The sequence below is a fragment of the Nothobranchius furzeri genome, chromosome 14 (assembly GCF_043380555.1).
Source record: "Nothobranchius furzeri strain GRZ-AD chromosome 14, NfurGRZ-RIMD1, whole genome shotgun sequence".
Taxonomy (NCBI): domain Eukaryota; kingdom Metazoa; phylum Chordata; class Actinopteri; order Cyprinodontiformes; family Nothobranchiidae; genus Nothobranchius; species Nothobranchius furzeri.
Genome location: NC_091754.1, coordinates 23,261,241 through 23,495,952, shown reverse-complemented (window position 1 = coordinate 23,495,952; position 234,712 = coordinate 23,261,241). Strand labels below are relative to the sequence as shown.

The following is a 234,712-nucleotide window of genomic DNA, read 5'->3' as shown; positions in this document are numbered from 1 at the left end:
GGGGGCAGTGTTTATCAGCCTTACTTTTTAGTCTTTGGCTTTTTTTATTTTTTTATGTATGAAGATGATTTTCTGAAGACATTAACACCAAAAGGATTGGTTATTTTTTCTATGAAGCCAAGCTTAATTAAAAAATGTGGAAAATACAATATTGAATCATGTCATTAGAAGAATTTAATTACAGGACATTTTTCAATGTCTAGAACATTAGATATGAAATTGCCTTGAGTTATGAGGAAGTGAGTTGATAAGTGTGGTATTATGAGAGAATGTGTGATCATTCAGAGATGTTGAGGCAGAAATCTTAGGTAATTAACCCGTTTTATCACAGTTTGTAAATTAATTACTTTTTTATTTTTTTTTATCATTTTTGCCCTATACGTTGAATAAAGCTCTGGGATAAAGATGTATGAAAAAAGGAAGCTGGATGACAAGCTGGTGTAGATTTGGAGAAAGGCCACCGGTTTGGGCCGTGTGAGAGATTCGTGTATGATTAGTTTAGCCCCTTGAGTCACTGAGAAGTCTGTGATCTGCTACCACCTGCCCTGTGGGTTCAAGGCACCAGCACTGAATGAACACTATCGAGTTTCTGTGGCCACAACAAATACCACAGCTTTATTGGAGTAGTGAGTTATTTGTGGGGATGGGGGTTCTGTGTCTTCGGATGAGCGTCTAAAGTTGTTACTTTTGTGTTTGTCTGCAGTGTAGCAAAATAAACAGACTCTACAGAGGCAATTATTTGATGTACATCTACAAATAAAGTCAACCCAATTGAAAATGGCCATTATAGACCTTAAGATGACCAACGATGGCTTTAACTAAGTCAGATTTGCAGACATTGAGGTCATGTTCTATGTGGTAGAAGCTAAGGCCATGTACACACATAGCTGGGTTTTTGTTAAACCTCCCATCTGGGTAAAGAAACTTGAGTCCACACCACCTTATTTTCAGTAAAAATAAATAAATACAGTGCATTGTGAAGCACATTCATAGATGAGCCTCTAGGTGGCAGCAGTTCCCCACATCATTTGGCATCTTTCCCGAAAACAGTCCTTGGATGGGGAATAGCTAGGTGGCGGGCAATAACCGACCTTAACATCATCCTTCACCTTTGGTCTTCTATGTAGAGCAATAATTGAGCTTGTAAAAACAGAAAGTGTAAATGCAGGTCGTACATTGTTGTGTTCTGACACTAGGTGGCAGCAGAGTACTGCTGATATATATAGAGAGAGAGAGAGGTGCTGTAGAAAGTTTGGGGAGTTGCTGAGAAGTTCGGCTGGATAATGGCTGGATGTACATGAACTCCTATAATAATGTTCGTCTGGATGAAGTTATACTACTGCCTGCTTTCTAACCCCCTCAAAACAAAACATGCATGTGACATCAGGGCATTTTTATTACAGGCTATGATGTCGCAAAGCCTAAAACCCAGGTTATTTACATCAATTAAAGTAAAGGCTGAATATTGTGTTTTGGGTGCAGTTTATCTTTACTTTTGTGTGGATGACAGGCCAAACAGTAAAAACACATCTTTGTTTTGTTACGGCCTGTTTCTTAAGTCCCTTCCACACTAGAGCTGGCTCCACTCTGCACAGTCAGCCCCAGCCTGGCCAAGTTGATTACACACATCCGTAAGAATGTGGACGTGACTTAGCACATGGTCTCCAAAATTTGAGTGAAAAATTGGCACAAAGATATCGGTGATGACATGAGTGCATCTCACAGCATGTGGGCAGGACAAAAGAAATTGCGAAAGTGCGAAAATGTCTGTGGTGTCTTCCTTAAATTAAACAAAGGCGGCAGCGCAGTGTTGCTTTTGGAGACATCCTGCCCTGCTGTGTCGGTCCTGGTGCAGCTCAAGCCTGGCAACGCTGTTTCTGTGTGTGTGTGTGTGTGTGTGTGTGTGTGTGTGTGTGTGTGTGTGTGTGTGTGTGTGTGTGTGTGTGTGTGTGTGTGTGTGTGTGTGCTAGGGGCTGCCTGCATGACTTAATTTTTTTTTAAAGACGACAGTCAAGTAATGAAAATCGAGTCGACTTTGAATAGTCGTTGATGACGTCATCCACCTGAAGCGGTGGGGGTCGTGGGGGTATGGGGGGGGGGGGTCGGTTGGTTCGCTGGAGTTTTTGACAATTAAGATTGCGCCCACATTTTCAAAGTTAAACGCATCTCTTTTAACAACGGTAGTTTCTGCATCTTTACTGCTCCGCTTCAGCCCCCTCCCCCTGCGCAGCGGCCGCAAACTCACTGATGCGCCTGCAGCCTCTCAGAGTTCCTGCTGCTCTAAACATTAAAATAATTATTTTATTTTCTGTTCCTCACTTCTGATTACCTTCAATGGTGTCTGTTTGTTGCAACCACCAGGTACACAAACTAACTTGTTTTTATTTGACTATTTTTCTGTCCTGTTTCTGTTTATTACTTTCCTGCATCTCATCTCAATCCTAAAGAAAAACTGCTGCCTGGGTTCATATATATTCACCTTACGAGCTACCTTTGAACTGCAGTTCTAAAATATCTACCGACCGCAGAAACAGCGGAGTGCGCACTGCTTGCCGGCTGCATCAGTGAGATGTGTCACTGGAGGACAAAACAGGTGATGCGCCCCGCCCCACAGCAGTGAAATGCATCAGGCACAAATAAAAGACAGAAACATAAGAGGAAATGAGCCGACATGAACGATCGCGTGTTAAATTAGTTTTTGAGGTGGTGACACCTGATTTGATAATGTTACTGTGGCCATGCTCAGGACGCAGATGTCTGGAGCGCGTCAACAATCAGAGCTTTGCATGTGCAATCTGGTTAAGGTTAGGATGGGGGTTAGGGGAAAGTTAAATTGCAAGAGGGTAAAGGTCACAATTTGGTTAAATGTCAATTTTACGGCGGGTGTCAGTACCGACGCTCTGGCACAGCGCGTTGCCTCCCGACGCGCAGGAGCTCGTCACCTGCTGTCTTTTCCGAGGACTGCATCTTGTCGGTCATTATCATGTGACAGCGACTAGTTGATGACAGGCATAAAAAGTCACTACAGAGCAGTGAAGTTGACTAGTCGACTAGTTCATACAACCCCTAGTGTGTGCTCAGTGAAGCAGCTTCAGTCAGAGGCGTTGTTTGGTCCACAGTATCCACAATGACTATGAATCGCACAAGGTCCCGCTGATTGATTATATCCGCCATTTGGAGGCTCTCCCTAATGGTAGGTGTGAATTTGAGCCAGCCAATCAGTCAGCAGTGGGTGTGTTGGACCAGTTCAGCCTGAAACAGACCACCTCGGGAAGAGGACTGAAACCTGGAAAAAATCCAGGCTATGCGGATGTGAACACTCCCTGCAGTCTTGGTAGAGTAGACTAGCCCCATAAGAGTCTTTCAGAACTCATCATGCACGCTTTTTCTCAATAGTCCTTATTTCTCAACTCAAAATGACATTAGTGGAAAAGCCTGGCTTTAAAGGCAGTGAGTGATATGCATTCCTACAAGGATATGCAAGCATTAAATGCCAAAAGCAACACATTTCATTACATGTCAAGATGTGACTTTAATGCACACATTGTTACACAGTTTCATTACACCAGAGTGTGATTTTCCTTCAGATCCAGACAGAATTCCACTTCAGGTTGTTTATTTCCCTTTTGCCTTACTGCAACAGGACGTAGAGGGTTAAAAGAAGAATGGGCCACCCTCCAGGACTGCCTTTTATACCAGGCTTATTAGCATGCTGGGTTGTTTAAATTGCCTCCTGGAGGGCTGACGTGAAATCGAACAATATCCTCTGGCTTCGGGGAGACTGCAGCCCCACGGCTTCTCATTTATTTTATGCAGAGTTAGGACAGAGTCTTGGCACCGCTTCATCATGGAGGCCGAGCCCAGGGAGGCCAGGTCCAGGTAGGTCAGGACAAATCAATTAATATCCACTCAGTAAAAGTTCTCCCGGGCCATTCTTTACTGTGACAGTGCAACCTGGGCGCCAACATAATGATGTAGCTGCTAAATGTGGTTAAGAAATTATAATAAAACTATATCCGCTCGTTTCCCATCTCTATAAAAGAAGTGATTTGTTTTTGGAACCAGCGTTAGAGAATTAATGGCAGCTCATTGTTTGTCCTCATTGTTATGATTATTAGACTTTATTAAAACTCCTGAATAACGATGTTTATGAGGGCACTCGGGCCTAACTAATCCGCTACGCATTTATTTTTTCTGCAAACATTTGGTCATCATGTAAAATTCAAGCACGCCCAAGGCAGAGTGATTATTACACCTGCAGCATTAGCCAGCACAGTGGAAACACTCACTAATATGGTATTTATGTAGCTAAAATGCTACAAATGGGACAGATTAAATAAAAAAAGGAATGCTATTTTTTGACCCAGGAAAATAAAATGATCTCAGTTGTTGGAGATAATCCAGTAAATTTTGTTGGCATTTAAAAAAATGTAAAGTGGAAAATGAGATCAACTGTAAAATAATCAGACTCATAAGGAACTGTTTGAGGAAGTTATCAGTGAGCAGCACGCCGCCGCCGTTGCCAGGTGCATTCTTGGTGACCACAATGAAAACATGTTATTAGACCTCCAGGGCGAGTAAAGGTGTGCAGCCATGTTTGCGTGACTCTGACGGTGCATTCCTTCAGATTGGGACAGTTTAAAGCTAATTAGTGTCTCAGTGTGGCCTGCCAACAGATTGAAGTTGGTCACATTTTCTTCTGACTGCACAATCTTTCTGTCTTGGCAATTATTTCCCTCTGAAACATCCATCAACAAGAAAATATGTTTTTGCTTGATTCAGATGTTTTCTTTATGGTTTGTTTTGAGTGATTGCTTCAGATGGATTTATCTTAGCAACATGTTCTGGGTTACACCTGGCTGCTTTAAAGGAGTCATGTTGTAACGTTTCACTTTTTTAAAGTTAGAATAGCACTATAATGTGTTTACTGACTTTGTTAAAAATCTCAGTCTCACATGAAGCAATTTCAGTAGTTTTATTCTTGACATTTTCAGTGAACCGTTTAACTTTAATGAAATTAGGCTGTTTCCGGCCACAAACACTCATTTCCTGAATGGCTGCACTGAGTTGAGGAGATCTGGTAATCAGGAGTGGCTCAGGGAAGAGCCACTGAGAGGCAAGGGTGGTTTTACGCTAATTTCTCCATTTGTGACATCACAAATGGGGACTTTTTAAAACCGCTCGCAGAACAACATGATTCCATAAATCAAACACTGACAAAATATGGATTGACAGCTTTATTTATGTTTGGCTTGTTTACAGAAGCAGAAGAGACCAACATGGCAGCACAAAAAAGACATAAGGCGTGCTTTGCATATGTTCTCTTTAAAGTTGTGATGTCTGATATTATCCGCATACCATTATTATCAGCTGAAATTAGCATCAAAATTATTGGTTTTTACTCTTTGCATCAAACTCTTCAGCTTCTTCTCCTCTTACTCTAAATGTCCCAAAATGACAGATGTGAGATAAAGTTTCTGAGATTTTTTATTTTATTTATTTATTTATTTATTGAGAACCTCATTAGCTCCCACCATTGTGTGGAGCTATTCTTCCTGAGGTCTCTTCCGATTTCATTACAAATATTTTACAAAACACCCCCATACCCCCCCCCCCCCCCCACACACACACACACACACACACACACACACACGACGGTGGCACAGGAGTTAAGTGCTCGCCCCGTAATTGGAAGGTTGCTGGTTCGAGTCCTGCTCAGTCTGTCGCTGTCATTGTGTCCTTGGGCAAGACACTTAACCCATGTTGCCTGCTGGTGGTGGTCGGAGGGACCGGTGGCGCCAGTGCTCGACAGCCTCGCCTCTGTCAGTGCGCCCCAGGGCAGCTGTGGCTACATTGTAGCTCATCCCCACCAGTGTGTGAATGTGTGTGTGAATGGGTGAATGACTGATTGTGTTGTAAAGCGCCTTGGGGGGTTCTAGGACTCTAGAAGGCGCTATATCAAATACAGGCCACACACACACCCAACAACAACAAACTCCAGGAGCTCATTATAATCGTACCAGCTCAATTGCCATAATGATATACCAGTAAGTTATACCAGTAAGATGTTTTTGTTTGTTTGGCACATCTGGTGATATTTTGCACAGATATGCGTGATATCAGCTGCACATTATTTAGTTTCTTTTCCTATATGAGGGGGCCCTTTGTATATATTGGTATCATTTTATACAAGCATCTGAAACTAAGAGTCATAATGGCATATCAGGTGTCTGTAAAAAGCAGATTTTAAATATCCTTATTTTAAAGTCGTGAGCTCTGTTATCAGGTCAGAATTGTTTTGTTTTTTTTATTTTATTGTAGTTTTTTGTTGTAGGGATAATTGTTTGTGCATGGTTGTTGCACCATCTAAGAAGTTTCGCTGTGTTCCCTTTAACTCCGAACAGATTTTGAGGTTGGAATCCCAACTTACTGGGTCAGAATTCTGAATTTTCAGGGTGTTCTGGTTGAATTCTTTCTTTTACTTGAAACTTGGAGAATTTAACTTCCAGCTGGGATACTGTGCATCAATCCACAACAACCGGACAATAAACACAGAAATATCCCTCAAGGAAGCACTATTTGAAAAGTACAATTTTGCTTCTCATCTGAATGGAAAATTAAGTCTTGACGACCAAACAAATAAAAAAAACAAAAACAAATTTCATCAGTCCGTTTGTGTCTCTTTGCAAGATGGAGCCTCATGATGGGCTCTTCTTTTCAATTACCATCATAAATCTTCAGTTGTGGGATCCATTCCAGATGATGTCACTGAGCTCCTTTATCTCACCGCACTACATTATCAACCTGAAATATGACTTCACCCTCAGAAAACCCACTTCCAATGATAGAATGAGGCAACATGTTATTATTGAAGATGCTCGCTTGTTTTCTTTAGGCGCTTATCTTTATGTTGCTCTGGATTTGAACCAAAGGAAATGATTGCATCCGTTTCAGAGCAGGTTGACGACTCATCCATTATTGTTTTTATCCATTCAGTCACAGCCTGCTTCTCTTTAGTTCACCGTAACCTTGTTTTCTTCTGTTTGTTTTGGCTTTTATTTCCTTCAGCAGACAATGACTTCTGTTTCTGTCGGTTTGTTTTTCCATTCTTTTGTTGTGTTTGCAGTTTTCAGTTCAGATTTCTTCTCATTTTGTTTGCACTTGCAACTTTTTCAGACACAGCTGACTGGGAACACCGTTAGCCATTTCTGAGTTGAATGAAACCTTCCCTTATAATCCATCTTTTACTGACAGCTTTTATCTTGAGGCAACGTTTCCTGTCAACTAGCCAGATCCAACAACTCACTAAAGTTGGCAATTAAAATCTAAAGCTAATTTAGGAAGGAAAACTTGCAAGGTTGTTGTTTTAGAAATGCAAATTGCAGGAGAATTCAGACTACTCTAATCCCTTTGACTATAAAAACCAGTTGATTGCATTCATTTGTCACATATTTTAAACCCTGGTGGGTTTTATTATCAGCAAAAAACCCAAACAAGCTTTCCTTTGTTACCATCAGAAGGTCAAATGTTCTTTATGTTAATGATCTTAACTCTCTCAACTCATTTTTTCCTTCTTAAATGCCAAAATCAAGATGCTGAACAATAGAAAACGAGATGCATATTTTCTATTGTTAGCATTTCAGAATTGCATAATTGAAAAGCTCCTGCAGAGAGCATGGATCCAAACACAAAACTACACATGAGAAAACATTTGCACACTGATTTACACACACCACTCTTTTGTATTCGCCCTCATCTGCTTTCACACTCTTTTGTTTCCAACAACCAGCTCCACATGATGCCGTTTGTCAAAGATAAGTCCAAGCCAAGCTGTTGAACATGCTCGGATCCTCATAGAAAACACATTCTGAAGCCATTCTGTAATCGAAAATGGAATGAAAAAGCCTTAGCGGCTTCCTTTCAGCACCACGGACAGACAGTTTGGAGCAGCAAGCAAAAGGCATAACTTTGTTTTTGTTTGCAGACGTGTGTTTCTGTAAAAGCTATTCTCAGCAGTCAAGCTGCGCTGCGATGAGCTTTTGCAAGGTCTTTATTTAAACAAGCTGCCTGTCAATATGCCACGCTGACGCATCTGTGCTCGTGCACTTGCGCAACCTGACACAACTCTCCCAGGGCGAAATGGAGAACACTCACAGCACATCGCCTTCTTCGTGTCGCCCGATGGGAAGATTAAAGCCTAACTAGATTCACTGTCTTCGACTGTGAGTGGGTCCATGGTGAGACCACCAAAGAGGATCAGCTCTCTCAGCTATGTCATCAGATCACGTTATCGTTGATCTCCCTCTCTGGTCCTCTTTCTTCGCTGTCTTGGGTCTGCTCTGGGCTGTCAGTTACACTTACCATGGCTCCTTGTTGCCTATAATCTCAGAAGTGTGATAAGAAATCATAATGACTTCACCAGAATGAAAGACAGCTTTCTAGTGAACAGCGATGAATCTGTTTTTGGCTCAAATATGGTTTGGATATAACTTATGTTGCCTAGCCCCTAACTTCTGTTAGTGATTGGACCCAACAATGGATTAGATCTGCTAAAGGCGAGTTCTGTAAAGCAATTCAGGTCGGACCAAGCCCCCGCAATGCGGGTGAACAATTGAAGCAAACGCGGAAGTGAAATAAATTGCAGTTCCACCCTCATCCACTGGGGGCTGGTGTCAGAAGCGAGCAAATCCTCATTGACTCCCATGTTAAAAATACAAATTTCACAGCAGAAATAAACATGTTTACAGCCTGGTACCAGAACATGTTTTTGGTTTAAATTATCTAGTTTACACTCATGACAACTCTGAGGGGGGTGAATTTTTTTTGTCACTCTTCTGTTTAAGTGTATTAAAAGCCTAAAATTCTGTATAATTAATGAGCCTCCGACCCACGTGACCACAGAGCTAGCTCCGTGGAAAGGCCTCAGTAAAGCCTCGGTCTGGCCTGGAAACTGCTCCGGGATTTTGAGTCTCTGTGTTTGTGTTTTCTGTTTTGGATATTTTTTGTGCAATTGTTGGACAAAATGACTTGCTGTGGCATTAATTGCACTAATAGAGCTTCCAAGGAGTCTCCACTTCATTTTTTTTTTTTTGGTAAGTAAAATTATACTTATATATTTTAGGTCACTGCCGAGCTGAGCTTAGATTTTAACATGTACTGTTAAACCATGAAATTTAAATGTAATAGGGTAAAACCCAGTGCATTTAACATAATGCTGCACTTTAGAAAATGGGTTGAAATAAAAGTAAGTAAGTAAGTAAAACATGTAACATATAACATGTTGGTGGAGCTGGGCTCCGACTATCGGCTTGTGGAGCTCTCGGGAGACCTCTGTTTTCCACCCGTTTCTCCCCTCCCCGCAGCTCGGCACATCTCTGTCTGATCGCGGCTTCTGTCTGCTGCGCGGGCTGCCGGCTTGTGGAGCTATGGGATGGAAACATTTCCACCCGGTTCTCCCCAGCGGCAGCTCTGCGCATCTCAGATTGCAGCTGCATGCGCTTGTCTGCTGTGTGGCTGCCGGCTTGTGGAGCTCTCAGAGACCTCTGTGTTCCACCCGGTTTTACCCAGCGGTCAGCCCGGCGTATCTCTGACTCAGAAGCTCTGGTGTTGTGCACATTTAACTCCGGTTGTAGCTAGGTTGCTACCTCCATTAGCTTAGCTCCCACCTCCGCGTTAGCTTTGGGTTAGCTTCAGGTTAGCTTGTAGCTAGTTCGACCGGGTGTCGTCAGTTGATCCCAGCCTTACAGCCCCACCCTCATCTCCTCCTCTCTTCCCTTTTGTGGAATTGTCTGGACTTGACGGAACCTGTGACACGGTCAAAATGGCGGTGGTGGCCACCTCCCATTTTTCTTCAAAAACGAGTAATTAGAGACTATGGAAACCCATTGTCCAATATTTATATGTCGATGGGTCTGACACACTCTCTTTGAACTTCTCTGTGTGCAGAAGTAACGTTTTTTGGGGAACTGGATTGATAAGCTAATGGCTAGTCGGAATTGAGGCAAGATCAAAGTGGATTTTTGCCATTTTAAAACTACTTTAGGTTTTAAAATTTCACAATTCCTAATGCAAACTGTTTTATTATCATAATATTGGATTACAATTGTTCAAAGATAAGATTTTCCTTATTTTCAAGTTCAAATAATAGTCCAAATAATGGTCGTGAGTCAGAAAAGGGTAGAATGACTTCTCCAGGTCAGAAATGAGGTCCCTCCCCAAGTGGAGAAGTTTAAGTATCTCGGGGTCTTGTTCATGAATGAGGGAAAGATGGAGCGTGAGATCTGTAGATGGATGGTGCTGCATCTGCAGTGGGCGTTGTACAGATCTGTCATGGTGAAGAGAGAGCTGAGCCGGAAGGCAAAGCTCTCGATTTACCGGTCGATCTATGTTTCAACCATTACCTATGGTCACAAGATTAGTGACTGAAAGAATGAGATTATGGATACAAGTGGCCGAAATTATTTTTCTCTGCAGGATGTCCGGGCTCTCCTTTAAAGATGTGGTGAGAAGCTCAGCCATCTGAGAGGGGCTCTGAGTAGACCTCTCAGAGTAGCTCCTCCATGTCAAGAGGAGCCGGTTGAGGTAGCTTGGGCATCTAGTTAAGAGGCCTTCTGGACGCCTCACTGATGAGGTTTTCTGAGCACGTCCAACTGGGAGGAAACCTAAAGGAAGACCCAGGACATGCTGGATGGACTCTGTCTCTCGGCTGGCCAGGGAACGCCTTAGGATTCCCCCGGAGGAGCTGACCCAAGTAGCTGGGGAGAGGGAAGTCTGGGCTTCCCTGCTTAAGCTTGGTTTATGCTTGACGCATTTACTTTCCGCTTGGTGATGCGGCTCGCAAATGGAACACGCTTCACAACTTGCAGCGTTTATGGTTCATGCGGCTCGTCTCTGGGGTGAGCCAATATTCTCCCAAACTGTAGGGGGCAGCATGGAGCTCTACGGCATGCATCGAACACTACACCATAGTAGAAGTAAAAATTACTGTTTACAACATGGCATTCCAGAACTTTTTAACAGCATCCTCGTCTTTTCCGACAGTGCGAGCTATTTCTCTCCAAGAATTATTAACAACATGTTGATCACGGTGATCTCTGAGAGCTGAATCATACAAATGTCTGTATTTACGAACTTCTGCCATACTAGTTCTTGCCGGTCCACCATGTTTTTCCGCGTCCGACCGTCCGCGTGGTTAGAAAATTTCCTAGATACGCGGTGCGGAAATTTTGGGCCGTGCAGAGGAGCGGTGGAGGAGCGTGGTTGTTTAAATGACGCAATTTCGTCAAGCGGAGCTGTGCGAACCTCGCGGACGCGTCAAGCATAAACCAACTTTTTGGCTGCTTGCCCAGGGACCCGACTCTGGATAAGCGGCCGAAAATGGATGGATGGATGGATTTAATGATAGTGGCAGCAGCTAGCTGTAGCACTTCCATGGCAGTGTGGGACTTCCTTCTTTTAAATATAATGAAACAGAGTGAAATAATTTTTTTTTATAAAATAGGTTTTTGCATGAACTTTTATGTTTTCTTTAAAAGCATAAAGGTATGGAACACTGAAAAAAACATTTTAAACATTATTTTATATTTTCATGCAGGCTGAACATGAAAATAGTCTCCTACACCTATCTCCTGCAAGAATGCAGTTAATCAGTAATCTAAAACTGATCTTTGAGCTTCTATGAAGCATATACAATTTTTTGGAGCTTAAATTGGCCCTGGGAAATGGCCAACTAAAACATGCATAATACGACTCATTATAAAAAGACCTGTTTTCCCTGCCCACTTCACCAGTGTGTGTGTGTGTGTGTGTGTGTGTGTGTGTGTGTGTGTGTGTGTGTGTGTGTGTGTGTGTGTGTGTGTGTGTTGGAGGATTTGAAGAGAGACAAGTGAAAGCAGAAACTGAAATTATTTTCTCAGTAAGTCCCCTCTCATGTCTTGTATGACCTTTTAACAAAAATACTTTAAAAACAATTAATAGTTGCACTACATTTAAATCATTTGATTTTTGCACACCTGCACATGCTCAATTTTTTATACACTGAGTGATTTTTTTATACTGTTTGTTTGTTCAATAAAGTTCTGGAAAGAAAGAAAAAAAAATGTCTCCATTGAATGTGAGTCAAGAATGCGTGTGTGACTAAACAGAGGATGAGTCCAGCAGGCCAGGCTAGCTTTTTGTACCCAGAGTACAACCTACAAGGTATTCATTCCCACTAGAGACCACTGCAAATGCATTGATAAAATGAATGAACCACACTTTTAAGCTGCTGCTAATAGCTCTTAGCCCTGCTCACACTTTTTCAAGTCAGCTTCAAACCACAGTTGATTTTCCAAAGCCAAACTACCTGGAAATGAGAGTAAAATGCAAACCTATGAATAGGATTTTGTGTCTGCTGAGAGCAGAGTCATTTCTCTTGATACATGGATTGCAGAACCCAAATATGTCCACGGGATGTATTTCTTACATCATGCATGTTTAAAGGTTTCAAATTGGCTTTAAAAGGTATATAAATTCTAATATTAAATGATTTACTCAATAAATCAACATTTTTAAATGCAGCTGCTGCAAACCAACCATAGTTCTGCCTTAGTTGTTTCATGCACATACTGCTGTGTGTGATCCATGCATCAAACTGCTTCTTCAAATTCAAACTCCCAAATATTTCTGGAAAACCTTCTTTAATTGTACAGAAGTGTCCCTTTAAGCAACTACTTTTATTCTTTTCATAGCACCGACACAATAACAGCTCCTTTCAGGTATTTTAGTTGCAAATATGGTTTATATTCTGTGATTGATGCCAGAAACATTTGAGCATAATTGCAATTTAATAAACATTGTGCAAAAAGTATTAGTTGTCCGTGATACACATGCAGGCCATTAGCTGTTAGCTTGCTGCAGAGCTAATTCCAAATAATCTATGGATTTAATTTGTTCCGCTTTTCACTTTAGAGTTACAAAACAATGACAAAAATCATGACACTGACAGAACTCTGATGCACAACCATGTTCATCTTGTCCAATCTAACAGTATTTACGTCTTTAGCTGAATGTTTGGCGTAGCTGTCATACTTCAGTGTAAATCTGGGACTGATCAGATGTCCCATGCACAGTTTCAGATTCTCTTCCCAACTGAACGAGAGCCGTACCATGTGACTCAAACACAAATTGAACGCCAAGGGCAACCATCAACAGCAAGCCTGTCAGTCAAAATAAAAAGCACAGAGTCTAAATGAAATTCTGCGCAAAAAAATAGAAGCTAATGGAGGCGGATTACTCTGTAAAAGGAATCCTGGGACAGGATTGAAGATTTTCACAAAAATAGATAGTAACCAAAACAATGTGTTTTAATACTCCGTCTGCCTCTGTTGTGGTTGCTTTAGAGCTCCAAATGTTCTCCACATGTCTGGCAAAATCAGTGACCCCTCTTATTTACATGGTCTGGACTATTTACGCTCTAGTGATGTGAACATTAGAGCTGTAAAACTTTCAGCAAAACACGCCTAGAATGATTGTAGCACCGTCCGATGATTCAGCCTCTGCTGGCAGCAGAGGGGTTTTCAGAGACAGATGTATAGAAACGCAGAAGCGCCTCCTCTTGAAGTGTTTATGTAAAAGCAAGTGTCACTGCCAAATGCACTAATTGTTGATGTGTGTGTGTTTAGCATGATAACGTGTCACCTCTGTTTCACAGATCTGTCTGTGAAAGAGTGATTCATGCAGATTAATCAGAATAACCACGTTGAGCAAAAACCAAAGTATGCACAAGATGGTCACTGCACTGCAAAAAATGATTTCCAAGAAAGTAAAAAAGATCTTGATTTTTAAATATTTTATCTTATTTTTAGTCTATAAAGAAAATAAATCTTCTCTGAAAAATAGCATTACTGATGATAAGGTAAATATTTTTTTAATCATCCAAATTTTTGTGTTTTAATTTTTTTAAATCTTCCTGTTGGCTAAGCAAAAGTTGCTTATCTAGAAACCTTGAAGTGGCAGTGCCGTTTCCTGGCACTAGGGGGCAGTACATACACTTCAGGGTAGTTTTTCACCATATCACTGCAACTGGAGAAGAAAGCATGTGACCTTGGCGTGACTCCTCAGGCTTTGATGGTCCTTTGGTTTATTCCATCAAGAGAATGAAATGCCGATTGTAGTTTTCTGGTGTTGTAGTTTCTGGATCTGCTCAGGGTCCTGCGCCTGCCGATGACATCATCATACTACGGCAATACCGCTTAGTCAAAATATATTGCATCTCTTTTTTGATTCTGTTCTTTCACATATGTTTTGGAAAGAGTTGAGCAGTTTTGTTATTAAATTCATGTTTCTTACCTAAATGTTTTTGAACGTGATAACGAAACTTCTGTAAATCAAACGTCCAGCCAGTCATCTAGTGTGACATCATCGACAGGCGCAGGACCCCAAGCTGGCCATAAAGAAACATGGCGTCTAATATGGCGTCCCAAAGACGCTAGTTATTTAGGCTGGTTCTTAGACTGGTTCTATGGTACAAAGGCGCCAACATTTTTCTACAACTGGACATCATTTTATCAATTTTCAACAAAGTTTTGATGGATATTTCCAGAGATTAACAGTTAATATGCACATTGTCTTTTTAAAATTAGCAAAGTAATCTCAATTTAACTTTATTTAGTTTTAAGATTTCTAGCCAATCAACATTTGCTTACCCCATAGGCGTTTTATACACAACAAAAAAGAAAATCTGGATAACAATTAAGAATATTTTGCTCATTTGAAGTAATGCTATGTGTTTAGATTATTAAGTTTCTTTTAGACTAAAAATAAGATTCCAAAAATTTGGCTTTTTTTGCTTTCTTAGAAATCAGTTTTTGCAGTATGCCTCATTGTGTGTATATGAATGTTTTTACCTGCATCCATGTGCAGATTAAACAGTTATCTGAGTGTCTGTGTGTGTGTGTACATTCCTGCCTCCATGTTAAGTGTGGCATGTGTGTGTGTGTGCGCCCGCGGTGGGCCCCTCAGCCAGATGGATGGTCTCAGCCAGTGTCAGCGAGGTGACAGCTGGTTGGCCAGGTCTTTCCTGGCTGTAGGTCTGGATCCTGTCCTCTGACAGCTCCTGACGGGTCTACCACTCCCCTCACCAATCCACCCATCAAGGAATATCCCAGTTTACCAGAGAAATCACTGATGTCTCGCAGCATGCTGTAATGAAAATGTAAATGATATGAGCCACTCCCTGCTGGTGAGATGACGCCTGAGCTCATAGAAGCTCTGAAGGAAGTGGCCGCCCGGCACATGATTGAATAATTAGGTCATTTCAGTGGCTGTAAAACATGTTTTACAGAGGAAGAGAGTAATAGCTGCAGTAAGACGATGTGTCATGCTTCAGATTGAAGAGCAGTGAGAACTTATGTACCATGTCGAAAACCTCATTAGGTAAGCTACACACACCGTCACAAAACCTCTCCTGAAAGTCATAAATTAGAATTAGCCGCTGCTACTCCTTCCACTTCTCCTAACAGCCAGCTCTTTCCCTCCTGGCTCTTTTGTTCGCTCCATCTTAAGTGGCCTCAGCCTTGCAGTCGACTCGTTAGAGATACTGCCAGAGAGGCTGACACTCTAAGCTGCAGCGACCTGGGGACTCTGCGCGGGGACTTGGTGATGCATGTGAGTCATTATCTTTTGGTTTCCATGCAGCGGGATGCAGGTTTCAGCAGGATGGAGACGGGGCTATGATAAACCCAAGCTTGTGTTAATGAGACAGCTCCACAGGGATGAGAGGAACACACACGGAGCAACTCGGGAGACGACTGCTGGCCTCCCAAAGGTAATTCCCTTAAATGAAAAGCAGACTGCGCTCTAGTCATTGTTGCATCAAGGGGGTGAGGATGAATAGTGATGGGGTTGTGTTTCAACACACCTCCCCGCTCTCTTATTACAGAGCTCTGAGACGAGCAGTGGTACTGTGTTCACACACTCCCTGCTGCTGATGCTCTTTTTTACCCAATTATCCTTGACTAGAATGACTTGTGTTGCACTGGTCGTGTCACGCAGCTTTGGAATGGGTCCTTTATCTTATCAAGGCCCTTTCATTTTTCAAATGAAGTGCTGTTTTTGCTTCCAACCAAGGACGCCAGCAGGACTGAAGCGTGCTGCATCTGGGAGGCATTAGGGTACACATGGAACAGGGCTCATTTGAGGCTCTTGTTAGCTCACCTGGCGCTTTAAGTGGGACCATTAATACTGAGCTACTTAAAATATGAGCCTCACCTCACACACGTCCTCCCGAAGAGGAAAAGACGCAGCATCCCATCGGCACGTCAGTTCTATCAATATCAAAGTGGCTCAAGCTGTGATTTGGGAGCTAATAACCTCCCCAGATGTTCTTTCTTACATTCCGTTTAAACCAATACCTCTGCAGGCCACCGTCCAGCTATAAATCATAAGCTGCATACGACAGGAGGAGAATGACAGGATGTGGCTTGATGCACACGTTTCATGCTTGATTCATGAGCTCACTGTGAATCTCTTCAGAACAATTAGCTGTTAGCGTAACCCCCAAGGCCACACGGCCTCTTAAAGGGCTTCAGTATCCCCTTTATAAGCTCCAAAGGCGCAGCTCAAAGCCGCAGGGACGGCGCGGCTTTATAAGACCGATTTGGTTTTATGTGGTATTCTTGGACGACTGTCCACCACAAGTCACTGTGCAGCGTTAGCAACAGTTCATGGCTTCATCTGGTTCTGCAGGCGAGCGTCAGCTCCAACTGTGTGAGTGGTCAGGTTGAGCAGATGTCTGATAAAATGCTGCGCCTCCATCCATCTCATGCAAATGTGCTGTCTGACAAAAGCTGGTATTAATTTCCGTGAAGCATCGGGCACTGTGTTCCAAGGCCTCGGTAAAAGCTGCGTCTGCATTAACTGTAAACACGTGGACCTAGCTAACGCACAGCCGAATTACCCAATGTGCAGTTTCAGCCCGAGCCGCTTCGTGTTTTTAATTCGAAGACCTGAATCCAGATACAGAACAAATCACGCCGACTCTGGATGGATATATGCGACTCTACGTTTCCTTTCCAACTGCGCTTTAGTTACAGAGGCCTCTGGGAAATCATGTCATTTTAAATCTTTCTCCTTCCTGACAGAATGTCACCTCCATCCCACTTTTTTCCAGCTTTTATAAACGGCCACTGGCAGGTCTGAAGTCTTTTAATGTGCAATCCATCTGTTTCTTGCCTCATGTGAGGGAAATGAGCCGATCCATAATCTGTACCTTCACTGGGAAGGTGATCCGACGTGGTGACGTGAATGATCGATCTGGTGTTGAGGTTTATTTTCTGGAAGTTTTTTCCCTTTTTTCCCCCTCTTCAGGCTATGACATGTGTCTGGATGAAAAATAAGACATAAAGCTGTTTGTTTCCAGTGATCCGTAGCTCACACGTTATTATGCATTTCCTCACAGATCCCCGCCCTTCTCTCATGTAATGATGTGTGAACTTGAAGTTTAACCGTCTGAGAATTTTCTCACCCAGGTTTTAACCTCAGAAACGGTAAAAAGAAGTTCTGTATCACATTTTTTCTGTTGTTTAGGGTCAGAAAACACGACTCGGGCGGTGGTTGTTGTGCTTCTAACTTCAGTAAGAAGGTCAGAATTTCAATAACAACTCATCTCAACGTGTAAGCGATTAGAGAACTCCTCTCGTGAGTTTTTTAAAGCTGGTCCAAGCAAACACTGGATCTCCTTAGTGACAGCAAGAGGTTAGACACAGTTGTCTCAGGAGAGCTGTCTCCTCGCTGCCAATAATAAAGCCCACAGCGGCTGCACGTATTGTCAAAAGATCATCCTGTTATTTATTCTACACAGATTACTCACATATGTTCACCGCTGCCTTGCCCTCAAGGTTGGAGCCCTCGTCTGAGCCAGAGGAGGGATGGAGAGAGTTGGCAGAGTGATAGATAGACTTTCGGCTGCAGCCACCAAACAATGTCTCCTGTTTCCCTCGTCCACGCCGAACAGCGAGGTCCAAACACCCGAAGAAAATCAGTTCCAGAGATATGGCAACGCGAGCCGTTCTGCTGATCCTTGTCCTGTTTGAGATCGTGCCTTTAGATTTGAATTACAGTCACATCAGAAGTAACGCAGAGGAACACCTTCACACAGAAGACAATTACAGAAAACGCCGTTTGTTGGAGTTTGGGTGCAGTGCCTGATGGGAAGTGAAGAGTGTGGTTTCCACATCAAAGGAGAAACCTTTGGTTTCTTGTCCAGTGTACATCAGAGGCATCTGTTGAAGGGTCCAGCTGATAAATGAGGGAACTAATTAGAGGAAGTGGTCCTGTGGTTCTACAAGGCGACTGGACACCGAGGACCGGATGTCGTGTCACCAGCTTGGTGCAGGTCTGGATGCTCCGAGGCGTTGACCCTGCACTGACTGACAGAACGCCCTGCTCAGCACCCTGCATTATAACAGCTACTCGCATTCATCATCAGCCTAGTAAATGTCAGCACAGGAGCCGGTGCAGAGATGGCACGCACACAAAAGGTGAATCTGAACAGAAATAGATCGTAACCTGAATTCCATCGGCTGCTTTGGTTCACACACGGGCACGCGCGCCGCTCGCACGGCTCTGGCTAACGTTGAAAGTCTATTTGTAACGGCCTCTAAAGGTCGTCTGCAGGAACTACTGTAAATCATAGTCCTTACTTTGGTTTGCTTTCCAGTTCAAATGCAGCAATGACACCTTTGAACAATAACACAGACGCAGAACAAGCACTTAGACTCTTATTTCACTTCCGAGCTGCGTTCCAGGAACATTTTTTACTGGATTTCAGGTCATTGGCACGGTTTGTTAGAGGACTATTCATATTTAATAAAACATATTGATAGCTAGAGCCATTTAGAAGGATTCAAATAAAATGCAAGCACATTCGTCTCTTAAAAGCAGGACTGCTCCTTAGGGAATGGTATATCTGAGTGTTTCCCGTCTCTGGCATTTTCTTTTACGTTTAACAAGCTCACGGAGACAAATGAAGCTATGTTTGTCTGGGTTGATGCAAGTCTCTGGATTTTCTCCCGATTCTCAGAGCAAGTCTTCCAGAAGCAAAACAAATCAAAACTAATCCTTATTTGACTTAGAGTGGCTCACATCCTCATAAACCTCATATGATACAAACAGCTGCTAATTCAGTGATTTCCTTACGAGGTACTTTGGTTCTTTCATATTGCTGAGCTCACTTCCATGTAAATTGTAAAGTCCATTCTGAATGGGATATGATGGTTAAAATAAATTCTTTGATGGTTTTGTTTTGTTTTGAAGAACAGATCTATTACAAATGGGCTTCTGATAAACAAACACAAGTCCGGCTGCGGTTAGACAGCTCAGACTGAAACAATGCCTCAACGGTCCTAAAACACAAACCCTACGCACATCACGTGGTCTCACTGCATCCATCACCTTGAAAAAGCTGCTTGGACAACACAAATGTATAACTATATATAAAAATATATACCTTTTGGATCTGATAGGGAAGTGTTTGAACCACCACCAAGCCATAAATCCATCCTGCACTAATCCTGTGGTAACATGTAAACAGTCCACATCTCATATGACCGTCGTGTACGCACAGCAAGTGATTTTTCTTCTCCTTTCCTCTCGATGCTTCGAAAACCTGCTTCCCCGAATCTAAAACCAACTGACTGTGGTTTTATTTCCAGCATTCCATCGTATTGTTTCTGCTTCCTAAAACTCAAGCGATGCCAGAGTGGATGGCACGAGTCGCTTTTGGACTCGGGCCGAGATGCCACAAGGTTATATGTGCAAAGTTAGTGTATCATTGCAGTGGATGAAACACCAAGCTAATTACTTCTGGATGAGGTGCCAGGTAAAGGGTCTTGTTGGAAAAATCAATCAAATGACCACAAAAGCTGCTTGTTCACGCGCTCCGCAGATCTGAAGCCAGAAGAGCGGCACGTTGAAGTCGTAATGTTACAATTAGGACTTATTTGAACTCCGTTTGCAGAGCTGCTTGAATTATGTTGCCCAGCGGTAACACTTTACAGTGAGAGACATGTAATTTACACAGCTGCTGAATATATTTGGGTGTCTGCATATCTCTGTCAGCGAGATTTGCAGAATTCTCCACCCAGTTTAAACTTTTTTTTAGCATCCTGTATTCAGTCTGCCTTCAAACTAAAATGTAAAACATTTGTTTTTCCAGCTTTTCATCAAACTGGTGTTTCACCTACAAAGCAGAGCTGGACGCACAATCATTTGAACTTAAGATGACACTCCATTGTTGAAAGAAGAATTCCAGCCTGATAACTGCGTACTAAATATCTGTAGGAGCAAGAGCCTAATAAGGTCATGAGTGCTTACTCTCAACTATAACCGGGTGTGAATAAATGCTGTGTTCTTTTTACAAGAATTTGAATTTCAAGCAGGAAAAAGACATTTTAAAAGTCTCATTTATTTATTATTTATTTTTCAATAAATTCACTGTGTTCTCAATTATGAATGAATGCCTTGTGAGCCACTCTCTGGAAAAAAACAAGCTCTGGCACTCCGTTTTTAGGTGGTAGGAGTTCTTTGGAGGAATCGGGTGGCAGTAAAATGGCAGGATTACGAGTCATACTCGTTCATGATATGCAAATGCATTGCCTCTGATTGGCTAACAGAAATGGGACTCTTGCGCTGCCTTTTCTTTCTTGTTTAACAAAGGCTACGTTGATGTTTTATCCTTACAAATAACTTTAGCTTGTGCAGGCTCTGACATGTTGTGAAGATGCTAATGCTAATGGTTAGCTTCTACGAGCTAAGAATGGCTCTGCTTTCTCCTGGCACCAACATCAATACAGTCTTCCGCGGTCACAAATCAAGGGGGACGAGCCCACGAATACAAAGTTTCTCTGTGACATAGAAGAGGCTAGCTTTTTCTAACTCAATTGTATCCTGTCTGTTTCCTTTCTGCAGCTAATGCTGACTTGGAAAGTTTAATATTCCTGACAGGCATCAATGTTTCAATCCAACATGGCTGACTCGTGCATGAAAAGTTGTTATCCAGAAAAAAGCATAGTTATTTGCTTGCTTTGCTAAGTGTAGTTAGCCCTGTCACTGAGCACAACCAACTAAATCATATATATATATATATATATATATATATATATATATATAGACATACTAAGTGAAAATAGTTCATTTGTATCTCGATCTACGTTCCAACTGCTGAGATCAACAAAATACAGCATAAAGGGTGCAGGAAGCAGGAAGCAGCAAAAAGAGGGTACTACACAACAGGAAATGAAGGACAACATTCATTCGACATAAAGGCAGAGCTAAACACGGCTGAAGCCCGATGAATTCCAGACAAATTCTATCAGATCCAAGATAAAAAGGAAAAACCTGGACAAAAGACACATGAGAATAAAATCATTCTACTTCGATTCAAAAGGACCAAACCAAAGACAGACTGAAAAGAATACATGAAGGTGGAAAACTCAGCGAGAGCAACTAGAGTCTATCCTTTCTTTACCATTAGAGGGAACACATTCTCACACCCAAGGCATCAAAATATGACGTGTGTGACCAAGCGTCAATACATGACGAATCGGGATGCCGCAGCGCGTCAGGATAAGACGATTAGCGACACGGTGGGTCACGTGGCTCCGCTGGCGTCACTGTTTGACGCGCGCGGTCACACGGACCTTATTAGACTATTTAACCTTCCCCTCACTCCAATCCTAACCTTAAGGTCCATAAACTGTGATCTTAAGGTTAGGATTGGGGTGAGGGGAAGGTTAAGTAGTTCACAAGTAGTTCTAATGTCCGTCTCACCACCGGCGTCGGATACCGACGCTCTGGGACGCTGCGTCACCTGTTTGTCCCTGATCGTCGTATCCTGACGCGCTGGGGCGTCCCGAGTCGTCATATATTGACGCTTGGTCACACGTGTCATATTTTGACACCTTGGGTGTGAGAATGTGTTGTTATAGGCTGAACAGTGTGCAGTAAAGTCTGACACCTTTAACAGGAGTTACATTTAATGCATGAATAGCAGCTAGTTAATGATTACAACCATCATTGCCAAGAATTTATTAGATGATTCAAATGGTCCTACTTGGAATCAGCTTGACTAACCTTAAAATGAGTCTTAAAGAAAGAGTTGTCTACTAGTAAAAAGACCCTAATAAATAGGATTGATTTTCACTTCTATCTTTTCATTGCTATAAGGTAAGAAAATAATTAGTTTAAAAGTTCCAGAAAGTTGATCAGATGCAGATTTACCTCTGATGAAGACTTTCTGAGGGATTCAGTGGCTGTTTCCATCTCCCACGGCCAATAAAAACAGAAAGTAGGTGCATTAAAGCCAAACAAACAGACAAGGTTCAAATAAACCACAAGGAGAGATGCAATAAGAGCACAGACAACAACAAAAGAGACGTGTTTCGTGTATCGCTTGTTTTCATTTACTGTAAAAAGTGAAACAAGGCTTTTTTTTAAAAAAAACAATTCTAATTCCACCTTTGATCTTTCACACAAACACCTGCTAAGAAGTGTGTGGAGAACTGATTGCAAAGCTGCGCGATTCGGAAACTTTCTGGCCTCGATCGTGACTCCGTTCATTCAAATCAGAAAGAACTTTCCCCCTAATGTCAAAGGAGACCCTAACTCTAAAGAACGTGTGGGGGCCGACTACGATCATGTAGTCTTATGCTGTCGTCCTTCAGTGTCATTTCCAGGCTCGGTTGGGAGTGTTGTCAAGGCACAGAGCCTTTACCCTCAAAAATACGTCCAGAAGGAAGTGATTATTTCTCACGACATGCAGACAGAAGGCATGCCAGTTCATGTATGAGTGTTTTTGCCACAGCGGCCTGTTCCGTCTCATTGTGCTTTTGTTCTTCTTGTTAGAAGGAACGTTTGTCCCATTTACCCCATGGGCCCCGTGCTTCTGTCACCTTGAGCCCGGCGAACGAGCAGAAAGGGAACAGCACTGCAGCTTTGAGCGTTCGTCTCCCTCTGAGAAAATTTGCCGTATCAAGTGTCCCCAAATTAGTAACAGTATTGCAGGTTATAAAATGTGGCATCTCCTTTAATCCACAGCGACATGACCGTGCCCACACTCTCGTGTTGCAACATCGGGAATGCATTTTCGACGGATGCTGAGCTCCTCGGCCATGTTGGTGAATTTTTGAGGGGACCAATTTGTAAAGCTGGATTGTGAAATTTGAAGACGTAATAAATCGGGACATTCAGCAGGGATGTAAAGAGTGGTGTAAGTGTGGTCGTTGGAGAGAGATTAACAAATATGTGCTTGGTCATGACAATTTTTATTTTTGATTCTCTTTTAGCGTATCTTAATATATTTATCTTAATTTCTGATTTGTTTCTGCTGAAAATCATCATCATTTTGCAAAAATGCTAATTATCATCTGTATCGCCGCCTTTCTAAGTGTATTTTATTCATATGTTGTAGAAAATGTTAAAAAGAAGGTGAGAATTCCACTTGTTAGTTAGTTAGTTAGTTAGTTAGTTAGTTAGTTAGTTAGTTAGTTAGTTAGTTAGTTAGTTTATTGGGACAGCAGTACCTCAGGAGGTAGAGCGTGTCAAGTAATCAGAAGGTTGCAGGTTCGATCCCGGCTCCGACCAGAAAATGCTGCTGTTGTGTCCTTGGGCAAGACACTTAACCCTCCTTGCCTGCTGGTGGTGGTCGGAGGGACTGGTAGTGCCAGTGTTTGGCAGGCCTCGCCTCTGTCAGTGCGCCCCAGGGCAGCTGTGCCTCCGTCGTAGCTCATCCCCACCAGCGTGTGAATTTCTGAATGACTGATTCTTTTGTGAAGCGCATTGGGAGGTTGTACAACCCTAAAGCCCCCTTCAGACAGGCCATGAAAAACGGAAATTTTCCGGAATCTGTCCGTAAGACCTTTCTGTCTGAATACAAACATCCGGATAACGTGCTCCGGAATTTATCCGGACAAAGCCCCTAGTAACAGGTCCGGACTTGTTACGGACAGGGTGGCTGCTTCAGACTGGTGAGGTAAAGTTCCGGACAAGAGGGAGGGGGAGGAGGAGGGGACCGGGGGACGCTGTGCGCACCTATATAGCCCGCTGCTGTAGCATGCGGCGAACCACGGCAGCTCGCCTCCTACGGTACCGCCTAGACGCGCGACGGAGCGCTTCACACCGCTTCACACCGCTTCAGTGATTCCTTTAACCATTGAGCTTCATCATCCAGGTCTCCTATGCATCTTCATGTGCGCAGAATTATGCTTAAGCGCCTCGTGATTTTTTATCTTGAGAGGTGCTATAGAAATGATATTTTCTTCTTTTTCTTCTTCTTAACATGAGTCCGATTCTCTCTCCCCCCACCACCCCCCGCCGCCGTCAGACTTCTGGAACTTTTCCCTGCTGTGTGAACGCAGCCGAAAGGACAAGTTCCGGTACAAAAGTGGTGTGTCTGAAAACACAGTTCCAGTTAAAAACCGGATTGAATTGTCCACAAATGTTCCAGAATGTCTGTCTGAAAAGGGCTTAAGAAAGTGCTACAAAACAGGACATTTACCATTATTTGTTGATTGACATAATTAAGGATGAATGCACCAGCCAAGAATATGACTAAAATGACATCTATTATTTATATTTCTCACAACTCTGAGCGTATGTATCAATCAATCAATCAATCAATCAATCAATCAATCAATCAATCAATCAATCAATCAATCAATCAACCAATCAATCAATCAATCAGTCAGTCAGTCAGTCAGTCAGTCAGTCAATCAATCCGATTTTATTTATAAAGTGCTTTTCAAATAAAGTGTTTTACAAAATGACCCCAAATTCCCATAACAGTTTCAAAACATTAACAGACAAATGCAAACACACACACACACACACACACACACACACACACACACACACACACACACACACACTTGTAAGTCGCTTTGGACAAAAGTGTCTGTTAAATACATAAACATAAACACACACACACACGAATCAGTAAAAATATATATTCGGCTGAGTTCAGATGAGCCAAGTAAGGTAAGGCAAGGAAACGCCATCAGAGGAGCCGTCTGCCCCGGCAGCATCAGGTCTTCCACACTAAGTCAGGGCGCTCATAGGAGGGGGAGCATAGACCCCCACCTATAGAGCGCCCAGGAAGCTACAGTCGACCACCGCCCCCGGGGCAGAGGGCCCCTACAGAGGAAACACTGGATTAAAATGAGTAAAAATATGAAAATAAAAGAGCTAATATAAATGACAAAAGTAAGAAAATAAGTAATCAACAAAATCATATAGACAGTAAAATAATAATATTAAATAATAAAACTGTGCTAAAATATAATCATATAAAACATGCAAAGCAAGTAATAAAATATAACCATGTAAAACGAGAAGTAAAACTATGGTAAATAATCGGATAAAAGCTAACCTAAATAGGTGGGTCTTGAAAACGTTCTCTGCGGCCCTGAGGTCGTCCGGCAGCTCGTTCCAAAGGCGAGGACCGTAATACTGGAAGGACGCCTCACCGTGAGTGTGTGTCCTGACTTAAGGGATGACCAGGAGACGCCTGCCAGAGGAGCGCAGAGGCTGTGAGGGTTCGTATGGTAAAAACAGTTCTGAGAGATGAGAAGGTCCAAGACCGTTAAGACACTTAAAAACCATTAGAAGAACCTTAAAATGGATCCTGAAACATACGGGGAGCCAATGCAATGATTCTAAAACCGGTGTAATGTGCTCCCGCCTCCTGGCCTTCATCAGGACACGTGCTGCCGAATTTTGTTGAAGTTGTAAGCCTGAGATGCTCTTTTTAGGAAGACCAGAAAGCAGGGCATTGCAGTAGTCTATCCTACTGGTGATAAAAACATGCATCAGCATCTCCGTATTGGCCCGAGAGAGAATGGGGCGGACTCTGGTAATGTTCTTTAGATGATGAAACCCAATTTCACCCAAAAGATCAGAGTTTGTCCGTTCTTGGAGAAAACTGTTGCTGCATGCCTGAGTTTCTCTCAGACTTTACTTTCCTTTTAAACTAACTTTTCCCTGATTACTTAAATACACCAAAGCTTCTCCTAAAGAGTTTGAGAAGTGAACTGTTTGGTTGAAATTGGAAACTAAGAACATGCATTGCCGTCAAATGGTAAGCTACTTCTGACAAACTTTGATTTTGAGGTTTTTGGGACCATGATTTGTAATAAATCCAATAAATTATAAACCAAATGTGTTTAAATGAGCTTTGACGTGTCTGATTTCTTAAAATAAACAAGATTTAGAAGTCAAACATTACTTTTCCACTAGTGAAGTTCTGTAAAGTTACTGGGAGGGTGGAAGGTGATGGTTAATATGATGACTCGGTCCTCTGAGCCATTGCGTCTCCGTACAAAATCAGCCCTTTCAGGCTTTTTTAAGACGTCAGCAACTCGCAACTGTTTCAGTAGATGTCACTGATCAGCACCAAAAGGCATCAATGGACATTTATAACATCAAAGAAGTTTTAATCTGTCAAAGTACAACATAATCTAAACCACTGAGGTGATGAGGGAAGCATCTGTGTGACGTAAAAAGCAGCGTTCAATGACCAATGAGTATCGCAAAGTGGTGTAAATAATGGCGTTGACGGGGGATGTCAGCCATATTTTTTGGTTTTGCATGTTTAAAAACGATCATTTAAAACTGCATCATATTTTCTTAATTTCTTACCAGCAACTTTACAAGTAGTGGTTGGCTGGCGATGTCTGCCTATAAAATTTCCGATTAAGTTTCAACCAATCAGCAAAGGTTAACCAAAAGTCTCGCCCAGCAACTCTTCTGAATCATTTCCGAGTTCAGGTATTTGGTTGGTCTTTGAAATAACCCCATAAACTGTTCCTTTCAGGGCCACCCAGGTGAGATGGAGACATGCCCATTCCATACCATGAAAGTCCGGTAAAATAACCTGGAAGGTTCTCAATGAAAATGGGCCAAAAGTTTGAAATATGATAAACTAACAGAGTTTTAGTTTTTTTATTATTATTATTCTTTAATTTGTTTATTTGCCGTGACATTTTGGAGAATGAAGCTCTTCCAAGGCTACAGTTATCCAGTTTGGCTGCTTTCAAACTTCCCATTAGCATATCAGTTCTTAAGGAACGTATAGCTATTTCTCCAAACAGAGGTTGTTCAAGAACCTGTGTCTACAGGTAAAATAGTATTTAACTGGTTAACAAAAATACTTCAAAATGCCAAAATGTGAAAAAAGAATCCAAGAAAAAGAAAATATTAATTAAATGGTCCAACCTACTTTTATTTAGTCTTTGTGATGTCTGCATTTATCTCCCCTGAAGTCAGCAGGACTGATTAATGAAATCTTCACTTCTCTTCCCAGACCTGGTCTGAATACCTATCAGTTTAATTATATCGACTCGTTTTGCCCGACCCACGTGAGCAGAAACCCTTCACCCGAGAGTGGGCTTGGCAAATGTTTATTTTCTCAAATACTAAATTTTATGCTCCATATACAGCTGTGTCTCCCACTTCAGAGCTGCTGCTGAAAATCTACTGACATGTTTCACTGAACTTGTCATCCAAATAAAAAAAATGTCACATCTGAACTAGTTTTCAGGCCAAAACTTGACTTTAATTACAACAAGTTCGATGGTTCGGCGCTTCGGCCTGAACATGAGATTGTACCCAACGATCAAATAAGTTAAAATCTATAACCAAACGATGCATAACTGCAACAGAAATGTGAGATGTGTATTTAACAGCGAGCTGTTCGACTTTTGGCCTTGTTTTTCGGTTTCCTCTTGGTACTTTTCAAGCAAACTCTCACATTCGTTTGATTAAATCCTGAATCGAAAACATGCTTGTGGAAAGAAAGGTGATACGCCACGCAGAAAACGCTTCTACAGACAATTTATGAGCCTTTTGTTTGTCCAAAGACGGCTCCTCGCACTCCAACTCAGATTGCATCTGCGTTTGTTGGCCTAAAAGCAGCTGCTGGGTTTCCATCCAGCAGCTCTTTTTCTTTTATTCCAGCATCTTCCAAGGCTGTGGTGGATTTTTTACATCACTGACAATCTAGCGAGACCCGGGTCATACGAACAATTAAAATACTCAGAGAAGCCAAGATTTCACACCTGACAATGTGCTGGGATTTTATGACGCTAATGAGGCATCTTTCTCACTCCGGTCAGGCGGAGTTTTGCTGGAAAAGCTTTTATGGTTTATTGGCAGCTTTCGACACCTCTAATGATTCACATCTTCAAGATGGTTGCTTTTTAAAAGGCCAGGATGAAGTCTGGAATTTTACCACTGCTTGTTTTTACTTCAACTCCTTGGAATGAAAAGATAAGGCATGTGCCAGCAATCCATCTTTACGGACCTTTGATTTTCTGTTTGATGATTTCATTAATTCATCCGTTACTTCTGTTAAGCAGTTTACATTTAGCATTCAAAGTGCTGTTAAAGAGATTTTTTTCTCAGTAATGATTTATATTTCTGTCTAAAGGTTAGAAATTATTACCATCTCACCTGTTTTTTGAGAGCAAATTGGACCTTATGTTTGGAAAAACTGATTTTATGATCAATTACAAGTTGAGAAATCACTATTGTTGGCATAATATGGCACTCCAGGTGAATCATACAGTTACATTTGATAGAAATTTCTTTTAGTCTCTTCAAAAATGACCCGATGGAGATGTAGAGCTTCATAAAATTAGCATGAATCGCTATGAAGTAGTGGATGTTGAAGGGGACATTTTATGCAAAACTCATCATTTGCATCCTTTTGTGCTGCCATGTGGGTGTCTACTGCCTCCATAAACACTTCGGATGTGGAAAAACTCCCATCCAACAGTGTTTTTGTCAGTTTTGGTTTTAGAATCTACATGCTTAAAACAACATGTTTAAAAAAAAACTCCCTGTTTGTGATGTCACAAACGAGAAGTTTTCAGTATAAAAGAACCACCTCTCATGTCCAAAAGAGAGTTGCTGCTGAAGGAGCAGCAGCTCTACTCTGAGCCCGTCCCGGATATGTGAGCTTCTCAGCTTGAGCTGGAGTAGGTGGGCGTGGCAAGTTCTAGCATGCTTTATTAAAGTGGCAGAGTCCTGAAATTACTCATTCTGGAAGGTACTGAAAACGTCAAGTAAAACTGCTGAAATTGCTTTATGTGGGAGGGAATTAGAGCAAAGAACTTCACATTTTGTATCGAAAACACTTGTATTATAACTTAAGAAATAAATGGCATAATATGCCCACTTTAAAGCTCTTTTAGGCAACAAGCAGAAAGTTTGGAAAACTAAGAAGATAGTAAATATTTTTACACACGAACAAAGTTCAAAATTCTCCCCCTAAAATCACTTCAATAATAAGAATTTCCAAAAAAAATTATTCATTTTTTGCACCACATTGATGGAGAATTTTATTTTCCTAATATTAAAACTGTCTTTTAGAATACATGGAGTCATGAAGTTTTATCATGTTAGTGTGAGTTGAACACACTTGTGTTGGCCTTCCAGCCACTTAATGAATAAATTAGTGACATTTACGCATCACAACAGTGTAATGATAGGAAATGTCTATTTATTGCACATTTTTCAGCTTGTCTTTAGAGGCTAAATGATCTGGAGCGAAGAATGCAGATGGGATGGTCGCTGTGAAAGTGTACTTACTGTAATGAGAAGCAGACAAAAAGAAACGTGCACGCTGCGTTGCTATGCACAGGTTTGCTTTGGATTCCTGTCTTATCCCTGCAGGCTACAGACCCATGAATATTTAAATAGGAAAGGACTTCCTCTAAACATCAATCAAAACGCCATTTATTCAATTACAGGCCTCAGATCTGAGATGTTCAATCCAACAGCAGCTTCTGATGAGAAGAAGTCTGCCTCTGGCACTGCCTGTGAATATTCCAACCATGTGGACAGTCAGTCAATTAAAAACAGCCCTCTCAACAACTGGCAGGCCTCCAGGAGAGGGGAAAGTTGCTGGGTATTTATTCAGTGATGCTACACTTGGAAGAAACTTTTAGCTTGTTGAAAAGGGATCAGAATATTGAAAAGAAATCTCAATAAAGAAATATTATCCTTCCTTCCTGTCTTGCGAAACATTTACACTCGGTATGAAAATTTCACTCAACTCAGTGTTTTTTCTTAATTTTTTATATAAAAGCACGCTTTCCCCGTGAATGTGATACCAGAGGCTGACTGGGTCTTTTTTTCATCTAAGAATTGATGGAATCTGATAATCACACAATTTAAAAAAAACTTTTTGAGAAAAATAAGTTACAAGAACAAAAAACAGCATATCTGAACTCCTGTTCAAAGGCCTGCTATCAGATCTCTGCCATGAGAGACAGATGACTCACGCTGGCAGAAGATCAGTTGATCGAAGGTGTGCCATTTATTACGCCTTGACGTCTCTGTCAGCCGCCGATTGCACAATAGTCGCACGATCTTTTTCAACAAGTGGTTCAGCCTGCAGAGGGGCTGTGCTTGACACAAATCTATCTCCCAGTAATAAGAACCAGACACATCAGCTGGAGTGCTATTGTTGGCGGGAAGCACCAGTCTGCACATCTGAGGCCTCGAGGACTGCTAGAGGGGGTTTTACAACGAACGATGCAGTCGTCGGTTAATAAAATGTTTGCTTTTTGTATTATCTTAATGCACTGTGGCTTCCTGCTCTTGAGCTGGTCATACTAATTGGGTTAATCAAGGATCGGAGTGTCATGTCCTGCAGCAAACTGTTGATTCAGTCTTCTTAACATGAAAAATCTGTAGAGGGATTACATGCATGCAGAGAAGGGAGGGCTGACCAGATGAATATTGTATTAAACCCACTGATTAAAGGAAAAGTTGGATGTTTTGGGAGGCCCGCTTCTTTGTTCAGCTTTCCTGAGAGCTGAAGACATTTATGAACTATTTGGATTCCTCAAAACATGCAAACTGTTCTGTCTAGCTCAGTTTATGTAACTATAAAGAAAAACAGTTCAAATCTAATAGATGCTTTTTAGAGGATTTCTGAGTTGTTCAGTACTTCATGATTTCATAAAATCAGAAATTCTTGGAATGTCCTGCAGGGTTTACACCAAAAACATCAAGTTCTCTCTCCAAAAAAGGGGAGAAACTCCAAAGGTAACAGCTAAACATCTGCAGAAATCCTCACATATTTCTGTTTGACTTGTAAAATGTGAAACGCAACAATCAATTTCACGACGCCATGGGTGAGATATGTGCATCCTCAGTGGCTGCATTGATGGAAAAGTTTAATTTCTTTCAAATATTAAAAAGAAAAGTGAATCACCTGATGGATAGTTTAATTAACTTCATAAACAACCTTGATGGATGATCACCGCTCTGGCCCAGGAAAGTAAAGAAATTGGTCCCTAGCAAGTATTCGCCCTGGAACTGGTTTTGTTGGAAAAGCTCCAGATGAGAAAGAAAAAACGAGCCTCTATTTAGGATTAACTTTCATCTCTGGGGATGTTTGATATATTTTATAGATGTCATTCAGTCATATGAGTTTATTGAGGGTTAACTCAGACTAGAAACAGCTGCTGAGTCATGCCGGGTCAGACTAAGGAGCAAACTCGACAAAAATTGTTTCCAACTTTTCTTATAGGAAGGCTTTTTTTCAAAATGATAGACAACATTTGTACATATTTAAATCCAGATTGTCTGAATAAAAAACATAAAATAAATCAATAAATAAACAGATTCAGGAAACAAAATTGATGTTCAGAAAAGTAAATTCTTGTTTTTAGACAATTTTTCTTATTTTTAGTCTAAAAAGAAATAAAATGTCTTATCTGCAAAACAACACTTCTTGAAATAAGGTAAATATTCTTAAGTCTGATCCAAGTTTTCTTGGAAAAATCTGCCAGTGGGATAAGCAAAGGTTTCTTGACTAGAATTCTTACAACTAACAAATAAAAATAACTTTAGATTTTTTCATTTTTGCAGTGTAGAGACAAAAGTGAAGCTCTGTGGCAAAGAATATGAAATTAAATAAATTAAATTGATATTCTATGACATGTTAAGGGTACAGGGGAGCAACATGTGTTACTCAGACCAGCGTGAATAAAATATAGATAACAGCTAACCCCCAAAACTGTAGTCATCGACTTAAATGATTTTTTTTATTCCAAGAAGAATAAAAAACCCTCCCATGTCTAAGGGAGGGATGACTTAAAGGTCCTATATGATGTACAATCCTTGTTTTTGAGTTTTTGACCATGTTATATTGTTATTTCTTCATGAGAATTTTCTGAAGGGGGAGGAGTGAAGCATGTCGACGTGAATCTGTGGTCTCTGGGTCTGCAGCTGTGTACTATTGTGGAATTCACACGGGTAGAGAAGTGGTTTCATCAAATCCCAGCATCTTACTTCCTGGTTGAAGGAATGGCTCATGAAAATAGCTTATGTTTCTTTAAACATTACATCTCAAAGTGCCAACAGTAATATGTTATCATATATTGGACCTATCTTTGCTCTGAAAGGTGTAAAAGAGCATGATACGGGACCTTTGAACTGAAGATATCCATCAAAACATCCCAGAAAAACAGATGAGTTCAATCACATTTATTGGAAACAACAGTCCAAAATTCCTCCTGGTTGTTGTGAAAGTCTCAAGAGTGAAGGCAGGAAACATCTGATGGAGGTTGCTGCTGTTTAAAGATGTTCTTTAGGTTGTGAAACTCAACACTGTGAGAGTGAATTGTAGTTTGTTCCCTTCAAAAGTGGCAGAAACGGAGGTTTTACTCCCCATTTGTGTTCAGAAATGTCTTCAACTGCCTTCAAATGTAGATGAGAAGATCAGCAGCTTTTTTGCTGTCAGATCTGAATGAAATATGAAACCAGAAGAGGTTAGCTACTATAGTTTGTTTAAGAAAAAAAGGCTAATTTGAATTTAAGGTCTTTAATAGCACAATAATATAATTTTTCTCTGTGCAAAAGATCAGAGATGAACTGAATTTGTGTTTTTTTGTTTAAAGTGACTCAAGTCTTTATGTCATTGTTGACTTTTCACACATGGGACAATTGTGTTGATGTTATGCAACTTTCAGCAAGTTGAGAGGATCCTTTTCTGTTGTGCATGTTTTGATTTGGCCACTGATTTCTCTAATCAAGCTGTGCAAAATAAGCACAGTTAAACACAAATATGTTTAATTTTCTTCTTAATTGTATCATTTGTAATGCAGCGAGTTCAGAAATGAAACATTTTTTTTTCGATCCAAGGGCTAAAAAGTCTATTTCATTTACTAATTGTGGGTGTTGTGTTGAGAAATGGCAGAGAAATGAGCTTGGTTTCACACAAGATTAATTGAAATGCAGTGCAGACACCCACTAAAAAAGATGACGGTGAAAGATTTTTCAGAGCCGAGAGGAATCTGCAACGCATTAGGAGCCGTAGCTCAAAGGAGCGGATGAAAGCCGCTGCCCTCGTATGAAAAGAAGTGCTGGGGAGGTGAAGGAATCTCCTCCAGAGAAATCAGAAACACTCTTTTTCCCACTGGCGCACTGACAGTAACTCACAAGGCCATCAATCCATTTTAATCAAATTACTGTGAAGTTTCAAACTGTTTTAAAAAGCAGAATGACATAAGTCTGAGAGATTGCTGAGTTCTGGGCATAACGGCGGCTGTTTTCAATCAGATTTGCAGGATATTTCATTGTCTCTGAAACTTTTGCATAAAAGGATTTTGAAGATGAGAATAGATGATCCCAGAAAGTTCAGGGATATCATTGCACATGGCGTACAAATCAGATGAGCAGTGATATTTTTATGAGACTATAGAAGGAACTGTTGAGACATCGTGTTCACATTTTAACTGCAGGTCAATGATCTTTTAGTTGTTCTGTTTTTCTGGGTGTTTTGCCAAATGTGTCAGGTTCCTGAAAGACACGAAGCAATTAAAACCACTAAATGTGTTGCTTTTGGCATCAGATGTTAGCATTAGGTTTTTTTTTCACATCAAGACAATCCAGATTGTCCCAGAATGCATCAGATAAATCGCTGATAGTGTCGTTTATCCCAAAGGCGGACGTTGTTAGAAAGCACTTAGCACCAAAGCGTGGAAAAAGAGATCATCCCGTTAAACTCTGCTCCTAACATGTAAACCATCTGTTTCTCCTGCACCTCCTGAGTGTCATAAACATGTTACAGGCTGCATGGGCACAGCTCGGCCTGTCCTGACACTGAATCACACCGTTCCCTGTGGTCACCTAAATCTCCGCTCTACTCAACACCTCCAAACAAGCGGAAGTGTTTGTGTTGCAAACGGGCGTTTGGATTTATGATCAGGATGTTGCAGCTCTGCTTTGTTTTTCTGATGCATCCTGCACAGGTTGAATGCTGCTCACCCCTCCTGCATCAAATGTTTGCTAACAGGCATTTCTGGTAATTATTCAGGACGCTGAACTCTGCCAAAAGCATTTCGTTGTGGTCATTTGAGTGCGCAAAGGTAGAGTTTATAGAACGCCAACAGTGCCGTTCCATGCATCATTAATAATTTTCTATGCATCATTAATAATTTTATAAAATCATCATTTTTCAAGCGCGTATTTTCACATTTAAGTCTTTGAGACCAGTCTGTCTTTAGACCATCAGAACAGATTATGTTCTGTCAGCAGTGACGAAATATTTTCATTTTTTATTTTTTTTATTTTTTTTGTGACAAATTCATTTTTGCGAACCAAAACAAACAAATGAGAAACGAGAAAGAAAATTGACAAACAAAAATCTAATAAGAAAACAGAAACGATGGGAGACCAGAAAAAAAGAACCAATCAGCAAATGGAACCGGCTAGGCTGGAGTCAGAGTCTGGAGCCGGCCGCTGTTGGAAAAAGCTAGCAGTAACCAGACGTCATATTGATATTTATGCCGGTAGTTGTGACTAAAGAGAGAAAATGTCCACGGCTGGAAGAAAAAGCATTAAATACGACCATCTGAAAGGTATTTGTTTGGTGAGTACACATCCGGGGTTTCTCCTGGTTTTAAAAGTGTTACAGTGTTAGCAGCAAGCGGGGCAGGAGAGGTCAGAAGTAAAATTAAAATAATTTTTAAAGACTAAAACTAAGTTTTAATGTCTTGCCAAAATTAACACTGACAAGTTTGGTGGTGTTTGCAACTGCAACGGGGCCTAAATGCAGGTGAAAAGAAACAGGAAGCAGACTGGCAGGATAAAGAACTGTTTAATATGAATAATGGCAGGTAGGACGATACAGCAGGAAGACGATGAGGATCTGAAACAAACAGAAGGTTTAAATACAAGAGGGTAATCAGGAATCAGGTGGGTAGGATAACAAGGCCCAGGTGAGTCCAATAAACGCCTAACGATGGAAGACAGGACAACAGTCAGGGGGAGAAGGATCCTGACAAACACTGCCCGACAGTGGTTTTAATGGGTGAAATTTGAGTGATCTTGTTTTTTAAAGTTTGTTCCGACATTAAGAAAACCTGCATGTTAAGTCCAGTTCGAACGACCAGAATATTAAATGATCAAATCATTTAGAAAAAATGAGAGATCACACATGTGGGGATAAAATGTCACAGATATACCAGTTTTGGTCCTAAAGTGTGTGTGGTGTGCAGCAACACAGTAAAAACTACACATGAACCAATTTCACATATGAACATTCCCTGCTCAGATGGGAAACCCCATGAAATCACGTGTGACTTTTGAGTAAGCCAACTTGGCCGAGGAGGAGCTTAAACTGTACTTCTGTCACTTTACATCAACAGTTTGCATGTTTGACCCCAATAATCACACCAAGACGATCCAACACGTTTGAAAGCACTGATTTATGCGCTCTTAACCACACACAGTAGGAATATCTGTGAGGATTATCTATTATAGCAATCGATGTTCTTAAAGGGACAATATGTAAGAATTTACAGTGAAATATTCACAAAACAACCTAATGTCTTAATCATGTTGGTCGGAAGGTTACACCGAAACAGATTTCCTTCTCAGCTGCCTAGGGGGGTTGCCAGGTTTTCTCCTTTCAAAATGGTCAAAGAGGGACATAGTCTTTGTTTACAATCGATGAGTTGGCAAGGGGTTCGAGACGCCGAGCTAACACTGCAGCACCAGTATTTGTAATTTGCCAACAGCAGGCAAAAGGCTACAGAGTTGTTTAAAGAACCAAAGCCAGTAAACGAGTGCGATCCAGAAGTCATTTTGTTTTACTCTAGAGGCTAACGCTTAGCTAACAATGCTAACAGTGATTAAGAAGCAAACAGTCGGCCCTAAAAATATCTTAAGATACTTTTTTAATGCCCAACATTTCAATATTACAGTGAAATGGATGTGTGAAGTGAATATTGAGTTAATTGTGGCATTTTATTTCCTTTAATGAGTTGTTCAGAAATGTAACAAGCTAACAGCAAAACAGCAATCTTCTCTGACTCCAGAGACAAACTACCGTAATATGTGTATTAAGTGGCCGCTACCGTAAAACCTCCTCTTAAACAGTAGGTGTTAGAAAAAAAATCCGAAAACAGGACTGGCAACAGAAGAAAAGGACTTTTCTTGTGAAATGAGGATTGGGTGGAAGCTGAACTTTTGTAATTTAGCAGAAAATCATTTTTCTTGCATACAACTGTTTTCATTTATGTTTCATGTTTGTGTTTACCTGGAACTTCATCTTATCAAGGGCTACTTATTTTCCCCCATTGCAATATGCTTATGAAACAATATTCTGGTATGCAACACGACCCCAGAAAGGACTGGTTTCTGATCACTGGGAGCCACAAATAAAATGTTTACTAGATTTGAAAAATCTGAATGCAAACAAGGTCATTGCAACACGAGGCGCACAAAATGCTCCAAAAACAAGTACTTTGTGAAAACGACGTGTACATCTGAACCAGATTTACATCTGAGTGTATATTTAGAATGATTACATTTTTACAACATGAACCGAAGTGTCCAGAACCAGCAGGTCACCAGCGGCTGACTAACCAGGCGGGTTACGCTATTTGGCATTTTATTTTCCTAATGTGAGCCAGCTGCCTGCGACATCGGCTTCATACGGGCTCTAAACAAAGTTCAAACCCTGAATGTGTCCAGATTCCTCCGTGTGCCACAGGCTGAACTAACATTCTAGTCAGCACTACAATCAATGGTGCCTGTGATCATCAGGGTGGAAATGAGCTCTTAGCCTTGGAGCACACACACACACACACACACACACACACACACACACACACACACACACACACACACGCACACAGATGAGAGGCCTTTATTATGTAAACACTGTGGTTTATGAGCCATGTGCTTGCTATTTTTTCTATTTTAAATATATTTAGATCTCTTTAGAAAATAAAATAAAAAAACCTGTTTATCCTGGCATTGATTTATTTTGGGAGCAGCTTCAGCCTTTGTACCCAGTGATTGCTGATATAAGCTGTTCTTTTACAGTGTAATCAATTTCATGCTCCCTTCACAGCACATTTCTAATTTATGATTTAACAGAAACATTGAAATGCATCCCGCTTTGATTCAGAGCCCTAATGAAACTTTGATGCCATCTTCGGGAGAAACACACACACACACACACACACACACACATTTATCATGCGAGGTATGAAGCACATGTTCTCTTTGCTGCTCCTCCATGTGAAGACAAAGCCCTAAAGACAGATGCCTTTTACTTTTCTTTTTTTTTTCTTGTCTGGAGCCATCAAGAAGGAGACGGAGCATACTTGTGTTGGATCTGAAGAACCAGATGTTTGTTTGTTATTAAAAAAATAAAGCCTGCTGAATAAAGTGTGAATTTTATGTTCCTCTAACACGTTGTTTCACTGCTCTCTTTTCTGTCACTCACGCTTGTTTTGAGCGAAAATTGAGGTGATGAGGCGTAGTTTTTGCTGTGATGATTTTCATTTTTTACTGTGACAAACTGGATTTAAAATGCACTGTTTTAGTCCCACTTTTGCATTAAAGCTCATCCTCAGGGAGGTGCGTTTGCCTCGAGGAGGCTCTGTTCTCCCGTGACGATCGCTTTTTTCAACATCCTCTGTGTGGATTCCGTCTGAACTCAACCCCTGACCTTCTTCCTTGTCCCCGAGCCCGCGTCCTGGCCTCACGCTGCCGTCCGTCCTCCTGGGTGCAGCTGACCTTTCAACTCTGCCTTCCCTCGAAGGCCTCAGCTACCGACCCCCGCACACAAAGAACACAAGTTTCCCTTCACTGCTGGTCGAGTTCGAAGGGATGACTTGTGTTCTTGAAAGCTGTCACCAGCTCACGAGGCCAATTTAAACATGCCAGCTGTTCTGTTTTTTATTTAGTTTTTTTTTTTATCTCCTTTAAACTTAAAAATTAAGCGTTGAGCTGCTGTAAGTCTGGTGTTGGGTGCGTTTGAAAGATTCCAGCAGCAAACTTCCTAACTTCATTAATTAGGAGCGGGTCATTCGGGTCAACATGTGTTTATTCTCAGGAAGGAGCATAAAGAGGATTAGCGGTAATCAGAGGGGATTAAAAACAGCTATTAGTCAGATGGATGGAACGCTCTCGCCTGATCTCCTCACTTCTGGAGAGGGATGTTTGGTTTGGAAAGAGGGTTCTAGATAAGGTGACGCTTTCTCTGTAAACACAAACACGTTGGACTTCTCTGAACCAAACTGCAAAAAAAAAAAAAAACACACTTGTTTCGCTTCAAACCGAGTCATAATCTAAGACAACCTTCTCCTGGAAACTGCTGTTTTAGATGTTTTCCTGCATCAGTGCCTCGGATTAGAATTAATAGGTCATTAAAAAAGGTTCTCCTGAACTTTAGGACAAGCTCATGCTGTTGTTTGTTCATTTAAATCAAGTGTAATAATCAATAATGTATATTTATTTTGAAGGGCGTTTAAAATCGTGGGATTTTGCTACACATGTTAGCATTCAGGGTATAAATTCCAAAGGACTGTCGTGAAATTTTAGCTAAATATCTGTAAAACTGACTGATTTATTTCCATTTTGGGGCTAGGATTAGGGTTAGGATACTGGAGCATTGTAATTGTTACATAGTGTTATTATGTTGTGTTGTGATGGATTTTATTAATTGTTTTTTTAATGTGAAAAACAAACAAATGTGATACCAGCTCATGGCCCCACCATGAGCACCAAATGAAAAGATTGGTAGAGCAAAAACCAGAGGAGACAAGTCTGTGAGCGTTTGGAGGAGTTTGCAGTTTTATTGCACCGTCTTGGTGAAACAGCTTTTTAATCACCCCACTGACACGCTTGTCGCGCTCTGCCCTTCGCCAGCCTTTAGAGAGCAGGAAAGGAATGCTGTGCTTGTCAGCAGTGTTAGCTCTCGTGCTCGTATAACGTGTGGCATGCATGTTCTCAGGTCCATCCGTGTGCTCTGGTCTTCATTAGACTTAGGCTGAACATCTCTGCAGACTGACAGAGAGATCCTTTCATGTGTCCCCTCGCCTGGTCCCACGCACCAGAGCCTAACCAGAAACATGCCACGGCCCGGGGCAAGGTCAGATTTCTCACCATACCACAGCATTAAAGCAACGTTGCTCCTCCGAGTGGGGGATGGGTTGGAGGGGGCAAACACACACTGGTTATTTTTCATCAGCCTCACAGACAATATATTCCACCTCATCACACTGAAGGGAGTAGCAGGGCAGGAGTCCATGTGGTAATCATTTGGAGCGAGTGCCCGGCACCGCTCGATGATCTCACTGACCTGAAACATGCAAGCAAGTGAAATTTGGACCTTTCAAATCATCCAGGTTACTACTGGTGTCATCTCAAAAGATGAAAGTAAAGTTTTATTTTTTATTTTTTTGCCTGATGTTTCAAAGTCAGATCTTCAAAAGCAGAATTCCAGCTAGCTTCTGGGAGTGAAGTTTCAGCTGCTACATCAAGGGTTGTGAATAATAAACATGGTTTGGGTTGATAAATAAGCCCTCGTTGATCGACTCAACTGCTTTGAACAGTTTAAGTGGAATTCAGTAGAAATATTATGAGGAAATAGTATCCTAATTTTTGCTGATAGCTCATTGAAAAACCTTGATTTGGAATAAAGTTTTTTTCTGAGCTGATTGATGAGCTAACGGCTAGTCTGAGCAAGACAATATAAATTGCTTTCATCATAAAAACTACTTAAATTTAAATCCACTCTCCAGTTTTGGCTTGCTTTAAGCACCTCATGGAGTTTGTTGTTAATTCACTGTCGTAAAATCGAAACTGAAACGCTCCTGCTTACTGTGCATTCGTCTTTGTAACACTTTAATCCAACTGCTGAAATGAAGAGAGGAAACTCAGCCTTCATTTGTTTTCACAAGAGCGGTTCATCGCTAAACCAAACAAATCAACTCTGTTCACGATCTAATACAGGCAGGAATCGTGTGCTGGAAGCACATTGCGCTAGCAAGTCCACTAGCTACTTCCTGGTTAATAATATGCTGAGAGGAGGGATCATGTGACCACAGGGAAAGGCAAAGGAGTGTCAGCAAACCCAAACGCGTATTCAGAGCGCTGGGTGATCACAGACAGTACGCTACTCTACAAGCTACAAACGTCTAGCTGACTGGACCCTGGCCGGCAGCGCTGCTTACCACAGTTTCACACTGAAAGCATCAGCGGCGGAGCGGCTGTGTGTGTTTCAAACCAGCTGCGACATGGCAGTTTTCAGGCACATCCCAGAAGCAGCACACTTTACCGCGTTTCCATTTTTACCACACTGGATTTCAGACGTTCACACACAATAATAAACAAGAAGAAAGACAGCTGCACACATAAAAAGATGTCTGTGAGTTACTTTCTATTCTGTTTACATCGGTCACATAAGTTCACAGGAATAGTATGCTGTAAGTGACCTTTATTTTGAAGGTTTCCGGACGTTCTGCACTGCTTTTGTGTTTGACTTCCTGTTGGGCTCGATCTAAACTGCAGAGTTTGACATGTTTTGGAGGTGTATCACGTAGTAAAATAGACTCAAAATGTAATGATAGCGTGCCCTCGCTTCTGGGGTGAATGCAAAACGTCGCACTTCACTGCTGGTGGAAAGGAACTTATCCACTATAATGCCGGCTAATTGCCTTGTAGTACGCTTCGCGGCAATTTTGCAACGCTTTGACGAGCAGTGGAAGGAAGGGGTGAGCGTTTGTCTGGTAAGAAGAGAGCTGTGGGTCTTAGCATGAGTGTATAATCAGTGACGAAACGAGACGCAATCTCCACCGCCTGATAATCATGTTTAGAAATAACTACAAACCCAGGCAAAGCTGTAACCAGCTCAGTGGCCTAGTGGTACAGTGTCCGCCCTGAGACTGGGAGATCAGGGTTCGATTCCTGGTTGAGTCATACCAAAGACTTTGAAAAAATGGGACCCAGTGCCTCCCTGCTTGACACTCAGCATTAAGGGGTTGGATTGGGGGGGTTAAACCACCAAATGGTTCCCGAGCGCGGCTGTGTCTGCAGCTCACCGCTCCCCCAGGGGATGGGTCAAATGCGGAGAGCAAATTTTGCACACACACCAGTGTGTGTCTGACAACTAATGGGACTTTAACTTTAACTTTTAAAGTTGTGCTTACAAGCGCACAGGGGCGTGTCCAGGGAGTGACCTAGGTTAGCACATGCCATCCCTGATATCTGATACACTGAGTTCTATTTAAATTGACTTTACATTGTCAACCAAAGGCATGGGGTTATATAATTTGTCCCTCATCCAAAAAAAAAATAAACAAATAAAAACACCCATCTGGGCCACCCCATTTTAAAAGGTCTTGACACGCCACTGCAAGCGCACTAGGATGATCGTTAGATCTGCATCCTCATTTGCCTCTGAGCTCTGGTGATTCAGAAAACTCCCGATGTTGACTCTTGTTCGACTCCTTTTGTGGTCGGATGATTTTTTTTTTAAATCCCTTTGCAATTCATTCAAATGTTACTTTATACGTATTTTACTTTATAAACACTATCATAAATATAATACCACTCATAAAATTTTTGGGTTTAGAGCAAATTAGCAACAAATTATATATTTGCCAAAATGACCGCACAATGCCAACTTTTCCCAGAGCCCTTTATAATATCTACATTATCCATCAGTTCAGAGGAAATTTCAATACTTGGGGCAAAACTGTTTATTTTTGTGTTTAGCAGAAACAATCTGCTGTGCCCTCGTTAATAAATTAGTTTCTAATATCAACTAAAATATGGGTAAATATTTAACTGACTGAGAATTATTCTGAAAGCCAAATGAACATTGTTTTCAGACATATTTGTTTGGATTTGAAAGCAGTATCCCTCTGCCGAAATCGCACAACAAGGACATAATGTCATGCAAAGTGCACAAGCCCTCACAGACGCTGTATCACCAGAGACGGCGCTTTTGTACTGACAACCAGACTATTATTTAGTTGTTGCTTTTTCTCTCCTCTTCCTTTATACCCTCTGAGACTTGGACATCTTGTAACTTGGCTCAAAGGAAGCTGGAGGTCCTTTTGTTTTGGGGTTTTCACACTTAAGGGCAATGCCATTTTTGTGTGTGTGTGGAGAGAGAAGACTAGGACAGCCTGAAAAGGAGAAGGGCTGGGTTGGCTAATACCACAAAAAGGAGCCTTTTGCTAAACAGTGCCTCTGCTTCATGAAAAGAAAGACGGATTAGCGTGCACAAACCGAGGAACTAATCTCTCACGACATAATAGAACTGTACGTAAACAACATGCCTGAGAAGTGAGCGGTAAATTAATTCTGGGGCTTAGATAATTTGTCAAAACAGAGATGAGCGCACACTTCAACCAGAGATTTGGGAATATGGGAGGTGTCGTTTGCAAACATGCCGTTTTTGTGTTTCTTCACACCTGCTGGGGGAAAAAAAAGCCATTTGAAGTTTTAAGTGTTATTTTTCACTGCACAACATCAGAAGCTTCCGGTAAACTCAAATAATGTTATAATTATCAAGCTCATGTCATTCACAGTAAATTTGTAATCAGTTGTACTTCTTTGATTTATAATGAATATTATTTGAATTGAAGGATTCCAATAACAGTATGAGTTTCATCACACCAGTCATGTTTCTTATAATTGCCAGTAATAATAACAAAAGCTAATTGCCAATTCCTGTGAGGTCAGAATTGGCGTCCTTTACCTTAATTCTCTCCACTGATTCTGGATGGAATTCAGGTCTGGACTCACTGACCAGGTCTTTTTAAAAACGCTGATATCACTGTTAATAAATCATCATTTTACTGCTCAGGTCACATGTTTTAGATCAATGTCTTGTTTTAAAGGTCCAAGTTTGTTTCAGCAATCTGCCTGATGTTATTCTGCAGAACAGGCCCAGTTCCAGGTCTTCTCCGTGGCCTTTTGAGACCCCCCCCCCCCCCCCCCCCACACACACACACACACACACACACACACACACACACAGAGATCTGAGATCTGGTTTGTGTTTTACATTTTTTCAGTTGAGTTTAGACCTTTTAACTTCAGCACCAAAAATAAACCAGTGAATAAAAAGGTTTTTGCTTTTTATTATTATTGCATTTTGAGGGATAGAGGTTATTAAATACTATGAAATAAATAAATCAGTATTAAAGTAATAATAATGTTTAACTTTTTATTAAATCATACATCAAATGGGACATGGGATTGAATTTTGGAATCCTTATGATACATTAAAAACCTGGACACCTCGTGCTAACATTGTAAATTGTGATAGTTTGGTTATTGCTGAGTGACAAAGATGAAAAAATGGCGACTAGGTTACTTTTCTCTTCTTAAAAGCCAGGATCTCACTGGGCTATGACTGTTGGTTTCCACAGCATTCACCGGGGAGTTTCTAGTGTCTTGAAACCTTCTCATGAATTATCGGTGTCCTTGGGTGAACCACAGGGTCTTGCTTTCGTGCCACAAAACTTTGGAACATCACGCGGGAACTCATTCCCCTCAAGATATCTGCTGAGCTGTTGTGGGTGTCTAGAACCAATCTGGAACCCTTCTCAATTTGTTTTCCGTGAGCCAGAAAGTGTAATTATTGTGTTTTGGGTGTGGTTGGGGAACAATGAATCAAAGTTTTCATTGATTATTGACTAAAATGAGAATATGGCATTGAGAAAGTTGCAAATTTGAAAATAATTAAGGTACTTGGGGACCAAATTACATGCACAATATCTGCAAAATAGCATTGTTGTTGCGACTTATTTTCAGTTTTGACATGTCAAACTGTCAGATGTACAAATTCAAATGAAAATGTTGCTTTTTTCATTATTAGTAATATGTGTGCTTCATACTAAATGCCAGCAATCACAACTCAATGAGATTTTGACACTAAGAAATCCTCCAACAAAAGTAGGAACTTCCAAGAGAACAGTGGAGCCCAGCTACACGATTAGATATTCTCTGCATCACTCTAAACACCAATTTGTTTCTAACTCACACAGTGACGCTGTTGCATTTTTTTTCTGTGTAAACATTCTCAATTGTCACTTTATGAGGGTTAAAAAGCACCCGAGTGCTTTTAAAGGCATTATGTTGACGAGTCTCAGCAGTGGTGAATCCACTCAGGCTGATGACCTGTTTATTTGGATTTGTAGAGCATCGTGTCTCTTAGGCTCCTGGATCAATTGCTGAATGTGCTACACACAGTCTGCCATGATGAATTTCACAGCCAAAAAAAGCATCAGTAATTGCCAAACGGCTGAGCGTTTGGAGGAAAAGCAGGAGTGTTTAGTTCTCAATCAGAAAAGCAGCAAAGGGCACAGGTTAAGGATTGATTTATTACTTAGCAGTTTGTACAGTTTCTAGCATGGAAAAATAACATAAGACTCTATTTACAATTCAATTTTTACAAAATGTCTTTACAAGATTTTTTTTTTCCTTTTTTTCCTCCTGGATTAAAAATCTGAGACTACGACACACACACACACACACACACACACACACACACACACACACACACACACACACACACACACACACACACACACACACACACACACACACACCAAAACCAAACTCTGTAATACACACATAAATAAATATAGACATTCACTGACTGTTCCAGGACAAATATCTCTACAGCCAAGAACATGTACAATTCATCTCCACACAAGTTATAATTTTATTAATGAACATGACATATTACTTCCAATATAATTTTTTGTTAATTTGTTAAGGAAATATTGCTAAGATATTGAAAAGAGGTAACACGGACGTCATTTCATGCCAACAGATGCTAACGGTTGTCATGCAAAACCATTACGAGCTTTCAATTTGAAGCAAGTACTTAATTTACAGCTCTAAAATCAAATGTAATACATGCAACATACTACATGAAAATTTCTGGGTTAGACAATAATGACTTTAGTTACATCAGTACGGAGTGTGTGTCTAAGCGCCTCTTTAATGGGTAACACAAAATAAATAGAATGGTTTTCTACTTTTCTTTTTTTCATCAATAAACAAATGTCCTGGCATTTCCTACCATCCAGCCCTCTTCAATCAAAAGTAGCTGGGTTTCTTTCAGCCAAGCATTTGCCAAATCCAATCAAAGGACTTTCAATTGTGCCACAAATGTTGGGAGTACTCGGATCTCATTCAATGGGAAATTTGATAATTTCCTGTTTAAGTCTGGGATGAGCTGGGAGGGGGTTGTGCTGCATCGGACACGGCAACCAGTTCAATAAGTCGTGAGAGAGCGGCGAGGAAGGAGTTCTAGAGTCTAGAGAAGAGGAATAAGGGTGGGGGTAAGGTGGTAGTGGTGGTGGTGGTCACTTCATGGTCTGGTGCGCTGTGATTCTGTTTGGTTCCACACATTCCTTCTCTGGCCGACATGAGCAGAGAGCTGCGGGTTCTCCTCCCCGTTGGGTTGAACTCCACTTGAACACTCAGTGTCTCTCTACTGTTGGCTTCTGGTGATGAGAGTGGTGCTGCCGGAGTCTGGGTCCTGAAAGCACAAATATTCACCGGTCAGAGTCCACTTCACATTGGTAAAAGTTCATTCACTCATGAAATACCTTTGTTGTGACCTTTAGTATAAGTGAAGCTCTGGCTATAAAGCTTGTTGGAAGATTGGGGGAGCAGAGCAGCATTTCAAGCCTTACTCATTAATATTCATGATATGTAAACGTATCACCTCTGATTGGCTTAAACCAAGGTGACTCAGGCCACTACTTCAGCTTGCTCTTATTTCTTGGGTAAAAAATGCAACGTTGATGTGTTTTCTCCACAAATGTCACAAGCCCGACATTTTACGCCATGTTGTAGAGTTGCTAATGCTAATGGTTAGCTTCTACTGCTCTGCTCGTGCTAAAAAAAGTCTCAGAAATACATAAAGACAATAGTAAATGCACTATTTTGGACTTGAATACATGGCTGTAATGGTGGCAGGACACCCCAGAAAAGCGCTACGCCCTCTGTTGTTCTGGCTGGGAATTACTTTGCAACACTCCCCAGGTGATGGAGAAGTCTGAAGAAAAACCATCTCCATCAATGCATGTGCGCGAGTCCACACTCCAGCTGATGGAGATGTATATAATAGGCTTTAGACTCACCGATTGTACTTAAAAAAAAACAAGGTTACTCTGAACTCTGAACTAGACCTTTAAGTAACAATGATTGCATTGATCATTAGCAATAAAATTGGTATTTAAGCTAACTATTTTTGTTTAATGGCTATTTTGAAAGGACTTTATCTTTCCAGATTTAAATAGGAATCCTGACTTCCCTCTGTTTGCAGAAATAGCGTTTTTGTCTGAAAGGACGGATTAGCTAAAGGCTAGTACAAAAAGTACAAACCAACCACGGCTTGTGTATTGTCTCGATATGGCTCCAGTCTTCAAATTTTCACAACAATTAATATTTGAGTATTGCTCACTTGACCTAGAAGTTAGCTCATCGTCCATAAAACTATTTCTCCAAACACAGGCCACTCAGGTAGCCACCTACAACGTGTAAGATAATCGTTATGTTTTACTTTCACACAAACACTTCAACATTTCATAGAAATCCCAATAGCTGGTGATGCTAATCTGTGCAGATTCCTAAAATATTTTTGCTTCACTAAAAATTTCACATCTCTTAATCTGCAATATTATATATTTGTGAACATTTGAGTTTTCTTACTGTCACAAAGATGCAGAAAAACGAGGAGTTGCTCATCCAAACGCCGACGGCTACAAAGAGCTTTTGTTCATGCTCAGTAAAATGCTTATTTTGCAGAATATGAAATGCTTAATTCTGGAATCTCGCCACTGAGCTGAAGTCAGCTAAACAGCTTATAACCATGTGGTTGGACCATACACAGTGTAAAATATACAGTTTATATACAGTCAAAGGTTTGAAAAAGAACAGCTTTCCGACAGTCTGACGGAGAAACAGATGTAGATTTTTTCCCCTCTGAGAAAAAAACAGAAGAAATGTCTAGAAGTAATCTAGACCGCCATGTTACAGAAGTTTAAGCCTAGCTTAATGGTCACGTTGACTTACGGTGTTGTATGATCGGTAATATGTTTGGGGTCTGGAAGGTCTTGACAGTGGCAGGACCTTCTCCTCCAGTCGTTATCACCTGCACCTCCAGTCTGTAGTAGGTGGACGGCCGCAGGTTGGACACCACCAGCAAGTTATGATCCTGCCAAGAGAAGGAGAACACGTTATCAGCTCCAGCCTTCGAACGTGACGGGACTCTTCATTTGAACGAGCTGTAAAACTGAGATTTATAACTGTCTGTGCAGACGCCACAGACGAAAACAAAGGCTTTGTTTTCATAAGGCTGCTGACAGCCTGATAAGGGTGCAGTAGGCGGTTTTATTTATAGACAAGCTCAGGTGCAGATATGGGTACAATGTGCTGTTGATGAAGCAGATTATGTCAAAGAGCGTTTGTTTCAGAGCTCTCGTGGAATGTGAAAGAGGAAGATGTGAAGGCAGATGAAGAGGCAGGAGAGGAAAACTTTCAGCAAGACGCTCCATGTTTGCACGGCATTACCGACACCCCCGAGGGATGCTCCAAACCTGAGTCAAAAACTTCAATTCTAAATAAACTAAAAGCTGTTCATTTCATCTGTCTAACAGAGGCAGATTCAACAGAAAAGCTTTAGTCTTATTCCACTTCAGACGTACTGGAGGCAGGATCTGGGACTGTGATATGATGCTGTTGGGCAGACTGTTTTGCCGACTCTCTGTGTTGATTTCAGCCCAGGTGACCTGGAAGCCTGTGATTCGCTGGTGAGGAGCCACCCTGGATACGTGCCACAGGAAGCTGCCACTTATGTTTCCCTCATTGATGGAGAAAGAAGCCGTCAGGTTTTCTGGCTTAGCCAAAACCTTCGGAAGCACTGAGGCTGTAAACAGAAAGGAGGCATTAATACTATTATTAAGACTCGGTCGGAAATAGAACCCCGTTCCTCCAGTACTGCTTAACCAAGAAAACCTGTTTCCTTCCTCTCTGTATAGATTTTCTGCAACGTCATGATTATTCTGTAAGGTGTCTGATTACTGTGTCTTCACTAATGTGGATCGATTTGAAAATGCCCTTCACGTGTCAGCAGACTGCCGAATCCTCACCTCCCTCCCCCGGGCAGGGGATGTGCTTGTGAGTCTTGCTACGGATGGTGGCGCAGGATGGGGTGAAGAAGGCGGTGCTCTCATCCTTGGAGCGTTTCTTGGACTTCAGCAGGTGAACGGTGACTTTGTACTTGCAGGAGAACAGCAGACCCGGGAGGTTGATGTAGTTCTCCTGAGCAGGGAGACAGTTTTTTTCAGTGCTGATGACTTTGACGTGTCACCCGGGTCGGGTCCCATGGAGCTTCGGAGATAATGAAATACACAGCACTTGGGGGGGGGGGGGGCAGATCACATTCCCACTCAGGTCTCTGAAACATGCTCCACATTACAGCGCTACTTTGAACACCCGCAAAGTACGGATTAGACGGATATTCTGCTACTTGAATTATATCATCACTCCTAAAAGAGGCATAAACATGAGAGGAAATTCAACAAGGAGCAGCAACTACGGTGGGTTCGTGTTCAAATGGAAATGTCCTGTAAATCCATGCTAATAAATTCTGCGCCACAGCTTTACTCTGCGAGCCGATTTCAAGATGTAATCATCTATTGATCTTAACACAAAACACTTTCCTCATTTCTCAGAGGAAAGAAAAAAGAATTCTCGCTGACTAGTGGATTCAGACCTAGCGGTAATAAAGACAGCCTACATTAATAGGCAGTCCCCTCTGGAAAGGGTGTGTATTCTCCCTGATATGAAACAGCTTTGATTAAAAGTGAATGAGGCGCTGCGCTCACATAAAAGCACAAGTCTGGAATCCTCCCCGGTGATCTATGGAAAATCTGCATTTCCTAGCAACTGGAGTGCTGCTTCCCAAAGAATGTGTTAATTGCCAAGCTCTGCCATCCTGTATCAGTCTGAACCCCTCCACCCCCTTCTGAGTCTGCATAGGCAGCTTCCTAAAACAGCAGTAGCAAGGCTGCGGCTATTGGAGGTGACTGAACCCTCATTCCGGGAAATGTTGCCTCAGTTTTAATGTCTTTTATTGGCCGACACACCTCATGCCTGAACGAAATTACTGACTCATAGTATTCAAAACAGCCGACGCGAGTCCAACGTAACAGGGCTTCGGGTTCACTTGGTGGAGCTGTTTTTCTTTTGTCGTGCACCAAACAAAAGGTTAGGCGTGCGCTTTGCATTGGATCCAGCTGCAGATCAAATCGTAGCTCCACGCTTTTGGGACCGGACCATTAGCGTTCCTGCAGGGGGACGAACCTGTGTGACCGATTTCTCCGGTCCTCGGGTCTCGTTGTGGCTGCAGTACTCGGGCATCCACTGGACGTGGTACCGACTCACAGTTGGGTCTGAGAAAAAGGAAAGGAAGAGACAAAGGAATGGTAAATAGCTACAAAAAAAACTACTCGGTATTCAGAGCCTCCGCTTAAATCGTAATCAAATAAAACCACGCTCCATTTCAAGGGCAAGCCCTGCATTCAAAAGCTAATTTAAGTGAACGGGAGCATAACAATCCAAATGTCTCTATTAAGCATGTCCTCATAGGTGAATAATAATTATTGGCATTATAATTATTATACAAGTAATTGCTTACTGAATAAGCTTATGTAACCCTGTTTTAGCGTTTTGTTTTACCCTCTGGCAGAACCCAGCCTTCCTGTCTACGGTTCTGTCAGTTCTGTCTGTCTCGGTCGACTGAGTTTGAGGACCAGGAGGTTGAGCAGATCCAGACTCCACTATGGAGGTAGCTGCATGTGCATTGTGCTTTGTTTTTAAAGTTTAAATCACTTTGAAAGAGGTGAGAATGATGCAACAGACTTTGTGCTTCGAATGTTCAAGAACCTCTCTCCAGACAATGGAGATAGTTAAGCAGCCTCTCATTTAGCCATGAAAATAGTTTTAATCGTGCAAATGATGAAAAAGCATGCAATTGGCTCATGAAATCAACTAAACACTTGTGTATTGATTAATTAATTCCCTTACATCCTTTGAGCCTCCCTATCTATTCCAATAAGGCACCTAGAGCTGATGCAAACACTAAAAAAGCCAGATAAATATATTTATAGGGACTGCAAATGGCCAATGTATGAAAACGAATGAGAAGGGAAACTCCCTCGTGGTCCAAAAGCACCAGGAAGACCAGAAAACAGCTTTTTATCTGCTGCAGGTCAAGTCAGTTTTGCATGATATAAAGTTCAAACTATTGCCTCCTGGTTGTAGAAACACACACACTCTTGGGTGTGTCTGCTTCAGATGTTCAGGTACGTTCAGGTGCTTCTTTTGTCATCGTTTGTGTGGCGTCAGCAGGGTCCTCTCACTCTACTGCTTCTGGGTTTTACCATCTGAATGTGAAAGCCAGCCCTTCTTTGAGGAGCAGAGGTTTCCTCCAAGGATTTCTTTGCATCTCTTTGGTCAGATTAGTGGCTTTCAAGTTCACGAGTTTGGCCTCAGCTTTCTGCAGGGCCTTCCTTAAGCTAACCCCTACATCTTTCCCAAGCAGCTCTTTTTGCCTCTCAAGCTTGGCCTTGCATCTTGCAGGCCTTGATCTCATTGGTGTTTGAAGAAAACGTTTGTTTGCATCATCAGTGCCTCCAGATGGAACCTCTGCAAGAGGTCCCACACACGAATGGAATATGTAACGCAGCGAAAAAAAATGGTTAAATGTTAAAGAGCAAGTCACCCCCTACAAGAGACTTCACTCCCACTTAATGTTTGAAAAATTGCAACAAATACTGTTGCCTGGCAGAGGCGGAGAGGGCGCCTACCGAGAGGGCGGAGCTGCTAACAAATACACAAACACACAGGCTAACAATGGCATTGTGACATCATAACGTACCAGTTTACATCATAGCATACCTCTTAGCCAATAGCGGTGGCAGATTTAAATTCAAATACAGTGCAGAGTTTTTACCTGACGACGGCGCAACACTGCCAGTTTTAGGCAGAATATTTAAAATTTAACTAAAATGCACTGAAGCTCCAAATGATTGACTACACATGTCTGCAGCACGATTAGACACTCGTTCATGTCGTTTATCAGCAAAAAAAGTTGGTTTGGGGGTGACTTGCTCTTTAATCAATAGATTTATTGATAAACTCACTAAACCTGGAGTAGACTTCACAGAACTCAGCACTTAAAGGGGCTAAAGAAAAGAAACACAAATACAAAGTCGAGCTCAGAGCGGAGTGAACATAGTCTGGGCTGTGTAGAGGAGAGTCACCATTTCGGAGAGGCTGTAGAAGAAGAGATCATCTGCTCTGGGATCCAGACACAGTCTGACTCTTGATGACTGAGCATCTGAGATGGGAGTGCTGATGTTGTTGCATTAGGATTTATTACTGTTTAGGGAACAATATAAGTCCAAGACTTGTCGTTAAGTCTAAAGACACATTTATTCCCTCCATGTTCTGCTGAGACTCGTGTAAGTGACTGCTGCAGAAACGTCTCTGTCTTTCTCCAGTCCACCCCCAAAGAACAGTGTCCAGACTCCCTCTGTTCAGGAGGACCTAACAACATCCTGTGAACCTGTCTGAGTGGCCAGAATGAGGCACTACTGCCATCTAAAAACAGTGCAACCCTCATAGTGGTTTATGCAAACATCGTTTTGTAAACCTTAACGTCAACACCGTTTTTGAGACTCAACACAAAACACATTCAGGTTTATGCAGCTCTCCAAGTCATCGTGCTTGGCTCATTGGCACGTTTCTGCTGACTCTAGAGATCAAACGCTTTGTTAGTCTGGTGATCTCCTTTACACGGCAGGATTTTAAAATTGTCAGATGATTTTCAAAGCATGAGAGGCCACACATGTCACAATAAAAATCACTCTACACACACAAACCTGGTCAGAAATCTCACAAAACCTCTTGAGATTAAACATGATCAACACCTAAGTAAAAACATGATGGAGAAGGAGCGTACGGTGTACTGTATTTCGATTACCTTGCATTCTGATTGGCTACATGTAACGCTCCACACTCGTTTGGCCTTAAAAATCAGACGAAGACAATCCAACACGTTTAATAACCTCAATTTATATCGAGAGCAGTCCCTCGTGCTTTCACAGAGTGACACTAAAGTCGCCATTTGCATTTTTTTCCCTGGGCGGGCGTCGGAACGAGCCCCTGCACCATGAGAATAAACATCACAGCTCTAAAGCTGATCTTCATCCATCTATGTCACATGTGATCAGGAAGCAGAAAATCCATGTGTTAGGAGATCGTTTTGGGCCGCTGCTGTAAAAAAAGTGAGGAGCAAACCGGAAAACTTCTGCCGATCACAATTCAACAACGGATTATGAAAGAACGGATCACACTAAAAACACGAATTCTTCCTGACGTAAGGTGAGTCTCCTCTTTGTTTTGGTAGTTTTAGCATTGACATCATCATAGAGCACAACGTTCTGTGGCTCTTCAAAAAACATTAAAAACACTCAAACGCTGGCAGCGAAGGGCTTTTCAGGTCAGGAAACAGCCATCAGTTAATGCGTTACTTATTTTGTTGTAAACTGAACCTTCTCTATTGAGTACTGAAGGCCTGGAACGTGATCCTTACGGATTCAGTGTTCCAAAGCCTACTTTGGTTGCCTACTTTCCAGAGGTGTGGACTCGAGTTACACGATTTAGACATGAGTCAGACTCGAGTCATTATTTTTATGACTTCTGACTTGACTTGATAAAATCTATAAAGACTTACGACTTGACTCAGACTTGAACGCCAGTGACATGTGAATTGAATCGACTTGCATTTGTGGACTTAATGATGACTTGAGCATATTTGATATTTTAGCACAAAAGTGGCCCGACATGGACAAAAATCATAAATCATTATTTGTTCTGGGTTTGATTTACTGCTAAATGCAGCAGCACTTTGTTTATAATCAGTTTCTGTTGCACATTCTGCTTGTTAATCATTCTGTTTGTTAAAATAAATGAAGCTTTAAGAGGCTTTATTTCTAGAATTCACTTATTATCATCGTCATAAAACTGAAGTTGAACAGATGACTTGATTATGACTTGAAAATTCAAAGTTAATTACTTGGACTTGACTTGGACTTCCACATCACTGACTTTGGTCTCGACTTGGACTTGATTGTCTTTGACTTGAACTTGACTCAAGACTTGACTGGAAAGACTTGTGACTTACTTATGACTTGCAAAGCAGTGACTTGGTCACACCTCTGCTATTTACTTGGCCTACTTCTTTTGGTTGGGGACATTGGTTAGCCCGACAAGCCATCCTTCATACGTAAATACATTTGAGCCGATACCCTGGTGAGGTTATTGGTTTATTTATTTTTTGTCCATTTCTCAAAGAATATGATTTTTTTTTTTACTCATGGTCAGGAATGTTGCAAAGCAATTTATTGTGAAAAAAATGTACAAACTCATTTCAAATCACCATAACACAATAAAATACCAGAAATTCCCTGATGAAAAGTTTACACGCCCCAGTTCCTAACACCGTGTATTGCCCCCTTGGGAGTCTTTTGTGGTTGTTGTGGAGAAGTTTCTGTATATCCATGTAAAGCAGACCATTCTTCTGGGCAAAGTTCCTGGTCTGGCCACAAGCCATTGAAATCTACGGTTGTCTTTCAAACTGCCTCTGCACGCGTCTCTTGAAGTCAGCTCTAGGATCAATCGGAGCAATGAACAACGTGCCATACTCAGAGAAATGTAATGCAATGTAAACTGAGTAATACATTCTCTGTATTTATATGAACTTATTAACATTTTCCTGAGTCCTAAACCGTTTCTTTTGTCATTGAACATCAAATTCCATAAAGAAAAGCCTCCCAATTCTCACGAGTAACAGAAAAGTTGACCATGTGTGGGATGGTCATCTCAGCTGCAACCTTTATTTTTGTACAGTAGCTCCTCACAAACTCCCCCACAGTGTTTATCTGCCCATCGCCCTCCTCTTGTCTTACAAGATTTATAATTAATTCAGCTGTGTTCCTTGGATTTTTTTGAAATACGCCTCTGATTAATAATTGAATTGTGCTATGTTCACCCCTCAGCGGGAGCCGGGCTTGTGGTGGGGAGATAAAAGGGGTTCTTTGAAGGCTGAGACACAGATCTGGCACTTGAAGCCCTTGAGCTCATTGGAAGCAGAAGAGAGGAATTACAGGGAACCGGGAAACTGGAAAAAAAAAAAACAAGATAGGCTAAGCCGGGTCTGACGGAGAGGGGAAGTGCTATGTAAAACATGAAAAAGGACATGGAAATCAGGTGGGGAACACAACCTCGGCAGCGTTCGATAAATCATGACTAGAGGCGAGCTTCACAAGTCGCACCGCCGCCAAGCTGCTGTGTATTGTCAGAGCACTAGACAGACAAAGATACATTATCAGCGCTGGTGTACAATATCGTTCTCTTTTGTCTGCTGGACAAAATCCAGAGGCCAGGCTGCTTTGGATCACAGACACAATGAGTGAGAGTTTAATCATGGTTCAGTTAACCTGTCCCCTCTCTCAGTCACACAAACCAGATGTCCAGAGACTCCAGCTCTCTGGGCCATCTGCGTGTCTGTATGTTTACATTAGCTAAAGCAAGGCCATCCCTCAGACTAATGAGAGGCTGTGGCAGATACGCCAAAGAACAGGACCACAATACGAGAGGCCGAAAATGAAGCAGGACCTGGATTAACTCTGCTCTGCAACACAGTGATTCCCCAGCCACGCTTGATCCTTGTCAGCATCACTCAGCTCACGGCGTTCAGGCCAAACTTGCCAACAGCTCTGCGCCAACTCCATCCCCCTCTGTGCTCTCCTCTCTCTGATTCAGCAGTTGGTGTCTCACCAGGCTTCTCAATCCAGGGATTGCATTCTTGACTCCAGGATGTGGAGTTTGGCTTGGGCGATGACATATACTTCTAACGTAACACAGACCAGCGAATGGAACTTGACAGGCTACCCCGAGACCACGGTTTCCATTTTTCACTCTGGTATGAGCAGCACGTTTTTGGGGAATGGCTGCTGCTGCGACATGGCATGGTCTTTAACCCCATGTGGCGCTGCAACCCACCATCACGTCTACTCCCTATGACATCAGCCTTGTTCAACCGAAGGGCCGCTTTGGTGCTAATGCAAAGATCTATCAAGCGCAGCTGAGTTGCGTGTGTTTATTGTTCTCTGCTAAACGGTGGCTCCTCTCTACCGGGCCATGTGCAGGTTTTAACCGCACTGCCAAGAGCTCACATTACCAAGCCCTCACGAAGACCCATTGCTTTATTTACATCATCTGACACCACATTTAGAAGAGGAGTCCGCCATTGTTTAAGCAAGTGGGAATTAGTCATAACATCTTATTATGGTGCATGAGTCATAGTGATTGATGGGCATAACGGGGTGCTAATTCAAATCAGACAAAGCTGAAAAGCAGAGCGCTTACCTCCTCGTTTCTTCCAGTAGACGCGGACCTGCAGCTGACTGTCCTGGTAGAAAGGCGTGCCCACTTCAAGAGGGCCGGAGGGGCGTTTGGCCAAGTTCGAACCGAGAGGGGATATCTTACCCTTCTTTGACTTGAGCACCACTTTTGCTGAGAAGAGAAAGGAGAAACGTTTGCTGTGGCTAAGACACAACGGGGTTACGACACACTCTCCGGCACGGAAACGGACTTGATTCTTTCTGTGAAAGATCAGCAGACAGCTCAAAGGAAGGTCCGTTCTGTATGCATGAATGTGCTGTAGCTCAGCGGGCAAACATACAGCACAGTAAAGGTCGGAGGTTCAATTCCCTCTAGAGTCACACATACAACAAAAAAAACACGCTCTTGTTTCTCCGAGGCTCGCTGCGGACGTGCTGACAGCGTTCCCTGGCTGTCCCAACTCTCTGAAATGCCTGTGATGGTTATTTGCCCTTTCAAAATTTGTCGGAAACTCAACTCTCATGAGAAGCTAAATGCACAAACTGGATGAATGAAAAATGGATGGGATTACACTGTAGTGGTCTGCATTTGCAGGTCTGCAGCTACATCCAGATTTCTGTGGTGCATGATTCTGCATGCAACAAAAATCAGCCTTTTGTGCCTTTTTTAATGATCAACTAAACATGATTCAGTCCTTTTAGGATGTCTTGTGCTGTACAATGTCACACTAATAGGTCCATCTTTGCTTCATGTCATCTTTTAGCCATTGTCTCGGGGTCGTGAGTCAGAGGAGGCAATTATTTTGGCAAAAGGGAGACACTTTTCCAGATAAAATTGCATTATTATAATTTGCTCTCATCTCTGAGAAGAAAAAAAAAGGTCCGATTGTAAAGTCGTCAAATTGTCAGGTTTCTTGAATTTTAAACTATTACAGAAAAGACAGATTATAAAATGCAAAGTTATTTTGTTTTTGGTATTCTTGTTCTTTTAAAACTGAAAATGTTCCTGTTGTAGCTTCTAATCAAAGGCAGAGAATTAATGACAACCTGATGACAGTGGATGAAATTTACTGAGCCCTCGAGATAAAAAAAAAAGCACGATGAAGCTTGGGGATATTTTAGAAACCTGACATAACACAAAATGCAAACTTATTTATACAGGTGACAAAAGCCAGAAAGCTGTAAAGCACCGATCTGAAGGAGGCGTTTACCTGATTCGTTATCCTGGGTGGTTCCGAAGTGGAGGGAGGCCTTGGAGCTCTTCAGGCGCACCTGTCCCCAGTAAGTGACCGCCTGCAGCTCCACCGTGTAGCTGCCGTTCTGCTGAAGTCCCTCCAGATCTACCCAGCTTTGAGCCTGCAGCATGAAAAAAACAAAAAACAAAGAAGAAATAAAAAACTTAAGATTCTGACATTCGTATGTTACCACATTGTCACTTGAGACTCCTTTCAAAGCCCCGCCGCTGTACCGATCGTGTCTCCGACTCAGCCTGTGGGAAAGCCGAGCTTATTAGGAACACATCTGGAGCTGAGGGAGGGATGGTGATGAGACGATGGACTTCAGGGGTTCCTGTGAGAGAGCCGTGTTATCAGAACCTCCCAGGGCTTCTTCACCGTGCTGGACTTCCAGCATTCCACCGTCAGCGTGAACCTGATGAGTTCCTCTTATTGACTGTGTGTGTTTTGACATTCCTCAACCAGCGGGCTGCTTTCAAAGCCCCGAGGTGCCAAAGTGGAAACCAGTAGTACATGTGTCAACAGTGTCTGGTGTCTCCCACCTCTATCTCCTCCGTGCCACATCTGCTACGCATTTTAAAAACTAATTCAGCAGCAGTGTGCATGAATGTCTAGGCGATCTGTCTTTTTACTCAAGTCTCTGTTGAAATGCTCCGCGAAGACAGTGAGACCCGTGTGCTCTTTTGTTGCCGGAGACTTTTTTTTTAATCACGCTTTTACGAATAAAACTGGAGAACTGAATCGATAAACGCAACTTCAAGGCTGTGAATGTGCTTGCGTGGCTGTCCTGGTCTACCGTGGTTATTAAAGGCAGACAGTTGTGGAATGATTGACACTTGTTCACCTGTTGGCTCTCTCCCTGTGAATTTCCTTCAGCCGTGGCATTGTGCAGCCATGTGAAAAGGATTTAATTCCCTGGTCCCGTTGCAGCTCGGCTTCATGCAGTTCCAACAGGTCTCATTTTTAAGTGAGCATCACTCATCCTGGGACACATTTATGACCGTTTTCTGTTACAAGTCCACCAGGCAGATTTCACACACATTCCTACTACTTGACCAAGTAAATAGTTGGTCTTAGACAATGTGAAATTAGAAAATTCTAGTGGATTTATTCATTTTGCCCTTAGAGATGGTTTGTTTCAACCCATGTCAGTCCAGGAAATGTTTTGTTTCAATAAAAAAGCAAACATTTCAGGAATTTCTGCCACAGGATTCATCTGTCTGTATGAAGTCTTCGCTGTAATCGAAACTGAAGCCTCGATCTCTGGCATTCCAAAGAGAGAGCCACGAATCCTCTTCTTTCTCCCTGGAACGAATACTTGAGTGTATTCCAATATGCAAAACCACTCCAGGGAATAACAAAGGGATTTATAATAGAAATAAGTGGTACTCTTGTTTAAACATGATATTAATGCTATGATTAGCGGCTGGTTCTTGGAGGATTTTTGTTCCTTAGTATAAAAGTACTGCTTTTCCTGATTCAAAGTGAGCGTAGTCGTGGAAAACTGCCATTAGAAGCTGCTCAGATCTGTGTTAAAGCATAAATAAAGCATAATAAAGCCACGCATGACCTTGTGCATAAGTGAATTATAAAACCAGTGGTGAATGAGGGATGAACATGACCAGCTGAGATATTAAGAAAACCCTGACGTGATTTATCATTTTAAATTGGGCAATCCATCACAGTTTTTGCAGATCTTAAGTGTTTAAAGAACTCTTTCATCAGTTTTAGGACATAAAACAACAAAGAACACATTGTATCCATATGTGTGATTGATTTCCTAGCAAATACATGAAAAATAAACGCCGACTTTGGAGAAAAAGATGCCGAAATGACCCCAGACAAGTCTTAGAGAAGATCAGAGATAAAGGAAAAGCAACATGACTGCGCTCAGACAAAGGAAGATTACCCCGCTGGTGGTCTTTCTCCTTTTCTTCTTGGATGGTACCATTGACTTGGTGGGCACGGTCCAGCTCCAGAACACTTTGTAGTGATGTATGGGAATGTCGGGCTCCTCTGGAAGAGTCCAGTTGATCCGAACGGTCGCCAGGCCGTCGTCCCCTGACGTCACATTGGTGACGCGCAGATTCGTTGGGCTGGGTGGAGCAGATGGATCTGGAGAACATGGCAGGAAAATAAAACGCCATTAAAGGAAATGTGTTTAAGTAAATCTGTGAACACTTACGGGCAAGACAAAGAGGGTCTTTGGTGACAAATCATGTGTCAAGGCAGGATTCTCGTAAGTATAATTTCAGGAAGAAAGCGCCACTAACTAGAGCACCTATCAGACCTGCAGCAGAGAAGAGGAGGTGACTCTGTGTAAAGCAATTAGCCCTCCACTGACAATCTGCCCTGCGATGTTATGACAGGTGTCATGTCACGTCCGTGACAGCGTTCAGCACCACTGAGAGCGCAGGTCGGGGGTTAACAAACACATGCTGCTCGCTTTGGCTCCACACTTGGCATTCCTGTACTCTAATAAGCGTGCTGTCCAGAGCTCAGCTGCCTCTGAACCGGTCCATATGGTTTACTGATGTTAACACGGTGCAGAAGCACCAGCGGAGATAAAACAGGAATGATCTCCTAATGAGAAATTGATTCCTGCCGCGCAACACTTGGCTCTCATCTTACCGGCCCTCTCTCGCCTGAAAACAATTTCATTCCGTCCAAAAACACAACCGGACCCATCGGGTCTTTAAAAACCCACTCAGTGTCAGCTGTGCAAGACAAATAAGCAGTCACTTCTTACAAATTACCCTAACAAAGCATGCTTGTGCAAAATTGCATTCAGATGATACGGCCGTACTACATAAATAACAATTGCATGACAGAATGGATGGCGGTTCATCAAATCCCTGACAACTCTCATCAATCTGTCACAGTTCTGGCACTGATTGGCCTGATTGGAGATCAGTTTCCATTCCTGCAGCACAGACCTTCTCCCACCTGGTGTCTGCCTGCGTCCGATGGCCATCCATAACGCTCCGGGGCAGCAGATGTATGATGAACACAGACCAGGTCAACGCACCACTTATACAATAATACTTTATGGACGTGGTGCTGGATCCAGAACACAGTGAGTCATAGTGAACTCTTTTATTTAAACGGACATATATCATATGATGCACATACAAATGACTGAACTCAAGGCTGCTTACGGGATAACTTCAGGGCACATCACCTGGCTGCTACTTGGTGAGGAAATGCAAGACTTGGTTTTTTAAATGTATGTCAAACAGCGGTGTGAATTTCAGCGTTGTAGCAATAAAATGCAGCCAATCAATGTTTACAATCAGTCAGATTTGGTTAATGTAAGTTGGACAAATGTCAGTCCTTTTCAGCATCCTCCTGCTCAACAGAGCTGGATGTTTTCAATCAACTTTTCTTAATGAACGAGTTTGTTTTTTGAAGAAATGCAGGGAGATTATAACATCATTTTTATAAGAAAAACGATGAAAACACATATGAAACAGGCAGGAACAGATGAGCTGTCAGATCAGATCTTAACACTTTAAAGCTTCCACCTGTTTCCTGCTTCTAACCATAACAAATGAGGGGCAGTGAGTGTCAAACAGGAATTACCACACACACACACACACCTCTGGAGGAGCGGAAGTGTTTGCTGGGAGCTGTGAAGCCGCGGGTCCCATGGACGTTGACGGCTGCAACTCTGAACTGGTACCATCTGCTGGCTCTGATGTCAGTCAGCTGGATGCGCTCTTCTGCGGTCTGAGGGACAGATTGGGGGGCAACCACAGGGGTCAGGGTCTACATAAGGTCACAGCCCCAATGAGAGTCTGCACCCACATCAGTCATCTGTGTGCTCATCTTTGCCAAACTTTCTCTGTGTTGGTGAGGAGTTGCTGTGCAGTTTCACCGCCGTAGCTGTGGCTCCAGCGTGATACATGTCTGACCAGAGCGTCTGACTCTGATTGGATATAAGTGCACAAACTTCCTATGTGATCTCGTGTGGTTTGCTGCTTCTTACCTGCGCCACCGTCTGCCACTCCGTAGCATCGTCCTCACTCGGATGTATACCGTAGTTCCAGCGGCGCTGCACCACGTATAGGACGGGTTCCACGGAGATGTTGAACTTGGAAGACCAGCGGATCTCCAGCTGACCTGAGGGTTGATCCAAGAACACCAGATCCTTCCTGGGTTTCAGGGGGACTCCTAAAAGTGCAGGAACGGTTAGCTGAGATTCAACCTGAAATTTACCCCTCTCCCTCTTGTTCGGGTGAATGAAAACTGGAAAGAAATGACATCTGAGTTGGACAGATACCGATCTGAAACTGAGACATGACCTCACCGCAATAGATTTAATACATGCTGTGGGTTAACAGCATCATCCTTCTGCTGTGGCAGGTTGTGATATTTCCTGGCTGCTGTTCTAGTGTTTTAGTAGCTGTGCTTCTTGGTGATGATACACATAGTTTGCGTTTAGGTATGTGAGATGGAGCACATTTTTCTCTCTCCGTCTCTTATAGGCACAATACACACCACACACCACTTTAAACACACACACACACACACATCAATGGGAAGTAATTTGCATCAGTGAAAATCACATTCAGACTTTCAGACAAAGTCGTGGGCATGTGCGATAAATGCAAGACCAGAGATTTATTAAACGCAGGACCACGCCAAACACTCGGCCAAGTCAGGCTAACTCTCGCTCAACCAGATTTATAGCAGAGGAGATATAGTGCGTTTTCAGCTGAGCACTGGGTGGAGTGATAATGAGATGGAGATTAGAAAAACAAGGCTGAAAGTACAGAAGAGGGCTGAACACATGACACCGATCTTAATAAATCACCAAGAGCTCCACACCATTACGTTGGGCCGCTGTTGCAGCTGCTTCACATTTGATGAGCAGCATCGCCGTACACTCAAGGCTACCCCGCCGCGTGTTGGTAAACAACATAATCAAGGGTGTTTCATGCCTCTGCCTAAATAATTCCATTCGGTCGTCATGCATGGCATGTATGCTGTGTGCAAGCAAGGTTTTGAGTCAGTGTTTTAGCCCACTGATAACAACTCTGCACACTAACAGCTGGGGGTTATTCTGCTGCGGTTTTCACAGCTCGCACTGAAGTTTGCGAGTCTGCGTGCACATGTGTACACAAACGTGTCACATTTCCTGCACAATAATCAACACCGAGGTAACCACAGCATTCTTCTTCCCTTCCATCTGCCTTCGCTCATCCTCCCACAGAGGCCTCTCTTCCACTCCACGTGGGAGGACGATGAATCCAGTTTCACTCAGGTCGCTCTTTCCAAACATAACTTCTGAGTCAGGTTCAGTCCAAACATCACACGCGGCTTTATCAAGGGCCACACGCACCCTCAAACACCATGATGTAACTGCTGCTGAAGCGCGATCAAGGGGACGTCGTTTCAATCCGTGTCAGTGTCCCGCCAACAATTACGCTCCGGGAATTTAATTCTCAATCCTCACGCACACTCTGTCATAATTACCGCTCTCATTACAGGAGATCAGGAAAACACTGCAGCGTTTTCTCATGAAGTCAGATATGGATGTGATTGACTGACGGACTCAAAGAGGCAGCGTGGACATGACTCACGAAGGTTTTATCTGAATCTGATGCCCATATTTTGCTGTAATTATTATGATGCTGCTTTGGAACATTTTGGGTTGCATCACATGTGAAGCTGCTTCTTCAAAGGAGTGGAGAAACACCAAAACTAAAAAAGATTCATAGAAATGTAATACTTAAAGCTGCAATTGCAAATGTGGAAAACAAAGTAGCTTAAAACATTTTTCATTCTTCTTAACGTTTTATCAATAAAAATATTATAAAATTTCAATTCAATTCAGTTTATTTATAAGGAACCCACCAAACTGCATCAAGTCACTGACTAGTGCCAGTGTCTTTGCAGCAATCCTCATACTAAGCAAGCATGTTTAAAAAAATATATAAAGTGGATCTTGCATTTGTCTAAAAACCTCCCCCAATAACACGCTTCAGACCAAAAGCAAACTGACCATTCGGCTGTCAGTCTTGATAAACCGCCGCACTTCCCCGGGTCTTCCATTCAATACACACTCTTGTATTTAACAACAGAACCCCACTGGTGTGAGAGGTTCTTCGCTCAATAACATCAGAGAAGGAGAAACAGCTGGCTGCTACCACTCCATCTTTAGGACAAACTACCAGAGTCCAAAAATAAAAACGTCATTTAAAGTCACGGACAACAAGAGGTTCGGACCTAGAAAACGGCGACTGGTGTTTACCACTCTGTCGTTTCGTCCGGCATCGCGGGTTTCCGGTTCCGGTAGTAGCGACTCAGGGAAGCTACACGAGGGGAGGCGTAAGTGTTCCATGGCCGTGTTTGTGTTCAAAAGCTAGCTTGTTCTTTAGATTTCCTAATAATGTTTTTCTCAACACATTTGCAGTGGTCTTTAGCATAAACGAATGCCTTGTGAACCGATGCCTGTGGGATAAAAGGTCTAGCGGTCCTGTTTCAGGAAGTAGAAGTGAGCCAGAGTAGAGGTGAGCAAAAGGCTTTGGAGTCTTATTTCCTGATATTTGGACATCTTGCGTCAGATCGGATCAACACAACTCAATCGCCGATTCCATTTGCTTTGCAACGCTGATGTCTTATCTCCACAAACAACACAAGCCTGAAGGAGTTCTGCTATGTGGTGGAGCTGCTAATACTAACGGTTAGTGTCTACTAGCTGAGACATGCTCGGTTGTTTCCAGAATGCTAAACCAGCAACAGCCTTTCCTGTCACAAGACAAGATGGGTGAGTCCATGAATGCTAATTTACAGTGTGAGGTAGATCTGAGTGGCTTTTCTAATGCGAGAGTTTCCACAATTATTTTCTGTCGAAGGCTAAAGCCTGATTCATGCTTCTCCGTCAGCTCCAACAGGGAGAGACACGCACGCACGGACGGAGATGTTTTGCCCTCATACTTCTCCGTCTCCTGGGGAGTGTTGCAAAGCAATTCTCTGCTGGGACACCAGAGGGTGTAGCCGGTCCAAGATAGTGTGTATATATTGTGTTTTTTGTATATAAGAGACTTTTTAACAGACAAATTTGTCTCTCATCCTCCTCCACCCCTTCATGCGCTCGCCACCTCTAAACCCACGTTTCCTGTCATTTCTGTCCACAAATAAAATGCTTGCTGCGCACCTTTTCACTCCTCCAGTCACGGGGAATGAAGTGTTCATATTTTTAGAGTTTTTTCACGAGTATTCTTCAAGCTTCTCCGTGTCTGCCGCTAGTTATCCTCGGCTCTCTTTGGGTGTTTCTCAATGCCAAGGAACCTTGCCTTGATGTCTTGGTCCTGCCCCGGTTGCCTAGGAGATACGTCATCGGGAACCGCCAAGACGTGTTCCAATGTTCATGTTCTACCGAGGCATGTGTTCTCCGTTTGTTAGCTGTTTAGCTAGCTGAGCGAGGATACAGGGGAGGTGTCTTGTAGCCTAGCCTTGGTCAAAAATTACCTAGAGTACACTGCAATAGTTTCAAAAGGATGGCAGATCAGAAGCCGGCAGTTACATCAGGGACAAATTTCAAGTTTAAAGTAAGTCAACAAATTTAAAATGTCTTTTTTAGACCCAAAGAAGTTATCTATTGTTGGTTAGTTGCTTAGTAGTTGCAGCTTCGGTGGCTAGCGGGTAGTAACTCACTTATATTTTTAATTTAACAAATATATACACAATTTAAAAAGTAAAAGGCTCGTTATACATTTATACTGAAACTAATACATATAAAATGTAACGTTATCTCCCGTGTCACGTGACGTTACGTGACCGCCGTGGAAGCCACGGCGGTCACGTGATGCAAGTCTGTTCCATTTAACCGTTTTCTTTGACCAAGGAAGGAGAGTGCCCTCATAAGCAAGGCGCCTGGCCTCGCAAGACATTGCCTCGCAAGGCCAGGCGCCTTGTCATTGAGAAACACCATCTATTTTTTTGAGGGCGCAATGCCGGCGGTGTAGACGACAGCGGTGCCCTGACCAATCACAAGCTTACGTTCTCCGTCTCGACGGACGGATGTTTAGAAAAGAGAGCTCGACTCCGTCCGTCCTTGTGGGGCTCTCCAGCAGGCCTGCAAGGACGGATAATGGCGTTGCGTGTCTCCGCACTGACGCAGACGCAGAAGCATGAATCAGGCTTAATGCAGGAAAAAAGGACTGAAGGTTCATCCTGCATGCGAAACTCAGACTGACTGATTAGATTTCAAAAATATGCTAAAGCGATTTCTCAGCGATGTTGCCCTTTATAAGTCTAATAAAGCCACTATTTTATATAAGGTGCATGTCATAAAATAAAACTTTGAACATTAGAAGACGTTGCTTTGTTACACATCAAAAGCTCAGAGGGGGTCTGGTGTCTCTGAGTTCTTGAATGTTTTTCAGTCAGGGGCAAAGACATGAGCTGGGGACCCGAACCTGAACACACACACATCTGAGAGTGATCTCGGTGGGGGGAAACGCTCCATTTCTCCCCGCTTGTGTTTGCTAATAGCTTCCAGCATCACGGCTCATCACGACGTCGCACACGAAGAAACGATTACGCTCTTCAAACCATGAGCAACTAATTAGACCTTTAACACTTGGGACGAAGGACAGGAATTCCTTTCTGACTTTCCTCAAAATGCTGAGTGTAATTCACTGTAAGTGTGGCGCTGACGGCGGCCTGTCGCGGGCTCCGTGTTTGGACTAAAACCTGCGGGGACACTGCTGGAGTTGAAGGTCTCTCAGCGTGGTGAGTGGTTTTCATTGAGGGGGTCGACTGTGTTGAAACTGTCACCGTTACTAAAGGCTTTCATCTTCTCCCAGATTAACACCTTGTACACCTTTTGAGCCTGACATCCACCATCCAGCCCCTCAAGATTTCTCCTAATCAAATAAAAATGTAAACCGTTCCATGTTCCAGCTGCACGCTACTAAATAGAGTTCACACTGTAACATGCTTAGGGTGATTCAAAGCATACGCCCCTGCAGTCTTTTATTGAAGCAGTTCAAAGCTGGACTTAAACTCATCTTCTGCTGCTCCGTCTCTAAACTCTGTTATGGCCTGAGGTGGCCAGCAATTGTGAGCTGCTGACAGCGTGTGTAATGCAGACCAAGCTACCATCTCCAGGTTCAGGGGCCCTCGGCTCTCTCACATAACGACTCAGCACCGCTTGGAAAATCAGGTCGCCTTCAGCAGCACTAATACACTATTTTACTGGGGCAAAGATTCTCTGTCTGTAAAAAATAAATAAATAAATAAAACTCCTGAGCTCACCCTGTGATTTCAATACAGGAGATATATTCCAATTTAGAGCAGGAGCAGCATGATGGATGCGTGGGCGAAGCACAATGCAAAGAGATGAAGTGGAGATTTATGATTCTAAGCATGCTGTCAAGAAGGAGGTGAGATAATCTGTTTACATCACTGAGATTTCCAAACAGTGTTTAGCAGAGAAAGATCCAAACTGCAGCAATTAATCACATTAAAAACCCAACAGACCATGACCAGACCTGATACTATACCGTTTGCTGAAGTAGGAAAAGGAGGGGAGGGAAGGAGGGACCCTTACTTAGCTGATGAACCGTGTTACTGTAATCTGTTCCCACTTGGAAATAATGCAAAGCAATAATTAAAAGGGGAGATGAGTTAAGTGGGAGACAATTAGGCTGAGAAACATAGCTTGCTTGCTTAAGCATCCTTTTCAATTTATATCTTATCTCAGGCCTAATATACAGAAAATAAAGAACAGTTGACAAAGCTTTCATCTAATTTGGAATTGTTTCCTTGGAAATTATCTGCAAGTACAAATGTGTGCAGCCAATGTTTTTAATAACAGGTGTAATTCTTCATTATCCATCCATCCATCCAGACTTTCCTCTCCCCAGCCACTCAGGCCAGCTCCTCAGGGGGAAACCCAAGGCATCGCCTAGTCAAATGAGAAACAATGCCTCCGGTGTGTCCTGGGTCTTCCCCTGGGTCTCCTCTCGATTGGACGATGCCCAGAAAACCTCACTAAAGAGGCGTCCAGGAGGTATCCTAACCAGATACCCGAGCCATCTCAACTGGCTCTTCTTGATGTGGAGGAGCAGCAGGTATACTACAAGCCCCTCCCGAATGACCAAGCTTCTCATCTCATCTTTGAGGGAGAGGCCAGCCACCCTGCAGAGAAAACTCATTTCGGCCGCTTGTGGCCACAATCTCAATTTTTCGGTCACTACCCAAAGCACGTGACCACAGATGAGGGTACGAACGTGGATCAACCAGAAAATCGAGAGCTACGCCTTCTAGCTAAACTCTCTTTTCACCTCGACAGATCAGTACAACACCTGCATCACTGCAGACCACAGACACGTAGACGCAGCATCAATCCACCTATCGATCCTGGCTCCATCTTTCCCTCGCTCATGAACAAGACCCCAAGACACTTAAACTCCTCCACTTGAGGCAGGACCTCATCCCTGACCTGCAGAAGGCATTCTACCCTTTTCTGATTTAAGACAGTGGTCTCAAATTTAGAGGAGCTGATTCTCATCCCAGCTGCTTTACACTTTGCTGTGCTCCAGAGACAGCTTCATTCTAGCTATAATAACCTACCTGCTGAAAGCCTCGATAAGCAGCTGGATAAGACTGACCACTTTGCATTAAAAAGTCTACAAACAGTAAAATAAGTGCAGATATTCCATTAACAAAAGATTTAGCAGTCTGTTGTAATCTGAGCCGCTGTGTTTTAGTAGCTGGTTGCATCAGCGTATATGAGAACATGGGTCTTTGAAATCCTTAACCCTTCCTGTTTTTATCAGTTGATTTACAGTCGGAGTTAGACTAACGTTCTCAAGATGTGAAAGCTGCTTCCAGGCTCCAGTTTCATTCTGACTTTGGGCTTGGTGCCATTTGTGTTTGTTGCTGGTGCAACCATCCATCTCTGAAAGACCCATAACTATAGCAACCTCATGAAAGATGCTAATTGCTATTAGCAAAAACATCATTGACTATAACTCAGATACTGAGCTAAAACTTGATGTGGTCTTGAACACATACTGCTAACTCATCGCGCACGATCTTGTGATGTCATTTGAAACTGTGCAGATTGGGGTTGTCATGGGGTGAAAATTTAACCTCACAGTTATTGCGACCAAAATTACCACGGTTTTTGGTATTATCGCGGTATTTTTTTAAACGTGTTAGATTTTCAGACAACTAAATAAACCCTGTATATCAGGAAATATTGTCCTCAGTTTTTGTCTAAATTTTGCCTAAAATTTGTTATTTTGTAATTATGTTGTTTATTTGTTTACATTTTTCCCTTTAGTCTTTAAAATACCAATATTTGTCCATAATTTCTTATCTTTTGTCTGTTTGATGTCATCATTTTAAAAATATTAGATCCGATGATACTCGGTACTCAAGTAGCCTTCTAATCAGATACTTTTTTACCCTTACTTGAGTAATAAACCCTATATCAGGAAAATATTGTCCTCGGTTTGTGTCCTTCCAGTGCGCTTTGCAGATTTGGGAAATGTCATCAGGCAGTAATCATTGTTAAATTTATAATTATTCTTGGAGAGAGACCAACTCTTATCTGCCCCTGGGAGCCCCGTAATGCATCATTTCAATATGGGGGTGTCCGTTACGCAGTTTATATGCAGGTAGCGGCACTGCGGCTGCTTTATATAGCGATTTGTTGCATTCTCCCTCAACCCAAATCCTCGGATCACGCATTTTAGCTAAAATGCTAACGTTAGCTTGCCTTGCGTTGACTGCAGAGTTGTGGGTGATGGTCACGCAGATGTGTCATGAGATTTGAAGCGTTGCTGCCTTTCACAGACACTTTTTCTGCACGTGCTGCAAACAGGATAGCCGTCTTCTATCAACTGTCCCTCGGCATTCTTCAGATATCCAAAAAATGCCCGTACTACCGACTTTGTCTTCTTTGAGGGATGATAAATGTCCTGTGCGCTGCCGTCTCCTCCTTTGGCCATTATTTCAGCTTTAGCTTCAAGAAAGTTTTGGTTGCAAACAACAAAGTGCGCATGTGCTGCCGGCAACTTCAGCAGATGATACGGTGGCTGGTAAGGGTCACCGCGCCTACACCGCAGCCACGATAATCCACCGAGATACTATAGTTTTTTTAAAAACAAGACGGTTATTATTATTGTCAACTTTTATTACAGGGGTTTACCGCTACATCGGTTACCGTGATAAGATGATTTTAGTTTAAACCTTTGGCCTCTACGGCAGTGTGCAATTAGCATCCCTTTAACTAATGCCCAGCCTTTAATGAAGTATGTAATTTTCTTGTTTTAATTCTTATTGATTGCAGCAGCCTTGTTGTTCCAAAGGTTCTGCCTGAGCATTAGCATTCAAGAAAGAAAACACAAGGAGGTGGGGGTGTTTTACTATAAAAGCAGTTCCCAGTAATTGCAATGTATAAGTCATGAACAACAATGCTGGCAGATATTATTAATCATAAATGCATTTAAAAAGCTAAACTCAGGCACTTTTTCTTGGTCAGTGGATCAGTCTTTAATATTGCACTCATGAGACGAGGAGAAGCCGCCACAGGCAACAAACAGGCTGTGAAACCCCAGCTCCTCACAAAGCCAACAGCCTTCCTAATGTGCCCCTCTGTGGTTGGAAAAGTACTTGTGCTATGTGCATGATGAAATCAGTTTAAGTAAAATGATTTTGTGTGGTTGCACTGCAAACCGATCCAACACTTGTTTCTTTGTTGTATTTTCTAACAAAAGCAGCTGCTCATTGTTTGCCATCACATTCATTTAACCACCGGTACCCAGTACCAACACAACCACGACTTAATTCTATAAGATTTTAAGTTGTACAGCATTTTCTCGCTGTAGACTAGTTTCACACGATGTCATGCATGTTTACCTTTGTAGAGATTCTTGGGGACCTGGCAGGTGTGGCCGCAGCCGTTGCTGCAGCACTTTTTGACTCCTGAACACTCTCCATCCTCCTCACAGCTTTCCACGCAAGCTGCGGCGAAGCCACTGGCCTTCTCGGGGGCCGGGCAGTCGCCTTGCTTCACTCCTTCCACCGACTTCAAGAACTCGCAGCTTGTAAGACACTCGTAGTGCTTCTTGGGGAAAAGGGGCTACAGATGGAGAAAGGAGCAAGAGGAGAGGAAAATAAATGTCAGATTACTTTTTAAAGACGTCTTACAAACAAGCAGCTGTTTGAGTTTACAGTGGCTGTCCTGTTTAGATTTCAGCTTATGACTCACTGGAAGTGTGAGTAAATTAAATGGCTTCAATTCAGTTGCACAGAGGGGCCGATACTGCACAGAAAGAGTTACTTCACACCCTCCTTAAACTTTCCCCTCAGCAAATTTTCCCACAAGGTCTGAAAAGCTCAAACCCGAGGTAAGCAGAGTATTTTTGGTAGAGACATACCTCACATAAATCTTGGCACTGATTTTCCTTCAGGTCCCAGGATTCCTTGCAGGGCTCCAGACACTGAAAAGGGAGAAGGGTGTAAGTTCTTCAAAGAAGTAGCCACATCAGAGACCAGCTGCAGCGGGGATGATGGTACCCTGGCTGCCTACTGACACCTCACTCAGGCGCTTCCTCTACCACATCCACGAAGACCAGTCACACCTCTTTTTCGTGCAGATGCCTGGCATTTCTTTGAAGGAGTCTGACAGTCAATTACAAAAGCCAGCAAGTGGCAAAGAGGCTGTCTGTTATGAGCAGACAGAAACAAGCAGCACTGGAAATCTACTCATGCCTGGTTTTGTTTCTTGTGAGTTCCACTACAAGCCCCCCCATAATGTTCATACCTCATTTTCATCCTGTCACTTCTCCTATTCATGTCTAGACTTGATATGTTTTGGCACTTAAAGGAATAGTTCAGACTTTCTTTCCCCACAAGTAGGGCTGTCAGGGGTAGTTACCAGCAGCCAATCCTCCATCTGCACAAAGTAGCAGCCAGAGTGATCTCAGTTTGGAGAATCGGGGAGAAATGCTAATGGCAGAGTGATGCTAACCACAAATCAGAACGGAGAGAACTTAACATCTAAGATGTCTTGATCAAGGTCTTTATCCCAATAAAAATCAGTGCCCACCTAACCGAATTCTCAAGCTGAAATGAGCTTTTTTAAATCTACAGCACAAATATATAAATACGTACACCAAAGCTACTAAAAGCAATCAATGTGAATTTCTATAAAGGATTACACTGGAGGGAGATAATTTACGTATTCACGTGATTTATCTCGTTATTTCTGCACACAAATGTATTCATATCACCAAAACGCTGTTTTAAAACAGTCGTGGCTTGTGAAAGCTCTTTGTTGAGCTCTGATTTGTATTTTTTAAAAGAGCAACATGAAAGAAATGTACTGTGAAATTTTCACTAAACATCTATTGTCTCAATCATGTTGGAGGGAAGGTTACACTGAAACAGGTTTCATTCTCAGCTAGCTGGGGGGGGGGGCAGCTTTTCTACTTTCAAAAAAATTAAAGAGGGACTAGGGCTGGGCAATAAATCAAAAATCTATCATTGCCTAAATTTCTAGCTCTAATCGGGATAATTTTTCCCATGTCAATAAATTAGATAATAAAAAAAATGAAAAGGTGTGTGTAGGTTGGCAACATCCATGTCCCTTTTAGAAGCTGTACCACCTCGAGTCACGTAAAAATATGACTCAACATAATACATGTGACAGCCCCATCTAGCGGACAACTTCTGCGCATACTTGTAGTTATTGTTCATTTATCGTTATCGAGGTGAAATCCTCAATATATTGTGATATGGATTTTAGGTCATATCGCCCAGCATTAAGAGGGACGTAGATACTGTTTACAATCAGTGAGTTTGTGAGGTTGCAGAGTCTGCGCCAAGCTAATGCTGTGCCAGCATTAGCATGCATAAAAACCCAAAGCCAGTAAACAGGAGCGACCCAGAAGGTATTTCATGTAGAAGCCACGGCATATTTTGTTTCACTCTAATATAGGATGAAGCAGGCTAGAGGGTAATTTTGAGCTAACAATGTTAATGGTAATTTAAAAGTAAAAAGTTGACTCTAAAAATATCTCAAGCTACTTTTTTTAATAACCAACAACTTGATATTACAGTGAAATGTGTGTGTGAAGTGAATAGTGAGTCAATTGCGGCGTTTACTCCCTTTAAGGAGTCGTTCAAAATTATAATAGCAAGCTAACAACAAGATGGCTAACAACCACACTGTCCCTAATGCCGGAGACAAGGGATGTACGTAGTTAACCGGTTAACTGCCGTTAACATTATAACCGGATAAAATAGTTTGCCCGGTTAACTGCATCAAGTCCCTCTGCTGCGCTGGGTGCAATATATTTTGTGCTCTAGAGGGTACGAGAGTGCCGCTATCAAATATGTTTACTGGGCGACTGCAGAAGAAGAAATGAGCTCATCACATGACCAAACAAATGTGCTCAAGCACGACGAGGTTAGCAATGAGCACGGCGTTGGAGCAGTTTATTTAGTTATTTAATTCTTGGAACACAATAAGCCTCACATCAAAGCGCTGAACCTGGCAGAACATGGCGCAGCAAACTGAACTGAAGCCAGCAAAAGGTCAGTGTGCCATGATGCTCCTGCTTGCATCTGTCTCCTAATTTGTTCGGTAAAATAAAGAAATGTCAGTGTAATTATTTAGTTCAATGTAAGAAAACTAATTGGCCTCCAGAATGCGCTTATAGGCATTCAGTCGCAAGCAGCGCTGTGTATTTGATGCCAGACAGTCCGCTGCGCAAAAAGTTCTGAGTCTGATGGACATGCCAGCTGTCATCACTGTCATCTTTACTTTCTGTCCCTAAATGTAACGAGTGTGGGACATTTGTTGTGCGTCACAATTATATTAAGAACAGTAGACGGAAATGCGTTATTTATAGAGCGAGGGCAAATGTTTGTGTGTGTGGGGGGTGGGGTGGGGTGGGGGGGTGGGGGGGGGGGGGGTACAGTTAACTGGCTATTAACCGTTAAGAGTGTCAGTAGCCAGTTAAAGGCATTTTTGTAAACCTGCATCCCTACCGAAGACATATTACTAGTCATGGAGAAACCAAAGCTTTCCAAGCCAATTTACCAATATGAAGCAAATGGTTTGAAATGGTTCAGTGTTGTCAACCATGAACCCAATAAAATGAGTGACATCTGCTGGCCAGACTTTAACATAGCATCAGCATGAAACACAAAAGACAATAAATGTATGTCCATATCTGTCAGTTTCTGTCTTTTACCATCTTAATGTAGTTCTGTTACAGAGGGACTGTCCCAGAAAAATTACTATACAGCAGCAAACATCGACTCAAGAGTTTTGAACAGGGATGGGTCAGAGAAGATGAAGAAGACTTCTACGATCCCATGCTTCATTCTCATCATGGGGATGACTATTGCAGATGTTTTTTTCTCTCCCCTCATAGATCAGTTGTAGCAATTTCCTTCCTTCCCCAACTGAGAGGTGACATTCCACGTACGTAGTAAATTCTCCCTACTGTAAAACACCCAGTGCTAACACCCAATATGATAAAGTATTTATTTACTTATCAACTTACTGTATATGACCTGTCATCTAGAATTTTCTGCCGCTGATCCATAACCGGAAACAGCTACGAAACTCACGGAGCAGGAGTGGAAAAGTGAATTTTTGCTTAGAATAACAGACTGCAGAAACCAAATTTGACCAAACGATGTCATTCTTACTTCATTCTTACATATAGCACCTTTAAACAGTTAAAAGGGGGTGTTGCACACAATCAGGATCTATAGACACCAGCTGACAATGTTTATAAAGGGTGTTTCAAAAAGTGTTTCATGAATTAAACTGAAACACTGATCATGTAGGAAGCTCTAAACAACAGTCTTACTTGCTGTAACTGGATGAATGGTAATAACAAAACAGACAAAGTGCAGGAAAACAACATAAAATGAGCTGATGCTATTCTACTGCTGATTTTACTCATTCATGTTGATGCAAAATAAGTTTTTATTGGTCGCTAGTCTGTCAAAGCCCTTTATTTCAGTCCAGCAAAACATTGGCTGATGTATAACTAGACAGTATAGGTAAACAGTTAAGATTGGAGGCTGAGTATCCAACATCCATACTTATGTTTTTCTTCTGGCTTGGGTAAATGCTATACAAAGTGACTTGTACAGCAGCTGTAGACATTGGTCAAGCCATTAGCTTGACTCCACCATGAACAAAGCAGGGCCGATGCAAGCGCAAAGTTCCACCATCAAACTCAACCTCAGATTAATTCAATACCATAATAAAGTTATGGTATAATAATACTAGAGGTATTTGTTTTGCATGAGACACAGGTAGTGATGCAGAATGACATTGGGTAGGTGTTTAACTGAAGCAGAGAAGTAATGTAGATGGTAAGTTTGGTTACAGATGGTGCCAAAAGTGTAAGGAAATGTATATTACACATAATATTGCAGTAAGAATAATATTGGGTATTGTCATCTTTCAAATTTTTATACACGTTAATCCTAATTTAGATGTTTATACACCAGAGGTGTGACCAAGTCACTGCTTTGCAGGTCAGAAGTAAGTCACAAGTCTTTCCAGTCAAGTCTCAAGTCAAGTCCAAGTCAAAGACAACCAAGTCCAAGTCAAATCCAAAGTCAATGATGTGGAAGTCCAAGTCCTTAACTTTGAACTTTCAAGTCATAATCAAGTCATCTGTTCAACTTTGATTTAATGACAATGATAATAAACACATTCCAGATATAAAGGTTCATTTATTTGTTCAAACAAGCAGAAAGTGCGCCTGAAACGGATTGTAAACACAGTGCTGCTGCATTTAGCAGTAAATCAAACCCAGAACAAAGAATGATTTATGATTTTTGTCCATGTCGGGCCACTTTTGTGCTAAAATATCAAATATGCTCAAGTCATCATCAAGTCAACAGATGCAAGTCAGTTCAAGTCGCAAGTCATTGGCGTTCAAGTCCGAGTCAAGTTGTAGGTCTTTACAGACTTTATCAAGTCAAGTCGGAAGTCATCAACATAATGACTCAAGTCTGACTCGAGTCCAAGTCATGTGACTTGAGTCCTCACCTCTGTTATACACTAATTTGGTTAAAAGGCTGACTAGTTAAAACCACTCCATCTGAAATAAAGGAATTAAAACAACATTGCACATTTATTCACCAGGGATCTGATCTTGAGCACCAAATGAACATTACATTTGGTTTGCTGCCCATGGGACGTCGTTTATTTTATTTTATTTTAATACACAAAACTGATTTCTTTTTTGAGATGTTCAAAGCAGGAACAAGATACAGTAAAACTTCATTGAGAGCTTTGCTCAATTATGTTTAAACATTATGATGACACTTCAAACGGAGAGTTTACCCACTCACTCGAACTATTTAGCACAGCAACTGACCCTGATTAAAATGTGATCAAACTGAGTGTCATTTAACGCTAACGGCGGTGCACATCCGATTGACGCAGGCAAATCCTGCTGCCGTCAGGGTTCAGATTCAAAGAAGCTCCTAATTCCTCTTGCAGCTGGCTGCTGGGAGCTCTGTGGAACTACCGCCAGGCTGCTGCGAGCTGCCCAAACCGCACCACCCAACAACCTGCCAAATCAACTCTACTTAATTTAGACTCTTTCATCGACTGCAGCGTGAAGGTGGATTGAATAATGAACTTTCAAGACCTTCTCCTTCATTCCTCATCTAGGACGATCCAGCGCGTTTGTCTTCTAGAGAGGTAAAAAAAAGGACACGAGTTTCTAGAACAGGACTCGTAATAATGCAGAGTTATGACACAAGATTGGTTAAGCAAGGCCTTTTACTGTACAGCAATGACTGCATTAAACACTAAATGCTGATGTAAGAAATTTCACATTTCAGTCAGGGGGCCAGAGCTGTATTATTACTCTTTATTTCACTCATTAGGGTGCTCCGTCATTATAATACCATTGCCAGTGAAAAGTTTATTTGCTTTTTATGGAGTGTGGTGGACGGGAACATGATGAAACATAAACCTTGCTTCTGAAGGACACACAGCAATCAGAAGCACAGTTGAGCCTGCCAGCACTCAATTATGCTCTCAGCCCAGCGCCGTTTGCGACAGCCGATAAACTCTGCACGGACCGCGTGTCGAGTCTTTCAACTGCTGGCTCAAGAGATGGAACGGAGGGGATGGAGGGAAGGGATTTTCCTAATTACTCCACAGTAATACAGATATCACTGTAGTGATGCACAATACACAGTGTCAAGTGAAAAACCTGGACACCTTGGTGAAAGAAGAGAGCTCCAGAAGGAGCCAGCGCGGTTTCAACAGAGCCGATCAGGTGAAAACACTTCAACACTTTGGGGATTTAAGATGACATTTGAGCTCAGCTGCGGCGTCCAAGGCGGGCTTCGGTGCGTGCAGTTTGAAAATCATCTGCTCTGAATAATACGGTAACTTTATAACATTATTCTGTTCTCAGCTGTGTCCTCTGGGAGGGGAGTGTGCAGCGCAGCGCCATCCCAGCCTCCTACAGGCTGCAACGATGAGGTGTTGAGGCAGCAACTGCATGCTGAACAGAGGCCTAAAGGACATTCTGCTCAGACACACATGTTAAAGCCCCCAAATCCCCCTCTACAAATCACAGAACACACACACATAAGCCCAGGGATCAAGCTCATTTTGCTCATTGAAAGATCTTATGAGCATTGACTGAATGCATTTCTCTGGCAGGTCCAAAACAATCCCAGCTACACGAGCAAAAACAGAATCAGCGTTATCTCAGGACGCTCGAGCTCCAGTGCCAAGATGCATGAATTAGCACGGCACATTGCGTACTAATGATATTGCAACACGGATAAGAATGCTGGCTGTGTTTAATCGTCTCACCCCTCGTAGTCCAAGTTTTTTCTTTCTTTTCAAATCCTGAAACAACCGATTTGTCTTCAAAGTTTAAGCGCTTATGTCTTAACTGGTACTCTGAATAAAAGATAAGCATCTGTGTCCCTGCAGGTGTGCTAGAAACTGGCAATCTGTCAGCGTTTCCCCCAGCCACACCCACAACCTGACATTTAAGCAGAGAAGAGGAGGGCCGACGACAGATGTCTTGCCAAAACAAATAGGACGGCTGGATATAATTACAAAGGTGCTATCATCAATCAAAGGCTTGATTCCTACTTACACAGTTTGGTGCTCAATCGAAACCATGTTACAGATGCAACCCGGGAAAAAGTGCTTGAAAAGGAGCCAGAACTTCTTCTTGTGCAACTTTTCTGTGCCACCTCCACTTTTAAAGTCGTGTTGAGATATAATCTAAAAGGAGTTTCCTCACTAAAAGCGAATTAAGGTCTAAATTTGACATCACAGAATCATCAAATATTTGCACATCTTGCCGAGCCGATGGCTGGTGTTTGGCTTCTGGCGAGTAACTTGGGAAAACACGTCGTGGAAGCAGAGTGGAGAACATAACTGAGCTGGACACCGCGTATGCGCCTGGTGGGGGTGCCAGCACTGGGTCTCCCTCAAGCAAATTTCCCCGGCTGGCGACACAGCTACCATCTGTTTAAGTCGCACAAGGAATGCATGTAATTATGCCATGTGATGTTAACATATTTCAGGACAAATTTGATCCCCCTTACACAAAAAAATGACATAAATGCCTGCATATAAGAGCCCTTGGTTGTTTCCTTTCATTTGAGCAGTTAGTGAATGCTTTTGAGCGTCTGGTTGCCCCTTTGTCCTCTTATCGTCCTGCCCGATGGTGACACATTCTGCATGGTTAAGTAGGAACATCCATAGCCGTCTTTCACTCCTCATTTCACGCTGTAATAAAATGCAGCAGTTGTTACTCTGGGGGGGTCTGAAAGGCATTCTGTGGGGTCGATGAGGGAGTCGGGCTGAATGGCAGCCAACGCCACGGCACATCTTCACTTTTCTTATGTGGGAGACGAGCTTGGAGGAATGGTTGGGTGGTGGGGGTGTGTGAAGGTGGGTGGAGAGACGTACGGGGTGAGGTGAGGTGGGGATTTTCTGTGCACAGAACTGCCTTTCTCCATCTCCACCCGTCATAAAAATACTCGGTGCCCCAAGTGAGAGACTGAAATAACAGCAAGTATGGGGGAAAGGAGTCCTCATTTAAAAAGTCACACGGGTTTTAGTTTATGAAGCGTGAGACGCTACCAGTCAAGAACACCCCCGAGGCTTAAACATACACACTCTATACAGAGCCAAATATGAGTCATTATTCAAAATGATGCAGATGACATGTTTCTATATCTGTCTACTTGTTACACGAGGTTTGTGACACGGCTATTCTGCTACTTTCCTAAATTAAACGTAGCAGACACAAGTTCTTGGGGGAACATGCGCTTTTCCCTGCTCAAATATAAAACCTGGCACATTTCCTCGACATTTTCCCCAAGGCTTAAGAGTTGAACGTATTGATCGGCTGCACCGATGGTCAGCGTCGAGCTCCACTGGGGCCAGAGATTATTTACAAGGTGCCTTTGCTGGTGCTTCCTGCCCCTCTGAGAGACTCAGATATGGAGGAATCGCTGTTGTTGATCACACAAACTGTAAATCCGACCGCCGGTCTCATGAAGTTATGGCTCCTTTTTGCTACCCTTGTGCTTTTCACACATCCAGCGACCAGACTCAATTACTGCAGCAGCTCCCTGCTCGTATCTATCGACCCGTCCGCTCTTCTCTCTCTCTCGTAGTGAAACAGGCACTGATTCGATGTATTCACTTCTCACTCTATTTCATTTTTATTCAGGTGTTGTGTCACATCATCCCCGGTTTCATCTCAGCTCTTGTATCTTCTCCTCGGCTCTTTCATTCACCTTTAATTGCTAGTCTGCTCGAGTCCAGACAACCTTTAAAACTTGCCTGTTGTCTTTGTGCTGGCCTTCCCTCTGCAAGGATCCACTGCATATTAATGTCTGATGTTGACCTTTGTCATCAGGAGGTGTGGACAAAAGGTTTGCAAGGAGAACACATCCTGATTGATGCTCTCCTTTTAGTAATGCTGTAACATATGTTGGCCTTCCTGGTTCTGAAGGACTTTAGGTGTTTTCAGTCATGATGCATGCTGGTATTGGCTTGTTCATGACTGTATGCATGACTTTCAGTAAAATAAACTAGAATCACTTTTAAAATGTTTGCTTCTTACTTTAGACAAACAGAGGTTGCACTTATGAACATGCTGTCTGGCGGTGGAGCTACCCTGAATAAAGTGTACTTTAAACTTTCTACTGCAACTTTAAATCCACCCATGCACCTCCTGCCTCAGAGTGGAAAAATCAGGCCAAGCGTCATTGAATTTTAAAGGACTTTTCTCTCCATATTTTCCCACAGAGTGTGTTGCTCCCAGACTGCAGGTTTATTTGTGATTCCAGGTGTTTTAAAAGCAGAACGGAAGAAAGATCCGTCAGTGTTCACGCTCCCGTCTGGTTGAAACAGCTCAGGGTTTAAATGTAAAAACAGAGACCTTTTGCAGTTTTGAGACAAATTTGAAAAAATGAAGGGTACCCAAGCGCACTCCAAACTATCCTTTTAGTCGTAGGCTGTAGGCTTAGGCTCAGTTGTTCATGCTTTCTAGGTTAGGGTGTCACAGATTCTTGGGAGAACATTTTACGGTAAATGTTATCTCTGGGATCACAGAAAACACTAAAATTCCTGGTTAATTCCCTTCCTTGTGAGCTGAGACTTCACCGCTGTGATGGGATTGTGTTCATACTAATGAACGCTAGCGTGCCCTTCCATTTGATTCACTGATCATCTCTCCCCATAACAGGAATGTATGGCCTATTTTTAGGATTTGTCCCTTTCATGTCATCTCATCTTGAAATCAGCTGAGGCAGATGGCCAAACACCCCCTGAGTCTTCTATTATAAGAGGTTCTCCTCTACTGGACCAAGAAAGCGCAGGATGGTGAAGATTTGATGTAAACTGTTTCTTAAGCTAGACAGGGCTTTAACAACCTGCTATAAATACTAAAACACTGGATGTTGGGTCCTGTACACACGTAGCTGGGTATTCCACAAAACAAAGATAATTTTCCATAATTTGGCCTGTCGTTCACACGAAAATGAAGATGTACGCCATCAAAAATTAGTTCAAAAACTTTCACCAAGGTGAAGATTCTCTGTTGCTTTTGCCTGTGGACATAAATAACTGGGGTTTTAGTTTTTACTACATCACTGCCCACAGTAAAAATGCTCTGGCACCACACGTGCGACCCACGTTAACACTCACCTGCTCTTACAAGCTAAAGAACGGCTCCATGTAGACGACCACAGGCAAAGGACAACGTAAAGGACTGTTTAACTGCCCACACCCTAGTTATTCCACTTCCAATATGTCGTCAATTTGGGGAGCTACTGCTGCCTTCAGACTTGGACTACCTATGAATGTACTTCACAATGCACTGGATGTTTTTATTATTAATATCTAGTTTTACGAAAACCTGGTTACATGGCCTTAAACTCACAGCCACATTACTGAATGAGAATAAACTAATGACTGTATGTATAAGATGGACAAACCCTCCGCACCAACATCTTTTGGTTTCTGAAAAGCTAAATTAAATCCCAGTAGGCCGTTCCCGTTACCGCCACCTTGGCCATGTCATGTGTCTTGCCACCCGAGGAAAAAAAAAAACCAGAGCTGAGAGCAGGGCTGAGAATGATGATTGAAACCCATAAAACTCTTAGTCGATGTATCTATGAGCTAACTGAAGCTAACAGAGTTTGGTGAGCGCTTTTAGCTGGAAAACCGTGGTTTAGCAACTCTGCTACCCTCTGCCTTCTAGGCTGTAACACTTTTAACATGAGGTCGAGGCTGAAGCCTTCCCTGGAGCAAGCAGGAGACACGTTGCCAACACTGGTGGCTCATCCGATACCTGTCAATCAAAATGGACACGCCCCTAAGTATTCATATTTGCAAGCTATAATCACATCTTAAAGATCAGTTGCAAATGTTGTCCTGATGATAAGTTTGATCTATTAAACCTAAAATGTTAATTTAGCCAGTGTTATGGCCACCAGCCTGGCCTCTTCAGATGGAGGAGCCAGGATCACCCAGCCCCGGTGATCAGCCAGACACTGCCCCCCCCCCCCCCCCCCCCCCCCCCTCCTCTCTTCTTGGCTGCTAAGGAGCACAGTGTGAGATTAATCCTTCTGATGACCAACACCTGGGATAAAAAGGCTGTGCCTTCAGCAGTCTGGGAGGCAGCAGTGCAGGGGTTCTGCTGCCCTCCAGGCCTCATTTTGGTTTCAACCCCTTTGTTTGTAATGAGTTTTAACTTGTAAAGTTTTAACTCTGGGTTGAGGAGATTAAAAGAGTAAAACTCTGAGTGATCCATAGGGATCTTTGGTTGATGTCAACTTGATTAACTTTGGTTTTTAGACTTTTATCAACTTTGTTGTGTTTTTAAAACATCTTCAGTTTTGGTAAAACTTTTAATAAAGGGGTGTTTTATATAGTTGATAAGTTGTCTTTTAACTGTTAACCTTATAGTGAATTTTTCGTTTTGCATTATTTTAAAGGGACTTTACAGAGTTTTGAATTCTTATGCTCGCAATTGTCCCCTCAGGCCAAAAGCGTAACGGCAGCTTCAATAGGAGGCTCGTGCACGAGGTGCGCATGCTGTACGTGCACACTCCTTAACAAAAATAACAGCTGAGACAGTCCCTTGTGTGTGTGTGTGTGTGGCCCGGAGGACAGAGGACAGGAGAATGCGCAGCTAATTAATTAAATCATTTGGTTCTGTACCTTTCTCTTCAGCACAGCCGACAAAGGTTTAAGATGGGTCAGTCCTCCTGCATGCTCAGATCATTCCCTTCCCTTGCTTGAAAAATTGTTCCAAAATGAAAGTTGAACCCACATCTTTTTTATCTGTGAATTCAATGCCATTCGGCGAGTCTCAAATAAAAATTTGGGCATCTTACTGTAAAAAAAATATACCATTAATGTAAAAAGTAATCTCTTAATAAACTATCTTCACATCCAGAATCGAACCTGGGTCTCCCGCACGAGAGTCCGCCATCTTTCTAGGTGAGCTATAGCACCAGTCACGTACCTGTAATATTTATATCCTTGATGATAGCTGAAACAACGTTCAAAGAACGGTTCGGACGGTTATGCCTGAGCGTGAACGCGCATGAAGCAGCCTGCTCGACCCGAGCAGCTCTTTTTCTGTGATTTTACAGAAAAATAAGCAATCACAGTAAAAATGCCAGGGCTCATTCTACAGGACCAGGGCATTGCAGGACAATGTATTAAGAATAAATTTATTATTCATATACATGTTTTGGCTGTCAAACTTCCATAATGCCCCTTTAATAACGCTCGCCATCTGTTTGCACTTGTTTTTAGAATTAAACCCATTTTAAATCCACTGTTGCAATTCTTATGTTACCCCCTCCTTCACATTTTAACACCTCCTGTCGGGGGCGTAACATAAATGGGGGCTTGTCTGGGATTTGTAACTACATCAGACCATGAAGGGATGTACAATCCCTTGGTGGTGGTATTTTAATGGTGTTTTATCCATTTTAAAGGTTTTAAGCAGCAGATGGCTTCGTGGATGACTAGTGGGTGCTTCTGGAGGCCCCGCCCCCGCCGGAGGATCCACTGCTGGATGGGCTCTCAGAGCCTACGAGCCTGATCCAGCCCAGCAAGAGGAGAGGAGATGTTGGATCCAGAGATGACCCCCGCAGGCAGGCCTAGAGGCTCTCCCTTTTTAGGGAGAGTCTGATTGTTTTTACCTAGTGTTGCGGTGAGGAGAGTAGTGTTGGTATCTTTTTGGACAACATCTCGGGAGCACCCCAGGGAGGCTGGGGGATGTGCTAGTCAGAGGCCTTCTTCCAGGCTCTGCTGGTTTTGTGCTTCATATGCTCCCCTCCAATATTCTGCATGAAGACTAGGGATTCTGTTTTATTAGCCAGTTTTATTGTTTTTATATCGGGGCTCTGTTAGCTTTTAATAAGGGATCCTTGCTTTTAAAGTAAAAGTTTAAAAAGTTGGTATTGTGTGTTTTTTCTAACCTTTATCCTTTTTCTTTTTTGTGTGTGTGTGTGGGGGTGTTATGGCCACCAGCCTGGCCTCTTCAGATGGAGGAGCCAGGATCACCTAGCCCCAGTGATCAGCCAGACACCGCCCCCCCTCCTCCTCTCTTCCTGGCTGCTAAGGAGCACAGCTGAGATGAATCCTTCTGATGACCAACACCTGGGATAAAAAGGCTGTGCCTTCAGCAGTCTGGGAGGCAGCAGTGCAGGGGTTCTGCTGTCCTAGGCCTCATTTTGGTTTCAACCCCTTTGTTTGTAATGAGTTTTAACTTGTAAAGTTTTAACTCTGGGTTGAGGAGATTAAAAGAGTAAAACTCTGAGTGATCCATAGGGATCTTTGGTTGATGTCAACTTGATTAACTTTGGTTTTTAGACTTTTATCAACTTTGTTGTGTTTTTAAAACATCTTCAGTTTTGGTAAAACTTTTAATAAAGGGGTGTTTTATATAGTTGATAAGTTGTCTTTTAACTGTTAACCTTATAGTGAATTTTTCGTTTTGCATTATTTTAAAGGGACTTTACAGAGTTTTGAATTCTTATGCTCGCAATTGTCCCCTCAGGCCAAAAGCGTAACGGCAGCTTCAATAGGAGGCTCGTGCACGAGGTGCGCATGCTGTACGTGCACACTCCTTAACAAAAATAACAGCTGAGACAGTCCCTTGTGTGTGTGTGTGTGTGGCCCGGAGGACAGAGGACAGGAGAATGCGCAGCTAATTAATTAAATCATTTGGTTCTGTACCTTTCTCTTCAGCACAGCCGACAAAGGTTTAAGATGGGTCAGTCCTCCTGCATGCTCAGATCATTCCCTTCCCTTGCTTGAAAAATTGTTCCAAAATGAAAGTTGAACCCACATCTTTTTTATCTGTGAATTCAATGCCATTCGGCGAGTCTCAAATAAAAATTTGGGCATCTTACTGTAAAAAAAATATACCATTAATGTAAAAAGTAATCTCTTAATAAACTATCTTCACATCCAGAATCGAACCTGGGTCTCCCGCACGAGAGTCCGCCATCTTTCTAGGTGAGCTATAGCACCAGTCACGTACCTGTAACATTTATATCCTTGATGACAGCTGAAACAACGTTCAAAGAACGGTTCGGACGGTTATGCCTGAGCGTGAACGCGCATGAAGCAGCCTGCTCGACCCGAGCAGCTCTTTTTCTGTGATTTTACAGAAAAATAAGCAATCACAGTAAAAATGCCAGGGCTCATTCTACAGGACCAGGGCATTGCAGGACAATGTATTAAGAATAAATTTATTATTCATATACATGTTTTGGCTGTCAAACTTCCATAATGCCCCTTTAATAACGCTCGCCATCTGTTTGCACTTGTTTTTAGAATTAAACCCATTTTAAATCCACTGTTGCAATTCTTATGTTACCCCCTCCTTCACATTTTAACACCTCCTGTCGGGGGCGTAACATAAATGGGGGCTTGTCTGGGATTTGTAACTACATCAGACTGTGAAGGAATGTACAATCCCTTGGTGGTGGTATTTTAATGGTGTTTTATCCATTTTAAAGGTTTTAAGCAGCAGATGGCTTTGTGGATGACTAGTGGGTGCTTCTGGAGGCCCCGCCCCCGCCGGAGGATCCACTGCTGGATGGGCTCTCAGAGCCTACGAGCCTGATCCAGCCCAGCAAGAGGAGAGGAGATGTTGGATCCAGAGATGACCCCCGCAGGCAGGCCTAGAGGCTCTCCCTTTTTAGGGAGAGTCTGGTGGTTTTTACCTAGTGTTGCGGTGAGGAGAGTAGTGTTGGTATCTTTTTGGACAACATCTCGGGAGCACCCCAGGGAGGCTGGGGGATGTGCTAGTCAGAGGCCTTCTTCCAGGCTCTGCTGGTTTTGTGCTTCATATGCCCCCCTCCAATATTCTGCATGAAGACTAGGGATTCTGTTTTATTAGCCTGTTTTATTGTTTTTATATCGGGGCTCTGTTCGCTTTTAATAAGGGATCCTTGCTTTTAAAGTAAAAGATTTAAAAGTTGGTATTGTGTGTTTTTACTAACCTTTATCCTTTTTCTTTTTTTGTGTGTGTGGGGGTGTTATGGCCACCAGCCTGGCCTCTTCAGGTGGAGGAGCCAGGATCACCTAGCCCCGGTGATCAGCCAGACTCTGCCCCTCCTCCTCCTCTCTTCCTGGATGCTAAGGAGCACAGCTGAGATGAATCCTTCTGATGACCAACACCTGGGATAAAAAGGCTGTGCCTTCAGCAGTCTGGGAGGCAGCAGTGCAGGGGTTCTGCTGCCCTCCAGGCCTCATTTTGTTTTCAACCCCTTTGTTTGCGATGAGTTTTAACTTCTAGAGTTTTAACTCTGAGTTGAGGAGATTAAAAGGGTAAAACTCAGAGCGATCCATAGGGATCTTTGGGTGATGTCAACTTGGTTAACTCTGTTTTGGTTTTTAGACTTTTATCAACTTTGTTGTTTTTGAAACACCTTCAGTTTTGGTAAAACTTTTAATAAAGTTTTAACCAGGTGTTTTATATAGTTGATAAGTTGTCTTCTAACTGTTAACCTTTATAGTGAATTTTTCGTTTTACATTATTTTACTAATGCTCGCCATCTGTTTGCACTTGTTTTTAGAACCTTTTATAACAATTAAACAGATTTCAAATCCACTGTCACAATTCTTATGTTACCCCCTCCTTCACATTTTAACAACTCCTGTTGGGGGTGTAACAGCCAGGTTGTAAACATGTTTATTTTTGCTGTGAAATTTTAACACGAACTTCAATGGCAGCTTGTTCCTTCATGGATCCAGCCCCTGGTGGGTGAGGGGGGAACTGCCACTTTGCCACTCCCCGTTAGCTTCTTTTTTAGCAGGTGGCGTTTTCCCTTTGAAATAAACTGGTATACACTAAAATAAAGAGCATTAATTAGATTGTAATCATTCGATCACATTCGCTTTACCCTTGGGTAGCTATTTGTAAATAACTGAAAAAAGTAATTTAAAAGCCTTTTATGAACTTGCCTAACACAGAGAAACACATCTGTAAGATCCAACCTGCTCCCCCAAACAAGCAAACACAGCAAAGCACTTGCTGAGAGTGATTTTAAGCATGTGGCAGCACAGCAGCAGAAACTTCATGAGAAAAAAAATCAAAGTCTGAGGGTAAATAACGCTCAGTGTGCTGCTCCACATCCAACTGTTACACTGATTCCAGGTTCATGCAGAGAACTGTTTATAGTTAAAGAGTCTGGTTTAATCCATCAGAGCCATCTGGACATTTTTATTAGTGATAACCATTAGAGGGAAAATGAAATATCGGTGTATCGATTCTGTTTTTGCTCTTACAAACCTGGGTCTAGATCGTTTTAAAACCATTAAACTGTTACTTTAGCTTCTTTTACACAAATGCATTTAGCAGCAGCATTCATCTGGACAGTCTAGCAAAGTTCAGGACAAATTTGAGACATTTTAATGATTTCTTTCCTGAATATTTCCTAAATTGGATCATTTAAGTACATATTTTCTGCCCAAGCATCAAGTATTTCATTTTACTCCATCCACAAAGTACAAATTTCACATTAACAATTAAAGAAAGCAGTAACCTTTGCTTCTTCTCTGTCAAAAAAAACATTATTCATGTCATTTTCGTCCATTCTAAAGCCTAATTCATACTTCTCCATCTGCAAAGGTGCGGAAGCATGCAGCGCTATTATCCGTTAATGCAAGGGCTCTCCAACAGGCATGCAAGGACAGAGTAGAGCCCAATTTTAATACTATTAGTCGAACACAATGGAGAGTACACGGCTCGGCCCTATTACGGTGTACCCATTTTAGACTAGGTGAGGGAAAAACAAACCTGTGTGTGTGTGTGTGTGTGTGTGTGTGTGTGTGTGTGTGTGTGTGTGTGTGTGTGTGTGTGTGTGTGTGTGTGTGTGTGTGTGTGTGTGTGTACTTGTTTAACTATCCGACTTAGAACCAAAACTTGCATAATCACTACTCTTCTGAAGACTGATGGGCTTCTTTAGGACCCAAACCTGGTCCTAATATGTTGGACCCCCTGTTTTAGGCTTAGGGGTGGGGTTTAGAGGTAAGATGTGAATTAAGGTTTTTTTACAGTTATCTTTAGGAATACATTACTTATGGTTAGGGTTAGGTAGAGTAGATGTAACACAGTGACATCCCCCTGAATCAGTCCATTAACGAAACAGTTGAATTAGGAATTCACTGGCAGTGCACGGGCCGCCACATGTCACTCAAGAACTCCCTTCCATTTGTTGGGTTGTATCAATAAAGAATAAAAGAGCAGAGTAGAGAAAAATCAAAGAACGGAGTAAAGAAAAACGAGAAAAAGAACAGAATAGAGGAAAAGAAAAAAGGAAAAAACAGGGAGGAAAAAAATGGTAGAGACCAGGTAACAGAGGTGGTGCCGTGGTATTACGTTCAACCACAACTGAGCCGGACTAGGCTTAACCTGGTTCCCCCAATTCCCCCTCTTGAGTGTAGGAGAGGGAATGGGACAAAGTCCTAATATAGATAGAAAAATGAACATGTTTGTGAGTCCAACCTACTAATGACATAACATGATAATCATGCTGATTTTTGACCAGATCCTCCCCTTTTGACAATGTGATGGACATGTCCGATTATCATAATGGCTCCAAAGATAATCTTATCAGATATTTGAACCTTTTGTGGTGCATGAAGAGTGCGCTGGTCTAGTCTGAATAACACTGAGACTGCTCTGTTCAGAAACCAGTGAGATCAAATGTGTTGGATTGTCTTGGTCAAACTTTCGAAGACAAACAAGTGTGCCACCTGTTGAATGTGACGTCTAACCAGTCAGAAAGCAAGCGTTTGAATGTGTGCTGCTCACTACTTCTCTTCCATGTTTGTTTGCTCTGAAGTCATGAGACTCTGACCTCTCTGACCAGGAAATGTTTGTGTGTGAAATCGGTTTGTGTTGTTTTTGCCGTGTGGCGGGACACCACACACTGCAAGACTTACATTAGTATATGATTTTTTTTTTCACTTTGCGTGGGGTCTCTCATGTCTGACAATTTAAAAACTGTGACAGGTGAACCGAAGAATAGGTTTCACAATAAATTAAAATACATGAAATTAGATTGAAATGCTGGCAATTGACCTTTGCACAACTAAAATATGTCACATTTTGATCTGCATTTCAACCACTGACTAGCTTTAATACAACTTTCTATGAGCAGAGCAAGCTGTAAAAAAATAAATAACCTCTCCGTCGTCCCCAGAACAGTTTGGTTAATGAGGACAAACACTTCCTGCTATTTCTGTCTTCTTCTCCCTCATTTTGATTTGTAGCACAGACGTTTCTTACAGATTAACAGACTGGAGCACATTTTGTTGAGCTCTTGAGTTGTGACTTGATTTGAGTGTAAACTCAGATGCTGGTGAGACGTTCTGATTTGTCTCTGACGTGTCGTTAAATTCCAAATGACTGCAACACAGAAACTGAATCGGGGAAAAAAAAAACATCTTCAGCATATCGTGACCTCAGAGTGTGTAGTCTGTGAGAGATTGTGTATTTAAGTACTGCGCTGCAGTAAATGAGCATAGGTGTGTGCTGCGAAGACAGTGGGTTGGATCAGGTGGATCAAAAGGATTAACAGCGTGTTCACTTCAGAAGTTTGTAATCAAACACTCGATGAGCTCAGATGAGTTTTTCCATCAGCAGGTGTGAGATTATCTAAACGCCATATTTAACAAAGGAGGGGGGGGGGGGAGATGAATAGGAAGATATTTAATAACAGTGTCAAAGCTGATAGAATCAGTCGCCACATTTTTAATATTCATAACAAAGTCTGGTGTTTCAAGGGAAAAAATGGATCAGAGCTGCAAATTATATAAGCCTCTGCGTATCAACAGGAATAAAGCCGAGCTCAGAGAATTGGATGCACAAGGATAAAAAACAAGAACATTTATAGAATGCTTTGAAAAGTTGGTATCTCTGTTCTTTTATTTCTTCAAACCACAGGTGCATCAAAAACGTATCTAAATGTATGCAATAAAACCACATCATACATGGCTATGTTATTCTCCTCTGTCACAGCTAATTTACAGAAGATCAGTGGTCTGCAAGTCATTTCCAACAATGTTTTAGAGCTTCATTCCTGCTAATAATTAGTATTTGAGAGGTAAATGATACAAGCCTGCACATTTCTATTATTACAACTAATAAACTGCATTTGAATGTAATATCAGATATGTTTAGAATAGCTACCCTGATTAATTTAGAATAACATGGTCACAGGCTAGTTGGAATTTCCCTCAAACAAATAATGGCATACCCCCAAAAACCTTCAGGTGTGTTACGGCTCCAGAGCAAACGTGCTGCGAGTCTTTCCACTGTCATATTCACGTCAGTTAATAAAATAAAAAAATCGCTAAATCTCTACGTTCAGTCTCAGACGGGGCAACATTTTAATGTTTCAAGACCCTTTTTGGGCTTGTCTGAGAAAACTTGAGCCCTGAGACAGAGAAGAAACCAGCAGGTGGTATCGCTGACATTCTTTGAGCATCGCTTTAATTATTAATTTAAATGCAGTTGAGGGCGCAGACAACAAAGAGCTGAAAAGGAGTAGCTTGGCAGAAAGTGAGAAGAAAAAAGAAAGGAGGAGCAGGAGGGGCATTGCATGAATTATACATTTACCCCACAATCAGAAGTGCCTGCTTTATTTATGAGCAAAAAAAGAAAAGCCCACACAGCTCTGCCCGAGTTGTGCTTTGTCTCGTGTGGAACGCAATAGCAGTTCATTTAATACTTAATGACTCTGAAGTTTCAACCAGATGAGCTCATTCCCTTACAGGTTCTCCTGCCATCGTGGGTGTTTTGCTGTGACAAGTGTGGAGATTACAGTGGCCGTAACTAGAGCCTCACTTATCACCCACTTCTGGGCTCAGTTTACATTTCATGAGTATTAGACTCAACAGGATGTATCCATCACGTGGGGTCAGATCGGTGACAAAGAGGCCAGTGGGCCTTTCGTTGTGACGTGGCATGGGAAAGCCAAACCCATTTCTACTGTTTTGTTAAAAGTACACATAATATTTATTGTATTTAACCCACCTTGCTAACCCTAACCCTAAAATGGCTATAATTTAGGCAAATTTGCTGATATTGAGCTGGAATTTGGTGAAGCCATAGATTAGAGGCATATTTGATTCAAGGGCTTTTAGTTTTTATTTGTTTTAATGATGAATGCATAAACACAGAGCAGAAAATAGTCCCACTTCTTAGAGCTGTTGCAATTCATAACTGTCAATCCTGTTGATGTACAGCGACAATAATGAGCTCAATTTTTCCTTGCAGGGAATGAAAAATGTTTTTCTGTCAATGTGAGTCACTGGAGATTGAGGAGATGGTAAACAAGATAAAGGTCTGTCCCTACTGTGACCACTCAAGCTGTCTAAATCCCCCCCCCCCTCCCCCCCATCCGCTTCAATCTCAAATCAAATCAGACCAGACTTGGAGATTCTGTCCCAATCTAGGCCAACAACATTCATCTGAAGGGAGGAGAGCCGCCCTAATTCCAAGATCCAGTCCCATTCCAGCATCATCCACTTGTGATTTTTAAGAGTTCCAAAAACACGGATCCTGCTTTTCTTCTCCGGCTTTCGGTTTGAATTGTTGTTGAATGGTGTCACTTTTGGATTGACAAATGCTGAGTCTTAAAACAGACAAGAGATGACTGGATTCTTTTATTTTTTTATTGCTTGTGTTTCAGCTCGCAGAACAAAGAAGGCATACCTGAGCACGCTGCGAAGGATGACTTCTGGGTTTGCGTAGGTGGAGAAAGCAAACAGAAGCACCCAAAGAATGGGAGAAAAAAGCAGCTTTCTTTATCTCTCACACGTGTTCAATCTGGAAATCTAAAGTCTTAAAATCACTTGGCTGAAGCTCTCGTCTCCAAGCCTGAGGTTAACGTAGCTGTTGATCAGTCAGACTTTGACATATATTCTGGTTTGCCGTCGCCCTGAAACTGTCACGCACAATCCCTGCGATTTATCCGCGGGGTGCGGCAGCTCCGAGTGGAGCTGGACGAGCGATAAGCTGCCTCCCAACTTCCAAGTACATCAGCTGTAAGATTCTTACATTCTAATCTTCCTTTCACCAAAGTGACTCTCGGCTCCATCGCTGAACCGTGATGACAAAAAATGATGACCACATGAAAAAGTTGCAAAGTTTTTTTGTTTTTGTCTCCAGTGAACATGCAAGGTTAGAAGAAATCCCAAAAACCATCAAGAGTAGTTTGTGTTTTCAGCCAATACAGCCACGGACTGAGGATAAACATTTGGTTGACAGCAGATTGTGTCAGTCTGACTGGTCATTATTTCTCAAAGAGGATTTCACAGCTGCTTTGATTACATTAATCCTTCGGGAAAATGAAATGTGGCCTGACAGGGAGAACATGGGAAATCTGGCGATCTGTGAAAGTTGGATCGTCTCAAAAATAAACGACCACTATTTCAAAGCCACCTACAGGATCAGGAAAATAACTGGGGGAGGTGAGGGGGGTGCTGGTATGAGACAACAAGAGCATTTCTGATACTGAACAGGCAAATAGCAGCTTCAGGTGGGAGATTTCACCCCTGACAAAGTCTAAAACGTCGTTTCACGAATCTCTTCTCCTCTCCTGCGGCTATGTCTTTGGGGTTTTTTCTTGCTGTGGGGGGTTTTCGTTCTCTGCTGCCACCCACCATGTGAATAATGAGCTGCACAGATAGCAGCCAATGAAGCGACCCCCCTGTTAGCCAATGAAACTTAACAACCATGTCCAGATCAGGCCTTTCCTGCTGGGACTGACCAGCCCAGCTTCACACTCCTCTACCACCCACCCACACACACACACACACACACACACACACACACACACACACACACACTCACACACTCAAACTGCCTCAAAGCAGATAAAAACCAGAGAGCTGATTCTTTACTCGATCGCCACCGGCTCCTTGAACAATCCACGTAAACTGGGCGATTAATGAACTAGCTAGGACTGATTCTAGAACTCCACATAAACTGGCAGGAAGTTCTGACACGGCCGACATGACAGATTGATGGTCAGGCCCAGTTTGCTCTGAGGCGTTGGTGCTGGTAATGTGACTAACACACTGAGGTGCTATGAACGTCTGGCCTTAACATGACCAAAAGGCGCTTTGAAGTCTGTCCAAGCACCTAACAAACCCGGCCATACCCAGCTGTAAAACTACCAGCCAGCACTCAATTCATCACAACTTTTCATTGCACTTTTAAATATATTCAAATATTTTCTTAGAAAGGGTATGAACATCCAAGATTCAATACAAAACCTTCCAGTGAAAGTGTTGAGCTTCTGATTCAGGCAACTCTGAAAACAGACAGAAAACCCGAAAAGGAATTGTTTTTTTTTTTTTTTGGTTACTATTTTGGCGTGAGAAAATGCGGGGGCTGGTACGCGTTGACAGTGGGCTTTGAAAGACACTTTTGAATGTGACGTAGTAGCATTCCAGCGATTGTTATCCAGGAAAACTGCTCCAAAAACCTCCGACACGTGAAAACGAAAGCCATGTATTCAAAAGAGTAAACACTTGTTATTCTTGCGCAGGAATTCGCAGCTTAGGGTGTGACGGATTGGAAAGAACGCTTAGAAGAGTGATCGGAGGGTTTGTGAGACATCGGTGAAAGCCGTGCCCGACTCATTCGGCATCAAACAAAAACTCAGGCAATGTTTTGAAAACCTCTTTCTTCTGCAATGCTAAGACTAAAAGTTGAGGCTTTTTTTTTCCTCATAGCTCTAATTTGGCAAGTTTTCAGGGTAAACACTGATTTTCATCCCACCCCTCCTCAGCTCCTTTCCAGTGGCTAACTCATCCAGGCACAAGGTCCTTTCTTCTAGTTTTCCCCTTAGAGATGTCTGAGTAATGAAGCATGCCGCATTGTTGCAGACCAGCATTTTTGGTGCCTTAAGTCAATCCTGGCATTTGAAGGGATCTGAATCACACCCATGGGGGAAAGTGACCCCTGTAACTATCAGTTATGCTATAAAACTGGAAAGCTCCTTGGCTGCTTTTGCACACTAAACCCATTTTCTTTGTCCTAGCACGACAAAAATAAATATTAAAAGAAATGCCAGGGAGTTTAAGAAGCTTTTAAGGAGTATATTTAAACTTCTCGACAAAATGAGACGCCCCTTGTGTGCGTCCCTGTCGTCTCCCCGCTGAATGCGGATTGTCTGCTGGTCCTGTGGTATGGCATTGTAATGACTCCCCATCTCTCCAAATGCCACCTCGCTCTGTTGCGAAGAGAGCGGGTAAGCAGGTTAATTATCATGACAATGGGGAGGCAGAAGGCAGGGGGCAGGCTCTGGACAACGCATACGAGATGACCAGAATGACTCACTAATCACAAATGGAAATGGAGCGTTTGATTTCTTACAATGCCGACCGACGCACAGGGTCACATCTTTGTCTTTTCCATTAAACAACCGTTCTTCACTTTTATTTTCTCCTTACCAGAATCCCTTCGTAGACAAACCTCCTGCCCTAACGCATCCTAGAGCCACGTCTTTGTCTCTCTGTTTGACTGTGTGCCGTTCATGAAGTCAAGAGGCTAATCAGCGGCTGCAGAGCTATTCACAGAGAACCACTGTACAGCACAGACCCATTTAGTAGAATTGTTAGAGTGGCCACAATAGATCTGTTTTGACACGCCGCACACAAGCCCCGTGTGCACTCCAGCTATTGATGTGGAATTGAAGTGTGGTGATGTTTGCTCCCAAAACATTGACTTCTTTCCACAAATCAAATGTAAGCACCGTGCCCTGGCTCGCCTCCGGAATAGCTGAACCAAAACCTTGGATACGATTAAATGAATTAAATCTGGAGAGCCCTCAAAAATGGACAAGAGCTGTGGCAGGTTCAGTGCAGTGGAGCCGCAACACAAACATATAATTAATTTTAAGGGCTTACATCAAATCCAGCGTTGTGTATTTAAGTCTGTATGTAGAAAATAAAGAAGTGCTAACTGTCATGATTGTTATTGCAGGAAGAGGAAGAAGTGTGTGGAGATTCAGCAATAATAACCAATTGAGTGTGGAAAGAATGAACACTTGAAGACTATTGGGAGATGTTTGTGGAAAAAACAAGAACAACTTTCTTATTGTGATACAGAAAATGAGGGAATGGCTTCCTAACTGTTAAAGAAAGATGAAACATTATATGGTGTAACTTTATTTTGAAAGCCTTAAATCGATAATTCAGACATTTTAAAAAAGGGTTTCTGTGGAAAGTTTATAAGCAATTATAGTTCATGTTTATTTATGTTTATTTATTTGGCAGACGCTTTTATTCTAAGGGAATTACAATTTATAACCTATAGGGCATGTTGTCTTACCTGTTGGAAATAAGTCTTTCAATGACTTCAGTTATAATGTTTAATTGACTGGATTGATAAGCTAATGGTTAGGGGGGCAAAGCTTATAGGGAATTGCTAGTGTACTAAAACATTAATGTCCCAAATTTCATCGTGGTTTGATACCTCCATAACAACCATGGATGGAAACGCCGGGGTCATGTTGTGATTCTACAATGCCAGGATTAAACCCCCGTCGTCCATGCAGTTCTCTCCTCAAAAGATGCAGGGAGCACATGACCCAGTAATGATGTAATGTTTACATAGCTAAGCAATTGCAAATCTGCATTTGTCTTTTATTTTGAAATTTACTGGACCCTTTAAACTGTAACATGTTTCATTAGCTGTTTAGCTCTATGTTAACTGCAGAGCTTGATGCGCTCTGGAAGAGTGGTGCATCGAAAATGGAACCCAACCTCCTCTTTAGTGCAGAGGTGTGACGACATGTTTCTGGGATGCATCTGACACGTGCTGCGTCATGTCCAGTGAATACCAAACCGTAGACTCCAAGGGCTTCTGTTAGCCGCCGAGACCGTGACGTCTACGTAGTGCGTCTTTCACACATTCGTAAATTGGCTCGCCAGCCCAATCAGATACTCTGTTTCTCCAAACTGCAGTTCTTTAAAAATCTGCCTCCAACAAAATTAGTTATTCCAAATGTTTCTACATGCGATGTAAATTGTAAACATTAATGGGGCAAATTCACCAACCCAGTAGAACAGCATGTTGTAAATGGGGATAACTAACCCCTAACCCAACCTACATGCAGGAGAAAAATCTGATGTTTCCAGGCCAGATGCTAATTTTTTTGGAACCACTTGAAATTCAAAAAAGCTATTTGGAAATCGAGCTCAGGCTGCTGATACCAGACACTGATTGTGATTAATATTAGCAGCACACAAGAAGCTACGTTAAGTAAACATAAAAAAGCTGCAGCCACTCTTTATATTGCTGGCTTTTCAATTAATAACAATCAGTTTGTGCTACTTTTTACTGTGCATTCCTCTGTAACTTATGTCTGTAGATAGAGGAGCTAATAAATACACAAAGGGACCACATGCTATTTGTCATCCTTTTAACAAAAACATTCTTCCTATATGTTATTTTGATAAGCCTCTACTGCTTCAAGGGAGGGCCACATGAACGCAGAAACAGATACACGGCTTCGTGAAAAGGATTAGTGTACTCTAGTGGATATATGAGTGTATGTAGCAGCAATGAATCCCGATTTCACTGTTTGCAAAAGGAGATGAGGGCCTTTGACATCTATAGAAATGCCATGCTGAGACTTGGACCTCGCTCTGCAAGTGCATCCTTCATCCTATGTCATCCCTGCGGTGCTTAAAGCCTACAGTCGTTATGGCGCATAACCGAGGACCTTGTCAGCAGCTCCAGGAGAGTCTGATCGACTGTGTCAGCGCTGTCTTTTCAGAAGAGCTGTCAGCACCAGCTTTGTATCAAGCCTCTGTGAGACAGGGCCCAACACACAAACAAGCCCTGCGGGACACGTCGCAATGACTGAGACTCCAAACGACGGCAAAAAAGAAAAACAATTACATTTTGCCTTCACACATACTCCAGCATTAGGCCTCTTCAGATGTATTTTTTAATTATACTCCAATTACAAGAGCAAATGAGCATCAACAAAAGCATAAGTGACTTAAGTGAACACTCGCTGAGCATAAAAGAGTTTTTTTTGTGATAGTCTACATCAACAGTTCATTATGTCTGCAGTGGCGGCATGACGGGACGAGTCCTGTCGTGACTCGTGCACTTTTCTGGTATTATTCTCTGATAATGAGGCTTGTACGTGGCATGCACCTCATTCATGAAAGCAATGAAACCACCATTACCTTGGAGCACTGTTTGTGATTCTGGCACCACACCAAGGATCCATTATTCTGTGAAAGAGAAGGAAAAACATCATTAGTCATCATAGAAAAGTGTTGAAAATACATTTACAACAATAAATCCATCAAGAGCACGAGTAACTTTGACCCTCTCCTCTGCAGTCACGATATGTCCTCGCACGGCTCCGCTTTAGGCATGACCTTCCTGATTGATTAGGGTAATTTGAAAGGCCGACTTGGAGTGTGTTTATAACCCAAGAGAAGTGGTGGTGGGGGGTGTCACCATTGCTTAGGCTGAAGCACACCTCTGGTCAATGTTTCAGTGACCTCTGCTTTTCTGAGGATTTGTTTGATCTCTCAACAAATCTCCTTGAGGTCAAGCGAGGGAAAAACTGATGTAAGCACTCATGTGCAGGCTACGGACAATTTCCTCTAATTGCTGTGCAGGTGCCACCTTTGCCCTCAAACATTTGGTACGGATAGTGTTGTGAATTCATGAACTTGCATGCCTTAATGCTTAGGATTATCAAGTGAAGAAGTAGGGCTAAAACTGGTCATTTCCCATACTCCTTTAGGGGAATTATTCTCTGCTAAAGGAAAGTGTGCTTAGCTAGCGATGGAGCTTATGATTAAAAAAAAAAAGCTGCAAACCTCAAAAAACAACACATGTTAATGTATTCAGAAGCGTGTGTACAGTTATGTGTGATGGATACAATAAACAACCGCTTCAGTGGTTTTAATCACAAATATCGCAAATAAATGATTAGAAAAAAGCCTTCCAAACTTTAGGGATCTGAAAGCAAAGGGTTCTGCTTAAGTTCAATGTCAAGTTCAAAGCCTTTTCCTCACAATGTAATCCAGAAGAAATTTCCCATGAGACACTGGGAGGGAAGTTATCATTACTGGGGTTTAATTTGACATCCAGTGCCAGTAAGTGTTGTGCTTTTTAATGTCAAGGATAGCAGTCAAATGGCTTCAAAGGAATCCATGATTGGATGGTCATGTCTTCAGAGAATCTCCCTCTCAAAAGGCTGCAGATAAAAATGAAGTATATAGAAGTCTGAGCACTAATGAGAGCTGGAATTGTTGTTTTTGTAACCAAATGAAGGTGAAATGAGGGCTGGTTTGGTATCAGCGTTTGTTGCAGGTGGACTGTCCTTTTGGGTGATATAAAACACCTGTTCTCTGTCAGGCTACATTTGATTGAAACATCACATATTCCTCTCTAGAGCATTGCTTTGTTGAATCCACTGAAATCCTTGCAGAGCTTGAAGTTTTTCTGTTTTTTTTCTAAACAATCAAACCAACCAAGAGAAACCTCAGTGGTGATAAAACCTCATACACACTAGCAAGAACCGCTTCTAGACTCTTTTCTACAGATTGTCGCAACTGTAGACTATGTCCAAAATCATCAATCCTCTTTCTGACGCCTTCCTTTGCCCATCCATCAATCGAGATGGGGCCCGATCCACAAAGGAGCTAATTTTGCTATGTGACAGTGTCCCCATTGCAGAGAGGCTCAGCAGGATGTTGCCCCAGCTGTCCAGACCTGACCCCACCGTTTCAGGCACCAACAAGGGAATAATTATAGGTCAGGACTTCATCCCTCTGACTCACCATGACATTCTGTTGCACTCTGAACATTATGCAGCGCTGAGAACTGTCAAGAACTCCAGTGGAATGAATTTTTTCTGGATATCCCTCAGTGTGACCAGGGTTGAGAAAAGGGCAGACAACGTACTTCCAGTGAGCAAAGGTGAACTCTGCTGTGTTGATGAAAGTGGAGTGACTAGAGCAGCATGTAAAGGGGACACTTTCAGAGAGATTCATTATGGCTGCTGTCAGCCGACGAGTCGGAGCAGGTGGCCAGAGGCGTGTTGTATTGTCTAGACAACTATGAGGAATACAGACAAAACCCCTCTTTATCTTTGAGGCTACCAGTCCCTTTGAAAATTGTAAATCTTCTTTTCTTATAGGTGTTTAATTTGGATTAAATACTTCCTCTTTCTCAAATTGTATTTAATCTTGCCCTTCCTCGTGATTTCAAAGACAGAAGAAGTTCCTGGTCTATAGTAGAAGACATTGTAGACATCTGAACAAGTTGACAGCAGACATGACTTCAGAGAGCAGATCCCTGTCTCTGTCTGCCTTCAGATGTATGCAAAATTAAAAGGAGGGACTGGTAAGTCCCATTTACATCTATACCCTATGCCTTAGCTCTGCCCATGCATGTTTGCATAGAGGAAGACCAACATGGCTGCCTGGCTCTACAAACCAATTTTTAACAGGCACGTCCAATTAAATAGTACAAGCTGCCTAGCAAGGAAAATATACACTGCTTGGCCATAAAAAAACGTCATCACCATAAAAAGGTCACACACTAATATTTAGTTGAACTTTAGCTTTGATTGCAGCACACATTCTCTGCAGTATTGTTTCGATGAGCTTCTGCAATGTCACGACACTCATTTCTATCCAGTGTTGCATTAATGTTTCACCAAGATCTAGCATTGATGATGGTACAGTCTGACCGCTGCACAAAGCCTTCTCCAGCACTTCCCCAAGATTCTCAATGGGGTTAAGGTCTGGAAGCTGTGGTGGCCAATCCATGTGTGAAAAATATGTCTCCCTGAACTAATCTTTCACTATTTGAGCCCGACGAATCCTGGCATAATCATCTTGGAATATGCCCATGCCATCAGGGAAGATGGAATAAACTGGTCATCCAGTATTTTCAGGTAGTCCGCTGACCTCACACTTGGAGCACCTGCTGTTGCTGAACCTAGACCTGACCAACTGCAGCAACCCCAGATCATAGCACTGTCCACACAGGCTTGTACAGTAGGCACTAGGCATGATGGGTGCATCACTTCATCTGCCTCTCTTCTTACCCTGATGCACCCATCACACTTGAACAGGGTCCATCTGGACTCATCAGACCACATGACCTTCTTCCATTGCTCCAGAGTCCAATCTTTATGCTCCCTAGAAAACTGAAGCCTTTATTTTGGTTTGCCTCACTGATTAGTGGATTTTCTACGACTCTACAGCTGTTCAGTCCTAATCCCTTGAGTTCCTTTTGCACTGCACATGTGGAAATGCTCTTACTTTCACTATTAAACATAGCCCTGAATTCTGCTGTTGTTTTTCTTCAAACTGATATCATCAGTTGTTAAAGTGATCACCAATCACGAACGATCATTGTGGATTTTTTTCAAAGACAATGGGTCCCCACTATCCTTCTAGTTGTTAATCTATTGGACAGTTCTTAACCCAATTTTAGTCGTTTCTGCAATCTCCTTAGATTTTTTTCTCTGATTGGTGCATGCCAACGATCTGACCCTTTTCGAACAGACTAACATCTTTTCCTCGACCACCAGATGCATCTTTCCACATGGTTGTTTAAAAAATGAGAAGCAACTCATTGCACCAGTTGGGGTAAAAATAGCTTGTTGCCAGCTGAAAGGTAATCACTATACTGCAAAATTACAACCACTGTTCCTGCCACTTATAGGCCAAGGAGATCTGCCAAACATCATGCCCCGGTGTAACCCCCACTTCTTGTTTATCCATTTGAAGTCACAGAATATAGAGGTTGAAATATTCCTTTGCAAAATTGGACACTCCTTCAAGAGGCCAATATACAATCAATAGTTGCCGATTTCTTTTGTACAAAGAGAAGCAGTGACAGTGTGCCCATTTGTGTTATAGAAAACTAGCTATCAGGCCTGCAGCAGAATTCGGTATCTGTTCGTTTCCTGCTACTGATCGATGATCATGTTGCAGATGTCACACTTCCAGACTGGAAACCCAGATATCCCTCTCCCTGGTAACACTCTCCAGCTCCTCCAGAGGGATCTCAATGTGTTCCCAGGACATAGGGGATATAAATACCTCCAAATAGTCCTGTCTCTGCCTCTGAGTCTCTTCCCAGTGGGATATGTTGGGAAGATGTCCAGAGGGAGAATACCAGTGGGAAATTTTAATCAGATGTCTGAACCTCTTCAGCTGACTTGTTTCATTGAGGAGAAGCAGTCGATCTCTGACGATGATGTAGCCTTTCACTTTATCTCTAAGGCTGAGACCGGTCAACTCGCAGACGAGGATTATCTCGCCCACTTGTATATGGCATCTTGTCTTTTTGGTCAAACTTGAAGACCAAGTTCACTATTTTTTTCCACTGCAGTGGTTTTTAGTGTAAACTAATGCCTTGCGAGTTGATTTCTGCAGATTGACTGGCGCTCTTGTTTCAGGAACTAGAAGTTAGCCAGAGCAGAGGTGAGCAGAAGATGGCAGAATTTTGAGTCTTATTTCCTGACATTTGAACATTTTGCCTCTGATTGGCTAACAACAACACAACTCTACCACTAACTCCTCTTGCTCTGGAACATTGATGTTTTATATCCACAAATACCACAAGCTTGAAGGAGTTCTGCCACGATGTAGAGCTGCTAATGCTAATGGTTAGCTTCTACTATCCAATATGTGCTCTGCTCTCTCCTGGACACTAAACCAACAACAGCCTTCCCCATTGTGAGCCAAGATGGGGGAGTCTATGAATGCTAATTTGACAATGTGACATGCAATTGACTGCCTTTTCTAATCCAAGCATTTCCCTGTATCTTTTTTATCAGCAGCTAATAAAGAAAATTAGGGTAGAAGACTATTTCCACGTTTAACCTGCATGTTTCCCAGTGAACTTGGCCTTTAAACTCCTCCGAGTAAAAGCACTCCAACCTAGAGGAGGTATTTATCTGACGGTAGGCTGAAGTTTAACAGTATTATTCATGCTTGTTAATAAAAAACAACAGTATTACTAAAAGAAATGCATGGACACACACAAACTCAGTCATAAGTTTAAATGAGATCATTGGTACTATGTCCCAATTTTGAATGTGAATGTGAGAGTGTGTGAAAGCATCTTTGGGTGTCTTGAAAAGCGCTATATAAGTTCAATGCATTATTATTTTTATCATTAATTTTAGACTAGAGATGCATCTAAATTGTAAATTAATATTTACAAAACTAAACAGTAAAAAACTTTTTTTTGCCAGTAGAAAGAATTCTAATGACAAAAAATATATACACTTTTGCATGTATTTCCTCTCTTTTTTCAAGTTTCATTTCTAAACCACATTAAGAGCTGGTTAACCTCAACCAGCACCCCTCACCCCCCATCACTGTGGATGTGAAAACTATAGGGAAAAGGAAAGGTGTAAAAAGGGATTTAAATTAAATATAGGGATAGAAATAGGGGTAGGAAATGGGTTTCAGTCCGAGTCTTTTATCTTTGTGGGTGTGAGGGCTGTGGTCATTCAATAATGTTACAGTTGATATGAATTATTCGTCAGATGCCCTGAAAGTGAGCTAATATGTTCTCATTTAGTGTTAACATAAATGGGTGCTTCATGGATCTCAAACAACACTGGTTTAAAGTTGTCTCCACGTTGGAATGAGGGCCATTCATCAAAGTGAGGTAGCCCTTGGTGCACACACACACACACACACACACACACACACACACACACACACACACACACTGAGGTGAGGCCAAGCTACATAGACCTCTATTCATCTGCTGTCTTCACTGATGAAAAACTCCACACATAAGACGAGTATGAGCTGTGGGTTCGATTCCACCACAGGCCATTTAATATCAAAGCGAGAAAACAACGGGACATGGAAAAACTTCTCTCCGGTGTTTTTTCTTCACTCTCCCTGAGACACAAATCTATCAAGCGAGCGGCTTTGGTTTTACTGTGCAGCATATTAGAAATGAATGACTAAATTTAAAATGCATGTTGTATTTTTATTGCCTTGAATGTAATAACACAACCTCATGGACACGCCTTGTTTTTTGGCTTCACGGATCCCCGCATAAATAATCCACCACAGGGCTGATGCTTTCAGAATACATTATTGCACAGGGCTCCCAGCTCGCTCTTAAAATTTAAAAGTGTCCGAGGCTAATATTTATGGTTGGGTGTTCCCCTCTGTCTATTGTACCGGGGTGACAAGTTCCCCAAAAGTGGAGAAAAATCTCAATAAATTTGTATTTGGAAATCCGATTCCATCAATAAATCTCCAGTTGCTATAAATCTGAGGAGCGAGAGAGACTACCCGTGGGGTTCCTCAACTCTGCAACTTCACGCTTGTTTCCATTTCGTACTAATTCTGGCAATTAAAACACGTTCTCTGATTTTAGTTCTGTGGGCGTTCGTAACATCTGTAACAACATCTCATTTCTCTGAGCAGCATTCCAGTATTCGCAGAGTGATCAAATCCCATCTAAAATTTTAAAAACCCAGCTGCTAAGTGTGTTAGGAGGGCAAATTATCTTTTGTTTCAAGACCAAAATAAGCAGCAGCTCGTATAGGTTACTAGATGCTGAGCAGAGAGGGTATGATATTAAGCACTGGGAAGAGAACTCTGTTTTGACATACAACTGGGGCATTTCATTTCCAATAAAATGGAAAGTGTTGTGTGTCTTGGTTTTCTTGGTGAGCATTAAATCACCCCCAGAGGATGCCCGAGTTGAATTAAGAGGTCTGTCGTCTCGATCACTGGAGTGGAGTTGACTCGTTGTTGCAATGAGACCATGCAAAGGAAGTGAATCCACCTGTAGGTTGGTGCAGACTTGCTCCGCTCGGTGCAAACTCTACATTATCATGGTTAGCCCAACTGGGCGAACAGCGTTTAGCTGGAAGGTGACCTCGCCTTGAGCCGGGTGCATCCTGTGCATGCCTGGGAGGTGTGATGCTGGCATTTATTGGCAGGGCCAGCAGGGTGGGGGGTGGCCATATGTTTCTGCAGCTGACCAGACCCCCCAATTCTCACATGAAAGAGCCCACAGCACACTAGACAGCTCTAGCTTCCTTGCTTATCAGTAGCCACCCCTCTCTAAATGCCTCCCTCTTATTTTCCCCCTAACCCAGGAGCGCCTCAGACTCAGAGGCTCTGCAGTCAATTATGTTGACTATTAGCTGTTCATTAGAGGTGAGGCTCCAACAGTTATTTTACTTCTTAGCTGGTGACTAATTTAATTCCCCGACTTTGCAACCTTGGGCAGCATTACTCTCTTGGAATCTGCTCAAAACAAATCCCTGCTGCTACTTGCCAAGTTTCACTTTAAGAAACAGTGTTTACAGTCTGTTTCTCTTGGATGCACATCACTTCTATGTTTTATTCTCTCTCTCTCTCTCTCTCTCTCTCTCTCTCTCTCTCTCTCTCTCTCTCTCTCTCTCTCTCTCTCTCTCTCTCTCTCTCTCTCTCTCTCTCTCTCTCTCTCTCTCTCTCTCTCTCTCTCTCTCTCTCTCTCTCTCTCTCTCACAGTAGTTAGCATTCAGTTCAGCCTCTTTAATAAAACTGATATAATTACCCCCAGCAGGTCCCAGGAACCTGCATTAAGAACTAAACTCTGAATCAATAAAGTGCTTTTAAAGTAAAATTAATTTGCTACAAACAAGCTGATTCCTTACAACTAATTACTCATTCATCAAGCTTCACTGTGTTTCCAAACAATTAGGAATTCATTGATGCACCTTATGAAAAGAAAAAAAAACGAAAAGACAAGCCTTGCAAATGCTAATTGGGTGAGTGTAAAAGCAGATAGCTAGAGAAAAGAAGCAATGAGGAGAGGGATCAGTGTCCAGCTCTTTTCCCTCTGGGGTCCTGGGAGAGAAACAAAACACGCACCCAGTGGAGTGAAAAACAACTTCTGACAGCTGAACCAAATCAACCAAAGCATACAGCTAATTTATAGTAGCTCCAACCCAGGAGCTGCATCACAACATGCTATATAAAAAAACCACAGAACAAGAGAAAAGTCACACTTGCGCTCGAAGAATGTGATCTCTCATTTTCCAGTAATTAGCCAGTAATGAATGGAAACTGGCTCCGCTTGGAGTTATTTAATCATCTCCAAGTCACAGCAGCGTGTTAATGAGATGCATTAGAGAGCGTCCCGTTTTACGGGAACAACACACTGCCTGTCTGAGGCAGGAACTTCACCAGGAGCATCACTCTGGTGCGGACCCATACAGACGCAGGTTTTATGACAGAGCTCACGCAGGATCCGGGATTTGCACCGGCGACCACCACCCCCGCTCCTACCTGCGAGTGCTTGAAAAATGCAGAGATGCGAGTGATGTGCAGGCTGAGGCATCTCGAGGCGCATCTCGCTCGATAAATGCTGCCGGTGAAGAAGCTGGAGTCGTCCTGCTTCCTCGCAGAGACACTTCCCGGACTCGTCACGGCTGTAATCCACAAACACAGCGTCACGCACGCGTTCAGGCTCCCGGAAAACATGCTCCCCGCTGCCCGTGAGGCTCTTTAATCCCTATGCGAACCGGACAAACACTGAGCTCCAGCTCCGCCGGAGAAACTAAAGAAACTTCAATTATACGCCGGGGAGGAGTCGCGGGCTCCGCTCGCGCTGGGATTGGAGGAGCGCGCGGTGAGTGACGCGCGCGAGGAGCTAAAAACAGGTAGAATGCTGCAGAATCCTGCACACAATCCAGAGCTCAGGCTGAGTGTGGAGAGGAAGAGGGTGTGAGACAACATAAATTATTATTATAACCTGTCTAATATCAGAAGTTTATTATCATATTTAATATATTTACAGCCCTCAGCTGTAAGCATGACACAGAAACTATGACAACTTTAAACCTTGCAATATATTTAATAACTCACTAATTGGGTTACTTTTTAACGTGAAAAATGAATACGTGTCTCACTTTGAAACAATTATGCATGAATGAGCTTCCAGCAAACACAAAATAAACCCAGTTTGTTGAGTTTTTACTTGCAGACTGTCATTAACTCGATCTTTTCAAAAGTTTCATAAAAACGAACGTTATTTCAAAAATTTTCAATAAGAGTAACACACCCTTGTTTCAGTACGTCTTACTAATCAGCGTGTGTGCAAACATACTTTTTATTTTGTTGCAGTATTTATTTTAATATGTTTAAGTTGATTTAAGAAAATTAAGGAAATTGGACGAATAAAGATGTAAACAAGCTGATAAACAATTAGAGAGAAAACTGATCATTCTGTGTTCTTAAAGGAATTTTAATCATAAACTTGCATAAAATTTGACATAAACAGTTCAACAAGCCTTTATCTTATGTAGCCTCTGCAGAGGCACCAAAGAAGAGGCGCCAAAGATACAAGGTCCTGCATGCAGACTCTTGTTTTTGAGAGAAAATGCATGGATAAATTAAAGCCCAAAACTTTCAGAATTTCTAATGGAAATCTTTTTTTTTCTGCTAGATTCATCTCCAGTCACCCTGTTCAGAATCTCTGGTCGTCCCAATCAACCAGTCAACGTCTTCAACGAATGTTAAGAATTCAATTGGATCAAATGTAAGCCAAACAAGTCACAAGTCATCAAATGTGTAAAAAAAATCGGATGAGAAGCGAAACGTCTTCAAGAAACCAAAGATGTCCAGTTGTCTTCATTTGAACACTTTGGATTAAAACAATAAACAAATGTCACCTATTTATGAAACTATTTATGAAGTCATTCTGACAGTTAAACCTTATGACAAGAAAATATATCCCGTACCAAGAAACAGATACCTGTCTTAGAAAACATTCACACAAAGGTTGGACTCGTTTTCAGGGGTGGCGTTAGGCCCAGCTACTTGGGCTGAAGCCCCGGATGTTTAATGAAAAGCCCCGGATCTAAATCGCGGAAGTAACATGCAGTACCAAAGTCCAACAGAGAGGGAGCAGCTGGCAGTAGTTTGTATACAGCCTGCCTCAGCCTCCACCACTGAAGAAGAAGCCCTTCAGCAGCCGGCTTCTTCTACTCTCTGCCTGAAACGCATGAGTGAAGATGGACATAAGGACGTTTCTTAGACCAAAAGTACAACGACAGAACCCCAGCTTTGATGAGACTGGTGCTGGTTTGTGAGTCTTATTTGAAAATATTTGTTGTGCTGCTGGTTTGCCTAAAGTTAGCTTACTATCAGGTAACGTTGTTGGAGAAAGAAAGGGAATATTTACTATCATCTCACACTAAACACTAACAGGAACAATACTCTGCCCTGAATATGCTTAATATGTAGCTTCAGATTATAAATTATGTGGTACAAGACAAATATGATGTTGACTGGTGCGTGTCACGTGTGTGTGCGCGCGCGTGTGTGTGTGTGTGCGTGTGTTAAGCCCCGGATGTTCTTCAGTCCTTAATTCGCCCCTGCTCGTTATTACAGTTTTTGTGAAAAAGTGGCAGGTTTTTTGTATTAGCCCCCCCCCCCCACACACACACACACACACACACACACATCAACACTTGCCAACATCCCAGGGAAGCCCCCTTCTCCCTTAAGCTCTCTCCTGCTTGTTTCACAGTAGCTTGGAAAAACAATTCAGCATGGAAAACTATTAAAACCATTCTGAGCAAATTCCTCAGGATGGACTCCCAACTTCTGGCATCATTTCCGCGCCTGAGGTGTGGAGAAAATATGACATATAGGAAAAGCCTGAAATCCTCTATTTATTGGAGTTAAGGAGCAAGTATTTAATTAGAAAGTTCCCTCCAGGGTTTACAAGACACCCCTGTTCTTGTCAGCTCCTGGAGAACTTTCCTGAACCCCATTACTGTAGCAGCGTAATGAAGTTTTATAGGTGTTGCCCTTAAATTGTATGCAGAGTGGGAGTGCACACACACACACACCATCATTAGATTTGGCTGAAGTCACAGCATCGCCTCGAGCCGGTTGTACATATTGTAAATGATCTGACCCATGTCTCCGCGCTCAAACAGGAAACATGCAAGTATTAACACATCCTAAACCCAACACGTTGTTTCCAGCAACCACGAGGTTCGAGGAAAACAAACTGAAAACTCCCAGCAGGCCTGCAAATCTTCCTGTCACTGATAAAAACTCTACTTTCTGCCATTGTGGAGAGCCAGCAACTCCGTGTTGATAAGAAAGATGTGCGTTCGTTTCCCTGGTGGTCTTGGACGTGCAATGGAACTTTGGGTGAGAAATCCCTTGCTACTCTTAAAACGTTTAAACACGGATGTCTGTGTACCTTAAAAAAGCGGCATAATGGCTTAATTTGTTGGCTTATTACAGCCATGTGTGGTGGTGGTGGTGGGGTTTTATGGTGTGCAGTGAAGGAAACACACTGTCTGTGTGCGGTCCTGATGTCTCCTGCAGCCTGTAGGACACGTATTTCTGATGCTGCGCTTTCATTGGCTGGGAAAAGCCTCCTCTGGTTGTGAAGTCTGATTATAAAGACAGCATTTCATCTTTAGCTCTGATTGCTCCACACACCTGTGTTTATGGTGCCCATTAACTTGTTCTAACTTCTATAAATAAACCTGAACTCTGAAATTCAAGATTGTCTTGGTTTCTTCCTGCTAAATGCACACATTTTCAATTATTCTGCATAAAAGGTCACATTTAGATCGATGTATTGCTCAATTTACTATATTAACTTGTTGTTTTGGTTTAAAAAGTAATTTTATTCTCCAGTTTCTTGTCTTTTCCTCTAAAAACTGCTAAATGTTCACTATCTTACAGTAGAATAGGGGCTGATGCTTGTTTTTGTGGACAAATTGATGTGTCTTTTAGCGGATTATCACAAGACAGATGATAATTAAACATTTAGAAAACAGCTGTTACATCATGTTCAATAAAATCAACCAGATTAGAGACAGCTGCTACAGCAAAAAGACCTTAGAAATCATAAAATGTCCAAAATTTAGGCAGTTTTCCAGATTATTAAGCTAAAACTGTATGTGATTGCACCTGAGATGCACCCCATCACACATTCTGTGTGCTAACAGATTATGCAAGAACCTTGATTTAAATTTTGCCATTAGTCCTACTTTTAATCTGAATTTTGTCATGAACCACGGGATGGATTTGAGTGAAATTTTACACTCACTAAACAACTGGTTAACTTTTAGAGTCAATCTCATTCAAGCTCATTAACTCAGAAAAGGCTTTAATTTTCAGATATTGTGCTATAATTCCATGAGGCAGAAGCTGGTGGATCTTGTAATCATGCATGATGTCACACATTTTTCAGCTTAAGTTGATCTTACTGTAAAAAGGAACGCTAGGTGTTTTTCCGCAAAGCTATTTCTATGACCTTCTGTGCACCGAAGCCTCATAGCTGTGTTCATACCACCCAGAGTTAACTGGATATGCGGGTGTGACGAGGCTCTGGCTGCATCAGAGCTGAAAGGAAGGGTTTCCGTCACATGATCCCAACAAAAGCCTTTCAAAAGATATGGTCGTGTCGGTTTTCAGCCTGCATGCCCCTGACAAAGAAGATGCATGACCATCAAACACTTTTGTATCTTTGATGCTTGAAGATGCGGGTGGACTCACACTCTGAAGGGAGGGGGCAGACCACCGGTATGTGCTTCAAGCTCTAGAAGACCAAAGAAGAAGAAGATTAGCTCAGATTATGGTAGTATTATGAAGACGAAGCAGAAGTTGGTGTTTTTCAGTTTGATCTATGTATCACCAGCTTAAATTATCTCATCTATAGAACTTTTTCTGTGTGATGATTTTTTTAAATGCATTAGTCTATATTTGGTGCAAAGTGGGAGTGTGTCCTGAACAAAAACAGTGTCAGATGTATTCACAGCTAAGAGTAGGAGTGTGATTTTCTACATATTATCACTTATTTGTTCCTCTTAGGATGTAAATGTATACAAAATCTGACACTGAAAATCTCCTTTAACAATAACTGCAGGATTCCTGCCGTTTATATCAGCTGCTTTCAGATAGAGGAAGAAATCACTGACTGATTACCGCTGCAAAGCAGCTAATTAAACACATCTCTTCTGGTTACAAGAAAAGATATTGGTGAAATATTATGTATTTATATGTTTTAGTAAAAAAAATGTAGGCATGTGCTGATTATTTAAGCATGGCACATGAATTCAATGCATTTTTCATCTAAAGAGACACCTACACATCTTCATTTTCTAATTTCCTTCTTGTGACACGAGCAGATGATGATGCACGCATTCTGATTAACTAAATGAAGTGTAAAGTGTCTGTTCTTCATTTCTCACTTCAGTCACCCTATTGTCGATTCATAACCTTCACTGGTGCATTCAACATTCACTGTGAAAATATTAGTTTTGTACGACATTGGGGGGGGGGGGGGGGACTTCTTGGCGTGGAGAACTTCTAAATACAAGCCAACATGAAATATTTTCCTTCTTTCACCACATTCTGAAAACAATGCAGCGTTGTGCAATGAAAGGAGAGTGAAGGTCCAGATTCCAGCTGTTATTCACATAAAAATCCCAACCAATCAGAGCCAAAGGTGCATGTTTTTAGACTGTGATGGTTGACCAGCAGCTGGATGTCCCTCTGTGGCTGTTAGCTGGTTGGATAAGAGTAATTTTAATGAAAAAACTAGCATTTATTATATCAGAGAACAGTGGTTCATGAAGTGCATCTCTGATGTGATTTGGAGGTGTATCGTATTTTCACCACTAGATGGCAGTGTGTCCCAGGATAAATATCAGGTCCAGGAATGAGCTTGGACTTTTCTCTCCTGTCACATTTTCCAGGAGATGATCCAGCTTCCAAATCCAGCAAGGAGAATTTATCTGAGCAGATTGTGTTTTCTTGTCAGAGGTGATCAGTCATATAACTCACCAAAAAAATAAAGCCTTTTGAAATCTCTCACTTGCATAAACACGCAAAGCTTTACACACACATGCACAAAGGCATTATCAAAGGTTTATGGCCTAATTTGGCAGGAAAATAATCTGTGATGGTCGTACGCTGCAACTCATTTTTTTATCAGTTCATGCAGCTCCTGATAAGTGAAGAACTTATCTGGATGGATGAGGACTGTTTCCTTTTTGACTAGATCTAAAATGTCATCACCCTGCTCCTCGTTCTGGTCTATTTTTTTTACTCTCAACAGAAACAACAACAAAGATGGGCAGAAGTAGTGACAAATCCCAAAGTTTTTCTGGGTGTTTTAACCAAATGGTAGCTCATTACTCATCATTAACATGCAGAGACAAAGCAGGAGGCGGAGTCATGTGCTCTACATATACCCACCCTTCTGGCCAATCACACAGTGTTACAGCAAGAAAAATATGTAATTAATAATAAATATTTGTTTTTATTTATATGAAGAGGTCAGTGCTTTTTGTAGAGCTACAACACCACATACTCAATCAACATTTTAAGTACATAACTTTCATGCCTTTGATATGCGTATGCTGCACCTTCTGCACTGTAACTGCTCACTCTTTAACTTTGTCTTTTTTTATATAATTCTTGTATCTGAAATGAGTTAGTATGTTTAATTTGATCAAAATTTATTTGTGTATTTTAATCTTGCTGCAACATGTTTGTGCTAATCTTGCTAATGGAAAACATTGTATTGCCTCTGTGTATGAAATGTGCTATACAAATAAAGCTGCCTTGCCTTGTGACAACAGTTAATAACATAACATTTTGTACTCACTAGAAACAAGAGTATTTGTTTAATCTGTACAGTACAGGGTGAGGTCTAGAAAATTAGTTCCTGACAGGAAAAATATAATTTTAAAGCTGAATTCAATACAAATCAAATAAATAACACATTCATGAGGATGCTGTAACAGGGCCTGTTTGCTGTTTTAAAACATATTTACAAGAAAACCTGCTATTAGCAATAATATTTGACTTTGCATTTTAATTAAAACAAAAATTGGATTCAAATTCAGTTTAGTTGTTATTCAAATGTAAAATATGTAAATAAGCAGTGTTTTTCCATTAAAACATTCAAATTGTTACTCATAAAGCTATGATTTTATTTACTGTGGTTAGAAGTATCACTGGAAAGACAAAGCAGTTCTATTTTCAGCACTAATGCTTAAAACCATTATCTGAAAAACATTAATAATGTAAACATTCTAGACCCAAACAACGGCCATACGTGCTTAAAATTACAATACAAGAATTGTCCAAATGTTTATTTTAAATTACTTATTTCTGCCAGGAGACAAAAGCTACTTAGATTTTTTATATATATATATATTTTTTTTAAATGTTTTATAACAAGCAAAAAATATTTTCTAGGAGCTTCCGTAAGTGCTGAGATAATCTAGCACTAACTGAAGCAAGCAGTTCAGGTTTGGGAGCATGAAAATAAAGACGTTTATAAATACTTACTTTTAATATAAATTAAATAGATGAAATACAAAATGAGTACAACGACTCATTAAAAATTATAAATACAAAAACATATATTTAAAAAAAGAGTATATTATGATTAGAAGCTGGGGAGCATTAATTCAGCAGTGTTATCTGTGTTTTTATGACCAAAATGTGTTTTCATAAACATGATAATTTACCCCTCATAAATACAGCCACAGCTAACATCCAACTGACGTAAACGGTTTAAAAGTTAAATCTACAAATGTTAAATTAATACAAAATTAGAAAAAGTAGCTTAATCCTGCAAAGGAACTGATGCCAATATTTTAAAGGTATTGTACACTGAAAAACATTTTAATGATTATTTCTAATCATAATCAGTCATGCAGGCTGAACATGTAAGCAGTCTGCTACACCTATCTCCTGTATGAGCTTCTGATAGAAAATAGACAGGGAAATGCTAGGATTTGGAAATCCTCACATATCTATGTCACACTGTGAATTTGCATTCATGTCCACACCCATCTTGGCTCACGCCTACCCAGAAGAAGGCTTTTTAAAACATTTTTGCAGCAAAGAGAGAGAGTGGAGAGTGTCTTGGTGATAGTGTGTTTACATGCACATTAGAAGACCAAAGTTTTGCCCTAAAAAGACTTACGTCAATTTTTTAAATGCATGTAAACGTTTTTGTCTGGCTAAAAGTGAACTGGTTCTTATCGAGCTGAAGCATCCAAATGATGTGGTAGCAATCCGGATAAATTCTGCATGTAAACAGGTTAGCTGAACTGAACCGGTTGGACGCTCACACACCGGAAGTGACGAGACTGCAGAAGTGGTCTGCAGATTTTATCATCGCCATAAAGTAACATGTGTAACACCATAAAACAGGACAGTACGAATCAAATAAGCTGTGCTGCAGCGTTGTTGTGCATTCCTTTAGCCATTGTGCATTTCCTGTTTCAAATCTATCTGCTTCACTCCCACCAGCCTCTGTTTATGGCTTGTTTTGCTATAAGCAAACCGGAAGGCCATTTGGCGCCACCTACTGTAACGGAGTAGAAAAAAGTTCCTTTGAGAGGTCGGTTTTCTAGTGCACATGTAAACTAGAATAAAGAGATTACCGTACGATCAACCTGGATCGACCTAGATGTTGGTCAGTGCACATGTAACCTCAATGAGTGACTTTGCAACATGGCCAAATTTGTTCCGTTAGCCAATCAGAATGTAGGTGTGTGCACATCATTAATAATAATGAGTAATCCTGTTGTTTTCAGCCCACCTCTGCACCAGCAATTTTCTACATCTCAGAACAGGAGCATCATAGCTTTTTTTTTTTAAATTACTCATAAGGCCTTAAATTGCACTACTACTGCAAATGTATTGAATAAATGAGTAAGCCACACTTTTAAATTCAATTCAATTCAATTCAAAAATACTTAATTAATCCCAGAGGAAAATTGATTGCTGTAGTAGCTCAGAATAATAATAATCAAGTCGTCAAAGAGTATATCATAAAGGCTGTTGGCAGGAAGGATCTCCAGTAGCGGTCAGTGTTGCAGTGAAACTGAAGAAGCCTCTGACTGAAGACACTCTTCCGTTGTCGAACTGTCTTGTGAAGAGAATGCTCAGGGTTGTCCATCATTTTCTTGATTCTCTGGAGAATCCTTCTTTGCATTATCTCCTCCAGTGGTTCCACAGTCGTCCCCAGAACAGAACCAGCCTTTTTTATTAGGCTGTTGAGCCTTTTCAGGTCCCCGCTTCTGATGCTGCTACCCCAACAGACGATGGCTGAAGAGATTACACTCTCAACAACAGACTTGTAGAAGATGTGCAGCATCTTGCTACAGACATTGAAGGACCTAAGCGTCCTCTGTGTCCCTTCTTGTAAACGGCTTTGCTGTTCTTTCTCCAGTCCAGTCTGTTGTCCAGGTGAACTCCAAGGTATTTGTATTCCTCAACCACCTCCACTTCTTCTCCCATTAAGGCAAACAGTGTTTGACTCCACCCTGTTTCTTCTGAAGTCTAAAAATCATCTCCTTTGTTTTGTTCGTGTTCAAGGTCAGATGATTGTTTCCACACCATCCCACAAAGCGCTTCACCAGCTCTCTGTACTCAGCTTCCTGTCCATCTCTGATACACCCGACAACTGCAGAGTCATCTGAGTATTTCTGTAGATGACAGGTCTCTGATTTGTACTGGAAGTCTGAGGTGTACAGGGTGAAAAGGGATGGTGGGAGTACAGTCCCCCGTAGTGCTCCAAAGTTACTGATCGCCTGGTTTGATGTGCAGTTCTTCAGCCTCACAAACTGGTCTGTTTGTCAGGTAGTCTTTAATCCAGGTGATAGTTGAGGCCCCCACCTGTGTCTTCTGGAGTTTCTGGCAAAGTGCATCAGGTTTATTTGTGTTAAATGCACTGGAGAAATCAAAGAACCCTCACAGTGCTGCCTGCTTTGTCCAGATGACAGTGGGTTGATTGAAGCAGCTGGATGATGGCATCTTCAACTCCAACTCCATGGCGATAAGCAAACTGCAACGGGTCCTGATATGTTCTAGTTTCCTTATTCAGGTGGACCAACAGGAGTCTCTCCAGGACCTTCATGATGTGGGATGTCAAGACAACCATTCTGTAGTCTTTATTGACTGATGGGTGAGTTTTCTTTGGAACTGGAACAAGGCTAGATGTCTTCCACAGGATTGGAACCTTCTCCTGGGCCAGGCTGAGGTTGAAGAGGTGCTGCAGAATCTCACAGAGCTGCTCTGCACATGCCTTCAGTACTCTGGGGCTGACACCATCTGGACCTGCAGCCTTGTTCCTGTTCAGTCTCTCCAGCTGCCTCTTCACCTGACTATAGGTGGGAGGGGGAGGTAACTGGGGAGCAGCATCTCCTGACTTGGTTGAAGTCAAATTTATAGAACCAGAAGAGTCCATGACTGCGGTAGAGGACAAAAGAGCTGGCGTGTGACAGGAAAATGTTGGATCAGAGGAGGATGGGATGTCTGATTGGCTGGGGACAGGCGAGGAGGATGCTGGGTTTGTTCCTGAACTGAACCTATTGAACAACTTGTTCAGTTCATTGGCTGTGTCCAGGCTGACATCTGTGCAATCCTTCCTCTGCTTGAAGCCTGTGATCTTCTTCATCCCTGACCAGACATCTCTGATATTGTTCCTCTGTAGTTTGTTCTCCAGCTTCTTCTTGTATGTCTCCTTGCTGTCTCTGATGTTGATCTTCAGTTGCTTCTGTATGCTCCTCAATAATTCCCTGTCTCCCTCCTTGAAGGCTTTTCCCCCCCTCATTTAGCAGATTCTTCAGTTCACTGGTGATCTAGGGTTTGTTATTAGCGAAGCATCTCACTGTTCTGGAGGGTATGATGTTGTCCACACAGAAGTTTACATAGTCAGTGACACATCCAGTCATGGCACTGATGTCCTCTTCATATCCTTGGCAGAGAGTCATCCAATCTGTGGTCTCAAAACAACCCTGCAGGGCTTCTTCAGCATCCTGTGACCATTTTCTCACAGTTCTTCTTGTCACAGGTTGCCTCTGAACAAGTGGTTTGTATTCTGAGCAGAGAAAAACAAGATTGTGATCTGATTGTCCTAGAGGATGTCTTGTTTTGGACATGTATGCATTCTTTACATTTGCATAACACAAATCCAATGCCTTGTTTTCTCTGGTGGAGCAGCTGACAAACTGTTGAAATGTTGGAAGTGTAGCAGAGAGCGAGGCATGATTAAAATCACCAGATATAGCCACAAATGCATTGGGGTGCTGGGTTTGTAGCTTAGCGACAATGGAACTGATGGCATCACATGCACTGCAAAAAACGCAAAAGAAACATTTTTAGAGGAAATCTTTTCTTGAATTTTATTAATTTGTTATTAGAAATCTTGATACAATTTAGGAATGTGATAAAGTAAAGATAAGGACATATGAATGTTCAGTCCTGACTGTAGGAAAAAAGCATTGTAAAGTAATTCTGGTTACAATTGTAATGGGTGTGTGTGTGAAGGGGGGCAGGAATGGTGAGGTTTTTTTCAGTTGCCTAGGTCACCAACCCTTGACCTCTCTCCGAGACCTCTGAATCTCTGACATCTGTCTGCTTTTCCCGCCTTCTCTGCCTTTATTCCGCTAATTTAGTCACAAAGAGAACAAACCCAGCTTCCTGAAATTCTACACATATTTTAAATGTATCAGCTGCTTTAGTGAGAATGATCCCACCTCCTGCGTATGTGTGATGAATATATATGTGATTATGAACCATGTAGAGTGGCTCCACTACAGCTAAGGTGCTCCGTGTGTCTCACCAAAGCTCCACTTTGCCAGTGAGAAACCATTTGCAGCTGAAAATAGACATCTTTGTTTGTGCAGTCTGCTTTGCTTTGTCTTAAAAGTAGGTCTTTAGGCTATGACATAACAGCGTACCACAGAGCGCCTTCTGCCTTTCTCGCTGGTGTGGAGATGGGGGATGGGAGGAAGATAGTGGGGGAGGTGTAGTGTACTCACACACACAAAAGCTTATTTTTCAGCCTAATTCCACCAGCTTCATACACAGATACACTCACACTCACACATACACCTATCACAATAACCTTTCCTTCCTTCCGTTTTACACTGTAAATACAAGCAAGAGGGTATTAAATACGCCAAATCTAAAATGTCACTATGCACCAGAGCCCAGTGACAAATATGCTAGTGAATATTCCCCCTGTTGCAGACTGATATTTCCACAAGCTTCCCCAATCTAAATGACACAACAAGAGGCATGTGACTACCAGTGCCCATCCCCCACCTCTACATATCACCAGTGCTCCTCAGAGCTGTCTAGAAAGGTCATGTGACCCTCATCAGCTTCCCCAGGCTGGGGGAGGGGAGGCAGATTGAACCTGTTCTTTGTTAGGAGGTCAGTCCCGGCAGCATGGCAGGAAGCTCTAGTACCATAAACCTCATAACAGAAGCGCAAGGGGAAAAAAAGAACATTAAAACAGGAATATCTGATTATTCCAATAGAAGAAAATATATACAGTAGGAGGTGCTGTGGTTTGTCGTCATTGAAGCAGCCTGTGAAAGTGCACAACGTATCTGGAATTTCTTTTTCTTTGATGTCTTTAATAAGGCTTTGAGGTAATGATGTTCTATCTTTACCAAGCTGTAATTTTAGGCAATTTTCAGGAAAGTATGAGGGGGCGGTCTGAGGATCAGCACTCCCGCCCAGAGGGTGGTTGCTTTCTAGAAAACAAGGTAGTAAAGTGGAGGCGAAATCAGGCAAAGGACATTGGAATGCTGGAAAACAAAGCACTTATCTAAATACCGGTCTCCATTTCTCACATCCAAGTGAACACTCAGTTTAAGGAGACAAATTGCAACAAAGGCTGACATAATTCCTTTAAGTCTTTATAAAAAATGTGATATGTTTTAGCTGAAAGACAAGATTACAGCACCAAGGGTCACTAAAATGGTCTGTCTTTAAAGATATTTAAACCACCAAATAGTTCCCTAGCACAGCCGCTGCTGCAGCTCACCTCTCCTCATGGGGATGGGTCAAATGTGGGTAAAAAAAAAACATCAGCCCTATTATCACCTGTAACCTAACCTATGACTCCAAGCAGTAAACATATTGTTGGCCCAGTCCCAATACTCACACTGCCATGGACGTAATTTTCACTTTAGAAGTGGGGGGGACACGGGGGAGGGGGGTATCTTTACAGGCTTCAACACAAACGGTTGCTTTCCGCTTGGTCCTAGAGCTCAATCAGTGCCAATTTAATATAGTGTAATATTGTTTTTGGATGGTAAAAAGTACAGGGGTCAAAACTTGACTTGGGAAAAAGTGGGGGGGACATGTCCCCCCTGTCCCCCCCCCAAAATTACGTCCATGCACGCTGCACCCTACAGTTCTCAGCGAAATGCACTTGGAGGAAGTCCGCAGTTAGCCTTCTAGTGCGCTGTACACAAGTTTGCAAATAATTGCCAAATTTGGACAGGGAGCATTGCCTCATCGACTGCAACGCATGCCAAGATGCTGGTTGCTGTGATTCTTTTTGAGAAAAAAAAAAACAACTTTATTAACAGTTCTCAAACAAACAACCAAACAATTATTTGAAGTAAATCTACATTCATGGCTGCTTTGTCTAAAATATTCAGAGCATCAACTAATCCTAAAATGAGCTAATTTCATTTGAAAATACACATTTTCAGAAATGACACTTCAGCCCTTTTTCTTGCAGCAATGGATTATGGGTAATAGCCTTCACCCAAGTCTGCATTGTTGGAATCTAGGGTAAAGGGAGGATCAACGGTGCAAATGGGGCGTGACTTCCGCACTTGAGAATCGGGACATCCTACTCAGTCGCACCCCTGGTTGGGATTGCGTATTTGAAGGCCGCAAGTGTGGAAGTGCAAGTATTGGGACTGGGCCCTAGTTTAAAAATTTGCTTTCACACCCCACAACTTTCCTGTTTATGGTGCGGCGGTGGAGTTACAGTGCCACTGGCATAGTCACATGCTATCTTTTTAGAGATATTTTTCAGACACAAAAACAAAAGAAACTGTTAATAACATCCAGTTTCTTGTTACCTTCTGAAAATGAGAATTCCAACTAAATTCCACATAGCATTGGAAGGCGACCTCCAAACATGATCTCATGTGGCAAACCTTTTACCAAATAAGGGTTGTTCAAGAGAACTGATCAGGCAGGACTCAAAAAAAAAAAGCAGCACATGGTTGAGACATCAAAGGATGACAGGCATCTGCACGTTCTCAGTGAACTGTGGTCTGTTTGTTTGATTCAAATGGCTAAGTATTCCTAACTGTGACCGCCTCCTGTGATGACAGTCATTAAGGTCAGAAATGATACGATAGTGTCATCATGCAACTGGCGGGGCCACAAGAAATATAAATATTTAATTACTGAATGATTAAAAAATGTATAAAATATAACAAAAGTAGTTACTTTTACTCTTAATTTATATACATTTTTAATTTAAAGGTATTTCTCTAATGCAGTCAAAGCTATATAGTGTATTTCATTGTATTGCTGCCCGAATATTAACAAGTACATTAATCACAAGTAATCTAGATATCTAAGATTCATGTTTTCTGCATGAACAAATTTAAGTGCAGAATTTGGCTACTTGGCCTGATTTGCAGCTATGTTAAATTAAGTATGTACACATCAAGAATTAAACATGTATTTTTGTGTTTGTCCTGATTTTAGACACGTTTTGCCAATATATCTGATCTTTAGTTATGCATTCCAACATCTTTGTCTCATTATTTATTTCTTGTCTACAACAATGCCCTTTGTTTGTACATATGTTCATTTTGTGTTTCATATAGTAATTACCAAAGCTATTTTCCTAACTTTTTTGTGGCTTATCAGAGTCAAATTTGACTTTCTGTCTCTCTTAGATCATTCAGACTTTCATCATTGTTGTTTTGTGTCTTATTTCATTCTCTAAATTGGCTATGATCAAAGACTAATGGATGCAGCCACCATGAAATTACCCATTGATTTGTGCACTGCTGTTTTGAGGTCTTGAGTTTGGATTTAGCTGTTGCAACAGTATGCTGCTGCAGCGTGGAGAAGCATGGAAAAAGATCTGAAAGAGCTCAATGTGGTTACAACTAAAGAGAATGAAAGCTTTGTAAATTATTTATTTATTGCTCTAGACTGTAAAATTCACTGCAAAACAAAAGGAGGCCATTTGAGGGCCTGTTTTGTTTTTGTGTTAATCAGTTTCTAGCTTGGCAAAACGACGTGTTCCCATTTATCTATTTTTGTGTTGTTTATTGGACTAATTTAGGATCTTTGCGACCATTTCATGGCGTTTTCATTGTGCATCGGCCTCCAAATAGTTTGCATGGTGAGCCCACTCAGTAATCTGCCCATGATTACACACTGTACCAAATCAAAATGCTGTCATTGTTTGCAAAATAAGTATTGCGCAGATTCTACAGTGTGTACGGTAACCAAAGGAATGTGTCACACTGATGTCAACTTGTTATTTACTTTCCAAATCTGAATGACTGAGCAAGGCGAAAGGAGAATTAATCAACCACTGTGTGACCAGGCAGGCGAAAAATAGCGTTGTGGGGGAAGGGAAGTGGCTTAAAGCAGGCCAGCATGCTGGAGTGTACTCAGCAGTGTGCTTAAACTACAAAACAACACACGAAAGCAATACAATAATATGTAGCAACTTGATACCATAAGCAATAGGAAATGTAGTTTACTGGTTAAATATAAACCCTAATTATAGAACTGAGTGATAAAAAATGCTATAGTTGCGTGTTTGCTTTACAAAACGAATGATTAAAGAAACACGTTATTATATCATGGCGTGTGGTGGCCCAGTTTAGCTAATTAAGTCAGTAATTAAAGAAAATTCCGTGTAGAGTATCCAGGTTTAAGGTCAAGCAGCCTTCACCCCACCTCCCCCCCTCTCGTGCGAGTCTCGCGCTGCTGAGTGTCTCTCTCCGCTCCCGGTTCTCAGTGAACGGTGAAACTCCACGGAACAGCCTGCGCCCCACAGCCACAGAAACTCGGGCTGGTTCCAACTTTTTTTTTTATTCCTCCTCTCGTGTCCGCCAGTTGTGACGGTGTCTGGGGCGAACACGCTCTGGTGGCACAGCAAAAATAAGCCGACAGTGAGTCATACTGCGCGGTCGGAACTTGAAATATGACGATAAGCAAGATGGGAGGAAAGTGTTTTCTCGCTTACTGAAGTTGGAGGTTCTCCTTGTGGAAGAGGAAGAGGTGGCGGCGGACACCACGAGTTCACTCTCACAGTAAGAAACGGTAAGCCCGGAGGCTCGAGGCGCGGCGATGCACTGTACCCGGACTGTTCCGTTCTCCCAGTTTGGGCTTTATTCGAAGCAGATAACGACTTTCAGAAATAGATGGATTATGGCGTAACCGGCTCGCGCTGACTCCACACGTGTGTTCCAATTCCTAATTGCGTCTTTTAATTTTCTCCTACATTGTTGCAAAGCCCAACTTTTTCTGCCACTTTTTTTAAATGCTCAAATTATGCAATGAGTCTTTGGAGTGCTTGACGAAATACACTTTTGATATGTTGTCCCTCTTTTCCAAGTAGTAGTTTCATCTATTTTGTCCACATTTGTAATAATGTCATCAACCAGCACATGCAGTTGCATATGTTGTTGTTTTAGGCTTCTATTTGAATGAAAGCATTTAAAATGGTCATGTTGAGTTAGGAAGCGCATGTGTGTGTGGGGGAAGGGAACGACTTGTGTTACTGTATAACTACAATGTTGAGCTGTACCTGTCAAGCTGCTGTAACAGTTTGGCCCAGACACGAGTTTATAACAAACCTGGCGTGATATAAAAGCGTATACATTAATAAAGTAATGGAGGAATGGACTTACACCTTTAAAATCAGGTCCAACATGGCCTTAAATTCTCAGTTTGCTAATTGAGGCATTAGCACAGTGTGTTGTTTGTTTTAACCGCACTATCCCAGTAATCCAAAATATAACTGCTTATTTAGTCATACACAAGGATGTGTTGTTGATTTCAAAAGTGGGGGGAAACAAATGGCTTGACTGGGGGGGGGGGGGGGGGGAGATCCAAACTGCCTTATGGCAGTGGAGGGGGGGTCCTCCCCAATAATGATCAATGTCTAATGTATTTTTTTTCACTTGACTATGTTCAGCCTTTTCTCAATAGTTGTGTGCAATATATGTGCAATATTGTATTGCACCTTTTCATTTTACATTTTTATGCAGTCAAAACCTGACCCAAGTGACCAATCAGCTGTCCATCTTTAGTAAGGAGACCCGTTGGTTTCCCATACATACGATTTAACAAACCACTAGTAATTAAAACTAGGGATGTCCCGATACAACTTTTTTACCTCCGATACAATACCGATATTGCAGCCTTCAGTATTGACCAATGCCGATATCAATCCGATCCGATATCAGCACCAATCATACTTATCTTTTACCTATTTCATGGTGTGGAATATATGAAAGGCTTAATCATGTGATATTACTCAATCGGAGAACAAGAGTATGAAAACTGTTGGTTGCAAAAATGTGAACCTTAACGGACTGCTTATATCGGAGATTTTTGGTGCAGTCCGATATAAACCGATAGTGTTTTTGGGCTGATAACGAATTACTTCCATTGCTAATTAAAATTCTACTTATATGCACCTGAAAGTAGTAGTGGAATTAACTATTTGTAGCACTTCCTGTTTGATGCATGATATTCATATTTATGCCAGAATGATCATGTGATGCAACATTGATGGTGATGTAAAGGTTTAGAAAAGTTTGTATCAACCACTTAAAAAAACTTATTAGAGGTGAATTCAACTCATTCTCAGGTTGGTTAGAATTATCTTGCGCAGGTAAGATATTGACTGTTCATAACATTTGTACATCACCTCAGTTTGAAAGATGTAAACTATCCCTTTAAAATGTTACACCATCCTCTTTGTTCTTACAATCGGGAGTAGCCAGGGGCATTTGTGAGGCATTTTGCCTAACTTATCTTTATTACCTTTGGCTAGTAACCTTTATTGTTTCTGTAAACACTCAAGCAATCAGCATCATGCTGCTTATTTACATATTACAGCAGTTCCTTCTTTTGTACCAGTGTTGTGTGGAGAATTTCATGTTTCCATTGGTTAGTTTTCAAAAGTGGGGTCTAACTAATTGCGTTGGTCATGCTCCATTTTGGACATCTTTTAGTTTTCTTGAATTGTGTTAACTGTACGCTGAGCACTACCATTCCTAAAGGACAACCAAATTGTATCGCCATGATTCATTCCTGTTGGTGACCTTTTTGTTTAGGAAGGCTTGAAATTGCACAGTGTACACCCATCTTATGTTAGTTTCTTTATGCTCAGTGGGTCTGAATTATGTTCCTAGCCTGCTTGAATGAGAGCAGATGAAATTTGTGGTTGAGATGACCCAGATGTCTGTCTGGGTGTCGTGTTTCAATCGCTGTCAGATGGAGCTGGAGCTGATAAATGTCTTCACTACTGCAGTCATTTGACACAGCTCTTGTGCATATAGTACCTTTTTCTACTGAAGACAAAAGGCCAATTTAGTTGGGGGGTTGTTGTTTTCTGTGGTGTACAGTTTAATATAAAAACATTGTCCAGCCTTACACAGTTTTAAAAAAAAGCCATTAAAATCTATTGATTGCAAGGAAGCAGAACTGAGCTGTATGGGAGTTTGTGTTAAAAGCAGAAAGCCAACTTCTGCGGAAAAGTAGGGCAAAGAAGTCCCCAAGAAAGCCTTTGTCAGTCTTGTGGTGCAACAATGCTCTGTTCTGAGCCATCCAAATATTTCTGTAGCAGTATTTATTTATGATAGGCCGTTGGGGGGAGGTGAGCCTTTCTCCACCCCCCTCAAAGAGGTGTGCAGTGTTCATGGGCAACCAGCCAACTGGCACATGAGTGGTTACTCTGAAATTACGCCCATACAAGTAGTGGCTGGTTGAAGGCCACAGTTATGCATTGCTTATATTTTTGATTTGGTTTGGAAGTGTTTTGTCATTGCGTGAAAAATAGTGTGACCTTATTTGTATCAAAACAAATCCACCTCCTCTTCAAGGCGTGGTAAATGTTCTACTATTTCTTTGTTCGTCGTGGCTTCAGCTACATAATCGAGTTCTCATAAGGCTTCATAATCATTTTGCTTTTAGACTTTACTCCTTTTTTAATCTAATGTTCAGTCTTACTGCATATTTGTGTGACTCTTTGCTCTGCCAGTTGGACAGTTTTTTTCCTCCCCAAAGTCAGTCCATGAGCACAAGCACACATTGTTTGCCATATGTAACGTAGAAGACTGGGATCTTTGCTGCAGTTGTGTAAGTGCATCTGCTAAGTGTTTTAGCCCTTTCAGGAAGGAAAAAAAGTTTTATGGAGATACTGATACTGTAATTGGGTGACTGTTGGGGAAGTTGTGCAAGAACCTACAAGTCACAGCAATGTCACAATGTCCTAATCTTTTCACTCTGCATTTTTGCCATTGAATCAAAAGCATTGATTGTTGTTAAATCCAGAACTTGTATGTCACCAGGACATTTGCTGTGAAGTCCTGACTTTATTGCACAGCAGCCGCATGATTTTGGCTTGAATTCTATGGAGGAATGAAGCAGTGAGGAAATAAGGATTGGTCCAGCCAAAAGAGATTAATATGAAATCGTTGGGCTACCCCTCCTATATCTGTTGAGCAATCTGAGATCACTATAGAAGAAGTCACCATCAATTCAAGGGAGCATTTAGATGACAGCCTTAGTGGATTTTGGACAACCACATATATCTTTGAGATGATATTGTAACAAAGGTTATGCATTTTTATTATATATTTTGTTATATATTACATATTTAGGAATCACTTTCACACTTTGGTATACACGCAAGCATATTACAGTGCTAGATATCTTGCGAGTACCGAGATATTCATGTGAGCACAGCGTTTTGTGAATATGCAAATGTTTTTTAAAGTGTTTAGTCTCACATTCTAATAGAAATTGTATTTTAGGAGTCTTGACATGGCACTGTGTAAAAGTAGGTTAGAGTACAAAAATCTTGAAATGCCACCCGACCATTTTTGTAGACTCTACTGATGTGATGTTCACAAAAGAACCAATTCTTTTAAACGGCTCTTCAAAGTGAACGATGAGAGCTGAGTCCTAGTAGAGAACTGTTCATTTTTCTCTCTCAATAACCAGATGAGTGCTTGCCCCCGCTTCCATTGATAATGGGGGGACATTTTGCGCAGCCCCCCTGCCCCCACAGCGATCACGCTGCTTCGTTGAAAAGACTCAGTCATTTGAACGGCTCTATCCAAAGAGCCATAAGACTCATTACTAGTAGACTCCTAAAAAAACGCAACCCTAACCTAAACTATCTTGTCAGATGTATCAACGATTGATTACACACTTGTGTTTGAGATGTTAGTGATACAGATAAAGTAACTCAACTACCTCAAAACCTTTGTAAACTGCAGTAATAGGCCTACTTCAATGATTAGACAGGTTCATGAGCAAGAATGCACCACAAACTGGACTTGCAGTGAAGAAGAGCAATGGGGAATTGGATGATATACTTGGCAAAAACCAGGGAGAATCAGTAATATTTTATAGCATCATAAATATTGTTCAATATGTCCCTCGCTGGATACTGTTCCTGAAAACCACCCACTGTGACCTCGTAGTTGGACTGGCATGACTTAGGAGATGGAGTCAAAAACCATAGACGTCTTTTGATTGTTGATTAACCATCTTAAGATGCATATTCAGCCACCTGCTGTTGAAGTCTTTATACCAGTTTCCAGTTATTGGTGTAAAAACATTTGGAAAGAAAAAAACATACTTTTGTAAACAAGGCCTAAAGCTGGGCGGACACTGCAACTTTTATCCAATATTAGCTGATTTTCCACTCTCTTTGATGTCAGGCTGAGTTTTTTTGTCATGCATCCTGTAGTATACTGGGGTAACAAGAAGCAATTAGCACCACACGACTAGCTCCCAAATGGGTAATTGTTTAGTCGCATGAAAATCAAACATGTCTGAAATTCTGCTCGTTCCTCGAGAGGGCATCACATTGTTGAAGCAGCAGCAAGACCCAAATGTACCAAAACGTTCACACAGAGCATCAACACATCTGCCTGCCATTACCTTGTACATTTACGTAATCTCTTTTTATTTTTTACAAAGGAAATGCATGTTTGCTGTGTTAATATAAAGTAAAAAGGATCCCTAAGCCTTGGTTTACTTCCTACATGTCATTCATTCTTCTATCTCCAACCCCCATAAACCTCTGCATTCCTTTCCTACAACTACGGCAAGCCTCAAGTACAATAGACGTCAGTAATAGCAGTCTCATCTCTTCCAGGTTCCTGGATTCATAAAAATAACTTTTCGTAGCCTGCTTAAGTCACGCATAGAGGTTTTGTCTTGAGCTTTGTTAGCCATTCAGGACCATTGTTTAACTTTAGCTGTAATGAGCAAAAGTATAAAGATGTTTCAGATTTTGAATTGTTGATTTATTTTCCTTACCTGACTTGCATCAGCAATTAATAAGTAACTTTAAATTAGTTGCTTCTCCTAAAACAACTTAAATTATGTTTTTTTTTTTTTTTTTTTTTTACTAATCAGTTGCTACTTTCAAAAGACTCACTAGCCTGGAAAAAATAACTTCATCCACATAGAGGAAGTGAAATTTTCATGTATCTGCTGTTGCATAATTTCAGATTTCCAGGCCGTCGTAGGCGTTGAAACAGATGAACAACTTGTCCAACCAGTGGTGAATAATGGTGTAAATATGAATGAATTAAGAGTGAAAAAGAAAGAATGTCATGGCGTTTATGTTGTCATTCTGCTTGATTTTAAGACAATTAAGCGTTAAATAAATTTGCCGTATTTTTAGATTGTAGTCATTCAGACTAAGTCGCTCCGCAGGGTAGCCGTAGCGTCCACACACTGTGATGGCAAGTCTTCGGTGTGTCGTATTGTTTCCACCCAGTTCAAATGCTGGCTGCAGAAATGGCTGAGAAATGACTCAGAATGTAGATCAGTGTTTCAGTGCTCTTCTCTGGCTTGTTTGTTTGACCCTCATGTCAGATGGAGGGAAAGCGCCAGGAGAGTGTGGGGTATTTAAGGTGGCATGAGCAGCTGTTGATAGAAAAGCAAGATCTACTGGTCACCATGGCAACAGTTGTATCACCCACACTGCTGTGTCTGTGTTTACAGCTTATTTGTGCAGTCCTCATCTCATTAAAAAAAACGCTTGGCTCAGGAACACTTAGTTCTTTCTTACTGTTGAATAAATGCAGAAACTCTAAAAAAGGATGATGCAATTCTTCCGTTTTTATTTGCACCAGAAGTAGGGTTACATAAAAACAAGGCATGGTCTACACTCCTCTGAAGAGGTTACATTAAAAATATTTTATTTACATAGAGGAGCATACACACTATGGGTAAATCAGTTTGTCATTTAGTCATTGTGCTAATAATGTTTAGTTATAAGTTTTCCAGTATAAGCCAAACTGTGTTTTTGGAGTGAAGGTCAAACAAAGCCTCAACATACCATGTTAACTGTCCCAATATGTCACCTTTAATTCAATTATTTAGTTAAATTTTCATACTGTAAGACACAATAGGTAGTCTTTATCCATTCATTATTCTCACGTGAAGGTTCTCTATGAAATCTGATTATTAGATTTAGGGACAATGTTTGTTGCTGATTGAGAAAAAACAAAAAGCCTGTCTCTGTGCAGCCATGTGGCTTCACAAACAGGACAAAAGGCCATCCAGGAAAGGCAGTTTCAATAATGCATGTTTGCAAGACCACAAAGCAGTTAATGAATTTGTCCTCAGTTGGATGGATAGATAATTTAGTCTTGACTTTCTGTTTATTTGAGAAGGATAGAAGAATGCCGTCTAGCTTTTGTCATGTTTTAAAGCATTTTTATAAGATGCACTTTCATGCTGATGCCCATTATTAATTTATGCACTGTAAAGGTAACAAGAAACAAATGTTTCGGTTTGCCTGTCTGAGCTGGATGTGGCTTGTGCAAGACTGGCGTTGCCTCTTGGCAACAAATGGGAGTTGTCACTTTAATTTGATGTCAGCGAGTTCAGTGTGAGAGTGGAGGTTCAGTTCTGGCACTCCCAGCTGAAGACTTCTCGTCATTTTTTGAGCCTGTTATTAATCCCACTCTTTTCTAAGAGAGAAATTAAAACTTGTTGGTATTTACTCTGAGTGTGTAGCACTTACACAAAGTATTGTGCAAACCTTAGATGAACTGCTCATATTTACAAACTGATTTTTAAAAAAGGCTCTGGATTCCTGGTAGGAGAGTTAGTCTGCCATGTTTTAAACTAAAGTTGCAGAAGGAAGAAATGTATGCTTGAAAATTTTGAATGTTGAATGCAACCCCTCACTGTATTTGTAATTTGTATACAAATTGTCGTAGTCGTGAAAATTTTTACCAAATACTTAAATTTCTTCAGCAGCACAATTTTTATTGTCTTGTGCATTACAGCATTATGTGACTCCTCCTCAGTAACATATTCAAAGCTAAATGTCCAAAAACCACCTGGAAGCCATAATCGAGCCGTGTTTCCCCTACATGGGTTCAGACGTGCCCACCTCCTCCCTCCAACGGGGGACGCACATGAGCGAAACGAACCGTGATCTAATTTGCTTGATATAGCTCATATTACAAATGTAACAGTTTGGACTGTTTATTGTGAGGTTTCTTTCTGTTAAAGTCAGTCTTAACTGTAAATATCATCTGGGTTTTAGTTACCACAACAGGGTTAACCCCAGAAAACTAGATAAGCCTGGCGGGCCGGACCATGCGTGTGTGGTGAGGGGGATGGTTTGCAGTGCACACGGATCGCTCCACTACCATTTCTTGTCAGTATCAGCGGACACGAGGCCCACGGTTTGTTTCGCTGCTGTGCGTCCGTGTCAGCCTGGCAGGTGACCAAGGCCATGCAGCCCGCCAGGCGTATAAAGCGCTGGGGGAAACCCTGCACAATATATCCTGTATTGTGATATATATCGTATCATCAGACTCTTACAGATACTAGGGATGCACCGATCAGGTTTTTTGCTGCCGATCACCGATACCGATATCAAAGAATGCTGATCACCGATACCGATCACGTGGATTGGCCATAAATTTTCTACAACATTATAATGAGTGCTACAAACTACATAATCTGGGAATAAAGGAAATGTAACCTAATCTAAAATGGTCTGTATTAAGGTTGTCACGGTGTGAAAATTTAACCTCACGGTTATTGTGACCAAAATTACCACGGTTTTCGGTATTATCGCGGTATTTTTTTTAAACGTGCTACATTTTCACACAATTAAATAAACCCTGTATGACAGGAAATATTGTCCTCAGTTTGTGTCTAAATTTTGCCTAAAATGTGTTATTTTGTAATTATGTTGTTTATTTGTTTACATTTTTCCCGTTTAGTCTTTAAAATACCAATATTTGCCCATAACTTCGTATTTTATGTCTGTTTGATGTCATCATTTAAAAATATTAGATCAGATGATACTCAGTACTCAAGTAGCCTTCTAATCAGATACTTTTTTTACCCTTACTTGAGTAATAAACCCTATATCAGGAAAATATTGTCCTCGGTTTGTGTCCTTACCAGTGAGATTTGCAGATTTGGGAAAATGTCATCAGGCAGTAATCATTGTTAAATTTATAATTATTCTCTGAGAGAGACCAACTCTTATCTGCCCCTGGGAGCCCTGTAATGCATAGCGTCATTTCAACATGGGGGTGTCCGCGACACGGTTTATATCCAGGTAGCGGCGCTGCGGCTGCTTGATATAGCGACTCGTTGCATTCTCCCTCAACCCAAATCCTCGGATCACGCATTTTAGCTAAAACGCTAATGTTAACTTGCCTTGCGTTGACTGTAGAGTTGTGGGTGATGGTCACGCAGATGTGTCATGAGATAAGAAGCGTTGCTGCCTTTCACACACTTTTTCTGCTCGTGCTGCAAACAGGATAGCCGCCCGTCTTCTATAAACTCCCTCGGCATTCTTCAAATATCTAAAATATGCCCGTACTTCCGACTTTGTCTTCTTTGAGGGATAATAAATGTCCTCCTGAGCGCTGCCGTCTCCTCCTTTGACCATTATTTCAGCTTTAGCTTCAAGAAAGTTTTGTTGTAAACAAAGCGTGTATGTGCCGCCGGCAACTTCTGCAGATGATACGGTGGCTGGTAAGGGTCACCGCGCCTACACCGCAGCCACGGTAAACCCACCAAGATAATATAGTTTTTTAAAAACAAGACGGTTATTATTGTCAACTTTTTTTGTTTATACCGGGGTTTAGCGCTACACTGGTTACCGTGACAACCCTACCTGATCGGTTTGCTTTGATCTATTTTGAAAATTCCGATCAAAACCGATAGGGGCGCTATCGGCCGATTACGATCAAATGCCGATCCATCGGTGCATCCCTAACAGATACTCTCCCCTATTATGGCGGAGACTTTACATCTCTTCTTTCAGGGTTTTCCCCCAATTCTTTTTCACTTAGGCGGGCTTAGTGAACATTTTTCTAGGCTGCATGAAGCAGCCATACTGTTTTAGTAAATAGGTCAAAGGTAGTGCTGGTTGATGACAGCTGTGTATACATTTGGACCTAGTCACATCACCAGAAAATACTGAATAATGCACCTGGTCAGTACACACTCACGGTCGAAATGTCTCTACTTCAGTCCAAACATCTGACGTTTAAAAAATTTGCGATCACAAGTTAAATTCAAATGTTTGCTTTGTAAAGAGCCTTGGGGTGACTTGTGCTGGTATTTGGTGCTATAGAAATAGAATTTTGCGATATGTACACAAACAAACACACTAACACAGTTCTCTCTGCTACCACCTTTACACTTTCATAAGCTGGGGAATACCCTTACTCGTTTTGATCTGTGATCTCTGACTGCTGGAAGATGCTGTAGATTAAGGTCCTATTGTCGCCATGAATAACCTTAATTTTCAATCCATTAGATTACCTTAACAGGTAAACGTGCAGGTAAAATGCTCTCACTGTTCAGGTGGAGCCTGTGGTTGCCATAAAAACCTGCAGACGTCTGTTTCTCTTGGCGCTCGGCTTGCCACCACCGGTTAGCATCAAGTGTTGTCACCCAAAAGAGGCGTGGGAGAAGTGTTTCCCTGTAGCGACTGAAGGCTACCATCCCCCACAGTCCTCTGACCTACATTGGCTGTCACTGACTGACTTGCTGAAAAAGACAGGGGACAATACACAAATGGTTGTTGTGATTACCTGTGTTGGAAATCATTATTTATCACCCAACACCCCTTCCACCATCCCCTCCTCTGGTTCCCATCCCCCACATTCTCTTGCTCACTCCCCTCCCTCCCCCCTCCAGACTGCAGCCCAACCAGAGGCTTCAAAGGCGGGTTTTACTCAGCAGAGCAGTTCAAGAGAAAATGGCTGCTGTTTCCAGGTCTTGTTTGCACATCTGTCAGGAGGTGACTGTTCAGGAGAAAATGGGGTCTGTGGTATGCTGTTTTATTTTAACAGCATTGTATTGAAAACTGGATGTGTAGGAGACGACATATTCTTTGGTTCCCTTCGCTTTACTATATTAGCGTCTGAGGATCTGAGTGCAGGAAGAATTTGATCAGATTAAGTAAAAGATCGATGATTTAGATGACAATTCCCACACAACTCGACACTGAACGTGGTAAAACTGCTTTTTTGTGTTTATGGTTTAAAATATGTCAACAGTATGTCTCCTGACATCTATTTAAAGACTCCTACACATTTTCTTTGTTGCTTTAAAACGCCTCAAGGGCAATCATCTATCCAAACGGGTTCATGTTTCTTTCTGAAAACATGGTTTGTTAAAACAAATCAAGCAGCTTCAGCTCAACTATTTTACCAGTTTGTGCATGTTCTAATCCCCTCGTCCTTTATGGAGGTTTTCATTTGTTTCTTGCAAGTACTTTATAATGTGATTTATTCCACCTTGAACCGCTCGAAAATTAGACAAATGCAGTGAAACAATAATGATGGAAAAATAATTAACTCAACATTCTGTATTTCAGGGAAACATTGAAAGATAAACTGCAACACTAAAGCTTTAAAAAGGTTTAGTGATTTTGACTTTTTCTGTCATGAAACCTAACCTCACCTCACCCTCACCTGTGGGGTTGCCTCCCCTCCCCCACTCAAAACCTGTAAATGTAGTTTAAAATAATTACTTCAGTTTGAGTTTTGGACAACTCGCTTGTCTAGTTTTATCCAGGAATCACAACATGCATCACTTTGGCACTTCAAAGTTATGTTTTTGTTTGCAATTTCTGCCTGGTAGCACCGCTGCTTCGCTGCACCGCCGCCTCGCAGCGAGAAGGTTTGAATCCTGGTTGCGGCTTTTCTTCATGGAGCTCTCCTCACATGTGTAGGTTTTTCTAGGTACTCCAGCTTCCTCCCACACTCCAAAAACACACAAGTTAGGCTAAATTGTAAAGTATGGTGGCTCTCATAAGTTCAAATTTTTTTTTCTAATTTCTAAAAGTCATTTACGTTGATTGTTTTCAAGAAATAGTGAGACAAATGGTAAATGGCCAGTATATGTATAGTGCCATCTAGGGTTGGGCGATTTGTACAGTTTTTCCCCACCTCCAATGGTCAGTCAAAAAAAGATGATGGACGATTTATTCGTGCATGTGACGTCATGACGCACGGACTGATTTGCGAACACAGAAGAAGCCCAAAACTTAGATTTTTTTTCTAGACAAGCGCAGCACATATGTTTGCTGGAAGAGAAATTTATATTTTTCTTTTTGTTTAATTTTGTATTTGTAGTTTGGCAGAGTGACGTATAAATGGCCCATATTAAACACGGTTAACTTAAAATGTTAAAAAGAAGCCTCGTCTTTGTTTCCCAGTGGTGCCCACTGGTGAGGTATTTTATGTAAGCAAATTGTTTCGTTCAGAACAAAAACATCTGGGGTTCTTTCTTTTATAAGTAGGGGATGGAAGGAATCACTGCTGTTTGGACGTACTCTGAGGAGGCAGCTCGCTGCCAGAGGTCACGTGATCCATTTATCCCTGTCACTTTCATTTTTAAAATAATGAATAATCATTCGTTAAATTTTCATTCATTTTAATTAATCTTTAGTCCAACCAAGCTGATCTGAATTCCCCACTAACATGAACAATGTAATTAATCGATTTCACTTAAAGTAGGAACATTTCACCTGCTGCGGCTCGAACGCACATTCCTCCTGCGCCGCGTAAACCTGAACTGGTCACCTGTAGCTCGTGTGTAATCAAATGTCTATAGAGAGCTTGCTGAAGAGGTTATGAGCCTTTAGACTTTTGCCTCAGACAGACTCATGGCTGTTTAAATAATGTTCTGGATGGATCTGTGCTCTGCTGACACACTCAAAGCAGGTGCAAAGCAAAGTTTTAAATCGGGGAAACATTTCTCCACATAAAATAACCAGAAGTCTTCCAGACTGAAAGATAGAAGGGTTTCCACTTTCCACTCAATGCCGCACTTTAGTAGCCTAGTGAACTAGACCAAATTCTTGCTTTGCAATACATTTATTTAGTCTGGCTTGCCAGGCTAGCACTTTAGTGCACGATGTTGAGTGCGTCACAGACACTCTCCAAACCCCTCCTCAGAGTGCCGCTTGCACGTGCACTATCAGCAGCCAGAGGTGGAGGAGGTGAGAAAAGGGTCAGATGCGCTGATGGAGATGTTTTCTTGATTTTTACCTCTGCGATGTTCTCTGTGCGTAGCGTGTAAAATATTCATCAGTAACAAACAAATAAATAAATAAACAAGTCGTCTCCTGTAAAAAAACAACTAACGGCTCAGCCCATCGCCGATGGTCGATTCATTTGTCCCATCGCCCAACCTTGGTGTCGTCTTTAGGTTCTACAACTCCCCCAAGGCACTTCACAACACGATTAGTCATTCACCCATTCACACACATTCACACGCTGGTGGGAATGGGGCACACTGACAAACGCGAAGCCTACCCAACACTGGCGCAACTGATGTCTCCGACCTCCAGCAGGCAAGGTGGGTGAAGTGTCTTGCCCAAGGCCACAACAGCCGTATTCTCTGGTCAGAGCCGTGATCGAACCTGCAACCTTCAGCTTACTGGACTGGAGCTACTGCTGTCCCCTCAAATGCTTCCTGAAAAGGCAAAGTAGCCTAGAAATCTAGACCAACCGTAGAAGTGGCGAAAGATTTTGCACTAGAACAGTGACAGACAAAAACTACAAACATGGCGCTCATTTGAAATGGCTTTTGTATCAACTTTGAATGATTTAGACTTGGGCTTTTATTTGAAACATGAGCAGATAGAGATACTGCCTTTATTTTTCAAATATGTCTCTTTTTCAAAAACGGAAATATTTGCTTCTTCTTTGACGGTGTATGGTGGACTGCTACATTAACTGATTACCGTTGTGTTGAATACATCACATTGTTCTTTGTTCTGATTGGTTCTTGCGCTGAGCAATAGGATGCGGAGACAGATGGTGCGAAACCCGTAGACTCCGCCTTGTGGCCAGACTATAAACATATAGGATGGCTTTCCAGGCTAGAGTAGTAGTGCTTTAGGAGGAAGTTGGAATTTTAATATTGTTGCCAGTCAGTTCAGATTTGCATTAAAATGGGTCTGTGGTTGGATAAATAAACCATGTGCTCAGACAAGCTGAGGTTCTTTGTTGTTTTAGGGTTAGATCTCTTTAACAGTTTAGGCCCAGTACTCCTGCAAAACAGGTCTTTTGGTTATTTGGGCTATAATTAAAGTACGAGTAGTTAGGTGAGCAGATGAAGCCAGTGTGTAATATTACTTCTAAAAATAGCAGAAATGTAAATGCTGCTTTACCTACTTAATTGTCAAATATTTCTCTTTGTTAAAAAAATCCAAATGTGTTTGGCTTCTAACAGTCTTGAAGTTCAGACCTGTAGGTGGACCTCTTCCTGTTATTCAAAGGTCAGAGTCTTCAGTTGTACCTCTATGGAAATCGTTCAGTGTTGCCAAAGACAACCAGATTGTCATCCCATAGAATAGAATAGAATAGAATTTATTGATCCCACAGTTGGGTAATTCATTTATTACAGCAGCACCAACACTTAAGGGAATACTTTGAAGAAAATAATAACAATGGTACTTGTATATACACATAGGCAGTAGACTAGAATTGTGACCTTCGACCACTAAATACCAAACATAAAAAAGGATAAAACTTGGGTTACAACAATATGCAGCATACTGCAAGAGACACGGACATACTATGTAAATCTGGTATTGATGAGTATTGAACACATAATGAATATTGCATTGGTGTTATTGTGTACCAGGATAATGCCAGTGCAGCTTAAACTGTGGAGTTTTACATTCTTACTGCAGAGGGGATGAATGACTTATGGTAGCATTCTGTTTTACATGCGTAAATGCATATATGTGTGTGTAATGCAAACACACCAGAGGATGGTGTTGGTATGTGCAGTGATACCGGATTACCTGGTTACTTGTCAGAGGAAGGCAACAGCCAGTATGTTTACATGCACATCTGAGTCCAACTTAAGTTGATCTACGGTAATAAACCGGGAGCTTTTATCTTTTTTACACAAATGTTATAAAAACAAATTATTGAATGGTATGGTAATCAGCAACATGCACCCTTTCATGTCGGATTCGTTCCAGTTAGCTTACAGTGACACAAATAGTCAACAAAAGCTAGCAGGGGTAAAGCAGAAGGAGGAAAAACAGGATACGCAACATGGCCAACAACGCTGCAGCACAGCTTATTTGGTACGTGTTGTACTGCTTGGTGTTACACATGTTACTTTTTGGCAATCAGTGCATTTACTTGCCCATCAGAAAACCAAACTATTGCCCTAAATAGACTGAAATGCGTTAGTCTTGCTGAAGGCGAATTGGTTCTAATCTTGACTAGGCAGTGGAAACGGTCCTCTGACCATCGTTTATGATATTCATATCATGGCCACAAAGTAGCATGTGTAACACCATCAAACAGTACAGTACGTTCCAAATAAGCCGAGCTGCAGGATTGTTGTTGTCCATTTCTTCAGCCATCGTGCATATCCTGTTTCAGTTCCATCTGCTTCACTCCTGCCAGCGTTTGTTTACCACTTGTGCTGCTACAAGCTAACCGGAAGAATGTCCACTAAAAGGGCACATTCCGCCACCTACTGTAGCAAAGTGGAACGAACTTCATTTGAGAGTTTGTTTTTCTAACATACACGTAGACTAGGATGAAGGCTCCCAGTTTATTACCTCAGATCGACCTAGATCGACTTAGATGTGCACGTAAACACACTGAATGATATTATCAGAAGTCTGCATCCACAGTCTCATCACTTCCGAAATGCAAGTGTCCAACCGGTCACAGCTCGCCTGAGCTGTTTACGTGCAGAGTAAGTTGGTTTCCTTGGTACTTCAGCTCCATTAGAACCAGTTTAACTTCAGTCAGTCTAATGCATTTAGAAACATTTTAAACAATCCGACTTCAGTCGACACAAGGCGTATATTTTGGTTTAAAGATGCTGCATGTAAATGCACTGACTGGGGCTAAATAGACTGGATAACATTGCAATATTTAAATATTTTGAGCAATTTATACACATGGAAAATGTTTGATTTGTTGGCTGCTTGTTGGAAAACTACTGGGTCATTGTGATACGTTTACCACCAAATATGCAGATTCTTATCCGTTAATAACATCATTGTTTTACAGCTGGAAATCCTTATTGGCTCTAGAGCAGTGCGCAGCAGACTGGTGCTTGTATGGCTCACATGGACATGCATGCAGCATGGCGTCTGCTAATTTTACACTCAATAAAAACAGATTTCACCTACTTGTTTCTACTGCAAACAAAGCATCCAGCTAAGCACCAGCAACTTCTATAAAAACTGTTTTTCTTTCAGTGTGTCGCCCTGCCCCCACTTCTTTCCACTCTGCAGTTTGCTTTAAAGCACCATGATAATCAAAGTACAGTGTGTGCTCCAGATTTAGAGTCGGATATTTAAACACGATGTGGTAGCAGGCATGTTTCGATTCGTCCTGAGAGGCAAGGGGACCGGCTGACAAGGACACGAGTGTGAGTAGGACAGGATCAGTCTGCTGTAATTATCTGGGATGTAAATAGAAAAACAGACATGCATATAGGCTCAAATTGCAGAAATATGGCTAGCCGCAATCTTTAGTAACCTCACACGATTTCATCAACCCATTGCATCAAAGGGCTAACACAATGGGAGGAAGCATTGTTTTATCACCTTGTAAAATCGTTTCCACCTTTTTTTACCCTCTACAGCAGCACTAACACAAGCAACATTAGCTCATACCTTTAATTATTCCAGATATGTTTCAGACTACCCCCAACTGGCTGCATGCAACAGGCCATAACATGCAGATGTGTTAGCAAAGCGCCAACGCAGCACTGCCACAGGAACACGTTAAAGCTCTTAGGAGCCCATTTGTCCTAATGATCACGCCACCACATGTCTGCTCGGGGTTCCTGCAGTGGAACGGTGGCTGTTGTAGAGTAATTGCCCCAAAAGTGCAATAAACGTCCTAATGAGCCCTATACTCCCAGCAGGCATTGTCATCATTGACCCATTGAGTTCTTTTGTCATTCTTAACTATTGTCTTTTCCTTTGTGCTGTCTGCTGCAGCCAAATTAGACACCAAATTGTGTAAAAATAAGAATTCAGCAGCATTGTCTTACTGATTCAGTCTGTTTTGCGTTTTTGCTGTTTGTTTGATTTTTATTTATTTATTTGACTGAGAGACCAGAAAGTCGATGTATTCGTCAGTTCATTTGTTGCAGCATGACCTATTGACTAAATGTTTTAGCCTCCCTGCTCTGTGTTATGTCAGAAATATTAGGTCACTGAAATGTTCTTTTGTCTCCTGAACATGCACCAAATGGTGATTATAAAAGAGGAGGCTCATTTATCTAACCTGTGTTTCTATTTCTTAGAAGCACACTAAGCCGGCAGCCCACTTTCTGTCTGTGTTTTGTTAGGCTGAAAGCAGTGAAGCAGCATGATATTCCCAGGTTTATGCACGGCTGTGGATTTGTGACATGATTCATATTGCTATAGCAACCCAAGCTACGGGGATTAGATGCTGTATGGGGCGTGCAGGTTGCCTGCAACCAGTTGTCTTGATTTTATTTGCATCTTGCTCTAATGCTTAGCAACTTTACGCCTGCAGTTGTGTAAGGAGCTTTTCAGTAAATGTAGGTCTTAATTATCACTCCCTGCCCAGAAGGCAAGAGGCAGGTAATGTTTATTCTCTTTTCTTTTTTTTCATGCATTTTGTGCATTTGCTCGCAAAATTTCTCCTGGAAAAACTGGATGGGTGTTAATAAAAATCAGAGTGCACAATTATTTTTGGAGTCAACAACAGCTAATCGATAATCGCAGCATAACTCTCTCCAACACACACTATTCCAAATAAATGAATCACCTTAGGTGTGTGAACATTTGTAATGCTACAGTTTCTGTTGAATGGAAAGACTCAGCAGACTTGGACTCCTTTAATTACTTGAGTGGATAAACTATAGAACAGGACTGTTTCTGGTCCCCCGGATGGCCCATTGTTTAGTCAAAAGAGTCCTAAAGCTGGGGGAGTCGTGTAATGGATGGTGGCATCTGATAGGGGGATTGCTGCTGCTGTCCTGAGCTCCTCTGGGCTGCCTGTTAATTACATCTCCAGTTGTTTGGTATGTAGCCGTAGCTGCTCTGGGAGCAGCGGCTGCTCCGCTTTGATGTGGTCAGCCCTTCATTGTCCCATATGTAAGCTAATTACCTCAAAGAAACACTCTGTGGTTAAAGCAGGACGGAGAAGGAGATGGGTCACGTTTTGCTTTTATGAATATTTCTATTATTTTCAAGGTTTTATTTGATGTCCTGCTTTGTACAGTCAAGGTTTACTCTGTTGGGGTCCTGCCCTCATGAGAAAATTACTACGCAGTATTTTCTCCAAAAGACTGTGCTATCTACGCCCTGAAGCGTAGACAAATAAGGCATATTGAGATCAGCGCCAGCAGGGATTCCATGTCCCATGATTCCCTGCAGCCGGCTCGTTAAAATAATTTTACGAACTTTAGACAGATTGATAGAGGTTTGGATTCATTTTTCCCCTATTAAAGGGGTGGTGCCCCGAGGCATATCCACGGATATCCTAATTACGTAATAAATCGGTAAATATTTCCATATTTACGAATTTTATTGATGAATCCAAAAAGTAAGTAAAGCTTATAATTTTTTTGTTGGCTAATAACCACAACAACTCCGACTGAAAGAAAAGCCCAAGGCGAGCAAGTGAATAATTTATTACGAGTAACATGTTCAACTCTGGCTAAATGCCTTTTTGTAATTGGGACAGCACCGGTCCATTTTGCACGGTGTGTCTTGTTGCTACGCTACCGAAGCAAGTCTTGTGTGGGCTAGGACGTATGGAATGACAGCCAAGCAGTTTTCATACTTGACACCACCCATTCATGTTTCTGTGAAATACCCATCCCTTTACCTCCCAGAGGGAAGGCGTGAAATGGTTTTACACGAACATGTCCCAACTCATTCTCGGGTTTCAGTTTGGCTCCTCTGTTCTCCTTCCAGTTGTTTGTACTTCTAACGTCCTCCTCCTAGACGAACTATGGATTCACAGGTTAGTTAGTTCGGATTTGCCATCAAAGCCTGGAATAATGCGTCAGTGGAGCAGAGCGGAAGTGAGCGTGAGCTAACGGGCTGGCCGCCCTGTTTGTGTTGGTGTCTGCACGTGACTGCATGAGCGAGCACAGCTCAGAACAAACCCAGGATCTTTTGATATTTGTTGAATGCCACATGCCTTAACCACTTATCTAAATGTTCATCACCACTTCTAATTTCATTTTCTTTCGCTTTTCCTTTTTAGGAGTGAGCTCAGCCTTCCATCAAACCTCCCTCCCTCCCTCCCCCCCTCTCTGTGGGCTAAGATGAGTATTACCAGTGACGAAGTCAACTTCTTGGTGTACAGATACCTCCAAGAGTCAGGTTTGTCTGACAGAGATCGTAACTGTTGAAAAAGATCTGATTTTTTTTAGTATTTCTGTAAACAAAGCACACCGGTGGATAATCACTGATTCTGAGAAAGAAAACAAACAAAAATTCTCTTTTGTGGAACTCCTTTGTGTTCTTTGTAGTTCTAATCTGCGCTGAAATCTGGATCCTAAACCTTTTGAGTCAGAAATTGAAATCCTAGCTGTGGTTTATTGAGAATGCCTGAAGCCAGGAGACTTGTGTGTGTATGTGCGTGTGTGTGTGTGTGTAAGCATTTAACAGATCGACTCTGGCATTCCTCATCATCTTACAAAAATATTGGTATTCACCTAATTCTTTTGGCTTTAACACAACTCGTCCTTCAATATTTGTGCTGTTTGCTCACATCTTGGCATGCTGTTTGGGCTCCAGGTTTTTCTCACTCAGCATTCACCTTTGGCATCGAGAGCCACATCAGCCAGTCGAACATCAACGGAACACTAGTGCCCCCTGCAGCCCTCATCTCCATCCTGCAGAAGGGGCTTCAGTATGTGGAGGCAGAAATCAGCATTAATGAGGTAACTCCAGCAGATCCTCACACACCGGGGCAACTTCAAATGCTTTTCACATGTCAGATTATGTTGAACTTTACAAAACATTGAGAGAGAATAAGGAAATTAGTCTTGCACAAAAAAAAAATCTCATTTGCTCATTTGACAGGACGGCACGGTTTTTGACGGTCGACCGATCGAGTCGCTGTCGCTCATCGACGCCGTGATGCCAGACGTGGTGCAGACGCGGCAGCAGGCTTTCCGGGACAAACTGGCCCAGCAGCAGGCCTCGTGCGCCATCACCGCCTCAACCTCTGGAAACCAGTCGAATGCACCAAAGAATGGAGAGGCCACCGTTAATGGAGAGGAGAATGGCACCCACAACATGAGTGAGTCGAGTCTTCTAAAGACGAGCTGAAATGTACAAATAGGTCCAGTTTTAGATGAATAGTGAGGTTTATTTTATTTTTCTTTATGTGACTATAAACATTCGGTTTCACTTTGATCATTTAGCCTAATTCAGTGAATCTGGGGCGTGTTTTTATTTAATAGCAAACCAACAGCACACCAGTCAAGTGTTTGCCATCTCTCTTCAGATAACCATAGCGAGCCCATGGACATGGATGTGGATGTTGAGATTCCAGCCAGTAAAGCCACGGTGCTCCGAGGTCACGAGTCAGAAGTTTTTATCTGTGCCTGGAATCCTGTCAGCGATCTGCTGGCCTCCGGGTGAGCCCGCCTGTCCAGTCCCCGATGTCTCCTGCTGTATTTCCTTTGTCTTCTAAACGTTTGCTGTGTTTGATTCAGCTCGGGCGACTCCACCGCCCGCATCTGGAACCTGAATGAGAACAATAACTCCAACTCCACCCAGCTGGTGCTGCGGCACTGTATCCGAGAAGGTGGCCAGGATGTTCCCAGCAACAAAGACGTCACCTCACTGGACTGGAATGTAGGTTTCAGATCAGGTGTCCTCATCTGTCCTCTGCTCTGTGGACAGATAAGAGCTGTGTTTCCTTTCCTTCCACCAGAGCGATGGGACACTCCTGGCAACAGGCTCGTATGATGGATTTGCCAGAATATGGACAAAGGACGGTATGTCCTCCATCACTGACACAAAAATCCAAATATTTTTGAGAGCTATCTTCTAAAACAAATGGATTTGACTTTTATTAAACAGGAAATCTGGCCAGCACCTTGGGGCAGCACAAAGGACCCATATTTGCACTCAAGTGGAACAAGAAGGGGAACTGTATTCTCAGTGCCGGAGTAGATAAGGTGCGATTCCAGGATGGAGTCTGATGCGATCCTAGAGTGGTCTGGTGGTAAATCTGCTCTTTCATTTATGTTTTTAGTCCTTTTTTTAAATGCACCTTTCATTTTCCAGACGACAATCATTTGGGATGCACATACAGGAGAAGCCAAGCAGCAGTTTCCCTTTCACTCAGGTGAGCAAGTTTGTTTTAATTGTTGTGTGTTTCCCGTTTCTGGGATTGCTGTGAGCATGTATCCGACCGTCCCACAGCCCCAGCGCTGGATGTCGACTGGCAGAACAACACCACCTTTGCTTCCTGCAGCACAGACATGTGCATCCACGTATGTCGCCTGGGCAGCGACCGGCCTCTCAAAACCTTCCAGGGCCACACGGTGAGCAGCTGGTCCACGTGACTGATCTGACCTTCGCCCCACGACCCTCTTAACCACTAGTGTTCTCTACAGAATGAAGTTAACGCCATTAAGTGGGATCCGTCAGGTATGCTGCTCGCCTCCTGCTCAGATGACATGACCTTAAAGGTAAGAGCGGTCCTCGGCTTTGAAGGGTGCGGAAAACAAACACAATGGGTGATTTGTACTTTGTTGTTGTCACACACAGATTTGGAGCATGAAGCAGGAGTCCTGTGTCCATGACCTCCAGGCTCACAGTAAAGAGATCTACACAATCAAGTGGAGCCCCACCGGCCCGAGCACAAATAACCCCAGCGCCAACATCATGCTAGCCAGGTACGAGGTTCAGCACTGCTTCCAGAAAGTTCATGATGTTCCTGTAAACAGACTCGTGGATGTTAAAGGGAAAAAAGTAACGGTCAGTGTCCCACATCCTGACCCAGATGTGTAAATGTTCCAGCTCAAAGGCCTCAGGAATTCACCCTGCACACCTGCCTTTAAATCACCCTGAAATAAACCAAACAAACTCTGTTTTGTGTCTTCTAACACGTCTAAACATCTCTTTCAGCTTTAATTTGCAACATTCACAGGATTTTTTTATATTTCTTGCACTGTTTTATTTATGCATTTTTCTATCAGAAGTGTTAATTAAAAGTCATGTTCCCACTTCCTGACTGAAGCATCTGTCGGTGTTTACTGTTGGAGTTTAGAAGACAAGCATCTTAAGCTTTATATTTTTGTGTTTTTTCCGCAAACAGTGCATCTTTTGACTCAACGGTGCGACTGTGGGACGTTGAACGAGGTAAATGCATCCACACTCTGACCAAACACCAGGAGCCGGTCTACAGCGTGGCCTTCAGCCCCGACGGCAAACACCTCGCCAGCGGCTCCTTCGATAAATGCGTCCACATTTGGAACACCACGGTAGGAGTCGGACCGGGTTTTAATCAGAACAAAGATACATTTCGTGGTTTATTTATCTTTTATTCTACTGTTTCAGACGGGATCCTTGGTGCACAGCTACAGGGGAACTGGTGGCATCTTTGAGGTGTGCTGGAACAGCACCGGAGATAAAGTCGGCGCCAGTGCATCGGACGGCTCGGTACGCTACGATTCACTTACATGATTACAAGTTTAAAATGACAGATGAGCTACAACGCTGCCTTCCTTTTCATTTATAGGTTTGTGTTCTCGATCTCCGAAAATAGCCGTCCTGAGGGTAGAACGACGAAACCTGGAAAGTGCAGAAATCTTCTGACGTCAACAAACGCTCTCCCAGCTCGATTAGGGCTGCTAAGGTGTACTGAAACCATCTCCCCTCAGGAGTTAAAGCAGCTCCAGCTCCACCTAAACTCCCTGCACCTTACTGTTTGTTGATGCGTGTTTTACGATAATCCCGAGAGAAGATGGAAACTGGCGGAGAACCCCCCCCCCCAAAAAAAAATAGTGGATTCCACTCCTAAGGCGCATCCATGTTATAAAAGGTTTCCAACGGAGACGTGCTGTGATCCCCGCAGGCTGCAGATCCAGCTGTTATCGGCTTGTGAGGGTGGAAAGATGAGTCAAGTTTTATAAAGAGAGAATAATGAGAGACAGGTGTTTGAGCTGTGAGAGGAAGGCTGCAGATTTATAATTCCTCTGGGGAAATGTTACTTCACGTCCAAACGAACCAGCAGGATGAAAGCAACAGATCCCCGACTCTGAAGCGCTGCCACTTTCATTTGACCAGGTGCTTAACTTCTCCCGCAGCGGAGCTTGTTTCAGAAGTACTCGTTGCTGTTTCTGTCCGTTCTCCACAAAAGGACTTTTGAGAGTCTGATTGAATGTGTCGCTGCGAGATAAATGTTAGCTAGTTTTTAAAATCAGGTCGACGTGAGGAAAACTCAACCAAGAAATAGTCTTAACCCCTTGAAAAAAGACCTGCGAGGAGCGGATTTCCTTTTTATACACAAGATGTGAAAAGTGGTTTACGAAGAGTTTTTCTCCCAGTTTGGATGTAAATTTCAAGAATGTAAAGAGGTGTAAATTAGATTAACACAGACTTATATACTGTGTATATATGTTTATATACAGTACACTTTATGTTTATCTATAGGGGCTCTTTATTGACGGAGCTATCACATCTCTTTATTGTCGGTGTGTGAGAAGAACGCTTTTAACAACGTGCATGTTTATCTGGCTCTTTTGACATCAGCTCGTCATTTTCATGCATCAACCTTTTATTTTCTTTTTGTTTAGTTAAAAATGTCATCAAGCAACACTGCTGCAGTCCGTAAAAGAAACCTGCACCTGGTTGTTTGCCTTCATGGGGGGCATTTTCAGTCTCCTGGTTGCTGATTTAAGGTTTTGTACTTCATGCAACAAATAAATCAGTCTCATCTGAATGAGTCGCCGTAATTCCAGCTGATCAGATTTAAAATACTAAAGAAAAAGACCTTATCTTTACACCTTTTTGTTAGTGATCCCCTTCATCTTTTAGATACCATCTAATAAAGCAACATGAAGTGCACTTTTTGGATTGGTGGATTCAGCAAATGTTCAAATTTAGTTAAAAAATGAAGGTCCAAATGTTGTATTTCTTTGTCCTTGGTTGGATTGTAAAATGTGTTGCTTTTCCTTTTCTTTCATTTGGTTTATTTTTTTGTTTTGTTTTTTTAATTTGCTGAAAGCCGTTATTGTCTGTGTCAGACTGAGAATTGGGCTGTGGGTTGGCGACTAGTACTGGCGTGCTAAAAAGCCCAAAATGGGACAAGTGCTGTGACAGCTTTATCTTTTTCATAACCCTGGTCCAGGGTGCTGTCGGATGTTTGCAAGACAAAACTTTGAAGTCATTCAGTGTCTCAAATAAATAAATTACTCTATTTTGATATCAGAAAACCTGCCTTTGTCTTGAATCCCTTGTTTTTCTTTCTTTTCAGCTAAGCATCATTTCATAATAACACCACAAATTAACAAATAACCACAAATTAAAATGTTGAAAGAGACTTTTTGAACACTTTGAAGTGCATCTCTGTGTAAATGTTAGAAATAGTTACTGTTTTACATTTTATCCATAGCTTCTTGAATGGCCTAAGTTCTGAGACATAGCTTATTAACGTGATTGATGCGCTAATGGCTAGTTTTAAAGTTAAAGGCTGTTCTGGAAGCTGTCTACAAATGGTTATATTTATAGAGAAATGCTTTATAATGACCCAAAATCCTGTTAAAATGACATGAAAAAAATTCAAAATGAACAGTTTGAGATACAAAACCTTATTTTAAAAGTTAGCTTAATTCCTCCCCATCCCCACACATTTTTCTCCTGCTCCCTCACATCATCACACAAACGCACATAAGACCTTGGAGGGTGGACAAATCAGGGGTGCGGGTATGGTCCCCATTTCCGCATTCCTGTGGCAACCTGCTCCCCAATTTTATTTGCACCTTAAACACTTCCACCAACGACATTCCACACCAACACACACTTAGGGCCTTGGGAGTGAGCACATTCAACCACATTTGGCAAGGGGATTTCTCAGCCTCATCCCAAGTGCCGGTGCCCACTTCCAATTTTAAACTGCACTTAGACACTGAGGGCTCTGGGTGCAAGTGGGGTGGTGTGGTGGCATCAGCTGGCATAGGCCAGACGATGCCCGCTCACCACAGCCATGGAATACACCTCATCAACACGCACTATCACTATATTGGAGCAGGCGGAGGATGACTAGGGGTCTTTGCACATGTCTGTTGTTGCTTGGCTTCCCGGGGCTGTAGGCAAGGAGGGAGATCTGGCCGTCTAGTTGGGGTCTGGGGTGGTGGGTTGCTTCGCTCAGCATTGGGCGGGGGAGCCTGCTCATCAGCACCCCAGCAGAAAGGGTCGAACTCTGGGAACCAGTAATGGTTGTACCCTATGTACAGCAGTACTGGGACCAGAGTGAATAGGGTGTGTATGGGGAGCATGAGTGGGTGTTCGGTGTGCATTTTTGTAAGTCTTTGGTTGTATGTGTATGTGTGAGCATGAGGGAGGGAGTGTGTTACTGTGTCTGGGTATGACTGTATATGTCAGGTGGGGCCTTTGACTCCTCTCTTCTCCTGGGACTTCTTTTATGATATAGATCTTCGTCTCCCCTCCCCCTGCCACACCTGGTGTGGAGTGCGGTGCCTTGGTCTGCCTGAGTGTTCGCGGCTCCCGAGTCAGGGGGTTTAAGATTTTTGGCGTCCGCCTGATCAATTCCGGTGGCTGCCTGGTGAGGTCTGGGTCCCCGGCGGGGGTGGTCACCCCTGGGTCCCGGGTTGCTGGGTCCCGGGCTCGGCCTGCTAGGGGGTGGGAGGCTGCAGGCGGGCCTGTGGGCTTGCCGCTGATATTTCCCGGGACTCTGCTGGCTGCTGGTGGTGGCCCCCCGGTGCAATCCTCTGCGCCTCTTCAGGGGGGCAGGGGCTTTTCTGGTTGCAGTCTCCCTGGAGTCCCTGTGCTCTGGGGCAGCTCCTGGATCTCTGAGACTTGGAGCTCCTTCCATCTCCTACACATGTTTGGGGGCAGACCTGAGGCCCCTCACACTCTCTATTGGACACTCCTATAGAGAATCCTTACATATACAAGTGCGTGTACACCCACAGGTGCTCACATGGTGCTCTAATAAGTATGGACTTTGGCACGTTCAACACAGGTCTTAAGGCTGTGGTGGGCACTTAATGCACTGTGATTTATTATCGTGTGATTGTTCAGTAAAACAATGTTGATTTAACATTTCCTCATCAGATTGACGCAGTGATTGTTTGCTCCTGTTGTATTGTGTGTTGTTTTTCTTTTTTTTTTCTTTCTCCTTCTGCAGATCTAGAAGCAGACTCTTGTTCATCATTGATTGTTTGTTTTTGTGGACCCCCCCCCCCCCCCCCCCCCCCCCCGTGTCTTCCTTTCTCATTCACCTCTGTCTCCGTGTCCGGTCGGAATTACAAGCATTCAAAAAACAATAACAATAAAGTTTTAAGTATCAGGCGTGACATTAAAAGCAGACGCTTTGATGCTCTACCTGAGAGTAAATCTGTTAGGCTTGTCACCAGCATTCAGACATCAGTTCTGTTTGCTTCACAGCCAGACAGGACACGAAAAAAAAAGTTTGCTTAATGCATTTTTAGTGTTTTTGCAGCTTCACAGAACCTCTGCATTCCAATGAAAGAATGTGTCAGAAGATTTTTTCCCCCTCAATTAAGCATTTAAAGGTGCATGAAGTAAGAATGACTATGTTTACATGCAGCCAATATCCGGGTTATGATCGGGTTAAGGTCGGTATTCGGGTTTCTGAGTTGATCAGAATAACCCGTTTACAAGCATGAATAGAAAGAGTTACCCCTAACTTGCATAACCCGATTTAAATGCGGACGTTGGTGTAGCGTCAGGACGTATGGACTACGTCAAGACGCAATATGCGGTTACCTTCTTGTATATTTCGCTGTCTCTGTACTCTTGGCCGTCAACAAAAGACATAATGTTCATACTTTTCACCAGAACGATGAAGAGTTTCCTCGTCACTCCAAAAGTGTGGTGCTGTGCCGCGACTCGCCATGTTGCTCCCAACTTGTTGTTTACTTCCGGTGTTCTGGCGCATACAAGACATCTCGCTACTCAAAAGACCAAGATTCCTTGTGAACAGAGCATGCGCAGAACACACGCTTTGATGGGGATATCCCGATATGCGTTTACACGACCGAATATTCGAGTTAGAAAAGGGTTACCCCAGGTGTAGTAACCGGGTTTTTAAAAACCCGGTAATGAGCATATCCAGGTTTTTGGCGGTGTTTACATGGCCGTGCGGAACCGGGTTATTGTGAATATTCGGGTTTTAAAAGGGTTACTGGCTGCATGTAAATGCACTCAGTGATATCCTGTGGTCAAATGTCGGTACTGCAGTCAATTTAAACCAAGGAGTCAGCTCTGTGACCCGTCTTGTTTGTGAGTTTCATGGCTGTAGATCAGCCCTAGAAGATTCTAGAAGATGAGTCATAACAGAAAGTTTATCAGTAGATAAATACATTTCACTGTAATATCAAGCTGCTGGTAACTGAAAAAAGTAGCTTGAGCTATTTTTAGAACCAATTATTTTTTCTAATTCACCGTTTGCATTGTTAGCTTAATGTTGGCCGCTTGCCTTCTTTACCCAAAATAAAGCATAAAACAAAAAGATGCTGTGGCTTCTTAGAGTAAACAACTTCTGGGCCGCTCCTGTTAACTGGCCTTTGTTCTTTCCACGACATTGGTTCTTTTTGCCAGCCAGGGTCAAAATACAGATGCTGGCTCTGCAGCATTAGCTGTCACAGAGTGGCCAACCCCATAGGGTCAGACTGTAAACAAGAACCATGTCCCCCTGGTCTTTTAAAAAGGATTAAAGCTGGCAACCACCCAGCTGGTTAAGAAAAAAATCTTTCAATGTAACCATCCTTCCAGCATGATTGAGACAGTCTGTTTTGTGATCATTTTTACTGTAGAATTCCCACTTATTGCACCTTTAAATGTCCGTCTGCCATGAGGTGATGATAAAAAAGGCCTCTGACACATAGGTGTATCTGATACTGGTTCAGCTTATGCATCTGCAAAGTACTACTAGTGCAGATAATTATAAAAGTTGAAGAAATAATTAAATAGAAAACTAATAAGATAATCTATGAAATCTATAAAAACAAAGATGGTCTAAAAGAACAAAGTAAATGCAGCAAAGTGGAGGGAGTTGGCTGGTTGACAAGTCCAGCTAGCGCCTCACAGAGTTCTCCAAGGACTCCCCGTCAGCGTCTACATCTCCTCGTAGCTCGCTGGAAATGTGGATTTCAACTGTACTAGACTCTGAACCTAGCAAGACAAAATAAGGTTAGATTACTGGGTGTGACTGCAGACAGCATCTTTTTTAAGATTGTCTTAATAAATGCTGGTTTAACATTTTTATGCTTTATGTTGCTGCATTTGACAGAAACATACAGAGCTATATAAATAAACGAAAACAATACGTCCTTTAGAATAATCTTTATTTTTAATGTATATTTGTCATGTCAGAGATCCTGGTGACAGAACATCACTTTTCTTTGGGTACTGATTACATGATGCACAAAATGTTATAGCTTAGTGTAGTTGGTATGCTGGTTACAGTAAATGCACATTTACATTCACAGAATTGCAAGTTGGTGAGGTATTTATTTCTGAAACTGATGCAGTTTAATGTAAAATGTTACAACATTGATGATTTAAATATATATTTAAAGGTGCGGTTGACTTTAAAATGTATTATTTCTCATTGTAATCGGTTACTCTGAGTTTTTCATGTAGGCTCCTACACATATCTCCTGCATTAGCGTCTGACAGAAAACAGATGGTGAAATGCTCGGATTTAAAAATCCTCACATATCTATGTCACACTGTGAATTTGCATTCATGGCCTCGCCTATCCTGGCTCACGCCCACCCACAGGTGTTGAGAAGGAACCATCCGGAGGAGAGACTGTTTGTGTCCTTTTACAGGGCAGCCATTGAATCCGTGTTGGTGTATTCCATCACTGTGTGGTTTGCTGCCTGCTCAGCAGCAGACAGGAAGGCTCTGCAGAGGGTTATTAGATCATCTGGAAAGATCATCGGCTGCCCCCTGCCCACCCTGGAGAGCATCGCCAGCTCCAGAGGTCTAAGTAGAGCACAGCGAATTGGGGCAGACTCTTCTCATCCAGGACACCAGCTATTACAACTGCTTCCATCAGGGAGACACCTCAGGTCCCTGAGGTGCAGAACTAATAGACAGCTTTTACCTGTGGGCATGGAGAATCTTAAATGGCTCTTCTTGATCACAGGAAGGGCTTTTCCATTATTTTTCTCTTTTAAAAGGGGAAGAGTTTGCTGCACCCCCCTGTACTGACTGACTGTGGTTTTATGCACATTTACGGTTGTTGTTTATTTTTTCTTTTGCCTTGTCTTATTGAACATTTTAGGGCAGTTTTATGGAAGCTGTTTTGACATGTGGCTTTTACGTTTGTTGTTTATGGCACCGTGCCAGACGAGGCCTACGTACGTAATCTCGTCATGCTTTGCATAATGACAATAAAGAATTCAATTCAGAAAGGAGAGAGAGCGGAAAGTGTCTTGGCGATAGTTACTTTGCAATGTGGCGTTCTGTTAGCCAATCAGGAGTGAGGTGTGTGCACATCAATAATAAAATTGAGCAATCGCGCTGTCTTCAGCCCACCTCTGCACCAGCAAACGTCTGCATCTCAGGAGCATCATAGCGTTTTAAACGACTAATAAGGCATTCATTTACACTAGAGAACACTGCAAATGTATTGAATATATGAGTAAACCACACCTTTAAATGATGTATCCTCAAATCTCATTTCAAAGTTCAACAAAGTGAGCATCATTCACATTTAAATGCTCCAGCTCTCCATGAAAGGGGAAGTAGACGATTAAACAGCTGACAAGAGTCGTAAATCATAGGATTGTTGCATTAAACTGCATAAGTTTCAGCTATATTTATATATTAATGCCGAATGCGGGGCAGATGGGTATGTCTTTTCCCTGTTAATCTGCTGTCAGCAAATTGTCTAAATATCAGTGAATAAATCTCAGAGTGACCACTCAGGTTTGGCTGGAACTCATAAAATTTTTCATAAAATGCACTTTTATGCAAGTCGTCAGCAACATTTGGTATTAGAAACATATTTCAGCGTCACCAGCCCTGGTAAACTAGTGATCTGCTGGCAACACTGGACGGCCTGTTACCTTCTGAGAGGACACTGATGGCGTCAGAGTGCTGCTGTCCATTTCCAATTTTCTGGGCTTCCTGAATGTGACTCTGGTAAAGCAGAGTTGTTCCCACCACTGAGTTTTGGCCAGCCACGTTAGGCACCGAGGTAGAGCCCGAGTCCCAGGCCAGCTCCCTGGTCCGCTGCAGGCTGAGGTCAACGTCCAAGCCTGTCCAGCCATGGAAAGCCAGCGTGTTGAGGAAAGCCTGCATGGGGTTCAGTATTCCCTGAAAAATGTACAGTGTACTATAGAATTAGTAATGATGGTAAACATTTATTTAAAGTCAATTTGTTCGTAGATCTTTGAAAACCAACCATGATGAACCACGTGGTGAGGGACGCATTCCTGATGTCTCGAAGGCTGCTGTCACTGATGTCTGCCTGCATCTCCAGGTAAAATAGGAGGCTCTCGTTGATTAAATTTGGAGCCCAACTAAAAAAACAACACAAACATTTAATTTAAATGCATTTCACGTATTCGGTTCATAACTGTTATGGACAGGATTTCTAAGTGCTGCTAAGGTGAGCCGTTTTGGTGGCCTAAGGATTGAGTCTCTGCTTTTTGCAGATGATGTGAACCTGTTGGCTTCATCAGAACGTGATCTCCAACTTTTGCTGCAGCGGTTCGCAGCCGAGTGTCAAGCAGCTGGGATGAGAATCAGCTCCTCTATGAGTTGGAAAAGGGTAGATTGTCTTCTCCAGGTCAGGGATGAGGTCCTGCCTCTAGTGGAGGAGTTTAAATGTATCAGGGTCTTGTTCACGAGTAAAGGAAAGAAGGAGCCTGAGATCGACAGGCAGATTGGTGCTGCATCTGCAGTGATGCAGGCGATGTACCGATCTGCCGTGGTGGAGAGAGCTGAGCCAGAATTACCAGCCGATCTGCTTTCCTACCCTCACCTATGGTCACGAGCTTTGAATGAGATCATGGACACAAGCATCCAACAAAAGCTTAGTTAGGGTGGCTGGGCTCTCCCTCAGAGATAGGGTGAGAAGCTCTGTCACCTGGGAGGGGTTCAGAGTAGACCCGCTGCTCCTCCACATCGAAAGAAGTCAGTAGAGGTGGCTCGGGCATCTGGTCAGGATGACTCCTGGACACCTCTCTGGTGAGGTTTTCTGGGCATGTCCAACCAGCGGGAGACCTAAAGGGAGACCCAGGACAACGCTGGGGAGATCATGTTTCTCGGCTGGCCTGGGAACACCTTAGGATTCTTCTGAAGGAATCAGCACAAGTGGCTGGGAAGAGGGAAGCTTGGGCCTCTAGGCTCCTCCCCCACGACTCGGCCCCAGATAAGTGCAAGAGAACGGATGAATAGATGAATGAATGGATGGCAATTAAAATATTCCCTGCTGGAAAATCAAGCATAGACCAGCTTAGCCGGTCACCAGCACATGTTGTGTTTTGGTGATGGGCTGCTGGACCACCATCCCATCCTGAACCAGCAAAATGGCCAAACCAGCACCAAAACAACATGTGCTGGTGACCAGCTAAGCTGGTCTGTGCTGATTGTTTTTTAGCAGGGAATGAACATAGTAATAGAAAGTGAACAACTAACTGATTTGTAAAAAATGGTGTGATATTTCTATGGTTGGTATAATACATAATGCACTTTTCAGTAAATTCCTCTCACACAGCTGCTTACAATTGACAGTTTCAGTACTTCACCACATTGAAAAATTTCATGTCTGTCACTTTAAGGAAGACGAGCCGCTGCTGGCCATGCCCACCCAGCCCCACCCAGGCTGCTATCAGCTGAGAAGCTCAGTTATTGGGACAGGCTTGGCATATAGCTGCTACTCCTCTAGCAGCAGTTCTCTCTTGCATGTGAAACGTGCTTCTATTCTACTTTCCCTGTTTGTGATGTCACAAATGGCAGCATTTTATAATGACTTGTTTAGGCACATAATTCCTAAAACCAAACACTGACAGTAAACAGGTTTTTTTTCACATTTGGAGTGCCCGTAGAGGTCGTAGAGACTCACATGGCTGCACAAAAGAATGCAGAAGGTGTTTTTTGCATAACAGGTACCATTTAAACACTGAAATCATAGAAAATCAGAATTATTTAAACTTATTTCTGGAGACTTTTTGTTATCTTACTTGAAATTTAGTGCAGTAGAAAATCTGAATGAAGACTCAACTTACCAAACAAAGAACACCAGCATTATTTTAAAGAAGCGTATTTTTATCTCAGTCGCCAGACGCCTCTCATTTTCTGTGTAGATTCCTTGTCGTCCTTTGAGTAAAGAAGTCACTGCAAACACACGAGTCATTTGTTTTGTTCCTGTGCAAATAAATAGAAAAGACAGTTTTGTTTTGTTTCTCTGAGTTTAAAGAGACCTGCAGAAGTGGTCCTGCTGAAGAAGATGGGGTTGGCTATGAGGACAAGCAGCATTGGAGCGTATGTGGTGATGTAGTGAGGGACAGCATGCTGGAGGCCTTGCTCGCAACTAAAACAGACATTTATCAGATGTCACATTTTCATTTCACTGAAATTCTTCAATTTAATTGGATCCTTGGTAGAATAAAGCATCTTACTCAGAAATGGATGGGTAGTAGAGCATGGCCACTCCTTCAACACACAGCAGCACAGCCAGACCCCATGTGATCATGTGGTAGAGGACGATGGTGCTGATGGGGAAGAAACAAGTAGGTCATGAGACTTGGGGTCACAGCACATGCTGCAGCTCTGGGTCTTGTGCAGAATTTTTTTTTCTTTACAGAAAACAAATGTTTTGTTCTGACAGAAGAGGGAAAGTATGCACAAGAACTGTACGAGCAACATCTTACAGCTCTATCGGGAAACACTTTCTATAATAAATGTAGAACAGAGTATGGCAGGCCATTATGACATTTAACTGGACCAGACTTTTGTTTTATTTATAATAATAACATTCTTTCTCTTCCAATGAAAATCCACTCAGAATATTCTCAGGGTAAATCTTTTCTAAAGAAATACGTTTTAAAGATTTTTCTTGTCAAAAAACGGACAGATCTGGTGGAGAAAAATAAGACCAGGTGTTCTGTTTATCATGTTCAAGCATAAAATTACTGATTACAGGTAAAAGTGCTGAATCAATTGTTGACAGTGTAGCTCAATAACAATTATGGGGCCCTATAGTGTCCTCCATATCACTATGGAAGCCCATTCTGCCACTCTGATTAAAAAAATGATCTTAGTAGTATGAGATAGCTAAGTCATATTTATGAGACAACATAACATGACAGGGATGGACTTACACACACACACACACACACACACACACACACACACACACACACACACACACACACACACACACACACACACACACACACACACACACACACACACACACACACACACACACACGTGCATTAGTGATCAGAACAAAATAAAAAAATTCATATTGTTTATAGACAAAAAAAATTCTGAAGAATATTTTAAGACACAAATTAAAATGATGAATTCAAACTGATGTTTTAGACACCTGAAACATTATTGGCTGACTTTTAAATTGTATCCTACTCCAGATAGCAAACATCTTTATTGTGACTTTTTGGAAGCGCTAAATTATAAATATCTGCTTTGAGATCAAATCTATTAAGTGACAACTGGGCTTGCCCTACTTAGCTGCATCATGAGACAAAGTGAGAAAAAGGTAGATTTTTTTACACATTCAGTTGGATTAAAAATGTTGCTTTTCATAACAGGTTTGCATTTCCCCCCGTTTTCTGTAGAAAGAGGCGTTTAGGTGATGATGATGAGTTGAAAAGTGACAGAACCTGATCCCTGCTGAGGTTTTCACCACCAGGAAGACGTCAACAGCATAACAAAAGGTCCACCAAAACGAGGCGCTGAAAAACAACTGGATCCACATCTGCATGAATAAAATATAAAGTTAGAACAACAGCACACACTCTAAATATTGGATTTACATTCCAGAGCAGATATTTTACACTGTGCTGAGCATGCAAATGACAATCTCCTTCCATGAAATCTAGATTATTTCTACAGAATCATGCAGGATTACAGAAACAACATCCCTTTTTTATATTCTGTCCTGCACAAAGCTCACATCAGAGCACGTGCAGCTGCAGCTGAGAGCATCACACATACCGCGCTGCCAACGCAGAACACCTCTGGCAACACGTCCGTGTTGTTGGTCACTGAGATGCCGTCGATGATGCTGGGAAGGCCCAGCCACACCGATGACCTGATGATGACTCCTGAAAAAAAAGGGAGGAAGTTTCAAACTGGCACGTTCTGCAGGAAAAGAGGAAGCCAACACAATCTGGCTTTAATTAACATTTACACCCATGAAATTTCTTTTCTCAGCCTTTATCATCAAGTGCTTGAAATAATTACTGTCAGTCAGGGAGTCCTTTTGTTTAATGGCAGCTTTGCATCATGGAAATATTATGAATTTCCAGCGGGTGTTTCTTTTATAGAAGGGGGGGGGGGGGCAACAAATAAATAAGGATCTCTCCCAAATTCCTTTATGCAACGCGGACTTCACGCTGTTCTGCGTTTCATTTTGAGCTGTGTCATCAGCGTGCTTCAAGCTGTGAAAGTCTGCAGCCCTGAATGGATCTCGCTGGGTGTGGAAACACATGACTTCACCTGCTTCCCCTCGGTGATGACTGAACAGTTCACATATCAGCGTGCATGTGGTGCAGCAGTTTGACAGATCGTATAAAGGCCGTTTAAAAAAATACATTGAGAACTGTTTCTGCATCCATTTACACAAAACTGTTATGAGTCACTTTATTACCCACGAGAGGGGAATCATGCTTTTGTTTTGGAGGAAAGCCTCAGAAATCTGGTTTTCCACAATGCTCACACGCAAATATGTTTCCTTTCTGTTTACAAGAAGGTTCTTTTTATGTTCTCCTAAAACTGCATGTAAACTTGTGCACCAAAGGGGTTAAAAAGAAGGAATGTCCTTGTGTAACGGAGCACAGCGTGCAGCACTGTAAAAAACGCCTCTTTTGTACATTCAGCTTCAACAGAAAAAAAGTAGGTCACCACTTTCGCCTTTACCTGCACATCCCAGTATGTCACATATGCTGATGATGAACAATATTCTTGAGGAGGATGCGGGCCTCGGCAGAGGATACTGCCCGAGTCTTCTGTATCCTTTGCGTTTCGGCAGGATTTGCAGAACTGCAAACATGAGGCTTAGAGCGGCACTTCCCAGAGTCAGAGCCCCAAAAAGCACGGGCTGGAAGGTGACCACGAACTCTGTGGCTGCATCTCGGTTCGGGCAGCAGAAAGTCTCCAGCCGAGGGGAGGCCATCCCGGACTGCAGGGTCAGAGGAAAGACGGGCTGTGGTGTTAGAGACAGAAGAAAAGGGAGAAAAGAACAGAAGAGGAAATGACTGAGTCCATGAGCCCCGCGCTCACTGACAAATCACGGGGCTGAATCATCATGTGCTTCTATTTAATCCCTGAAGTTGAAGCTTAACTCTGCCGCACAATACAGAAAACCCACAAAAGGACTGTTGTGTGGAAGAGAGGGATTTGAGTCTTTGAGAGAGCGGCTGAGGACCTGCAGCTTGATGTGTGCTGCTTTAATCAATCAGCAAAAAACATTTATTCTTATTGAGGGAAGAAAAACAGTCAGAATAAACTGAGGGTCAAGTTAAGTTATTTTCTATTCTTCTTCTACTTATTATTATTCTTCTTATAATTATATTTTTATTATTATTATAATATTGGTACATTACCATACTTTAATTGTTAGCCCACAATGATGAACAGACGTAGGTTTACTTCTTTATTTAGTTTCAAAATGGATGTGGACACAAACTAAGGAGCAAGTCACCCCCTACTGGAGTTAAACTCCGCCCACATTTCCTGTTTAAAAATGTGCCAAAAGGAGGCATTGCCTGGTGGACCAATAGGGCAGCCCTGCGGCAGTGATGCACGCACACACACACACACACACACACACACACACACACACACACACACACACACACACACACACACACACACACACACACACACACACACACACACACACACACACACACACACACACACGCTTGGACAAGAAACTCCAGCACGTGTCCTAGTCTGGAGGATTGCTCTCCACCTCCTCCATCAGAGTAAAGAGCCATATTGTTTTGTATAACTTGTGAGTTTCCTGAGATCACCGATGCTAAGCCATAAACACTTGCTATTCCAACTCACTACAGACGCGGGGCTGAGGCTTGGCTGCTTTTTTATGCCACAGTGACATTGCAGCTGACATCATAGTGTACCAGTTAACATAACATACCACCCTCTCAGCGGACTGAGAGATTGGGGTTCAAATCCTGGACGGGTAATACCAAAAAATGGGACCTAATCCCCCCCCCCCCCCCCCCCCCCCCGCCCCCCCGGTTGCAGCTTACCGCTCCCCATGGGGATGTGATTTTTCAGGGAAGTTTCATGTTGAAAACAGAACCATGTGGAAAATATCAGCAGATTCCATGCTTCTGTGTGTGTGTGTGTGTGTGTGTGTGTGTGTGTGTGTGTGTGTGTGTGCCACTTGATGCAGAGTGTTTAGCCTTTGCTCTTCCATCTCAAATTGAGATGATTTTTGAAAACACCACCACAGGGTAGGATGTAAACAACACTTGGAAGTCAAACCCAAATAAGAGCATTTTTTTCAAACTGAAACATAAATCAGATTATTAGCATAACCCTGGCAAATCATGTAATTTGCAGTTAACTTGCATTTTTTCCCCTACTTGTTGAACAGCTTTAAATCATATGAACAAGATTTTCTCCTGTGAGGATTATTAAATGACTGCTTTTAATTGTGTTGCTTACAGAGCCAACTGATGGGCATTTAGTATTTCTTAAATTGCATGTTTCAAACGAGACGAGGCCTTCATTACTCAGCAGTAGAACTAACATGTTCTCTCGTTAGAGGCTGAGTTAATCCATCACTGTTGGTCTCTACGGGTCTGATGGAAATCTACGATGCTTCATAATGAAAGCGCAGAAACTTGAGTTTTTCTACTCTTTCTCTCTGAACTCAATATGCAAGTTTTTCTTTTAATTTCTAGTGTTTTTTTAAATGAATGAAATCAGAAAAAAAGAGCCAACATTGCATGAAAAATCAGAAGAACTAAGGTGCAAATGTACAATAAACGAAAGCTGCACAACTTTCCGGTCCCTGTCCTGTATTTAGGAACTGTTCAGCAGCATCTTCATCACAAGCGAATCAAAAGCCTGAAAATAAGTGAATGAGAATTCTTGTGAGGAAAACAGTTTAAGGCCATCACAAATGAAAGTCCTGTTTGTTCTGCAAGCTGGGATTAAAATCAAATCAGGCTCTTCTTCATTCTTTGATTAATGAAAACAGGATGCCACCAGCTGCCCGAAAGGTCATCTTACTCCTCCTGCATGCAGCAGACGTTCACCAGAGGTCAGCTGCTCGATCTGCTCGCTTGGCTGGAGATCTGAGAAGACTGGTGGACATTTGAAACAAAGCATCAAAAGAATTCAGTATGCAGCACAACAGAGAGGGCATTCATTCAGTTAGCACAATGGTACTCTAATACAAACGCACCTTCTCTGGAAAAAAGGCACAAAGTCAATTGTGTGGTGAGCTCGTGAGGCTGCTGCTGAGGATTAACAACACCCCCAGGAGGACAGTGATACTATTGACTTGCTTTGAACATGTGCTCTTCGTGGCTGCCCTCTGCTGGCTTCTGTAGGCTGGATGATGTGATTGCTGCGCTTAATGAAAAAACGTTATATGGCTGCTGCAGAATACCTATGTCAAAATAAAATCATTTAGCAGTGGCCATTTAGTGGTTGTGTTGTAGCTGGAGTGCATGAGGTTTGATCCTGAATCAATAACCACACATTAGGGTTTACTCATTATATTGCACAAATACTGTTAAAAAAATAGCCAACCCAAAGGTCTGAGGTCAAAATCAGAGCTGTGTCCAGGACTTTTAAAACGGGGTGGCCCATGTGGGGCACTTGTTTATGCATCGGTGGCACCAATGGTTATGCTTATTTATTTATTTACTTACAGAAATCGTTTATTTATTTATTTACTTTCTAGTGAATTTTGGAGTTTCACATTGCACCATCACCATTTTTTTCCATTCATCTTCTAGTTTTGTGGTGGTTAGCAAGTCACTTCTTGTTGCATTATTGCCACCAACTGGAGTTGAGTGGGACTCTAAATACTATTTATGTGAATATGAAAAAAATAATAAATAATATTAATACTACAGAAATGTTCTGTAGGCCTGGGCTAGATAACAATGTTAAAGGTGCATGCTACCATACACTATTTTTGGAGTTTACAACCCAAGCCTTTTGTCGACGATGTAAAGTCAATTTAAACTGGAACTTAGTAGGGTGGCACCTGGGGTGGCCAATCAGATTCTAAGGGTGGCATGTGCTACCCCAGGCCACTCCCTGGACACGCCCCTGGTCAAAATCTTGAATGCAAATTATTTTGAGTGGATTGAAATCTTAAAACAAAAATAAAAATGGTGGATCTGCAGTTTTCTGGAAGATTCTAATTTTTTCCCATTCATTTTTAGAGGAGAATAAAGTAAATTAGCTCTTTAATTTGAATGAAAATGGTGTCAAATTACAAACAAATAACTGAACTGCGCAACAGGTCTCTCTCTGCTTCCTGATTGGTTAGTCACTGTCTGCAACCAGCCTTCTTTCTGCAGGGAGGAAATGACAAAATAAGGCAAAACATGAACTTTTATGAAAGCGAGTCAATCATAAAACACGGTGAAGCATGTCTGCAGGGAGCACCCACACGGACCATGCATGTCCAGCTGGAGCTGCTTTTGTCTCCAACACTTTAATGAGTGGTGAGTAAAAGATGGAGGCTTTTTCTAGGTGTCATGTGGAATTCCTCATCTGAATGCAGGGTCGTAAGAGAGTTGTGTGATGACCGTTTGTGTCCATATGAAGATGAAGAATCTGACTGGTCTCCGATTCACGATGTAGTCTTTAACGGAAGAATCCTCACTCTGCAAAAACTCATCACACAGGTAACGTTCAAACGACGTCTGTGGGGTTCAAACATCACCACAACGTACAGGTTATCTATTCAAGAGGTGTCACACTCTAAACAAGCTGCACACCTAACTTTGTTCTCAAATATATAATCATTTTGTGCTTTTCCCTCCGTTTCTTGCTTCTCCCTACTTTTTCTGTTTTGTTGACAGGGAGTTTGTGTAAATCTGAGCACTCTGGACCGACTCTCCCCCCTACACACAGCATGTATGCAAGGCCACACACACTGTGCCAAGTTCCTGGTGGAAAACGGAGCAAATGTGAGCAAAACATCCATCTTTACAGGTCTAATCCGTCATGAATTAACTGAAAAGAAGATGTTTTCCCAATGCTTATGAAATGTTCCGCTCAAGTCAGCCGTATTAATTATTGTCAGGTTAAACTAGAGAATTTTTCAAGTTAGTGAGAAATTAACAGGAAACACCTACGAACAAGTACGCAAATGTGACTCGTTAACAATTAACATGCAAAAATCTACAGAACAGCCTTTCATTTCCTGCTTTTTAAATGGTTGGTGTTTCACACCAGGTTAACAGTTCTACCGTGGATGGGCGGACAGCCTTAACAGAAGCGTGTTCCAAGGGTCATGTGGCCTGTGTGTTGCTGCTTCTCCAACATGGGGCGAGCCCCCAGGGGAGAGACTGGTCCAGCTCTCCAATCCACTGGGCTGCAGCTAAAGGTCAGGGGTCACATTCCGCTGCATGTGCATGCATAATCTTTGCAGAGATCAGTAAATTGTACACAAAAAAGGCTCAATCTGTCACGTTGTGGGGATGTTTAGGACCCAAATATGCAGATTACCCAGGATGACTCGAGGCAGGAGTTGGTAAAAGAAAAAATCCTTTATTTGGCAGGATGAAAACAAAACAAATCCATAAGGCAGCAAGCAAAAATCCAAAAGTCCTGGAGCACAGGACACCAAAAGCTCACTTAGAGCACAAACAACGCTGACAAAAACACAATGGACCGACAAGAACAATGAGACAAGGAGAGGCTTTATACACTGGGGCTGGAGTGATAGGAGACGAGGAGCAGGTGTGTGGAGAACTGGCACAGGTGAAATCACCAATGAGGAGAGGAGCAGAGCAGGACACCAGACCTGACTGGGAAGGACAAACAAACATACACACACATACATACACATACTGACACACACATAAACTAAGCTGGGGAACAAGAGGCTGGAGCTACAACTAGAGGGGCTGAGGATGACTGGATGACACAGGACCTGGGAGGAATGATTTTAATGGGCTACAACTTAAGATACATAACAGAGATGCAGACAAAGGACACATGACGGCGCTAAGAGAACACAAAAGGGAATCTAGAGAGGGATGGAGAAACATTAGGAGACACATGGGGAAAGACGCAGACGCAGACTGTGACACAAACAGCCAAAACCTAAAAAACAAACATTTTGAAAAAGTTAGGATTTTGCTGATTTTATTTTTTTTCAGTGCTTCACCTCTGGCTGTATCCTCAGGTCATCCTGAGTGTGTTAAAGCTCTTGTGCAGCACAGAGCAGATGTGGATCAGCACATAGACAAATTAGGATCTCCTCTCCACCTTGCTTGCACCAGCCAGCAGCTGAGCACCGTGAGGAAGCTGCTGCAGCTCGGTAAGAAGGCTTCACATTTCATTCTCATCTGTGATTAGAGCGTAACACATTTCTGTCATTAATTGGTAATGCACACACACACCTGTTGTGCCCGAAACGTTTAACTGCATTAAAGGTGCACTGTGTAAGATTATAGTGAGAATTTTAAAGTGAGAAAATCCCAAAAGAGTCTAATTTTTTAGTCATTTTGAAAGGAAAGTTATACATATTTCATATCCATGTTTCATATGCAGTTTTGTCAGTTTTTCTCCTTTCAAAACAAAGGAAGAAGGGACAAAACTATTGATTACCATCAGTGAGTGTGGCGTCGACGCGCCTCCTGCGAGCTAACGCTGTAGCAACCGACAATTGTAATTTGATGACAGCTGGCAAAAAGCTCCAGAGTTATTTAAAGTGGTTGCAGTAACCAAATTTTACCACATGATGCCATTTTTACTTCATTTCTACATAATGCACCTTAAACCAAAACAGATATTATTAATCACAATAAAGAAGTTTTTTATGCATTAACTCCACCAACACCATGCACATGTGCTACTGACAGTGCTTGGTGAAGCACAGAATTTATTTTTTGCATGCAGAGAAAGCTGCAAAAACAGGATAAACTAAAACTAAAACGCACAGGTTTGAATAAAATAAGGAATAATTTCCAGTTGACAGTTAAAAGATAATAAATCTACCTAAAAATGATATGATCAGTGCAATATTTTCTTCTCTTTTGAAGTAGAACTGCAAAACATTTGGAAAATACTAACAACATTCTTCATGAGCCTGCTGGAATCAGCGTTAGCTGTCAGAAACTGTCCTTCTGGTTCAAGGTGACAACATCAACAGTCTCTTCTCCCCCTCAGGTGCTAACGTGAACCGAGATGTTGCTGGGGAGTCACCTCTGCACACTGCAGCTAGACTATCCAGCCCTGAGTTGGTGTCGGTTCTGCTTGATCACGGGGCCGACCGCCTCCTTGTGAACTCGGAGGGAAAAAGGCCGCTGGACCTCACATCTCCTGACAGCGAAACCTGGAGACTGTTGAAAGAAGCGGGTGGTAGTCAGACCAAGTGAGTCCAGTGAGAGGAAAGGGTGGGAGGGAGGAGCTGTCTTATCCTCTAGAGCACTTATCCACCAGGAAAACACACACACACACACACACACACACACACACACACACACACACACACACACACATGCACACGCACACGCACACGCACACACTTTAGGCTATCAGTACCTCTACCAATCAGACCTAAAGGAATATCTCAACCATTCAAACCCAGACTCTTTGCCACACACATCTTGGCCACTAGGGGGAGATCTTGCACAATCTTTTAGGTTTAAAATCTTACAATCCATAAAAGCTAATTTATTATGAATAAACAGATTTGAGTCTTAGTGGAAGAGGTTGCTGTAAATTATTCATAAACAATAACACATTTTAAAAGCAAAAGTAAATTTCAGATAATCAAAACAACTCACAGATTCCTTTTTTATTAATGTCATGTATTTGGATGTGGTTAAATAAAATGGATTTTTGTTGAGATTTTCTTTTTAAATGAGAATTGTTGATTAGGTTTATTGAATACTGACGCATTTCCCTGATGATGAGCAATGAGCTAGAATAAACACGATTATATGATTGATTTTGTGTTGTGTGCCGCTTCCTTTGAATTTCACAAACAATATCTAAAAGGAAAACAAGACATTAAAGATGCAAAAGTAACTTGATTTATTTTTGCATGTCAACAAAATGAGGGCAAATCATCAAATATGAGACGTTAAAGTCCCATTAGTCATCACACACTGGTGAAATTCAACTCCCATTGGACCCATCCCTGTGCGGAGTGGTGAGCTGCAGCAGCGGCTGCGCTTGGGAACTATTTGGTGGTTGAAAAGCCAGTACATGGAACTGGTACAGAGTACACTTCTTCCTGATTTTCTCAACTTTTATTTGATTTTCTTAACTGATTTTTTTTTACTTAAAAATTTTGAGACGTCTGTAACGTTTTCAGCCGCCGAGCTTGTAAATAAAACCCTTCCTCGTGTCTGAAGAGCTATTTTTAAAGTTCCCTGACTTCTCGGCATCTCTGATGTTAGCGTGAGCGAAGACAGAAAACAAACTCAGATGCTTGCTGTAAATAAACGAGGAAGTCGAAGCAGGCAGTGCTTCTGAGCTGTGACTCTGGAAGAAATGATTGACTTTTGTAGGTCATTTATAGATATGATGAACAGGTTGGTGTGTGAAGAAATTGTTCTCCTACTGGGTGACCCCCACCTAGCTCTCATTAGGTTTCCATTGATCCCCTTTGTGTCGTTTTACTAACCAAACTAAATCATCGCCCCCACTCAAATGCTGCAGGAGTGCCCTGGAGCCAGGCACATGCTGGGGTGAGCATCGATTTAGCTGCTGTTTAATGGCAAATCAATAAGTTTGAAGGAGACTTCGACACACCATGCTCAGTGATTAGCAGCATCCACACAAACCAGACAGACAAATTTAGATCATGTGACCTAAATAATAATCCACTGATGACACTGTTTCATTTTCTTTGACGTGGAGCATCCTGATGCTCGTCTAGGTTCATGCAGGTGCAGCGATGCACTCAGACACACTTAAAATCAACCCACACACGTGTGATGCCCAAGCTTTTACTGCTATTCTCCCGAGGAACGCACTCCATTAACCCCTGTCTTGTTTTCCTCCTGTGTTTTCTATTTATTTATTTATTTTTCATGTGCACTGGCACTTTCTACCAAAATAGTGCAAAACGGAACTCTTCTGAGGGTTTAACTGAGATGTCATGTCCCAAAAAAAGACGGACACGACGGCCCGGAATCACCGAACCTATGAAATATTCAAGGAATAAAGATTTTGCAACTTTATAATCAAAGTAGGATTAGTTTACACATGATTGCATGATTCATTCCACCCACCGCACACACACACAGCGGTTGTTGATTTCGCTCGTCTCTTGTGTGCAAACATCTAATAAGCACGCCGCCTCGCGTCCTGATTGCTCTGAGCTGGATCTTGTTACAGATATCAGTTCTTCCCTCTAACATACAAGTAGGTTGTGCCATGTCCTTGCAACTCGCCGGTAATTGCTTTCTTTTTTAAGTTTAGTTTAGTGTTGGGGGTAATTAAAACAAAATGAGATAGAGCAGCCTGAGATCTCCCGTGGCTGCAGGGTCTGGGCAGAGAAGTTTTAGTAAGGTCACATACTGCCATGTTTTCAATTACACCCTCCTGTGTTAATGAGACTTTATTAAGGAATATTTTTGCATAACTAATTAGCTACGAGATCCTCAGCAGGTGTGTTTTTTTTGTTTTTGTTTGACAGTGAAATCAAATAATTACAACATTAAAAAGTGTTTATTTCACAACAGTTTAAATACATTTGTGGATTCACACAATATAAAAATTATACACAAATGACTCGTGACTAGACAAACTGTTGCGATAAATTGTATTAATTTAAATAACTCTATGATCGGCGCTGCTAGAATCGTCTCTTAGTTTAGCTGAGAGGAGATCTCTCCTCAGATGTTTGCTCCGTGTCAGCTCACGTGTCCTTAAAGTCACCCTGCTTGTCTCTGAGGCATCCGCCTGAGGAGAGGGAGGGGTGAAGCCAAGCAGGGAGCTCGGGACGTCCCTCGGGTGGTTGGCCGCGGCCGCGGCCCCAGCTGGAACCGTCGGCATCGGCTGGCTGACAGGTGCAGGCGGAGGACGCTGCTGCAGGTCAGGATGTCCGCGGAGCTGTCCCCAGCAGGTAGAGGCACAGCAGGTTGAGCGCTACGAGGATCAGAACCATCCCAGTGAGAACCTTCTGCAGCCACAAACACGAGTTCAGCTTCTGCTCCAGGCGAGAGTTGCAGGCCATCACTCTCATGAGCTGGAGAGAGGAAAAACGGTCTGGGTTCATCTCCAATGATTCTTTTCCAAATAAAACTTTCCTAAAATCACAAAACTAATCTTTCTAATTACTAAAAAAAAACACTTGGCAGGATTTTCTCCCCCCCTCTAGAACTCACCGCTGTGCTGACCTCCTGCTGTCCACCGTTCGACGCATCGAACAAACTCTCCCTTGGAAGGTTCACCGCTGGTTTGACGACATCTAGAGAATGGCAGCGTAATCTGTAGGAGAAAGAAACCAGTGAGCAGACATTCAGCCTACAGCTTCGGTTCTGCAGATGCTCAGCAGAAGGTCCTAGAGACGTAGATGCTGGGTGATGTGGAAACACGTCGTCGGACTAAGATCATGGCTGTAAAAAGACGTGTTGGGGATTTTTTGAGGGGAACAGAAAGCAGAAACTCTATAATCTCAAATGTAAGATGTGTTTTTTTAGTAGCTGTTTGTATTCTTGGACACCTTTAGGATATTTGAGGACGTGTTTAATGACACACCTGTGTTCCATGATCTTAGTTTTTGGTACTTCTTTCCAGAATTGAGTGAGTTCTTGCGAACCGGCGGTTTCCATTTCTGCAGCCATGATCAGAAAGCGGTCTTGTGGAGAGGCCTGGCAACCTGCGCCAGTCAAAACACACATTACTGCAGCTTTCACTATCAACAAAGCTGATTTAACACCATATGACCTGATTTTTATCAAACAGAAGCTATGTTCAGAGGACTGTGCTAAAAAAAGAAAGAAAAAAAAAACCCACGAACGCAGCAGAAAAACAAAAACACAGCATCTCTGATCCTCCTCCCTCAGCTGACACGCCTGAAGGTCGCTGAACACTTCAGCTCGCTGTCAGCTGTCGGGCGGTTTGTTTTCAGGGGAGACGGTTCTTTTATCACTCCTGAAAAATGCACGTCGGGCAAAGAAAAAAAGGAGGCTGCAAGCACTTCAGGAGCAGAGCGAGGTGTTTGATGATTCCGGCGTTCAGCGTTTTCAGAAGGTTTGAGCGTGCGTGAAGTACCTCCGTGTAAAGACACGACGATGTCGACCGAAGCTCCGGGTTCACAGCTGCTGCTGCTGGGCTTCACCCTGTACTTCTCAGGTGCCGTGGTCCGGACCTGAGCAGGCAGGTAATAATGAAGCCAACACGCATTTCTGTTTAAAAGTTAGGACCGAAATCCTTCATGCTCACCTTAAAGGCCACCTGATTTTTGGTCACATTGTTCAGGATAATTAGAGATTTCCTTTCAGTCTCTCCGGAGCCGAAGATCAGCTCCTCCGCAGGGCTGCAGAGAAACAACAGAGAGAGAAATAGAATTATGTATAAAAGAATAAAACTTCCACCTAGAGGCTCGGTTATTTAAAATCAGACAACAGTTTTTTGTTTTCGGTGACCGTGGAGTCTAATTATCTTGGGGTATGTAAATTTTCCAGCTACACATCATGTCTCCCCTGAGGAAATTATTTGTAGACAAAACAAAATGTGCTGCAACAACAAAAAAGAAGAAGGTTAAAAAAAACCACACATCAAAAACAGGATATCTGTTTCGACTGTTTCATTGTTTCCTACAAATTATTTTCTGTTTCTCTGTGAAGTCGACAAAAAGGTTTGGACTAAATATGAAGCTGCAGGAGAATCGTTTTTTCTGCTTTTCTTCTATTTGTGAGTCACTGTTGAACGTGGGATTTCAGATTTTAAAGAAACTTTAAATGTTCTTTAGTCGATTTTAATCGGGTTGCGCCGATCTATCAGCCCCGATCTCGGGTTTTTTTTTTCAAGATCGGTGATCGACCAAAAACTGCAATGGGTGCGCCCCTAGTTAACGTTAAATAGAAATAGATTTTTGGGACAAGTGTGTCAAAACGGGGTACAAATTTAGAAAAATTAAATTCTAAAGGAACAAATGGGATTGTGTAGTTCAAAAAGTAATATGTTCATTTATATTTGAGAACATTGTGTGTTCATATTGGTTTTCTCAATAAAAAGGAACTGAAACATTGACGTAATCTGCTTTTAGTTAAGACAAAATCGGTATCGGCATGTCAGGTTTTTCTCAAGATCCGTGATCGTCCAAAAACTGCAATCGGTGCACCTCTAGTTTTTAATTATTTTATTATTAAAAAAAATTAAAAAACACTAAAAGTGCAGCAGCAGTAAAACTCTTCTTAATGAAAACTTTAATAAACCTTGAATAAAGTTCAAGAATTTCAAGCATCTGTGAGATGGAGAATTACTCTAGGGGAAAAAACAGCTAAATAAATGTTTTAACGTAGAAAATATTACTTCTAAATGAAGTTTTTAATATATTTCTAAAACAAACTTTAATAGAAAAAGATTAAAACCGCTAAAGCTACTAAATGCATGTACAAAATGATGACCTAAACGTAGGGTTAGCCCTAACCCTCACTAAAACCCTAACCCGAACTAAAATAATTTAAAAAAGATAAAAACAAAATCTAAATCAAACAAATGCTCCCTAGTGGTTGGGTACAGGGGGAGTTTGTTCTCCTTCAAGTACAAAGAAATGTGATGTTTATGGTTTTGATTTTTTAAAAACTGATTTTCCTCCATTTTGCACCAAAACAGAACATTTAAGCTGTCCTCTATGCAGGAGCATAAAAAGATAAACCCAAATTTCCTTCCAAGCAAATGTACTTTAGTGTATTTTATCAGTAGTGAGCATGTGACTGAATGGATTTAGGGCCCTCTGCACTATGACCGCTGAGAACTTTGCCAACAAGAGCCTAGTATGGATTATAATATCTGCTTTGTATGCAGCCTGGTAACGTTTCATGAACGAAAACTGCCATGAATAAAGCATTTTTTCCTTCCCCGTGTCCTTGTGTATTCCCTTTCTCCCATAAATTAGCTGTAAAATCAGGCTTAGAGCGAGTCTTCAGGCTCTAGGAACCTTTGGCAAACTCAAGATCAAAGACCCCCCCGCACCCGTTCTGAAGCCCCCAGTCTTGAATAAAGCCAGAACCGCTCCAAAGCATAACTGCAATTTAAGGCTGGTTTTAATCTGTTTATCACTATAATTCACTGCTCAGAGCGGTCCAAAAACCCTCACTTCAAAGCCGTCACTCGATGGAAACGGAGCGGACTTTATTCATAACAACGAGACATGACATCATACAGTCGAAGTGAGGTGAAGCAGCAGCACACTGCTGCTTAACTGAACTATATTTAAAATTCATTGAAAGTCATATTAAAGCAAGTGTTTTTTTTTCATGGAGCGTGCAAAACGAGACTGGAAGGTAATTTCTACGCCGCCTCATTTCTGATCAATGAAACATCGACTAGACACATCCTTAAATTCTACTCGTGTGTGACGGGATCGATATAAAGGCACAAACAAATCAATAATGACTTAATGCAACAGATCAATTGATGAAAACAACATGGTTTGCTTCTATTCACAATAAAGCTATTCATCATTTTAAAATGTATCCTTTCTAAAGGAGACGACGCTCAGCATCAACATGTTTGCTGAGGGTTAGAGGGCGATCCTTTGGAGACAAAGCTGGTCTCTCAGGTTTAAGGTCCTCTTAACGCAAAGCCGTCCTGACGGCATTAGAGAGAGATGCTGACACATTCGAAGCTGTCTGGTCACAGGTGCAGAACACCTGGGCAGATAAGGGACAGATAGGTGTTATCAGGTCAACCCCTTCATGCTGTTAGATAAAAACAAAAGATTTTGCTACAACAAATGGGTGAATGGGGTGCATTACTCATTCTTCAAATAATTTATTTATTATATTTTATGTATTTAAGGCATTTGAAAAAATCTGCGTGAAATTTTAAAGGTGTCCTGGAAAGTTTTTTTTACAAGGGGAACCTCTATATAGTCTGTAAAACTTTTTTGGGGCTCAAAATGGCCCAGGAGCCTGGGTTAAATGCCAAAAAACAACCTCATAATAAAGCCCTACAATAGCTGGACTGTTTGCCCCACCCTTTCTGCCAGGACAAGAATATTAACCCCAGAGCACATAGAATTGCAAATGAAATGTCAAAAAAGGAAGTAAGTGTCCAGCAGGCCAATGTCGAGAGGTACGGGGTTGCAAACAAACCAGGAATGGAGTGTTTGGGCCAATGTCTGTTGGACCTGTCTGTGTGTGTTTGGTATCTAGAGGGCTGTGGTGTGGGGTTTGTGAACGTACGAGGAAGTGAGTGTCCAGCCAATGTTCGGGACATGGGAGGACTGAAGTGGTGCTCTGACATTGTTCTTTCTTTTTGTCCAAAAAGGACATTAGAAGTAGCTCAAAGTAGCATTAGCAGTAGCTCAGGATAGCATTATCACTTGCTTGGGCTAGCGCTGTACTTTGGTTAACATTACCGCGACCGAAGTTTCTATATTTAAATTATGAAGTCGGTTGGGATATGCAAATGTACGGGTGTGCGATAGGGATGCACCGATACCACTGTTTTCCAAACCGATACGACACAGATACTTGGATCTGAGTACTTGTCGATACTGAGAACAGATATGATACTTCTACCACACACACAAAAAATGCAATGAATTGGAATACATTTTATTTTCTTCTCTTTTTTCAACAGGAAAAGGCAGTGAGTTCGATACAAAATAAAATATATAGCCTAAGCTTTAGCAAACGCGGTATACTCCGGCTGATGATGTAGTCTCAGATGTTTTATTTTACTGCTGGTACTGAATGACGTTGACTCCTTTCCTCCCCGGACACCTTATCAGTTCAAAGTTTGCACTCAGCCTTGCTTCTGTCTTCTTCACAAATTTTAAAGTACATCGACACGGCTAACATGCTGTTTAACCTAGCAACAGCACCCCCTGGCTTTCTTATTCTGAGGCAGCACTCCTAAACCCACACTGCTCAACAGCTCCCCATAGTGGTCAACATAGAAAACTACAACATAATTGACAATTCACAGTGAAGCCACTTTCTGGCAACTGCATTGGTATCGGTTCCTGGTATTGGTTAACTTTTAACACGTACGAGTACATGATATCGGTACCGGCCCGATACCAGAATCGGTGCATCCCTTGGGTGTGACCAAGATTTTGATGGTAGACCATCTTTTCTCAGATTTAACCATTTCTCTGTTGCCAATAAAAAAATGACCAATATTGATATTGGTCTGCTCATTTGACACTTCAAGCTGCTGATATTCAACACAACATGGTACATTTTATCTTCTAATTTTAAACATTTCTTTAACCCTTTTAAAAAAATATTTTCTATATTTTAACTTTTGTTTTTGTGAAGCACCTCGTGATTTTAATCTTGAGAGGTGCTATGTAAAAGATAGTTTTCTTTCTTAAATAGATTTTAAATTCTATGATACCTTTAATAAATTTCAGTTGATTTAAGCTGCAGAGAAAGCTAAAAACTAAACAATTTAAATCTCAAAACTATTCTAAAACCATGGCTGGACTTTCAGAACTAAATGTATAATAAAAAGGTGTTACTTGTCTATTTATTTGCTAGTCAGGAAAATGTCTAATTTATTAACATTTTCGACATAAAAACTATCGCACGTTTTATCTTTAACTTCATTCTCTGGGTTCTGTTTGTCTTTATGAGAAAATAAAATAGCCTCTCCAGTTCTTCTCCATCTCATATGTTAGAAATTATTTTTGATCATTAATTAGGAGCTAAAACATTCAATTTCACAGCTGCAAATGTGCAGCTTCCCCGTAACAACAGGTAGCACTACTCTGATCACAAAGATGCACATAAGCGCTGAAGGGCTGTTTGAGCTGTCAGAAATCAAGCTCTATATCTATATTCTCATGTGAGTTCATAGCACTGATGATGCAAAGTGACACACAGCTAAAATCTCAAATTCCTCAGTTACCTGTCAGTTTGCATGACTTCATCTCATTCCTAAAGGACACAAACGAGGGAAGAACAGCAGCTAAAAAAAGGCATAAATGTCATTTTTATTTGGGTTGGTGATCCAAAAAGATCCTCTTAGTAAGAAAGATTTACTTCAGTCAGAATGATCTTTCTTGTAGTCCTAAGTTCTTATTCCTTTTTACACCGGGGTGCTCTCAAACGTGCAAACAGGATGCCTTTCTTATTCATGCCCATTTCTACACAGTGGGTACGAGTCGTTTCCATGAAGAAGGCGTTTTTAAAGCAGCATTAAAAACTGTTTGTAACACTATAGTTGGTTTCAAAAGACACCATGGTGGCATATCAGGGTAGTACTCCTGCCTTGGTGAGCCCTTTGAATGCGCTGTAGTGGCATTGCTCCATTTGTGCCGCCAAGCTTGATAGTAATTTTACCACAACGCTGAATTATGAATGAAGACCACACCTTCACAAAACGAATGGTGATGTCATGATGATGTGACAAATGTCCAACCAAACCCCAGCCAACAACAGCATTTAAAGTGCAAGTCAATATGGGAAGCCATCTTTGCATTCGTTAACAGAGTCAGCTGAGATGGCAAACTGGAGCGATGCAGAGGTCCATGAGCTTCTAGCTGAAGAACAGATTGCCAGACAGGAACATGGCTTCAATTGGGATAAAAATTGAGTTATGCCCAAGTTAAAAGGATGTCCATGACAGCGCTTCGACAACACGGACACCACCCTCACATGTCACTGTACAATCGTTTGTGAAAAAGACATGATGGTGTTACATTGCCACCACAGGGCATCCACTTATGAATGACAAATAGTTGACACAATTGGTATAAGACCGCCCATACACAATGGATACGGTCAACCATTAAAGCATAAGATTATCTTAAATTTTCAACCCGTCTTTGGTAACTTTGCTGCCATAAATCCAAATGTAACAAATCTATGTAACTGTAAAACAATCTAAAATGTTCTAAAGTGTGGTGTTCTATGGTCACAATCAAGGCAACCTTTAGCTCAGTGCTCAGCGCTAGGCAACAAATTGACAAGACAGCTCAACCAGGACAGGCTGCATTCATAGACGACAGGTCCATCACCTAAACATTTAGGTATTTAGAGCAACTACAGAGATCCGTCCAATCCATTATTTATAAAATTAAAAACACTAAAATTCTATGATCTGGTGGACTACAATATTTTAAAATGTATGTAAATTGCAAACAAACCTGCAGGTTTAATCAAAAGATTTACAAAATTTACAAAAAGACATGGCAAATATGATTTAAAAGGACATGAATTATTTAATATACCTAGACATAGGATACTCATAAAGGAACATTGTGTGTCCATATATGGAGTTAAAATGTGGAATAAAGAATGCAAAAACTATATTGACTTTCAAAAAAGAGATAAAAAATGAAATGATTAACTTATATAGATCTGTTACATAAACCCGTGAGGGGAGGGGGGTTGGGGGGTGAAAGAAAAAAAAGAAAAGAAAAAAAAAGGGAAAAAGGGAACAAGTCTATGTATCCATATGTGTATTTACGTAAGTATATATGTATATAACTTTATGCTTCTTTCTGTGTTACTTGTTTTCTCTCTTTTTTCAATTCATGGGTTGAGGTTGTGTCGGCCAACCAGTCCAGAAACAATATTGTTCATATTTTCTTAAGAATCATATGTTTGTTTCATTTGTAAAATATTTTATTTTAGTTAAAAGGGGCAGATAACATACATTTTTCTTCTTTCTGTCACCTTTTTCATTTCGGCTTTTTAGCAATTTAGTTTTGTATTTTTATTTTAATGTCAATAAATGAAAACAAAGTTGAAAACAATAAAAATAATAATTACCGAAAAGAACAGAACCAGACTCAACAGAACATGTCAGCTAAATTTGTAAACAGAACATAACATTATGTCCTTTACTCTAGGCAGCCCAGCTCTAGCTTTGCTTCCTGTTCAACTGCTCCAAGTTGAGATCATGCAATTTGTGCACATAGAGGGGCATATGGAGAGGAGGGAGGGACGTTCAGAGGGGCAGCTTAATGGATGGATTACAGTCCAATTATTTTAGACCAGGACGTTCACAATGACTGGATGATGTTTTTCCAGGTGTGTAATTGTCAGAGGTGATTAAAATTGGTTCCTTTTCTTTTGATAACACATCAGCTTTATTGGTTGCCATCAGTATACGATTGGCATTTCAATCAATATGGCAAAAAAATGCTCCACCTTAAAGAGAACCTAAATGTTGATCCACTATATATATGTTAAACATCAGAATGAAACCATTCACCCTACAGACTAGGGCTGCTCGATTATGGCAAAAATAATAATCACGATTATTGTGACTGAAATTGAGATCTCGATCATTTAAGACGATTTTTCAATTAATGCTGATTTTATTTGTTTTTATTCAGTCATAAAATTGCTCAGGGCACAATCAGGACAAAAATAAATAAGAAACAAGATGATCACTAAAATAACTCCTGATTCCCAGTATAAAAAAGACCAATATACTTTTAGCTCATAGTCTATGACCCAAGGGCTATAGACCTTGGTTTAACTCATTTAAGTCTAACCAGTACAGACCCAAATACCAATATCTTGCAAATACTGACAGCAAGAATTATACAGCAGCATTTATAACAAATACATGCAAATAAATTGATGTTCACAAAATTTTGCATAATATGTATTTAGTAATGTCAAGGTGCTGTAGAAGAGTGCACTAGCACCGTGTCCTCAGAGGTTAGTTATTATTTATCAGCATGAGGAACTTATTTCTACCTTATTTATAAACTATTTATTTACAGGTCCATCAGTTAATAATTGTCCCAACAACAGCTGCACCGTCAAAGTTGGCAACACTGGGAGGAGCGCTTCATTTGCAACTCAGGGCAGCGCATGTGGGAGGAGCAAATAATCGGCTTGTTTTGTTTTTATAATCGTTCAAAACTCAGATCATAATTGGGATTAAAATTCAATTAATTGAGCAGCCCTACTACAGACAAAGTGTTTGTCTGTGGAAGCAGGTGGACCTACCTAACATCTAGAAGAGGACCTTTGAAGGTGGTCTGTGGCTTCCTGGCTCCTTTGACTCGAACATTTGTGTCTACTTTCTCGCTGACATCCGACTTCAGACTGTCCTCCAGGAAATTCACCTAAAACAGCAAAAAGTGTTTCATTAGCAAATGGAAAATAACTAAATGGGCCTTTCTGGGGAGAAAATCTGTGAAATAGTGATCTTTGAATAGTATTTTGTAATGGGAATGGTCCTGGTGGTCCCACCCACAAGGTTCAATGGTGAAAAACCTTCAGAGTAATTTTTATTACATTGTTATAAAACAAGAAAAGGGACGAGTATAAACATTGTATCAATAAATTAAACATTTTTGGACTTTAGAGTGCAGTAAAGACACTTCATCCCATCTTATCTTCCAAAGAGCATTACAAAAGCCGAATATAAAAGTGGCGGGATGGTCGTGTGACCTTCAAATGGCTGTTTGTACAAAAGGAAATCAATCAGCTATCAGTTAGCAGATACCATGGCAATCTTCTGTAATAGTAGATGAACATAGACGTTATGATAGTTGAATCTTTATTGGGAAACTCCTATAATTACTCCTGACCTTTGTTCCAAATGACCTCCACAACAACAAGCCTGCCCAGTAAAACCAAACCGAAATAACCCACAAACTCGTGACTTTAATAAAGACAAAAAAGTACGATCCCCTCCTTGAATACGAGTGGTTCAAACAGGGTAAAAGTCACAAGATCGCTCAGACGTGGGAGATTTTGCATCAGCAAAACACTCCCGAACTTTAGCCCAAATCTGCTGGGAGACAACCGCGCAAAGCCTGATGGGATTGTGAAAGAAACCGCGTTGACTTGACCTATTAGGAACGAAGCAGGTCAATTTAAGGAAGTGTCACTTCCACCACAGAATGTACTATAGGTTATTAATGATGTGAGATGGGAGTAAAAGAGAGCAGGTCAGAGGAAGTGCTGAACCAACCAGATGTGTGATAGAAACCGTCGTCTCAGAGGGGAAACAGATATTCTCCTTTAATCAGCAATAAAACGTTCCAGCCTAATTAAACGGCTCTGTCATGCAACTACTCCCAAGATCCCCCCAAAAAGACACCATCTTCTGTTAAAATGACTATTTATTCATTTTCAAGAGCAGGGTTAACACAATCATGTTGTCAGTAGAAAATATCCTCAAGTTAGTTCAGAATTTGAGATAGAGTGCAGTTTAATACAGACACTGGAATTAAAAGTACATTAGTAAGAAAAATAACAGATTCTAACACTGATTTAAAACTTAATTTCGGATTAATAAAGAACAAATACTTGGTTTATTACGAGAAACAAATCCTATAACACTAAAATCATTGCCCAGAGAAATAAAAACGACATTGAAAATGACAGAACTCGGCTGATTTACACACTTTGTGTACGATTTCAAATGCAAGGACAAGAAATGATTGATGCTTTGATTGTAATTGATTACAAAAATAATAATTGCAATACAATTTAAGGCACAAATACAAGATTGTCTACAAGATTGAAGGTGTCCAGTCCCAGACTTGGTTAGAGTTTGTGTTAAGAGGACAAGGGCACAGGAGGCGCTCATTAAAAAGTTGCCGAGATGGCAGACGTAGTTTCAGATTAATTGCTTGTGGGTTAATAACTTGGGTCTACTGAAATAGAACAGTAATTATCTTAGCAGTTATTAAAATATGAAGTTAGACGATACAAATAGTGTGAAATTGTTGGGGGACAGTATTTCTCTAAGAGCTAATTAAACTTTGAAATCTCGCTTTCATCAGCGATCAATGTGCAAATAATCAGCAGCCTGCCACTGAGGCACGCTTCTCTTCGAGTGTCAGAAATGTTGTGCTTGAACTGTGGGGACAGAAATGTAAGATCCATGACAGGCCAAGAAAATGTCAAGGAGTTGGTGGCAGCGTCAGCGTCAGGTGACCGTGAGGAAGGTGTGCTCACAATGGTGCGAGTCACCTGAGCACACCTGCCTTTCCAGTCTGCAGAGATCATCCCGACTCTGAGCTCCTGCCTGCTGCTGTGATCCCACACTGCCTTATCACCCGCGGTCCTTGTTTCAGAAAAAAAAAAAAAAAAAAAAAGAGAAAAAAAAAGAGAGAGAGAGAGGAAGTTAGCTTCCATTCAGTCATCAGCCATGTTGCTTCCTGGAACTTGGGGGAGGACTTCAACCCGGGTGGATAAGTCTATACAAGGTGGTGATGGAGAAGTGGAGAGCTTGATTTATTTAGACGAGGCGGACCTGGAGCAGGAACACTGGGTGGAATGCATTCAGACAGGCCCGTCATAGGTTAGTACTTTACCGGAGTTTTAGTCACCGCTCCCAGAAACAACATGAGGGGGAAAACAAAGGGCAGGTGACACCGCTGGTTGACCTGTGAATAAAAATATATACCGGCAAAACTCCCAGAAAAAGAGCGTCTCTGTCATCCAACTAGAAGAAAAACTTCCACACGTGTTAAAAAAGAGAAACAAAGTTTGGGTTTAGAAGGAAGTGATGAAGCAGAAGGTCTGTGACACTAAAACCATGAATGAGGAAGTTCCTGACCAAAATGTCTGCTCTGTTTTTATTAAATACAAGACTTTCAGCTGGTTTAAGGACTCCGTCCTTTAGAGATGGATGGGTGTGTGTGTGTGTGTGTGTGTGTGTGGGGGGGGGGGGGTCACATCAGAGTGATTGTGTAAGTTCATTTTGACAGGTTAGGTTGAAAAACATCTTCTTCCCAGCAGCACTTGCCACCTAGTCAGCTGATGGTAGCAATGCAGTTTGACTTTTTAAAATAAACGTAAACACATCGATTCAAGACCAGAGACCTGAATAAAACTACAAAAACTAAAAAAATAAAAATAGAAGAGATGACTTCCTGTTCTACAGCAGAGGCATAAAACCAGCCCTTATTACTGCCAGGTTAACTGTAAACTATAATCTCTCCTGCATAGCCAGTGTTGCTTAACAATTATGGGCCATTCCCATCTGTACCGGGTCGGCCCGGGCCGGGTAGCCCCAGTCGGCCCCAGCCTGGCCCGGTTGATTCCACACATCCTTGCCTTAAGCCCATGTGGGCTGATTCTACCCACCAATCAGAGGCTTGCTCTAATGGAAGGTGTGAATTTGCTGTCAGCAGTGGGCGTGTTGGCCCTGGTCGGCCTGAAGCAGACCCCCTCGAGAAGAGGGCTGAGAATGAGCCTTGGTTGGCCCGGAAAAATACCAGGCCACCCAGATATGTAAACAACCTACGCTACCCGGCCCGGGCCGACCCGGTACAGATGGGAATGGCCCATTAGGCTGTTGTTTGGTCGCTACAGGAAGCTAGCGGTTGTAGCTTTGGGTGATGGATTAAAGCAGATGTGGTGGACTGCAGATGAATTCCTAACTGTCCAGTCTGCAGAAAAGAAGCTACAATGATTATAATCTGAGGGCTGACTAGTCCTGAACTGAATCTGAGCCATAAGTGGCATAAGCTGCAGGCCGGCTATAGCTGCCACGCAGCACAGTGGCACCAGTCTGAGAAGAAGGTGACGGCAGCTGTAAAATATTCCGTCTTTGGGTTGTTTTAGTGGCGAGGCTGCCTAGGAGGAGAACTTAGTGACAGCATGGAGGGGCTTAAAGTAACAGACCGCCGGAGGAGCAGGTCTTTTGAGGGATCTGTTGGCTTTAAAAAGCTCCACAAGGAACAACAGTTAGGAGCTTAATGATTCCCATATCAGTGGAATCTGACGTTCAGCCTAAACAAAAGCAGGGCAGGAGTTTGGATGTGATCTGATGAGCATAAACAGTAAGTATGTAAAAGGATGACAGACAAATTTACCTTTTTGGACTTTGGCACAAGCTCAGAGGTGCTGCTGGGTTCCAGGGTGATGGTGCTCTCCGTGTCGTCGTCACTGATGATAGGTCCGTTGTCACAGATGGGCGTTTGGAAGTCGTCGTCGGGCAGAGGTGGGTAGGTATACTTGAAGGGGTCCTGGAATGTGACAGCGTCTAGTTTACGACTAAAGCGTGGCTCTTTAAGGGTTAAGGCTCTGATAAACACAGTCTAAAGTTGCACTTAAACAAACAGAAAGATGGATGCCGGGAATAAGAAGAAATAAATATAAAACTTTTATCTCTGTAGAAGATAAATGAGCAGCATCACTTTGGTGTTTTCCACAGCTCTAGAGGTGAACACGGCCCTTTCTCTTTAATAATCTAATAATTATTACAAAATATAGAAAAAAAGAAATAATTCTGACTTTTGATTACTGACATTAAAGTCAGAATTATTTTTCTTTCCTTCTATTCTTTTTCAGTGAAACCAATCCTCTTCCATACTCATAAGAGCAAAAAATAAATGATTTATTATGGGTTCCATCAGTACACAGAAATGTTTACATAAAAACACAAATGCGTGTTTAAACACGTCATAATTTTAATGGAGTTCCCCTAAAACTACAAGCCACTAAATCTTCTCTTAAAAGGTTGCATATGGAACAAGTTAGGGTAGAAGTATTTGTATGTATGTATATATATATACACTTTTACGGGGCACTGAGAGGTTTGAAGAATAAAGATAAAGTTTTTTTTAACTATAATTTAATAAATAGATAATCAAATATTTATTTTGATGGGTACGGCACTAGGTTTATGTTTACATCTACCAGCCAATAGAGGGCACCGTTGCGATTTGCCAAACAGTGGAAAATGGTGGACTCTGCAAGTCAAACAGCTGCTTCTGAACCCAGAAGATGTCATTATCCTTCTCAGCGAAAGAGCAACTATAACAGTTCCAAAACCATTTTAGGTGAATCCTACAACAGATGGACCCAAATAAACAATTTCATGTATCGACAGCGAACCTGGTATCCTGACGGCTGGAAACCTTGTTCAATTGTCGCAACTACACTCTCCACACGCTAGATGTCACTTTGTATTGGTGTTCGTGTTCCATATTCAACCTTTAATGTCAGAAAATTAAATAATCTGAAGCCATTTGGTGATGATTTTTGGGAGGAAGGGCATACCGTTCCACCCATGTGAGGAGGCAGGTACTCTGGATCAATGAACGTCTGGACCTCAGATTTGGAGGCAAACTTGAGTTTGCTGATGGCTTCTGGACCCAACCACGTCTTCACAATCTTCCAAGCAGCTGTGGGAAAAGTTTTCCAAGTCGTTCATGAACATAAATATAATAATACCGATCACAAACAGGGCTTCGGCTCTTACCGTTCATGATCCACGGCATATCCACTATGATCATTTTGGCTAAAAGGACAAAAACAAAGTCAAGGCTTTAAATTTCTTAATCCGACTCAAAATAAATAATAATCTGAAATTTGTTTTTAGTTTAAACAATTTCCACTTACATAGAAACTTTGGATAATACACTTTGAAGCAATTAACGATGTACTTTACAAAGTCCATGTCCTAAAAACACACACACACACACACACACAAACACGCACGCATGCACAAAAGCATTAAAAAAGAGATTTGCAACCAAATTCTTCAGGACTAAAATATGAATGAACAAATATTGCATTATTATGCATTAATAAATAAAGGATCCTTTTATTAACATTCCTGATACTGTTAACTATTAGTGTCCTTAAGGCTAGGATAAAGGGCCAGGGAGGGTCTAATTAGTAATGCATTACTTAATGTTAAAATTAGTATTAGGTAGTTGTGAACACCTTATTTAATTGTTTATTATTGCTTAATAATGCACTCAGTAACATTATTAAAGGGACCCCTATTGCAGTTACCGTTCTCTTTTAACCACCACTACATCTGAAGTGACCCACTTATGAGTAAATGAAAATTCACTCAAACTCATTTGACTGACGCTCTCACCCTCACTAGAACGGCAGAAAAATAACTCACTGTGCTCATATTTTTAAATAAAAACAAATTAAATCCTGAACCTTTTTCTGTATAAGCCTGGCAAATTCCCTATGTTACCTACCTTTAAAATAATTTCTGATGAAAGGATGAATTTCATTTACTTTGGTGTTTTATGCTAATTCAAAAGTTCCCACAAAAGGTCAAAGTGTCAACAGGAAAGACGTTTTCACCCCATAACCCATAAATGCCTCGATGCCTTGTTGCTATGCAGGACACCCTCTCCTATCCTTAATGAGATCATACCGACTTCTCATCGTCCAGCTAGCACCGTGGTCCAATAAAACCCAAACACGACAGCCTCCTGAGCTGAAAACCTACCCAGCTCATTTAATATCAGAGCTTCAAAGATGTTTCCCTTCCTGCTTTTGCTCGGTGTTGGTTTATTTGCATTTAATTGAGCCGTTTCTCCTGTAAAAGAGCGAATACGCTCACAGAGAGCTCGGCGAAGGAGCCGACGCCTGTGACAAAGCGAGTCAACGGATTAGACAGCCCTACTCCAAATGACCATCAGGATTTAAAGGTTACTTTAATCTCCAAAGTGTTAAACCATTAAAGAGCAGCCGAGTGTGTGCAACACCATAACACAGAAAAAGGAGCGTACTATGTTGCTGTAGCCAGACTCCGACATGTCGAACACAACGGTAAGAAGCATCCCGGGTTCCTTCTTGGCGTATCGCTCCAGCCAGAAGGCCACGTACTTCTTCTTGTCCAGGGCGGTTTTTGCATCCTTGACGTGCAGCTTCACCTTAAACCAGACTAAACACACGGACACGTTGGTTTATTTATTTATTTTTTAAGGCAGAAAGTAACAAATGGGTAAGACAGTAATAAGCACATGTACTTACAGAGTTTATTTCCTTCTTTGTCATAGCCGTGGAGGTAGACAGCACCGGTTTCAAACATCCATTTTGGAATTACGCTTTCAGTAAGATCTGAAAACAACACAAAAGATAAAGGAAAGCTGACAAGCAACACATTCATTCTGAAATATCAGTACTTTGAGCTAAAAAATGACTAAATCTAAAGTTAAAAGGACACTTGTTATCAGCTATTCAGTTCAAATAAAGAACCAACAGCATGAGGACCAAGTCGTGCTTGGCCTGAGATCATGACGGCTCAAAATAAATCACATTTTCTAAAAAAACAACTGGCTGACAAATAGAATTTGCCGGATTAAAGGCCAGCAAACAACAAGTCTTTCAAATTTCTGAGGAGAGACTGAGCACATTGTTCTCTGGGGGCAACTTATGTATGGAGATATGGGTGTTAAACACACAAAGGGACTCTGTGTTGTTGTCCGATAAGCACAAGCCAGCCACTGATAGCAAGCCTGCAACATTTCTGCTTTCAGGAAAAGCCGGATTGAGACTTGCAGAATTTTTCTTTTACGTACGTAACTGTTTTCTGATTTGTGTTCAGCATGTTTAGACAACCCTGGGGGGAATTTTCACTTTCATTTGCACACGCCAAAGTCACAACTGAATGTTATTGTGGGTAAAAACTTGCAATGCACACAGTACCTATTACATCACCAGTGATTTAAAAAAAACGTAATAATAACAACTCACCATTTACACCAAATTCCCTTCTCCACTGAAGGCTCTCATCGATCATCTTCAAGGCATCATCAACAACGTTTAGTCTCCATGCCAGGTAGCTCTCCACCAGAGCATTGTCCTTAAGAAGCCTCTCCACGTCCCTGGGGTCATATTTCTCTGTTGTATCTGTAAACAATGACACAAATCACGTGACTTTCAGTTTTTAAATATATAAAAAATAGGGTTCAATTTTTCCAACCAAATGGTTTCACGCTTAAAACGTTTAAGTGTGATAAACAGCCTGATGGTCATATTTCGTTATTATTACATATTAGTTAACTTCTCTGTTTCATCTTACTGAGCTCTAAGCAGCCCTACAACACATTTGATCTATTTTATTGTGTCGGACTACCCAGAAACCAGGAGGCAGCCAGCAAACACCCAACTGTAAATAAAAGTGACCAGAGTCACTGACACCTTATCCACCGTGTCTGTTACCTTTGAGTAACTCATTCTTGAATCTCAGCCTGATCTCTTCGATTGTCTTTTCAAGTTCCTGCCCCAACAGAGAATTAAGAGGTTAAAACCACACTCGGTGATCGGAGCTATTTGTTCCATCGCTCGTCAACTACCTGTTCGCCTTCCTGCGGCTCATGTTCGGCCATATTCAGCTATGCCTCGGGTCTGTGCGGTTCCGCGTTGTCGGTGTGCTAGTTAGCTTACTAGCTGTTCTGAAGAATCAGTGCAAAGTGTGAAACTGGTGTCCGTACGTTGCCATTTTGGCTCAAACTGAAGCTCCGCCTCTCTCTACACAGTTTGTCCGCCGCCCGAAGAGGTGCTCTGTTGAAAACAAGCACCCTCGTTGTAAAAACGGTGGTTTTAGGTCACAAATGTGACAAATAGATTCGCGTTTTACGTTTTCTTTTTTCTTAAATTTACAAATACATACATACTGTCTACAACATTCTAGGCTACTGAGGCATAACGGATTGTCAGGCTAATGCATTTTAAACACTTATTTGAAATAGCATATTAAAATAATTTTAAATAATCGTGACCCCGCAGTTACAGAAATGTCATTTATGATTTTTAAACAACGAAAAGAAATGCCGTTGCACCCGGTTTCGTAGGCAGGCGTGCTCAGGGACACTGTTTTCGGCACAACACCGAAATGCAAAACCATGGCATTGCTACAAAATTATTTAATACGTAAGTGACGCGTTAACAAAAAAAACACCAGCCGTATACTTTGTTTATACCCTCAGATTTGCGAAAGTATATATCTGAATAAATGAGTTTGATGGTCGCTGATTTGTTTTGTTTACCTATTGTTTACCCATAATGCACTTCGATTGTCAGGAAGTGTTCGTGGCGCGCTACTTCGAGTGATCTAATTTTTTCTCGTAGAAAGTTCGTTTGACAGGAATCGCTACGTGATGGAGGGACTTTCTTCTGATATTTTTCGTCAAAATTTCCATCTCATCTCTCATTTTGGAAAGATAATCTCATTTAACTGCAAACAGTATTCAACCGTAAGCGACGGCGAAGTGAGCGAACTGATTTTTCGCAGGTTTTTCTTTGAACCTCGAGGCAACGCGTTCCTGAAGGCAGCAGAAGGGTCAGTCGTCATCAGCAGGAAAACAACAGACAAAGTAGAGATTGCGACATGCAAATGTGTCACAGATGTCCAGAAGAGAGCTAGAACACCTTGTGTTTTGGTGTCAAAGAAGAGAGTGAAAGGCGATAAATTCGTTTATCGTCTTTTCACGCTGAGCAGCTTAAACTGCCTGGAGCCCTGCATTGAATTTAAACTCTCCTACGAAATGCAAGACAGCGTGTGCATCCTTCAGGGTCCCACAGTGTTGTGGTGTCACGAGAACAGGATTTTTTACACATCCATCCATGCAGAAGGGGTTAAACAAATACCCATAGAAATATCTCATTGTATTTTTGGAGAGCTTCCCATCCCCAAAGGACACATTTTTGTTCTTGGGCTGCAAAGTCGTCCAGAACAGTTACCAAATAACCATCCAACAAACCAAGTAGTCGGCTACTTTCCTTGGTATGGGCAGGTGTTTAATGGCGCTGCTATTTTACCTCATCCTTATATTCCCATTGCACAGTGTGTTTTGGTGCTTTCGGCTGAAAAAGACGACCATTTGCTGAAATGTGCTGTGGTTGCAGCAACTTCAAATCAGCAACTTGTGTATTTTGAAAATGGAATTGTGAAAGATGTCTGCAAGCTACCCTTTGAGCATGCTGAAGACATTCAGGTGGTTAACACAGGAAGAAATGGCATCCTGTTTGTGATTTTCTCTAAACAGGGGAATGCTTGTGCAATATGGAAAGAAACATTTCAGGTATGCTTGGTTTGACATAGTTTTTCCTCCTTTTTCCTGATTTAATGTGTTTTATTATTCCTAATATGTTCACTCTTTTCCAGGTCGCTTCTCATTGGTCTGGAGTCAGCTCCGTCTACGTGGATGATTATCTGGGATGTGGAACAGACCAGATGCTGCTTTTTAGAGATCAAGGAGCAGCTTTGGAAAGCTTCCTTCTCACTGACCTTTGTGGTATTTCCTTCTCTGTAAGGCCAAATCTTTATTCCCTGAGCCACAATGAACTTCTTCACAGTTAGATGATGAAATTCACATTTTACGAAGAGTGCAAAGACTAAATTCAAAGTATGCCTTTCAGTGGGGTCAAGAATCTGAAGCATCAAAGACCACCCCGCCACCACAAGAAAACTTTCTCCTGACTCTTCAAGCTTTAGAATCCAGGCTACAGGTGAGTCCATGAAAGCATTAAGGTATGGAAACACTAATATAATGTCACATTTAACGTACTAATTGGATTTCTTAGTCATATGTTGTATAATCAATGATCTGAAAGGAGTATATATATGAAATAAACCTCTTGAAAAGGCCCTTCATTCAGACTCACAACACGCGTTCGTTAAGTGCTGTCAGTCAAGTGTTATTTGTAATTTAGAGTGGATTGATCGTCCTTCAAGAGCTTCAAAGCGAAGTGAGAGTGAAGGACAGAGTTCTGCAGCAGTCAGTCCGAGTCCTCACTGATGCGCTTTCAGAACAAGAGACCGTTCTCTCCCAGCATGAGCAGGTACACGTTTCACATTCATGTTTTACAATCCAAACTGCTTGCAGAAAATTGAACTTACTTGCTTACTTACACGATGAGACTTTACACTGCTTAATACTTTCACTGCCTTATATTCCATGTTTCACAAAACCCGTAACGGTTCTATAAAAACATGTAGAGGAAACACAAGTTAGACAAATAATTAAAAATAATTTTTTATAGGTACTTTCTCTGCGAGCTGCTCTAAGAGAGAATTTTCTGAGCTCTCTAAAGCCCTGTACCGAGTTTAGGTTCTCAAAGTGAATCAAGGACGGTGCGCTCAGGGCTCCACGTTGTGGAGTTACGGGAGCAGTATCGCTGCGGGGGGGGGGGGCAGAGTTGGAAACATGTTGAAATCTCATGCTGTGTTTTTGTAGAATCTTCCTTCCCTGATCGAAGGCGATGTTTCTTTGGCTGCAAAGCTTTTCAGAACACTTCATAACCAACCTACTTTCTGTAGATAATGCTATGGCTGACAGTTTAGCGCCATTGCAGCATCCGTGTGTTTTGTATAAGATTGCTTGGCCTACTGTAGTCATAGGTCTTATATAGTAATAAGTTCAGATTTCCACGTCCGCTTTTAGATTTGTCCGGATTGTTGTCTTACATCTTGTATCGATGGGGTATCAGGACTAATGAGTCCAGGAGGGTTTGTTTTTGGGTGGTACGTTTGTTAGAAAACTCAAAGATCCACAACGGTTGGTTAGCTGGGGACTTTAAAATTACATTTGATTTGTTTTGTTTTCTTTAGATAATCTGACTTGTTCTCAAACATACGTTTAACCCTCTCAGGCTCAAAATACGTTCTGATAAAAGGATGAACAACTAAGTCCTTCAGGGGTACTTCTGGGTTAAAAAATGCTCATGAAATACATATGTGGAGTAACCAGGTAGGTAGGTTTTAACCCTCCGGAGGCAGGCGTTGCAGATTTGCAACAATTAAAACCTGCTGACCTGGTTACTCCTCATACATATTTCATGAGCATTTTTTAACCCCGAAGTACCCCTGAAGGACTTAGTTGTTTGTCCTTTTATCAATTCAATTAAAGTTCATTTATATAGATAAAGTTTATTTATGTAGCGCCAAATCACGACAAGAGTCGTCTCAAGACACTTCACATAGTAAACATTCCAATACAGGTCAGTTCCTTAAGCCAATCAGTAAAAAGTTTCCTATATAAGGAACCCAGAAAATTGCATCAAGTCACTGACTAGTTCAATTCAATTCAAGTTTATTTATATAGCGCCAAATCACGATAAGAGTCGTCTCAAGGCACTTCACATAATAAACATTCCAATTCACAGTTCATTAAGCCAATCAGAAATAATGTGTCCTATATAAGGAACCCAGCAAATTGCATCAAGTCACTTACTAGTGTCAGTGGCTATACAGCAATCCTCATACTAAGCAAGCATGCAGCGACAGTGGAGAGGAAAACTCCCTTTTAACAGGAAGAAACCTCCAGAGAATCCTGGCTCAGTATAAGCAGCCATCCTCCATGACTCACTGGGGATCGAGAAGACAGAGCAGACACACACACACACACACACACACACACACACACACGCACGCACGCACGCACGCACGCACACACACACACACACACACACACGCACACACACAATAATGTGTCTACAGTTCTATTGTGATGTCTTAGTAAATATTCTATTTGGTGAGATAAACTTTATTGTATTTATCCTAGTGGATCTCTAATTTAATGGGTAAACTAGCAGTAACACGTCCAACGTCAAGGAAAGCAAAAAGTTATTATCAGGAGAGGGAGAATGTTTAAGTGGTTAGCGGCAGTGTGCTAGGTGATGGCCCCCTCCATGAGGCCACCACAGCTCAGCAGAACATCATTGTAGCTTCTTCTGGGGAGAAAAACACTTAGAGAGAAAATAAAGTTAACAGCTGAAATTGCAGAAAATAATACAGTTAAAGAGCAGATAGTAGAAGAAGGTAGTAGAGTGTGAAAAGTGGTCAGTGTATCCTCCAGCAGTCTAAGCCTATAGCAGCATAACTACAGAGATAACTCCGGATAATCTATCCTATTTAGATGGAGGCATGTTGGAGGCAGGGCAAGCGAGAGCCGTCTTTACCGACTGTACACTCCACCTCCCTCTACTCCCCCACTTGTCCAGATGTAGGCTAACATCAGATTTTAACCATAGGCTCTATCAAATAAAAATGTTTTAAGCCTATTCTTAAAAGTAGACAAAGTGTCTGCCTCACAGACTAAGGCTGGGAGCTGGTTACACAGGAGAGAAGCCTGATAACTAAAAGATCTGCCTCCCATCCTAATTTTAGATATTCTGGGAACCACCAGTAGACCTGCAGTCTGAGAGCGAAGTGCTCGGTTAGGAACGTATGGAACAATCAGATCACTGGTGTATGATGGAGCTTGATTATTAAGAGCTTTATATGTGAGAAGGAGGATCTTAAAATCTATTCTGAATTTAACAGGTAGCCAATGTAGGGAAGCTAGGACAGGAGAGATATGATCTCTCTTTTTAATTCTCATCAGAACTCTAGCTGCAGCATTTTGGACAAGTGAAGACTTTTAACTACATTCTGTGGACTTCCTGAGAGTAATGAATTACAGTAATCCAGTCTTGATGTAATAAATGCATGAACTAGTTTTTCAGCATCACTCCTGGAAAGGATGCTTCTAATCTTAGCAATATTCCAAAGGTGGAAAAAGGAAATCCTACAAACCTGTTTAACCTGGGAATTGAAAGACATGTCCTGATCAAAGATAACACCAAGGTTCCTTACTTTGTTCTCAGAGATTAATGTAATGTCATTCAGGTCAGGCGACTGGCTAAGCAATTTCCTTTTCTGGATTTCTGGTCCAAAGATGAGAACTTCCGTCTTGTCTTGATTTAAAAGCAAAAAGTTTAGAGTCATCCAATGTTTTTTGTCCTCAAGACAAGCCTGTAATCTACCCAACCGATTAGGTTCATCAGGGTTAATGGATAAATATAGCTGAGTATCGTCAGCATAACAGTGGAAGTTTATCCCATGCTGTCTAATGATTTTACCAATTGGGAGCATATACATAGTAAAAAGAATTGGTCCAAGCACTGAACCCTGTGGTACTCCACAAGTAACCTAGAGTATGAAGAAGATTTGTCATGTACATTTACAAAATGAAATCTATCAGACAGGTAGGATTTAAACCAGCCCAGTGCTGTTCCTTTGATCCCTACAACATGTTCAAGTCTAGTGTCAGTGTCTTCATAGCAATCCTCGTACTAAGCAAGCATTTAGCGACAGTGGAGAGGAAAACTCCCTTTTAACAGGAAGAAACCTCCAGAGGACCCTGGCTCAGTATAAGCAGCCATCCTCCACGACTCACTGGGGATGGAGAAGACAGAGCAGACACACCCACACACACACGCTCACCAAACACACAACATATATACCAAGTAATGTTTCTATGGTTACATTGTGATTTCTTAGTAAATATTCTATTTGGTGAGAGATAAACTTTATTGTATTTATCCTGGTGAATCTATAATTAAATGGGTAAACTAGTAGTAGCACAACTTATCAAAACTTATTTTGAGCCCTGAGAGGGTTAACTGTTGCAAAGCTGCAACGCCTGCCTCCAGAGGGTTAATCAATAGATGCAAATTACGATAAAGAGGTTTTCATCTACTTTTGTTGAAAGTAGAGACACGGCTGTGTTCAATTTCAGGGGCCACATCCTTCCAATGTTGCATTTTAAAGCTGTTACAGCAAATTTACAGAACAAGCTAGGTCATCCAAACACGGTCATTAAACACTTCTGGCAGAACCGGAAACTAGGGCTGGGCAGATCAATCTAAAATATCGATAGTATCGATCTAACGTTGGCATTGAGTATTTACTAGATACCTGCGTGATGGTATCGATTCCGTTTCTTCTAGCCTGGCAAGCCATGACGTACTCACCGCTACAGATGTCGGTCAACGAGGCAGTCCACCAAACTCCGTCAAAGAAGATGCAAAACACATCATTTTCCTAAATAAACGTTAGTACTTCTATCTGATCTTGACTCAAACAAAAGCTAAAGTCATAATAGTCCAAACCTGATGCCAAAGCCGTTTCAAACGAGCGGCTGACCGCCGACTAGTCACGTTTTTTTTTTCCAATAACATCCCGCCTACTTTGGTGTTGCGATTGGCCCATGAAATCTATATAGTGCCGTGATTGGACCACTACAGAACGTCAGCCATCTTTATTTGTAGTTTACCTGGCTGATACCTGTGATTGGACCGTTTTGAGCGGTAGCCATGTTTGTTTGCAGGGACATCCCGCCTACCTCGCTAAAAGAGTGCTGTGATTGGCACAGCGGGCCAGCACGAGACAAGCACAGAACAGCAGAAAGCACTGTTGTGGCTGCATGATGGAAGACCGAAAAAGGAGTGCCGTTTGGAATTATTTTACCCAGCTTTATAGATTTCAAATAGAAAAAAATCTTGAGCTTGTTAATCATTTTAAACCATTTTGTGTTTCCTAATGAAAACTTTATTTGCCTGAAAATGTTCCCTGTATTTTATAATCATCGTACACATGATTTATTAAAGGAAAAATTACAAAATATTTAAGTAATCAATAAAACTTGAGTTTTCAGACAAGATTCTCCATCATCAATATGAGAATCTTGTCTGAAAACTCAAGTTTTGTTGATCCTATTTATCTTAGTAAATCCCACAAAACTAGATGTTCTAGACTAGTAGTAAAAAGTATCGGTATTGGTATCGGTATCGGCAATAGTAGCCCCTGTATTTACTTGGTATTGGATCGATACCAAATTTTGCAGTATCATACAGCACTACCGGAAACCCACACTGCCAGAGGAAACGAGAACGTGCTAAACACCAGGCTCCGTTTTCCAGGTCCAAACGTCTTTTTTTTCCTGTGACTTCAAATGGTGATTTTCTTTGTGGGATTCTTGTAGTTTGTCCTAAATTTATAGTGGTAGCAGCTGGCTGTTTCTCCTCTGATATTATTGAGCCGCGAAATTCTCACACCAGTGTTGTCAGTGTTTCGCTGCCATGCGTATCCCATGAGAGCAGGGAGGTGAAGGGGTGGATTTTGTAGCCTTGGCGTTGCAATTTCAGTCGTGGCGCAGCTCCACGCCTGACCCTGTGTGGGTGAAAACTGGGTGTTCTGTTGTTAAATACGAGTGTGTAATGAATGGAGGACCAAGGGCAGTGCGGCTGTTTAGCGATAATGACAACCGGATGGTTAAATGGTTGTTTTCAGTCAAAAACATGATGTTGGTGGAGGTTTTTAAACAAGGGCGAGATAATTTGCTGTTGCAGCTTTAGGGTCAATGTAGTGCTGGGCGATATGGCCCACAATCAATATCCCGATATATTGAGGGTTTCACCTCGATAACGATAAATGGACTATAACTACAGGCATGCGTGGGAATTTGGCCAACCAGTCTACATGTGTTTTGTGGATTTGGAGAAGGCGTTTGACCGCGTCCCCGGGGGGCCCTGTGGGGCCCTTTGGGGCCCTGTGGGGGGTACTCCGGGAGTATGAGGTACCAGGCCCTCTGATACGGGCTGTTAGGTTCCAGTATGACCGGTGTAAGAGCTTGGTCCGCATTGCCGGCAGTAAGTCGGGCTCGTTCCCAGTGAGAGTTGGACCCCGCCAAGGCTGCCCTTTGTCACTGATTCTGTTCATAACCTTTATGGACAGGATTTCTAGGTGCAGCCAAGGTGTGAAGGGCATCCGTTTTGGTGGCCTGAGGATCAGGTCTCTGCTTTTTGCAGATGATGTGGTCCTGTTGGCTTCATCAGAACGTGATCTTCAGCTTTCGCTGGAGCGGTTCGCAGCCGAATGTGAAGCAGCTGGGATGAGAATCAGCTCCTCTAAATCTGAGACCATGATCTTGATTCGGAAAAGGGTAGAATGCCTTCTCCGGGTCAGGGATGAGGTCCTGCCCCAAGTGGAGGAGTTTAAGTATCTCGGGGTCTTGTTCACAAGTGAGGGAAAACTGGAGCGTGAGATCGATAGACGGATTGGTGCTGCACCTGCAGTGATGGGCGTTGTACCGGTCTGTCGTGGTGAAGAGAGAGCTGAGTCAGAAGGCGAAGCTCTCGATTTACCGGTCGATCTACGTTCCTACCCTCACCTATGGTCATGAGCTTTGGGTAGTGACCGAAAGGAGATCGCGGATACAAGTGGCCGAAATGAGTTTTCTCCGAAGAGTAGCTGGGCTCTCCCTTAGAGATAGGGTAAGAAGCTCGGTCATCCGGGAGGGGCTCGGAGTAGACCCGCTGCTCCTCCACATCGAGATGAGCTAGTTGAGGTGGCTCGGGCATCTGGTCAGGATGCCTCCTGGACGCCTCCCTGGTGAGGTTTTCCGGGCACGTCCAACCGGGAGGAGACCTAGAGGTAGACCCAGGACACGGTGGAGGGACTATGTCTCTCACCTGGCCAGGGAACATCTTGGGATTCTCCCGGAGGAGTTGGCCCAAGTGGCTGGGGAGAGGGAAGTCTGGGCCTCTCGCCTTAGGCTACTGCCCCCGCGACCCGACTCCGGATAAGCGGATGAAAATGGATGGATGGATGGATGGAACTACAGGCATGCACAGAAACAAAAGTTGTTAACTAGATGGGGCTGTCACATGTTTTAGGTTGAGTCACATATTTATGTTTCTCAAGGTGGTACAGCTTCTTAAAAGGACATGAATGTTTCCAACCTCCGCACATCTTTTCATTTTTTATCATCAAATTTATTGATATGGAAACATTTCTCTCTCTGACAGTCAGAAATTTAGATAACGACACATTTTTGATTTATTGCCCAGCCCTAGGTCAATGACATCACTACAAAGCAACAAGACTGGCCAAAATGCGTTTTTATCTTCCTTGAATTTCATCAACAAAGGACCCGTCCTACCTGGTCAACGTCCGTTTGATCAAGTCAAGTGGCTTTTAGCCAATCAATTTGCGCCACTCTAATCACATGACACCAGTGAGGCATCGACTTGCAAGTGACGATTGCTTTGGCCAGGAGGTCACCTCATTTGTTTTGCTGTTGGATTTCCGATGTTTACTTTATGTAGAAATTCTGCTGTTGAGTTGTTATGGATGGAATCTTTGCTTTTGTATTTGAAGTAAAAAGAAGTTAACATTTCACAGGAAAATAACGCTATGTCATAAATTAAACTTCTAAAACTGTCATATCCTAGTCAGACTGTATTTCTTCGATATTTATACCTCCAGAAACTTTTTTTAAAAGCACAATAGTTTCATTTTCCTTCAATCGGGCGTTTTGTAACAACGTCCTTTAGTTCAGGATACCACTCAATATGTCCACCATGACTGCCTAAATGGTAAATTGAAATGTCTGACAGAAATTGCTGTTCTGGCCCATGGCGTTATCCCCTTGTCACTGCTGATTATAGTCTTTGCGCTCTCTGTCTAGGAAGGCCTTGTAGCTCTGTGGGACAGTGATGACGAGTCAAAAGAAGAGACTTCAGATGACAGGATGCAAGACACGCCAGCAGTGTCTTGGAAACCTCAAATTGACAAGCTCTGGCATCGCTTCACCGGGGACCGGATGGTTGTAGGAGTGATACTAACTACCGAGAGTGCCACGTAAAAACACCATTTCATTTTTAATCATGGCAGATTGTGTACTTTTGAACATGTTGGCTTTTTGGACCGAGGTTTTAAAACATCTCATCTGTTAAAAACGGCTCGCTCCAACCGCAGAGCTGTTATTATGCTGCTTGAGCAGATAATATTTGCCAGTTGTTTGCCTGATCTAAGCCCCAAACTTTAAATCAGATGCAAGTTGACAAGGTTGTCACCATGGAAACACGTTTTTAATAAGCTCCTTATGAGGGAACTAGAAGCCCTCCGATTCCTCCCTCCACCTGTTCCTGTTTTTTTTTTTTTTTTTTTTAATTTGAGAACATGCCGAGGAAAACTACTCCTGACGTTCCCGCCTCGAGCGCCTCTGTATTCCTGTTTTGATTGCCGCTCTTTTTCAGCTGATACAACTTCGCCACCTGGAAATGTTAGTGTTCATCAGTGCACACGCCATCCTAAATACACACACACACACACACACACACACACACACACACACACACACACTCCCTCACTCACTCACTCTACGTCTAGCTTTGTGTTTAATTTCCAGTTTGATTATTCAGTGTCGGTGTGATATCTGATTGTTCATGATGTGTTATTTTTGTTCCAGACCGGTGACTGATGTGAGCTTATCCCTCCTGACAGAGGCAGGCCAGAGCTCGGTGCCTGCGGTAATCCAGACCCTGAGCCAAGTGTTCCGGCTCCCCGCGCACCGCCCCTCGACACCATCCCTCTCCTCCTCCACAGCTGCCTTCACGTTCTCGGAGCCCGCAGCCAAAAGAAGCAAGCAGCGCATCGCCAGCGATGATCTCCACACAAGCAGAGTGGCTGTGACTGGGAAGACCGAGCTGGCACCTATGCTGACCTCTGGCTGCGTCAAGTGCCGTGTCATGCTCCATTACGCGCAGAAAGCAGATGCTTTATCCCCTGTCAGCAAACCAACACCAACTGTGCTGCACTGTGGTCAAATTTCTGTAGACATTCATGATGTTGTTCCAAAGCCACTGCTGAAAACACCAGAGATCAAAACAGGTACATAAAGCAGAATTTGAGATTTTAATTCTGGCACGCGGAGGACTAATAATTCATTCATCCTTTTCTTTTCTCCAGATGAGGTTAGCGAAGACTTGTTGAGTTTGTTGACGGTGCTGGATCACTGGGTCCTACACATAGACTCTCCTGATTACAGTTTGGGTGATGTAGGTGGCTGGATCCAGAAGAGAGAGGGTTGTAAGAAGGTAGAAGTGAGTCCTCAGTATCTGATCATAGATTCTTCTGCACCATCTGGTCTGATGCTCCTGCACTGGGATCAAATAACCCCGTTCCGAGGGGAATTGTCCATCCACTGCAGGTAAACCATTTATAGTTACTGGTCCTAAAGTTGACAGTTCATTTTTCTCTGTCATTTATCAGTTTTACTGGACCTTTCCACCAGACGCATAAGCGTTACATAACATCCGCAGCAATTAGCCACTGTTGAAGTGGATGGGTGCATTGCCACTTGCCATGAAGTGTCCCAGTAGCGTAGGAACCCATCTCTTTGTTAAATTTACACTTCGGGTTCGTTTTTTACATGCTGCGCTTCCAGAACGCATCAAGCACAGCAATTCAGATCAGGCCAGACAGGAAGTCTGATACTGGTCAGTGTAAAACAGTGGGAACTTTCAAAATAGGACACGTGCAGATTTAAGGTTGGCTAAACATTAAAAAAAAAAAAAAAAAAAAAAGATCGTTACCTAGGACGTCTCTTAATTTGAGGCAAATCACATAAAAGAAACTACAGACTTTTCAGGATGCATGCTGCTGTCATTCTTGCTTGTTTTTGTGTGAATAGCTGAGTCATGCATGACCTTAGAATTTTATGGATGATTCCATGACCTCGCAGCACCTGCTGCCTGGAACGTTTTCGCTGCCGTTACACATCTGAAGCGGTCCCAGTGGGAAAGGAGCTCGCGGGTAAAATGCGTCTATTACGTGACACGCTGCTCACGCAACCAATAGAAAGGCTGGGTAAGAATAGGTACATTTAGGTTTTGTGACTAAATAAAATGTGTTCAAGAAAGTTTATATGATCTGAAATCTGGAGACGCACAACGCCATGATGCAGAGATGCAAGGGCTCTGCAGCAGGCCTGAAGATGACCCTAATTATTTAACTGTCCGTCGAAAGCGACGGAGACCACAAACGTGTGACTTTCTTAAATTTCGTAAACAGCATTGCCATTCCCCCCTTGAAAAAAATATAAAGAATGCCAAAGACATCTAGCGACAGACATGGAGCTAATTGAAGAATGTCTCACGGAAGAAGCTCTGACTTGAACGTTTATTCACCGCAACTTAAGACGAGCTGCAAAGACGAGCTTCAGACCTTTTATTAGTGGACAGAAGTGACAGGAAACGTGAGTTGAGAGGTGGTGATTGCATGAAGAAGTGGAGGAGAATAATCCACGTTAAAAAAGTCTGAAATACACAATCAATCAATACATTGTCATGGACCAGAGATGGTACTGCAATTGTGGCAGGATACCCCCCAAAACACTACGCCCTCTGTTGTCCTGGCGGGGAACTGCTATGCAAAAGCCCCCAGGCGAGAAGCCTGAAAGGAAAACGTCTCCATCAATGCGTGTGCGCGAGTCCGCATTCGAGCTGACGGAGACGTTTAAACCAGGCTTAAAGGGACTTTACGGAGTTTTGAATTTTTATGCTCGCGATTGCCCCCTCAGGCCAAAAGCGTAATGGCAGCTTCTATAGTAGGCACGTGTACACTCCTTAACGAAAATAACAGCTGAGACAGTCCCTTGTGTGTGTGTGGCCCGGAGGACAGAGGACAGGAGAACGCACAGCTAATTAATCAAATAATTTGGTTCTGTACTTTTCTCTTCAGCACAGCCGACGAAGGTTTATGATGGGTCAGTCCCTGCATGCTCAGATCATTCCCTTCCCTTGCTTGAAAAATTGTTCCAAAATGAAAGTTGAACCCACATCTTTTTTATCTGTGAATTAAATGCCGTTCGGCGAATCTCAAATAAAAATTTGGGCATCTTACTGTAAAAAAATATATACAATTAATGTAAAAAAGAAACTATATAAACTACATTGACATCCAGAATCGAACCCGGGTCTTCTGCACGTAAGTCCGACAATTTACTAGGCGAGCTACTGCGCCAGTGACGTGCTTTGTATCTGTAACATTTATATCCTTGATGACAGCTGAAACAACGTTCAAAGAATGGTTCGGAGGGCTATGCCTGAGCGTGAACGCGCAACGAAGCAGCCTGCTCGACCCGAGCATCTCTCTTTTTCTGTGATTTTACAGAAAAACAGGCAATCACAGTAAAAATGCCAGGGCTCATTCTACAGGACCAGGGCATTGCAGGAGAATGTATGAAGAAGAAATTTATTATTTCTATACATGTTCTGGCTGTCAAACTTCCATAATGCCCCTCTTAAGTTTGATATTTATTTAAGGCTTGAACAACCCAGAATAAGGATCTCTTGTTTGGTTACCCACTGAAGAAGAAGAAAATATCATTTCTATAGCGCCTCTCAAGATAAAAATCACGAGGCGCTTCACAAAAACAAAAAATGTAAAAATATTAAAAAGAATTTAGAATATGGTTAAAAATATATTTAAAATGAGCAAAAAAACTGACAATTGTCATTAAAAATGTAAAGAAAGAGAGAGTGAACAGGAAAGAGGGAAATCAGTGGATCCTGAGGAAGGTGGAATAGGGGGAGCAGAACAAGGAGGGGGTAATGAAGGTCACACAAAAGCCAGCTTGAACAGGTGGGTCTTCAGCTGCTTTTTAAAGGAGACCACTTAGTCCACTGATCTCAGGCTGAGGGGAGAGAGCTCCAGAGTCTGGGGGCCACAGCAGCAAATGATCCGTCACCTTTGGTCTTTAGCCTGGTGCTGTACAACCAGTAGACTTTGATCACTGGACCTCAGGGACCTGCTGGGGGTGTAGGGACTAAGAAGATCACCAATGTAAAATGGTGCTTGTCCATGTAAAGCCCTATAGACCAGAACCAGGATCTTGAAATGAACCCTGAAGGTGACTGGCAGCCAGTGAAGCTGGAGGAGAAGCGGGGTGATGTGGGTGTGTTTGGAGGACTTGGTCAGAAGCCGAGCACAGGCATTCTGAACCACCTGTAGACGGTTCAGGGAGGTGTTGCTCAGACACGTGAAAAGAGAGTTACAGTAGTCTAAGCGTGAGGAGATGATGGTGTGGATAACTGTCTCAAGTTCAGAGCGGGACAGAATGGGACTCAGCTTAGCAATGTTCCTGAGATGGAAGAAGGAAGAGTGAACAAGAGAACTGACATGAGAATCCAGGGTGAGAGCTGGGTCAAAGGTCACGTCAAGATTCCTGACAGAAGGTTTGGTGTGAGAAGCAAACTGACCAAGAGAGTCTCTGACTTTGGGAACCAGCTTGTCAGGGGCACAGATGAGGATCTTCAGCTGAAGAAAGCTCCCAGCCATCCAGGTTCTGATAGAGTCTAAGCAGGTGTGTAACAGCTGCAGCTTAGACATGAGGACAATGAGTGGTGAAAAATCACCACTCATTGTCCTGGTTTGTGTCGTTTTATTCCAAAGCAAAGGAAAAGGTGGTAGAGGTGGGCTCAGCTGAATTTCCATAAACAGATTCAAAGTTGACAAGGCTTTGAAGCTGCCTAAGACGCACGTCTGCATGAGATTCCCCTGAATATCAAAGAGATTAGGCTTCTCTGGCAAGCGGCGCACTTAAAGTTACAAATCCTGAAAATAAATTTTAAACAGGCAGGTTGCTGTGGATCGGCTGACAAACGACAAGAAAGATGAAGACATCCTGAAACTCCATTCCACCGTGCATTATGTAATGTCATGTAAATGCTGTCTCTTCTGCTCCCTTGCAGCCAGTTACAAATGCTCCAGTTCTTGGACTCATTGCTGGCGTTCCTCCCTGCGTCCTGTTTCATCCAACCTGTCAAACACGCAAAAAGTCAGAGCGCAGCCCAGGTGTTTGCCTTGGTTCTGGAAGACGAAGTGCTGTCCCTCAGGGAGTGCGTGTCGTTGCTGCTGTGTGGAGAAGAGGCGGGAAACGAGGAGCACTGCGAGGAAACCCCTGATCCAGGTTGTGTGGAGGGGCTACAGAGGTCTAGAGAGGGGTGGCAACAGGCCGTGGAGAGGAGCAGGAGGAGGCTGAGCCCTCTGGTGGATGTTGGGATGTACCGGGAGGTGATCCGAAGCATTTCTGACATGCAGATGGATGGGGACTTGGCAGGGCTTATTTACACTCAGAGGACTTAACTCGGCTTATAAGCTACAGACGTGATTATTGTTGGAAGTCCTGTTGTCATCTCTGCCTGTGCTACAAAGCGTCTTAATAATAAATTAAATAATCTCTGTTCATGTGGTTTAATCTGCACCGAGATCCTGCCCTCTCTGCTGGATTATACTCAGTTTATTTCAGTGTGTTCCCCATGCTCTCTGCCTTTTAGCTTTGCCAAAAGTTCGTTTCTTGTCCACTGAGTCACCTCCTGGGATTCTCCGCACTAATCCAACATTGCTGCATTGTCCCTTTTGACCCTATCGGTTTATAAGGAACTCTAATGTCTCTTGCTGCTTCTGCAGGAAACAAAAACTAAAGTAAGAGCAGATTCTTACAGCGTGAAGCTTTATACGTATGCTCTTTGGTTGTTGTTGCCTTAAAAGTTTTCGGTGGTTCTTTCTCTCACGTTCAAGGTGTCCTCTCAACTGATTTGAAGAAAACTACAAGAAGCCTTTGATTTTGTTTGATTTGGAACATCTGTGTGTAGTCTGAGGGGAGAAACACTTCCTCTACCCTTTTATTCCCCTGCTTCCGTGCTACAACTTCCTATATTTTCACAGTTGCAAGACTCCTGAATCTTGTAGGTTGATGCTCGGAAACGAAACTAAAATCTGCTTCTGTCCAGATAAGTTCTGTTTCCATCCTCAGCTGCTAAGTAAATTAACTCATTTTCTTTAGACACACTGATTAACAAATGGTCAGTGTCTTCTGCTTTAACTCCACGCATGTTGGACAGTAAAGAAGAATTTTGTATTGTGTCTAATAAAACGGCCAGAGGGTAAAACGGATCACAGGTGAGAAGGAAAATTCAATCGTACCGGTGTTACCGACTGCTGTTGGAGTAAAATACACAGTCTGGCATCTCATCAATATCTGTTGACTATTCAGTCTGAGGGGTGAAAGATTACTGCAGGGTTTATAACCTCAAAAGTGCAATAAAGGAAAAAAAATCTTGCTCTTCATCTGGTTTTTAATTCAAAATTTTCTGCAAAATTATATTTAAGATAAAATTAATCCTGTCATGTTTATTTTCTTGGAAGTTGAGGAAGTTAAAGCAAAATCAAAATAATTGAAAATATCCATTCATTGAAAGTGTCTAATAAACAAAACTAACATTTTATTTTTAGTTATAATTTTAGAATATGCATTAAATATGTATATTTTTCTAAGCCATCTTCCCAAATAACCCAGCTTTACAGGTTAATCTAAAAAATGTGAATATTTGTTGATGTTAGAATATATTTATTTGTTATAAATGTGATGATTATAGCTTACAGCTTTTGAAAACCTCAGTTCAAACACTGACAGTTAAATTAAGGTGAAAATGTTCAATATTCCAAACTCAAAGCATCGCACTCTAATCAGCTGATGAATCCAAACAGCTGAGTCTTTAAATAGTCTCAGTTTATTACTAAAACCTATGACTTATGCACCATGTTCAACTATTTTTGAGTTTCATCATTAATTTCTGCAGGATTGACAAGCTAATGGCTAGTGTGAATGAAGCCAAGATCAAAGTTTGCTCAAGTCTCCCCAAAATAATTAAAGCAACTGTTTTGGAAGAAATGTTATGTAATGGTTGGCAGAATTAAACACAGGTGCACCAAAAGATGATGGTGACACAGATAAAGATCATTTAACATTTTAGAGACAAATGCATTCTTAAGATGGTAGCAAAAAAGCTCCATGTAATCTAGTGATGGGTATTCTGGCTCTTTTTAGAGAGCCGGTTCTTTTGGCTCAGCTCACCAAAAAGAGCCGGCTCTTTCGGCTCCCAAGTGGCTCCTCAGATTTTCTGTTGCGTAGAGTACATTTATAACCAAAATCATGCAAAACTATATGTGAAATGATTTACTAATGTAAAAAATGCAATATATCAAATAGTTATCATTTCTATGGATTTAATAACTGAACACTTTAAGAAAACTCCACTTTCTGACTGCTGGCGCTCATTTTCTCACCGTCTTCGTTGCACTCTCCTCTCTCTCGCTCGCCTTTTTCCTCCTCCTCATTCCCTCTCATCTCCCTCCACCCGCATGTGCTCTGCTGTGTGTGTCTGAGTCGGATCCTCCCTCTTCCCCGCCCCTACTGCTCTGTGTGTGGACAGTCTGGACACACAGTAACACATGTTGACCAATCGCCTGTAGCTTTCACCAAAGCAAGAGGGGAGGGAGGAGGGGACGGCTCCCAATGACGAGCCGGCTCACGTCGTTCACTTCAAAGAGCCGGCTCTTAGAGCCGCTTCGATCGCGACCAACACATCACTAATGTAATCAGTGTCAATCCCGTCAGTGACAGCTATATTGATCAGACAGTAAATACAACTTTAACTCAAAAGCACTTGAAACATTCCAATAAAGCAGTTATGATTACTATATTTGTATTTTTCTAACTGGTGCGAATGTCCATAAGTGAAGAAGAAAATCTTTTATATAGCACCTCTCAAGATAAAAATCACGATGTGCTTCACAAAAATAAATATATATATATGTATAAAAAATTTCAAAAATGATTACAAATATGTTTAAAAGGAAAAAAGAAAAAATGTAAGGAAAGGCAGAGTAAAAGGAATAAGAAAGGAAAATCAATGGATCCCGGGAAAAGCGGAATAAGGAGAGGGTGAGGATGAAGGTCACACCAAAGCCTGAACAGGTGAGTCTTCAGCTGCTTTTTAAAGGAGACCACTGAGTCCACTGATCTCAGGCTCAGGGGGAGAGAGTTCAAGAGTCTGGGGGCCACGGCAGCAGATGATCTGTCACCTTTGGTCTTTAGCCTGGTGCGCTGCACCATCAGTAGGCTTTGATCACTGGACCTCAGGGACCTGCTGGGGCTGTAAGGATGGTGAAGATCACCAATGTGTGCTTGTCCATTTAAGGTCCTAAAGACCAGAACCAGGATCTTGAAATGACCCCTGAAAGTGTGTCTGACACAGAATAATAACTAGTTTAAATGTTGCAACAGCTTAATTTAAAACAGTTTTTCATATCTAATAGAGAAAAATATTTATTACATTTGACAAAATTGAAATATATCTAATAAAGCTCTCAGTCTATTTATTGCACACTGGATCGAGCTGCAACCCTGCCTTTAATACTGTGTGCTTATCGACCGTGGTCATGTGCTCTCTACTGGTTTAAATTTGAACTCGACTGGTCAGCCAAAGAAATTGGAAAGCTATTGATTAAATCTACAACATGACGCTACAGCGGTGAATTGTCCTCTATGTGCAGACAGCCCTCATTAAATGCTCCAGAATGGAAGGCAAACCCGTTTAAAAACGATTAAATTGTTATTTATATTCCAAATTTAAATAATTCTCCTTGAATCTTAGGTTTTGATCAAATTGCTTGTTTTATTTTGGGGTTGTATGAAGAGAAATGTTAGGACTTCAACATGTAGCCTAATGTTCTGCCTGCCAGGGTCAGAACACAGTACAGGAGCCACATCCTTTAAACGATGATTGTATTAGCTGTGCAGTCGCCATGGGCGTGTCTGAACCCACACTGTCAGATGCTGCACCCGTTTTCTTGTTCTTGACTCGTAAAGCAGAAAACAAACAGACAACTTTTTTCAACAACATGGCTCAGAAACGTAAAACGAGCAGCATGCATGGACTACAGGTGTGTTCAGGTACAAACGTCAACGTTAGCAAAAACAACAGTTTTTAACCTCATTAAGTTTCTGCTTCTCACTCGCAGTGGTTCTGTCAACTGTTGTGCTGTTGCTATGGCAACCCACATTTCATGCTTTAGAATATTATAAATACAATAATACATTCTTTTGTGACAAGTTGTGTTTCCTTTAAATGAGCTTACAGGGTGCAAATATTGTCTGTTATGAAAGGCTTGATTCCATTCAAGTTGCCTCGTTGCTGCAAATTGAGTTCAAGTGAGTCCTGGTTCCTAAACTGAGTGACTAAAGCAACAATTAATAAGCCAAAGACAGTTTGTGCATTCGTCTCTGAACAAAGAGCTGTGTTGTCAGTTCTGTTTGTCTACAGGAAAATACACGAACAGGTGGCAAGTTAAAGAAAATACAGAAAAAGGAGTATTTTCATGATCTGATGGAGCCCAAACCAAGCCAAAAATAGTTCGGACCAATGGTAGACCTTCTGAATTACAATGCAGTGTTGCTAGACTGATGAGCAGAGCAACATGTTTTTGCACAAAGGTTGGTCTAGATTTCTGGGCTTTAGGAGACCACAAAGTAGCATAAATTATGACGTTATGGGGGCCTTTCTGCCAAAGTTTTCATCGTTGGAAGTTTAGAAACTAATTTAAAACTGCCCCAATGCTACTTATTTTCTTTTCCTTCCATTCTGCTTCAACAGAAACTTTTCTAATTATATAAATGCTGGTTGTTTGTTGGCGTCTGCCAATGACACTTCCTACTGATAATGCTAGTCAATCACAAGTCCCACCCCGCAACTCTACCGGGCCTTTTCTGAGTACATAACCCAATGCAGGTACTTGGTTGGTTCCCGAAATTGCATGGAAAATGGTCCTTTCAGACTCACCAGGTGGAACAGAGACATGCGCATGCAATGAAGATCCAGTAAAATTACCTGGAAGTTCCGATAGTGGAAACGGGCATGAAGGGACAATGTGTCTGTGGAAAAAGTATAAAAATATGCAAAGGTGTGACCAAGTCACTGCTTTGCAAGTCACAAGTAAGTCACAAGTCTTTCCAGTCAAGTCTCGAGTCAAGTCAAAGACAACCAAGTCCAAGTCTTTAACTTTGAGTTTTCAAGTCATCTGTCCAGCTTCAATTTAATGACAATGATAATTAATATATTCCAGAAATAAAGGTTCGTAAAGCTTAATTTATTTGCACAAACAAGCAGGAAGTGCAACTGAAACTGATTCTAAACAAAGTGCTGCTGCATTTAGCCGTACAAGATCAAACCCAGAACCAAGAATGATTTATGATTTTTGTCCATGTCGGGCCACTTTTGTGCTAAAATATCAAATATGCTCAAGTCATCATCAAGTCAACAGATGCAAGTCGATTCAAGTCGCAAGTCATTGGCGTTCAAGTCCAAATCGTTGTAAGTCTTTATAGATTTGATCAAGTCAAGTCAGAAGTCATTAAAATAATGAAGTCATGTGACTCGAGTCCAAACCTCTTGAAATACGACTGGAAACCAGGATCCATTAGTATGTTGTGTATAAGTGTGAGATCAAAATAAAAGCAGCTTTTCCTTAGATGGCTGTGAAGGTCAGTGCATGAAGTGATCGTGCTGCTAGTAAAAGCAGCACATCGACAGATACACTGAGTTGGAAATTATAGCAAGTCTGTAGAACATTAACCTCTAATTACAGAGTTCAGTTGTGTGAAATGACAGGTACATAGTCTCACAGTCAAATGAATCAAACAGGTCAGTACAGCAGTACAGGTCTGAACTGTGGATAGCTTTTAAATCCGGCGTTTCTGTGCTTCTGCATTGCTGCTACCCTCCCAAAGATTAAGGATGTCCGAAATTATCGGTCTACCATTAATATCGGACAATATCGGCATTCAAATTCATTATCATAAAATATCGGTTTCAGTTTTTTAATTAAACAAATTTTACATAACACACACATATAACATATCTCTTCAGCTACATCTCCGTCTCTAAATATCAAAATATGACAGATCTGATTTAGAGATTTGGCGATGTTTTAGTTGATTTTGCACAGTTTGTGAAGTGAATTTGATACGACTAAAACCAAAACAAGAATCTTCACCCAAGGCTTGCTTTTCTTATCTGAACACAAATGTTTTCTCATCATTGCAATTTACAGAAAAAGAAAAAAAAATACATTACCAACTAATAAACACATCTTAGTGTCACACTTACCCCTACTTCACATTGGAAGCATCAGCCGAGTGGAACAGCAGTTTACTTTGCTGCATGTCAGGTATGAAATCACATTGCTGCCAAAGTCTTTTATTTTGAAAATTACTGGGGGTTTACACTGAAACTGTCTGTAGTTTCTGTCTTGCCCTATGTTAACCGCGAAAATTGTTGTGTTCCAGAAGTGGTTTGCAGCAAAATAGAACCCGATCCTATCTTTAGTGGCGTTCTGCTTCTGGAACATGCCTGAAAAATTCGGAGTTGCGGCTGGTTTGAATCGCCCCTATAGAATATAATGGAATCTAATTTGAAGCAGCAAAGTTCCGCTGTCGTTCCGCGCCGCTGATGCTTCCAGTGGGAAGTTAGGGTTTAGGGAGAATGAGATTCAACTGCTTTTGGAGACTAAATATGACGATTTTCATATCACTAACTTAAACTGAAGTAGTTTTCATTTAGTACATAAAATGTTTAAAGTGTAATCATGCATGAAAGGAAAAATGGGACATTAGTAACCTAAAACATCTTAGTTTTTCTTTTTTTATGAGAGGGGGCACAGCATATATCGGTTTATACCGATATCGTAAATTAAGTCGACAACATCGATATATCTGTGAATTATCCAACATTGAGCTAATAATAAGTTACATTTGTGCTCAGTTACAGCATCCAGGTTCCATGAACATATTGTACGAATAAAAAGGATCATTTTGAGGGACTGCCTCCCATTTTCATCAAATCTCTGTTTCTCATTCAGCTAGTAGGCAAACAGCGAGTGACAGAATATTTGAACTACAGTGTGAAGTCCATTATCATCCCACATTCTTGCTGGAATCCCGCTGTCAGCTCATATCTGTGTCACCCCAGGCCACCCGGTGATCCACAGCTCGTGTCATCGCCCTGACGCATCGGCTCAGAGAGGAGAAGAGACACTGTTTGTCATTTCACTTGATCTGATTTGAAACTGAACACATGAAAATGGAAGTTTTGTGCTTTTTAATGATCAAAAAGCATCAGTTTCCTCACTTCGCGGCCACATAATCACATGACTGTGTTGAAAATAAAAAGATAAGGGAGAACAAATATGGTGCACAGTCAGTTTTATTGTTATAATAATCTTCACTACAGTGTATCGGGAGTGCAATTGCCATTAGCTGCTTCGTACTACGAATGTTCTGATCCGTCCTCCGGTTACTCAAACACACAAATTGAAGGAAAACAGAGGAGGCTGAAAAAATTCACACAAAGATATAATTTTATTAACATAACCCGCCACTCACTACAATGAATATTATATTTGACTAAATCTACAAAACATATTCTCTAACTCTGAACTCCTACTTAATATCTGGGTTATAAATGAATAAATAAATCCATGTGACAAATGACAACACTGATAAATGTGGGCTCACTGATACGTTTGTTCAGAAAGACAGCCTGTGATGTTCCATAATTTGCTACAAAATCAAAGGAAATTTTATTTTTAAAAAGACACATGACAAAAGGGCTTATGACTTTACGTGACATCAGTTATCCGTGAAAGTCATAGAGTGAAAAGGAAACAACAGCGAGAAATACCTTTGGATGTCTGGCCGCAGGTAGAAAAGCTCAAAGCGTGCATTCAGCTGCGATAGACCACTCAACAAGAAAAGACGGGTAAAAAAAACAAACGTATAGGACCGTAGCACTTCATCTTAACGGGAACTTTGATATCTAAGGCCTCAGGTATTTCTCAAAAATGGAGTCTCCAGTCCCCAAATCCAGATTTCCATCGTGCCTGAGACGTTTGCAGCTGCTTTAGTTTGATGCATGTGTTTGTAAAACTCATATTTTGAATAAAGAGGAAGTGCCTTGACAAGGTTACACTATAAAACAGTCAACATCCTTCATAAGAAATTTTGCATCACAAAAAAAGTCTCAGCTACTTTCACAAAACTCTACGGAATGTTGCTTGTTTCCGTGGTTGCACGGACGCCAAGGCTGATTGGCTCGAGCGTTTTGGTCCGTCTTCTCCAGCCTGTTGTCTGAAATTTTTTTTAAATTATTCCTCAGAAAATATTATGCAGCAGCACAAGAACAAATAAAGCATCTGCTTCTCGAGACTCTTCACATTATCAGAACACGAGTGTCACTAAATGATGTATGAACGTTCTATGTAATCCCTGAAAGAACACCACCATTATCACCACGGTGCCTCTCAATGCACGGCCTCCCAGCATTTCTCAATCTGAGAAACAAAGTGTTGTTTGAGAGCAAAGTCGTTAGTTTTTGTGGATGTCTTCGTGTCGGATGATCTTGTAGGTAACCCAGTAGAAGACGTTGAAGATGAGAAACGCCAAAGGGAAGGCGGCCCTGGACATCGTGTCTATCCTCTTGGCTCGGTCCACAAATTTTTTCCTCACGGAGTCTATGTCCTTTGCAGTCGAAGGCTGGGGGTTCGGAGCAGGAACGGCATTCTTAACGGCCGAGCCGTCCTTCGCCGGCACGCACTGGCTCATGTTGTAACCTGCAAAGTTCAAGCGGCCTTCACGCATTTCATCTTCCTGAGAAACAAATGGAGGGGATGGTTTTAATACTGCAGAAGCTCAGATGTCATGGCCAGAGGTTTGCATTTCCACACCGCAATAATTTTACATGAAAATTAATCACAAGATATGACAAACACTTTTGAATTAATTAAAATTTGGAGGATAGCAAGATGCACTTAAATGGAAAAAAACCCAGCGACAGCTTCAGGGAATGAATCTTCATTTCAACAAACTCTAATGATGATTGTTTCATTAATCTAGTACCTTTAACTTTCCACAGTAATGCTACAAAGCTAAGGGGAGGCTCAAGTACTTCAAAGTAATGATGCACTTACCTACATCTGAACTTTTCTCTTGTTTGGTAAGCCCATTACTCAATTTAAGGGTTTTGAATGCACGAGTCAGCTCTATAGATTTATGTACTGAATAGGCTTCTGAACTGGATAAATGCACCATAAGCACTTTGTTGTTTTTGAATCCGAGTTTGGAAGCTTTAAAGAAGCAACATGTAAGAATTCGACAGAGAAATGATCACAAAACAGTCGAATGTTTCAATCATGTTGGACGGAAGGTTACATCGAACCAGAATTCATTCTCAGCCAGCTGGGGGGTTGTCAGGTTAGAGTAGAAGTGGAAATTTTGGGGTGGTACACCAAATTGTTCCCTGTGGTAACTCTGTCAGTCTGAATCATCCCAGTCTGATTATTACGAGTAGTTTCCACATTAATTCAGACTGAAGTCCCTCAAAAATTTTCACAACCAAACAGCAACCTTGTAAAGACTTTGAAAAGCTACCTTGTGACTCTTCCTTTGTCTTCTCCTTAGGCGGAGAAACTCTTTCTGTTGCCTGGAGACAAAGTTAACCCCGGCATATTCCAGCAGTGCAGCAAAAACAAAGAGCAGACACACAGCCATCCAGATATCAATGGCTTTCACATACGAGACCTGGAAGAAAAAAAAAAACATGTTCTCTGTTAGATTCCCTAGGTGACAGGCCTACCTTACAGTTTAAGTGCTGTATGAATTATTTCACTTGGATTGGAATCATTCTTTTTCAATAACACTTAAATGATTGTTTCCTCTGTTTTTGCACATATTCTGCTGCAAAACTGCTTGTTTTCCGCTTCTCTTCAGCTGATTTCATTAGCTAACTAAATCCTAATTGTTGATACTGCTTGCTAACAGGTGCTTGAGAGCTGCTAGTAACATCAGTGATAACTCGGCATTAAGCAGCAGGGGATAATTACCTTTAATTCCAACCGGCAAGAGATCTGCCGTGTTAGTTTGTACCTTTAGCTCTGGTTATAATCTATTCAGCACGAAGTTTGAAGCTCTTCCTTCTCATCGCTGTGACCTCCATGACAGCTGATTAGCATGTGAAGAAAACAACCCAGCTACATTTGAGAACACTCATCGCATTTTGTTTTTCATGAACTAAATCTCTCAAAGGCTCGTCTTGAAACATTTATCAGTGTGTGCGTGTGTTTCATGTTTTTATGACGTTGCTGAAGCATTTGCTACCGATGAGATTGATTGATGGTTGAGATTGAACTCCACGTGCCTGCAGTACTCTTCATTATGCAGTTAATTCATAACTGACGATAAGCTGCAGCAGCCTGGCACTTGAGTCTGCTGTTAACACATGGTTTAGATGGTGAAAATTACACTGATGGGGTTAAAAAATGCAAAGAAATGTATTATCTGCAAAGATAAATTCAGTGTTTTAAATAATAACAATTTACACGTGTCATTTCAAATATCCACAGTTATATTAAAGAGCAAGTCACTCCAAATCAACATTTTTTTGTTGATAAACTATATAAATGAGTGTCTGATTGTGCTGTAGACACGTGAAGTCAATAATTTGGCACTTTAGTGCATCTTAGTTCAAATTAAAATATTCTGCCTAAAACTGTCAGCGATGCACCGTTGTCAGGCAAAAACTCTGCACTGCATTCGAATTTAAATCTGCCATCGCTATTGGCTAAGAGGTACACTATGATGTTAGCTGGTACATTATGATGTCACAATGTTGTGAGTGTGAGTATTTGTTAGCAGCTCCGCCCTCTCGATCTACTAGGCAACAGCATTTGTTGCATTTTTCAAACAGGAAGTGGGAGTTGAGTAAGAATCTGGTAGGTGGTGACTTGCTCTTTAAGTACTGATCTTTAACTGTAACAAGTCAGCACCTTTATCTGCTCCTGAACGTTTAAAGAGCAAGTCACCCCCTACAAGAAACTTACTTCACTCCCTCTTCATGTTTGAAAAATGCAACAAATGCTGTTGCCTGGCAGACTGAGAGGGCGGAGCCACTAACAAATACACACACACACAGGCTCACAACAGCACTGTGGCATCATAATGTACCAGTTTACATCATAGCATACCTCTTAGCCAATAGCGGTGGCAGATTTAAATTCAAATGCAGTGCAGAGTTTTTACCTGACAACGGCGCAACACTGACAGTTTTAGGCAGAATATTTCAGTTTTAACTAAGATGCACTGAAGTACCAAATTATTGACTACACGTGTCTGCAGCACAATTAGACACACATTTATATAGTTTATCAGCAAAAAAAAGTTGATTTGGGGGTGACTTGCTCTTTAAAGATTTAATTTAAATATCAACATGGTGCAAACAAAGCCATCTGATAGGTCGAGACCAAATGACCTGATTATAAATTTGTATATGCTCTCATTTACATGATTTGTAACCATAATTTTCCACACTTGCTTCATAGTATTTGTTCATCATTCTGCACTGACAACCATTCTACTTTTCTCTGCAATGCTACAGTTTGCCCTCACTTCATGGTAGGTATTATGCATGCATTTGTAAGATAACATTCTCATGCATATGCAAATTACTACTAGTGCAAAGATCTGTGTTGTGTGCAACATGCATTTAGCATGAAATATTTATGATCCTTTGAAGGAAGTAGGTATTTTCATCTGAGAAAAAAAACTGAGGTAAATAAATTATTTTTTGAAGAAAATGGAGCAGGCGTGTCAGGAAACATCAAACTCATCTTTTCTTCCAGTGTGTTACATCTACAATAAATGCTCAATAACATCGAAGCATCATGCTTTTTATAGAACCCAACAGCTTATTTATGAAGCCTCACATCCAGAGGTTAACAAAATAATTATCTTGTTTAAAATCTGAAGCTGAGAAAATACACATGGCAGTGGCAAATAATACAGAAAAGCACATGCCTCATAGAGCGTGCACACGTTTGTTTAAGTACCTAGACTGATGCAGAGTTGGCAATGTTTCTTATGATCGCGTTTGTTTTATGTTCTGCTGGACGTTCTCATTTACAAATTAGAGGCTTCCAGCCGTAATCACAAAAGCAGTGAGAGGGGCTTCAAGGTGCAATGAATTTTCTCTGCCTCTAGGTGGTGCCCTCTGAGGAAAAAAAACTTTGTTGCTGTAGGGACAAAAGGCTGTGCCAAAGCATTACCATCCCCCCTACATAAAAACGTTTGTTATGAAAAGCCATAATGACTACCATATAAAACATTATAAAAATGAATATTATATAAAGGACTGTGCACGTGTTTTAGGCAGGTGTGGAACATGCTGTAAACTAAGAATGCTTTCAGTGTTAGTCATTTATTTTCATCAATTAACAAAAAGAAGTCAACGAACTGAAGAGATATTTAAATCAAATGGGTATTTGGTGATCACCCTTTGCCTCTGAAACAGCATCGACTCTTCTAGCCACACTTGAACACAGTTTTTAAAGGAAACACCAATAGGATGTCAGAGTCATCGATGTTTAAAATGATTATCCAGTCAAATTCACTATCTGGATGGACAAAGACAAGCCGAAATAAAATAGGGGTAATGAGGCTATATTTAAAATGTAAGAAACAGAATGTAAGCTGATGGATAATTACTCCAGTGAAGTATAGATACCCAACATTTCTTCTTTAAAAAGAAAACAAAGATTATTTGACACCTCTGTACCTTTGGAAGAGAAGCTCTGGAGCCAGAGCTCTGCGTTGTCATGGTGAGCACAGTGGTGATGCCCAGTGCTACTCTGGCAGGCGCCGCATCCATATTTATCCAAAACGACACCCATGAGAGGATGACGATGAGGAGGGAGGGAATGTACATCTGGATCAGATAGTAGCCCATCTGGCGTTCCAGGTGGAATTTAACTTCAATACAGGTGAATTTACCTGTTGGACAGCAAGATAAGCAATCAGGTGAGCTAAATATAAATGTTCTTTGTGTGTGTGTGTGTGTGTGTGTGTGTGTGTGTGTGTGTGTGTGTGTGTGTGTGTGTCTCTGTTGTCTTACCAGTGTTGTAGTGTTTAGTGCAGTAGCCCAGTTCCTTCTCCTCCCTCATGATGAACTGAGGCAGGGTGAGTCCATCGGACACCTGCACGGCGCCATTCTCCAGCCACTCAAAGATCAGGTCGTTCATGGTGTAGCCAACTACACGCACAGAAGACAGTGGCTCTTAAATATTCACTGCATAAAGATTAGCAACACGTCTGAGAAAATCTGCACTCACAGCTTTCCAGCTGCATCGTGCAAGTTTGGACGTCCATTGGAAAGTTTTTCAGATCCATCGGACACGACAGGATGAGAGTCAACCTGCCAGGAAAACAAAGTCACACTCATGAGTCACCTGGTTTGGAGCTAGACTGATTCACTGAACTCTGAACGAGCACAGCAGATAGATTACAAGTAGTTAACTTAAAAAAATGAAATCACAGTTAAAATCTTTTTTTTATTTTTATTGGACATGTTTTTGCCGTGGTGTCAGAGCCTGCAGCCCATCGTGTAGGATTCCCTTCAGCAGGTTCCCATCACACTTTCATTACTCCAGCTTATTGTCTCAGCGATGCATTGTGGTTGGCAGTCTGCCCGCTTTGTGATTTCGCCCGTGAGTGGAGAGTGTGGTTAGCCACCTTTCATTTCTCTCCCTCTGCCTCCACACCTGTGCTCCACTCAGCTCTGAGCGGCTCTCCAAATGGACTCAAAATGGATCTGAGTTGGATCGCATCGTGGCATCAAAAACACTGTGTGTATTGAAATGGGAATCGTGTACCTGGACTTTGGTTAAGTTTAAAAGGTTGTTTTATTCCTAAAGGTGCACATTTCTTCATTTTCCCTACAAAGAGATGAACATGGGCATACACTCCTCTTTCTTTGCTTTTGGGAGTATCTTTGTTTAAGATCTCCAACCAAAGCCCTTAAGATTAGCTTTTCAATCAGCGTTCCTTCATGTAAAAAAGGAAACGTCTGTATTGAGCTTGTGAATCGACTGAAGTTTGGCATATAACTCTGTTTCAAAGGAGAGATCATAACAGATAAAATCAATTTAAAATGGTATGCTTTAGATTGGCCGTCTTTGAAGTTCGAGAGGAAATGTAAGAGAAGCAATAAGCGTTCAGGAGGAAGAGTGAAGCAGAGCTTTTGGTTTTAATGCTGCAATCTGCAGATGCTCTCTAACTCGGCTATCAATTATTCACTTTTTCAGAACATCCGAGGTGAAAAATGCACAATTATGAAAAAAATAACTCTACATATACCGTATGTTTTCTTTCTAATGCTTTTTAAAATATGACGTTATCAAACATTCAGAGCTTCACCTGATGCTGTAGAGGACAGTTCCATCCTTGAAGATACGCAGCAGCTTGTTGTCTGTGGTGACATCATGGAAGTTGGCGCCCTTCTCGTTGGCAAAGAAGAGATCAGGCTTCCATATGGAGTCCAGCATAGACGGGTCCAGGTCAAGAGAGGAATCTGGGTATTTACTGTACGCCAGCCGGGGGTCATTCCACTTCTGTCGCAGGAAGATGTTTACCCTGTAATCCTGAGGAGACCACAGGCAGCTTTGCATATTTTGCAACGCGGTGATTAGAGTTCTGACACTGCATGCTGACGACAACTAACCACGCAGGCTGCATTACTCAACCCTTTTTATGAGGTAAATAAGAAATAATAACATGGGCAAATCCAAATAAGTTTTCAAATATCTGATAAATGCTTAAATTACTGATAAAACTAGGTTCAATTCATAGGTAACATTTAAAAGCACATTTTAACAAAATAAACACGACTGAGTTCTTTTAACTTGCACATTAAGCTGCATTTTTTTTCTCATCACAGGGATTCAAAACATTTTAGTTCCACAACAGAGAAAAGCAAAAAAGGATGATGAGTGAAAATGTTGTGTGAAACCATTCATCTAAGCGTCTTAATTATCATCCGTGTGCTACTTTGATTAAATATTGTTCCAAGCTGCGTGTGCAAGGCCGACCTTTACGTACGCGTCGTTCTTTCCTGTCTTTTACAGAAAGTAAATAAATGATGGATTAGTCGCGCCTGATGAGGGTAGCTCTGATTTTACAGTTAGCAACATGAACTGTCAGAGAGCTGCGTCACTCACAGTAATTGATATGTCATGATGATGAACAGCCTTTGTGTTGTTTGACATTTCATCAGCATGTTGGAGGTTTCCAAGTATTTGCATGCCTGTCTGGAACTGTGTAATTCCCTGGCAGTCTCGCGTCTTCCAGCTCTAGCGCAAATGAACATTTTCCATTTATTATCTAAGTTGTTATTATCGCTCATTAGGAATCCTTTGATCGTGATTAGTTTTGATGCAGCATCGTAGGTTTCGTGTTTGACAGCCTCTCAGATTGCATATTGTACATCAGCTTGCTTGTTGCCCCCCCATTTTGTCTCTTAATTGTTGCATTTAAAGAGCAAGTCACTCAAAATCAACAGTTTTTTTTTTGCTGATAAACTGTAAAAATTAGTGTTTAAGAGCGTTGTAGACATGTATAGTTTTTAGTACTTTTGTGTACGACAATCACATCTTAATTTAAATTGTACACTAACGAAACTTGAAGGATGCTGTCTGTTAAACCCTACAGTGTGGTTTGGGTAGTCTTTCCTCTCGTTTTTATTACGTTTGTAATCTTGCGGGTACTTTATTTTTACCATGTGAGAAAGTCTAATTAATTCATAAACAAATAAATACATTTCAAACTGGAAATGTGGGTGGAGTAAGACTCTGGTGCGGGGGTGACTTACTCTTTAAACAAAACTGCTTATTTTGAATTTGCTGGACGATTTATAAAATTTGAGCAATCATCTGTGCAAGATAACTTGCAATATACGATTAATTTAATCGCCTACTTTTTGATGGATTAAAGAAAGCATGATTGTTGCAAAAAAATAAAAAAATCATATTTGGTTGGTTAAAAACTTGAACTCCAAACAGGACTGAGTGCTTTAAAGTACCAAAGCACAACACTCCACTCACCATTGTAGTTTCTGCTATAGAACCAAAGCTGTTGATAAATATGTTGCAGGTAACATTAACTGGTGGACCTGCAGGTTGAGGGATAGATAACACATTGACACATCTTAAAGGGAAAACAGCAATCAAAGTAGCAGAGAAACTCACCATCGTTGTCTCTGTGACAGAGCCAAAACTGTTGATAAAAATATTGCATGTAACGTTTACGGGGGGACCTGTGAAATGGAATGACAATGACATGACAGGGAAATAAAAAAAAGCCTTAAATCATATGTTTGAGCAAGGATGATAAAATCTGAGAAGGGAGATGCCTGGCTCCTGCTTCGCTGTGTATTCAAGCATGCTTTAGCACAACAAGCAGTGCATATTTGATTCTTTTTTACATGGTGACATGTTGCATGTAAAATTATGTTTGCTGTTTGGTTCAAAACTTTGAAAAAAGCAATTAAAACCCAACTTAACATCATGTTTATTATGAATGAGCTTAATGGCGTCTGGGAACGATGTTTCATGTAATAATGGAAGTAATCATTCAGGGTCGACTTGTTGTTTGCTCACTGAATAGAGGGCACATGCACACAGATTCATCAGCATGCAGACACACAAAAGAGCGTGTTAGCTGAAAAGTTAAATATTTGATCAGCAGATTCTTCACAACACAGAAAATAGCCGCTCGGGTATTTAGTGATTTCAGTTCACGGCTCAGATCAAACAATGTTTGACTTCATTAAAGCAGCAATCCGGAGTTTTACCATTTTCAAGAATGATGTATGATTTTTTTTTAGATATTTGTAAGACTGATTTATAAGCCCAATTAATATGTCCGTCTGTGTGAGTGCAGAGGCACTCAACGTCTATGCTTCGACTCAAGGGCTCTGCACAGGGTGACAGAGACATCCCCACATTTATAACTACCTGTCGAAAAGAGTAAAGTTCACAAGCCTGTGATTGGTCAGGACGCCACTTCCTTTAAATTTTCCCACAGCACTGCCATTCCCTTCAAAAAAGCTATCTAGTGGTAGACACGGAGCAGAACTTTTTATTTGCGGACGGAAATGACGGAAAACGTGGGTTTGGAGGTGGCGACTGCATGAAGAGCTGTCCTGTCCCGGCTGGACTACTGCAATGCTCTGTCTGCTGGTCTGGCCCAGTGCACGGTTGCACGGCTCCAGTTTGCGCAGAACTCTGTGGCTAGGTTCCTGACAGGTACTAGGTGTCGAGAGCACATTACCCCAGTGCTGGATGCTCTGCACTGGCTTCCGGTGCAATATCGAGCTAAGTTTAAAATCTTAACTCTCGTTTATAAGGCCCTCCAGGGCAGTGCCCCCTCGTACATTACTGCACTTTTGCAGAGGTATGCTCCATCTCGGTCTCTTCGCTCAGCCGAGCAGGAACTTCTGGTGGTCTCCCGGTCTAAATATCGATCGAGGGGTTGTCGTGCTTTGTCTGTTTTGGCTCCAACTCTGTGGAACGAATTGCCACTGAGCATTAGGCAGGCACCATCCCTTTAAGTCTTTAAGTCTCGTTTAAAGACTCATTTTTGTTTGATTGCGTTTTAGCGCTAGGGTTCTTTGAATTGCCCTGACATTATGGTTTTAAGTCTTCTTCTTTTTAACCCAGATGCTTGATTTTATTCTGTCCACCATTTGTTTTTGATCGATTTGTCTTATTCTGTTATCTCTCTTTATTTGTAATATTGTTTGCTTGATATTTTATGGTTTTATGTTTTTATCTTGCTTTTATGCCCATGTACTGGGAATGTTTTTCTTATGATGATGCTGTTCAGCACCTTGAGCTTCCGATAACGTTGTGGAAGGTGCTCTACAAATAAAATTTGATTGATTGAAGAGGTGAAGAAAAAGGAGGGGAAAAAAGTGTTTGTGTTAAAATTCTCTGACCCCAATCCACACTTGAGGCATCAGCGGCGCGGAGCAGTAGCGGAATGATTTACTCGCTCAATCTGTGGCGCGTCAATCCACACCGGGTGAGCGTCTCAGACATGGAGCGGCTTCTCTGCCGTCCTCCTCGCTGAACTCACGAGATCACAAAATCCCTCAAGACTTCAGAGGTCACTGATTGTTTATGCCAAACATAAACATAAAGGCAAATAAGCCTTTAGCTCACATTCATTGACATAATCCACATAGATAGGAAATCCCATCTCTGCAATAGTCTTTTATTTTGAAAATTACCAGACATTTTACATGTTCGATTTCCTGTCTAGCCCTATGCTAATGAAAATTGATCATTACAGAAGTGAGTCAGTGTGTTCTGGGAAGCAGCTGAAATGTTCTGCGCCATGGCCAAATCGGATAAACCCTCAGACTATAAAGGATTCTATTTGAAGCAGAGACGTTCCTGTTGTGGTCGGCAGTTGTATCAGAAAGTATCATGAGTAGGCCAAAAATCCTTTCACAAGTTCATCACATGTATTAGTTTCATGCATCCATCTTGGCTCTCTCACTTCTTCTCTATCGTACCTAAGCTTTCTTCTCCTGGCTGCCCCCTAGTGGTAGACACAACAGTTCTGCTAATGTTCCAACACCGCTGACGCCTTCAGTGTGGAATGGGGGTAAGATACATAAACACAATAGTGAATACACTATTTTGGACAGGAGACATTACTGCAATGATGACAGGATACCCCCAGAAAAGCATTGTGCCCTCTGTTGTTGTGGTAGGGAATTGCTATGCATCACTCCCCAAGCATCCAAAGAGAAAACGCGTGCGCACGAGTCCGCACCTGAGCTGGTGGAGACAGTACAAATTAGGCTTTACCCTGTACTGTGATATAATGTAGGCAATATGCCTTTTTGTTTTGCTAAACCTGCCCCCATGCTCGATGAAACTTGAACTGAGCTCCATTCAGCGCTAGTTAAAAGCATTTGACATCCATTCACTTACAGATGGCAATCATAGAATGTGTGTAAGAGTTTGTGGAAGTACCTAGAGTGATGCACAGTTGTTTTGTATAGACAAGTATAAGTCCTAAAATATATAAACAGCACAACATGAGGTGTGCTTTAGCTCTGTTGGCTGGCTAGAGGTGCACGCTTGTGAACGAGAGGCTTCACTTCAGGCCGTAATCACAAAAGTAGGGAGAGGCTTAAGGTGCAGTTCATTCTTCCCACCTCTAGATGGTGTCTTTGACAAAAAAACTCCAGATTTCTGCTTTAAGCCAAATATCTTAAAGCAATGGTTTAAGTCTTTTGAAATGAGCTTTGGTGAAAGGTTCATGCACAACATTATGTTATCTGATGAGTTAAGTTTGAGCTGATCAGGATCGCCAACACCATATGGATCTCTGCAAAAGTTTATTTGAACCCTTTACAATCATACATGTAGACATAAATGACTATTTACAGATGATTTATTGGTTATTTGTAAAATCACATAGCAATAGCTACACCCCCGTGCAGAATTAGCCACTGCCTGCAGAAAATATCAACCGTTAAATGCCTTGAATTACTAAATTTCAATTGAATTTCCATGCCATTTTTGAGATCAAAAATGTTTTAAAATGGCATGAATCCATGTTGGTTCTGTCTCTATTGGCTGCCAGCTTTGTCTGGTCATAACTGAGCTCTATTTCTCCAAACGTAGGTCAATCGTATTTGCCTGTAAGATGTGCTTTATACAAAAACCTTCTACAGAACCCAGCTTGAAAATATTAGATTTTTTCTTGCAATAAAATATTTCTCTGAGCATTTTTGCACAAGTTTGGAATGAAAAAGTTAATTTATTATGTTTGGAAATGAATTCCAGATGATCCGACAGTGAAATGCCACGTCTCAGGTGTCACGTTTGCATTTCCTCCACAACACAGTGAGTAAAAGGCGTCCAGCCAGTGGGTGTACTTCTGTTTCTGCAGAAAAACTCTCATGCATTCAGAGTCACAGCTCATCTTTTATCCCAACCTGATGAGTGAAGTTGCAAAGCTCTTCCCACTGCCCTTCCCCTGTGTTTTCTTCATCAACATTTCATGGCCCTTGGCATTAATATTTGCTTCTGTTTGTTGCCGAGTTGCTACGTTTTACAGCAGAAGCAGAAAAATAAGGCAGTACCTCCTCTCCACGAGGAAATCTGGGTCAGCCTTTCGGAAAACACAGTTCAACACTCTTCAAAGTACAGCAGGTTCACAAGCAAAACTAAGTGTTTACACTGCAGTCACTTAGTGCAGAAATGTTTGTTTTCTGGCTATAAGATGAGAAAAGTGCTTTCAGGTTTTCCTCTGACTCTGCAGCTGGGATCAGGATAGAAGACAGAGCAAAATTAATCTTTAATGACTCAATAATGCCATTCTTTCATTTTTGACATCTTGAATCTGCCTTATGGTCAACATTTAGACGTATTCCCTGACTTATTTAGCTGGACGTGGATGCTGCTGGAATCGTCAGACCTCTACAAACCCCATCTGACCCAGGCTGCAGCGGGGTCTCAGTGGTGCATCATCTTCACACTCAATTCAGCAACAGAAGCTGTGAGTGCTTAGTGTAAAGAGTGGATGAGATTACTGTAGACTGCAGGAGGCACCATCCATCTCTGCTGAGAACTGATCCTCTTGGTTTCCTGTATTTTCTTGTGTTTTTATATGTAATTTAGCAAAAATTGGGATTCTGTGGTGTTTTATTTAAGATAGTAGACAGGACTGTTAATTGAAGTGACTGATTGTTCCTATCCAAGGCTGTATCTTGGCAACAGTGGATAACTGGTAAAAATGGTTGTGTTTACACTCAGTGGCTGTTCTGTGGCTTTTCATATTTAGTAACGTGTGGGAGGTGAAGTGAGCTTTTCTTTTTTTAAAATAAAAGGCACTAAAATGATGACAAACGAACCTTTAAAATTGGGCCTGATTCGTGCGTCATACCCGGACGTGCGACCCATGAGCGAGTCCAGAAAGTCTGATGGAGACATGCTGGAGGAGGATCTGGAATCGTGCTCCTTGGCATCCGTGACTCTGGATCACACACATGGTAAGGGGAAAAAAACATCAGGGGATCTCGATCAGGGGGAAAAAAAGAAAGCCACAGCTCAGAAAGCAGGAGTTAAACCTTATCTGTCGCCTAGCAGCGGCAGCAGCAGCTGCCTGGGGTGATGGCCACGGAAACCAGAATAAAATGTGTTAACGCGCGTGCAGGAAGGCCATCGGATGGAATTTCGACGTGGTGGGTGTCTCCCTCAAAAGAGGATTAATCTGTTCATAATGAAAGATTCCTGCAGAGATACCGCAGCGTGCAGCCAATTTCAATAAGAAATGCTGATGAAATGGCTCAAAATAACCGAGAATGAATGCAATTACGTGCGTAAATCTCTAAGTACTTGTGATTCAAACGTATGTTTCAGGGAAGGACGTTAAATCTAATATTTCAGGGACACTAAAATAACCCGAAAACGAACAAATAAAAACATCAAAAGTGTTACAAATGTATAAGTTTTCAAATTTAAGCAATACATTTCAAAATGAGAAAAACACGCACTGATACTTCGCGTTTTTTTCATTACTTGAACGAACTTGGAAGTTTAAAATAAACAGGCGTGAAAATCGGATCTGACATTACCTGAAGTTGTTGGTCTCCATGAAACATGTAAATAAACCTGCCAGGACCCGAATGAAGGAGTGACTCATTCCCGGTGGCTTCCCCATGTGCTCACTTTTCTGTTTCTTCCACGCGTTTCCATTTGGTCAGACGCATAATCCAGGCAGGGACGCCGCTTTCTTCCTGACCAAGCCTGACCAATACGGGAGACATTCCTCAGCGCAACCGGAGACCATAGTTTAGTTTGTGGAAACTCACAAAATCAGGCTGCGAGGAAACATCACGAGGAGAAAAGATGTAAACTCCAGCACAAAAAACGCACCGACGCGCGGCTCCGGTTCGGCGTCGGCTCGAGGCTCTGACAGCTCCTCCTGTTAACTCGCTGTGGGCTCGTCGTCCTGATTCTTATGAAGTGAAGCCGCTTTAAGGTGGTGGTGGGCGGGGGAGCCGTGGTAAAAACAGGGGGAGAGGAACGCCTTTCTTCGGTTCAGCACTTGGACAGCTCCCGGGTTCCTGACGCGCAGGCGCAAGGCGTTTAAAAGTGGCATACGTGAGCGGGGATTTAGTAAGTCTATTAAACGAAGAAGGTAATCACCTGGTAGAGAGTTAAACGTTTTCTTTGACGTGCTACGTGATGATGGTTCAGTTTTAAACGCGAGATTTTGTTCGCTGAAATTATCTGGGAAGAAACTCCCAAAGCGTGCAGAGGACCGATTGGCTTTTCTATAGAATATTCTTCTTGTGTGCGTGTTTTTTAGGTGTAATTGAATACAATAATCCCCATTGATTGCGTGAAGGGGGTGACTCCACTTACAACCATGATATTTCATGCTATTCAGATTACACACTGATTTATTGCTCGCCGGGGAAGAATAACATTAGACTGACCCCCACTCCGTCCATGACTGTATTTCTACACACCCCATCCCCTCATGTCTGTTCAACCCAGCCTACATACTGTGATGTAAAATAGAAAAAAAAGGAGTGTAAACAAAAGGACGCACCAGCCAGAAACCGCTGGGAGAGTATTCGGTACCCTGGTTGCCCTGGAAACAGATTTCCAAGGCACATTGCTGGAAATGCTGAAAGGTTGGCCTCCCAGAGCGAAACCGAAGAGAGGAGACTGATAGTCACAGACGCAGACGGGAGGAAATATGCTACAGGTTGGTGGAGCGCCTCAGGGTGGAAGAGCTGAGGTTTACAGGCCACCACACTTTTTAGATTAAATCCCTGATATCGATGGAGATTTTGGAGAAGTTGCTGACAGTTTGAGAGTAAGAGTGGGTTTGTGAGAGGCTTCATGAACCACAGGCATGAATGACTCATTCCACATGAACACACAGACATGTGCTGTGGAGGAAGCATCTAAACTTAGTGAGGGGGAAAAAAATCTTTCATTCACATCAAGCCAACCACGAGCATTGTGCATGTGAGATCTCTCCCGACACGTCTCCAGCACCGCTCGGGGCCTCGTTTTAGACTGGAACTTGGTTATTGTCCAGTTAGCGGATCATCGTCAGCTGGAGGTGAAGCAATCCTCCTCCCATTAGAGCTTCAGACTGAATTACGAGTGTCAGATTGGATCTCATGCTTGGAAATGTCTCATCTGGGGTGTCGAGACGAAGCCGTTCGCATGGCTTCTACTGCAGCATGTTCTCTAGCATGAATACTTAACACTCATCTTAATTATTTAGCAAAAGCTTTGCTTTTAATTAACACACTTTGCTTTGTCTTGCAGCTCAGGAGTTACCTATCATTCTTTATTTGGAAGCTTGTGGTGTCAAAATGTCAGCAGCACCAAATTCCTGCTCTTTGATGAATCTACATCAAACTGATAAGAGCCAGAATTATCTTTTGCACTTATTATTTTATTCCTCATCTCAGAGGCAGCTTCAGTTGGCATGTCTGCGTTATGACAACCCACCAGAGCTTCAATTGGCCATTAGTTTCCACGAGAGATGACTTCGGGCCAGGTAGGTCACATAATTAAAGAAGAACAAGTCAGATGTGCATGTTAATGAGGGAGGAGATGGATGTTTGCCTCCTTTTCCTTGGTGAAAGGAGAGAATAAAGGCAGAGCCATCATTTTTGTTTTTGACAGGAAGTGCTTCTGTAAAGCTGTAAAGATAAATCACAGGCTCAAGAATCAACAGTGGGGTTTTTACAGCTGCCCACACACCACAACGATTGGTCACTGTGCTGACTTTATTAAGAACATCACATTAACACGGATTTGCAGGAAGACGCATCGCTTAGGAGTCGTGTCCTCAGACACAAAGACAATTTCCTAAAGAGGAAACAAAAGCAGCTGGGAGCCACAGATCTTGGGGCTAGGTGGTTGTCGACGATCCCGTCGGTCACAGAGGAGTCAAGGATTGACTGGGAAGCTCACCTGGAAACAACAAGCCAGACTTTACCACCCTGATGCTCACGGGCACTGAAGTGGAGACAATTTAGAGCTGCACAGAGTCCGTTGCTCCATTGATTCCTCGTATCTTTATCCTATTTTAAGGTTTCTTTCCCCCCGCGTTATAATTCAACTCATGGAGCCATTCCCAGGCCCTGGTGAAGAGATGTAGGGAAATAACATGTGGTGGAAGCCGTTTCCACAGTGGCATGCCTGAGGAAAAATGCAAAGGCTTTAATGAGAGGATTCCTAAAGAGAAGGGAGGGATTTGAGAAGTCTCCAGTGCCAAAACACCCAACGCAATTACCTTAAGCTCTCTGTCGTAGCAGAATGAAGCTACAGTATTTTCAGGCTCCTGCACAGCACACCGGAGGATGATCATTTTAGGTTTTACAGCACACACAATCTGGCTGCAACAAAGACATGTGCAATAATGCTGCACAGACACAAAAAGTGTGTGAGCCACAGGTGAATGAATGCACAGCCATATGAGCTCACGGGGATGCTGCTCCCTGTTGGTGGTGCTCACCCTTTAGGCTAAGTGGAAGGTGGTCTTCACTGAGGCTCATCTGCCAATCACAGCTTCCCCCTTATCTGTGGGAGCATTCTATCAGAGCCTTTCCCCATCACTGAGTACTGAAAAAAAGGGAAAAACACTGATCCTCAGTCGAGACCTCCACATACACACCATCTTCTTGGCTAAAATGAAAATAATGCCACAACAAATTTGCAGGAAGGATCTTAAACGTTAACAACTCTTTCCACTTTGTTAAGCAATTACTCTCCAAGCGGCTGCAAATCCACCGTGTTCTCGCTCACATCTACACGTCTCCGCTGAGTTCCAGTTTCGGTGCAGTCACCCGAACCCTAAAAAGCACACATGCACACACTGTTTTCCCAGCCGGTGTCTGCCGCATGTTGACGCTGGCTCCCAGTTTATCTGTTTCCAGCTTGCAGGCTTGTCTGGCTGTGCAGCTGCCAAAGTGATGCAAAAAAAAAGATGGGAGATTGAATGCAGTTCAATTGCTTAACTAGTTTCTATCAGTTCTGCCTTTCAGTGCAGCTTAGATGTGCGTTATGGGAGTAATTGCCAACGAGAGGACACAGGCTGAGCTGCAGTTTTTTTCCCCATACTATTTTTGAAAGATATTAATAGGAAGACTAATCTCCTGCATGCAGAGTGCTGTGGTAAAATACAAATAGTTGTTGATTTTCTGGGTCTGTGTGAGTTTTCTCACACTGTGGTGAGAAGCTTCAGCAGCTGGGTCAAAGGAAACCGGAGCACATTTTGATTCATGTCATACAGCAGACAGTTACGCAGCTCAGAAGCTTACTGCTGGGAAACATGACATGATGTGCTTGCATAAACATGGCGTCATGAAATTGTGTAGCATGCAGCTTGTCCGACGACAGAACATGTTAGAGATGACTGCAAACCTCTTGTTTGAGAAGGGAAAATAATCTAAAGAAGTTGATTTTACCTGGAAAATCTTAATGATCCCTTTCAAGTTTTTTCACCATTTTTCACAAATTTACTAATTATTTCATTATTTTCTTATGGTGGGTTATTAAATATTCTATAATAATCTTTTTGTCAGATTATCATGCTTCAATTTAAGCTCTTGTTTTGTTTTAAAGCCCTTTGGAAGTGAATTGGCGGTGACAAAGCGGCTGTCAGAGCAAATATAGCATCCTTTGAGCTACCAAAACTTTCTTATTCTTCATAAAAATGCAATGTTTTATTCATGTGTTTCATAATTTAGCCATACTATTTCACATGAGGATTTTTTTCTATTATTTATACAAGAGGGGCTGTGCTATTATAAGATTAGTGTTCGTGTAATAGTGAACACGTTATGTGTAGAGATGCTATTAAAAGCTTTGATGATTTAGAAGGAATGGGAGTGCTTTCGTGTGCTGGGGTGGATATTTTTTAGTATTCTAGATGATTTTCATAACAAGCCACACACTGTAGCTTAAATCTGTGCCATTTGTGATTGGAGATGAAATGCTGCCCAGTCAAGCGACACAGGGGTTGAAGGTCCACCTGCGATGGAGGCCAGGGAGCCTACGGGGCAGCAGTAGCTCAGGTGGTAGAGCGGGTTGCCTCATGATCGGAGGGTCATGGGTTCGATTCCAGCTCCCGCCAGGGGTATCCTGCTGTTGTGTCCTTGGGCAAGACACTTCACCCAACTTGCCTGTGTTAGTGGTGGTCAGAGGGGCCGACGGCGCCAAATGGCAGCCTCGCCTCTGTCAGACCTCCCCAGGGCGGCTGTGGCTGCAAGTAGCTTACCATCACTAGCAGTGTGTGAATGTGAGAGTGTGTGAAAGCGTCTTTGGGTGTCTTGAAAAGCGCTATATAAGTTCAATGCATTATTATTATTATTATTATTATTACCCACATGGAGGCAATGCAGGTGACACAGGAGTCACATGAGGCAAGTCTACTGTAGAACCATCTCCCTGGACACCAACAGGGACATGGGCAGAATCAGCTTAGATTAGGACCAGGTTTCAGTGGCTGCATGGGAGCATCTGCGACTTTGTGCTGAATGGAGGCTGGGACTAGGTTTTTATTACAGGCTGCTTAGAAAGCAGAATTTCTTCAATTTGAAAAAAAAATACGACCAACTTTTTCTGTTTGGTGGAGTTCTAAATGGTAAATGGTCTGCATTAGTATAGCACCTTTTTAGGGTTTTACAACCCCCCCAAGGCGCTTCACAACACAATCTGTCTTTCACCCATTCACAGACTAGTCATGATGCGCTACATTGTAGCCACAGCTGCCCTGGGGTGCACTGAAGGAAGCAAGACTCCCTCTCATTTAAATCTACCGTCCGCCCCTCTCTGCAGCACAAAGCATCCTGCAAGGCTCACGTCTGGTCAGACACTTGTCTGGAAACGGCGACGGCGATTTCAGGTGAGAGGCAGACGTGATGCAGAGCAGAATTAAGGGAACTGAGGACAGCTGTGGCTGGAACGTGTCGAAACACAGATCACTGCGAATAGAAAACCAGAATGCCAAAAACATGGGACTGAAAAACTAAAATGAATACAAAGTAATTATTAAAACAATACAAACAACTGTGATGTAAAGTGATCATTACAGTTCATTTGTCTAAAAAAATAAAAATTTAATAAAAACCCTGAGAACGTCTCCCTTTTTCAGACATGCTATGCTGCAGTTGACTGATTATTGTTATTGTTATTATTTATGTAAAATTTGAACTTCATGAAAAAATAGAATAAAATGTTTTAGCAAACACGTAAACAAGTAATGTACAAAACCATACAGTACAGGTAAAATAAACTACACCAGAACTTTCAAAAGCGAAAAAATAAATCAAATTTGATTATTGACAGTGGCGCCTCCAAGGGGTGGCCAGGGCCACCCCAGAGGAGTTTAATGAATCATATTAATGTTCACACAAACTATAAACTCATATTGTTTAATCAATTTTTTAATCATTGTTTAACACAATTAAACTTTACAATTAAAGAGTAAATAAAAAGTCAGATTTTAAAAAAGTATAGACCTGTATTTCATTTTGCTTGGTTCTTCGTTGTACACAGCAGGATGAGGGTTTGTTTTTACCTTTGCCGACACGTTTTGACGTCACTGCCGTCTTTGTCAGGGTAACCACCGGATGTTGGTGGTGTCACTTCCTTTTATCCGATATCACCCTCTGCTGCCCCCGCCCTCTTTGCTGATCACAGTGTCTCATGAATGATCCAGCGTGCAGACTCTTTCGTCCCTGTTCGTGGTCCTGGGTCGGCCATATACCTGTATGTTTCTCCTCTTCACAAAATTAAAGTTGAAACCTCTACAGTTTTTGTGAAGAGAGAAGTTAAAGTTCCATTTTATTTATTTAAACAGAAAAGGTTTTTTTTTTTTACCTTGTTGACAGTTTCGTTCACGGCTGCAAACTTCCTCAGAGCTGAGGAATTAGAAATCAGACACAGCAGGAACATACCAAAGATCTTTAAAGAGCAGTTAAAGTGATCTAAAAATTCTGCAATAAATTACATTCCAAATAATAGTTTTTGAAATGTTTTTCTGAAAATGTGATCTTCAGATGCAAGGTTGGATGCATGTTGTTTTTGAATGAAAAACAAGAAAGGAGCATGCAATGCATCGCTGCAGGCGAAACTCTCTAATGGTGCTTACACATTAGCGTTGGGACCCGTAAGGAACCGGAATTTGGTTTCACACATGGGTCAGATGTGCGTTTTCCAGTCCGAGGCGACACTTTTTATCAGATGCACATGCGCAGTTCGTTTCCATGCTATATGCTGTTAACTTCTGTCTGTAGCACAGAGCTGCCACTCAGTGGGAAAGGGAGAAGAGAGCTGTGTGTGTGTGTGTGTGTCCTTGTCTTCTGCATCAGAGCTCTCACCCCAGCAAGCTGACAGACAACTGCTCAGTGGAGAAAGCAGTGTGTGTGTGTGTGTGTGTGTGTGTGTGTGTGTGTGTGTGTGTGTGTGTGTGTGTGTGTGTGTGTGTGTGTGCGTGTGCGTGCGTGTGTGTGTGTGTGTGTGTGTGTGTGGCCTGCAGCAGAGGAGCACAAGATTATGATGACGCACACAGCAAATGAATGAAGTAATGGTGTTCAGAGTCTCCAAAAGCAACACAGCTCGTGCCCGCCTTTGTTTTTCTTATTACGGAGGACACCACGGACTTTTCCGAGTCGAGTTTACTAATCACCGCCCACAAGCTCGGGGGTTTCCGCATTCCGAGAAGTCATTCGGATTTATACGTGAACACTACACCGCCCCGTACCAGACCCAACTCCCGCCATCCAGCCCCATCAAACCTCAGCCGTACCGATGCTAATGTGTGAGCGCCACTCGGGTTACCACATGGACCAATCTGGTGTGCCACCCCAAAAGTTTTCTCTAGCCCCTTCTGGCCACCCCTAAGAAAATGATCTGTGAAGGTGGAATTAGCTTGTAAAAATGAACAAGTAAAAAACAAGAGAGAGAGAGAGAGAGAGAGAGAGAGAGAGAGAGAGAGAGAGAGAGAGAGAGAGAGAGAGAGAGCGAGCGAGAGAGAGAGAGCTATACATATAGAAATACTGACCTGGGATTGAGATGAATAAGATAAAGAAATATTTTTCAATAACACATTTTATTGAGGCTATTTATAAAAGAGACAGCACTAGGTAATCTAAAATTAATAACGTTTTTTTATTCTTTTTCTAAAAACAATTTGATCATCAGTGGAGAAAAACGAATTTTTCCTTCTTAACTCCAGAAATTAGCATCACTGGAAAAAAAAGAAAAAATTGAAGAAAAAAAATTACATTTCCTGCACTTTAAATCAAACTAATACATTAGAATCGTTTTTTTCTGGGTCAGCTGACACGTTGCTGTCAGATTGTTTATTGATGAACAGTTTCTGCCTCGCCGTGTGCATCTCTGACCCTATGTATGATTTAATACAACAACACTCAGCCTTTTGTTTTATTCCATTAAAACTAACGTTTACACGGGTGCAGAGACGTTTGTCTGGCATGTTTATGTCTCACACATGAAAACAGTTTTTATAACAAACATGTTCAGGGAACAGCAGAATTCTCCTCCCACAGGATTCACTGAACTTTCTTCCCGTAATAAACCTCACTTTGATGCCACATGACAAATGCAAAGCTCATCGCCATGGTAACAGGGACACTTTCCATCGTTTGCGTGGGAAATGGGGACCTTGTAGGATAATACAATGAATGGAGGCAATTTCTGCGCACATAAAAGCAGTTTTGCAGACCACGTGAATACTTTTGAACGGTTAATTGCTTTGAAAGTTTCAGTCGTGTCTGTCACCTTTGAGCGACGCCTCTTAGAGAGGATAATCAGCAGGCTGGAATGAGAAAAGTGCCGCCCCAGCTTGCAGACTCACAAAGGACTGTCCGAGGAAAGAGTCCAGGTTTAGTGAATGTGGCTACAATAATCCGTAATATCAAAGGAAGGCGGAGGAATAAGGACACTAGTTGGACTTCTGCGGACTTCACACTGAGCACGCTCTGGCACAGGTCAATCTCATTTTCCATTTGTAATCTCCAGATGGAGCTCATCAGCTAACCAAGCAAATGTGATTAATGATGCAAATCTGGAAGAAAAAAATGAAAGGAAGAGAAGAAAATGCTCAATATTTATAATCTCTTAAACTTTAGAGTCGTTAAAATAAACAAAAACAGAGAATTTGTTTGATATTTTTGGAGTGTTTAGATGGTGGATCTGTTTGATCAACATCACATGCGATCATTCACTTGTGTGCTCTATAAAACGTCAGTCATTGTCACTGTTGATCACGTCTCTGCACTTCTTCACCAACTCTGGCACTGTGATCGTTTTGGACCCATTTTTAGAACACTGTGGGGCGGTAAACACAGTTTCCATGGAAACATCACAGAGACTCGCATCGATAAGCGGATTGGAGCCGCTGTATTCCTCTGATGACGAATAAAACCTCAAAAGCTGAGAAGGTTTCGGCTGGAGAACACAAACACCGGAACTGTACTGGAGAGGGATCCATGCGAGCAGAGGAATCAGTTTGATTTCTCTTTCTGCGCGAGATAACAAACGACTCTTATCTGGTTTCACCGTGTGTGTGTGTGTGTGTGTGTGTGTGTGTGTGTGTGTGTGTGTGTGTGTGTGTGTGTGTGTGTGTGTGTGTGTGTGTGTGTTTGTGTGTGTGTGTGCGTGTGTGTGACTGCAAATCAGTAACAATCGTCTTTTAGATTTTGCCAAACGAATCGATTTATCGATCTGCTGCAGGTCTTCTCATCAACATGGAGAGAAGCAATCAGGGAGTTTTCCTTTGGCGTTCATCAATAGTCTCTGAAGTCCATCATGGAGCGAACAAAGATCTTTCAAAGATTGAAATCTGACAATTATGTAGTGAAGGAATTTAAACGCTTGACGTGATTGTTAATATTTTAGTCAGGTTTTCATTTTCAGTTTAGATTGGTGTGTTGGAGGCTGGAGTGAGCGTACGGAGGATCTGATGAACAGGGTGGTGTCAAACAAAACTAACGGCCGAACCCCCCCCCCCCCATACATTTATTCTCTTTACTAAATACCCATCCATCATCTCTTCATTCATCCATATATGATCCAACCATCCTGACATCCATCTATCCATCTTTCTGTACATCCATCCAGAATGCATCCATTCATCCATCTAACTGTCAATTCATTTATCCATCCATCCTTCCATTTGTCCAGCCATCTATAATCTATCAATCCATCCATCCATCATTCTATTTGTTCATCAATCCATCCATCGTCTGTTTGTCCAATCATCTGTCCATCCATCCATCCTCCTTTTTGTCCATTCTGTTTATCCATCCATCCATCATTATGTTCTTCATCAATCCATCCATCCAGCATTCTATTCATTCAATTCAATTCAAGTTTATTTATATAGCGCCAAATCACGACAAGAGTCGTCTCAAGGCACTTCACATTGTAAACATTCCAATTCAGGTCAGGTCATTAAGCCAATCAGAAAAAAATTTCCTATATAAGGAACCCAGCAAATTGCATCAAGCCACTGACTAGTGTCAGTGACTTTACAGCAGTCCTCATACTAAGCAAGTATTTAGTGACAGTGGAGAGGAAAACTCCCTTTTAACAGGAAGAAACCTCAAGAGGATCCTGGCTCAGTATAAGCAGCCATCCACCACGACTCACTGGGGATTGAGAAGACAGAGCAGACACACACCGTCACCAACACCAGCCCGACCACACACAAACACACATCCACACACACAACATATATACCAAATAGTGTTTCTATGGTTACATTGTGATTTCTTTGTAAATATGCTTTTTAGTGAGGGATAAACTTTATTGTATTTATTCTAGTGAATCTATAATTAAACGGGTCAACTAGTAGTAGCACATTCAATGTCAAAGAAAGTAAAGTGTTATTATCAGGAGAGGGAGAATGATTAAATGGTTAGCAACAGTGTTCAAGCTGACGGCCCCCACCATGAAGCCTCCAGAGCTCAGCAGAACACCATTGTAGCTTCATCTGGGGAGAAAAACACTTAGAGAAAAAATAAAGTTAACAGCTGAAATAGCAGGAAATAATGCAGTTAAAGAGCAGATTGTAGAAGAAAGTAGTAGAGTGTGAAAAGTGGTCAGTATGTCCTCCAGCAGTCTAAGCCTATAGCAGCATAACTACAGAGATAACTCTGGATAACCTAGCCTTTTAGATGAAGGTATGTTGGAGGCAGGGCAAGGGAGAGCCATCTTTACCGACTGTACACTCCACCTCCCTCTACTCCCCCACTTGTCCAGATCTGGGCTAACATCAGATTTTAACCATAGGCCCTATCAAATGAAAATGTTTTAAGCCTATTCTTAAAAGTAGACAAGGTGTCTGCCTCACGAACTTAAGCTGGGAGCTGGTTCCACAAGAGAGGAGCCTGATAGCTAAAAGATCTGCCTCCCATCCTATTTTTAGATATTCTGGGAACCACCAGTAAACCTTCATTGTTGGTTCTTTTTTAAAACACAGAAAAGGTTTCTTTTTACCTTGCTGACAGTTTCGTTCGTGGCTGCAAACTTCCTCAGAGCTGACGATGGTGGTAGCGTCACTTCCTACTCCATTTATCCGCGGGCAGCAGAGGACGTTGTCGCCCTCTGCTGCCCGCTCTCCCCTCACCAAAAAAAATAAAATAAACCCCAGTAAACCTGCAGTCTGAGAGTGAAGTGCTTGGTTAGGAACGCATGGAACAATCAGGTCACTGTTGTATGATGGAGCTTGATTATCTCACTATAGGTGAGAAGGAGGATCTTAAAATCTATTTTGAATTTAACAGGCAGCCAATGTAGGGAAGCTAAGACAGGAGAGATGTGATCTCTCTTGTTAAGTCTCATCAGAACTCTAGCAGCAGCATTTTGGACAAGCTGAAGACTTTTAACTACATTCTGTGGACTTCCTAAGAGTAATAAATTACAGTAATCCAGTCTTGATGTAATAATCCAGTCTTGATAAAGACCATCATGGCAGGGGTGAGGTGGTGCTCATTCCTCACCCCTGCCACGTGGACCTCAAGGGATAAACCATAAACCCTGCTCAACGGTGATCTTTCCTGGCAGAGTCACCCACGAGGACAGTGGAAGGGTTAAAATATATTTAAAAGCTTCAAATTAAGAATATCTGCAGTAATTTCTTTCTGGAAATAACAAAAAAAAAGTGTAAACTTTGAATTTTTTTTCAGGTAATAAGAATAAAGATATTTGAACATCTGTGATCAACCTTTATGTCTTTACCTCAACAGAGGAGCACTTTCAATGCAAAGCTTTACTTACCCTGAAACTTTAGGGTTCATGGAGGAAACCTGATGGCAGTGAAACCGATGGCGTTGTGAGAGTTGTTCTGATTGTGGCACAGCTCCCTTCAGTGGCTTTTGCGGTCCTAGAAGGCCTGTGCAGAAAATACAAGAGCACCGACCTAAAAAGAAACAGTTCCCCATGAAACTCAGAGAAAGCACCCTAACAGCTTGTCCCATCTGTGCATTTAGGAAGCACCTCTGGACAAAAAAACTGGTTTGTATCCATGGTAATGAAGTCAACTGGTGCACAGATCCGATGTTTTTGTGTAACACCTGGTTTGAGAAGTCTGGACAGTTGTAAGAGTTGTACGTTTGTCATTCTGTGGCTGTATTGAGTGTGGATCAATGAGGGCGAGCCTCAGTGATGAACTTGCTGCTCTGAAGTGAGATGGCTCTGCCTTCTAATGAAACAGAGCCTCCGGGGAAGAAAAGACACGCCGTTTGGCCTTGGTTAGCGAGCACAGGCTTGTTATTTTATTCATTGTCTTCTATATAGAAGCAGGAAACCATGAAGCTGGATCATTTACTCTATTTCATGCTCTAAATTATCTACAGCAAATACATTTAAGTCCAAAAATGGAAGCAGAATCTCAAATTAGAGCTGCGTTCACAAAGCTCCAGTGGTAAAATAATTGAAAATAGAAAATAGAAATTACTGCCTGCTATTACAGAGTCAGGGAACATTATTTAACACCCTGTGTCAGAGTGTAAAAGCACAATTTCCCATGATGCAAAGGAGCAAGATAAACAACCCAATCCATCTACACTCCCCCAAATATTCAGCTGATGTGTTAATCTCATTGTGGCAGGTCGTTTCTCTCAGATTAGGCAGCAGAAGTAGAAATCATCAGGATTGTAAATGAGCTCCAAACCATCTCTTCTGTGTTTTTATTCCAAGCAGAATCGGGCGGAGCTTTAATCACAAATCTAATGGCTTCACTGTGACTCATTTCCTGTTTGTTGTAATAAAACCAAACAAAATAAATCAACATTTCGAATCCATAAACAGATAAAAAAAGACATCAGAGGTATTCTTCTTTTACTTACTCAAATGACAGACAAGGGAAAAGATGCGGTATTTTAATGTCAAACTCCCAACTGTGTAGTTTTTAAACGCAAATTTCATTTTTTCTCTTGTTACGTCGGTTGATGAAGCGCTGAGAGCGGACATGTTCTTCATGTTTTTAAAGGTGGCTGAAATAAACTTCTCATTGTTTCACTTCCAGAGGAGAAAACAATCAGCAACGATAATAAAAGATACAAAAGTAATACATTATTCAAATATTCAATTTAGTTTGGCAGCAGGTGGTTCTCTGTAAAAAGCTGCCAATAAATTTCTCTGAAGCAGCTGTAAAAAAATCCAATAAAACCATTTTTATTACACTGGAAGGTTTCATGTTAAGTTTTCCTTTGGGTCGTGTTGCAAATATTCAGCAAATTTACATTTTTACTTGAGAATGTATCAGTCCACCTGCTATATCCATTTAGAAAGCATTTCAAATGTTTTATTCTATATTTTCTGACCTTGTGTTAAAAGACAAAGAAAACTCTACAAATGTAGTTTTATTATAGAAACATTTGGTCTGTTGGTTGTTGAGGATTTTAACTGCAAACTCAGAACCTTGTGACTTTTTAAAACCTGACTTGTTGAATTTTGTTTCCTTAGGTTATTTGGTTGATTTTGGTCACATGTTTTAATTTAATGATTTAATCAAAATAAAATAAAATAATTTAATTTAATTTAATTTAATTTAATTTAATTTAATTTATCTATTTTTGCTCAGCCATTGTTTATTATTCAGAATTAGTACTTTTGTCATTTATTTAAGATTTATTTTACTTTGTCCATCATGTATCAATAAAAATGCATGTTCTTATTGCTTGAAATCATTTAAAATATAATTTCCCACCTGACTGAGGAAATCAGCAAGGCTGCAGCTGCTGGGAGGTGATATGATTCAAGCTTCCTGCTGTTCAACAAGTTTCTCTCAAGTAAATCTGAGCAAACCGCTCAGTCTGTCAAGTGACATAAGAAAAGTCTGGCAGAAGTGAAATGTTCCTCACATTAATGCAATTTATGACATCGATGGTGGAGGTTTGAATGTCTGCTATGAGAATGGCTCTAATTAGCAGTCATTTGTAATGTCAAAAATTTTAACTATAAATGATCATCAAAACACAAAAAGATAAATTGACAAGCAAGGCTTGAGGATTCAAACAGGTCCAACAAACTGACAGATATGAAAATTTGTCACGTTGCATCAGCCACAAAACACATCTGGAGAAACAAGGACAAGAAAACATTTTTACGCAAGATTAAAAGAGTCTAAAGTCCTAAAAAGTGAACTAAGACCACCGCCTCTGTTCATTTAAGTCTTGTATACACACTACTATTAAAATTTAAACCATTTTTCTGTTAACATGCTGGCATGAGTAGAGGAAGAGGACAATCCGCAGCAGATCTATTTGTTGCTTAAGTTCCATCTGTGTGATAAATAAACTCTCTCAGAAATCAGAACACTTGGAGAAAAAAAACAGACCATGAATTATTTTTTCTTAATATTCAACAAAAACTCAATGGCTGACAGGTTGAGATGTTGCTGAACCATTACATTTTCAGTTTGGTTGGAAAGGTTTGCAAAACTGAATGTCCCTTTGAACTTATTGTTCTTTTATTTCTTGGTTAGATTGATGGTAGAAATTCATGTTTTCATGAATATTAGTAAACATGATGACTCCAAGAAGGATTTCTTTTGCTCAAATTTTATATATTTAGACTATTAACTAACAAAAAATAACAAATAATAAAATATATTAATATTATTATTATTATAAATTACAACAGCAACAACAACAACAACAACAATAATAATAATAATATAATAATAATAATAATAATAATGTATTATTATTATTTATAGCTTTCTATTTTGGGGATTATTTTTCTGTCCGCTAGATGGCAGCACAGCATCATTACAGTGCATGAAACTAGTATTGTAACATACCGGTACACTAGCTTGGTAGCATTTTCTTGATTCATTTATTGCATTATATTATATGAAACACATAAATTTCTGTTTAGAAAATATCAATTTTAGCTATTTCAGCTGCAGTGAAATAAATCATAGTAAAAATAAAACATAGCGGATTTTTAGACCAATGTTGTGGTTTATGCAGTCATCCAAATGGTCATAACAGGAATAAACAGTTGTCATTTCTTAAGTAATAAAAAAAAAAGATCACCTTGCTTTTAAAACCTTTTGTATCTCTGGTTTATTTATTTTCTGCTGAATTGTTTTTTCTGATGTACATAAATAGACACGTTTCAAACTCGCTTTTACATTGTTGGGTATTTCAGTTTTCTTGTTCATTCATAACCATCCACAACCATCCATTATTTATAATCAGATACTAGCATGCGTTGCATGAATAAAAATATTCATCATTGGACAGTAATTGTTAGACAACAATGTGTGACGTTCCCTCCTGAGTGGGTTTTTTATGTACCTAAAGAATAACATGAGATTAAACTGCTTTGTTTGATGAGTTCTGGTTTTCAATGACTCACTTGAAAAGCACATGCCTGTTGTCTGCCAGCTGCTGCAGCAGCCAGCACATTGCTGGAAGGTTCCCATGCAGATTCTCTTTTCACACACACACACACACACACACACACACACACACACACACACACACACACACACCTGCTGCACTCAACAAGTGACTCCGCCCCTTTAATGGAGGTCTCTGACCACCAAAAACACATTAATTAAAGAAAGGACAATGATAGACCACATTGTTTCAACTAATTTAATGTAGAGTTTCTGAATATGTCATGAAAACAGGTGCAAACATATTTGTGTCATACTTTGTCTGTTTTAACTTCAGAAGTTGTAAAGTTAGAGAATTTCCATTGAACTCATTTTAACTTTTTCTTTGTTTATTATAGTTGCAAACAGAAAATAGCGTAAGAAAGAGACAAATAGGTGCATACAAAAAGTAAAAAGATCTTAACATGAATCACAAGACAAGATGTTTGTTCATTCACTCTAGGGTTTGTTATGTTGATGTTGCGTCATGAAACTTAAGACTTAAGGACTGAAGTATCTGCTCTTCACTCAAAGCCCAAATCTAAATAGTCCAAAGTTGATGCCAAAGCTGTTTCAAGTGAGCCATCTTTGTTTTTGCTCAGTCACAACATCATCTTGCCCACTAAACCAATAAAGTGCATTGATTTACCCACCAAAAATGATGAGTGGCCCACCACACCGATGGAGTGCTGTGCTTGGCCCACCACCCTGAAAGAGTGCTGTGATTGGCCCACCACACCGACCGAGTGCTGTGATTGGCCCACCACACCGACCGAGTGCTGTGATTGGCCCACCACACCGATAGAGTGCTGTGATTGGCCCACCACACCGACAGAGCGCTGTGATTTGTCCACCACACTGACAGAGCGCTGTGATTTGTCCACCACACCCATAGAGTGCTGTGATTGGCTCACCACATTGATTGAGCGCTATGATTGGCCAACCACATCGATGCAGCACTGTGATTGGCCCACCAAAGCAATGGAGCGCTGTGATTGGCCCACCAAAGTGATAGAGCGCAGTGATTGGCAATACACTAGACTGTCTGGGCCTGCTGACGTTCAAATTGAGCGTGGCTAGACCAACATGCAAAGCTAAATGTGTTACCTTCTGGTTTGGTCTGTATAGATTTCTAGGCTAATCAAGACCCCGTGTAAATCTTGGCGACCCACAGTGTAGTCTCGACACCAATGATGGAAACCAGTGCCAGGAAACCAAAGGTGACAGATCCTTTGCTGCTGCGGCCCCCAGACTCTGGAACTCTCTCCCCTTGAGCCTGAGATC

The 234,712-nt window shown here is 41.8% G+C and overlaps 7 protein-coding genes across 11 annotated transcripts; 3 read left to right on the top strand and 4 right to left on the bottom strand.

The window, feature by feature from the left end:
• Window positions 1-45,298: 45,298 nt before the first annotated feature.
• On the bottom strand, window positions 45,299-104,684 carry LOC107389930 (anosmin-1). The gene is made up of 14 exons (XM_015966351.3): window positions 104,397-104,684; window positions 96,288-96,335; window positions 70,432-70,494; window positions 69,911-70,133; window positions 61,017-61,201; window positions 60,628-60,757; window positions 58,938-59,143; window positions 57,005-57,149; window positions 55,819-55,965; window positions 49,687-49,775; window positions 48,471-48,642; window positions 48,027-48,247; window positions 47,395-47,536; window positions 45,299-45,853 (listed from the first exon to the last, which is right to left on the bottom strand). The coding sequence occupies exons 1-14, from the start codon at window positions 104,589-104,591 to the stop codon at window positions 45,795-45,797; spliced, it is 2,025 nt and encodes a 674-aa protein (XP_015821837.1). The 5' UTR covers window positions 104,592-104,684; the 3' UTR covers window positions 45,299-45,794.
• A 15,399-nt stretch (window positions 104,685-120,083) lies between these two features.
• Window positions 120,084-142,527, top strand: tbl1x (transducin beta like 1 X-linked). Its single transcript, XM_015966352.3, has 15 exons — window positions 120,084-120,224; window positions 138,899-139,017; window positions 139,435-139,580; window positions 139,723-139,942; window positions 140,150-140,282; window positions 140,361-140,502; window positions 140,582-140,645; window positions 140,731-140,828; window positions 140,938-140,998; window positions 141,076-141,197; window positions 141,270-141,344; window positions 141,424-141,551; window positions 141,974-142,139; window positions 142,216-142,317; window positions 142,397-142,527. Exons 2-15 carry the CDS (start codon window positions 138,960-138,962, stop codon window positions 142,421-142,423), a joined length of 1,542 nt encoding a protein of 513 aa, XP_015821838.1. The 5' UTR covers window positions 120,084-120,224; window positions 138,899-138,959; the 3' UTR covers window positions 142,424-142,527.
• Window positions 142,528-146,305: 3,778 nt separating this feature from the next.
• Window positions 146,306-155,459, bottom strand: gpr143 (G protein-coupled receptor 143). Its single transcript, XM_015966353.3, has 9 exons — window positions 154,987-155,459; window positions 154,063-154,172; window positions 153,729-153,823; window positions 152,502-152,594; window positions 152,304-152,413; window positions 152,109-152,217; window positions 150,281-150,398; window positions 149,943-150,192; window positions 146,306-148,035 (listed from the first exon to the last, which is right to left on the bottom strand). Exons 1-9 carry the CDS (start codon window positions 155,240-155,242, stop codon window positions 147,938-147,940), a joined length of 1,239 nt encoding a protein of 412 aa, XP_015821839.1. The 5' UTR covers window positions 155,243-155,459; the 3' UTR covers window positions 146,306-147,937.
• Window positions 155,460-158,495: 3,036 nt separating this feature from the next.
• On the top strand, window positions 158,496-161,783 carry LOC107389933 (ankyrin repeat and SOCS box protein 9). The gene is made up of 6 exons (XM_015966354.3): window positions 158,496-158,789; window positions 158,893-158,972; window positions 159,150-159,257; window positions 159,526-159,676; window positions 160,481-160,615; window positions 161,467-161,783. The coding sequence occupies exons 1-6, from the start codon at window positions 158,714-158,716 to the stop codon at window positions 161,673-161,675; spliced, it is 759 nt and encodes a 252-aa protein (XP_015821840.1). The 5' UTR covers window positions 158,496-158,713; the 3' UTR covers window positions 161,676-161,783.
• A 2,453-nt stretch (window positions 161,784-164,236) lies between these two features.
• On the bottom strand, window positions 164,237-181,632 carry mospd2 (motile sperm domain containing 2). The gene is made up of 15 exons (XM_015966356.3): window positions 181,475-181,632; window positions 181,341-181,398; window positions 180,873-181,028; window positions 180,150-180,236; window positions 179,906-180,060; window positions 178,767-178,827; window positions 178,627-178,665; window positions 178,425-178,549; window positions 177,236-177,388; window positions 173,406-173,524; window positions 165,700-165,793; window positions 165,529-165,625; window positions 165,013-165,133; window positions 164,640-164,742; window positions 164,237-164,500 (listed from the first exon to the last, which is right to left on the bottom strand). Exons 1-15 carry the CDS (start codon window positions 181,505-181,507, stop codon window positions 164,348-164,350), a joined length of 1,554 nt encoding a protein of 517 aa, XP_015821842.1. The 5' UTR covers window positions 181,508-181,632; the 3' UTR covers window positions 164,237-164,347.
• Window positions 181,633-182,193: 561 nt separating this feature from the next.
• On the top strand, window positions 182,194-196,973 carry fancb (FA complementation group B). Its single transcript, XM_015966355.3, has 8 exons — window positions 182,194-183,202; window positions 183,286-183,429; window positions 183,540-183,629; window positions 183,834-183,962; window positions 191,414-191,586; window positions 192,197-192,618; window positions 192,697-192,937; window positions 196,482-196,973. Exons 1-8 carry the CDS (start codon window positions 182,279-182,281, stop codon window positions 196,873-196,875), a joined length of 2,517 nt encoding a protein of 838 aa, XP_015821841.1. The 5' UTR covers window positions 182,194-182,278; the 3' UTR covers window positions 196,876-196,973.
• Window positions 196,974-203,816: 6,843 nt separating this feature from the next.
• On the bottom strand, window positions 203,817-218,555 carry glra2 (glycine receptor, alpha 2). 5 transcript variants are annotated; one of them, XM_015966361.3, is made up of 10 exons: window positions 218,109-218,119; window positions 217,386-217,507; window positions 212,698-212,725; window positions 212,554-212,621; window positions 210,872-211,095; window positions 209,788-209,870; window positions 209,571-209,708; window positions 209,235-209,449; window positions 206,057-206,206; window positions 203,817-205,276 (listed from the first exon to the last, which is right to left on the bottom strand). In XM_015966361.3, exons 2-10 carry the CDS (start codon window positions 217,497-217,499, stop codon window positions 204,995-204,997), a joined length of 1,302 nt encoding a protein of 433 aa, XP_015821847.2. In that variant the 5' UTR covers window positions 217,500-217,507; window positions 218,109-218,119; the 3' UTR covers window positions 203,817-204,994. The 5 variants fall into 5 exon arrangements, with proteins under 5 accessions (XP_015821847.2, XP_015821843.1, XP_015821845.1 ...); XM_015966357.3 differs by having other exon boundaries at window positions 212,554-212,765; window positions 218,109-218,555; XM_015966359.3 differs by lacking the exon at window positions 212,554-212,621 and having other exon boundaries at window positions 212,698-212,765; window positions 218,109-218,553.
• Window positions 218,556-234,712: the final 16,157 nt, after the last annotated feature.

What these genes read in the sequence shown, in the direction of transcription:
- LOC107389930 (XM_015966351.3), bottom strand. Translation starts at nt 104,591, where the DNA reads ATGTTTTCCGGGAGCCTGAACGCGTGCGTGACGCTGTGTTTGTGGATT. An exon ending in AGTCCCAGATCCTGCCTCCA is followed by an intron (nt 47,537 to 48,026) that starts GTACGTCTGAAG and finishes TTCTCTTGGCAG; the next exon opens with GATCATAACTTGCTGGTGGT. An exon ending in ATTACCGATCATACAACACC is followed by an intron (nt 45,854 to 47,394) that starts GTAAGTCAACGT and finishes TTGTGCTTTCAG; the next exon opens with GACCCAGACTCCGGCAGCAC.
- tbl1x (XM_015966352.3), top strand. Translation starts at nt 138,960, where the DNA reads ATGAGTATTACCAGTGACGAAGTCAACTTCTTGGTGTACAGATACCTC. An exon ending in AGCGATCTGCTGGCCTCCGG is followed by an intron (nt 140,283 to 140,360) that starts GTGAGCCCGCCT and finishes TGTTTGATTCAG; the next exon opens with CTCGGGCGACTCCACCGCCC. An exon ending in TCAGTGCCGGAGTAGATAAG is followed by an intron (nt 140,829 to 140,937) that starts GTGCGATTCCAG and finishes TTCATTTTCCAG; the next exon opens with ACGACAATCATTTGGGATGC.
- gpr143 (XM_015966353.3), bottom strand. Translation starts at nt 155,242, where the DNA reads ATGGCCTCCCCTCGGCTGGAGACTTTCTGCTGCCCGAACCGAGATGCA. An exon ending in TGTTCTGCGTTGGCAGCGCG is followed by an intron (nt 153,824 to 154,062) that starts GTATGTGTGATG and finishes TTATTCATGCAG; the next exon opens with ATGTGGATCCAGTTGTTTTT. An exon ending in AAAACCTCAGCAGGGATCAG is followed by an intron (nt 152,595 to 153,728) that starts GTTCTGTCACTT and finishes CTTCCCCATCAG; the next exon opens with CACCATCGTCCTCTACCACA.
- LOC107389933 (XM_015966354.3), top strand. Translation starts at nt 158,714, where the DNA reads ATGTCTGCAGGGAGCACCCACACGGACCATGCATGTCCAGCTGGAGCT. An exon ending in TGGTGGAAAACGGAGCAAAT is followed by an intron (nt 159,258 to 159,525) that starts GTGAGCAAAACA and finishes GTTTCACACCAG; the next exon opens with GTTAACAGTTCTACCGTGGA. An exon ending in CCACTGGGCTGCAGCTAAAG is followed by an intron (nt 159,677 to 160,480) that starts GTCAGGGGTCAC and finishes CTGTATCCTCAG; the next exon opens with GTCATCCTGAGTGTGTTAAA.
- mospd2 (XM_015966356.3), bottom strand. Translation starts at nt 181,507, where the DNA reads ATGGCCGAACATGAGCCGCAGGAAGGCGAACAG. An exon ending in CTCCTCACATGGGTGGAACG is followed by an intron (nt 177,389 to 178,424) that starts GTATGCCCTTCC and finishes GTCACATTCCAG; the next exon opens with GACCCCTTCAAGTATACCTA. An exon ending in ACTAAGATCATGGAACACAG is followed by an intron (nt 164,743 to 165,012) that starts GTGTGTCATTAA and finishes TTTCTCCTACAG; the next exon opens with ATTACGCTGCCATTCTCTAG.
- fancb (XM_015966355.3), top strand. Translation starts at nt 182,279, where the DNA reads ATGGAGGGACTTTCTTCTGATATTTTTCGTCAAAATTTCCATCTCATC. An exon ending in TTTGTGGTATTTCCTTCTCT is followed by an intron (nt 183,430 to 183,539) that starts GTAAGGCCAAAT and finishes TATGCCTTTCAG; the next exon opens with TGGGGTCAAGAATCTGAAGC. An exon ending in TTCTCTCCCAGCATGAGCAG is followed by an intron (nt 183,963 to 191,413) that starts GTACACGTTTCA and finishes CTCTCTGTCTAG; the next exon opens with GAAGGCCTTGTAGCTCTGTG.
- glra2 (XM_015966357.3), bottom strand. Translation starts at nt 218,194, where the DNA reads ATGGGGAAGCCACCGGGAATGAGTCACTCCTTCATTCGGGTCCTGGCA. An exon ending in AATCAGGCCCAATTTTAAAG is followed by an intron (nt 212,766 to 217,385) that starts GTTCGTTTGTCA and finishes TCCATTTCACAG; the next exon opens with GTCCCCCCGTAAACGTTACA. An exon ending in CACGATGCAGCTGGAAAGCT is followed by an intron (nt 209,709 to 209,787) that starts GTGAGTGCAGAT and finishes CTGTGCGTGTAG; the next exon opens with TTGGCTACACCATGAACGAC.